This window comes from Mustela nivalis (genome assembly GCF_964662115.1).
Source record: "Mustela nivalis genome assembly, chromosome: 8".
NCBI lineage: Eukaryota > Metazoa > Chordata > Mammalia > Carnivora > Mustelidae > Mustela > Mustela nivalis.
The window spans coordinates 1,365,234-1,644,599 of record NC_139027.1 but is presented as its reverse complement, the minus strand read 5'-3'; the positions used below and the strand labels follow the sequence as shown (position 1 = coordinate 1,644,599).

Sequence of the window (279,366 nt, the reverse complement as noted above, 5' to 3'; positions counted from 1 at the left end):
GTCCTAGGACTGTGCCCAGTACAACCACCCTGGATCCAAGTCTCTCTCTCCCATGCACCAGACTGCCTGGTACATCCCACAGGCACCCTCTCTGTTCAAAATCTTCCAGCCTACGCAGGGAGCTGCTGGCTGTACGACGACATCGCTCAACTCTTGAAAATCACGCCTCAAACCGAATACTGTCAAAGTTTTATTTAATCATTTTTGCTCACAACTGAAACTCGGGGAACTCAAAGTTAACATCCTTGCCTGTGAGCTTCTTATAGACACCAGAAAAAGTTTCAACCTACAAGGAAAGAAAAAATTCATCACAAAACTTTTAAACATACACATCCCGCTTGAAGCCTGACGGTTTTGTGAGGCTGTACCCTGTGTGGTTTCTCCCCGCAGCAACCAGGGACTGGCGAGACAAGGAATATACAAGCCTGGGGACGGGCTCACCCCCCGCGCTAAGGGACCGGGTTCTAGTCACACCCCAGAGCCGGAGCGCGGTGCTCCTCTGGGCCACGCAGACAAGAGTCCGTGAGGGGCCCAGGGGTTGTCCACATTAGCAACACTTCACCAGGAATGACGTGAGGGGACAGTCCTCTCAGACTCTAGCACTACCAAGATCCCACCCCCGAAGGATGTAACAACTTACTAAAAGGAATTCCTTTACTTCTAATTTTCCTATTAATTTAAAAGGCAGAGAATTCCGATTTTCAAAACCACCCCCGCTATAAAACCCGTCGTACAATCTGCAGGGAAGCAGGCAGAGGTTCGGATGGGAGCGGGCGGGCTGGGTCACTCTCCCTGGACCTGGCGGCACATGGAGTCGGGTCCCGCTGCTTCCCCCGACCCCACACAGCCTCCGGCAACGCCGCCGCTTACCTTGTGCTCCACGTTGTTCTGCTGCGCTTTATCCAAATGGACCTTGATGAGCCGGCTGCCGTCCAGTTTCACACGGATTCTCTTGCCCACAATCTCGCTGGGGAACACCAAGTCCTCCAGGATCGCGTCATGCACAGCTGTCAGAGTGCGGCTGAAAGAACGCGGGACAAAAGTAAGACGCTGAGGGGGCCTGCCCTCCGGGGAGCCCCTCCGAAGCCCACACGTCAACAGCAAACCCCAGGTTTCTGAAACCAAACTGACACCAGTTTTCAAACAGGACGCGTACACTTAACGGATCACACGAGAGCCGCTGCCACACCAGACGGGGTAACACACCCCTACTGACTGGTTCCGGAAGCGCAGGATCTGTTAACCACAAAACCGTACCGACGCGCACACACCAAGTCCCAGGTGACCGTCTCCGGGGAACGGAGGCTCACGAGGGCTCCCCCTTTCAGGTGCTCTTTGGGTTTCTCTCCACTCACGATCTCTCAACTAAAATGCTGCAGAAGCTCATTTCCAAAACCACCCCCTCCGAGGCTGCCAAGTTCATGTAGAAAACCTACGATCACCCCACATTACTAGGAAAGACCCTTCGAGAGCTCGCCATGGCCTCCAGTACAGCTCCAAGGCTCCTCCTCGTTCTCTAGGCCAAGGGACGCACTGCTCCTCACCCGCTGTGATGGCGGCCCCACCTGGAACCCTGTCTTCACCCCATCACATAAACGGCCGCAGTGACCTCACTCCTCTCCCATCAAAACCCATCCGGCTGCATGGCAGCAGCAAGATTCGACCAATTCCAAGCGCTGGGGGATCTGCCGTGTCCAGCAAGACGCCAAGAATGAGAGCGTGAAGAGGTGGTTCTTTCCAGTGCTTCCGGACCTACCCCGCCGTGAGAACTCATCCAGAACGCCTCACGCTCAGCAGATGGGCGCTGCGCCCCACGCGTTTGCGGTTCAGATCCGGCAGCTCCCAGTTTCTGGGGGCTCTCAAACACCTGCCAAGGTCTTACTGCTCCACAAGCCCACGGGAAATCCACTTCCCAAAGCCTCCATCACCTTCCAGAAAGCAGATGACAGAGGGCCCGAATGACCTCTGCCACCGCGAGTTACTAGGAAGGCACACAAATACGCAATTTGTCAACGGTCTCCTTTAAAACAAACCCACAGGCCATCAAAGCCAGCCCGAGCATCTCCTCAGATTCCAACATCAGCTTCGACGAGGGGGAGGTCAAGGCCACGCAACTGGGCATCCCCAGCCGCAGAGCTGAGGGCCGCCGCGGAAAGGGGGCGGAAACCCTGCGGAGACGAGAAACCAAACCAGTCCATGCCAGGACCCGTCCACGCAGGAGACGTGGAGGCCTGGGGACGGAGAAGAGGTCGGCAGGCGGGAGAAGCGGCCGAACCGCAGCGCCTGCCGCCCAGAGCCTCCACACAAGGCCCCGATGTGCAGAGGCCACCAGGAAGCCAGGCAAGCCGTCCCCTGAGCGCCTGCGAACACACACGTGTGGGATGGGAGGGACGGGGGGCTGTGGACGGGCCGCTCCGCTGGAGCCACAGCAAGGGTTTGCGCTCACACTCGAAGCAGGAACTCGCCCCCGACAGACCAGACGCTCTTCATGGTCTCCTCACGAACTACCCAGGAAAAGGTCCCCCGATTCTCATGGACTCCAGCTGCCCACAAAGGTTCAAGTACCGCACCGGGCGACTCAAGCTCCTTCCAGGCTCCCCAGCACCCTCCCCACGGGGACATCTGCCCGCAGGGGCCCCATCACGAGCTCCCGGGGTTCGCAAGCCAGACTGGGCGTTAGAAATGCCAGCAGCGCCGGCAGGGGCCGGAACCGCGCCTCCGCAGGCCCTCCGTCCCTTTCCCTCCTTCTGGGAGACGTCGCAGCAGCTGCGGACGCGGACACGGCTGCCCACCCAGCAGCAGAGACGCCGGCCCACGTCCTCCCAGGCGGGCCCCAGGGCAGGTCCCGCCGGGATCCGAGACCCGCTGTGAAACGCCGCGAGGCCCAGCTCAGGGAGCCGACGACGCTGGGCACCCGAGTTCCTGCCGAGTCACCCGCCAGCCGGTGGAGCCTCCGGGACGCGGTGTCCAGCCGCAGGAGCCCCTCAGCCTGGAACACGCGCCTCATCGCTCAGCCTTAACTCAGGGCAGAAGCCAAGCACAGGCCTCGCAGCGCAGCTGCCGGCCCCGAGCGCTCAGGGCCTCGCGCCCAGCAACCGCCGCGGGTCCGCAGCCCCGGCCACACGGAGCGGCGCGTGGGGACACGCAGCGCCGGGTCTGGCCTGCCTGCTCCTGCCCCGGATTCCCGCCTGCGATTTCAACCCATTCGGAGCCACAGGGTCCGCACCTCGGTCAGCTCTCCCGCGCGAGCTGCTCTCCGGTACGACGGTGCCCCGCAGAGGCCCGCGCGGCCGGCAGTCCCGAACGCACGCTCCCGCACGCTCAGCCCGCAGCCCCACAGCCTGACCAGGGCCCCGCGGGACGCGATGAAACCCTCACCTCCTGGGGCGCTTCTGCTTGTTTTTGGTGCGGCTTTTCCGAGTGGGCTTCGGCAGGATCCTCCTCTGCACCGCGGAGAGGAAACCTTCAGGGCGCACGAACCCGGGCCTGCCCCCAGGGACCCCCCCGCCCCCCCACCGCAGTCGGCCCGCCCCCGCCCCCCGCCCCCGGGGCCCGCCCGCCGCGCCGCGCCACCTGCGCGATGAAGACCACGTGCTTCCCGCTGAACTTCTTCTCCAGCTCGCGCACCAGCCGCACCTGGATCTTCTGGAACGACTTCAGCTGCGGGACCGGGACGAAGATGATGATCGCCTTCCGGCCGCCGCCGACCTCGATCTCCTGCGGGGGCACAGCGCGTCAGCTCCGGGCCGGACGCACCGCGGCGGGACCCGCCCCGCGCAGCCCCGCGCCCGCAGCCCCGCGCCCCACCTTGGCGGCCGTGATGTTGAGCTCCCGCAGCTGCGCCTTCAGGTCGGAGTTCATCTCCAGCTCCAGCAGCGCCTGCGGGGACGCGGGGCTCAGCGCGCGCTCGGACGCGGGGACGCGCTCGGACGCCGGGGACGCGCTCGGCCGACGGGGACGCGGGGACGCGCGCGCCCGCCCCGCCGCCCCTCGCGGGCTCCTCCGCGACCGGCGGGCCCCCTCCCCGGCGTCCCGCGGCTGGCGGCCGGGGACGGGCCACGCCGCCGGGGACGGGCCACGCCGCCGCGGGCACGGGAGCCGCGGGCCGGGACGGGCCACGCCGGGCCGGCGCGCTCACCTGGGAGATGCCGGACTCGAACTCGTCCGGCTTCTCGCCGTTGGGCTTCACGATCTTCGCGCTCGAACTGAACATGGCTGCGTCTCCTGCAAGCACAGCGCGTCCCTCAGCCCGGCCCCGCGCCACCCCGCACCAGCCATCGGCGGACACGGCCCGGGTCATCGGCCGCATCCCCGCCGGGGGAGCAGGACCCAGCCATGGAAGCCGAGCTCCGCAACGCGTTCTCCTCAGTGCGACGGAAACTCCGACCGCGAGGAGGCCGCCGACCTACCTTGCTGAGCACGCCGGCCTAGGAAGAGGCCTGGGTCTCGCGAGAGCTCCTCAAATCCCGACGGCGAAACGGAAGAGGCGGGAACAGTGCGAGGAGAGAAACCGGAAGGACGAGAGAAGAGCGGTCGCAGCCTAGACAGTCCCAGGAAGACGCTCCGGGGGACCGGTGCGTTGGTCACGCTCCTCCGCCCGCCGCGTTTCCTGTCGGCGGTGCTCGGCGGGCGTGGCCCGGCAGGCGTCGGGCGGCCGGGCGGGGCCCCGCGAAAAACAACTCCGTCCCGAAGACGACGTTTAGAAAACACTCAGTTAAGGCGAGGACTCGTTTCCCCGCCGAAGCCATGGAAGGAACCAGAGACTCGGAGTCCGTTTGTGCCCGTGGAGAGCCCATGGGCTTCACGTCTGTCGGTCAGGGCGCCTCGGCGGCGAAGCGCTTTACGACGGGACGTGCTTTCAGGCCGTAAACCGTCGGCCGTCGTTCGGCGCGGGCGGGGGGGCGGGTCCCGGACGCGCGCAGGGGCCCGAGCCGAGGGCTCTGTGCGGGGGCCGGACGGGCGCCGGCGCGCGGGGAGCTGGGGGAGGGCGCGGAGCCCCGCTGCCGTCGGAGCTGACCGGAAGCGTGCCCCGCGCCGTGCCGCTCCCGCGCGGACGTGGACTGTGGCCCGAGAGGACCTGAACCGAGCTTCCCGGGCGCTGTGTGACGTCCGAGCTCTGCGGGGCGCGGGGAGGTCAGGTCGGCCCGCGCGGGGGCGCGAGGGGCTGGAGGCGCGGGGCCTGCGGCCGCGGCCAGGACGCGGTGCTCGAGACCGCCGTGGGGCGAGAAGGGTCAGGACCGCGGGGCGCAGAGCCGCCGCGGGGTCAGGACCGCGGGGCGCAGAGCCGCCGCGGGGTCCGCGCGGCCGGTTGCGGCCGCCGGGGCGGGTGCGGTCGCCGCGGGCCCTCGGACGTCAGCGGGCAGGTTTCCGGAGCCGCGGGCAGCTGCTGCCGGGAGAGGCCGTTCCTTCGGGTCGGGTGAAGCCCGAGTCCCGAGGCCCTGCCGACGCGCTCCGGGGCCGTGCGCTCGGGGCGACCGCCGGCACGTGGCCTGCGGGGACTTCCAAAGGAATTCCCGGGGCTGCGGGCGGCCAGGCCGGCTTTGTCCGCGGCAACGTGCGCAGGCGGCCAGGCCCCCGAGGAAAGCCCCGTCCGCGTTTCGAGGACTTGGCGGCGGCCGTCAGCGGCGGGAAGCTCGTTCCCCACCTCGAGGGGCCGGAGTCGCGCTCTGAGAAGTCGGCGGTGTGGGAAGAGGGAACCAGCCCGAGGTGTGGAAGAGACGGAGGGACCGCTTGCCGGGGAGAAGAGCCTCCCGGACGGACTCCTGGCGGCCGGTTCTCCGCCTGTGCCCGCGGGGCTTCATCGGCTCGCGGTCCAGTGTCCTCGCGCCGCAGGGTCAGCAGTCACTGTCCCTACGGGCCAGCCCGAGATGCCGGAAACCCTGCGCTAGGTGACGGGTCCTGTTGCATTCGTCCGCTTTCCTTTCAGGATTTGACTTACTTATCTGAAGAGCCTGAGCAGGGGGAGACGCAGAGGGAGACGCAGACTCCGCCCGGAGCGCACGGCCTGCTGCGGATCCATCCCAGGACGCAGGTTCATGACCTGAGTAGAAGGCCGGTGCGTAGCCCACGGAGCCGCCGGGTGCCCCGTGTTCATCCTGTGTCCTTGCAAAATGAAGAGGCGACTTCGGACTTGCTACAGAGAGAAAAGTAGAGCTGCTCCTCCGGTCTCACGGGCTCACCTGGGCGAGTCCTGAGCAGCGTCTGAACCTGGGGGTGTCCTTGCTACAGGCCTGGCCTTCATCCCTGCCGCACCGTAGCGAAGGAGGGAAAGCATCGGCCGTCACAGGTGTGACGTTAGCATTAGGTTTCTCTGTGGCTGTGCTTGATCAGGTTGGGGAAGATCCCCTCTGTCCCTGTTTTCCTGACAGTTTATCGCCAGGGATATGTCAGCTGTGTTTTACGCATCGATCAATAGGATCACCTGGGTTTTTCTTCCTAGCCTGTTAGTATTGTGGACATTAGCCCCTTTTAAATGAGCTTCTTCATCTCTGAACATCTTGCTTTCCTAGCACACGGTAACCCGGGCTAGTTTTATACCATTCTCAGACCTGGGATCAACCTTTTCTCCAAAAAGCCTTGGCTCCTTTTATTGGAAAAATGGTATTAGAGACCAGAATTTTGGCACAAGGGTACCTCATGAAGGTTCTCCTGAGGACGCCTTGGTCTTCATAACTAGTATGATGATCTTCAGTAAGTGTTCTTAAGTTCCTATGACTAGGGCACCTGGGTGGCTCAGTGGATTAAAGCCTCTGCCTTCAGCTCAGGTCCTGATCCCAGGGTCCTGGGATCGAGCCCCGCATCGGGCTCTCTGCTCAGCAAGGAGCCTGCTTCTTCCTCTCTCTCTCTCTGCCTCTCTGCCTACTTGTGATCTCTGTCTGCCAAATAAATAAAACAAAAATTGAAAAAGTTCCTGTGACTGATTATTAGTCTTCCTTGTGTATCTATAACCTTATCGTTCTTTCCACGAGGGGAATAAAAAAAAAAAACACATGTCACAGAACAGCAATTTTACATCTCTTACACAACCCTCTCTCCTCCCTCTGTCCCTCCCCCCCAACACTTGCATGTGTATGTTCTCGCTCCCTCAAATCTCAAGTCCTAAATGTTGGGGCACCTGGGGGGCTCAGTGGGTTAAACCTCTGCCTTCAGCTCAGGTCATGATCTCAGGGTCCTGGGATCGAGCCCAGTGGGGAGCCTGCTTCCCCCCCTTCTCTGCCTGCCTCTCTGCCTACTTGTGATCTCTCTTTGTCAAACAAATAAGGTCATGAAAGAAAGTCATAAATGTGGAACTGGAACTTCGATTTCTCAGAAGACTTTGGGTAAACGTAAGTATTTAATGCTAATCCAGTTGAAACTTCCTAAAGCCAATTAGGGATGTTAGGAAGTATGATCAGAGTATATAAAGTCAAATTTTTAAATACCTGGGAAATATGTTATATATTATACCTTTAAATCCTATCTAGCATTTCAAGTAGAAATTTTCCCATAGGTTTACATTATTTTCAGATTGTCTGAATCCTGCTAGAATTGTTTCATAAAAGACACCAATATGTGTAAATTATAACACAATGTAATTGCAATGAGTCTCGTGTTTTACATCACAATTACATAAATCTTCAGCTATTTAAAGAAAATGCTTACTTGAAATCAAACATGTCATGTCCTGAATTCCCCAACTATGCATTCATTTGTCACTAAAACACAAAATTAATATTTTTTAAAAATCAGTGTTTCTCCAATTTTAACATGCAGAGGAATCACCTGGTAATCATTGGAAGATACAGGTTCTGATTCAGAAGTTCTGGGCTGGGGCTCCATATTTTACAGTTGTAACTTGCCCCCAGATTATGCCCTTGAGATTGATCCGGGACCACAGTGAGTAACAAGGGGCCAGATGTCGAGAGGAATTGCAGTAGTAACGGGAAACCAAGAAAGATCCCTTTCAGCATGAAGGAAATGAATTAGGGAATCTACAGTTTCGTCCTAGAGGAACCAATAGACTCTGCCCGGGTGGTTCTGGTCCAGGACAGAATATTGCAGGTGTGGGGGTGCAGTTAAACACCAAAGATATGTTCCCCTTTTTGTATATTAGCTCTCCATTGCGTAAAGTCCCCATTTAAAGGGACCCCTGGGGGGGGGGAGGGTGTGTAATGTCAGCACCTGAGGCAGAAAGCTTAGAGGTCAGACAGAGGAGCACACCCAGACTGCAAAGCTGCTCCTTTCCACACGGCTGCTCCCCGTGTTACTGATAAAGTGACAAGAGTTACCGCAGAGTCCTTGTAAGTAAAACAAATTTATGGACCTGTCTGACCGATCAAGAATTAATGGATTGAGGGCGCCTGGGTGGCTCAGTGGGTTAAGCCGCTGCCTTCGGCTCAGGTCATGATCTCAGGGTCCTGGGATCGAGTCCCGCATCGGGCTCTCTGCTCAGCAGGGAGCCTGCTTCCTCCTCTCTCTCTCTCTGCCTGCCTCTCTGCCTACTTGTAATCTCTCCCTGTCAAATAAATAAATAAAATCTTTAAAAAAAAAAAAAAAAGAATTAATGGATTGAATTTAGCAAAAGATTTCATTTCTCCCCACCACTTACTGCCAGGGTTTTCAAAATCATTACCCGGTGGCAGGTAGGGAGCATGGGAAGGAAGTGAAGTCGGAAGCCTGCGACGAGTGTGAAAACCCACGCATAGAATGAAGCAAGGTCACTGGCTTCTGGAAGGTCTCAATCACTCTTCCCATGTAGCAGTGTCTGACCTATCATTGGGTGACCTATCAGGTGGATGAGAGGTAATCGTTCAAATACGAATATTTAAGATACAGAGAAGTTCACTTGATTTTTATCATAAACTGATAATCTGTTCATCTTCAACATATTTCATCAAAAGCAACATCACTCTCATGAGCCTTCATGAAACATACAGGATGAAAGAAGGAATGTGACATTGGGAACACGCTAGTGTATCAGACCAGATTAGAAGCTGCATGCAGTGTTCACAGCCCCCCCCCCACACACACACATGGCGTCATTATCTCCAGTTTTCAGATGAGAGAACAGACTTGAGGCAACTCATCGAATGTATCCAGGTAGTAAACTGTAGAGCTGGAATTTGCTGTCCCGGGTGTGTGAGCTGCACAGGTCAGGGCTGGGGGAGAACGGGAGGGGTCTGGGGGACAGGATTCACGCACTCCAGTGTGCTCAGCCTGTGCACTCCACAAGTCCCACAACCCTTCCGCGGGGCTAGAACACCAGTAACCACACCCCCATTACCAAGGGCCTGCGGAGGTTGAGGAAGGTGACTGACAGCCCTGCAGACCTGCTGGTCCTCCGCTACCACACATTGCTAGTATTGTTCTTGGTAACAGGTCATCTTTAGGGAGATACCAGGAGTCCTTGTCTCTGGAACAGACTGCAGTTGAAATGCCCTCTGCCCAGTAACCATGTTCCTGGGGCCCCATGGGGGCATTTCCTGCAACTGTTCAGACTGAGACTGGGAACCACCCACAACCAGTAGGAACCTGGGTGCCTGTGTTAGGGGCGAGCAGGGGGCAGGGGCGTCCCCCACATGTGTGATGCTGAGGGGCTTACGGTTCGCGTCCTTCTCCGAGCAACGGTATTTGCAGTTACCACCACGCCGTGGTCATCATTATCTTCCTAACTCACTCTTCTAAAATCAGTCATTAACATCTAAAAGAATAATTTGTTAAACCTTAGAAAGTTGTTGGTTTAGTTTTTGCTTTTTTAAAAAAGATTTTATCGGCAGCGAGAAAGAGAACACAAACGGGAAGTGGGAGAGGAAGAAGCAGGCATCCCGCCGAGCAGGGAGTCCGACGCGGGGCTCCATCCCAGGACCCTGGAATCGTGACCTGAGCCGAAGGCAGATGTTTAACGACTAAGCCACCCAGGCATCCCTAAAAAGAGTAAATTTCAATCTTCAAAGCATCGTTGAAATTCAGTAAAATATTTAATGTACAAACTAAAATCTGCTCTTCATTGTTATTTCTGTCATCTCTACACCCCACATGGGGCTGGAACTCACAACCCTGAGATCAAGAGTCACACACTCCTCCCACGGAGCCAGCCAGGTACCCCCAAAATCCGTCACGGCCATTTCACTAAGTTAGAACACAAGTGATCACAGGAAATGACACAGTGAAGTAAGGCAAGTTCCAGTACGACTTCTCTGTCTTCACAGTCACTGAGCTGCCCCTGCTGGCTTCAACAAATGATCCAAATGCAAGAGGACTCGGCACCTAGAGCTGCACCCAGCCGTGCCGCAAGACCAGAGCCCCTGAGCCGTGCCCTTGTCGGGGAGTGCATGCCTGCGGGAGCCGACTGGGTCACTGCGAGTTCTCGGGAGTACTGAGATGAGGAACTGACCCTGGTGGCAAACCACACCTCATCCAGATTCTGGATGAGCCTGACTTCTAGGGGGTGACTGTCTTAACCCCAGGACCTCAGGGCGTGAGCTGTAAGATCCTGAATGCAGCAGGTGATCCTTGTGCCCCATGGGTGGCTCAGAGGGGATGGAGTCTGGTGGGCTGCTGTCAGAGTGGCCAGGCCCATGGAGAGAACCCTGGCTCTGGGGCTCCACCTCTCTTCCTTGATGAAAGGCAGCAAAATGAGCTCGCTGGCTTCTGCTCTCACCTTACGGCCCCCGGATTCCTCACTGATGCTGGTCACAGCTTCAAGTTAACAGCGAGAAGATTGCGGACCAAGTTCCAGTACCAGAATTAAGTTGGTGACTTTGGGCAAGTCATCAAAAGCTCCTTGAGCCTGCCTTCTCTGTCAAATAAACCTAAGGTCTGCCAGGACTGGGGTGGGAAGCAGAGTGCCAGAAATGAAGCAGTGCGGCCAACTACGAGGGGAGGGGTGTCCTCAACCCCCGGGCGGGGGCGGGCTGCCAAAACACACACTGCTGAGCTCCCCCCTCACTTCCCCTACTCTGCCACAGAGCTGGTGGAGTTCCAACCCTGCTGCTGTGGGGCAGGACCCAGAATTCCCATTGCTTCCAAGCTCTAGGTGATGGTTTCATGGCTGGTCTGAGGGCCACACTGTGAGAGCCATGACAGGTTTACCAGGATGGGTGCTGGGCTGGGGCCTGAGTACTGGCCACAGCCCTGCCTGTCTCCACGGCTGTGGGCAAGGTACTTGATCACTCAAAACCTCAGCTTTCTCATCGGAATACAAGATGACGTTAGTACCGCCCTGTGAGGGTCGACGTATATGGCTGTGCGCATAGAGTAGTACTTGGTATAGTGCCTGGGACATTGAGCTGGCTGCCCGAGCATCTGCTCTGACGGTAAAAAGTGATTCCACAGCGTCTGCACACTGCAGGTAGCTAATGAACAAAAGTGTTTCTTCCAAAGCAACGGATGGCTTCATACACTTACGTATCCCAAACTGCACATTTTGGGAAATCCTAATGTGTTTTACAGAAGCATGTTATAGACTGGTAGAAATTTTTATTCAAAAATACAATTTGCATGCAAAGTATAAACAGGAATTACAAGCACAGAGTTTGAATATATTATTTTTCATGTGTTCCTATGTTGATCTATAATTATTTTCTAGGTCAGCAGTTCCAAGGATGTTGGCCTCAGGACTCTTGAACTTCTAAAAGTTATCGAAGACCTTGGAGAATTTTTTTTGTAGGTTATGACTAGTGATATTTACCACGTGGAACATAAAATGGAGAAAAATTTTAAATTATTCATTAAAACAGTAAATGCACCTCAAGTTAATATAAGTAATATGTTTTATTAAAAATAACCATATCCGGGGCGCCTGGGTGGCTCAATCCGTTAAGCGTCTGCCTTTGGCTCTGGTCATGATCGCAGGATCCTGGGATCGAGCCCCACATCGGGCTCTCTGCTCAGCAGGAAGCCTGCTTCTCCCTGCCTCTCTGCTACTTGTGATCTCTGTCTCTCTCTGTCAAATAAATAAATAAAATCTTAAAAAAAAACCAAACAAACCATATCCCCTGCCCCCAAAGTGAGAAAAGTAGCAGTGATTTACGTTTTGCAAATGCCGGTAATGTCTGATGTGGAGGACACGCCTGTCTACCTTTAGATTACGGCTTCCTGCACGCATGTGTAACTCACGGAGTATACGTTTTCATTTATACAAAGGATGTCCTATGTCCACGTGGGGACTTGCTTTATTCAGTTAGTATCATACTGCTAATAATTATCCATAATTGTGTCAGTGAAACCTAGTTCACTCATCTGGAATGCTGTCCAGTCTCACTGACTTCTGGGCCGGTGCTCAGTGCCGTCTTGAGAATGGGCCAGCGTTTGCCCAGGATGGGTAAATCACATCCACTTGGAGCCAGAGTTTAAGATCGGAAAGATTTTCAGATGAGCAATTGGTTAATGAAACAGCAGAAGAAACAGTTTTGGAATTATAGAAAGCCACATGGGCAATTTTCTTAACATATTCAGATATAACCTACAACTTTAGCAGGATGATGAGTGCTCTGTGATAAAGGACCCCAGCCAGCCAGTTTACATGGAGAAAAAAGTGCCAGGTGCATCTGACCCCAGGATCAAGCCAGCGGGAGGGGCAGCACATTGACAGGGGTTCAGCCTCCTCTTCCCCAGGGCAACACGATGGGCACAGCTGTGTGATGACCGGTACTTCTGTCAGCAGTTCAGAGCAGACTGGCTATGCCAGCTCAGAGTTTTAAAGTGAAGACTTCTGCTTTCCTCCCACTGCCCCGATCTTCTTCCCGTCAGCCTCCGAACCTGGAACCAGGTCTTCCAGTGCCATCTGCGTCCCTAACCGACCCTGTTGCCACCCAGACAGGATGAGCTTGTGATGTCTCTGAGGAAAGCAAGTCTAGAAATAAACTGTCCTAAGTGTAGCCTGAGCTGACCCAGCGGCCACCGGTGCTCCACGGCCTCGAGTGAAGACAGAAGGAACTGCAGTAAAAGGAGGGGCTGCTGTCACCCTGAGACCCTGAGAGCAGGGCCATCTCCGGGCTTCACCGCTACACGAGAAGATGTATCATGATCAACCATTAATGATTTTTAGGGACAATTTTTAAATTATCCTTTAAGGTTATTTATTTCTTTAGTAAGCTCTACAGCCAACACAGGGCTCGAACTCAGAACCCAGAGACCCGGAAGCCCACGCTCTTCCGAGTGAGCCAGCCAGGGGCCGCGGGACGGCTTCCTACGAGGCTGTGCAGAGGTGCGGCACAAACAGAAACGAGCAAGGGGCCGCAGCCCACTTAACCTCCAGGAGGACAGCGGAAGTTGTTGAATGGCCGCGCTTCGAGTTCACAGACACGCGTCTGCCCTTTGCTGCCCCTTCTTCCCGCGCTCCGCCGACGCCCGTGGGCGAACTCTCCGCGCTTCAAGGCCGTGTCCCGCGCGCTGCCCGCAGTCTCCCGGTCCGAGTCCGCCCTGCGCGGCCGGCTCCCTCGCCCGCGCGTCCCCGTCGCCCTGCGTCCCCGTCCCCGCGCGTCCCCGTCCCCGCGCGTCCCCGTCGCCCTGCGTTCCCGTCCCCCGCGCGTCCCCGTCCCCCGCGCGTCCCCGCCCCCGGCGCGTCCCCGTCCCCCTGCGTCCCCGTCCCCGCGCGTCCCCGCCGCCCTGCGTTCCCGTCCCCCGCGCGTCCCCGTCCCCCGCGCGTCCCCGCCCCCGGCGCGTCCCCGTCCCCCGCGCGTCCCCGTCGCCCTGCGTTCCCGTCCCCGCGCGTCCCCGTCGCCCTGCGTCCCCGCCCCCGGCGCGTCCCCGTCCCCCGCGCGTCCCCGCCCCCGGCGCGTCCCCGTCCCCCGCGCGTCCCCGTCGCCCTGCGTTCCCGCCCCCCGCGCGTCCCCGTCCCCCGCGCGTCCCCGCCCCCAGCGCGTCCCCGTCCCCCGCGCGTCCCCGTCGCCCTGCGTCCCCGTCCGTGCGGACGCCCGCGCTCAGCCCGCCCCACTCAGCCGTGCGTCCCCGGGCCTGGGCCGAGGCCGGCAGGTGTCCGGTGTCCGGTGAGGTTGGCCCGACTGAGCGCCCGGAGGCAAGCAGGGTCGTTGGAACACCGAGGCTTGTCCGCGGACAGGGCTCCTCCGAGAAGTGGTTTTGCTCACCGAGCGAAAAGTCAAGAAACAGGCAGAAGCTAACAAGTTGCTTTTGCCACTGAATTGTCCCGCTGGGTCCCAGGGCACTGGGTCTGGACGTCGCCGCGGCCACGCACCCGCGTGGGTGGGCGCTCCCCTTCCCTCCGGCCGCGGCTCTCTCTTCGGTCGCCGGTGCCAGCCCTCCGGCCACTACGGCAGTTAGGAGGAAAGCCACCTGCTCCTTCAGCTGGACAGCCCGGACTGCGCGGAGGGACCGGGACGGGCCGGCAAACCGCCGCGGGGCGCGGAGCGGCGGGCGCGGGAGCCTCCAGCCGTCCCACCCTCCCACTCCGCCCAGACCCCGCCCCTCCTGCGGCCCCCCGACCACGCCCCTCACCGCCCCGCCCACCCCACCTTAGTCCCCACCCACCCCTGTAGATCCCACCCCTTCCGGGACCGCCCTGACCCGGCTTTCTCCCTGACTTCCGGGAAACTGAGCCGAGAACGCGCCCGGCCCTAGTCTCTCCGCCCCCCGGCCCGGCCCCGCCCCGCCCCGCAGGGGGGTCGCGCGTCATCTCTCCGCGCCGTCGCCGGAAGTTGGGTCTGGTGGTGGAGGCGCGAGCGGCGAAGCGAAGCGGCGGGGCGATGGCCGGCTGCGGGCCATGACCCGGCTTCTGGGCGTGGCGCGCGGCGTTGCTTTGGCCGCGGTGCGCGGCAGCCCCGGCGGCCGCAGCGGCCTCAGCATGTTTTATGCCGTGAGGAGGGGCCGCAAGGCCGGGGTCTTCCAGACCTGGTGAGTGGGCCGCGCTCTCCGAGGCCGAGCCGGGGCGGCCGCGGGCGGCTCTCGGGACTGGCCCCGGGACTGGCCCCGGGCTGCGGCCTGCGGCCTGGGCTGGAGCGCCCGGGAGCCCCGCCGCCGCCGGCCTCCGCGGACGTGGGCCCGCCGGTCCCGGCCGCCGGCCCCGACGCGGTTTCGCTGTGGGCTGCGTGGGAAAGGCCACCGGGAGCCCGCGCGCCCGGCCCCGCTGACCCTGCCCGCGTGCGTCCGGGGACGTTCCCCGGTGGCCGCACGTCGTCCGCCTGCGGCCGCGCCTGGCCCGCCCCTCGGGGTCCTTGGAAAGGTCGCCTTTCCCGGGCCAAGCTCGGATCCCTGGCACGGCCCTTGGAGCCGGGTTGGCGCCGTGCGGGGGCCGCCGCTGTGTCGGGGCCGCCGCGCTCGGGGAGGGGCCCGGGGTCGCGCTCCTGCGTTGGGGCGGACGAGCGGAGGCGCGGCGGAGGCGTACGGAAAGGGTTAACGGGGCCCGTCTTCAGACCCGGCCCGGCGCAGCGCTTCTGGGGCGTTTGGAGACGGAGCCCCGGCCGCGCGGGCGTCGGTCGGCCGGCGCGGGGCGCCCAGGGCGCGGGCGGGGCCGGGACCGGACTGCAGGCCCCGCGGCGCCGGCAGCGCAGCGCGGGTCGCGCGGTCCGCGGCCCGGGAGGGGCGGGCGGGGCCGGGAGGGGCGGGCGGTAACGCGGCGCTCTGTTGCAGGGGCGAGTGCAGGGCGCAGGTGGACCGCTTCCCGGCCGCGCGCTTTAAGAAGTTTGCCACGGAGGAGGAGGCCTGGGCCTTCGTCGGGCGGCCCGCCGGCCCGGGCGGCGCGGAAGGTAGCGTGTGCGCTCGTGTCCGCGGCCTCGCGCAGCCAGGCGGCCCGGCGCGCCGGTCGTCTCCGCAGCCCGCGGGAACCGCGTCCCGGCGCGGCCGCAGAGCGCGGGGGCTTAGCGGCGTCGGCGGGAGCGGCGCTGGGGACGGCCGGGAGGCGGGGGCTGCTCCGCGCGGAGCTTCCTTCACTTCACCTTTAAGTGTGTCTTTTACAGTTTGTTCACGTGTTTGTCCGAGCGCGCGCAGGCGGGGGCGGCGGGGGAGCGGCGGGCCGGCCGAGCGGGGCCTCCATCCCTCGCGACCCGAGCCGCGGCCGCTGCTCAACCCCTCCGCCACCGGGCGCCCCGACTTCTGCCTTTCAGGAAGGACTTGTTCGGTCGCCGACCGAGTGGGCCGCGGGGCCCCGGGGGGCGTAGGTGTCCCGGCCCGCGCGGCGGGGGGCGGGGGTTCCTGAGACCGGCTTCTCCCGCCGGGTCTCCCGCGCCGCGCGCGCTGCACACAGAACAGTGCGTCCGTGCAGAGCACCGCGAGGGCGGAGCCAGGGCTGACGCTGGGGAGCCCCCAAGTTTAGACCGGAACTGTGCTTTGAACACCGCGAGCGTGAGCTGCGCGAGGAAGCTTGTATGTGGACTTCATCGGGTCCGTTTGTCATGAAATACACATTCATTATAAATTCCTTAGGGTTCTTTTTTTTTTTTTAAGATTTTGTTTGTTTGTCCCGGAGAGAGAAAGAGCCCAAGCGGGGACGGGGCAGGCAGGGGAGAAGCAGGCTCCCTGCCGAGCAAGGACTCTGGTGTGGGATCCGACCCCAGGACTCCGGATCCGACCCGAGCCAGAAGCAGACGCCCGCCCACCGAGCCGCCCACGTGTTCTTCCTCAGGGTTTTCCTGACATTTTCTTTTCTAAAGCATTTTATTCATTGAGAGCGCGAATACAGTCGTGAGCAGGGGGAGGAGCAGCGGAAGGAGGAGAGGCAGACGCCCAGCGCCCGGGATCGGACTCCAGGCAGGCGCCTCGGCCACCGGCCGCCCCGGCGCCCCTTACTGACCTTGCCTGTTCTCTGGTACTTTGTTGTGAGACGGCGGCATGTGAGACACGTGGGAGTCAGCTGTGCACAGGGTCCTGCCAGGTGACAGTAGGCTACCCGTAGCCGCTAAGTGTTCGAGGAGTCCCAGATCATACCGATTTTCGACTGGGCGGGCCTTCAGACCCCCATGTTCGGGGGTAAATTGTCTCATTAGCTTGACTCACAGATTTTTTTACTCGTGGATTGAGAAGAGAGACGAGTTTCAATCCGTGTTTTTCGGCCAGACACTCCACAGCCCCACTGAGATGCGCCGGCTCTGGGCAGCGGCTCCTTCGGGAGGCCGCCGCAGTGGTGGTCAAAGAGAGGAGTCGCGTTTAGGAATCCACCCTGCGTGACCCGGCGGGGCAGAAGCAGGGCGGAACCTCACTCGCTGTGCATCTGCTTCACCCTCTGTCTGCCCAGCAGCTTCGAAGGAAGTTGCGCTGTGGCTGCTACCATTTTCTGCCCCGGTGGGGAGAGAGGTCAGTTTGGGACAGAAAACAGATGTGCAAGTAAGGTTCTTGTCTCAGCTGGGTTCTTAACGCTTCCTTCTCGCTGCTCTTTTGCCTTAACCAATCAGTCTTTTATTCATACTTCGGATCTTGCACCAGAAGTGTGTTTCCGTTTATCAGGTGCTCTCAGTTCTTTATGAATCATCTTTCTGAAAGCTCAGAGATCTCCAAGTTAGTGACTTACATATATGATGAATTGGGGTTGGACATCTTTCACCTTCCCAACTGGGTCAAAGCAAAAGTGGTAGCCCCTTTCCCAGATTTTCTCTTAATGTGACGTATATTTTTATTTTGGGATTCTTGAGCTATTTGGCGGTTACCATGATTTTTGTAAATTGATTTGGGGTTAACTTACTCAGTCCAATTTTGTGAAGGGAAAATTATCTGACAAAATGGGCTCCTTTTCTTTCAAAGTCTTGTCTGTCCTTTAAAAACTTGGATTCCGATTTAACTTTCTATGTTATTACAAATAAAATCAATATTTGTATTGGCATTAAACTTCTACAAAATTACCCTTTGATTTGTACTTGTGTTTTGGGGTTTACTTACGTAGAGTCCCTAGAGGAATATTTTTCTTTCGAGAGTTTATTTATTTGAGATAGAGCGAGAGTGAGAGAAAGGGCAAAGCAGGGGGAGCTGCGGGGAGAGGGAGACGCGGACTCCCCACTGAGCAGGGAGCCGGGTGCCGGGCTAGGTCCCTGCACTCAGGTCTGTGACCTGAGCCGACTGAGCCACTCAGGCGCCCCCCCAGAGGAATATTTTAAAGGTAAATACCGCAGAGTGGAGACCCAAACGTTGCCCTCCATAGTGGCTCCGGTCAGATTTTGCCTAGATAACCTGTAGCAGTCTTCTGCCAGGTGTGGGTGGAGAAGCTACTGCAGGCAGGACGTTGTGGCTCGGACACGTGGTAAGGGTTCCGTCAACACTGGAGCCCCGTTTCTCCGTCCCTGCTTTAGGGATGAGCTTAAAATGAATTCTGTAGTGTGGGGCTTGGTGGTGGTTTTGCAGATAAGCTTGGCTGCTGCTTCTGTGCCTCTGTTCCCACTCCATAAAATGAGAATGTAGGAAAAGCTGCTCCCACACAACCTGAGGGAGAGTGTGAGAAGCCTCTGGGATTAAGCCTGCATCCCATGGCCGGGCTCCTGAAGGAAAGCTCTGTAGCCGCCGCCCTGAAGGGGCCCATCCCTTCTGCTGGGCTTCTGCTTCCTGTTGTCAGTGTGGCCCACTGTCTCCTAAGGTCCAGTTACCCATGCCCTCTCAGCTTTCCCGGAGGTTCTCAACTTGGCATTGATGGGGTTGACGTACCTAGAGTAAGCCCATCTACAAAATTCGAGTCCTTGTTTTCTTTCTGGGGACAGAGTCCCTCAGGTAGTCAAACGGCCCACCATCCCGGTGGGATTCAAACCTTTGCTCTCTCTACTATCTCTCAAAACCAGGTTTCTGCGTTAACAGAGATGTTGCTCCTGTGTTCCTATCGCCTTGTCGAGCTTAGGGAAACTTTAGAGTAATCTCATAGGACTTGAAAATCTGACACGGTATGGACTGTCCTAAGCGATTTCCTCTTTGTAGGGCCGCAGAGCATACTTAAGTCTGATTTAGTGATACTAAGTCACATACTGAATTTCTGGATTGTTAAGCATTTCGTGTTATGTTCGTTTTTTCCTGCTTTTTGAGTAGACTTGATCTTTCAGGGACAGAAGATAAGCATGAACAAGAATCACAAGTGAAAGCCAACAAGCGACTCCGTGAGCCCTCGGATGGAGATGAAAACGCAGAGCCCTGTGCAAAGCAGGCAAGACAGACCACGGGATCCGTGCCTTTGGTTGACAAAAGCACATTTTCTTACATGGGTATTTATCTTGGATTTTTGAGTTTTCCATATAATAATCATGACTCCAAGGTGCCCCTGAGCCTCTGTCTTGATGGAACAAAGCAAACACGGGACTGTAGTTTATTAGAGGCAAATATACTGAGAAAAAAAAAAATCAGACCAACATTTGTCAGAGGACTAGACCTTCTGGGGGACAGGTCCTTATCATGCGAAGACTCTACTTGTTTGCAAAGACGGCTCCGGGGAGTGAGTGTGGGGAGAGGGATGGTGACACTGTTCTGACCTTTAAATTGCCATATCCAAGATAGGAGGGCATGCTAATCAAAAGGTGTTGAGGGCCCCTTTTATAAGGGACTGATCCTGTTTTTCTAGATAGAGAATATAGATCACATTGTACATACTCTGAGTTAAAATGTGAATTCAAGCTTAGTGAATTTGTTAAATGAATCTCAGTTTTTTGTGCTTTGGTTCCAGTGCCACTCATGAAACTCCCTCTTTTAGGAGAATTTGTTGTCGTCTACACTGATGGCTGCTGCTCCAGTAACGGGCGGAGGAGGGCACGAGCAGGCATCGGTGTTTACTGGGGGCCCGGCCATCCTTTGTGAGTAAACAAAAAAGGCTTCAAGTCTAAGTGAATCACAGTCTAAAACTTGGCAAGGAGTGACACGAGATCTGCTGATTATTTGGCTAGCTTTGGCAGAGGTTGCAAAGGAGCAAGCTTTGGTTCATGTCGACACTGATAGCTTGTTCTTCAGAATGTAAATTACCTCAGCATGGCTTTCTTCACCCTGAATCTAGGGGAGTTTCTGTGTCTCGCTGATGACATCTTCTACCAAAATGACTTCCCTGCCCCGTAGGAGAGTCACATGCCTCCTGCGGGATGGTTCTGGCAAGGACGTCCAAGGTTGCCAGTCTTGGAACCTGTCATGTTCCCAAGACTCTTCTGAGGACGTGTGAGCTTAGAGGTGCCCTCTAGTTTTTCACAAGGCACAAGCTCAGGGGGATGCAAAGCATGATCATTCAGATACCCTGGGCAGCCCTAAGATTCAGTGTAAAAGACGAATTTGAGCCTGTGAAGTAGCCACATCAGCTCTGAGCTTTGTCTCCAGCATTTCCAAGTGCCCACAGCAGTGTTGGGCGTAATGGAGTATAAACTGTTAAGTAAGACTTTATATTTCTCTCGACTTGTGGTCTATAGAGTTCTTTCCCTTTGAGATCTCATTTTAGCTGCAAACCCTCTAAGAAGCAACCAGCTTGTGTGGCACTGAGTGTCTGTGGGCTTAGTGCTCACCCAGGACCCCACGCTAATGAATTACAGGGCCAGAAAGAAAACTTTGCTTCTGATTTCTGGCCCAGTATTCTTCACAAGACCATACCTTGGTGCTTTTCCATAAAATGCTAGTACTCTTGGTAGTTTGGTGTTTTTTTTTGTTTTTTTTTTTTCTTTTAAAGATTTTATTTATTTATTTGACAGAGGCAAATCACAAGTAGACGGAGAGGCAGGCAGAGACAGAGAGAGAGAGGGAAGCAGGCTCCCCACTGAGCAGAGAGCCCGATGCGGGACTCGATCCCAGGACCCTGAGATCATGACCTGAGCCGAAGGCAGCGGCTTAACCCACTGAGCTACCCAGGCGCCCCTCTTGGTTTGGTTTTTAAAGGCTGTATATTTGTATGATGCTTTCATATGTCAAACAAATGTATCAAGCCTGTCCTCCATTGAGAGGCTTAAGGAATCCCTTTGGGAATTAGGTTTTTAATTGATTTCATTTTCCTTTGTATTGTTTTGCAACCAGGAACATAGGCATTAGGCTTCCTGGACGGCAGACCAACCAAAGAGCAGAAATTCATGTAAGTTGTCGGACACATTTCCCACTGAGAGTAAGACCATCGTAGCAGCGATCCGCGTACAGTGTGTGCGCACAGGATACTCGAAGTCCAGAATAAACTTGGTTTGGGGTTACTAGTGACTCTGATGGATGGGAATTTTCCAGAAAAAATTTTTTTTTTTTTTTTAAAGATTTTATTTATTTACTTGAGAGAGAGACAGTGAGAGAGAGCATGAGCGAGGAGAAGGTCAGAGAGTGAAGCAGACTCCCCATGGAGCTGGGAGCCTGATGTGGGACTCGATCCCGGGACTCCGGGATCATGACCTGAGCCGAAGGCATTCGTCCAACCAACTGAGCCACCCAGGCGTCCCTCCAGAAAAATTTTAAAAGCTATTTCCCATAGATGCACAAACAGAACCATATGTGTGGCATTATTTCACGCAGAGCGCATAATCATTACACTTAGCACAGAAAAAGAAGGAATGTTTAAATAGCGAAGTGATTTTGAACTTCGGTAATGTTGAAAATTGGACAACTTCTGTAGCATGATGACTGACCTCTTTCTTTAAGGCAGCCTGCAAAGCCATCGAGCAGGCAAAGGCTCAAAACATCAAGAAGCTGGTTCTGTATACGGACAGTATGTTTACTATAAATGGTAAGCTTCTATATTTTACTTCTAGTGTTTCCTGGTAAACACGAAGGAAAACAGGTATTTCCTTCTCCTGTGGGACGTGTATCAGGGCAGGACCCAAATGGTGAATGAAGACAACCATTGGTTTGTCCGGTATAAAGAGAAAACCGGGGATTCTGGAGCCCAGATCTGCTGCTCTGGAGTTTGCCACATTAGACATGTCTTCGCCAGGCTCCTAGGATAGGGCAGCGGGTAGCTGTGTCTCTGCTTTTGTAGTCCTTCGAGTGTAAACACGCGTAAGTAAGTGAAGGTGGCGTGCTGACGGCTCCTTTGAGAAATAATCATGTTTAGGACGCGGGGAGGGGGTTGAAGAAGCAGAGCGGTGTCCTCTTAAGCTGGGAGCTGTGGGTCAGCACCAGTCCAGGCCGAGGGGTAAGCAGAGGAGTGTGCTGGGCGTGTGCCCCCGGAGTCCAGCCTGTGTGGGCCAGCGGCAGGTCCATGCCCCTGCGGAGACGAGTAGAGCAGGTGGAAGGGGGAAGTGTAGGGAGGAATAGACCAGGACAGGCGAGCTCAGCGGACTGCGTGCGTTTCTTGTAGGCATCACTGACTGGGTTCACGGCTGGAAGAAGAACGGGTGGAAGACGAGCACGGGGAAGGAGGTGATCAACAAGGAGGACTTCGTGGTGCTGGAGCAGCTCGCCCAGGGCATGGACATCCAGTGGGTGCGTGTTGTCCGAACCGGTCCTCTTACATGGCTGTGAGGACCAGACGCTCGGGTGAGAGAAGGTGGGGGTGGCAGCAGAGAGAGAACCCTAAGCAGGCCCTACGCTCCGCGTGGAGCCCGACGGGGGCTCGGTCTCGCAGCCCTGAGATCATGACCTGAGCCGAAATCAGGAGTTGGACATTTAACTGACTGAGCCACCCAGGTGTCTAGGACCAAATATTCGGAGTTAACTGGGGAGACTAGTACTGTCTGTAGGTGATTTAATGACTTAAAGTTTACATAACATTAATACTATAGCGTGTGTTAGAAATTGCAACATATTTGAGTCTTGATCATCCTGCAAGTGACGCTGCTTGTTATTGCTGTGATTGTGTGTAGAACACACCGCTCGGGCCGCGTGACTGAGGGGGGTTCAGTGTCCTCTCGTTGTCTCGGCGGTGCTTGGGAGGGCCTCGTCTGGGCGCATGTCGTGTTGCAGGACTTTTTTCCTTCGGTGCCTGCAGTTGTGGTCATGCTGCTTGAATGAAGACGTAGACCAGATGAAGAGTGCTGGGCAGCCAAGCGAAGTTCAGAGTGACGGACAGTACGACGCTCCCAAAGAGGGAGGGGACCAGCGTTTCTAAGTCCAGGGGGTTTCTGGGCTTGTCGGGAGGCTGTTTTAATCTGATTGACCCTCCCTGTGCCTGTCGCCCAATCAAGTTTTTGTCATCAGCGCGGGAAAGGGTGGAGGGCTCTTTCCAGAGCGGTGTAAAGTCCTTTTCACGCTTGTTTCCTCTTGGTTGGGTGGTCGGGAGGACGCTTGGCCCTACCTGCCTTTCTTCCCACTACCCTTCGTGAACGTCATCACTGTTAAAGTGGCTTGGTGAGAGTCAGCCTGTTGGTTTCTTTAGAATCAGCCATAATGTCAAAATAAAACTAATTTATAAGGTATTTTGTTCAAAATAAAGTGTGATAAGACTTTAGGGACATGACTTTTTTTCCAAAACGGAAATATTTTTCTTATTAATAGATAGTTTTTATTTTTATTTTTATTTCTTTTTAAAGATTTTTTTTTTATTTATATGACAGAGAGACAGCGAGAGAGGGAACATGAGCAGGGGGAGTGGAAGAGGGAGAAGCAGGCTTCCCGCCAAGCAGGGAGCCCAATGCTGGGCTCAATCCCAGGACCCCAGGATCATGACCCGAGCCAAAGGCAGAGGCTGAACTAACTGAGCCAGGCTCCCCAATAGATAGTTTTTATTAAGACTGTTTTTTCAGGGGCACCTGGGTGGCTCAGTGGGTTCAGCCTCTGCCTTTGGCTCGGGTCATGATCTCAGGGCCCTGGGATTGAGCCCCACATCGGCCCTCTGCTCATCAGGGAGCCTGCTTCCCACCCACCCCCCGCCCCTGCCCTGCCTGCTGCTCAGCCAACTTGTGATCTCTCTCTGTCAAATAAATTAAAAAAGAAAAAACTCCCTTTTCAGGGGGCACCTGGGTGGCTGCATCAATTAAGTGAATGCCTTTGGCTCATGTCATAATCCCAGTGGGCTCAAGCCCTGCATCAGGCTGCTTGCTCAGTGGGGAGCCTGCTTCTCCCTCTCCTCCCTGCTCACGCTCTCTCTTCCTATCTCCACTCTCTCAAATAAATAAATAAAATCTTTTAAAAAAACTATAAAAAATAAAATTGTTTTTAGGAAATATAATTTCCAGCAGATCTACAGTTAAACTCTCTACCCATACATCCTCCGTATGAATCTGTCCTATATAAAAGCACAAGGTATCAGGGGAGCCTGGGTGTCTCAGTCAGTTGAGTGTCTCTTGGTTTCTACTCCGGTCATGATCTCCGGGTTCTGGGATCAAGCCCTGTGTTGTGCTCCCTGCCGAGTGGGAAGTTGGCTTCTCCCTTTCCCTCTGGCCCTCCCCACTGCTCATGCTCTATTGCTCTGTCTCTGTCAAATAAATAAAATCTTAAAAAAAAACAAACAACCAAACTTGTTTCCAACAATACAGAGCAAGTTAAACTGCAACCATTGTCTTAACTCTGTGTTGCTCTTTGACTCCAGGACCACTGAGAACAGCTTGGTGACGTAAGGTTTAAATCTGCCCTTCCCCAGTGTAATGGAAACAGTGGTTAAAGCACAGAAGTACTGAGCCACTGGGTGGCTCAGTGGGTTAAGGGTCTGACTCGATCTCCGCTCAGGTCTGGATCTCACCGTCGTGGGATCAAGTCCCACGTTGGCCTCACGTTGGTTGTAGAGCCTACTTAGAAAAAAAAAAAAAAATCACATAATTGGATCTTGTCTTTCTGACAGCATGTGAAGAAAGTGAAGTATGTGTTTTAGATATATACCTGTCCTGGTCTATACATACATACGTTTTACTTGGAAAGCTTTCCAAGTTCCATCATTCAGGTTATAAAAATTAGTAAAAACAGTACGATCCAATTTGTCAGAATCAAAATGGGATTTTTGTAAGTGCCTGCACTGTGTCTGTGTGTAGGGCATACAGGTTGCCGTGCAGAACCGTGGAGGGGGGGCCTTGGGGGAGGAGCGTCCTCCCCCTGCCCCCACTGGGAAGAGTCAGGATGTACTTGTGTGTTGCTTGTGTAAAAACAACCAGTAAAGGTAAAAGGAAAAATAAAATTTATTTCACAGATGCATGTTCCTGGTCATTCGGGATTTGTAGGCAATGAAGAGGCGGACAGATTAGCACGAGAAGGAGCAAAGCGATCTGAGGACTGAGCAAGGTCGTCATTCTTGGACAACTTGAGTGAGTAGCTCTTTGCTTGTCTTTCCTTACTGGTGTGAAAAATAAAACTTGCACTAGATGGGCAGATACAACCCGCAAAAAGGTAATAAATCCGTCATTCCGGGATACCCTATGATAAAAGGTGGTTAAATTCTAACAAATTGACATCCTTCAGGATTTGAGCACGACTTGAAATTTCAGCATTATGCTTTACTGGATTTGATGCCATTCACAGTTTCATTGCCATCTGGACAGAAATTTTAGGACTTTGATGTAATCAGTGATTTGAAGACACAGACAAGGTCTGGGAGTGTTCTGAAAGTGTTCATTAACCTTCTCGTTGGCAGGACTGAGGCTCAGAGTGTGCCGGTGGACTCGCACGTACCTGTGGATTAGAGCAAGGCAGTGCTCCTTGGTGGCTGCAGCCCATGCCTGGGCCCAGGCCTCGGCCAAGCGAGTGCGGGCTGGGTCTGGTACAAGGCAAGCCTGCATGCGACCCCGGCAGCCTGACTGCCATCTGGGTGCGTCTTACAGAGCAAGATGCAGGAGTAAATCTTCTAAAATTTCTTGGCCTGTTTTTGTTACAAGCACTATGCAAGCAGGGGCCCCTCAGTGGCTCAGGCAATTAAGCATCTGGCTCTGGATCCCAGCTTAGGTCCTGATTGCAGGGTCGTGAGTTCAAGCCCCACATTGGGCTCCACACGGGATGTGGCACCTACTTAAAAAAAAAAAAGCACAATGTGAGTTAAAGTTTGGTCTGATCATTTAAAAAAAAATTTAAATTTATTAAATTCATTATTTTTTAAGACTTTATTTTTATTTGAGAGAGAGTGAGAGCACAAGGTGGGTGTGGGGAGGCTTGGGGAGAAGCAGACTCCCTGCTGAGCAGGGAGCCTGACCTGGGGCTCAAGCCCCGTGCCCTGGGATCATGACCCGAGCCAGAGGCAGACAATCGACAGAGCCACGCAGGCACCTCATTTTTTTTCTTACTACTTTATCATAAAAAGGCACAGAAAATGACACAAGTGTTTAGCGCCTCAAGTTGTCGTTTGTATAAGGTGAACACCCTGATGACCTCCCCTCAGGCCAAGAACTAAAACTTGGCCAGACACTAAAACTTCTCCAACCCCAGCCCCTCCCCTCCGAAGCGAATCCTGACTGGTATAGAAATGACTTCTTTGTGTTTCTTCGTGGTAACTGAACCTTGTCTACTTTTTTTAGACTCCGTATTTCTGAAGTCTCTTTATTGCATATATTGGTCTCCTTGTGAGGGTTACCTGTGGAGGAACCTGGGCCATTGGTCCTGTTGATTCCCACGGTCTAGGTTTTGCCACATACGTTGTCCTGGCACGGTCCAGCATTTTTCTGGCCTCTGTACTTCCCGTAAATTGGGAGCTGGACCCAGAGGCTTGACGAGAATCAGGCTCTACACCTCCAGCGAGTGGTAAACAGCCGCGTGTTTTCATCTGCAGGTACAGGCTCTTCGCATTTTCCTGGTGCCCAGTGCGTCGGTCTGTTCATGGTTCAGAGCCTCTAAAATGGTGATACGCTGTGATTTTGCTGACATTTATTGGCTGGGTTGGTTTTAGAAGATGCGGCCTCTCATCTGCTATTTGGTTACCCAGTGGTGCTCGTTTAGGAAAAGCAGGATAAGTGAAGGTGGCCACTTAAGGTTTTTTATTCATACTTTTTTTTTTAAGATTTTATTTATTCTTTTGACGGACAGAGATCACAAGTAGGCAGAGAGGTGGTCAGAGAGAGAGGAAGGAGGAGGAAGCAGGCTCCCTGCTGAGCAGAGAGCCCGATGCGGGGTTCGATCCCAGGACCCTGAGATCATGACCTGAGCCCAAGGCAGCGGCTTAACCCACTGAGCCACCCAGGTGCCCCTCTTTATTTGTTTTGATGTTCATGTGCGCACACACGTGCACTGACCGCACAGGTGTACACAGTAGGCTCACTCGCAGTCCGTGCGTGCACACCTGCATGCATGTGCAGACCCTACATGCGTGTGCCCTCAGCCCCACTGCAGTCCCGTGTGAAGGTGCTCCAGACCCATCTGGTACTTCTCCGGCTCCAGATCTGGGATTGCCTCTTTCTCTAACTCTAGCTTCTTTCTTTCTTTTTGTTTTGTTTTGTAAGTAATCTCTGTACCCAGTGTGGGGCTTGAAATCACGACTCCAAAATCAGGAGTTGCCTGCTATTCTGACTGAGTCACCCAGACTCCCTAGAATCCCCATTTCTTTTAATGGCAGAAATGGTATTTCAGATGCTCGGTGCTTGTCGCTGTAGGGTTGGTCGTTGCCTCTGGGGCTTTTCAGTGCACAGCGTTAGAAAACCTACACGTGTACACACATTTAAAGATAAAGCCCTTGAGCTCCTATGGATGTTTCCAATGGGAACTCGGGATTTCAGAGTAGTCAGCTCTTCCGTGTTGCGTCTGTGCTTCCTGCCACTGAGAATCCTGGGACAGAAGTTCCTTAATTGCACACTTGCTTCACTGCGCTGTAACAAGCGGTGCGGGGACACTCATGTTCGTGTCCCACTCTGATGGCTCTGATGGTACAGCACTGCATGCACATGGTCAGTCGTTGCAGTGAAATCTCCCCCCGCCCCGCCCCATCTCGTCTCACTGTGTGTAGTCCGTGGTTACACAGCCAGCCTTTGGTCAGTGTCCTCTCGGAGCCGTGCTCCCAGACCTCCCCACGTTGACCTTAATTACCTTAATTTGTTTGCTTTGTTTGAAATCCGTTTTGTAGGGTGTGAAATCCTCGGCTCACGTTTTCCTCCCTTGAGTATCTGGAATCTTTATTTTGATTTTTTTCCCAGCGTGAAAAGCCCAGTGAGTCTTCCTTGCAAGTCATGTCTCCTTTTGGCTTCAGTGTTCCGAGGTCTGTTTTCCACGGTTGTGTTACACGGTGTCCTGTGGTGCTCGCGCGGGGTCGGCGCTCGCGGGGGCGCGCGGGCTCTTCGTCTCTGCGCGTTCAATCCGCCGTTTCAGGGTTTCCTGGAACTGCGGCTCAGTGTTCAGGTTTCCGTGTTTTGGCCTTCTTTTGGGGAACCTCAGTTTCTCTGTGTTGAAGTCAGATTTGTCCGTCCTCTGTGTCTGCTTCTTCTTGAATCTCCTTCATCTCTTTTTAAGTTTCTTTTGTTTCCTAAAATTTGCTCTCCAGTTGAGTCCTGCTTCTAAAGCCATTATTTGTTGTGTTTGTTTGCTCTGATCCTCATTTCTGAAATTCATTTTCTTGCCCGTCTAGTTTCCGTGAATTCTCTGCCCTATTTCTGACGTTTGCTCCTGCCGGCGTGTCGTCCTCCCGTCTCGCGGCTGCTTTCCTCGGGTGTTGAAGCAGCTCACTTTGGGCTGGTTGCTGGGTGCCCTCACTCTCTGTAGCGGTGTTTGTGCTCCTCCTTTTCGTTTTTCTTAGACTCGCTCTGTGCGGGATTGGTATTTTCCCATCGTGCATTTTCCTGAACATTTAGTTCAGATAGCTTCTCTCACTTCACAGAGTTCTCTTTTCTGTTGAACTTGGAGTCATGCTAAAAATATGGCGGCTGGCCTCCGGCGCTCTCCCCGCTCCTGCCCTGCCGCACCTGCACCGAGTCCTTCTCTTTCCTCTGTCCACTGTCCCTTCCTGTCTGGCCCCTCACTGTGGCTCCCTGTGGGGTCAGCTGCAGTGGCTCTTGGGCTCCATGGCTGTGGCCCTCAGGCCTTCTTGCAGTGGCTCCTCACCACCCGGGTAGGGACAGCTGTCCCGCTCCAGCCGCTGGCCTCCAGCTGGCCTGGGACACTGCAGTGAGCACCTGTCGGTGCCGTGGAGGCCCAGTGGCCCCACTGTGCTCTGTGCCACAGGTGTGCAGGCTACAGTGGGCCGACCCTGTCCTTCATTTCCATGTGTCAGCTTTGTGGAGTCACCAAACCATTTTGCTTTCTAACAGCTTTATGGAGGTGCGCTCGACGGACAGCAGATGGCACGTGTGTAAAGCGGACCTGGGATTCCGCGGTGAAGCCCCCGCAGGAGCTGCCTGTCCCCTCCCAGGTTCTCTCACACCGCCTTGAAATCCTTCTGTCCTGGACCCCATCCTCGGGCGACCACCAGTCTGCCTCCAGTCTCTGTAGATAATTTGTATTTTCTAAGGTATTTATATAAACGGAGTCCTACAACATAAACTCCTTTCGTGTCCGGAGCTTCTTTCCGTCGTGTCCTCATTCTGGCATTGGCACAGCTGCGTCTGTCCGCAGCTCACTCCTTTCTGTCACTGCGGAGCATCTGCGGCTCGGGCGCACCATGGCTGTGGGCCCTCTCCTGTTCACGGGCGTTTGCTTGGCCTCCGGGTGCAGCTCTTGTAAATAAAGCTGCTGTGATCATGTATGTACTCGTCTTTTCCCGAACATGTGCTTTTACTTCTCTCAAGGGGGATGGGCGGGGTCACGTGGCAGGCGTGGATTCAATTTTAAGAAACGCCAGCCGACATCGTCTACCGTTTTACTGCCCGCTCAGCAGGACAGGAGGGTTCCAGTGAGCCCCCATCCCTGTCCCGTGCTGCTGGTTCCCTAGCTTTGTTCCAGACGACTGTGCTTCTGTTTCAGGTGAAGATTTGGGAAGATCCAAAAGTGCTCTTACAGTTGGTTAAGCGGCCAGCTCTTGACTTTGGCTCAGGTCATGACCTCAGGGTTGTGAAATTGCGTCCCACGTTGGGCTCTGCACTGAGCGTGGAGCCCGCTTGAGATCCTCCCCCCGCCACACCAAAGAATAAATAAATAAAAAGTAGCTGCATAACAGCTTTAGAAATGTGTCTTCTGTCAGCTTTGTCGGCAGCTGGAGGGGGCTGAGTGACCGCAGTGTACGACGAAGTCCTCCGTCGTGGAATGCAGAAGCTTCTGGGCCGCTCCGCTCTCAGAGTGGGAGCTTGACGCTTGCCAGAGGGAGGCTGTTCGCATGTTATTTGTAGCCTCTGCGCCAGCGCGATGAGGTGACTCCACTGCTGGGCTTTGAGAAAATCCAGAGGGTCTGTGCTGTCCCTCGGGACGGGCACGTGACCGCTGAGCTAAGTAGAACCAAACCAAAACCCCAGTGCTGGCGGTTGGGCAGCTTGCGGGGTCGTAAACAGGCTCCTCTCGTTTGCAGCGATGGCGTCCCGGGCCAGGCAAACCGGGGCCTACAGAGGAAGACCTCGGCCTCCGTGCTACATGTCTCCCTCATGCTCCTGTTCCGGCAGTTCTGGAACAAGGAGGCGAGGCTGCTCCATAACGCCCCGCGTCGTGTCCTGTGCTGATGGGACTTGCAGAAACTGGTGCGAGCATCTGGCTCTCCAGCCGGCCGCGGCTCCGGCGCCCAGACACCCCCTCCAGCAGGGGAGCAGGCGGGCAGGGGCTCCTGTCCGGGTTGTGTCCCCAGTGCCTGGAAGGCCTTCAGACACTTCGGAGAACCTGCGCCAGTTTGTGAGGACAGCTGCGGTTTGTGTGCCAAGGGGATGGAGGCCGAGTGAGAGGCACAGGACCGCTCGTCTGAACATGGCGGGATCTTCAGCTTTCATCAAAATAGGCCTCGAAATTAGGGTTCCTCCCTGGTGCTTCCTGAGAGCCACAGTGGAAGGAAGGATCTTGGACGAATACTAACAGGGTCAGTAAAGTGGGAGAGGACTGGCAGGTGCCGGCTCCGGCCGCGTTTCCTAGAGCTCTAGCTCTTAATCCCAAGGGTACCCAAGAATGTAGTATAAAGGGCCGTATCACCAGTGGTGTAAACAGCCTTTTTACCCAGGACTCAAAATCCATTAACCATAAAAGAAAATTAAGGACTACATAAAAATCAAAGTTATGAACGGCTTTATTATTATTTATTTTTTATTTTATTAGTAGGTATGCACAGGAGGAGGGGGCGGAGGTGGAGGAGGGAGAATCTTAAGCCGGCCCCACACTGAACGCAGAGCCCAACGGGGAGCTCAGTCTCCCGACCCGGGGGTCACGACCTGAGCCAAAGTCAAGAGTTGGATGCTTTCCCGACCGAGCCGCAGGCACCCCTTGAACTAAAAAAGCTTTAAAAAGACCTAAGCATGGACAAATTCTGAAAAAAAAATTGGAACTGCTGTGACAGGAGGCTCATTTCTCTGATACCTAAAGTAGAAAGTGAGAAAATGCCTAATAATAGAATGGCCGGTCATAAAGCACTCGCACCCTCGAGCAAGGAAAGACTGCAGACTGACCCTGCGCCGAGACCTCCCTGTAGCCTATCGGTACCTTGTAATACAGGATTGATTCGCAAAACCAGCCGTCCGGAGGCTGCTGGAAACCACGCACTTCCGCGCCGGCGAGGGCAGCACAGAATGAAGTTCGCTGCCTGCTCAGAGGAGCGCGGGTAGCCGTGACCCAGCCTTCGCTGCTGTTCGGAACTTGGCGCGCAGGTCCGCCTGCGGCGTCCAGGCGGAGACGGGATTCGCAGTCCCCGAGCAGGAAGGCGTGCGGGGGCCGCCGCCGTGGCCTCGGGCGGTGCGCAGAGGGCTTGGCGCCTTCGGTGCATCGGTGCCAGAGCCAGAGGGCACCCTGCGGGGGCCAGGGTGGGCGGGAGCAGGTGCAGGGAGGAGGCCTCTCCGCGTGGGAGCCCCTGCCTGTCCTCTTGATTTTGAGTCATGTCGGAATAAATGCCCCAATACAGGAGCGATTTTAGAGCTGTGTTTTCCTGGAAGACGTCGGGGACGGCGGGCCCACCTGCAGGACCGCCGCGGGCCGAAAGCCTGCAGCAGGGCGGCAGGGCTCGCTGTGGTTTGGACATCCGGCCTCGGCCTTCACATCCGCATCCTCGGGTCCCGCGGGCTCCTCAGGCCCCCGCGTCCTGGGTACTGGGGGACCCGGAACAGGCACAGTGCCTCTTGTGGGCACACAACGTGCTTGGACGTCACACTTGAAGACCCAGAGGCCAGCACCTGAGTCCGAGCTGTGACGGGCTGAATGACTGTGGCCCCGAGTTCCCGTGTTGACGCCCTACCCACGGCGCGGCTGTGTGTGGAGATGGGGCCTCTAGGAAGTGATTAAGTCAAATGAGCTCCCTCCCTCCCTGCTCTTGCCGCCGACAACAGGAGAGGCCACGTGAGGACAGAGTGAAGCCAGAAGCCCAGTCAGCCGACACCTCCATCTTGGTCTTCTGGCCTCTGGATTGAGAGAAATACGGGAGCCCCCGCCCCCCGCATGGGTGGCGCTGTGAATGGCTCCGAGCTGGGGCCCCAGTGAAGGATGCCTGGTGCAGCCCAGTCTCCTCGTTTTGGGGGAGGAAATGAAGTTGGGGTCTGGTCCTCTGCCCCTTGGGTGCTGGCTGTCCTCGCCGCTCGCCACGCGGGCAGCACGACCCCGCCACGGAGGCCGTGTGTGTGTGATTCTTCCGAGACTCCGCTCTGTGACTGTGTCAGTGAGACAACTTTGCTTTGTTAGGTGACAGGTTTTCCTGAATGGAATTGAGTGCATGGCATCCCCATTGTTTTGCTGAAGCGCAGAAGAACAAAAATGAAAATAAAGATGCAGAATGATAGAGAAATGAAATTATTACTCCCATATTTGGTCGTGATTTTCTTTTCAAACCAGAAAAAGGTCTATTTAGAGTTAGGAATCCTGACTTCCTTCTGTGTGACCAGCCCTGGTTCGTTGGCGGATCTTCTTAAAGTTATTCCGACAGTCAGAGAACGAAGAGGCAGAGAGCAGTGAAGTGAGTTCCCTCCAGCAAGTCCTTGTTTTCGGTTTTCAAAGATGGGGACTGAGGAGCAGCTACAGCCTTTCTGGTGTCTGGGCCTCTGCTGGTGGCCCCACTTTTCGCTTTAAATACCTGACCAGCCCACGAAACCCCTGTCTTGAGGCTGACCAAGGTGACTGTGGTCAGGCTGGGAGGACCAGACCTGGGGACCCGTCTGCTGTGAGCAGTGACAGCAGTGACAGTCCCATGCCGTCTTCATTCTGTTGTCAGAGGCTTTCAGGACAGTTTGAGCACCTCATTCTCACGTCCGAGCCCTGCTGTGGGCACACCATCTCCTGCAAGCAGGAGCTCCTGGCGGGTCTGCCGTCTCCCACCCACAGTGCAGCCGCCGGAACCTCAGACGATATCACTCCCAGGGCTGCCCAGGCCCACCCAGTCCCCTTGTGACCAGCAGCTCAGGGACGGATCCTGAGGGCACCGTGTGTGCTGGGCCAGCTGCTGAGAGGCCGCCTGTGCCCTTGGGACGCCGTCTGGGACGGGCCCTGTGTGCAGGTCTGCCCGATCCCTCCCCCAATCTCTGCACAGAGCCACTGGGGTTCAGGGTCCCTGCCCAGCCATGCGGAGGGCCCAAGGGTCCATCTCTTAAGACACACCCTTAAGGGGCTGTGGCACCTCCCTGTCAGGCAGGATCTAGCACCCTAGTGCAGGGGAAGGCTCTGCGGGCCAGGCCCTGAGTGGCTGCACTTTTGACAAAGGGTCTGGTGACCTTTCTTGGCTCTGGTGTGTTCTACAACTGTAAGTAATCTTATTCAATTCTTAGAATTCTCAGGGCGCCTGGGTGGCTCAGTTGGTGAAGTGTGCAACTCTTGATTTCAGCCCAAGTCATAATTTCAGGGTTGTGAGATCGAGCCCCATGTCAGTCTCTGTCCTGGGCACGGAGCCTGCTTAAGATTTTCTCTCTCTCTCTCCTCTACCCCTTCCCCTGGCTGGCATGCATGTGCGCTCACTCGCTCGCTCAAAAAAAAAAAAAAGAAAAGAAAAGAAAATTCTCAGGGGCTTTCTTAAATGTTTACACAGGCTAAAAATCTCCTCTCTAATCACCACCTCGTTATTCACGGCATGGTGGTTCTTTGTGGAGGAAGTTCACCAGATCTGAAGACTCGTCTGGGGGATGGCGGAACTTGGGGAGGCAGAAGACTGCAGGAGTTTCAGCTGGTCCGGAAATGGGTTTCTTACTCAGAAACCTCGCTCCCAAGCCGAGCAAGCCTGCCGTCCCGTGGGAGCCAGAGCCGCAGGCTTCCTCCAGGGCCTCCCGCTGCCGGCCCTTGTTACTTCCCGCAGCAGGAGAGGTCCCGTGGCTTCGTTTTTGGGTGTTTGTTAAAATGTGGTGGGGAACTCCTTGGTGATTATTGGGTGGCAAGAGAATGAAATGTAAAAGGAGAAATTGGAATTAAAGGATTTAAGATTATGTGGCTCCTCTGCCCATAATACCCAAAGAAGCACATCCTTTATGGTTTTACTTTTTTTTTTCTTTTTAAAGATTTTATTTATTTGAGAGAGAGACAGAGATAGAGAGAGCATGAGTGGGAGGAGAAGGAGAAGCAGACTCCCCACCAAGCAGAGGTCCTGATATGGGACCCTGAGATCACGGCCTAAGCCAAAGGCAGATGCTTAACACTGAGCCACCCAGGTACCCCCTTTACGGTTTTCTTTAAAAGGGCTCTGAGAAAGATTCTTGAATCATTCTGTTGTGGCTCCTTGGCCACCACAGTGTCGTGATTCCGCATAACCCTTGTCTTGCCCTGGGCTGTGTGGCTGACCCTCCCTCAGGAGGGCGTCTGTCTGTCTGTCACTACTGGTCATAGTGAATTTGCTTAGGCTTCACCTAGGACCTCTCCGTAAGCGACATCATGGAGGAGCTTGTGGTTGGGGGACGTGATGTCTCCCTCCCTACTAACCCCCTTGGTACTTGTCCCTTAAGTGCACACTGAGACCTGGAGATGAGGGTCTCCTTATGCTCTGCAGTGAGGGCAGGAGAACAGTTTGTCTAGAAAGACGTCATGGGAGGACCAGTTGTCCTGTCATCTACTGTAGGGGAAGGCTTCTTCCTTTGTTCTGCGATCCCCAGAGAGAGAGAGGCAACTCCAGGTTAAATGTACGGTGTGTGTGTGTCCATCCCAAGTTTCTTTCAGAAAACTTGACACAAGTATGCATTTTTCCAAAAGAATATCTGTAAGGATGTACCCTTGCTAGTATTAAGTCTCCCCAAACCTTCTTTTGAAATACTCCTTTTTTCTCTTTGCCAAGGCCTTTACCAGACTCCTTGCTCTGAGTTACATTTGAGATTTCTGGAGAGGTTGGGCATCGTCTTTTTATAAATCTGTTGGTCACTTGTGTATTTGGCTTCCCATGAATTTCTTTAAGCCTTTTTAAAAGTACTCCAGGGAAGGAAACAGGTGTACAGTATGGTGACTATAGTTGGTAATACTGGATTGTATCCTGGAAGCTTGCTAAGAGTAAATCTTAAGCATCATATGCACATACAAATAAAACGTTTCCTGTGAGACTGTGGCTGTGTTAATTAACTCAATCACAATAATCATTTTAACAATGTATACACAAATCATCAATTAGCCAAAAGTAGAAGTATGGTCACCTGATCCTTGACGAAAGAGCAAAGGCATTATAATGGGGTGAAGATAGTCTCTTCAACGAATGTTGCTAGAAAACTGCGCATCCACGTGCCGAAGAATGAATCTAGATCCAGACCTGATGCCATTCACAAAAATTAATTCAAAATGGATCATAGACCTAAATGTAAAATGCAAAACCCTAAAACTTCCTAGAAGAGAACACTGCAGAAAGCCTAGATGCCCTTGGGCATGGCGGTGCCTTCTTAGCTCCGATGCCAAAGACGTGATCCAGGAAGGGACTGAGGAGCTGGACTTTGTTAAAATAGAAAACGTCTGTGACAGACGTGGAGAGAATGAGACGACAACCCACAGGCTGGGGGGTGGGGGGGAGTATTTGCAAAAGATGCACCCGAGAAAGGACTATTACCCAAAATACACAAAGGACTGTTACAACTCCAGGATAAGGAAACAGCGACCGATGAGAAAGTAGACCAGTGACGTTCACAGACGCTTCACCAAAGATGGCGAGTGAGCTCCGGGAAAGACGCGGTCCGTCACACGCCGGTGGGGACACGCGGATTAAACCCGCAGGGAGACAGCCATGCACACCTGTGAGAGAGGCCACAACCCAGAACGCTCGCAACACCGGATGGCGGCCAGGACGCCGAGGGCGTGAACTCTCGCCGCTGCTGGGTGCAGCATGGTGCAGCCATGTCTTCCAAAGCCATGTCTTTGGAAGAGGGTTGGGCGGTTCCCTGCAAACCGAACATGCTCTCACCACACGGTCAGCAGCCACACTCGGTGGAGCTGAAAGCTGAAAGGAGCTGAAAACTCAGGTCCACGCAAAACCCTGCACACACAGGTTTGTAGCAGCTTTGATTGCAGTTGCCAAAGCCTGGTGGAAGCCAAGTGACCGCGTCAACCGTGCGGCATCCAGGTTTCCTGGAAAGCAGTGAGCCTTCGGGCCGGGAAGACACGGACTGTCTTAAGTGCACATTACCAAGTAGGAGATGCCCGTCTGAAAAGGCCACGTACTGGCGGATCACAGCCATGTGACATTCTGGAAAAGGCCAACCTACGGAGACAGTTAAAAGAAGAGTGGTTGCAGGAGGTTGGGGTGGGCCGGAGGGAGGGATGAATAGGCGAGGCACACGGGGTTTAGGGCCGTGGAAATAGTCTTCGTCATGCCCTAGAGATGATGCACCTCGTTACCGTTGGCCCAGATCCACGGCAAGCACGACAGCAAGAGTGAACCCAAGGTCAGCTCTGGACTCCGGGTCATGACGGTGCCTCAGTTCAGGAGCTGTCACTTGTCACACATCTGCACTCTGGTGGGGGAGTGTGGGGAGGGGGCTCGGGGAATCTCTGTACCTTCCTCCTAACCTGGCTGTGAACTTAAAACTGTCCTAAAGTCATGAAGTCGTTTGAAGCATCACATACATTTACATACACAGAGTTGTATCTGTCAGTTATGCCTCAGGAAAGCTGGGGGAAAGGCTGCAAACAGAATGTCTTAAATGAATAAACGGGAAAAAAGAAAACCAGTGTTTCTGTGACATCTTCAAAATTGCTGTTTCTTCCAAGTTAGTGTGCTTACATTTCAAGCTGTTGCTAAGACAGATCCTTGTTTGTACATGGAAGAGCCTCCGCCTTTCCGAACGTGGATTCTGTGATACCAACGTAGGGGCTCTTCCTGGTCTGAAACTGCTCCCATTCTTTTCTCGGGGTTTTACGATCCTGTCACCTGCCAAGGATAACCATTTCGTTTCTTCCTCCCTGTCCTTACGTTCCTTGTTACAGCCCCATGTCCAGCTGCCTCGTGCGGCACTTGCGGTACGTCCCGCATGCGGGTGACGAACGGTACGGGATGCATCGGAGCGAAAACGTTCTCAAGTCCGCGCGCGTCTCCCCCTTATAAAAGCTACAGTGCGTCTCGTGCTTGTCTGTGGCGTGGCCCCACTGTCCAAAAATGCACTGTGGGGTTTTTCTGTGCTTGCGTTACACAAAGAACAGTAGAGACGATCTAGATTGTTGGAAGCTCCGTGGCCCCAGGGCTCCTGTCCTCTCCCTCACCTCCAGCCTCTGCTTCCCCCACCCTCTCTGAGTCTGACTTCGGCCTCCCCTCGGCTTCTGGAACGCTCTTTCCACTCTTCCACACCCAGGGAACCTTGCTCCCCCATGCTGCAGGGGAACCCCCTTACCCAAGTAAGCCCGGTTAACCCGAGCCCCCTGGAGGTGCGCACGAGGCACCCCGGCGTGCTGCAGGGGGCTCACAGTTGCCCCCGGGTGGCTTAAGACTCCAAGGGAAACAGCCCAGATGCCCACCGTGGGTGGCTCACACTCGACATCAGACCACACGAGTCCCTTTGATGACTCACCCTCTTGAGAGGGGGTGCTTGGGTGACAGCCCTGGCAGGAGGCTAGCCCTCGCGGAGACTGGCTGGCGGCAGCACACCCACCCCGCACGGGGCCCCGCGGGCGCACCCCCCGGGAGTCTGCAGTGGCGGTTGCGTGAGGCTCGATAACTAGCGTGTCTCGATTTATGTGTACTCCCTCTCTCTCTCTCTCTCTCTCTCTCTTCTTTTTTTCTTTCAAGATTTTGTTTATTTGTGAGAGAGAGCACAAGCCGGGGGAGCAGCAGACTCCCCGCCGAGCAGGGAGCCCGACGTGGGGCTCTGAGGAACGACCTGCGCCAAAGGCAGGACCTCACCCGCCTGAGCCGCGCGGACGTCCCTGACTCACGGTACCGTCTTCTCAAGTGAGCGTGTTGCTGGGGCGGGACCGTCCTGGTGTTCGGGTGTTTGGACCCAAGTGCTTCGTCTGTGGGACTGTTGGGTGTTGACTCGCTCTGGGTTTCCATGGAAGCATTCTCGGACACATCAAGGATGTGAATGGAGAGCATCGCGGAAGCCCCGAGTTACTTTTCTGATTTTTAGCAACTGACACACTGTGTTTCATATAAACGGGTGCAGACTGAGCGTTAAGGACCGAGCGGATGTGGAGTTCCTGGGCTTCTGCCCTGCTGCTCCCTCAGCCGGCCACGCTCCCACAGGCGGCCACGGGAGCAGCTCCTGCTGGCCGGGGCGGGGGGGGGGGGTGCTCGCCGCCAGCAGGGGGGAGCCTGGAGCCCACAAAGACTGAAAACCAGGGCCAGGGCAGGACAGGAGGCAGGAGGAAGCCAGGCAGCGGCAGAATGCGGGGTCCTGGGTCTCCTCCCGACCACGGCAGGGAGCTGCTGCTGGTGTGGAACCCCGGAACCCCGACCCCCAGACCCTCCCGCTGCACTCATCGGATTGAGCTCACACTCGTTTGCTCCAGCTTCTGTGAGACTTGGGCACCTTCCTGCCAGCTGTGTCCCCAGTGTGGACTCTACCCACATCCCGCAGCATCTCCTCTCAGACATCTGCAAACCCAGCCCCACGGTGGCGGCCTCACCTCGAATCCGCGCAGCCCGTGGGCTCCCCCACCACGGCACGCCGCGGCTCCGTCCCCCCGGGAGCTCGGGCTGCGCCCAGAACGCCCCACTGCCCCGCGCCGTGCCTCCCGTCACTGCTGCATCTGACCTGGTGGGCCTCGATGCAAGACGGATCCAGAATCTGGTCATTCCCAGCACGCACGCGCGCGCGCGCACACACACCCCCTGTCATGACCCAGGCCCTCTGCCCTGTGTTTCCTGTTCACTCCGCTTGGCAGGTGTTGCCTCCAGACACTTGGAACCCTTCCCTCAACTCCGACCCACGTCCCAGCTTCCTGGGCTCCGGGCACTCCGGGCCGCTCCGCTTCCCCGTCCCCCCACCCCCTCTCTGACCGCGCCCCCACACAGCTGTCACTTGTTGCTCCTCTTGCCCCGCTCGCTCGGTGCTCCTGCCTACCACTCGCCACCCTCTGACGCGCCGGCTGCGGCCTTTCTGTCTGTCTCCCGAAGGAGGCTTTAAGTTCTGGGAATTTGGTCCCTGTTGGCTCCCTGTTGCCTAACCAGGGCCTGGAGCAAGTCCTGGCGCAGAGCAGGTGCCCGGTAAATATTTGCTGGACGAATCGGTAAAGCATCGATCTGAAGGGTCTGAGCGTGCAGGAAGGTAGGCTCAGGCTCTCGGCCGGTCGGGGCGCAGGGCAGAGGCAGCAGGTCGAGGATGGAGCCGGGTGGAAGGGAGGGGTGGGGGAGGGGCCTCGGCAGGTTCCAGGGTGAGACCAGCCCCCCCATCCCCCCACCGCTGACTCCTCCAGGGGTGACTTTGGACGCTTGGCCCCAGTGTGAGTCTAATGGCTCCAATGTGCCGGCGTCAGGAGCTCCTCACCGCCACGTGTTTGGTCTGTGAGAGTCTGTTATGTTGGTCAGAGTTTATTTTCCAGCAGAGTGAGGTTCGCTTTCCTTGGAGTCCAGATATCAGTACCAATGACTTCTGCATTCTCGTGGGTTTCGTTACTAAGAAGATTTAGTCCGACGCTTGTGGTAGATGCTTGGGGTTCTCGTGTTTCTGTCCCTGGCCCCAGCATGGTGGGGTTAAAGTCAAAAGCAAACAGAGACCTGCCTTGAACATTCCCCGAGCAGACGAAACCCATTGGGTCATGCAAACAAAGATTAATCTAGCTTGTTTTGCAAGACTAGCTTGACCTGAGTCATTTCTCTCTTATGCCCCCAGAAATCATAAGCGAAACGTATACTGTTTCCCAAAAGTTGATATGAGGTAACCGCTAATCAATTCTGTAAAATGCTAGTATCATAACCACTCGCTGTGAGTCGGGAAGTCGCTGTCTCCTCACCCCGTAAGCCCTGTCCTTGTTCTGGTGACGTGCTCCCAGTTTGGAAAGGGTCTTTTGGGCATATCCCCAGGAAACCTCTGCTAATTACTGTTCGGTGATTCACTGCACCTTTGACAGTGTTTGCCAAAGAAAGTTGGGTGGGACACTTTGGATTAGTGCCTGCACCCCGCCATGGGGAGAAGTTTTGTGACCCATAAACCATTTCTTCCATTCTGAGCCTCACCACTCCAGAAGAGAGATGGCATAGGAGGTTTCCTCGAAGTTTTTTAAATAGTGTTTTATTTATTTACTTATTTTAGAGAGAGGGTACGGAAGCAAGTGGTTGAGGGTGGGGCAGAGGGAGAGGGAGGCGCTCAAGCAGGCTCCAGGCCCTGTGCGGGACCTGACACCAGGCTCGATCTCATGACCCTGACATCCTGACCTGAGCTGAAAGCAAGAGCTGGACGTTTGACCCACTGAGCCACTGAGGCACTCCAGTTTCCTTATAGTTTTTGACCTCAAAACACCTTTTGCTAATCATTTCTCTCTGTGTATGTGACGTGCAACACACTTGGGGAAGAGTTCTTTTGGAGCAAGTGTTCAGGGGGACAGTACGATCCCGGATAGGGAGACAACTGGAGAATGAGCCAGGGCTGCGCACACTGAATGAACACGCGGTTTTATTTTCATCCTGGAAGCACAGGGAAGGGGGATGATTCATTGAAAGGCTGCAAATAAGCCTGCGCTTGAGAGCCTAGAGTCCTATGAATGCCTTCTGTCCTATTTCAAAGACGTATTAAGAAAAATTAGCGTGAACAAGGTTTTGCTGACCATGGCCTCCAAGCAGTGACGTCTGAGCACTGCTCTTCCGGTTAAGAAATCCAGTTCCAGGGGTGCCTGGGTGGCTCAATTGTGAAGTGTCTGCCTTTGGCTCAGCATGATCCCAGGGTCCGGGGATCGAGCCCCGCATCGAGCTCCCTGCCCTGCGGGAAGCCTGCTTCTCCCTCTCCCATTCCCCATGCCTGTGTTCCCTCTCTCGCTGTGTCTCTCTGTCAAATGAATAAATAAAATCTTTAAAAAAAAGAAAAGAAAAGAAATTCAGACCCATACTCCCTTTTTTCAGTTAAGAAAAGTTCATGCACAAGTGGCTTGTTTCTTAATTCAAAACACCATACTTTCTGTAAATATCATTGCAATTTTTCAAATATACGTACAGAAAGAATAGTTTCATTAGTGTCCGTTGTAGTCAAGTCTGATAGGGAACCTGCCTGGTTTTCTTGACTTGGAGGCTGTGGGACGGTCCCACAGTTTTCATTCCCGAGGTCTTCGTGTTGACCCTCCGTTTAGTTATAGACGGCCCTTGTGTTTCTCAGCAAACATATGTTTAGCTTTTTCTTTCAATGTGCCTGAGACAGTCCTTTCTGTGCGGGCGCTCCTGTGCTGCTTCCAGCGCCGGCATGCCTGCTCTTACTGATGACGCCCTTTCTCCCTTAACATTTGCTGTTTCCAGAAAGCCCTCCAGGCTTGCCATTTAGACATCAGCTGCGCGTGGGCTCACAGGGAGGGGTTTCAGCAGCCAGGACGGCCTGGAGGCCCAGGACCCGCGCCGAGAGCTGTGTGCCGAGCCCCGCACGCTCGCTGTGGGAGAAAGCCGGCTGCTGGCTTAGTGAGCACAGCCTCTTGTCCTCCCCCGCGTCGCGTGGGAACCTGGCTTTCTCCCTGTGCCAGGGCCGGGGCTCCACGGGGGCTGTGAGGCTCGGCCTGCCCCGGTGGCCACCCACATGGGTCCCAGGTGGACCTCGGGCTCCACAGAGATCCAAGGGGTGGACGTGTGGTTCTAACTGGGCCATCTGGAATCTTCCATGACACCGGATCTCCAGACAGCACATACAAGAGCTCCTTTCTCTTGAATTCCAAGCAAGCACGGTTTTAGAGCTGCTTACATTACATCCGTCAGTAATTAGTTACATTAATTACATCCGTCAGTAATTTAGCCAGCAGTCAGATGCACGGCTCCACCTGCACTCAAGGATCGGACGCACTGGGTGGTGGAAATCTCAAAATGCTTCCTGCCCGTCCACATGTTGTCCTTACTGAGGCAGTGCCTGAGCAGAGACTGAAAATGGTTAAAACCAGTGTTCCTCTCTACTTCTATTTATTTACCTTAGTCTGTGCTTTAGACAGAAGCACAATGACTGAATGTCACTGTTTCACTGGAATTGGGTTAAAGGACAGTAAAATGAACCTTACAAAGGCAGAAGATCACCTTTAATCAAGCAGAACACTTCCTGACGTTTCTAGGTAAGCCTTAGAAAACGATCACAAACTTTTTTTCTGGAAGGGAGGGTTCTGCTCACAACTCGCAGCCAGTATCAGCGTCCTCAGTAAGGGCCGCTTGTTCAGCGCTCCCGTGTCCAGTCCAAGCCTGCAGGCCTGGCTTCTGCCCCGGCGCTGAGCACGGTCAGACTCGGCCGAGGCGGCCTCACGTCGTTCGTTCTCTAGAGGCTGTCTGCCAAACACCCCGCTGGCTCAGCCCGGTGACCCGGTGACCTGGTGGCCAGCTGGGCTTGCCGCTCGCTCCTACAGGCCTCTTCACCACCATCACCCTCCGGTTTACAGCAGCAATGCTTTCCGTGTACTGCTCAGTCCGTCACAGAGATTATTAACAACTTGTACGCTCGAAGGTCAAGATTTAATAAAATTAAGTTTTATGGCTTCATCCAGGACATACTTTTCTTTATTTAACAGTGAAAGAGAGAACAGGCGCACAAGCAGAGGGAGGAACAGGCTCCCCACTGCGCAGGGAGCCCAATGTGGGGCTCGATCCCAGGACCCTGGGGTTGTGACCCGAGCTGAAGGCAGACCCCACCCAGTGCCTGGGTGGCTCAGTGGGTTAAAGCACCCAGGACATTCTTGAGGGAAATTGCCTCGTTTTTGTCACCACCTGTGTGTACAGAGCAGTGGCCCGTGGCAGCACTGAGCCACGGGGCCTCCCGCACTGGCAGCCCTCGGCGGCTTTGCCCCTCACCTGGGGCTCCGCACACAGGGGCCCCCGCATCCTAGCGCACAGCATCCTAGCGCTATTCCGAAGCTCCTTTCCACGCTCATGCCCTCGCGCTCTAAGAAGGAAGCTCCCATCTCCAGTGCTCTGGGATGCGGGCTGCGGGGTCCGGCTCGCTAAGCAAACAAAACAGATGCGCCAGCTCGGGGAGTCGAGAAGGCTAGGCGGAGCTGCCTCAAGCTGGGCCGGACTGGGGGGCCCCAGAGACTGGCTACAGCTCCCTCCGTCCCTCCTTCCTGGCCTCCGTTCTTTCCTCTGCGCCTGGCTCAGGGCTCGTCTACCGCAGCGAGCTTCCTGCAAGCACAGGAAACACGGCCAGCAGCTCTAAAACCGTGCTTGCTTGGAATTCAAGAGAAAGGAGCTCTTGTATGTGCTGTCTGGAGATCCGGTGTCATGGAAGATTCCAGATGGCCCAGTTAGAACCACACGTCCACCCCTTGGATCTCTGTGGAGCCCGAGGTCCACCTGGGACCCATGTGGGTGGCCACCGGGGCAGGCCGAGCCTCACAGCCCCCGTGGAGCCCCGGCCCTGGCGCAGGGAGAAAGCCAGGTTCCCACGCGACGCGGGGGAGGACAAGAGGCTGTGCTCACTAAGCCAGCTGCCGGCTTTCTCCGTAATTAAGGCCCCAAACCACTGGACTCTAAGCTAATCAAAGTGGAGGTTATCTTTGGTGAGCCTGAACTAATCAGGTGAGGTCTTCTTAGAAGAATAAATTCAAAGGAATAAAGCCTTTCCTGCTGGGTTGGAGAAATGAGCTTCTGTGTTATGGGCAGAGGACTAGGGGCATCTTCTGGACCGGGAGAGCCACTCCTGGTCCATAGCGGGGAAGAAAACAGGGATCTTGGACTGAACGCACGAGTTCTGCCAGCAATTGTGCTCCAGAAAGGACACAATCCCAATGACCCCTGAGTCCGTGTGGGAAACTGGGCAGAGTAAGAGCCGCGCGCCCACACTTCCGATATGCAGGGCTGTGATTTGTCGGCCACACGGCTAAGACTATCCACCAAATTCAAATGACATGGAAGAAGTCGCCGGAGAACTGGAACAGGAGACAGTTCTCCATGGGTCTCCGACATCTCTGCATATGCACAGATGAGGTCCCAGCGCTCCTCTCTGGGAGATCTGTCTCATGGGTGGCCTTGCGAGGTAGACGTAGTGTCTCCCTGGAGCAAGGACAGGTGTGCTTCCTGCCAGGGTAATCAAGGTTTTGGGTCCTAAGCTCAGGGTTCTTTGCCTACAGCGCAACTCGGGGACCATGCAGGTGTCTCTTCGCGTCCCTGGCAGGAACTGGTGTCCAGGGAACCTGTCAGAGGTGCTGACAGCGGCTCCTGCTGTGAAGCCCCACGCTGGGCCTCACGCCTGGCCAGGGAGACACGTGTCTTCGGCCGTCGCTGGCGAGTTAATGGTAGGCTCACTCCATAGCTCGTTAGTAGCGCGCAATCCCAAACCCATTCAGAGCTGTCCCCGCAGGCCATGGGCATAAAATACTTGGTGGCCGGATGCGATGTGAATAGTATTAATGGGATAGAACGGGGTCGGCAGGTTCCAGCCTGATGCCTGTTTTTTATGTTCTATGAACTAAGAATGGCTTTTACCCTTTAAAGTGGTTGTTACCAAAGGACTGATCTATTTCTCTCGACTTTGCCTCTTGGCCTGCAAAGCCAGAAAGAGCTACTCGCGGTGCCTTCGCAGAGGGTGTCTGCCGCCGGTACAGAAGCACATCCACATCCTTCATGTTGCCGTGTCTCGGGGCCCCTGGCCTTCTGCTCTGCCATTGCCCTGCCCTGTTGGCCAGGGGGGCCCTGGGCCGGGAGCACTGCATAGCGCCGGGATGGATGGCGGCCCGTGCCCAGGGCTGCAGCGAGGGAGACCATCTGTCTTTCAGAACCTCTAAGCAGATTCTTCCCAAGGTGCCTACTGAGGGTGATAAATTTTGGTCACAAAACATATTTTTTGACTGCTGCTGGCTATTCTTCTGGAAGTAGTTCAATTTCAAAGGACTTCCCTTCAGAGGAGGAATCCGTGGGCCAGCAACGGCCACACGAATGAAACGAGCGCCGTTGTGATTGGAGTCTGCCTGCCTGAACCAGTCCTGGCCACAAGGGCTGCGCTGGGTAGCAGTTCCAAGGGCATCCCAATGGTCTTGCTTTTCCAAAGTATGTGGGTTTTTGTTTTTTTTCCTTAAACAACGTAACACAGCTCCCTCTGTCCTCCCCAATAGTTAAAAAAAGCATCCGAGTAAGATGGAGCCCCCCCGAGATGGTGAAGCGTGCTTGTCTGTGCGCGGCCCCAGCAGGCGCTGGAGACCCTGCCCTGTTCCCATTCCAACCACCGCTCCCGACCGGAGGAGAGCAGCCTCGCTCCTTCCCGCACTGTGTGGTAGTGGTAGCGTTTGCAGGCTTTGGGGCTGGGTCCCCACCTCGCACCCCGGCCTTGCTCCTTCCTGGTCCCCGGACCGCCAGCAGTCCCTTGAGCTGTGTGTGCCCCCGTTGTCTCGTCTTTAAAGTGTGGGTGGTAAGTTGTGCCCACATTGCTTGGAAGGCTGGGCAGGCATGAAGCCTTTGCGAGATTCCCCAGCACAAGTGCCATTACTTCCTAGGGCACGAGGTCCGGTCTGGGTTAGGAGGGCAGTTGCAGTAACGTGAGAACTCATGCCGTGTTCTCTGCCCGTCCTTTCCACGTTCACTCAGCAAACTTGCTTTTACTGCCTCTGATGAGCGAGGCACCGGTCCTTGGAAGGCTAGTAAGACACACACTGACCTCCCAGAGGTGTAGGGCTGGGGTCAGGGAAGGCCTCTGCAGGGAAGGAACAGAAGCGCGCAGAGGACGGCGGCAGATTCAGACGCTGAGTGTGTGGAGGGCAGAGAGCAGGCAGGAGGCAGACGGGCTGGAGAGGTGGTCAGGAGCCACGGCAGTCGAGCAAGGAGGTTAAGCAGACAAGTAACAAGATCCCGTTTGTATTTTTATTTACTTTTTATTATTAAAAAAAAATTTAAGTCGGCTCCACACCCCCGTAGAGCCCAATGAAGGGCTTGAACTCATGACCCTGAGATCGAGACAAGCTGAGATGGAGTCGACCGCCCAACAGAGAGTCACCCTGGTGCCCCATTTGTACTTTTAAATCCATGCCGTGCAGAGAAGGGCTTGCAGTGGGGCAGAGGTGGGAGCAGGGTTCCCTGCGGGAGTCAGTGTTAGCAGTCCGGAGAAGAGGGCACTCGGGGCGGGGGTGAAGTGTGTGCATTTGTGCTGTTGCTGGATTTAGCTGGACGTTGAGGGTAAGGGAGAGGAAACAGAAAACCTCTAGACTTTGGGATTCGGGCACTGGGTGGGTGATGCAGCTGTTGGCAGGGTCAGGAAAGGCTGGGGAGACCTATCTGGACGTGTGGGGAGTCGAGTTCTGCTTCGGCTGAGTTAGGTTGGACACACGAATTCACCACATATGTGGCCATGCTGAGTTAGACACCAGGTTGGGTCTCAACGCGATCCAGGCTGGAGATGGCTGCGGAAGTCCCTGTGTATCCTGGACGACACGAGGTCACCTAGGGTGTGTGTGGGGAGAGGACAGGACACTCCACAACTCTGTGGTCACGCCAAGGAGAGGAACCAAGAGGGCATTGGGGGTGATGAGGGAGCAGAAGGCTGGCTGGGGACAAAGCAAAGCTGGCACCTTGCACCCCCTCTCCACCCACTCCCCTTGGTCATATGTGTGACATTCCTCACGCACCCCTGGCTGCCCTAGAAGGAAAACAAATAGTTAACTTGCCGAGATCACAATCCTGCAAGACAGGAGGTTCCCTCGGTTTACAAATGTCCTCATTAACAACAAGGAAGCTGTCTTCTCCACAGCCCAACTTCCAGAGACAAACAACGCAGTTCCTAAAGCCCTAACACCACCTTCCCCTCCATGAAACTGAAGGAGACTGAGATGAAAGGAAATATAAAGTTAAATTTCTTCTAAACCTAGAGCTCATTTCAAGGACGCTTGATAGGAGGAATGTGACATTCCTCCGGGAACGTCCCAACTGTCTTTATGCTAGTGCTTATTAGAGGGAAAAACAGCCTTGGCTTGACAATAACCAGGCCTCCGGTATCCTGACAGTCTTCTTTACCGTGACAGCCCTTCTGAACACCTGCTTTTGTCCTCACCGACCCAACTCCTGTGTGTATAGTCAGCCACTCCTCAGGATAGCGGGGCGGCAGCTCTCCTGCCCACAGCTCCTGTCCCCGTGCTTTAAGAAACCACCATTTTGCACCAGAGATGTTGCAGGAATTCTTTCTTGGTCATTGGCTCCAGACCTCACCCCACCGAACCTCACCTATGTTCTAGAACTTCATCATTTGGTGCCCAATGTGGGGCTGAGTCTTTACATCTGGACTCTGAGCTCTGGTGCAAAACTGGTGAGTACTTTCTCTCCTCTTCCCTTTACTCTCACTTCAGGGGCTTTTCAAGGAGTGCGGTCTTACTGGAACACTTGCATGTCGACTGTCAGGCTGTGGTCCTCTAGCCCGTGGCTACTCCACGGGGAGGAGAGCGTCTGCCTTTTGACTGGAAGTCAGTACCCTGGCCGGAATGGTAAGAAGACCCAGAAACTTGATGGCCTCTCTTTATTCCTGTTCTTATAGAAAGTTGTCTCTCTTGGGCACGGGACAGCCACCTAAGTCACCAGGGCGGCTGCCAATCTTAAGACTCCCGTGTGAGGTTTCCTCCTGATTGATCTAATGTGACCCCCTCCACATCCCTGGTCTAGCCACTTCTGGCCGCGAGACCTCCACTGGGAGCCCGCCGAAACCAGTATCCCATTGAATTAAGACACAACCTGGGGACCATTTCCTAGGGAAGTTGACTGTAAGGACCACATGTGTTGGAATGTCACGTAGACCATGATGGATTTCAGTCTTTACTGTGTCTTGTCAGTGTCTTCTACAGACTACTTAAAGCTACAAAATCGGGTAATTTCCCCTTGTAAAACCTTCCTAGTATTTCCCTGGGTTAAAATGGCAAAACAGGGACGCCTGGGTGGCTCAGTTGGTTAAGCAGCTGCCTTCGGCTCAGGTCATGATCCCAGCGTCCTGGGATCGAGTCCCACAGCAGGCTCCTTGCTCCGCAGGGAGCCTGCTTCTTCCTCTCCCTCTGATTCTGCCTTCCACTCTGTCTGCTTGTGCTCGCTCTCGCTCTCTGACAAATAAATAAATAAAATCTTTTTTAAAAAATGGCAAAACAGTATGCAGTCTTCAGGACAGAGGGTGGCATGGTATGGCACAGTATTTTGGTCCATTCACCAGGCACACATCGGCAGCCTACGATGCCATGGGGAAAAGGGCACCGGCATCCCTCCAGGGCCTTTTACGGCAGGAATGCCTTCCTGGGCGGGCAGGATCTTGAGGGACGCCTCTGGTCGCTTTTGACACACAGGAAGCTCTGACAGATCCTGCGTGGGACGCCACCCAGGAGTCAGGGGGGGGTTTGGTAATGGCCTTCTTTACTTTTCTGGGAGCATGGCCTCAGTAGGCTTCTTCAGACAGGTTTCTCTGTCTGAAAGATAGGAATTTCTGCTGTTCTTCTATTTCTTCTTGGTCATTGGCTCCAGACCTCACCCCACCAAACCTCATCTATGTTCTAGAACTTCATCAGAGGGAGGTGAGAAGGACGCGTTTCAGGAAGGGCAGACAAGAGCAGAAATAAGTGACTGGTGCGTCAACTCGGGGGTCCTGGGTTACCTTGTGAGAGCTGTCTGCAGGGAGGGGTGACCCTGAAGCTTTACTGGGGTGGGTGGGGTCCCCATCAGAGGTAAGACCATGCAGTCTTGTCTGAAGTGCAGGTGGAAGTGGGCAGTGATGTGGAAGGCGTCCCCGGGGGACAGCAGCAGCTGGTCACGGGAAGAGCGGAGAGGTGGGCTCCCCCCAGATGTGGAGGCAGCAGCAGACTGGACAGAAAATCTGCCTGGGCTTCATGGGCAGTGGTTCCCAGGGTTCGGAGTGGGCTGTTCACTCTGGGAATGTGCTGTCCCGGGTGTAGGTTCAATCCCGCAGCCTTCGAGTGACCTGGTTCCCTGTTGGAGGCTGTGCCCGATGGTGAGATGACTGGATCTTTCCCGGCTGACTGCTTTGAGAAAATGAACCTTTTCTTTTCTAATCCGCTCAACAGAGGATCGGTTCAAGGACTGGGAAGGGCAAGCTTGTTTTCTCCCCTAGAACCTATCCAGTCCTCTGGGGAAGGGAGCCGGGCAGTTTACAAATAGAGGGCGGGGCAGGCTGGGGGCAGGCGAGGACGCGGCCCCCGCCCCCCGCCATGACCCTAGGGTCCTCTGTGGGGACAGGACCTGACTTCAAGTCCCGCTGCTCCCCACGGGGCTGCGTGGGTTCTCTGGTGGCATTTCACTTCCCTTTCCTAACGCGTAAGTTGTCGCACCAGCTCGCTCCGCGCACGGTGACCCCAGTTCCCCGCCGCCCCGCCGCCGCCCCTCCCACCGCCGGCCCCGCCCCGCCCCGCCCCGGCCGGCCGCCCGGGGATAAGGGCCCTCCCCGCGCGGCGCGGCAGCGCTTCGTCCACCGCCTCGCGCAGCCGTTGGCCGGGGTCAGGGACGGGGGCCCGGAGGGCGCACAGGGGGTGCTCGCGGCGCCCCCGCTCCGCCATGGTGCAGGCCTGGTACATGGACGAGTCCGCCGACGACCCGAGGCGGCCCCACCGCGCCGAGCCCAGCCGCCCGGTTGGCCTGGAGCAGCTGCGCCGGCTCGGGGTGCTTTACTGGAAGGTAGGCGGGGGCGGGGGCGGGCCCCCACGAGGTGTCCCGAGCTCCCTGCACACCCCAGCGTGCAGCTAGTGGGCACCGCGGCCGGGACTGCGGCGGGGGGGTGGCAGGGAGAGGGACTGCTTATGCTCAGTAACGGGGGGCTCCGGTGGTGGGCGGCGCCCGGGGCATGCGGCACCTGCTCAGTTGCGGCGGCGCCGGGATCCGGGGCGCCGGGGGCATCCTGCACATGCTCAGTAGCGGCGCCGCGAAATCGCGATCGGTGCGCATGCTCAGTAGCGGCGCCGCGAAATCGCGATCGGTGCGCATGCTCAGTAGCGGCGCTGAGAATCGCGACCTGGGAGCGGTGCGCATGCGCAGCAGCAGGGCCGGATGGCCCGACCCCCCGGGCCCTCTGCGCTGGCCGAGCTTTAGGCGGTGGTGATGAGGGAGCAGGAGGCTGGCTGAGGATAATGGCTGGTCTAAATACAACATTGATCCAGCAGCAAGGGCAAGGCCTCCGGCAGGCCTGGAACATCCTGGCACCTTGTAGGCCCTCTTTAGCATATGAAAACTCCACTGAAACCTCCCTTCCCCTCACCTTCCCCCAACAGCAGGGTACATAACCTGCCATCCCTCACAACCCGGGGCAGCAGCTCTTCCTGCCCACGGGTCCTGTCCCCGTGCTTTAATAAACCACCATTTTGCACCAAAGATGTCTCAAGAATTCTTTCCTGGTCATCCGCTCCGGACCTCAGCCCACCAAACCTCACCTAGGTTCTAGAACTTCATCAGTGGGAGCGCCATGCGCGGGCTCAGCGTCGTGGCCCGCCCAGGCCGCCGTGCGCGCGCCCCGCGGACGGTCGAGGCCCGCCGCTGGGCAGTCCGGGTGGGCTCGGGGAGGGTCTGTGAGCCGCCAGGGCGCGCCGGGCGCAGCTAGTGGACCGCACGGGCGGGAGGCCGGGGACAGGCTGCCCCTCCCCCTCCCCCTCTGTCCCTGCCCCGCTCGTGCCCCGCGCGCTGTTTCAAGTAAATGAAACGTCGGCACCAGGCGCGCGGCCAGTCTCTCGCCGCAGGACCGGCGCGTTCAGGAAGCGCCCGTCGGTGTCCGCAGAGCGCACGGGCTGCAGGCGGGTCCCCGAGTCGGCGGCCCGGCGGCTCCGTCTAGAGTGCGGTGCGCGCGCGGCGCGGGGCGTGGTGCGGGGCGGGGTCGCCCCGCCGGGTCCCTCCGCCCCGCCTGCCTGTGCGCCCTTGTCCGCTCGGACGCGTGAGCGAATCAAGTTTCCTCTAAAGGCGATATTTGTTTATTTGACGGAGGTCACAAGTGGACAGGTGAGCAGGCTCGCCCCGAGCAGAGAGCCCGACGCGGGGCTCGGTCCCCGGACCCTGGGACCATGACCCCAGCTGAAGGCAGCGGCTTCACCCACGGAGCCCCCTGCCCGGCCCCCCCCACGAGAAAGCCGTGGCGGGCTGTGGGGCGCCGTGGGGCGCGCCGCGGTAAGCAGCCGGGCAGGCCGGGCGTCCACCTGCCCTGAGCCCGCGGGCCCGTCCGCAGTGGACGCTCCTGCCGGCCGCCAGGCTCCTGTTTGCGGCGCTGGGCAGGCGCGAGGCCGGCAGCCTCCTGGCCCCGAAGACGACGCTCCCCGGATCGCTCCGCTTTGGGGCCGCGTTGGTTTTTCCAGTTATTTCTCTGCCCACGCCAAGACGGAGCTCGCACCTGCGGGCACGGAGCACGCACCTGCGGGCAGGGACCATCTCTGAGGCGGTCCGATGGTCCGCAGTGCCCGTTGCGACGGGGACATACGTTCGGTTTTATCACAAAGTCAGTTTCTCCGCAACTAAGCAGAGCTCACTTACGGCGTTCTTTTCGGAGAAAGAGAGCTTGGTCAACTTGTGAATGTGTCCAGAGGATGAAAGACCACCTTTTAAAGGCATCTTCCAGTTTCTCCGCGGGGTCAGACCCAGTTCCTCCGGCCTTCTAGTTCTGCTCTGGATAAGTCAGGGCGCCCGGCTGGCCCAGTCGGCAGAGCCTCCAGCTCTCCATCTCAGGGTCATGAGTTCAAGCCCTGTGTGCGGCATGAAGGATACGTAAACATGTAAATAAGTAAATGGTGTTCACTCTCTGGGTTTTGTGTCCTGTGTATTCTTATATACTTCTTCATAATAGCTGTTCTCGATCATTGGGAACCGATGGAGAAATTTTGTGCGTCTGTTATTAGGGACAAAGCAGAGTGACAGATGGTTTTAGTGTGGGGCAGTCCTGCGCGTATCCCGAGGTGGGTTTCATGACTTTTGGGGAGGCATCTTTGTAGAAATTAACGGGTTGATGACTAGTAGTTTAAGATATTCTGGAGTTTGCCGTTCAGGAGTTGTGGTAAAATGTGCATTTTATCACAACATAATGCAAGGTGAACTCAATTCAGTGCCAGTAGTTTGAAGTAGGAGTGAGATTAACTCTGGCTGGGGTCCTGGCGAGTGCTTCATCACAGACGTGATAGAATGGGACCTTGAGGGGTGCCTGGGTGGCTCAGTCGCTAAGTGTCTGCCTTCAAGTCAGAATGGGACCTTGAGTAGATAGGGTAGTGATGAATGACGATGATGAAGGAGCTTTCTGGATGTGTGAAGCTGTCAGGAGCAAGGCTGTGGGGATGTGAAGATTCTTTTGGAGCAAATAATTTTGCTTGGTTTAGAATGAAGTTTTGTGTGTGTGTGTGTGTGTGTGTGTGGGTGTGTGTGCGTTTTTAAACAGGTGATAGGGACAGAAGAATAGAAATAGAAATGATGGAAGGGCTCTCATCCCGGGGTAATGAACTTGGGTTTTATTTGTAGGCTTCCAGAGCATCCAGCCCAGGGAAGCAGCTGACAAAGAGATGTCACAGAGAGATCAGAGACCTGCAGAGGATTCGTGCTGGAGGAGCAGGACTGGGGTAGAGGTGGGGTTGGTGACCTTGGACAGGCTTGGTCATGGGTGTTTCACCTGGGCTCCTGGAAGTGGGGCTAGAATGCGAACGTAGAATCCCCCAGGAAGAACTGCTGGGGAGAAGGGAGGCAGGAATTAAGTACAACTGCATTCTCCTTAGCTGTGACAGAGAATGGGGAAGCCCTCCAGAGAAAGGGGGAGAGGAGGAGAAGGAAGGTTAGTCTGCAGTTGACAGAGGACTGGATGATAAATTTAGAGTGGAATCATACTGGAAATCCAGTAACAGAACATTTCTTTGTTTGCATTAATGTGACCTCCTTTTTGTTGTTTTAACCCTAATAGTTGGATGCTGACAAATATGAGAATGATCCAGAATTAGAAAAGATCCGAAAAGAGAGAAACTACTGCTGGATGGACATAATAACCATATGCAAGGATAAACTGCCAAATTATGAAGAAAAGGTAAGGGAGCTCTAAATTCTTTGAAGAGGGGAATTGTTACATTCACTCCTATTAACACAAGCTTTTTTTTGTATTTTCTTTTTCCTTTTTTTAAAGATTTAATTATTTATTTGAGAGAGCATGCAGGTGGGGGGAGGAGGAGGAGAGGGCCAGGAAGAGAGAGTCCCGAGCGAGCCCCTACCAAGAAGGAAGCCAGACGTGGGGCTTGCTCTCACGAGCCTGAGATCACAGCCTGAGCAGCAGTCAGGATAGACGCTCCCCTGACTGAGCCATACTTTTTCTAATTCCTTAACGTGGTTGCTGAGGTCATGGACTTGCAGCCTTCTTTTTTAATATAGGTGTTCAGTGCTGTAGATTTCCTCCAAGTACTTCTTTAGAGCCATCACACAAATTTCAAATGATTTTCATTTTTATTCAGTTCAGAATACTTCCAGATTAATTTCCTTTTTGATTGCTTTGACCTCTGTGGGTTTTTAGATATGTGTTAGTTTCCAATTATATGGGGACTTTTCCAGAGACTTGACTTTTCTTGCCTTCTAATTTAATTCCACTGTAATCAGAGAATATATTTTGTGAGACTTGAGTCCTTGGAAATATACTGAGGCTACTTCATGGGCCAGAGCACAGTTTATCTTAGTGAAGCCACCGTGCAGGCTTGAGAAGAGTGTGTCTGCCGTTGCTGGGTGACTCACTCCACGGATGTCGACTGGTGGTGCTACTCAGCAGCTACTCCTTGCTGATTTTCTGCTAACTGAACTTGTCTGTTGATGGGTGGTGCTGAAATCTCCAACTAAAATAGTGGATTCATGTGTTCTTCTCCTCCTGTTACTTTTAGCCTCGTGTATGTTGATGTCTGTGGTTAGGTGTCAAGATGTTCATGTCCTCTTGGAGATTGGACCGTTTTGTCATTCCATGATACCCGTCCTTATCCCTGATGATTTTCCTTGTTCTGAAGTCTGCATTGTCTGAAATTAATGTAGCTCCCTGAGCTTGCTTTTGATTACTATTAACATGGTGTTTCTTTCTCTAAAAGTTTGCGTTTAACTCACTTGTGTCTTTGTTTTAAAGTGGGTTTCTTGGGATGCCTGGGTGGCTCAGTTGGTGAAGAATCTGCCTTCGGCTTAGGTCATGATCGCATCGGGTTTCCCGCTCACTGAGGAGCCTGCTTCTCCCTCTCCTCCTTCCTGCTGCTCCCCCTGCTTGTGTGTCAAATAAATAAAAAAATTTTTCTCTCCCTCTCTCTCTGTGTCAAGTAAATAAATAAAATTTTTAAATTCTGGCTGCAGCACTTAATAGCTATGTAACATTGAGCTTCAGTTTCCATAATGTGTGTCACACTTCTGTCTGGTTCTCAGCCTTGCTTTGTCTCTAGAGATGGATTTTTTTCTTAGCTTTTAGCATGCCCTGTCATTTTGGTTAAAGCCAGAGTGTAGCGTCTGTTAAGAGGAACCAAGGCAAGTCAGCCTTTAGCGTGAGGGTGTGTGTTATCTGGGCGGGAGTTCCATTTGCTGTTGATGGTGCCAGGGATTTGGTTTCTAGTTCCCTGGATTTTCTTCTCCCCTGGGGTCTTTGTTTCTTTAAGCGCTCTTCCTCCCGTAGATTCTGTGTCTCACACGGCTTCTTTTGAAGCCTCAAGTCACTGTTATCTTCTGGAGCCCTGTCATGTGGTCCGCTGTTGGGGAGAAGAAGTGATCTGTGATGTTACCTGTTACCATTCAGGCCAGTCTTTCGTGGGCTTAGTTCTTCTGTTGTGGCCTTTTCTTTCGCCCTTTAGGCTGGAGGGGACTGGACAGGGTCTTCCCACAAGTCAGATAAGGCTCCGGTGCAGCTGTTTCCCTGGGAGTACTGGCCTTTGGTGCAGGACATTCTGGGAGTATTTAAAAATGGCTATTTTCCCCTCTCATTGCCTGCAACGTGAAAGGATATTCTGGGATCTTCATCCTGAGAACCTGATGGGGTTTCTAGATACAAAAGCCAAAGAACTGTGGGGCTTCCCTTAATCCTGGGCTCCCGGCGGTTCCCACTTTGAAGCTGGGGCACACTCAGCCTGCCGCAGTTTGCCAGGACGACTGCTTGGCGTCACACCAGTTTATCTGCACGGGGCCCTGTGTCCACCTGTTTCAGAGCTTAGGGTGGCATTTTATCCTGTGATTTCAGTCCTCTGGTGGATCTAGGGAAAGTCTTCCAGACTGTTCTTCCATCAGCTTGGATGTCTTGTGTGTGTGTTTTAGAGGAAGGAAACCGGCAGGTGTCCCAGCAGATTGGACTGAGAACAAAAGCGGTGTGAGAACACGGGTGCGGCAGACACACGCATGTTGTGATTGTGCTGGGCGGAGCATGAGTGTTACGGTACTTCCAAGATGATGGCCCATTTCTCCCCGGGTCATGGATTCTCTCAGATTTACATGGTGTGTGTTGCCATGCATGTTAGATTACCCGTCTTCTTGGCAGTGATTTTGTCTTTCCTTTTTTTAATTTTAATTTTTTATTTTTTTAGTGCACGTGTGCACACACGCGAGAGAGAAAGAGAATGTGGAGGAAAAGAGGGAGAGGGAGAGAGAGAATCCTAAGCAGGCTCCACGGTCGGTGCAGAGCCCTGTGTGGGGCTCGATCTCACAACCTAGGATCATGACCAGAGCCGACATCAAGGGTCGGACGCCCAGCGGCCCGAGCCACCCAGGAGCCCCAGCACTGCTTGGTCTTACTGCGTTGCAAAGACCTGTGTGCTGTTAAGGGCAGTAACTGTGTTCTCCGTCGTCCTAGTCCCCAGAGTGGCTTCTCCCGCGGAAGAAAAGTCTTGCTGGTACAGGCTTCTCTGTCCTGTTTCTCTGAAACAAACCTTTACTGTCTCCTATGGCCTGTTTGTGTTCCATGACTAGAGTCAAGCCTTGCGTTTTTGGCCAGAACGCCACGCAGAAGGCGCTGTGTGTGCGCGGTGTGCGCTGCTGGGAGGCCTGTGGTGTCACAGGCCCCTTCCTGCTGACAGGAAACTTGATCAAGTTTTGTTCGTTAGGTCCTTCCTTGCGAACTTCCGTCTCCCCTCATAACTGACAGGAAATCTGTGGAGGATTATTTCGAGTCTATAAATGCCATGTTTCTTCTCAGACTTCCACTCGGTGTTTGCGTCCACCTGGGTAGACCCTGCCTGGATCGGTCCCACGGCAGGTGCCCAGCGTGGTGGCCGTCTGTCCCGCAGTGCTGACTTGGCCTGGGTCTGCAGGGAGAGGCCGCCCGCTCCCTTCTGTCACCCCAGTGCGGGCTCCCGATCCTTGAGTCCTGGCGGGCGTGGATCCAGGCCAGTGAGTCTGATGCTCGGACTGTCCCAGACTTAGCAAGGACGAGCCTCTCGGAGGGTTTCTGTCGCGTGGGCCGGTGGCCATCCTTTTCCCGATGGCCACTTGACTTGGGGAGCCGCAGGCGCATCAGCCCCGGTGCCCGTCACGGGTACTTGGAGACCCCGCCGGGGTCCTCGTTGCTGCCTGGGGTCACTGGCGCCCTCAGCCGATGGGGCGGGGAGTTCTGTGTGGGAGGGAGAGCTGGTTGGCGCGAGCGGACGCGGCTCCTTCAGTCGGCGCCACCGGACTTCCGGCCTCCCTCGGTCGGGGTCGGCCACGGCTGGTCCGCCGCGAGGACCCCGGCCGGCGCACCGACCACTCCTCGCCCTCGGCCGCAGCCGCTCGTGTCCGCCTGGCCGCGGCCGGGTCGGGTCCTCGCCGACGCAGCCGAGTCGGGGCGCGAGGCCGGGGGGCAGGTCCGCCCCCGCCCGAGGCCGACCCAGGTCGGCTCGGTTACCTGTTCCGCGCGCGTCTCACCTCCGTCGTGCTTCCGTGGAACGGCCCGTTCCGGCACCTCCGCGGGGCTGCAGGGCGGCGGCGGAGCCCGCAGCGTCCGGCCGGCGGTGCTTGCGGACGTCGGCGCCTGCGCCCCTGCCCCGGCGTCGGGCTTCTGTCCGGCTGTGACGGCCCAGCCGGGGGCGACCCGGTGCCTGTTCCTGTGCGTGCGGTCGAGGCCCGCGGTCGGGGTCCGTTCCGGGCGGGGTGGCCGCGCGGGGACCGCTGCTGGCTCGGCCGCTCCCGCTCCGCCACGACACCCGCGTCCCCGCAGCCCGCCGGCCTCCGGACAGGCGCCGGCGCGGCTCCTCTGCCAGCGGCGATGTCGCGACCGTCCGTGGCTTTTCCAGGGGCGCGTGAGCGTCGCGGGCGGGACGCCTCAGACACCCGGCCTGGGGCCCTGGGGCGGGGGCGGCGGGGCGGGGACGCCGCGCGGGGTCGGGGCGGGGCCGGGCGGTTACTGCGGGTTCGTCCGCCCGCTGCACCGGCTCCACAGCGGAGGGTTTGCACTCTCGGGGTTGGGAGGTGAGCGCTTCCCGACCAACACAAACGATTGGAACAAGGGGCGTCTTCCAGGAAATGGTGACCCGGTGGGGTCGTGGACGGCGTGTGACGCGGGCGACGACGGCGTGCGCGGGGCGCGTGCGCGGGGCGCGGGCGCGGGAGACGCGGCATGACCGCGCATGCGTCTGAGGCGCGGGACAGCCGCGTGCCCGTGCGTGTGAGGCGCAGGAGACCCGGTGTGCGGCAGGAGGGGCGCGGGGTCCCCGCGGGCGAGGGAGTCCTCACGGCCCCGAGCTGTGAGCTGTGCGGCAGGGGCCGGCCGCGTGCGCCCCGCTCCGTTGAGGGCCCCGAGGGCGTCGGGGACCCGCAGCCCCGGGGTGTTGCGGGTGGAGACCTGGGGCTGGGGTGGACACGCGGAGCGGCGGTGGCGTGTTCGCGCTCTGGCCGCTGCTGGCCCGGCGCCAGGTTCCTGCGCTGCGGGAGTCCGGCGACCTGGCCCTCGACCCCGCTCCTGCCGGCCGGCCGCCGCGCCTCCGTGCCGCCGCGCCTCCGTGCCGCCGCGCCTCCGTGCCGCCGCGAGCCGCGGCTGAGCCGCCCCCTCCGTCCTCCCAGATTAAGGTGTTCTACGAGGAGCACCTGCACCTGGATGACGAGATCCGCTACATCCTGGACGGCAGCGGCTACTTTGACGTGCGGGACAAGGAGGACAGGTGGATCCGCATCTTCATGGAGAAGGGGGACATGATAACGCTACCCGCCGGCATCTACCACCGCTTCTCGCTGGACGAGCGGGTAGGAGGGCCCTGGCCCGCGTGTGGGCGCGTGGACCCCAGTGCTCTGCCCCACGGGCCGGCTGGAGCTGCCGTCCCGCTGCCGCTGTCCCCACCGCGGGCTCCTGCCCACGTGGGCGGCCCCCCCGAGGCCGGCAGCCTTGTCCGGTCCCTTCCTGCTCTCCGGTACTGGGACCCGGAGCCTCCTACTTTTGTGACCAGCACACGTGGGAGGTCGTTGCGAGGGTCAATTTCCCAAAAGCTAAAATGGGAATACAAGATCCCCACGTTTTTACTTTTAAGATGTTATTTGACACAGAAAGAGTTCAGAAGTGGGGGAGGGAAAGGGAGAAGCCTACCGGCCACTGAGCAGGGAGCCCATGGTGGGGCTTGATCCAGGACCCCAGGATCATGACCTAAGCCACAGGCAGATGCTTAACCCATGGAGCCACCCTGGCACCCCCCATTTTTGCTTTTGAGGGGCGATGCCACGCTGGCCTCCCTGGTGTTCAGCAGCCCGAGGGCCCTGCCGAGCGTGAGGGCCGCAGTGGGCCCGGGGTGCGGGCGGGTGGGTCGTGCGCGTCTGGGCAGATGCCAGGTTGTGGAGAGTGGGGGTCAGCACCGAACCCCCCCCCCCCCCCCCCCCCCCCCCGTGGCAGAGGCCTTGCTGCCTGAGCCTGAGGCCTGCCAGCCGGCAGCTCATACCTACTGGCTCTGCGGGGAGAACGTGTGCGGCTAGGACCACCGCCGTGGCCAGCGACCTTGTGTTGGAGGCAGGGTTCACATCCCAACGTGTCTGTGTTTTCCAGAACTACGTGAAGGCCATGCGGCTGTTTGTGGGCGAACCTGTGTGGACGGCGTACAACCGGCCCGCTGACCACTTCGAGGCCCGGGGCCAGTACCTGGACTTTCTGGCTCAGACAGTGTAGTGGCACTCAGGGGTCAGGCCGCCTTCGCCCTGGTCCTGAGTCCCAACAGAGAGCCTGTTCTCTTCCTCTTACGCCGTAGACATGGACCCTGGTGAGCTTTCCTTGGCAGGACTATCCAATCAGTGTGTTTAATGAAGGGAGCTTCATTATAAAAGTGGTTTTTTACGTGGCAGCGACTCTGGGACAGTGGACAAGCCACGTTCATTTCCCCTAATTCAAGGTCAGCCTGAATGAGGGTCCCCTCCCCCAGTGGGTGAGCCGGGGCTGCGCCATCCTACCGGCTCTGGGACTGTAAGCAGATGTCCACCTGCGCGGTACCTGCCTCGTGAGAGCGTGTCACAGGAGAGGACAGGACCGGCCAGATAGACGACACCCATTTCCCAAAACCTGGTGGGCAGTGTTGTCGGGGCTGAGCTGTCCTGTGAGTGGAGGGACACTCGGAGCTGCTGAGGCCACTTTCTTGCTCAAAATTCAGTAGCTGCTCTAATCGTACACTCCTGGCTTATGGTCCCTAATCACCATGGTCGTGGTTGCTCGTGCGTGTATGTGACACTATTTTATCTGCATTAGCATTTATTCACGGAGATTTCTGGGTTGATTTGCCTATTAACTCTTCTACAAGCAAATTTTGACTTTAATAGGAAAACTACTACATTATCTTTTTCCTCAATAATTTTGAGATACAGCTTTGCCTAATTTGTTACAGTAATAGAAAAATCCCAAATCAACTTCATGTTTTGACGGGCAGATCGTTTTAAGGATTTTTTAAACTGAATTAAAAATCTTCGTATTAAAATACCTTTTCATTGTCTCCACGTGGGTCTTGGGCACGTGTGCCCACGGCCCAAGTTACGACGATCCTGCAGACTCCGTTTAAGGATTGGAGCGTGTGTGGGCACGGGAGGATGGTGGCGGGCCCCCTGGTTGTGTCCACCCCTGGCAGGGAAGTCGGGGAGGCTCTTCCTGACAACAGCACTCCCACGGGGTTGGGCGCTCGTCCAAGGGGAATGTTGCAGAGGATGGATCCTTCGTAAAGGCATCGCTGTTAGGGCTCAGAGACCTCAGGGTCCTCCCGGGGAGCACAGAGGTCGGCCTCCCCAGTAGAACAGCCCTGCTTGCCGCCTTTGTTCGTGCGGTTGTCGCTTGAGAGAGACGCCCGCTTGCTGCATGAGGAGATCTCCGTGGACGTTACTTTGCAAACACACCCTTTTTAAATTTTTATTTATTTTTTGAAGATTGATTTATTTGAGAGACCGCGTGGGGGCGGTGGGGAGAGGCTCTCTCCGGGCAGGTTCCCCACGAGCGTGAGCTGGATGGGGCTCTGTCTCGGGCATCGTGACCGGAGATGAAGGCAGGTGCTCAAGCGACTGAGCCGCCCGGGTGCCCCCGAAGCATTTGTCTTTTCTTAAGGGCGGATAAGCCGCAGGCGGCTTGAACTTCCTTAGCGGTGGCTGTGCCGAGGGGGGTGCGGACTGGATGGTCACGGAGGAGGAAGCTAACGGAAGTGCCAGGCAGCGAGGGCCCCGGGCGTGCCAGCGGGGAAGGGAGCCCCTGGGCCGTCCGCGGGTGGCCTTTGGAATGAGGGTAAGTGTATCCCGTTATTGCCATCAAACTTGGGTTGAGGTCACTCGTTTGCGGAGGAATCGTGTTGCACAGAATCGATCGTGGCTGCAGTAAGTGAAAGTCCTTGACGGCGGCGCTGCCCTCTGCCCGCGGGGTGCTGTTGGCCGCCCAGAGCTTCGGGGGAGCGGAAATCCGTGGAATCAGGCCTGTGGGTGAGCAGGACAGGAACAGGGCCGGGGGCCCCTGAGGAGCCGGGGTCCGAGGGCTGGGGGTGTTGCACCCCAGGCGGTGAGCAGGTGCTGGAAGGAGATGCGCCCCCTGGGGGCCGGCTGGATGTCTGCGCCCGAGGCTCAGCCCTCGCGCTTGGCTCCCCGCCTGGTCTCGTCCACGGAACGTGCGTCACGCCACGTGTGTGATGCGAGCTCCTCGCTGCAAGTGACACAAACCCAGCAGGAGGGAGCTTCCAGCAGGAGCGCGAGGCTGGTGGGACACACGGGACTGCATCTGGGTGAAGGGACGGGAGTGTCCCCCACTGCCTCTGGTCTTTGCCTCTGGTCCTTGCCTCCGGCCCACCAGTCGGTCTTCCCATCCTTGGCAGGTGGGACGTCTCCGCACAGCAGGAACGCGCTGTCCCGCTTCCTGCCCAGCTCTGGTCCCGGTGCTTCCCTGCGACGGTCCTGGGCGGCCGCAGCTGGGGTGGCAGCCGGGGTGAGGACGGGCCCACCGAGCAGTCGTGCTGCGAGGGGCTACATGGGGCGGGGGGTGCCCGGGCCAACAGCCCAGACAGTGCCCTCCGCGTCCCGCAGATCCTGTGCGTGTGAAGTCGGACCAGCGTGGCGTGTGCAGCCACAGCATAAGTTCTGGATTGACTGGGCACGGACGTCCTGCACTCCACGCCTGGGAAAAGAAACCACCCAGCATTTCCTGCTTTGCCAGAGGAGCGGGTCTGCCTGGGTTTTAAAACATCTCACACAGTCGGCACAATGGCTTTGGGTTCGTCTAGGGAGATAAGAGACCCATCGGCACAGTGTTGCCCTGGCCACTGGGCCCTGTGCCTGCTGAGCCCGTAGCCCCACGGCGGTCCTAAAGTTTCCAGAAAGAGCCACATCAGGATTACATGTGGGCTGGGGGGGGGCTCTGTTACCCGTGTCTGCCACCGGCTCAGGTCATGATCCAGGGTTCTGGGATCGAGCCCCACTTCGGGTTCCCTGGTCTGCGGGGAGCCTGCGTCTCCCCCTGATTCTGCCTGCTGCTCCCGGGCTCGTGCTCTCTTTCGCTCTCTGACAATAAAATCTTAAAAAAAAAAAAGGATTATACACGGACTTTGGAGGCCGCAGCTCTGGAGCAGAACCCACGGCCCCCAGTACCCTCTGCGTTCTGTGCCCCTCAGGAGCGGCCCCGACCCGCCCGCAAGCCTGGCCTGGGTGGCAGGCAGCGAGCCGCCCGGGCAAAACGCCGCGCCGGGGCTTGCCCGCCCCCTCGGTTTCCTGCAGGTCTGGGCGCTGGGTGACGGGGGTCTCCCAGGGGACTGCCTGCTCGTCCTCACGTGGCAGAGGGGGCGGTGGCTCTGGAACGGCCCTTCTCAGATGGGAATCCCATTGCAGGCCCTGCCCTCACGGCCTCTCCTAACCCGTCACCCCCAGCGGCCCTGCCTCCTTACGCCAACCCCGGGGTCTAGGCCTTCACCATGTGAGTTTGGGGCGTGTATGCGCAGCCCCCCGCACATGGGTGGTAGAAGCTGAAAAACTGGGGCACCCAGGTGGCCCTGTTGTTAAGTGTCTGCCTTCAGTTTGGGTCTGGATCCCGGGGTCCTGGGATCGAGCCCCACATCGGGCTCCCTGCTCGGCGGGAAGCCTGCTTCTCCCTCTCCCACTCCCCCTGCTTGTGTTCCCTCTCTCGCTGTCTCTGTCAAATGAATAAAATCTTTAAGAAGAAAAAAAGAGCTGAAAAGCTTCCCTTTGAGAATCTGGAATTTAAGCTCTTTCTGTTGGTGAGAACACCAGCCTCCGCCTCCGCCTCCAGGCTGCCCACCAGGCCTCCACATTCCTCCCTGAACAAGAGCGCCCCCAGCTGGCTGCTGGAGAACCGACTCCTGCTCGTGATTGGGAACCGGAACCGAGCAGTGTTGCTTACCGGGACGCGACAGGCTGACCAAGTTGCGGGGGAAATCTTCAGCTGAAAAATGCCCAAGTGGTTGTGTGTGTCTGTGTGTGCCCACCCCAGCCGTGTGTGTGTCCATGCACGCGCGTGTGTGCCTGCACCCAGCCCGGGACGAGGATGCTGGGAACTTGGCAGCTGTCTGTCCTTCCCGTCAGATTGGCTGGGCCTGAGGAGGGAAAGGCGGCCCGTGGGCAGCGGAGGAGGAGCTGGGTCGGGGCTGGGGGGACGCGGCGCCCCAGAGCGTCTGTGCTTGTCCGCTCAGCTGGAAGGGAGCTGGGGCCCGTGTCCCTGGGAGTACGAGCCCTTTTCGGAATTTGGGTCTCTTCTCAGTAGTCTGCCTGAGGGCGCGATTTTTCAAAGCCTTCTCTTGAAGGCAGTGGGGCCAGGGCCCTGGGAGCCATCCCGGCCGGGGTGATACCCCAGGCCAGAGGGTCTGGGGCTGGCTTGCCGCTGCAGCTGGGCCCTGGGGCCTGTGTGCACAGCGACCTCGCCGAGGGATGTCGGGCGTGTTCTGGAAGGACGGGAGCTTCTCCAAGACCCTCCTCAAGACCGTCGTCTTTCCTCGATCGTTGTCACTACAGTGGAGCCTCTTTCCCGTGTTAAACGTGCTGGTATTATTTTACACGAACTTCCTGAAGTCCCCGGGGCCCCCTGGTCGCCTGTCCTAAAACCCAAGTGCAAGGACACTGGTCCTCTGGGCTCAGGACCAGCCCCTTGTCCGCACTTGACCTTAGTTACTTCCTGAAGGGTCTCTCTCCAAATCCCGCCTCACGGGGGATGATGGGTTCAACCTCCGACTCTTGGGGGACGTCATTCAGTCTGACACTGGAGGCACAGCTCGTCAGCTGTGGGACGCAGCAGGAGCCCGGGCCCGGCAGCAGGACAGGCAGGCGTCCCTTGGCTGCAGGCCAGGTGGCTGAAATGCCGTGGAGCCGTGGTGTGGGAGTGGTGGGGGCAGACCTCCCGGAATTAGGGACCCTGGTTCCAGGAGGGGGGCAGCCTGGTTTGGGGATCGGGTGCCGTGGAGGGCTGGGGCCAAAGGGACACACAGTTTGTCTGCTTCGTGGGAACAAGAGCTTGGGGAGGATGAGGAACCGAAGGCTGATGAAGTAGCAACAAACCCCTGAAATCTCCTAAGAAACGGAGGCTCAAAACCCAGTCGGTTAACGAGGCCGCACGGTTCGTGGTGTGTAGACCCCACACCCTCGGTCCCTTTGTCAGACTGGGGAGAATGGGACATTCATGCAGAAACCCTCTTGGGGGCGTGTGCTACGTGCCTGGTGTTCGAGAACGCGGGTCCGGACTCCAGCCCCTTGGCCCGTTGCGGACCGTAGCCTGCTTCTGAAGGTCCTGCGAGCTCACGGTGGCTGGTGGTCTTCAGGAGGCTCCAAAGCAAGGACCAAATGACGCCGAGCTGCGCCGAGCCGGCTGCTGGCCACAAAGCCGCACGCGCCCACGATCCGGTCCTTCCAGCAAACGCGCCCGCTCCTCCGGCACGCTGGAGCCGAGCCGGGACCCTCGTGGGCTGGCCTCCGGCGGTGTGCAGCGTGCGGGGCCGTGTGGGGAGGGGGTGCTCCGGGGTCCCGCGGGGCTTGCTGGGGGCTGGGTGGGGGCTGCCGCGTGGAGACCTGGGAGGACAGCCCAGCAGGGGGCCCACCCGCGGGGCAGAGGCGTGGGCTCGTGTCCTTGCAGGGGCGCGGCTGCTGCCTCTGGGCGGGTGTCCGACACCTGCTGCTTAATGGCTCCCCAGCCTTGCTGACCGTCGTGACCCCTGTGACCTTCCCACTGGAAGAGTCCTCGTGTGCAGCACACAGGACACGCCGGAGTCGCTCAGACGCCAGGGTCACAGGAAACCAGGGTCCGGTTGCTTTTCCCTTAACAGCCCAGGAGGAGGAGGACGAAGCCCGCCGGCCCCGAGGGGCAGGTGCAGATTTTCCGTCCGGGATTGCGTTCGTTGGTCAGAAAGCTCGAGTCCGTGCAAACAGCTCTGCCGCTGCGGCGCGTCCCGGGCGCGATGGCCGCTCAGCTGTCCCTGTCCCTGGAATTCCCTCGAGCGTGGTTCCGCTTCAGGCCCGGCGGGCGACAGGAGCCTCGCACCGGCCCCGCGATGACCCCGAGGCCGAGCCGGTGCGGGGAGAGCGGAGCGCGCTGTGGAGCCGGGGCTGGCCGGAGCTGCAGACGCCCGAGGCTCTGCAGGAAGAGCCGCGGCCGAGCCGGCCCCTCGGGGGAGTGCAGGCCGGGGCCAGAGGCTCGGGGCTGCCGGAAGCCCCCACCGCCCTGGAGTCCAGCGCAGCCCACCTTGAGCCGCTTCTGCTCCGGCCTCCGTCCCCGGCTCAGTGTTTTCCAAGCGCGCGGGGCCGTGCTCTGCCGCGGGGATGCGCTGGCACGTGGTCTGGTCCTGTCGGGCCTGCGAACAGGACAGCAACCCTGCGGCCTGGGGCCGGTGGAGGCCGCGTGAGCCACCCTGGAAAGGGAGAGGGAGCGGTGCTCGGCAGGAGCCTTCCCTAGATCCCGGGGCGGCAGGCCAGCCTCTGCTGCTGGGGCCTGGAACCCTGGGAGGAGGAAAGGCGGGGGACCCGGAGCTGGTGGTGTGGAGCTGTGTGCAGCCCCCTCCTCTCCTGGGGACCGGCCCGCGCCACCACCCACGTGCCGCGGGGCGCCGACCCCCTATCCCTACCCTCCGTCCCCCACCAATGCTGCTGGGCGCGGAGCCCCCCGAGCCCCCCCTCTGCCACCCTGCTGGACGCTTGCACACGTGGGCCGCAGGGCAGCCAGCTGCCAGGACCACGGGGCTGTCTCCACTGTGCCTGACGGAGTAGCCTTGGAGGAGTGCGGTGGGCACTGGTCCGGGTCTATGTCCCCTCCAGTGTCCAGCAGAGCAGGGTCCAGGGTCCAGCAGAGCAGGGCGCACTCAGGGTTAGTGGGTCACTCTGCTTGGCTGTGGGATACAGTCTAGGGATGCGTTCACTTAAATCTTAACACAAAGGAAAAGTGTGTGAACTGGATGGATCACACGGGCTCTCCCGGGCGGCCAGCGGCTCCCTCTCCCGCCTTGAAGGGGCGAGGTGGCCACTTGGGTGCCCTGCAGAGGCCCGGGCCCCAGCCTGCGGGGACAAGTGCGGCTCCCAAGCCGCCCTGGCGCCCTCCTGCCTGGCGGTGCTGGTCACGCAAACGAGGTTGGGGAAGGGGGTGAATCCGGGGCACAGATACCAGTTTCCCGGGGAACCGTGGGTCCGTCCTGCAGGAGTCTGTGCCGTGCCCGCTGCCCCACGCACAAGTGACCTGGGGCTGGCGAGCTCGCGGTCCACAGACAGGCCCCACGGGACCCCTCGTGCTGTTGGCCCAGGCTGGAGGGACGGGCCCGCGCCCCTCCCCAGAGCCGCCGGATTTGGAGGAAACCCCTCAAGCTGAAAGGGTTCCAGTGACGTCACCAGGTTTTATTTTTCTTCTCAGAGAGAAAGCTTTGAAAACCTCAATATCTCAGTCTTTTTGGCTCTTTCTCTTAACGTATAATCTGTATTTGAAGAGCTGTGATGAGGCGGTTTGCCAGGTAAGTACTATATTTGTTTTTATTACAAAAATGGATAGAAACACCATTTGCTTTATGCAATAAATGTTTGTATCAGTCTTTTTTTTTTTTTAAGATTTTATTTGACAGAGTGCGCAAGTGGGAGGGAGGGGACAGGCGGAGGGACGAGCAGGCTCCCCGCTGAACGGGCAGCCCCATGCGGGGCTTGATCCAAGGACCCGGGATCTTGACCTGAGCTGAAGGCAGAGGCTTAGCCGGTTGAACCACCTAGAGGCCCCTATATCACAGTCTTAAAAATGGATATTTTAAAATGTGTAAGAAGAGCTAGATTGTTAAGTAATCTCTGTGCTCAACCTGGCGCTCGAACTCCTGACCTGGAGACGGAATCACATGCTCTGTGGACTGAGACATGCAGGTGCCCCAAGAGCTACTTCCTTTTTTTTTTTTTTTTTTTTTAGATTTTATTTATTTGACAGAGACACCCTGAGAGAGGAACACAAGCGGGGGAGAGAGAGAAGCAGGCTTCCCGCCGAGCACGGAGCCCGATGCAGGGCTCGATCCCAGGACCCCAGGATCATGATCTGAGCTGACGGCAGAAGCTTAACGACCGAGCCCCCCAGGCGCCCCAAGAGCTACATCTTTTTTTTATTTTTTTATTTTTTATTTTTTCTTTTTTTTATTAATTTATTTGACAGAGAGAAAGATCACAAGTAGGCGGAGAGGCAGGCAGAGAGAGAGGAGGAAGCAGGCTCCCGCCGAGCAAAGAGCCCGATGCGGGGCTCGATCCCAGGACACTGGGATCATGACCTGAGCCGTAGGCAGCGGCCCAATCCACTGAGCCACCCAGGCGCCCCAAGAGCTACTGTTCCCTCTCAACTCCCTCGGAGAGTCTGGACGGGCCCTCGCGCAGAGACTGGGCACCGGCCATGAGCTTTCCCCTGTGCGACCCACGAACGCTCTCGTCCCCTTCCGTGGCTCAGGACGGCACAAGCCCCAACCGTCTGGTTGTTCTTGGGGCTCACGTTCTTACGGGTCCCCGTCCCTACACAATCAAACTCTGCCGTTCACCTCCCTGATGCGTCAGTGAGATCACTGTGCTGAGGAACCCGGCGGGCGCAGCAGAAACGTCTTGTCCCCTGCAGCCGGCGCAGCCAGCAGTGTCTGTACGGGCCGGACCCGCCTCCCGCCGCGGCTGCTGCCCGGAGCTCCGGGGCCTCCGACCGGCGCGGCCCGCAGAAGGCGAGGGCTTGTATGGGCCGGAGCCGCGGTCTCCGCCTGTGGTTCTCGGGGAAGGGAGAACAGACCATCTGGCCCTTCGTATGCTCCGAGAGCAGCACTCGCTCCTCGGCTGTGACAGCTGGCGGACGGTTGTCACGAGCACGCCTGGTTTCTATTGGTCTTTTCCTCTCGGAGCTGGTCGGGTTCTGTGTCTTCTGTCCCACAGCGCAGCTGCCATGGGGCAGAACACAGGCCCCGGCCCGGGGAGCCCGCCCTGCAGACCGGCGGCTGGACCCGCGCCGCTGGGCATGGTGGGCCCGGGAGGCAGACACCTTGCCCAGGGACTTCTAGAAGCCGCAGCCCAGAAGCTGGCGCGGGAGACGCATTCAAGGGCTGCGGAGTGCTCGCCGCCGAGCTTGGGGACCCCACGTGGGCGTGAGCCGGTCACGCGACGGGTTCGATCAGCAGGGGGTCACGCACCAACCTGAAGGGCATTTCCACACAGCGAGGTGCGCCCCGAACTACCACAGCCCCCCACCCAGGGGCACGTTCCTCTAAGGCGTCAGTCTGGCTCCGAGAGGCCCAAGCTCGGCAGCGGCGGTTAACCCTGTGTTTGTCTCATGCACTTTCGCCTGCGGGCGGCTCGGCCCCACGGCCCGGCCTTGAGGCGCGCCAGCACGTTCGCCCTGGGCGGTGCGCCGGGTGGGGCACTGCCGCGGCTGACCTGACGCCACCGAGGCTCTGTCTGCCGCACGAGCTCCCGATTTGTCAAGGGCTGTCGCCCTCGGTCCCACTGTCGTCTCGCGGGTGCTGGGACGGCCCCGTTCCGGGAGCGCCTGCCCGGGGTCCGAGATCAGCGGGTCACCGGAGGCACCTCGGTTCTCTCGGGAAGCCGGACGTGCGGGTTACCCCGGTCTGCCCGCTCGCGCCCAGCAGGTCTCGGCTTGGCGGCTGACTCCGAGCGTGAGCTCCCGGGGCCGAGACGGCTGCCCCTTCCTCATTCTGCGGGCGCGGTCTGCGCTCCTCACCCCGTAAACCTTTCTACCTCTGACGGCAGCCTCCACCGCCGGAGCCTCTGAACTGGCTCTTCGCAGGAAAACGGCTTTAGGGGGCGCCCGGCACAGACTGCGGCCTCGCTGGTGTCTGCGGGAAGGACCGGGTGGAAACGGAGCGTAGCGGCCCGGCCAGGGACCCCCTTAACCCAGCGAAGGAGTCACGGCAGAACTAAAGTGGACGTCCAGTACAAACTCCCTCCTAAAATCCGAAGAATTACACACCCCGCGTCCCAGCACCGCGGCTTAACATCTGTTCTAGAACTGTGACCCCGGGAGCTACGGGAAGCTGCGGGAATGGCAGATTCTAAGCTTGTTCTGTGTCCTAAGAACTGGGCTTGGTCAGGTCGGCGGCTCCAAGATCCGGCCAGACCCAGGTGTGGGCGCACCCCGTCTGCGGCCACGTGGGAGGCGGACGCGTGGGCCCCCGCCCCCCGCCCCCCGCGGCCAGCGCTCGGGGCACGCCGGCCGCGGGGACGAAGGGGAGAGGCCGTCGGGACAGCCACGAGCACGAAGCAGCACGGTCAACATCAAGGGTCTCCACATCAGACAGAACGCGACGCCTACTTTAATTAGATGCAGAAACCTCCACAAGACTTAAAAATTCCAAAATCGTTGTTGAAAGAACGGCCGTAGCTGTAATTTCTCAGCAGCTTTTACAAGCGGTCCCCGAGGCGTCAGACGGGCCGGCGGAGCCCGGCTGCTCCCCTCTGGCCGCGCCGCCCGACCCGAGGCTGTGGGGATGCCCTTCCCAGTCCAAGGCCACAGAGAATGTCCTAGAGATGGAGGCCTCGTGTGGACGACCTCCCGAGATCAGTGATGACGAAGACGAGGGGGACCCCTGGTGTGGCCCGACCTGTGATCACAGCTGATGTCCGGAGTCTGACAGGATCCGTTTTTTAACTTAATTCATTGCAGGCCTTTCTCCCAAGCTAGAATAAAACTGTCCCCAGAGGGAAAGCGGCAGCCTGAGGTCCCTGAGCTTGGGGCGGGGGGCGCAGGGCCCGCCCGTTGACACGGGGGCTGCTCCCGCTCTCTGGATGCGGCAACAAGGTCCTGCAGAGCTCTTCCACGCCACGAGTGCGGCCCCAGAAGCAGCTCCTGTCCCGTCCGTCGTGACCAGCCCCGAAGCCGCCCCTGCTCCCGTGTCCGCGGCGGCCGCGGATCCGGTGAAGAGGACGACTCTGGGACGGCACCGTTGTGCTCCTCAGAACAGGGAAGGGCACCTTCGGCAGCGGGCGGCCACGGTGTGGGAGCAGCTGCTTAAGCCCCTGACGTCCAGCCAGAGACTCGAGCCTCTCCGTGCCTTTGCGGTGTAGACTTGCTACTCGTGGCTTCCCCAGGACTCAGAGCAGTGCTTGGAAATGCAGACTTGAGGGAGCGGTTTCTCAGCAGAGGGGGAGAGGGACGGGTTTGCCTCGCTGGCTCCCTTTAGAGAGGGACTGAAGGTTATCTGTGTCTATCAGCAGACACGTTTTTGTGCCACATGGAACCAAACTGTACCAACAGGAAGCCTAGGTCTCTAGAAACAGGCAAATTGGTATACGCTTTACAATCTAGAGAATACTAATGCGAGAGTTCACAACTGCTGTTGGCATTCTCAAAAATTCTAATGTGATCGAAGCTACTAGAAATAATAAGGAAAACATTCCTGTACGCAAGGAAAGTGTGATTTTGGTAAAAGGAGTTCTGAGGAACACAGATACGCTTTTGGTGAGGCTGAAGAAAGCTGCAGGTTTGTGGAAAAAGAATCTTTAAAAAAAAAAAGGTTTTCTTTGTCAGCACATGCACGCGCAAGCAGGGGGAGGGCCAGAGGCGGGGGGAGAAGCAGGCTCCCCCTGAGGTGGCTCCATCCCAGGACCCTGGATCATGACTTGAGCCCGATGCTTAACGGACTGAGTCCCCAGAAAAGGACATCTTTGAAGAGAAATTTTAATGTGCAGTCAAGCTGGCTAAGGTTAAAATTTAGTTTTAATATCAGAGCAAGTGGAACAAAATTGGTTTTTACTCTTAAAATGAAATTTTCTTGGACTTCAGTTTTGCTGTTAACAGACTGTGAAAGTTTCTTTACCTTTTAAATAATGTGCCAGGGAGCCAAGATTGTGCACCAGGTCTTCAGTTTCTGGCACTCTGAAGAAAACGACCTAATCAAGTACTCTTTTCGACAATGGTCTGTGACCCTCTTCAGTCAAGTGTCCAAACGTGCTGATATTCTGGCCAAAATTCCCAGAATTGAATTCTAAATAAGGCCTTCATGGACTCTGAACCAAGTTTTGAGAATTTCCAGAGGGTCCCTGGACCATCTCACAAGATTTGTTCCCACTTCTACTAAGAATGACGTTGGGTTAAGGAAGCTTATCTGGTGTGGAATTCTATGGAAAGCACGTCACATACATGATGATGAACTTTCTTAGGTTGTGCCGTAAGGGGGAGTATGGGTATGTCCTATGAATTACCTAGTATGTCCTGGAGACTGTTGGTTGTAATTCCAGTTGTCTTAAAATGTACGGAAATAAGCACCTTGCTCGGTCAATTCCATTATAACGAACTCGCCTGGGCTCGTGAACAGCGGGCAGTGAAGGTCCTGTCTGGTTACAGACCTGCTGCTTCGCTGTGATGCTGGCGCCACAGCATTCCCGCAATGGCACCTCACCTTCAGGGAGAGTCAAGGCATGGACTCGACAAGGATGGGCTTCTGAGAATCTCCCAAGCCGAAAAGTGAGCTGGGTAAGGCTTTCTGGAACTAACGGATCACGGATTCAAGCGGGACAAGTACCACACGGGGCTGCATGAATTCGGGAGAACAATCATTCTGGGACTTCTGCTTTGAAACACTGCCCGTTCTTTTGTTTTTCCAGATTTAAGGAAACCACCTTCTCGTAAGGTTTCAACGATTTAAGATACACCTTTGTGAACAAAGAGGAAACAGTGTCTCTTGCTACCCGATCCCTCCAGGATCTGCCAACTTAGGATTCTCATCTTAGTGGCCTTATGTGTGATGACTGTGCTCAGATTCCACTCCGGTGACAGGACATGATTGAGAAGGTTCGTTACATTACTAGGCCTGACTAGAACATTCTATCTGAAAGCGACGTCACGACTCTGAGATGATCCGCTTTTGGGAACTAAGGCTGACTTTATGGAGCCAGTGAGACCCCGGGGGGACATCATCTGGCCTCTCGCTTCCGGGATGCCTGGTGGCCTGGCCTGTCTGCGTGGAAGGGCACGTCCTGGCAGGCCCAGAAACCTCAGGATGTTTTGGGGACCTTGAGAAGAGAGGAATTCACCTAAATCTGTATGTACTGCAGGCAAAGTCTGACGGCAGGTCCTTGGTGTGGGTTCTTAGCCTGGAGAGGCTTCTGAGATTCATCTAGGACCTTTTATGGAAAGTTCCAGCAAAGCAGATTTAATAGAGCCTATACAGTAAGCCCTGTTTTCTGCACTTCTGTAAATAACCAGGCCGGGTCACTGAAACGACTTCACTGGGAACCAGATTTAGTCTTGCTCTGGGTTCTCTGATGGAAGTGGGGGGGGGGGCTACGCGGACTCTGTGCTTCCCTAACACGCCTCCGCGGATCGCAGAGTCTACGCGGACTCTGTGCTTCCCTAACATGCCTCCGCGGATCGCAGAGTCTATGCTGCTCCTGGGCTCTGAGGTTCTGTCTTCTACCTGTAAAATGGGCCAGGTCCCAACTTCTACTTTCCTCCTGCATTTGGCTGCAACTCTCCAAACTGAAGTTTCCACCTCCCCCTGCCCTGCTCACTTGGGGCTGTCGGAACTGGCCGTTTCCTGTAGCCATGGCAGCTGCGGCCGAGCTGCCCCCCCCAACCCGGGGAAGCCACCCCGGCTCCCGTGCGGACAGTCTCTGTGCCCACTGCTGTGTGGGCCACGCGGAAAGCTCACTAGTGACGGTCACACTGCAGGCCGGGGCCAACCGTCCGATGGCTTCCACACATCTGAAGCTGCTCTGAGCACCAGGGCTTGGAAAGTGGGCGGCGGCCTGTGCCACTGACTCGGCTGGTTTCCTGCTGTCCCCACAGAAGGGTCTCTTAGCAAACACCGGGTTACTCGCCCCCGGCCCGACTCAGCAGCCTCTTGCACAGCTGCCTCCCGAAATGAGGCCCAACTGCTTAGTGGAACGAAGCTCCTGTGAGGACTGGGAGACGGGGTCAGTGAGCGGCTCCGGCCCCGGCGGCAGAAAGTCGTGGAGACGGCGAAGGGAGGACTCTGGCAGGCGGAGGATGTGTCCCCCACCGTAGGCTACTTCGGCAAATGGATTATTTCAAGCTGAAGTCAGTCAGGATGCAGCGCAGGGGTAAGGAAAACACTGACCTCTCCCTGAACGACATAGAAGGGTTGGGGTGGGGGTCTCGCTCAGAGGGGGAGCTGTTCCCGGCTATAAACTCTGACCTGTCCAGGGGGGCAAAGTTCTGTGAATCCCCCGCTCTCCCCGGGCCCTGCCTTAGCTCAGGACGGCACCGAAGCCTCAGTGGCCCGGCTAGTCCTTGGGGCTCCTGTCCTTATCGGTCCCTTGTACGTGAGGAAACCTTCTCCCATTTATCTGTCACCTGGCTCATCAGACCAACCGGAGGACCTAGCGGGTAGAGCAGAAAACGCCTCCCGCTACTCTAAACACTGAAGCGACTGCCCCGACACGCACGATAAAAAACACCGAAACCGAGGAGTGCTTGGTTCAGAGAGGCCCCCGAGCGCACCCGCTTGTGCACTCTCCGGGTTCTCCCTCGGGGCGCGCTGTGTTCGGGCCCCTCTCTCCTCCCTGTGACGGACGAACCACAGAAGAAATACGGTGGAATCTTGCCCTGTCGCCGGGCCTGGCCACGGAGTGTGGCGTCAGCTGGAAAGGAACCGGGTGAATCAAAGTGACGCGCGTAGTTCTGGGATGTGACGGGGACGGAGAGCAGGGGCAGGGCGGTCGGCTTGGTGCTTCTCTGCCTTTATGCCCAGACGTACGGGATTTACAGAGGGAGGACGGTTTATGACAGCTTTCAGCTTTTCTCCGAGCATGTTCAGAATTACGAGATGAAGCAGCTCAGCTTCCGAGAATAAAAAAAAGGGACCCAGTGCCTCCTCGGAGCCACCGCGGCACCTGTCTGCCATCCCCAGAGCTTGTCACCCCCGGACTCCTATCCGCCGGCAGAGCCGCAGGCACGGAGCTCGCTGCAGTCGGACGAGCTGTCCGGCAGTCCGGCCTCCGCGCGGCTCCGCATGAAGACGGCTCCCCGCACCCACGAAAGGTTTTACTGACTCCGCCGGTGGTTTCCTGTAGGAGCTCCCACACATGCCGCTCACGGAGGCCCCGGGGCTCCAGAGGGCGAGGGCCCTAGGCCAGCTTGAGGCACTGCGTGTTGAAGCTGTCGCCCTCCTTGCCGGCGACCGCCTCGAGTAGCGCCTGCTTCTTCTGCATGCTGCGGGAGGACTCCAGCTCGTACATGGTGGTCAGGTTGAAGAGCACGCTCTCGTGCAGGTAGTGCTTGGGGTCCTGCTGGACCATGGCCTCCAGCTGCCGGAGGGAGTCCTTGAGTTTGCCCAGGTAGAGCAGGCACACGGCGGCATTGTTGTTGGCCTGGAGGGGAGGAGGCGCGCACAGGGTCGGACCCGGCCACTGGTGGTCTGTGCGGGGGCCCTGTCCTGGGCGAGTGGCGGGGGGAGCCGCCGAGGCTGGCCCTGCCGGGAACCCCCAACCCCGCTGGGACAGACGCCCATGGACGCCGCACGGGCTCCGGCTGTGAGCCCCTGGCTCTCGTGGGACCTTACCACGGCATTTGTTGGGTCGATCCTGAGGATTTCTGTGAAGAATCTGTGGGCTTCGGCAAAGTTATTCTGGCCAAGGTGCAGGAATGCTCTGGAACACAAAGGTCAGGGGAGCAGGCAGGCAGAGGGGTGGAGGGCACGGGCAGGAGCGTGCCCCATCTCCTCGGGGTAACTCTGAGCAGCCGGGGGCTGGGGGCTGGGGGGACACCGTGGTTGGATGAAGCACATCGCGCCCTGGCGGGCAGATCGCACTCTTGCTAGGTGACCTAGGACTTCAGTGCCTTCCTGCTGAACAAACGGACACTTTCTACGGTGGCATGAGCTCTGCACTGGGCACAGGCTCCATCTTAAGGACACCCCACCCCTACCCCGACACTGTGTGTGCGAACCCTGCGGACATGGTAAATGGGGCATTGAAGCAGCTGGGGGAGGCTAGAGAGGATAAACATTTATGCAAATTTATGTTGAAAACAGGGACAATATAAACATTTAAAAATCTGCTGAGACTGAAAGGTACCTAAGTTCAAGGAGACATCAGTGGGCGTGTTGGGTGGTGAGGGGCTTGGTGGTCAGGTCTAGGGCACCGCATGGCATGCCTTCCCCAAGGGGCTTTAGTCACGGTGTCTGAGCTCTTGGGAAATTTGAGAAAATAGTCTTCAGAGGTTTACCTGTTCATTAAGACCATTGTCTTGCCTTGCAGTCCATCCAGTTTCTGGGTGACTTTCTCCACGTCTTGAAAATACTTCTCGGCTGTTTTTATGTCTCCAATCTGCTCTGACAAAGTCAGTTCAAGAGACAGGATCAGGAGGCGCACATCCACGTGCACAGCCGCCCGACACATTAGGCTCAGAACGGGCGCTTGCACCGGGTGGGGGAGGGGGAAGGGTAATGTCGCTGGTCATTTCCCGTTGCCGCGACGGTCGGTAATGTCGCTGGTCATTTCCCGTTACCGCGCCGGTCGGTAATGTCGCCGGTCATTACCCGATACCGCGCCGGTCCGTAATGTCGCCCGTCATTTCCTGTTACCGCGCCTGCCGGTAATGTCGCCGATCACTACCCGTTACCGCGCCGGTCGGTAATGTCGCCGGTCACTACCCGTTACCGCACCGGTCGGTAATGTCGCCGGTCATTACCCGATACAGCGCCGGTCGGTAATGTCGCCGGTCATTACCCGATACCACGCCGGTCGGGTCACGGGGGAAGGCCGGCGCCCCAGCTTGGAGCAAGGTGAATTACGGCCTTACTTACCGCCAGAGACCGTCAACGCAAACAACCCTGAATATGAGCTCCGGGCGGCACAAACCCCACAACGGAAGGCCGAGAAGCCGGCACATCCCAGAGAGCAGGAAGGACGGGGATTCGGTTGGGAGTCAAACCTTGGGCAGCTGCAACTTCAAAAACCAGCCGGCGTGGCTCTGGGAGAGCCCGGAGGTACTGGGAAGCTGGGTCCCTGCCCTCACAGGGAGAGCAGGGCCAACAGCCCAGGAGATCTAGATCAGAAGCAGCAGTTTGAAAACTGCCCTGGGCCTGAGGAGGGGGAGTTCCTGAGGGATCTGCTGGCGGGCAGCATGCCCTCCCCTGCCCCCAGCACAGCCACACGGCCATCCAGATTCATTCCTAACCTGCCTGCACTGGGTGCAGCCCCTCCAGCTGGGCCCGCCAGCGTCCCCTCGCCCACAGGACCGGCACAAACCTACGCGTCCCTTGACTTCTCTGGGAGAATTCCCATCAAAATCCACCCACGCTGGTCCACGCTGGACACGGAGTAATGAAAATGGCAAAAAGCAGTAATGAAAATGGCACTAAGTACAAATCTATCAATAATTACTCTGAATGCAAATGGACTTAATGCTCTAGACAAAAACAATGGGTGACAGAGTGCATTACAACAAAATACCCTCCGTATGCTGCCGAGAGATTCATTTTGGACATAAAGATGCCTGATGAGTGAAAGTGAAAGGAAGCACATACATTTATCCCGCAAGCAGACGTGGAAAGAAGCAGGCTAGCAATGCTTCCGTAAGATAAAATAGACTTTAAGAGAGAGACAGAGAAAGGACACTGTATACTAATAAAGGGAACCATCCAAGAAGGTGTAACAGTGGTAAATATTCACGCATCCAGCATGGGAGCAACCAAATACACGCAAGTTCATGACAAACGTGAGGAGGCTCGCTGACAGTCACAACAGCGGAGACTCCAGCACCCGCTCGCGTCAGCGGACGCAGCATCTGAGTGGACCATTAACAAGCAGACGACGGCTTCGGATGACACACGGCACCAGAGGACTCGAACAGATATAGTCAGGACACCGCATCCTAAAGCAGCAGAATGCTTTCTTTTCGAGTGCGCACAAAACATTCTCCAGACCAGATCACACACCTGGCCACAAAACAAGTCTCAACAAGTTCGAGAGGACTGAAGCCACTCCATGTACCTTTTCTGATCACAATGTATCAGAGAGGACACAGAACAGGAGGACAACCTGTACGGACCGCAAACACACAGAAGCAGGCTAAGAAGCTGCTAACTGATAAACGAGTCAACCAAGAAATCGAATGAACCGGACATTGCATGGAAACAAGTGACAATGAGGGTACAAGGGTCCAAAACGTCCGAGACACAACAAAAGCGGTTCTAGGAGGAAAGTCTGTAGCTCCACAAGCCTACCTCGAGTAGCAGGAAAAGTCTCAAACAACCTAACCTTACACGTAAAAGAGGGAGAAGAAGAGTAAACAAGACCTAAAATGAGCAGAAGGAAAGAAATTATAAAGATTAGGGCAGAGATCAATGATGTAGAAACTAAAACAACAACAACAACAACAAAAGAAAAACAAAACAAAACGAAACAAAAACCCCAGGGGCGCTTGGGTGGCTCAGTTGAGCATCTGCCTTCGGCTCAGGTCATGATCTTGGAGTCCTGGAGTCGAGCGGGTCAAGCTCCCCGCTCAGTGGCATCTGCTTCTCCCTCTCCCACAGCCGCTCCCTCCTGCTCACGCTGTCTCTCAAGTCAGTAAAGAAATAAAGTTAAAATAAACCCTTCCCCCCCAGTAAAACAGATCAATGAACCCAGGAGCTCGTTCTTTGACAAGATCAACAAAATTGATGAACCTCTAGCCAGACTCATAAAAAAAAGGCCCAAATAAACAAAATCACAAGTCAGAGAAGAGAAATGGCACACAGCAGAGAAACACAAACAGTTGTAAGAAAACATCACAAAAAATTATAGGCCAACAAATCGGACAACTGAGAAAAAAAATGGGTAAATTCCTAGAAACATAAACCATTCAAACTGAAGCAGGAAGACACAGAAAATCTGAACAGATCAATTTCCAGCTATGAAATTTAATCAGTAATAAACAATCTCCCAACAAACAAAAGTCCAGGACCAGATGGCTTCACGGGGAACTCCAGGAAACTACACAGAAGAGCGAATACCTGTGCGTCCCAAACCGTCCCAGAGAACAGAGGAGGAAGGAGAGCTCCTGAACTCACTCTGTGGGGCAAGCGTGACGAGGACACCAAAACCAGACAAAGACACAACCGAAAAAGAGAACCGCAGGCCAATATCCCTGATGAACAAAGATGTAAAATTCCTCAATGAGATATTTGCAAACGCAATCCAACAGAACATTAAAAAAACCATTTGCCACAATCAAATGGGATTTATCCCTGGGATGCAAGGGTGGTTCACTATTTGCAAATCAATCAATGTGATACTCACATCAATAAGAGAAAGGATGAAAGCCATGTGATCATTTCGGTAGATGCAGGAAGAGCGTCTGACAAAGTACCATCCATGCATGATAAAAACCCTTTGCAGTGTAGGGTTCGAGGGAACATCCCTCAACGTAATGAAGGACAAACCACAGGTGACATCATCCTCAGTGGGGAAAGACCGAGAGCCCTTCCTCTAAGGTCCGGAACAAGACAGGGACGTCCACTCACCACTTTCATTCAACACAGTACTGGAAGCCCCAGCCTCAGCGATCAGGAGAGAAAAAGAAACAACAGGCATCCGAATTGGTAAGGAGGAAGCCAGACTTTCACTATCTGCAGATGACATGATACCACACATAGAAAACCCTAAAGACTCTACCAAAAAGCTACTAGAACTGACAAATTCCATAAAGTCACAGGATATAAAAATCAGTGCCTAGAAATCTATTGTCCCAGGGACTCCAAGACTGTCACAGCTGGCCTCCCGTGTCAGGCTGTCCTTGGACCCAGTGCGGGTCTCATCTGCTTCCCACGAACAAACAGTATGGGCTGGGGGTGGGGCAGGAGTAGGAGATGCGAGTGTGTGCGCGCGCGTGTGTGCATGGACTGGGGGTGTAGGAGGGGTGCGTACAGATGTACGTGTGCATGTGTGCACAGTGTGGAGGAGTGTGTGTGTGTGTGTGTGTGTGTGTGTATGACAGGGTGTAGGAGGAGTGTGTGCAAATGTATGCGTGTGCGTGTGGTATGGAGGACGGTGTGTGGACCCCTTTGGTAAGGAGAACCTGAGCCCGGGGCTGAGAGAGCCCTCGGTCGAGTCCTTCCTGGCACACTCATGTCTCCGCCGCGGGGGAGCCCCGTCTGCCTCCGTGTGAAAGGGCTGGGAACGTTCAAAGGGAGCGGCTCCGCACGGCGTGTGCTCCCGTGAGCGGTGCCCCAGAGACCCCTGGCCGTTCTCCGACTACCCGGAACCGTCCCCGGCCCCCACTCCTCCCGCAGCCCCGGCTCGGGGACGTGATGGTGGAAGCGCTACAGGCAGAGGGGGTGCCGCGGGCAGAGGCCATGTGGCCTCAGCCTGCAAAGGTGGTGCGGGCGGCTGGGGGGCGGCGGGCGTGGGGGGGCGCGCATCACCCCAGCGCCGGAAGGTCAGGAAGACGCGTCCCGGCGCTGGCGCTGCTCTTGCCTCGTCCTCGGCCCTGCTGGGGCTGCTGCACGCTGGACTCTGCTCTTTCTAGCCAAACAGCAGCCAGTGACTCTAGGACCAGCCGCGTTCAGGGAAGGCTCTGTGTGGTTTTACCACCACTCTTCTGGGTGCGACAGGGGACTTCTGAGTCCCGTTTCGGGCTTCACCAATCGCAGTCGAGGGAGATGCCCGTCAGGCAGTTTGGCTTCCTGATGCCGCTACAGCCCACGGGACTTGACACAGTCCAACCAGAACTACTGTGAAGACCGAAACCCCTAACATCCCAGGTGAAATATTTACGGAGCTACTTCTTTTTGCTTTAAAATTCTATCTGTTTCCGAGAGAGAGCGCTGGCCGGGCAGAGGGAGGAGCAGGGGGCCTGATGTGGGGCTCGATCCCAGGACCCCGGGATCCTGACTGGAGCCGAAGGCAGACGCCCACCCGCCCGAGCCCCCCTCCTGGATGCGTCTGTGCTGTTTCCTGTCAGTCCCGGGCCGCCCAGATGGCCCCAGAGGGGACGGGCTGCCTGAGCTCGCGGCCAGCGTGGTCGTACCTGGAGGAAGATCCGGCCGATGCCACTGAGCAGCTGCGGCTCCTGCTCCGGGCAGTGCTGGATAGCGGCGTGGTACGCGTCCACGGCCAGCACGTAATCCTGCGGGCAGAACGCCAGGGACACTGTGGGTTAGAAAGGTCACGCTCGGGTTTGGGACGCTAGTGGCTCAGTGGCCGCACATGCACACGAGGAGAGCTGGCCCGGGAGTGCGGGAGCCGCTGGGGGGCGGGAGCCGCAGGGCCGGGGCCGGGCCCTCGAGGGGCCTGATGGTTCCTCAATGCTGCCACCTCAGCGGCAACAGAAATTCGCCGCACAGTCTCTCTTTCCTGACAAAACCACCAATGAATGGGTGACTTTCATCCTATTTCACTCTGCGAAGTCCCTAGAGCGAATTTATGAACAGCATCTCTTAATGTTTCCTACGCTAGAAATGGAGGGAAAGTCCTCACACACACACGGCACCCTGCACCAAACACCACAGCCGGGGGCCGGCTTCAAGTCCTCTGTGGGGCGCCCCCCGCCGCGCTGGGAGGTGGTGACCCCCGGTAGATGCTGAGTCAGGAAAAGCCTGTTTATCCACAAGAAAGAGGTGGAACCCGTCATCTCTCTCGGGCGACAAGGTCTCCTCGTGGCCCTTGGCTCGTCTCGGGCTCCCCCAAACCCCGGCTCTTCGGAACAGCAGCGATCATGGACATTTACATAGAGCAGGCCCAGCACGGCTGCTGTGTTCTTTGGAGTCCCAGCACGTGGCCACGAGCCATGCGGCAGCAGATGCGCGGTCACCCCCACAAGTGCTTTATTCCTCCGCATTGGCAGGCAGAGCCAAGCTACCCATGTGCTCACTGGAGTGGTCTACAAACAGACAGGTGACCAGTAAAATCCCAGTTTCGGAGAAGAATGAAAAAACTCTCTCCATTCTGGAACCTTCCAGTGACGCTCATTAAGACAAGTCTTATTCAAATGATTCACAAGGACCCTGAGAGCACCCGCCTGTCCTTCCCCCTGGCGTTCTGCTGTCACGGCCGCCCACAGCGGGGCTGTGCAGTTTGAGGGTTGTGTATCGTGCACAAGTGCATGACTGTGCCAGTGAGTGAGATGTGTGGCTTATGTACAACCGTGAGTGCAAGCACAAGTGTAAGAGAGCAAGCACATACATGGGCGTATGTACAAGCACGACCAAGTGTGTGCGTGCAAGCCTGAGGATGAGAAACCAAGTGGATACGTGAATGTGTGCATGAGCATGAGTGAAATGTGTGCACAGCTGTGAGTGTAAGTGTGGGAGTGGGTGTGCAAGTGTGTGCTGAGGCCCCGCTTGGCGGCTGGTGTAGGGCCCCAGCGGAGTGCACGGGATGCCCCCGCGGGCTCCAGGGGCAGTCGCGTCCTGTAATTCAACAGCAGCCCCTTGCTGCCACTTCAGCGAGAACCGAAGGCAGGTCTGACGTTCCTGGTAGCGCCAGAGTGTCACTGACACATGGCGGCCTGTGGACGCGGTGGCCCGCCCACTTCCACGGAAGTGCAAGTCCACGGAAGCCAGCATCACCGCCTCACAGCTCTGCCTTGGCGCTTCCGGCCAGGAACCAGTGCTTCCGGAGACGACTGGTCCGAGAGGACGGTGAGCGAACCAAGCACCGATCCCTGATGGGGTTGTTGTGCTGCGGACCTGTGAAAACACCACCCTCTGGGCACAGTGAACCAGGGTAGGTGCACAGGCGTGAGATGCGCGTGGGGAGGCTGGGGAGGTTGGCCCGTCAGACCCCAGGTGGCGGCGGCGGCGCTAAGGGTGCCAGCAGCCCATGGGGGACACGGGCCAGGAGTGGCTGTGGCCTCCGGACGGGCTTGGCCATGTTTTACGGAGCCCATTACCAAATACAGCGCAGCGGGAGCTCGTCACAGAGCTTCCCTAAGGGAGTATCATTGCCTGAGACGGTTTATTTCCTGGAAGAGGAGGGAACACAGCCTCTTAAATGGAAAATGGCTCAAGTGAGCTCTTCCGGGAGCGTCCAGCCCGCGGCGGACAGCGCACCCAGGCGGGAAAGGCCACAAGGGACCTGCTGACAGGACGGGGCTACTTCATCAGCTCAGCGCTCAGCCTCTTGCTTCGGCAGCTGCTGCTTTGGAGGCCGGAGAGGGTTTGCGTGGACATCCGAAGGGGGCTGAAGCCAGCTGACGTGGCCGCGTGGCCCCTCGGCTGGAGCCTACGTGGGGCCAGTAGGGGGTCTCGGCGGCCCCCCCGAGGCAGCAGGCGCTGTGCTTGGCCAGTGTGGCTCCTGCCGCGTGGCACCCAAGGCCCACCACGGGTCCAAGGAGAGGGAGAGTGATTTATAGCGCGGGACTGGGCCAGTCTCCCCGGCCATGACACTCCGGTCCCAGAGCCCGACGGCACGTCCCACGGGTATTCGGGGCTGTAATGTATGAGCTGATTTCCCATCATCAAATAGCATTTGTTTCACTGTAAAGAAACATTACTGACCATAACTGAGTGGCTGATGACATAACATGCTGTCGGCCAAGCATGAGCCACACGAGTCGCCCTGAGCCACACACGTGCTCCCCACGTGGCCAGAGAAGGGGCACACGTGCTGGCTCAGGCCTCCACGGCATGGCGTTCCCTCTTTTTAACTCATCAGATGTGTGGGAAATTCCAATTCAATGGCATTCCTCATGAACTATTTCTGAAATCAGAGCAGGCTGTCTCGGGTCCCGGCAAAGCAGGCAGCAAAGTCACACGGGGCCCGCTCGCGCCTCACCGTTGCCGGGCGGGCAGCACAGGCACTTTATCATGTCATCGTCTACTACTGTGTCTTCGCGATGCGAATACAAGTCTGCCGGTGGAACACCTAACGTCCCTCCTGGGCAGTGTCAGCCCCCGACGAAGGGAACGTCAGCCCGTGACTGTGCGGGCGGCTCTTCCTCTGCACAAGCTGCTAGGGCTCCCGTGCGGCTGCTGCGGCCCCAGGGAGGGAGGCTGGGGCATGGGGTTCCAGAGCCGGGGAGAATGGCCCGTGTGCCGGGGCAGAGGGGACAGGGCCAGGCTCTAGGGAGGGACCTGCTCATTGCCAAGGCTGCAGGTGGGAGAGAAGATGCTCCCTCCTGCCCACACACACGCCTGGGGCAAGACCATGACGGATGTCACCACAAGGGCCGCCACCTTGTCCGAACTCCCCCCCCCCCACAAGCAGGGAGGAGGCTCTGCGCTCCTGCACTGAGGGGCGTGGCGTCAAGGTCAGAGCCAGAGCCCAGGGCTCCTGGACACGAAGGGCGTGGCAGAGTCGCTGTGTGCCCTTGTGTCCCACCCCTACAGGGCCACCGGGATGGGAGTCCCGACCTGCCCAGTGCAGGCTGCTCGGGGGCGTGCCCAGACCACCCGTCCTCTCCCTGACTGAGCAGGCGCAAGGCTGTGCTGGGAACGCAGGCCCGCAGCCAAGCCCTCCATGCCGCACCCAGGGCACGACCTCACACGCAGGGCCGCGAGGGACAGATGTGTAACTCGGCTGTCACAGCAGGGCCAACCATGGGACTCCCCCGCGAGGAGCCGCCTGCTCTGCTTTGCTGAAAATCAAGCTCAGGAATGACCTTGGGCTGACCTGTGGGGGACTCAGGCTCTCGGTCTCACCATAGCTCATGAGGGGTCTGGGACTGAGCGACTCCCGCGGCAGCCTTCCCTGTCCCCCTACGCGGGGTCCCAGCTGAGCCAGGTCCCCAGAGGAGAAGGAGTGAGGACGCCGCTCTCAGCTGCCAGGGGCCCACCGGAGACCAGGCTGGAGGAAACGAAGGAGCAGCTCCTGACGTCAGCCTCCTGGACGTGTGGGCCGCCTCCTTGGGGTGGGGGGGACGTCCCTGAGACACAGGGGTCGTGGGCAAGCCCGGCTCCAGAGGCCATGGGCGTCCACAGGCCCGCCTGGTCAGGAAAAGGGAAATCACCGCTCTTCCCCGGGACCTTTCTGGGACGGAATTCAGAGAAAACCACAGAGGCCGGGGGGTGGGGGGGGAGGGTGAATGATGATTTTCGTTAAATCATCGAGACCCACGTTTGAACAATCCGACTTGACACTGTCAACTCAGCGTCCGCTGAGATCTCCTTCACTGGGAGCCAATGTCAGAGTCAGAGTGCCACTGAGCGCTCTGCTCCGGCAGCGCCTCCCGCTCCCCACGGGGCCCTTCCTCACAGGGTCCCGGCGCCCCGCACGGCTTCTGAGACACCCTCTCCCAGACCCGACGCACCTTCATCAGCAGCAAGCAGTTGGCCATGGAGCACATCACCCGGCCCAGGCGGGACCCCCACAGCTGGATGGAGGCTGCAAGAGAGGCAAGGGGTGAGTGCGCACAGGTTGGAGGCACGTCCCATGCTGAGCCCGGGGCGTCGGGCCAGTGCCCTTGGCTCAGGAAGGAGAACAGGTGCAGAAATGCCACAGCAAGGAGAACGGGAGGGGACTGGGTCAGCCGCAGGGCAGACAGGAGACCACACAGCCCAACCCGAGCCATGTTCACGGACAGTGAACACACACGGGCCTGCCGACGGCTGCAGGCACTGCCCAGACGCTGGACACCTCTCCGGGTGACCTCCAGGGGGCGCCGCCTGGCGGCAAGAGCCCGGGCTGTGGGGCTGGCAGAGGACGGCCCACCAGCATCTGCACCCCGAGCTCTGCCTTCTCCAGGCCCCACTGCAGACCCTTTCCGAGGAAAACTCTACTCTCGTCCGGCCGTCAGACTCTGAGCATCGGTGTGGGAAGGGCACAGACGTACCGCTCAAAGGTCAGGAGCACTCTCGCAGGGGAGGGAGGAGGGCGGCGAGGACGCAGAACCCAAGCCGGCTCCTCACGGGGGTCTGCCCAGTGGTGGCCTGTGGTCACACACAGGGCCCAGGAGGAAGGTGGGAAGGGGAACAGGAGGGCACAGCCGGCTCAGGAGGAAGGGGGGACGGGGGGGACACGGGAAGCACGGTGGGAGCGGGCTGGGCAGCACTGGGAGCAGGGAGGTGTGGGGAGGCAGGTGGCGGGGGCACACTGGCCGGCCGGTTCAGCCGAGGGCGGGGGGCATACTTGCGCGACTCTACTTTGGCCTGCCTTACTCTGAATCTGATCGTCCCGCTGCTGCCGGGACCGGTGGCCCACTGCGGGGTGACAACCTTCTAGAAGTTATGCTTACTCTCGTACTGCTTAAGAACACATAAAGCTAACTGCCAGAATTAAGCACGTAACTCCCTTCATTCTGAACAGTATCTTTTGTTAATGAACATAAAACACGGCTGTCTCAGTGCACCGTGGCTTATCTCCAGGCTTCTTTCAAGCGCCAATTCTCCTCCTATTCACCCTGCAGTCTGTTTATGATGACCCTTTGTTATCCTGGAAGTGCTTTCTGGGATCTAGCACCTCCCTGCTGACCCCCCTGCAACAGGCCCTCCGCGGGGAGAAGTGGCCACGTGCAGACAGTGCCCGAGAGCGGGACGTCGGAGGGTAGCGACCTCCCTCCTCGCTCACTCACCTGCAGCTACCCTGCTGGGAAGGGCGTGTACGTCACCGTGTACGCGCACACACGCGCCGCCCTACACGCCTGGCCGCCTGCGATCTCTCAGAGGACGCTGTGTTTAAAGCCGAAATGTAGCCCGGGGCGGCCGGGCTCCAAGGCAAACGCGGGCCCACGCTGTTCCTCCTCCTCCCGTGCTCCCGGGCACAGCCAGGGTCAGCACAGCCCCGGGGGCACCAGCTCGGCCCTCCACCCCGACCGATCCCCTCCCCAGGCCATCTCGCCTGCTCCTGGCCCCCCGGTCCTCCCGGAGCTGCTTCCGAGGAAGCCCACGGCATGCCGGAATAAGGCACGCCGGCCAGCGGTCAGCACAGCCCGCTCCGAGTCGGGCCCCCGGAGGTGCGACAGAGTGGCACCGATGCTGGGGGGGACAGGGAGGACGGGCCCTGAGGAAGGAGGGGTAGGGGAAGGGCTTCTTGGGAGGCACCATTTGAGTTGGGTTTTGAAGCACAATTAGTTCATCCTTACTGTTCTCAAGACACGGCATGATCTCAACATGCAGCTGGCTCCCAGCAGGGCAGTGCTCAGTGACAAGACTGAGTTTGTCGGCCTGGCCTCGGCTGTGTGCAAATCTCTTCCTCTCCTCGGCAGGCCCAAAGGGCCTCACACTGCCCCTGCCAAGGCTGTGGCTCTGGCAGGCAGACCCTCCCAGGAGCGCCCCTTCCAGGAAGGCCTGAGCTCCCCTCCTTCCCAGTACTTACCCAGCATGGAAGCCACACTGGTTTCTGGATTACTGGGTATAGGCAGGTCCTCTGTACTCAATGAGGCTGCCTGTGGGCAGCCCTCACGCCTGTGTCTGCTCTTCATGTACCAACAGTGCCAGGCCCGGTGCCTGGCTTCCCAACTCGGGAACGCGCAATGAACTCATGCAAGGACCAGTGCATTACTGAGTAATGCATGAAAAAGGACGAGACACAAGAAAACCTTCGGGGCTGACTCTTCTGACAACTCTCGATAATTATTTAATGAGAAGTCTGGCTACTGACCTTGTCTGTTCTCCGGTGTGATGCTGCTCATGGTCCCGTCTTCAGCTAAGCCTTGCTCCAAATTTGTAAGGATCTGCAGTAATTCCAAGTAAGAACAACAAAATCATAAAAATGAATTTGCTTCTAGACTTTGTCATAATATATTCTAGGAGGAGCAGACTTCCCTGTATGAAAACCAATTTGTCAAGGGCTGTTTCACACAGACACATTTTAAATACCTCCATTCGCCCCCCAGGGAGGCCTAGCGGAGGGGAAGCCTCTCTGGCGGGTGCTGGAGACTGGGTTTATGGCGCTCATAAAGCTCTCGGAGACATCAGACACCGGGCAGATGTTTTCTCTTTGCAAGAAAGGCGTCAAGCGTGTTACACATGAGGATGATTATTAACTTCTGTGAAAATACCCGGCTCGTTCCTCGAGGGCCCCGCGGCGGGTGTGGCCTTTTTAAACGTATCAAATACTCTCAGAGCAACTGTCACTTTCCACGGTGTCCACGGTTTGGGTCCTAACTTTGGGTTTCTTCTTTTGTGTTTAGGCTTTTCTTGGAAAGAAAGAATGGCTGTTGCCCCTGGACTCTGGGTAGAGAGCGTGTTTTCGGAGTGCAGGACGAGGGAGACAGAGCATGGAGAGCAAAGGCTTCTCGGGGGAGAGGAAGAAAGTGCCGACTGAAGAGACGCCGGGTCAGAGCGGTCCTTCCTGCCTCAGGGCACGGGCTTTCGGGAAAAATCCTTTCGTGCATGGGATCCCTTGCCAGTTAACGTCTCCCTCAGTGAGCCACAGGCTCTGGGCGTTCTCACGCCCGGGCCCCGTGGACACGGCAGGGAGGGTGAGCAGGGCCTGTCGGCACCTGCAGGAGCCCCTCGCTCACCCTGGACACGCTGGGCTCAAAGCTGGAACCACAGAGGGTAGCTGGTGGGGTCTAAACAGGGCGAGATGACACATTTCAGCCAATCTGACCAGGAAAGGAAGTCCTTGCGTCTCGGCTGGAACGGAGGCCGGACGGACGAAGGCGCAGGAACGGCTGAAGAAACAGGCGGCGCAGCGTCCTCCGGTCACGGGGTGGGACGCGGGGGAGGAGCGGCTGTCTACCCAGAGGCATGCCGCAGACACCGTGACAGCAAGGTCACGGGGTGGCCTCGCGCCATGGCCTCTCCGCAGGTGGCCGAGGACCCACCCCCAGGACCACCGTATCTGCAGCCTGAGCTGAGTCACAGGGCACCAGGAGTCCGGGGGCTGGAGCAGTGACTGCGGAGGGAGGTGTGGGCAGAGCTGGCAGGCGAAGGGTGGGCAGCTGCAGGGCAGCAACAGAAATGTCCCAGGGAAGGAAGTGGGAGCCCCGCCCCCTGATGCCAACATGCAGACGTCACACGGGCCTCACGTGCTCACCTCCAGAACGTCAGTCCTGCGAAGAGGAGGGACACAAACACCGCCAGCCCAAAGCCCCAGCTGTCTAGTCTACAGCCGTGGTAAGGTCCCACTTCCTGTCCTTGACGAAATGATGGAGGCCCATGGCCAGGTGAGACACTGACAAGTACTCCTGGGTCTCTCCCCACAGCGAGCAAGGCAGGATGCACCCGCCCGGTCCACAGCAGCACGCCATTCACACTCTTCCAGAAATCCTCTAAGTTCACGGACCCTGGAGCACACACGTGACCTTGGCATCTGGTATTCTAAACTTCAGGTTCTGATTTGTATGCCTTTGGTATGACCCCAAACCCTGGACTTTTAATGAGCTTGGGATAACATTCTGCGTACCGATGGTCTGGGGACCAGTTTGAGGGAAAGCTCTGGGGAAGGAGCCTCGTACCTCTCCCTTTGGTGGACTGTCAGGGGCTGCAGGGGACAGTGGGGAGTTTTGGGTAACGGGTTTCATGCACGAAGCATCCAGTGTACAGACAGCTGGTGGCTGGTCCTAATTCAAGGACCTACTTGAGTCAAGACCAAAATGAGAGCAAGTCTTCCGTACAGGGGCTTGCTTGGATTTCTCTAGAAAGTCTCGAAACCTATCCTCACCACAGTCTCCTAGGGGAACTTCTGGAAGAGGCTTTCCAAAGTGAAAAGAGGTTTCTTGGAGCTGCTTCAAGCCACTCAAGAAATACTAAACACTTCATGGACCAGGCACCACGCCAAGTCGCTGGTCTACACCCCGATCTAAACTGCACACAGCCCTGAGCAGCTGGCGGCCCCCACATCTACAGATGAGGAGCTCGGGGCTCTCACGCATCAACTCCGCCAGGAAAGCTTCCGCGCCTGCCTGACTCTAGCCCCTCCCAACACTGCTGGGGACAGACACTGTCCTCCGGGGGTTCACACCCTGAAAGAACGTTCTCTGCTTTCCACGCAGGTCACAGAAGGAGAGACTACACAACGCCAAGATACCCAAGTGTGGAACGCAGAATTCCAGACCTCCTCATTCCACCGAGGCCCGCTCCCTGCTGGGCTAGCCGCCCCAGTCCGGCTGTACCGGTCCCTAACTTCCGTGCCTCCTGGTTCACTTCTGGGGCATCAGATTTCATGCTAGGTCGCAGCTGCCGAGGGCGCGGCCCACATTCCCAAGCCCACATCCTAAGACTTGCAAGGATGCAACCTGACGCGTCTAAGGGTGTAAATTTCCACCACGAGTTAAGACAAGTCTTGCAAAACCCCAATGACAGGGACACCTGGGGGCTCCCGTGAGCTACACTCTGAACATGCACGGGGCCAGGAGCCTGAGCCTCTCCCAGCCTGATCCCCAGCAACGAGGACGCTCCTGTCACCTCCTGCGAGTGCTCTCCGGGGACGCACAGTGGGAGCCTGCGGATCTACGGCAAAGGGCAGAGACGCGCCTGGAGCCAGGAAGCAGGAGCGGTCTCCAATCTCTCAAATACGTCTCCCCACCCGCCCATCACTCCCACCTTCTCTGATTGAGCCGCAATCAATTTGCTCTCTGCTGGAGCAGCAGCAAAGGGGGCCGCGGAACCGTCCGGTCAGGTGAGGCCTGGCAGTGGCCAGACGTCGCTGGCACGCTGATGGCCAGCCTCCTCGAGCGCTCCCGAGAGGTGGGCCAGTGGGGCTGACAATGGCCGTTCTCGGGTCCACTCTTAGAAGATATTAACCCTTCCCAGAAACAGCTCTCTTCTCTGCCTTACTAGCACCCATCAGTAGAGTTAACCCGCATCGACACTGCCGAGTGCGCTCTTTCTAGAGTTTTCCAGAGCATGCAGATACCTGTCTCCCCCCCCAACTCCTTCCGCTGGGGGGTCTCTAAACCAGCACTTCTCTGACACAGTGCCCGCTGCCAGGCTCACCTGGGGTGTGGGAGGGACAAAGCTGAGCTCAAAATCACAGCCTTGGGTCCGTATCAGCGACAGCCCACACCTCAAGCTACTCTGGCATCATTATTTACGGGCCGGATCTACTCAGGCCAGCAGGGCCAGACACGTGTTCTTTTGGCTGTTTCCCAACCGGCCTGGGAAGGTGTCTTGGGGCTGACGGCAGAGTAGCCTGCAGGGCAGCCAGAGGCCGGCCCACAGGAAGGAGGCACCGGCTGCTCCGACCGCGGTCCCCACTTTTCACGCCCTGGGAGCACGGCAGACTCGTTTAAATCGAGTCTGGTGCAGTCACTGGTGTAGTCACACTTAGCCAAACACTTCCGACCTCACGGCAGAGACGAGTGACGTGCTGCTGAAGCCGGGCTGCGGCAGGACCCACGGCCACGACCTAATCGTGGGCTCCCCAGTAGGATATGCGGAATCCATGACCAGCCTCTGGGGAGTCTTCCATGTTGGGGAAAGCCTGGCCTCCTCTGTCCCACGGCTGGTCGCCACAGACAGCCACACGCTGCCCTGCTTACCGGGAGCCAGACCCACCCCTGGGCACAGGGTAAAGGTGGCACAGAGTGGAATCAAGGGGAGACCCCCAACTGGGCTGTCTCCCAAGGTGGGTGGTGGAGCCCCGACCTGCACAGAGAACGCCGGCCCCCTGGGCTGCAGCCACAGGTGGTGGCGGTTCCTCATCCGCCCCAGCGGCTCCCTGCGGCTGCTGCAGAAGGAGGTGGTCTCTTCCCGTTCGGGGCTCCACGAAGGGGCCTGCGCTCCGGGCAACGACCGGACGGCACGGCTCAGAGCGACTGTCGGCACAGACAGCAGCGTGCTCCAGCAGCCTGAGGCGCCCCAGCTGCCTCCTTCCCGAGGGGTGGCAGCCCTGCACCACCTGGGTGTCCACGTTCACCCTGCCCCAAGCATCTCACTTGAGAGCCCCGGCCCGCAACAATGACCCTGAAGACCAGCAACAGACACCACTCGAACACCGGAAACACAAGACAGAGAGCTCTTCAGGGAATGTGAACCGAGTAACTCCGCTTTCTGCGCAGAAACGAGGACTCGGGTTTGCACACCGTCCTTGAGGAAAGCATCTCAGACCAGTGTCAAGGCTCCTGATCGGTCTGAGGCTGCCACACGCAGTCCCGGCACTGACCTCCCGCCTGTCCCCATCTGTGCTGAAGACCCGAGCGGGTGGCCCGGCTCCACGCCCACCGCCGGACACTGCCAGGCCAAGCCGTGTGCGCCAGGGCTGTGCTGAGCCCGTGCCCCAGACCTCAGCGCCACCGGCCCAGGGCAGGCAGGAGGCTGGGACAGGGCTGCAGGCAGGGGAAGGAAAACCGAGGGAGGGGCCGGTGGAGACTGTCACCCGAGGAGACCCTACATCGTGGTTGGCCTCCTCCCCGGCGAAGAGCGAACAGCCCTCCGTTCCCTAGACCCACGGGGACCAACCTCTGGCAGAGCTCAGGCAGCGGGAGTGGCCCCACCCCAAGGCGGCAGGAACACGGCGCACGTGCGGGGAGCAGGCGGCTGCAGTTTGACTCCACGGACGAGCAGGGACCCGGTTTCTGGAACCAGGCGACCTGTTTCAGCCCAGGCTCCTCTGCCAGTTCACCTTCCCAGCCTGGTGACTCGGTCCCGTGAGGCTCCGTCTCCACAGCTGCACAACGGGGACGCCATGACCTCAAGAGGCACTGGGAGCAGTAACGGAGGTGACGAGGGTGTGACACAAGGCCCAGCAGCTGTTCCGGTGTGACCACAGCTCGCCTGTTGATGGCGACCCCATGACCAGCGTGGTCACCACGGGTGTTTGACCTCTGGCACAGCCGGGGGCGGGGGGTGCTGAGAGACCCAGGAAGGAGCACAGAGCCTGCCGGGAACCTGCTGGCCAACAGCCTCTGCTCTAGATCTTTCCTTGCGTTTCCCACTGGCTGTGATGGACTCAGAAAACCAGCCTGCTAGTGTTGGATGGGACCTCCGAGTCCGGGGGCCTAATCTCTGACCTCTCGTCTGCGACGGGAAGGCCTAGGACCGCGGGCCGCGCCACGGGCAGACCTGCGCACAAGTGACCCAGCCGCGGAACTAACCTGAACCCACCAAGGCCACGCTGTCCCAAGAGTGCTGTGCTGGCTTCTCCTATTTTCAGATTTTGTCCGTCTTGAGTAAATGAACTCTGGCTTGAACACAGACCTCCTGCCAGGTAATTCTGCATGACCAGGATGTACTGACGAGAGGCCTGAACAGAACACGGTGGGGTAAGACAAGCACTTGCCCAGGACGCTTGCAGAGGACACAGGTGTTCGGTCTCCACCCCGCTCCCCCTGCCATGCACAGCAGGAGCCCAGACAGAGCTGCCAGGTGAACGAGCCCAGTCAGAACCGTCCTGACGCACAGCGGGGTCAGACACAAACCTCTCTTAAACCCCACGTGAGTGCCATCATACGTCACACACGCAACAGTGTTGTATGCGGCTGATGAATCACTGAACTCTCCTACCTCTCTGCAAATGGTAATACAATACACGTTACATAAACAAACTTAAAAAAAAAAAGTATAGTCTTCCAAAAAAAAGAGAAAGGGAAAAGACAAACCTCTTTGGGCTCCAGAGTGCCTGGGGGGCATATCCAGTCGGAACCAGCCTCCCTGTGTATGGGGCCAGCGGGCGAAGGGAAGGGGCACCTGTAGGGGAGCCACGGGGCCGCCCAGCAGGAGAGAGGAAGCTCACCCAGGGGGATTATCTGGCGATGGAGAGACTCAAAATCCGGCATCTCCTCCTAATCACACTAGAGGGAATGATCGGATCTTCTGTTGATGTCGCTTGGTGCCTTCTACATAATTGTTACTTCCCAACCAAGAACAATTCAGAAAGCACTTCTGAATCTCATCAGCCTTTGGAGCCAGTATTATGAATGGCAACTGTCGTTATACAATATAATTTGCTTTGATTCCGGAACATTTTAAACCATTATCTTGTTAAAGACTGTGCCAGTGTCCCTGTGAGGCACAAGGCAGGGGCCCGCAGCATCTGCAGGACTCGTGGATGGTCCGCCACACTCAAGGGCACGTGATGCTTACACAGGAGAGTACGTCCCAGCTTCTGATCGACCGGTAACACTAAAGAAGAATCACATGCCAGCAGAATGGACAAGCTAGGTGAAATGGATAAATTCCTAGAAACATACACTCCTCCAAGACTGCATCGGCAAGAAACAGCAGATCCGAACAGACCAATTACCAGTAATGAAACTGAATCGGTAATCAAGCAACTCCCAACACACGCAAGTCTAGGATCAGACGGCTTCACAGGTGTATCCCAACAAACGTTTTAAAAAGAGTTAGCACATATCTTTCTCCAACGATTCCATAAAACTGAAGAGGAAGGAACACTTCTAAGCTCATTCTACGAGGCCAGAATTACCCTGATACCCAAATCAGACAAAGACACCAGGGAAGGAGAAAAACAAAAAAGAAAGTCTCAGGCCAACATCTCTGATGAACACAGATACCAAAGTCCCCAACAAAGTACGAGCAAACGGAATTCAACTATACAGTGAGAGGGTCACACGCTGTGAGCAAGTGGGACGCAGTCCGGGGGTGCAATACCCCGAGTCCGTCAACGCGACACGCCACGCGCACGAAGGAGGACCCGCGATGTCCCCACAGATGCAGAAGCAGCATGTGACACCACATCCGTTTACGATAAAGACTCTCAACGAAGTGGGTATAGAAGGAGTGACCTCAACAGGAGGACGGCCACGTGCGACAAGTCCAGAGCTAACGTGCTCGGTGGTCACGTACTGAGAGCGTTCCCTCTGAGACGAGGAGGAGGTCAAGGGTGCCCGCTCTAGCCATTTTCACTCAACCTATTATTGGAAGTCCCTGCTGCAGCAATCAGACAAGAAATGACAGGCCTCCAAATCGGAAAGAACTAAAGCTGTCACTATTCACAGATGACACGATCCCGCACACAGGAAACCCTAAAGCATCACCTGGAAACTATTAGACCCAATAAATGAAGTCATTAAACTTACAGGATACAAAATCAGTATGTGGAAATGTGCTGCATTTGTATGCAAGAATAACAAATTATCAGAAAGAGAAATTTAAAAAATAACCCCATTCACAAATACAGAAAAGAGAATAAAATACCCACGAATAATTTTAGCTGCGAAGGTGAAAGCCCTGCACTCAGGGAGGTGGGAGACAGCGACGAGAGGAACCGGCGATGGTGCGAGTATCGGAGAGACTCTATGCTGAGGCCCAGAAGAGTCCTGTCGAAATCCCCAACGGATCGACGCAATTCCTACCGAAACACCGATGGCACTTCTCACAGAGCTAGAATAAGCGACTTATAATTCATACGGAAACAGAGAAGACCCCCAGCCAAAGCAGTCTTGAGAAAGAGAACAAAGCTGGAGGAATCACAGTCCCTGGTTTCTTACACGAGAAGTTTAATAGCCCCAACGGTCTGGTCCCGGCACAAGAAGAGACACACAGAGCAATGCGGTCGGACAGAGCTGAGGACGCAAGCCGTCCTTCTACGGTTACTTTATCTGCGACAAAGGCCACAAGCATATGCAACGGGGAAGAGACAGTCTTTCAGATCACGGTCAGGAAAACCAGACAGCCACATGCAGAAGAATGAAACCAGACTACCTTCTTAGACCAGACAGAGAAATGAATTCAAAATGGATAGAGACTTCCATGTAAAACCTGAAACCATAAAACTTCTAGAATAAAACATAGGCAGGAAGCTCTCTGACACTAGTACTAGTGATATTTTTGGGGATCTGTCTCCTTAGGCAAGAACAAAAAAAAACCCCAAAATAAACAAATGGGACTATATCAAACTAAAATGCTTTTGCAAAGCGAAGGAAATCAGCAACAACCTGAATAGGTAACCTACTGAACAGGAGAAGGTATTTGCAAATGACATCTCTGATATCCAAAATATATAAAGAGCTCAGAAAAGTCAACGTAAAAAAACTCAACCAGGTAGAGGGCCCGAAGAGACCAGTTTTCTAAAGAAGACGTGGGGACGGCCAACGGGCACATGGAAAGAGGCGCCGCGTCCCTCACCGTCGTGGAAATGCACGCCAACACCACAACGCAGTGTTACCTCACACCTCTCAGAACGGCCGGTACCAAAGGCGAGAAAAAACAAGGGTCGGGAGGGCGTGAAGAAAGCGGCACCGTGTGCGTCGCCGGAGGAGCGCAAGCGGGTACAGCCGCTCTGGAAAACAACATGGAGGTTCTTCAAAAAATTAAAAACAGAGTTAGTGTACGATCCAGCAAGCTTGCTTTTGGGCACTTATCTGAGGAAAATGAAACCGTGAATTCAAAAAGACGTGTGCCCCTCTATGTTCACTACAAGACCGTGTACGCTAACAGTCCACGCGTGGCAGCCACCTGCATGTCGGTCAGCCGACGAGCAGGTAAAAACGGTGCGGCGCGGACCCCCGACAGAGTACTACTCAGCCGTCGGGGAGTGAAAGCTTGCCGTCTGCGGCATGGGTGGCTCTACGGACGGGCATCCGAGTGAAATAAGTCAAAGAAACACTATGCCTTCACCCACATGTGAAATCTAAAAAACAAAACGAACAAAACAGAAGCAGACTCAGACGCAGAGAACAAACGGACAGTTGCCAGAGGGAGGGGAAGCCTAGAACAGGTGACGCGGACCAAGAGGGGTAAACCCTCAGGTGGACAGTCACTAAGGCACAGGAAGCTAACGGACAGCACAGACAACAGCCAGCATCACCGTCACAGCGCTCCATGGCGAGGATTCCCTAATGTCCACAGCCGCCGAGTCCCTGCGCGGTACCCCCGAGACAGACGCAATACTGTGTGTTCACCGTCCCTCCACAACAGCAACAACTAAGGAACAAGGATCTCGGGCCCCAAGTGTTGCCAAAAAACACTCACTGTCCCCTAAAGCGATTTCAGCGAGAACAAAGCGTACGGGTCAGGGTGCACTGGGGCCCCCTTTCTGGGGCAGCGGCGACGGCAGTCATCGGGAGGGGCTGGGCAGGAAGGGACGCGGTGCGCACTCTCCGTCGGGGGGGGGGGGACAAAGCAGGTGACCACGGAGCCATCGCTACCTTGCTGCAGACGGCCTTCACTCTGTGGAGCCTGTCCAGGGCCTCCTGCGGATTCCCCAGGTACTGCTGAAGCTCCGCGTGCAGGATCCGCATGGAGAAGGGGACCATGGAGCCTGGAATCAGAATCAGAGTGGAGTCAGTCTGCTGTCCTTCCGCACGCTTCCATACCTCACGCACTTCAAGGAGGGAACAGCCAATGTCCCCGCAGACGGGCCGACACAATCCCTGCATTTCTTGGTAAAATATCTAACGATGCCAGTGATAAAATACCTGCCGGTTTTCTCAGTAAAGCCGTGTAGACGTACGTTCTAGACAACGGCCAGAGGAGAAAGGCGGAGGTCCCTACCGTTGCCAAAGCTATGCTTTAACTAGGGACTGCCTCCTCCTCCAGTAAAAGAAGCCACAAAACACTCAAGGATTTCTGAAATGCATTTTTGGTTTGACAAGCTCGAGCGGGAGGCTGCTGACTTAGGCTGGCGTCCCTAGAAGGAGACCCCGAAAGGATGCTCTGCGAGCACGTGAGGATGAGGCAAGGAAAGCGAGTGAAGGGGAGTCTCGGGCCCAAGTCGAGGATGGAGCTTAGCCTGACTCGGTGACGTGTGAGTGCGTGTACACGTGTGTGCGTGCCCGCGTGTGTGTGTGGCTCTGGGCAAAGGCTCTGTCACAGGTGCCCGACAGCAGGCAAGGGAGCTGCACATGAAAACTCCGCCCCCAGGCCCGGCCCCCGGGGACCGTCGGCGAGCGAGCTGCGGGGGGACAGGGCAGCTCTCCGAAGAAGGGCTGCCCCCGAAGTGACCTGAGACGGTGTCTGGTTGTGGCTACGTCTCCCAGGATGCCATGTCTCTTCTCCCAGGACTGGAATCTGACATACGGTCTGTACACGAAGTACATAAAACCATTAAATAACCAACAGCCTGCGCTGCTCACACAGGAGATAATGGACGTGCAGGGGGCAACATGGGGCGACCCTGCAGGTCAGAGGAGGCTCTTCCAGCAGACTAGAGGGAAATGTCTGCGTGCGAAGTACAGTCTGGAGACGGTCAGCAAACAAGCTACAGGACACCTGCCGGCGACTCAGCCTCGCCGTCCTCTGCACGCCCGCCGGACCGCTAATCGCCAGGGCGAGTGCACCGCGAGCCACACCACGAGCTGCCCCTTCCCGGACATGCCGGGATGCTCGGTGGCGTTTAACGAAGACGGAAGGAAGACCTACAGGGAAGTCAGCAACAAGGAACTCCGCAAACTGCAGCTTCTGCGGCGATTGTAAGTCCGGACAAAAGAAAGATGACAGTTACTGAATTAAAAAAATTTTTTTTTAAAACACTAGAGCACTACATAATTCCTATGTCTGAAGAGGATGAATGACTGAATTTCCATTCTGAAATGAGCTGTCTCCGGTTCCTGGAAAGAAGCATCTTGACCGTGAGCATCACTCACTACAGGACTGCGCTACCCTGGCGGGCCACGCATTCATGGTGTCATTTCCAACCCTTCATATGAAGTCAAGAGCAGGTGATAATCATTCCCACGTGGGTCAGAATTCACCTGCAGACAGAGAATACCTCTAGAACTCTGTAAGTTCTGTAGGATAAGCACAGACACAACCTTCGACTGCACGTTCCCAAACCGGTTTGTAAATGAGCTGAACACAAGATGAGATGGCAGAAGCACGAGCTGTGCACACCACGAGTGCCCTCGCACCCGAGGACGTGTCTGCGGTTAAAAGGACATGCAAAGTCATTTGGAGCTAAATGAGAGTTAAAGTACAACTTATCAAAATTTGTGAGATGCTGCAAAAGCAGTGCTAGGAGGGCATTTTACAGCATTAGATGAATATATTTGAAAAGAAAGAAAATCTCAAAATCCGCATGTTCCACCTTAGAATACTAGAAAGAGGCATGCAATATAGAAGAAAAAGAAAATAAAAATTAGAGCACATTTCAATGGCATTGAAAACACGAAATCAACAGAGAAAACCAATAAAACTCAAAGTTGTTTTTTTGATAAAATTACTAAAACTGATAAGCCTCTAGCCAGGCTAACAAAGAAATGAAAGAGAGGACATGAATTACTAATATCAGAAATATAAGAGAGGTCATCACTACTGATTACATGGACATTAAAAAGATAATAAAGGAATACCATGAGGAACTCCATGACCACAAATTTTGTAACCTAGATGAAACGGACTAATTCCCTCAAAGATACAATTTAATAACAATCACACAAAAAGGAAGAGATAATCTGAATAGGCCAATTATCTACTTAAAAATTAAACCAAGAAATAATAACCTTTCAAAACAGAAAGCACCAGGCCCAGATGGTTTCACTGGTGAACTTCACCAACCATTTAGGGAAGAAATGATACCAATTCTCTCCACTCTGTTCCAGGAAATAGATGCAGAGGGGACACTGCCTCATCTATTCTACGAGGCTAGCAGAACGTTAATACCCAAACTAGACAATGACATCACAGGAAATGAAAACTACAGACCAGTACGGCTCAGGAATGCAGATACAGATATCATCAACAATCAGCAGATCAAATCCAATTAAACAGAATCCAACAAAAAATTAGCAAATTAAACCCAAAGGTACATAAAAAGAATTATATACCATGACCAAGTGGGATTTATTCCAGTAGAAAGCCCGGTCCAACACTCAAAAATCATCGTACCCCACCACATCAAAGAGGCTAAACAAGAAAAGGCACATGGTGTACCAACAGATGCGAAAACCACATCTGACCAAATGCGTCGTGATAAAAACTCTCAGCAAAGGAACGGAGAACTTCCTCCACTTGCTAAGGGACATCTACAGAAACCTATAGCTGACAACAGCCTTAGCGATGAGAAACTAAATGTTTTCCCCCTAAAATCCTGAACACGGGAAGGATGTCCTCTTTTTACCACTCCTATTGCACATGATACTAGAAGTCCCGATTAATACAGTAAGACCAAAAAAAAAAAAAAGGGAAAAAGGTGTATAGGTTAGAAAGAAGAAATAAAACTGTTTTTGCAGATTATAACATCATCTACAGGGAAAATCCCAAAGAACTGATAAAAAACAAAAACGAAAACGAAAACAACCTTCCTCAAGAAATAAGCAAGTAAAGGAACAGATACAAGGTTGATCTGTAAGTCAACTGGTCTTACACCAGCAATGAATAACTGAAATTTGAAATAAAAAGCACAAGAGCATTGGGGTGCCTGGGTGGCTCAGCCTCTCAAGGTCATGGTCTCGGGGTCCTGGGATCCAGCCACGCGTCAGGCTCCCTACCCAGCGGGGAGCCTGCTTTTCCCTCGTCCTCTGCTTCTCCTCCCTGCTGGCGCATTCTCTCTCAAATAAATAAATAAAATCTTTAAAAAAAAAAAAAAAAGAGAAATACTTCAAAACAAAAACAAAACAAAACAAAATCCCCAAACAGTACTATTTATGTTAACCCCAACATAAATAAAATAGGAAGATATAAATCTGGCAATACATGCACAAAGTGTTTATGAGGCAAATCAGAAGGCTCTGGCGAGAGAAGGCCGAGAAGAAGTGAATGACGGGAAAGTGCTCCCAGAACAGACAGGAAGACTCCGCAGTGCCGAGGTGTCCATCTCACAGTTTCATCTGCAGAACCAAAGCAATCACAGCCAAAGCCCCCTGCCTACTTGTGACCTCTCTCTATCAAATACAAAAATAAATAAAATCTTAAAAAAAAAAGAAATACTAAATGTGGTAGCCAGTTATAATTGAAGGAGTGATATTAGTTCTCTATTCAAGATACATTTAATGGTTAAAGAGACCTTTGTGAGCTGACCTAAGTGCCTAACTAGGTATAGATTGAATTTTATGGAAAATACTTTCTAAGTACTGCTACTTTGTACATGAACTTGTGGAGTGCCACTGGTGAAGCAAGCAGTCTGCTCATAGTTAAACCAAAGAAAAGTGGTCTGCAGTTTGATGAATGTTATAAAAATGTTTTTGTATAAAAAAATTTTCTTTATGGTATATGAGAAGCTGCAAAGTTCACGGCTTCAAATGAAATATTTACTTTTAGCTGAAGGAGACGAAAAGTAAATTAAAATTATTTTAATTAGTTGCATAAAGATACGCAGGCAGGTAGAGGAAGATATCAATAGATTTCGGAAAGCAATCAGACACCCGAGGGAACTCAAAGCTAAGGGAACCCCTATGGAATATGGGGAAATGCACGGAACCCCACTTCTCAGCATGGTCCTTCCCCCAACTGCTGACTGGGGCTCTGTGGGGACCTACCTTGTGAGACCCTGTCTCCGCCTAGGTTCCGGGGGCCCTGAGCGCGCAGGAACACTGAAAAAGCCCTGCTCCAACCCACGACCTCCCTGACGTGAGTTTAAAGCGTCCCAGCCCCAGGGCCACCCAGCTGCCATCTGCACCTGCCTGGACGTGTCTGCACACGCCCAGCCCCGACTGGCCGTCAGCAGCACAATATCCATCACACACCGCATGGTGCAAGTCTCCCTCCTTAGCTACATGATGTTTCCCCGCTAATGGCTGCTCTTTCTAGGACAAATACAAGGTGTTCAGAGGTGGACCGGGGCGAGGAGATGGGAGAGTGCAGAACCGTGAGTGCATGTGAGCCCTGCTGGGCACGTCCGCGCGTCGGCCCCTGTGTGCAGAGCCGGCCCGGGGAAGAGGCGACCCACACTCCTGCCCCCGATGTAGGGTTTCTCGGCTCCCTTCGGTCCTGCATCTGTACAGCAGCTCTCACAGCGGCTTTCTCGTGGCGGGGGGTCAGACAAGATTCACCCACGTCTTCCTTGAATGTGGGGACATACATAAAATCACAAAACTAATACTAGTGAAGCAAAAATTCTTTTATGTTAAGAAAAAACATAGCATGTTATTTTAGAACTACTAACACGTGCTCCCTTGCCCTGATGTAACAGTGAGAGGGAACAACTCGGCGGAGTCCCGGATCCCCTGCCCCCATGAGGCCTCTGTCCCCCGCTTCTCCCGTGCAGACAGGATGTGCCTGGGGTTCTGGGGCAGAGAGGGCACTGCTGTCCACTCGGGCTGGCAGTACTGCGCCCTCTGGGCGCAGCCTGCGGACCTCTCTGTCCCTGCTCGTGTGCACCTGCCGGTCCCGTGCCCTCGCAGCACGGGCACCACACTGTCGGCAGAGAGCCCCGGGCGGGGTGGCCGCAGGTCGCACTCAACGTGGCTCCCGGTGACACGAATCTGGGTGTTTGGACTTTTAAGGAAAAGCACATCAAAGCACCTTTACCTAGTTGCCTTGGTCCGGCCAGACCCCACCTCCGGTGTCTGACGCTGGGACTCCGTGAAACCCTCAAGGCTGAGGGGTGCTGAGTGCTGGAATGTGCACGCTTTTCCCACGAGCCCGAGGCCTCTCTCCTGCAGGGACAGCGTGCCTTGAAATACAGGGCTAGTCAGTATCTATGAGGACAAATCATTCCCAGTGGATCTGTTTTTCTAGAAGATTCCCAAGTATAGTCACGCCCTAACTCCAGGCTGCTGGAAGCATTCTCATTAATCATTTAGGAAACATTAAATGAAAATACTCCTATAAAATTCATTTCCGAGGGTCCTTTGCCATGCAGCGAGCCCACACTGCTAAGCACAGAGGCAGAGAGGACTCAGAAATGAAGCAGGCCTCATGCTGGGCAGAGAACAGACTCAGACAAGTGGAGACACTTAGCTTCTCTGTGCAGGGGATGCCCCTTCCTTCAGTAGCACAACTCTGCCGTGTGCTGGGCAGATGGGCGTCCTCGGGACAGGGCAGGGCTTCTGGGACGGGGCCACCCTGCCGTGAGGCCCAGCTGTGCAGACGCCCAGCAGAGCACCTACAGGGGACGCACGGGCCCTCTGGCCTGCACTAACAGCACACAATCGGAGGACTCTGCCCGGGTATTACGGCGCTGCACGTGTTTCCCCGGACATCTCCCTCGGCTCTGCTGGTCTTGCCTTGTTCTCGATTCTCCGACAGCTGAGGAGGAGCCGCACCGCTGGCGTCTCTTCTTTCACTGCCCAGTTATTGGGACACGGGGCGCTGGATGGCTCTGGCTGACAAAGAACGTGGTGTCCCCGCCTTCACTGTAAGAACAGTCCTCAACAAAACTGCCCGCACCTTCAATGCTGCATTGTGTTAAAAGATTATTTATTTACTTGAAAGAGAGCCAGCTCGGAGGCACATCAGCAGGGGGAGGGGCATAAGGAGACGCACCCCCCTCACCGAGCAGGGACCCTGACAGGGGACTTGATCTCAGGACCTTGAGATCATGACCCAAGCCGAAGGCAGACGCTTCGCTGACTGAGCTACTCAGGTGCCCCTGGCTCTGCATTTTAAATTACAAAGTCCCACAAGCAAACGGAGCATCTCCTGAAGTTTCCCGGTGATTTATTAGGTAAACGGGAAATCCAGGGCCGTTCTGGTGCACAAGCCACCGACACGCCGCCTCCACGGGAGGCTGGGAGGGCTGTGTGTCACCCGGTCTGTCACTGCAGCCGTACTTGAGTGAGACAGGCTCAGGGGTGATCTTTTTTTTAAACATTCTTTTTTAAAAATTTTATTTATTTATTTGACAGACAGAGATCACAAGTAGGCAGAGAGGCAGGTAGAGAGTGAGAGAGAGGAGGAAGCAGGCTCCCCGCTGAGCAGAGAGCCCGATGTGGGGCTCGATCCCAAGACCCTGAGATCATGACCTGAGCTGAAAGCAGAAGCTCTACCCACTGAGCCACCCAGGCGCCCCGGGTCAGGGGTGTTCTAACAATAGCAATGGAACCCCAAATGGAACAGTTCCATGTCTATAAGGATTTCTTCTAGGAAAAGACTGGAAATGCCAAAGTTTATTAAAATGAAGAGCCTGTGAAAAGAAGTAAAATTAATAACCAGCTTGCTCAGAGTGAGGAAAATAGGATCAAATGATAAATGCCCAAGAGCTCTGGCAAAAACTGGAAATGTGACCTGAGCAAAAGAGGTGAACTCCAAGAGGTGAACTAATTTTGTCACAGAAAACAAAACGAGACGTTTGAAGCACGCTGAGCAATCAGTTCTGAGCCATCACGTATGGTGACGCGCTGGAGAAGAGCTTTCAGATGTGGACTGGGAACCAGAAATGTGAACCACGTGACTCCGGAGAGAAGCAGAGAAGGACGAGAGACCAGTGACGATCCACCTTCACTTCCGGAGGAGGGCGGAGGTGAGGAAGGGTAAGAGGGCAGCGCCCAAGCCAAGTGTCTGCCTCAGCAGTTTCGGTCTGACTTGGCACCTGTCAGGACTCAGTCCCGAAATACGATTTCATAGGACACCATCGTACGCAGCTCTAAGAATTCCCACTCAGCACACAGACCTAGACTCTGTATGAGAGGAGCTGCTGCGTTTATTTATTTTAAAGATGTTATTTACTTACTTGACAGACAGAGATCACAAGCAGGCAGAGAGGCAGGCAGGGGTAGGGGAAGCAGGCTCCCGGCTGAGCAGAGAGCCCGATGCGGGGCTGGATCCCAGGACCCTGGGATCATGACCCGAGTGAAGGCAGAGGCTTTAACCCACTGAGCCACCCAGACACCCTGCCTCTGCGTTTCTTAAGCACCACACTAAGCAGCATCAAAATACACTTTATTTCCCACCTTTGGCTTCAAAGTTTTCCTCCAGACGCAGAGAAAGTTGAGTGAACTCTTTAATGTCGAGAAGCACTTTGAAAACCCAAAGCGCCGTGTAAGCTTTGCCCGCCCACTTTCATCACGGCTCTTTCTTTTGAACAAGAGAGAGAATTCCACACAGCGGATTAAAAAGGTGGTGCTGGGACGCTGGGCAATTTCACTGTCCGACAAGTCGCGGATCTAAACGATGGAGACCCCACCCGCGTCGGGGATGCACACTTCAGTGTTTGTGCAGATGCACACACAACACGAGTGATACACAGCACGAGCCCCAACGTAACCATCAACAGCTGTCAACCACGTGCTGACCCTGGTTCATCCACTGTCACAGACACGCCACACCAGAACAAGACGTTAGTGAAGAGACATAATGAATGATCTCGCTGCATCATCCATAGGTACAACCCCCGCCTACAAGTCTCATGAAGACAAGCCCTTCAGAGGGCAGAGCAGTGTGCTCCAGGATTAACAATTACAGACTAAATATAATTTAATTAAAAGCAAATTAAAGAGAGAAGGTGATTACAAGCATACAAAGAACGACTCTCCAAAGGGAAACCGTGTGCAGGGTCTGGACAGGTGTGCTAAACCCTATCACTCCCAGTCATTCCTCAGTGGTCAACATTAAAGACAAAAAACAAAAACATTCTTAATCTTGGCAAGAGGCTGGGGCCCACAACCCCCTTGCCATTTCCTCTTGTGACCCCTGCTGCAAAAGATGGGGTGGCAGTGGGCTTCCAGAGGAGGCTGACTGCTCCCGGCGTGTGGAGGGAGTCGTGGGGCGGCTGTCTACAGGGTCAAGGAGGCTGGGCCCATGTGGGAATGCTCACGAAGCCGAATGCGCACCCCGTCTGTTCCCATTACAGAAAGCTGAGGCGGCAGGGAGCCGGGGGTCAGGGTACATTCGGGGAACACGCGAGGAACGGTCTGTGACAGCGCCTGACACACAGCCCGGGGAGCTCTGCGTTGCCTCGGCCCTCCGAGGCTCCGGGCCCTGGGCGCGTGAGCTGCTACACACTCTCTCTTCCACTAACCCTCCTCGTAAAGCTACTTCCACGCCCCCAGGGTGGTCACAGCAACCATACACAGGCGCTCAGAGAGGAGAATGTTCCAGAAAGCTGTGTGGTGGGCGCTTCGCTTGTTCCAGCCTGCCTGGTCCGGTTCCCCACTACTTCGGACACAGCAGCACGTGGAAGCAAGGTGAGGACACTCCGAAACGTGACAGGCTGCGGACGTTTGTACGTCGAAATTACAGTATCTTCTAGCGCTGGAAACAGTACTCCCGGAGCAGGAGAGGATGTTCGCAAGAGTCACAAAAGGCCAAAGATTAAATACTCGCAATATGTGAGGAACTGCGACAGGCCGGCAGCAGAAGACAACCGACGGGAACACAGACCCGCCCTGGGAGTGAGCCCTGCAGAGGAAGCCCCAGCGGCTGCTTCCACGTACAAAAGGCATTTCACGCAGGAGCATGAAGCTGAAGAGTGAGGTCAGACCTTCAGAGCCACCAGACGGAAGCCTGGCCAGTAATGACGGATTCACAGGTGCGGGAACAAGACCTCTTAAGGCTGTGGCGTTGGGAGTGTGAATCACTACAGCTGCTTCGGGAAGCAATCTGGCTACTTCTCGTAACACTGAAAATACAGGGCGCTTGGGGGGCCCAGGCGGTTAAGCGGCTGTCTCCGGCTCAGGTCATGGCCCCGGGGTCCTGGGATCGAGCCCCACGTCGGGCTCCCTGCTCGGCGGAGAGCCTGCTTCTCCCTGTCCTCCTGCCACGCCCCTATTTGTGCGCACACTCTAAGCGATAAATGAAATCTTAAAAAAAAATTTGAAAATACACACGCCATGCAGCCAGGTAGTGGCACTTTTAACGTGTGCCTTAGAGACGCGCAAGAATGTGTGCACAGGGATGCGACCAAGGACGGTTTTTCAGGACTGTCACGCATGTCACCTCCCGGAAGTGGAACCTCCTACGAGTCCCTCTGTAGGATGTGTACGGAAACGGACAACGTTCTGTGGGAGAAAGCAAGTGAAGAAAGGTGTGCGTACTGTGTGCGTTTACAACGTCTACAGACACTTTCACGCGTCTGTGTGCACACGTGTGCGTGCCGTGTGCGTTTACAACGTCTCCAGACACTTTCACGCGTCTGTGTGCACACGTGTGCTTGCCGTGTGCGTTTACGTCTCCAGACACTTTCACACGTCTGTGTGCACACGTGTGCTTACAGTGTGCGTTTACAAAATCTATAGACACTTTCATGCGTCTGTGTGCACATGTGTGCGTGCCGTGGCATGACAACAAGACTCATGAGCACACGTGACACACGCACGGGAGTGACTCCTCTGGGAGGGGAACGGGACTGAGGCGCGTGAAAGGCCACGTCGGTAACGCATCCCCGAGCTTATTACACAAATAGCTGAGGTAAATGTGGAAAAAATGTTAATATTTATTAATTATTTGAGTGTTTAATAAAATTCCTTTTTGTATTTAAAAGTTGTTCAATTAATTGAACAAAGAAACTTGCCAATTAAGTACTTAATTGAGTATTTTTACTCAATTTACTAATTAAATATTTAATTTCTCAATTAAGAAGTACTTAATTGCCAAATACTCAGTTTTGGCCGAATGAAGACGAGAAAGGCCTCAAGCCGGCGGCACCCCAGACTGGGTTTCCCAGGCACAGAAGTGGTAAGAATGGGGCAAACAGGAAGCGAGTGACACGGAAAGACCCAACGCGGCCAACCGTGCAAACCAACCCGTGCACCGGCGTCTCCAGGTCAGAGAGGGCCCTGCAGGCCGGAGTTAGAGCTCACGGGAAGGGGACTTCTGCCTCAAAATCCGAGCGCTACGGAAAGAACGAACCTTACAATACACTATCTTTCTTTCTCTCTGCCCCTGGACGCAGAGGCCATGTGTCCCGTGGAGCTCCATTTTCCTTCGCTTGACAGCTTCTACCCTCACCGCCAGCGCTGACAGCTTCTACCCTCACCGCCAGCGCTGACAGCTTCTACCCTCACCGCCAGCGCGGATCTTTGGAGTTTCCTGCACCTGGTGACAAGGACAGGGAGAGCTTGGTGGCCTAGTGTGCTCCTGAAGTGTCAACCCTGCTCAGGCCCCACTGCTTCGCTGCTCATCACCGGGTCTGGGCTCAAGCAACACTCTCCCCGGCTGTCGAAAGTGCGAGCGAGGGCCCGACGCAGCAGCTCCCCCTCTGACCTCTGGGGCCCTGAGCAACAGGGGCCAGCGGTGGCCTCTGACGGGAGGAAGCAGTAAGGACAGGGGCCTGGGGACAGGGTGGAGCCTGGGGTGGCTCAATGCTCTCCGCTGTTCTTTCAAGCAGGAGGGAGCGTTCAAACCCAGTAAGGGACAGTGTGGAGCTTCTGGAAACACACGCTCCACCCTTGAGACAGGCAGAAATTAGCTACGAAACAGCTAGACAAGTATCAGACCACAATACTCTTCCTTTCTGGGATGAAAATTTAAAGAACAAAACAAAGCACTTCATAATTTTTACTCAGGACAATTTTGCTATGAATATTGTGAATGTGTAAAAATCATGCCTGATATTTAAATAAAATATATTAAAGCTCGTTCATAAAACTTATTTATTTGTTTATAGTGGTACCGCCTCCTCTTTAAAGCATATCTTAATGACTTGTTTTGCTTATATACGGCAAGTTAAAATGAAATGAATGAATCAAAACCCTGCATTTAAGCTTGTTACATCACAAAATGAGAAAAAAATTAGGAAACCGTCAGCATATTGCTGCGGACGAATGTTCACACACTTTAGCGATAACGTACGGAGGATTTATGTCTATTTCATAATTTAAATTAGCTGCTAAGTGACGCACGGCTACCATCTTCTCTTTATCCACATCCCAGTGCAATTTAATTTCGGGCAAAATCAGAAGCGCGTCTTCCTGGGGAATGTATGCCCTCCAAACTGAGGCGTGGGATGACAGGGAGCGCCGCACCTGACCCTGAAGCCTCACGCCTCAGTTTACAGGAAGCTCGGCACCAGCGGCACCAAGGCGTGCTCCTGAAAGCCGGGTGGAGAAGGGCAGGGCTCCGGACTGCAGGACGGAGCAAGCATTACCATGGGGCGCGCCAGCGACTGCGGTGCTCGCAGAGGAAAGGCTCGGGAGCAGCCCCGGCCAGCACAGGACTCACCCGACGTCTGGGCTCTTACTGGATCTTAAACCCCCGCGGGGAACGCAGAAGTAGCTGGTGGGCACGCAGTTGTACTGAACCTACTGTTCTCACAGACCTCAACAGGGGCGGAAACCGGAGCACTTGGGAAGCTGTGTGCTTTAGGGAGTCTAGGAGTTGAATCTCCCAAGAGATGGGCCTGTGTAGTCAAAGCTGAGTCTTGCCAGCTGCAGACGAGACACGCATCAACGCCACTGCCAGTCCCCACATCTGCATGGGGGCAGCCTCCTGCCCCCAGCACGATCACGCCGTGGGGCGGGCCTGGAGGCCGCACTCTGCCTGCATTCAGGCGGGGTGGGAAGAAACATTTTTTATGCTGAAGGAAAACATAGCTGTTCCTTGTAACTATGAGAATATCTTGTCCTTTTTTTTTTTTTTTTAATTGTATTTATTTGCCAGAGAGAGAGAGCGTGGGAGAGCGAGCGAGCCAGAGTACAAGCAGGGGGAATGGAGGTAGAGGGAGAAGCAAGCTCCCCTCTGAGCAGAGATCCTGATGTGGGACTCGATCACAGGACCCTGAGATCATGACCTGAACCAAAGGTAGACACTCAATGTGGCATCCCCTATCGTGTCCTGTCTTGATTACCAAAGTCACCAGGCATCATTTATCAAGCAGAAATATACCCAAACACCCCCTTGGCCACTGCCCTTAACTCCTCCCTGGGCACCTTTCCTTCAGAGCCGTAAGAAGTGCCTAGAGACTGATCTCCTCCTGGGATGGAAGTTTGCTCGTCGCCTTCCAGACACGGGAGGGGGCTCAAATGGCCGGAAATCATTCACCTGCGAGCTAGAGAAGTATCCCGCGAGTAACTAGGAGAAGGCCGCAGCCTCCGAACACCGTGGTCTCAAGCTCCATTGCACAGGATATGGGGCTCCCCACAGCCGGGCCCCCACAGACAGAGCCCACCAGCCCTCGGCCTCCTGGGGCTGCAGCATAGGAGGAGACGTGCTCAGAGACCCAGCCGGGCCCACAGCAGTCACAGTTCCTGCAGGGGCGGAGGCGCGGATGGGCGGTGGGCCTGGGCAGCCCCTGACCCACTTCTTCCACCTGGGGCGACACCAGAAGGCTGGGCTGTCCTCAGGAACACTGCTCCCAGTGGCTCCCAGCTTCCGTCGGGTCCCCGCCCCCACCTGACAGGCCACAGGCTGGGAAGACGTTTTACAAGTTTGGGAGGGGCCTGCTGTCTCCTCCCCTCTGTGCCCACGTGCTGCACTGCTTCATGTCCACCCTGTCAAGCTCGTCAAGCCAACCGCTCTGATTTCTACCCAGCTTTAGCTACAAAAACCCAGCTTTCCCATTCACTTCTCTTCTACAAGGGGTAGCTTCCCTTCGTCAGAAGGAAGACATAGGACTAACAACACTAGTGAGGCTAAAAGGCAGGAGAGCACCATGCTAGAAACCCCCTTCAAGCCTGGGCAGACTCGGTCACCCACCTGGCTCCTGTACTCCCCTCACGGAGGGTAAACCCGATAAAGGAGAAAGCTTGCTCCTTCCCTGTGTCCCCCACTACAGAACCGGGATCCAAGTTTTAAGAGAAAACAGCACAAGAGGAAGCAGAGAAACGTGTTGTACTTCTGTCTCATGCGTTCACCTACTACTCGTGTTAACCGGGTGAGACGCTGATATAAGATCCCGACAACGCTAGGGCCATCACGATCTTCGCTCTTCATCAGGCCTCTGTACTCTCTGCGCTGTACTCTATTTTCTCTCTGGCTCAGATTCTGTCTCCTGACAACCAGAACTTTCCTTTGTCCCTCCACAGTTACACCCCACAGATGCTGGCCAGCAGATCTCACAGAGGACGGCGGCCATCTACAGCGTGTTTCCGACGAACTAAGAACAGAACACGACAAAAGCCGACACTGTCATCACCACACCTTGTGTGTAAGACCTTGCCCAACTGCCACAAACGCCCTAGGAAGCATCGGCCCTGCTGTCCTGGTAAGGACGCCAGATACAGAGACGCCGATCACTTGCCCAGGGTCCCATGCGACTAAGCAGAGAGCAGGACTTACTAGGAAGCTAGACAGAGGAGCCCTGCCTTCAGCCACCATGGCACAAGTCCTCCCAAAGCTGGCTTCCGCTTGACAGCAACATGGGATGGGTTTCGACAGATCTACAAGGTTCTCCATCAAGAACCACTTGTTCTACCTCAAAGCTGCTCGTGCCCTGAAAGGCTCTCTGTCCTCTGTGCTCTCCCTTACCCAGTCTGAGTTTCTTGCTCTCTGACAACCACCCTGTGCTGCCGCCCAGAGTCTTCCAAATGATGGCTAGAACCTGCTAGGGGGCTGCAACCAGCTTTTTGAGCACATTATCCACTTTAAAATCAGGCTAGAGGGCGCCTGGGTGGCTCAGTGGGTTAAGCCGCTGCCTTCGGCTCAGGTCATGATCTCAGAGTCCTGGGATCGAGTCCCGCATTGGGCTCTCTGCTCGGCAGAGAGCCTGCTTCCCTCTCTCTCTCTGCCTGCCTCTCCATCTACTTGTGATTTCTCTCTGTCAAATAAAAAAAAAAATAAATAAATAAAAATAAATAAATAAATAAAAATAAAATAAAATAAAATCAGGCTAGAGACCAGCAGACAATGGCATGAAGTACTGTTGCAAGTACGGTTTGTTTTGTTTGTGTGTCTGCAGTAGTCAAGATGTAGATTACTGCGTACATGGCGGCACAGTCAGAAAGTCCGAACAAAAACCACCGCTCAGGTCTAACACCGAGCCTTGCCGCTGTCCCTCAGCAGGTGCCCGAGTAGGGCTATTGGACAGGGAAGGGCTGCGTGGTGGGATGTCCAAGAAGCATGTCTAGAAAACTGAGTGAGGTTGTACCGTAAGTCAGGGCTCACTGCTAGGCTACTCACTTGGTTTTTCCAGACTGGATACGTTGGGGCAACGGAGGATGCTTACACTGTGTGAAGCGAAGCAAAGCAAAGCAAAGCAAAGCAAAGCAAAACACATGCAAAGGCATAAGTATGAGCAGCACCGCCTTACCCCTTCGCCCTGGGTATACGTGAGGGTAGTACTCGTAATAGAGATCAGGCTGGTCTAGATTTCCAAAGGCCTCAAACTCCATCTCGGCATTCTGGAAAAGGCCCAGCTTCACCAGCAGTGCCAGCCTCACAAACCACAGCTAAAACACAGAATACAAGTGAAACAACGGGTTACCTATGAACGTCGGGTTCAGAAATTCCTACTCTGTACTAATCTGGCTGCAGAGCTTGATTCCCAGTATAACAAAGCCTGCGCTCCGCTTCTTAGCACATGTGCCTAGTTACACGTTTATAAAAATTACTCTTGAGCTTAAGAAAAATGATGTACATGATTTTGTCTGATTTGGCCTCATCTGCGGACTGTTGCTGAGAATGGAATCCAGAGGGCGCGGGTGTGAGGGCAGGGAGGGCTGGAAGAGGAGCCGGGCAGGAGGGCGGGCAGGGCTGGGCGCGGACAGGGCAGCCTTGGACAGGCGCTGCAGGGCAGGGAGTCGCCACAGCAGGAGGCAGAGGGGAGGCGCGGAGAGGACAGAGCGATGCGGGTGAGCAGTCAGCTCTGAGGGCTCAGAGGGGCTCCGGTCCGGGGGCAGCGTGGGGATCAGGAACGGAAGACTAAACTTACGTTGATATTAAATTTGAGCTAAGAAAAATCTGTTTTTTGTTTTCATGTTGTTCTTCGTGCCACGAAAGGTTCCATCCCCTCCGTGTCCCCACTTTATGACCAACCCAAGGGGCCGTACCTGCAAGGAGTCCGCCGTGTGGCTGGTGGGCAGGCCGCTCTTGCCGTAGCCTTGGCCGTGGGCGGTGAGAAGGCGCCCGCACAGGTCAACCGCTGCCCTCCAGTTTTTGCAGCTCTGTAAGACACAGCAGGAAGCGTCACCAAAAGCACAGCCACCCTCACACGTGGTGCCTGTGGCACCAGACACAGCGCCAGCCACCCCTGGCGGTGACGGTGAGGCCACACCGTGGTTAGCACCGAGGACGCCACTTGCCAACACTGTGTGGGTCGTCAGGCAGGAAGGGCGCCGAGCCTGAGGTGCAGCGTGAGACAAGCAAATCCTAAGAACATTCAAGCTTAACAACTGACAGAACACAGGGCGGAGAATTGTTTTTTAAAATTTTATTTTATCTGAATTCAATTAATTGACATGTCATGTACCGTTAGTTTCAGAGGTAGAGGTCAGTGACTCGCCAGTTGCGTAGAACCCCGCGCTCAGTCCAGCGGCTCCTGTGGGAAAGCTCCCCCACCCCATGACTGCTTTCCTCTGCAGCCACATAACTTTATTTCGCAATTTTCATAAAATAAAATCAATAATTTAACTTTATGGTATGTGCCAGATGTGTTTCTTTGTGTCTGTAGGAGCTGCGTGGGACAATAAGATAAGTGGTTATGCAAGCTTGACGTCATCCCGTTTTACCAACATGACAACGACCAGGACGCTGGCTGATCAAGCGGGGCTTGCTCTGTTTATCCTCAGTCCTGATGCGACAGACAGGAAGGCCACCGGGCAAACGCACAGCAAGATGTCCTCAGGGAGAACGCCGCAGTCTTCCAAGAAGCGAGAAGTGGATGCTGGCTGCCCATCTCCTTAGCACACCGGGCACTAACGCCTCTGTACGCCGCAGACGCCGCCGTTCACGTGTGTGGCCAACACCTGGCAGGCCCCAGCAGGCCCTGGGGCCACGTGCACCCTTGCATGCATTCGTCTCAGGATCTAGCAAGGAAGGCAGATATGACACTGTTTTTTTTCAAAGACGAGAGAGAGAACTTTGGGAGAGCTCACAGTGCCTGCCGCACAAGCCACGGGAACGTTACCTGGGGGCCGGACTTAACGTCAGGGACGGAAAGCTGCTGGAGCGCCGACGTGACGGAGGACAGCGGAGCCAAGGGGTGGTCCCTCCCGGCCGAGGGGAAGCCGCCTGAGTGACGACGGCACGGGCGAGGGACAGCGCTTAGTCAGGTGGCCGGCACACGGCAGTGACAGCGCAGGCGTGAGGACAAGCATGGGGATGTCAGCAAGGCCACGAGAGACCCAGACTCCTCCTGAGGGGCTGGGGGGCCGCGGAAGGGCTTTGGGCCGGGAACGACACGGTCCTGTGTAACACACACTGGAGCGCGCCGCCCACCTCTCAGGTGCTAACCCTGGCGCGCACCCGGCGAGCATGGGGCCTGCCACGGAGGGGCCTGTTTTGAGTGGGGCCGACTCCCGGCCTCTCCGGCCAGCGGCCAGCGGGCCCCACGAGGGGAACCCCCTGAGGCACAGGCCAAGGTCGGTGCTCGGACTTCTGCAGAATCATCGTAGGTGCGGCTGTGTGTGTTCTAACCGCACATGTGGAAAAGTGAGAGGGAACGTTATTCTGCCACATTTGAACCACTTCTATGTCTGTATCTAAGCAGATCCTGTATCCGCGGGCAATTAATTACTGCTCGTTTCCCAACTGCCCATGCCACACACGCTGGCCTTTCCTGCTGGGGGCAGTAGGTCTGAACAGCGTGCTCGGGGCTGTCTTCCTAGGAGATGACTCCAGCTGAGCATGCACAAGAGACGCAGCGAGGGGGGCGGGGGGGAGCTCCGGTGGGCAAAGGCCCGGCGTCGTGGGCCGCGGGGAAGCAGTGAGGACGAGGGGCAGGCAAGGCCAGGCCGGCCTCTGCAGGATTCCAAGGGCAACATGTCCTACCCACATTCCGGGATCCTCAGCCCCCGTCCCTGTGAGGAGGAAGCATGAATCTGATTTGATGTTAAATGCAGCAGTAACAGAAGATGGGCTTGTGCTCGTACATGTTTTTCACATTTTTAATTTAGACGAAATCTTACAGAAGTTTCCGTCTGCTACACAGGGAAGAATTAAAGGAAAACACCTGTCCTCTCCAGGCCAAGCCTGGAAAACGTGGTGGCAGGTCACCCGTATCCGTGGGGGTGGTGGTGGTGGGGGTGCAGACATGGTGGGGGGGTGCAGACCTGGCAGAGGGACCAGGCCAGGTGACAGTCCGACGTGGGCAGCATGGGGAGCGAGGCCGCAGGATGGACCTGCGAGTGCGACATGCAGCCAGAAGGCGGTGGCGGCAGGGCCAGTCTCGGAGGCAGGGAAAGCTGGAAAGGATCAGAGCTCGGACTCTGAAATTTGATTCCAACAATGTGGAATGTGAGGGGCCTCTGCGACGTTCAAGCGGAAAAGAAAAGGCAGCAGCTGCCGTGTGCGGGTCGGACGTCCGGCAGAGAGGCGCGCCTGGGGCAGCGCGAAGGGGTCCGCGAAGAGGGCACGGGCGGGCAGGGCGTCAGGCCCTGAGGACCCTGTGCGACACAGCGTAGCTGGGGAGCGGGAGGCCGGAGCAGGGAGGCCACAGTGCTCGGGGCTGCTGAGGAGGCCGACACAGGGACACCAGGACTGCCCGGGAGCTGAGAGCGGGTCGGACGGGGGGACGGGACGGGGAGTCGGACGGGATGAAACTCGTGGAAAACGAAAGCAGCGCTGAGCCCGGGGACCCTGTGAAGTGCGAGTCCCAAGCTAACAGGTGCGGGACTGGACAGGAGCTTCCTCTGTGCCTCCTTGTAACCAGACGCTCCCGTGTGGGACAGCAAGAGAAGGCCGCGCGCTGCTGGACAAAGTCTGCACGTGAGGCAGAAAGCATAATCAAGAGCACGAGGTCCCAGGAGTCAGGGGAGGACTCTGGCACTGGGAGGGGGGCGACTGTCCAATGGCCTCCAGGTCTGCTCTAAGCTGGGGCGGGGGACCACTCCATCCCCAGCCAGGAGTGGGGGCCGCAGTGGGGGTTTGAAAGAAGCAGAGACAACCTGAAAAGGTGCATGGAACCAGCGAAATCTAGAAGGCTGGGTACATCTGTGACGCTGAAGGTCCCTGGGAAATGGGCAGTCCTATTGAGAGTCACGTGAGTGCGGAGCTTGAATGTGGGACTTCTCAGCAGGCTCGGTGGCCCGGCCAGGCCATCCGCGCGGACCCAGCATCACCAGGTGAAGGTAAGGGGTGGGAGAGAAGACAAGCAGGCCGACCCCCTCTACTACCCATGTGACCTCGGTGACTTACGATCCGGTGGCTCAACCGGGCCTTGTCCCGCCCTTGTGACGTCAGCTAGCCGCCCTGGAGGTGGAAAGGGGGGCACAGCTTGTGGGGAAGCTGGAACCCCTCTCATGCCTGCCCTACTTGCTCATCCCACCGTCCAGCTACCGGCGGCACACGGCCACCCTACGGCCGGGCTCAGACTTGAGCTTCGCGACCCCTCTCTTGCCCCCAGTGAGCCCTCCTGCTGATTCCTCCGCACACACATTCCAGTGGGGCTACAGCCCCCAAGGGGATGGAATTGGTTCTTGGATAATAATTACTGGCCCTACCTAACCACACTGTATTCCTTAGTGTTCTCCTTCATTTGGGGCTGAGGGGGGAGGTGAGCAATTAGGAAACAAAGTGGAAAGCTGCTGCTCAGGGGACTGACAGCGAGGAAAGGGTTAAGACTATGCTGTGAAGTACCGTCCTCTCATCCATTCTGCTTCTGCGTGCGAATCAAGGACAGCCTGCCGTTCTGTGTTAACATTAACTGTGTCTTGTCTCCTTCTAGGTGAGCTCCGGGGCCCGTGGCCTTGTCGAGTCTGTGCTTTTTAACTTCTAAAAGTACTTCCTCAGCATTATACCTACATGTACATGTGCTCAAAAAATGGTGAAATAGTAAGTTCACAGAACTACAAAAAAGTTGTTGGAAAACTGTACACTAATAAAGAAAGAGAAATAAAGGATGACTTCTTAGTGACTGATCTTTATTAGTGGGGGAAAAAAAGGCAACAAATGCCATTGCGAGCCTAAGAAATGATAAAGAGTGGCTTCAGAGAAGATACACGTCCGGGCTGACCCGCGGACACTAGAGCAAGCGCGCCGGCAGCTGCTGGTACATGTTCACGGGCGGAACCTTCCTGAACCCGGCGCGCACTCACAGCCTCCCAGCCGCCAGGCTCTGACCTAACTGCTCCCCCACGTTCCTCCTGAAGAAGTAATCACATATGGAGAAGAGATTTCACAACAAAGTGGCCCATCCTAAAGTTACTTACAACTGTATCAGATTATGTAGTAAATAACATTTGTTTAATTCGGACACTTTAATATCAGGCAATGCTTAAGATATGTTAAAAAGACACAAAATCATAAACAGCTTTGAGGTGAAGTTCAGTCTAGTACACGTACACATATGTACATACAAGTTTCTGCAGTCACATGTAGACATGCCACACACACACAGAGACACTACATGTTAACAGACGGTGGCCATGCGAACCATTTTTCTGGATTAAGATGCTGTTCGTAACAGGAGGGCAGAGGGCTTGAAGGAGAGGACAGGCTGCACAGGGGGCGACGAGCACTAGCCGACGAGCACGTCGTGTCGTGGCCACCTGGATATGGATGGTACGTCCATCCACCTCCGCCCTACACAGAAGGGACGCACGCACGCACTGATGACCGGCGACAGTGCTTTACGCAGGAACCAAATTAATGCTTGTTGAGATAAGACTCTTAAAAAACCCAGTGTGCAGGTATACATGGTGGCTATGGCTGCTACAGCACGCGGAGAGGTTCTGTCTTGGGGGGCAGGACTGAGCTGCAGAAGGAGCTGCCTGACACAGCGCCACCCTGGCGAGCTCCGACGCGATCTGACAGCCCTCAAAGGCACGCGGAATCTGTGTGTGTGCAAAAACTATATAGATGAGGAAATCTGATCGTGGATATTTATATGTTCTGAAACAAACATTTACAACACAGTAAAGACTCCTATCTTATTTCATGCCTATTATGTACAGATACCCACCACCAATAAAACATTTAAATATGTAATAAAATTATTTGCAGGTACTCTGTGAATATGAACTGCTCCATAAATGATTAAAAATAATAAATGTATCATATAAAAAGCCTCTGCTCTTGCTATGATTTCACACACTGTGATGTCTTCTACATCCCCAACTGGATCACAACTATTAAAAGTGAAGCCCAAACCCATCATCTTAATGATTCATTTTCCAGTAAATGGAAAAAAGCGGCTTCTTTCCTAACTGGGAAGAGAAAGCAGAAGGTCTGTGCTCCTGTTACGGCTTCTCCCCACCATTTCCCGCAGGTGGGTGAGTGCAGGAGGCGCAGGAGGACAGGTGTGGCTCCTAAGCGCTCCGCACTGGGCTAGCCCCCGTCTGACCAACACTGCTGGTCTACAGCAACATCTCAGCAAACTTACACTAACCTGACGGCCAGTTTTCCCAGAGTCAGAATGACCTCATTCCTCAAGACAATGAGCAGCAGGGGCAGGGCTGTGGGTGCCTCCCTGCCCTCCTTGGCTGCCTGTTTGGGAACAAGGAGCCTGGGAGAGAGGCAAGAGCCAGAGGGACACAGACCTCCTCCTGCCGCACAGGCTCACGGCGGTCAGACCTCCTCCTGCCGCACAGGCTCACTGCGGTCAGGGCCGGCGCGGACTGAGCATGGCTCCTTTAAACACTGAGCTGGATGTGGATTACCTTCTGGTTTAGGAGCCACACATGCCAGTAGATTTTCCTCATACCACAATTTAAAAAGAAAAAAAGAAAGGAAAGAACACCGAGAAGTTGTCAGACAAATTTAGCATTTAGCATTTACATTTACCCAAGTCATTTTTTCTCCTGATAAGAGAATACAAAGTATTTCTTCATGTATGATTCAACTTTACTTTGATATTTCAAAAAGATTTCCAGGGGCCCTGGACGGCTCGGCTGATTGTGTCTGCCTTCCGCTCGGGTCACGATCTCACAGGGTCCTGGGATCAAGCCCTGTGTCGGGCTCCCCGTTCAGCTGGGTATCCGCTCCTCCCTCTCTCTCTGCCCCTCCCCACCCCCTCTTGGCTCCCCACCCAAACAAATAACCTTAAAAAAACAAAACCAAAAATGTTTCGAGACAAGAATATTTTTGTTCACACCAAGTGGGATCAGCAAAGTCCGTAACTATCTTATCCACCAGGAGCCCGGCAGTAATGGGGGGCCCTAGCGAGGGGCTACCTGCACAGGTGCAGATGGGCCAGGACGACCGTGGAGGGATGGAGCCGCACCTAGGGCCAAGGACCAGAGGGACGCCCAGGCAGGAAGGAGGTGACGGCCTGCAGGAGAGCCGAGGCCACAGGAGGCTGCGCCAGCTAGAGGGGGCTCTCCGGGCTCACTCCGCCCGGCAGAGCAGGGGAGCAGGGGAGAGACAGAAGGCAGGCAGCAAATATGCCCGGTCAGAACAGATGTGCCACCAAACATGTCCAGGTGTTCAGGGCTGCCCTGGACGCAGAGCTGTGGCTCAGGGATGATCGGCTGGTTTTCAAGCGCTGACACATGCGGGCGGGCGACGGCAGCCTTTTTGCACGTTGCCCTGTTGGCTGAGCGCTGTTAGGGAAATCTACTGAGACCGATGAACGCGGCTCTCCCGCACGTGTTTCAACTGCTCCAAAGGATTTAACTGACTGTGCAGCACAGCTTTCTTTTCCCCACTCAGTGCTAAGGTTTTCCAATGAAATTGGGGCAAATACCGACACGGGAACAAACATTCCCGAGCACGTCCTTCCACGCACGGGTACGAGCGTTTTCCTGCAGTACAGGATGGAGGGAGAAAGGACGGGGGCGGGTGGTCCGGGGCAGGCGGGCCAGCTCGTTCTCCCCGCCACGGACTCTCTCCTGCCACGGACTCTCCCCGGCCACGGACTCTCTCCTGCCACGGACTCTCCCCGCCACGGACTCTCTCCTGCCACGGACTCTCCCCGCCACGGACTCTCCCCGCCACGGACTCTCTCCTGCCACGGACTCTCCCCTGCCACGGACTCTCCCTGCCACGGACTCTCTCCTGCCACGGGTTCTCTCCCGCCACGGACGCCTGCGGCTGCTGTGCTCAGGCGGCTGAAACGTACCACATTTCGGGGACACCCAGCAAGGAGAAGCGCTGCTCCCATGTCTGCAGGCTATCTGGTTTCTGTGAGTGGCCTCTCCGTATCATCTGCCTTTTTTTCTACTGGGCTGTTTTTGTTTCTTATGCATGGTTGGAAGGTATTAATGCGTATTAATGTTCACTTTAAGAAAAAAGATTTTATTATTCATTCAGAGAAAGAGACAGAGTAAAAGTGAGCACAAGCGGGGGGTGGACGCACCGAAGGGGCAGCAGACTTTCCACTGGGCAGGGAGCTGGACCCTGGGCTCGAACCCAGGACCCTGAGGTCATGACCTGAGCTGAAGGCAGATGCTCAACTGACTAGGCCACCCAGGCGCCCCTGTAGTCTCTTTTTAATGCTGTTTACGGTGTTTTGGTTATATATAAGTTTCAAGTTTTAAAGTAAATTTATTCATTTCTCCCTGAAAGATTTAAAGAATGCTTTTCTACCCTGAGTCATTAAAAATTTACTCTATTTTGTGGAATTCAAAACTCGTTTCAATTTATTTGGAGTTTACTTTTGTGTGTGCTAAGAGACAGATCTTTTTAACTTTTCCCACTTGGATATCCCAGTAATTCGGTACCATCACGGCTTAGCTTCTCCTTTCCCTAGCAACCTGCTCTCTCCATACGAGCGTGTTTTGGGCTCCGTCCTGTCACTCGCACCCTGCGCCCTTGGCATTTCCCTGACCCAGTCTGGCCCCCGCCCAGCTATCATGGAAGAGACGTGGTTCCCACTGCAGTCACTCTTCTCCAGGGTCTGTCCTTGCACGAGCTTCATGCAGAAGGCCTGGGGACATCTCCCTGTTCACGCACGCCAAGCATGCGCACACGTGTGGGTGTATGTGCCCACAGTTTACCTCTCCAGACTCCAAAGGGCATGGCCTTCAGCTTTCTGATGTCTTTTCTGCTCTTCGGACTTGCCCGAGTGATGACAAGGACCTAGCAGGGCCGGGGCCCCTCTGTTAACAGAAACAAGTCAGGGGAGATCAGGGCTGGCCTGTGCCCAATGTGCCAGGTCTGAGGAACAGGACGAGACTCTTTAAAGACAGGCCAGAACGATCCAATGTGCCGCGTTCTAATGGTTGGTACTCCCTCCCTTCAAACCAGCAGGACCTCACCTCAGCAGCCTTGTGAACCACAGCTTTGGATTACACGCTGCCTATTTGAAATTTTAATTATGTATTTTCTCAGAGTGATTTTTGCTATTTTTACCTCATTCTTGTCCACTTTCTAGCCCCCTTCCTGGTGCTCCTCCTCCATTTCGACAGATGTCAGAAGTAATTGGTGAAAAAATTATTTTTATAATTACAGTTTAAAGCATACCCTCCCAAACTTGAAGCTCTGTAGAGAAAAATCTTATGAAAATCTCACAATTACTGGAAATGACATGTAGAACTCTGAAAATAAAGTTAGTGTGGTATGAGAAAAAAAATCTCAACTTAAATAAATGTTAATTTTTTTTTTAATACTAGGAAATAAGATAGAACTATCAAAAACTGAATACAGGCACTTGATGACTTCCAAAAGATGAGAAAAATAGTCCAATAAAAGTCACTCAAGTAACTAATGGTATGTACATAACCTTCCCCATCTACGACTCACAAGGAATCATTAACTCTATCTATGACACCATTAACGTGATTAAAATGTCCTTCTCCACATGCTGTGACATTCACTTCCCTGTAAATTACAACCTTAGAATGCGCCGACATTACTTAGGGAAATACATTTCAAAACTCTTTCCTAATCTTAAAGAGGCTAGGAATTATTTTAGGACATAATTAAAATACCACGGCAAGGTAATTTTTTTATAAATACATTTTCCACCTTAAATAGATCTCCTTGTTAGGACTCTAATAAAATGTCTCCTGGTGTTATGTATTTTCAAGGTATGAAAAACCCCCAAGCCACTGTATGTATTTATTAGCAGCACAAATAGTCAAGGAAGGTAAAAAGACTGCCCGTAGAACAAATTAGTTACAAGGACTGTGTGTGGCTGTGTGTGTGCTTTTCAAACGGATCATTACAGGGGTGCCTGGGTGGCTCAGCTGGGAGAAAGGGACCCTTGATCCTGGAGTCCCGAGTTCGAGTCCCGCATGTGGGGTCGAGTTTACTTAAAAAGATAAAGAACAACTGGTCACTACAATGTGGCTGTCCAGGGCCGCCGGCCCTTGTGATGACAGTCACAGCAGCTGCTGCAAGTTCAAACCAAGGCAATGACAAGAACTGTCCCGGAAACGCAGGACTGTGGGTGCGACAAGTGCCCCACGACCTCGGAAATGCTGGCCTGTAAAGACCTATCGCTTCATTAACAAATGATAAAGCATATGGATGTTTAAAAACTAGGTGTTTCCCACCCCTTTAAAAGCCAGACTATCGCCAGGGCACCCTGGCTGGCTCCGTCGGCAGAGCACACAACTCTTGCTCTCTGGGTGTGAGTTCGAGCCCTCCACTGGGTATGCAGCTAACTTAAAAAAGAAAAATCTTAAATAAGCGAAAAGCCAGCCTATCTCTGCATCTTCTCTTCCCAAAGCTTCTGAGTCATTGCAATAACTCCAAAATCACTTCAGTAAAAACAAACAAACAAAAAAACAAAACAAAAAAAACCCAATGAAGCACTTCATTTATGTTTACTAAAAATAAAACTTTAATCATTTTTTAAAAAAAGATCTTGTTTATTTTACAGAGCATGGAGCAGAGGGCGTGGGATATGCAGACTCCACAGCAAGCGCAGAGCCCGACGTGGGGCTTGATCCCACAACCCTGATATCACAACCAGGGCCAAAATCAAGAGCTGATTACTCAGCTGACTGAGGCACCTGGGTGTCCCTAAGCTTTATCTGCTTTGTATATAAAATATCTGCTGGCCAAATGATCCATATTCACCTTTTTGAGGACAGACACTCCCTCAAATATGATGAAAGGTAAAGAGGAAAAAGGTAGCTGTGGGGGGTGTACAGGTTCCCGGGGTTCAAGACCGCCAGAAACACCCACCCGGTCATGTTAACGTGCCTGTAGTTCAGACAGCTCTCTATTAGTATCTGGGGCTGCATCTCTGCCTATGATTCACACTTACTCCTGTCATGAACAAGGATTTTTGTGTGCATTTCTGGTGAAATAATAAACCCTTTATGCCAAGTGGCGAAAACAAAGTATTTAAAAAAAAAAAACATAAAAATGAAAATTAGTTATTGTTAGTTATCATATCTGATGAAGTATATATTTAATCGAAGTATATTCTGCTTCAAGTAGTTTAATCATTTAAAATAAAGGCTTTTTAACTAATTGGCCTTAAAATTAAAAGTATGTTAATATGACACTTTTTGCTGCACAGGACTAATTCAACAAAATTTTACGGACACACAAGGCTTTAGATAACACATTCGAAGTGATCAACTCCAGGGAAAATATGACAGAGAAAGGCCGGCCTTCTAGAAACAACAGTACTGAAATCAAATCCATCATTACTTACGATCAGCTGTTTCAACCCCACGAAAGTCTGCTCCACGGACTCCGCGTGTAAGACCTGTCTCTTCGCCGCGGCTCTCTCGCCCAGGAAGCGAAGCATCAGGTCTTTAACTGCGTCCCCCTGGAAGGAATGGAAGGAAAATATGTCAAGACAATAAAATGTTAATTAAACTCAGCTAACCAGAACCCATAACTAAATGAGATTTCTTTTTTCTCCATTGGTGTATGGAGGTTAAAGCGTGGTTATAGTACAGTAAAACTTCAATCACCCAGATGCTCAAGCATCACCACCTTTAATAAAATGGGTATTTTAGAACTGCGCTTTCTTTTAGAAGAGGGGGAAATCACCAGCCCCAAGACCAGGCTTACACAAGGGACGCGCCAGGCAGGGGATTCAGGCCCCAGGGCTGGGTGGGGGCTGGAATGGGCTCGCCTCCTGAATCCAGCATTTGCCTGGGTCTCTGGGAAAGCCTCTGGGAGCTGGCTGCGGATTTCCTTCGGGGGCTGCTTTCACCCCCAAGCCGAGAGAGAAGAGAAGACTGCCCTCCCCTGCGGGTCCTCTGCCACCAGCTCGGCCAGGCCCGCTGCGCACGGGAGTCCTGCTGTGGGCCGGGAAGTGTCCTCACGGACCTCTGCGGGGGGACTCCGGCTGCACGGCTTGACTCCTTAGGCTCGCCCCCACCGCGGACAGGGTGCGAGGGCCGAGACGTGGAATCCACAGCGCACGAGGAGGGTGGCTGGGTCGGACGGGGATGCGTGGGACCACGGCGCACAGCCGATGGGACACTAGATGGTGCGGCCGCCGTTTCCTTGGAAAGTCAGAAACCGGACCGCCATAGGACCCTGCGGTGCTGCTCCGGGCTGCTTATCTGAAGGACATACAAACACTAACTTGAAAAGAGGTCTGCACCGCCCTGTTCCCAGACGGGATGTGGAAACAGCCGCAGGTCTGTGGACCGACGCGCAGATAAAGAGGCAGCATGCGCGCAGCCAACAGTGTTCAGCCACAGGAAGGAACGGAATCCTGCCCCTGCTTCAGCGCGCAGGGACCCTGCCGGCATTCTGCTACATGGAAGAAGTCAGAGAAAGCCAAATCCTGCATGACCTCACTTCTACGTGGAATCTTAAAAACACAAAAACAAAAAAACCAAACAAATTCACAGGGAACAGAGAACACAGTGGTGGCTGCCAGAGGCAGGGGTGGGGAGCAGAGACAGGCCAGACGGGAAAGGTGGTCAAAAGCGCCAACTTTCAGGTACAGAAAGTCCTGGGGACGAACGGCCACTACAGTTGGCAACACTGCGGTGTAGACCGGGAAGCTGCTAAGAGAGTCTCTCTTACAAGTTTTTATCAGGAGAAAAACAATTCCAGAATATTGAAGGTGAGAGATGTTAACTAGACCGATTGTGGAGACCATTTTGAAATATCTGCAAATATTGAGTGTTATACACCTGAAATGAATACAATGTGTATCAATTACACCAAGATTAAAAAAAAAAAAAAGTGGAACCAAACAGAGGGGAAAACGGAAAGGTAGGGGCGGATGCAGTGGACGGGGCGCTTTGGCCCGGCCAGGGGAGGACGGATTCTCAGTCGCTGGAATGGCCAGGGAGCAATGCAACCTGGGGAGGCGGGTGTTGGGGGCCAAGAACCCTCTCCATCTCGGCGAGCACAACCCCTGCTTCCAGCCGCAGACCGCTGAGGGCCAGCAGTGCACGGCCACCGGGGGCACACTGATGCAGGCCGGAGAGGACAGCAGTGTGGAGGTGTCCCCCACAGACTCCACAACCGTCTCTGCCCCTTCCTGTTGTTGTCCTACCCTTGGCATAGGCATGCAAGGTGAATCTCCCGCGGTCGCCCAGAATGCTGACAGGTAAAACGCACCAGACTGTGGACAATGCGTGCAGGAGGACAGAAGAGGTGCTGCAGGGGTCTGCGGCTGCCCATCCACAGGTCAAGGGGGGAGCGGGGGCCTTGGCAGGGGCAGTGCAGGTCACCAGTCTGGTCTGGCCCAGGGCGCTGAGCCCGGTGCTCCAAGAGGCCAAGCCGCACCTCTCACTTATATGGCAGCGAAAATCCAGAAGCAGCACTTTGATGATTTTTTGCTTTCAGAGCATGAGATGAAATGCTTCAAACGCTAGAAGGGGCTAACTGGTCCAGGAGGGACAATTAAAGGGCAGAATAAAAAGAGCTGAGCCATATGGCTCCACAAAGCTTCCAGGAACGCAACTCCTATCAGACAAAGGGCTTTATCCGAGTGGGAGGAGCTGCGACCCGGGAAAGGGAAGAATCCCATCTTGCTGCGGCAGAGGGAGGATCAATTTAACTTCCTCCATCCTTGCAACATTCTCTGTTAATTAGACCACACTGAAAAAAATTTTTGCCTTTAAAATTCTCCGCTGGTTAACATTTTTGTTAGCACAGAAGTTCCTGAGACAGGAGCACATGCAGGACTAACAAACGTCTTACCTATGAGGGCCCAGGGATGGGACATGTCTTCCCGCAAACCTACTGCTGCTGTGTCACTGAGCCGGAGGGGACTATGGCCCAGGAGTCAAGACACCTGACTGCACATCCTCCTATGGTTGCTGGAGAGGGAAGCAAATTTCTCCCACTCTGGAATTTTCTTAGAGCTATGCTGCTGCTCCCGGGGGGGGGGGGCTCCACCTGGAAGCCTTGGCAACTCTTCAGTGAGGGCCTAGTGCATCCATGGCCAGAGCAGGAAACGTGGAGAGACAGCTGGGAATGAGCCAGGACTCAGGCAGGCAACGGGGAAGATGTCTGTCCCCCTCCAACCACCCCCTCCCGCCCCCAATCAGATGTGTTTACGCAAGAGCAAGGGGCTGGTCTCAGCTCACAGACGGCTGCGGGCCACCGCCCCTCCTGCAGTCTGGGGACTGTTCACCAGTCCCTTCTTGATTTTAAGGGACAAAGACAACATGGAAACCAGAGCAGCTGATTCACAGCATGCGGGCTTTACTGTCCCGGAAACAGGAAGCCACAGTGGTCGTGGGGCAGTGGTCTGAAGAGACAGTGGGCCACGCACCTGACCCTGCGCACACGGAGCTCTCTGCCCCGACCCCAGTGGGGAAGCTCCCGGAGCACGTGATCTCCTTGCTCCGTGCACTCTCCCAGCGTAAGCCAAATCTCCTGAACAAACAACATCAAAGAAACAAAAACGAGGCAAAACCCCAAACTGGTGAAATGTAAAATGGTGCAGCCATCCGGAAGACATTGCTCAAAATGTGAACCCCAGGGGTGCCTGGGTGGCTCAGTTGGTTGAGTCTCTGACTCTTGGTTTCAGCTCAGGGCATGATCTCAGCGTCCGGGAGCCAGCCCTGCGTCAGTCTCCACACTCATCGGGGCGTCTGCCTGAGAGTCTGTCTCTCTGACTCTCGCGTGTGCACTCACGTGCTCTCTCTCTCTCTCAAATAAATCTTGAAAAAAACAAACCCGAGAGGTGCCATGCTGTGCCGTGCCATGGAACCCAGCAGTTCCACTCCAAGGGACGCACCCAAGAGAGATGGAAACGTGACCCCACAAAACCTGTTCATGATGTTCACAAGCAGCGTTATTCACAACCGCCCAAAGTGGGAACAAACCCAATGCCCGTTGAAGGAAGAATGGGTAAAACGTGGAACACGCAAAGCTGGAACGTCACCTGACAATAAAAAGTGATGATGCAGGAGTGACGCAGGCTACAAAATGGGGCGCTCCTGAAAACATCATTGTCTGTAACAGACGCCAGTCACGTGAGACCACACGCTGTATGACTGCACTTGCGTGAAACGTCCAGAACGGGAGAATCCAGAGACAGAGAGATCAGTGCTTGGCTGGAGCTGGGGGAGGCGCGCGGGAGATGCGAGGTCAATCTGAAGGGCCTCTTTTGGAGGAGATAAAAACTGACTGTGGTGATGGCTGCACAATTCTGTCAAAATGCCAAAAACCAGTGAACTGTATGTTGAATGTGTGGCCTGTATGGCACATGAAGTGTTTTCCATAAAGCTGTAAAAACAAAACCAAAGGGGCACCTGGGCGGCTCTGTGGGTTAAAGCCTCTGCCTTCGGCTCCACAGTCATGGTCTCAGGGTCCTGGGATCGAGCCCCGCATCGGGCTCTCTGCTCCACGGGGAGCCTGCTTCCTCCTCTCTCTCTGCCTGCCTCTCTGCCTGTTTGTGATTTCTCTGTCAAAAAAACAAAATCTTAAAAAAAAACCCTAAAAACAAAAAATAAACAAACTCTGAATCTTTTTTTTCTTGTGAGGCCCCCAAACACATGGGAATTTGAGAATGCTTCAACAAGGAGAGCCGTGGGGGGCTGCCACAGAATGGCCTGAACTGGCCCGCACGTCCTCCTGAGCTCTCACGCTTCAGCTCAGTTCAGCAGATTCAGCTCAGGAGCCGCCTGTGTGGGTGGTGAGCAAAAGCAGCACTGGCAGGGGACTGTCCTAGTGTGAGGAAGGGAGGAAGCCATTGTTTTCTGACCCGGTGGAGGGCTGGGATCCCAAGACTGGGACAGATGACTTGAACTCTTGAATTCAAAGGCACATCAGTGTGAAGACGAGTCCCAGGTAGGGTGTGGTGAACTTGCTGAGGACCAAGCTGGGAACCCGAGAGGCCGGGGTGGCTGGGGAGCTGGAAAGGAGGGAACGCTGCGCAGAAGCCTGACTCTACTGCTGGACACCATGTGGTCCACGCGCAGGGGGATGCTCCAGAAGGTGAAACAACAGGGGGGCTGAGCACTTTTCAGTGCTCACACACGTCGAGAGACGTCAAGTTTACGCCAACTATTGTGGAACACTCTCTATGAACACGGAGGCTCTCAAGAGATGTGAGAAAGGCCACCCATGAGTAAAAGCTCCTCTAACCTCACCCTAAGAAGCTTAAAAACAAAGCTGAAAAAGATCATGTCAATCTGCATTTATCATACATGCCGACCAGAACGCCGACCAAAACCAGGAAACCCATGATGTCCAACCTCTAATCAAAAATGACAAGACACGACAAAGCCAGCACACGTGGGCCACAACCAAGAGAAGAGATAAGTACAAACAGACCCAGAGATTACGGAGACGGCAGACCGTCTGGAGGGGAACCTTCAGGCTGCTACTACAAATGTTCGTGAGGGTCTGAGGTAGAACTTCAACACACTGGATAAAGAAAAGGATACGCAAAAAAAGCAAATGGAAATTTCAGAGATAAAAAATATGAAAAATTCATCAAAAAGCACCAGCTGCAAACTAAAAGGTAAAGAAGGAAAGACATACGGACTTCGGGACGCGACTGCAAGAATCTCTAAGGGAAGCAAAAAGAAAGACAACTCCAAAGCAAACACAGATCCTCCATGACCTCTGGCAAATCTGAGTGACGTGTGGAACTGGAGTCCCAGGAGCAGAGACAAGGGAGGGAGGAACTGAGAACTCTTGGAGGAAGTAAGGACCAGAATACTCCCAAGTGGGAAAACACATCCCAATGGAATCCACAAATCCAAGCAACAGAAACAGAAAAGAAAACCACGTGACAGCACATCAGGGTCAAAGAACTGAAAACCAGTGATAAAATCTTAAAAGTAACCAGAGGAAAACACAGACATTAGGAACAGAAGAGTGCAGATATAAAAGGGTGCCTGGGTGGCTCAGTCCTTAAGTGCTTGCCTGTGGCCGAGGTCAGGAGCCCACGGTCCTGGGATCGAGCCCCGTGTTCAGGTTCCGTGCTCAGCCGGGAGTCTGCCTCTCCCTCTCTGCGTCCCCCTCTTACCTGCTTGTGCTCTCTCCCTTTCAAATAAATAAGATCTTAAAATTATCACAAACTTCACATCCAGAATATGATGGAAGAGCATCATTAAAATGCTGAATGGGGGAAAAGAACACCTGCCAACTGTAAACATACTGCATGTCCAGAAAAAAATAACCTTTAAAAATGGAGATGACGGAAGTGGTTTCTACAGACTAATTAAAACTGAGAACACCGGGCTGGTGGAGCTGCAGAACAGGTGGTTCCTGTGCTTCTGGAGACTCCTGACAAGGGGTTTCCACACGGACCGTGTGGGCCTCTCTGACGGGATTCCAGTGAATTCCGAGGGGCAGGAAGGGTGAGGGGGAAGGTGCGAATGGGGGAACAGAGTGAGAAAGGGGTGGTGGAAGGAGCTAGTCTCCAAGTGTGTGCCAGGCTTCTCGCTCTGCCGGCATGGGCTAGAGAATCCTGACGCCCACGAGAAGGGCCTGGTCCCACCACCTCCCACACCCCGTCACCCTCAGCACCGAAGTTCTGTGGCTTCCGTTTATTCCCTTTTCCCGTTTCTGTCTCTCTATGAACAAGCACCATCCAGTGATTCTCCACGTCCCTTCCTTACTGGTTCCAAAAAGTTACGAACTACCATTTCCCCACAAACTTTCTGTTGACTCTTTGGAGGACAGAGGCCACGGGCAACCATAATGAGCTGAAAATGCCTGTGTCCTCCCTCTAATGTCACTGAAGAGGAAGGAGGTGTCACACGCTCCTCTCCCAGCTCCTAACTTAGCTAAGACCACCGCAGATGTCACTACACAGAGAAACAAATTAAAATCTTTTCAAGGTTTATCCCCCAGGAAGGTAATTTTTAATGAGGTGAGCAACCTGGAGAAAACCTGTGTTTTAGAACGCTGACTGAGAGTGAACATCTCTGTGGTAGTAACAGTGACGGGGGGGGGGGGTAATTAATAAGTAAACCCAATCAATGGTTTCAAAAGCTGGTGTGCTGGAAAGTGAATACAGAACCCAATCTTCAGTCTTCTGCCAAATAAACACAGCACGTCGGCTCAAGGGTAAACACACGGTTCCCTTTCCGCCCGGGGACTGGGAACATGCAGATGAAGAGACGGCGAGCGCACGTCCGGCACACCTGCCACGTGGGAGAGTCGGAGGTGCTCTGGGAACTGTAGGCGGTACTGGAGGCACTACCGGAGGACCTGAAGGAGGTTCTGAAAGGCAGGCAGGCCGCGCCTGGTCGGCTCCCGCACTCTGCCCGGGCAGCGGGAGCTCCCGAACCCTTGCTGACCCGCGCGGTGTCCTGACTTTCTCTCGGGCAGCTGCGTGCGACGGGGGAGGTAGGTCCCGGGAGCTTCAGAGCTAGGGAGGACCCGGGACAGGGCCTGTGTACCCGAGCCAGGGGAAACCAGCCCAAACTTCGGCGCTTATGTTTCCTGACTCAAGCACTGACACGTGGGGCAGCTCGGTACTTCGGGTCCGACACTAACCAGCCCGCAGGCTCTCTGGCATTCTAGGCCCAACCATGCAATGTCGTGTGCTCACCCCAGACTTCATGGCACCCAGAGTGCAACCCCTCCACACACCTCCAAACGTGCCCTAGAACCCCTGGGCAAAGTCATTTCCAGGGCAACGGTCCAATTTTCCTCTGAACTATAACGGGGGCCACAAACCGCAAACAACAGATCGGGACGGAAGTGCTAAAAGGCCAGTCCCACGGAGGCTGCGGGAACAGAGGCACCGAGCACAGGCTCCCCACGGCGGGGACGGAAGGAACAGGAAGCAGAATACTGAAGCGCCCCCTCCCCACCTGGCAGGGAGAGTGGATGCAGACAGGGCCAGGGAAGGGTGGGGAGGGGGTGTGTGAATGCGCCAATCAAATCCTGCACATCCAAGCGTCCCTTGAACTCAGAGTCCATAACCAGAATTCGTTACAAAGATCCCACAAAAGGGAGTTTATGTTCTGTATAAATCGGAGATGGAAGCATCCAGGGTGCCTGGTGCACGGGGTGTGCACAGTAAGCGTTTGGTACCTGAACGCACAGTCAAGACTGCCACGCGAAGTGTCCAGAACCTATGGGCTTGCACCACTAGGTCCCTAGCAAAGAGCTACCAGCTCCATGTTCCCAGTATGGCCCTTTCATGGGGCACAGCAGTCCACCAACACCACAACATCACGCACCCCACATTCCGGGCTTTCCAACCAGTCATGCGTGTGCAGGACATGGCACCTGCTTCCCCAAGCGGGCGGAGATGCACGTGCACAAGGTCTGCCCCCAGGCCGGAGCGGTGCCCCCCATGCACTGGGCTGGGCCACAACCCTGCCATCACCTGCAGCGGGCCTCCCTCCCACACGCTTGCATTAACAAGCACACGACACGTACTTGTGAACGTTCTTCCTGTACCACGCATGCCACATGCCATCTGGTACCCAGGTTTTCAAATTTAACAACAAAATATAAACCTCGTTAAAAATTCTGCCGTATGGGGCGCCTGGGCGGCTCAGTGGGTTAAAGCCTCTGCCTTCGGCTCAGGTCATGATCCCAGGGTCCTGGGATCGAGCCCTGCATTGGGCTCTCTGCTCTGCAGGGAGCCTGCTTTCTCCTCTCTCTCTGCCTGCCTCTCTGCCTACTTGTGATCTCCGTCTGTCAAATAAATAAATAAAATCTTTAAAAAAAATTCCGCTGTATCATTATTTTTAAGCATTTTTTTATTTTTTAAAAAAGATTTATTTATTCGAAGGAGAGCACGAGAAAGTGTGTACAAGCAGGGGTGGGGAGGGGCAGAGGCAGAGGGAGAAGCAGGACTGCCTGCTGAACAGGGAGCCCAGGAGCCTGAAGCGGGGATCAATCCCAGGACCCTGAGGTCACAACCTCAGGGAAGGCAGATGCTTCACTGACTGAGCCCCCCGGAGCCCCGCCTCCGTTAATATTCCATCGGACCGACGAGTCAGATGTATTCAAGCAGCCTCCTGGTAACGACTTTTGGGTCCCTTCAGATGCTTGGCCATAATAAACCACACTCTGACAGGCATCCCAAAAGCTGGGTATCTGCATACCGGTGACATTATTCTCTTATAAAAAAATTCCTCAGACTGGCTTTCTGGACCAAATAATATGCACATTTGGATGCTGATTTAAAAACTTTATTTTAAAAAGTTTGTACCAACTTATGGTCCCATTAGGGCTGCCTGAGACAGGCCATTTTCTCACACTTTAGCAAACATGGAGTAATCATAAATCAAATGCCTAATGAGATAACAGAAAATGGAGATAATCTTATTGTCTTTAATTGGTAGATTGAAGTTCTATGTCACTATTATATAAAATGTTGAAATCATTTATGTGATTTGTTACTTTGTTGGGCCATCCACTTTTTTTAATGAGTCTATAAAACTGTGTATCAAGCATGTAAAATGCGAAACTCCCCAGATTTAAAATGAAAGGAATGGGGGACTTATGGTTTGCTGAAGCTTACATGTCACAAATAACCCGACCACACGAAGTTCCCCGTTACATCAAAGAATTATGAGGTAACTCTCTACCTTGCTGGCGTGTACTTCTAAGACTTTGACCACTGCCTTAAATATATGACATCAGGGAAATCAACAGAGTTCCAAATTAACTAGTGACGTAACACAGACTCTCCAAATGAGGATTTTAGGAATCCCTGAGAAATGAGGACTTTTCAGTCCCACGCGCGCGTGGGCACACCCACACCCCCCATAGCAGGGGTTAGGAGAGGGAGAGAAAGCAAAAAGACGAGAGGAACTGAAGTGGCCGCCGAGTCCCGCCACCAACACCCCCTCTAAGGATGTCTCCCACCTACCTGGATGTTGTCAAACTTGAGGCCCGGCATGGTGAGGCTCTCCTTGTCCACAAACACTGTGCTGTACTGCTGGGTGGCTACTGAAATCAGGATGTTCCTGGTCGCCTCCCCGGGGAGCCAGGCGTCACTTCTGCGGTCCGTCTCGCTCATGCTCAGTGCTGTGGCAAAGGGGTCCTCGCTCCCCGCAAACACAGCCTGGATCTGGGAAAACGGTTTTGGAGACTGAGAGATTTCTAGAGAAGCTGTGGAAACCCCTGCTTCTGACTTTTCCATCCCTGGGGAGTGAGAAGGCTCGGCGGCACCTGCGGACCTCTCTCCCCCTGCAGTGGAGAGCGAAGACAGATTTTCTGGAGCCGAAGAGCCTGCGTTGGGGTTACTGACGGAGATGAAAGTGGACGTCGTGAACGAGTCGAAGAAGTCTGAGGCCAAGGAGTTAGTGCTGGCGGGATCACCAAAAAATTTACTCAGGCTGGGGCTTGGCTGCACCGCCTGGGGAGGGGTCTTGGCCACCGTCTCGCTGGCACCGCTGAAGCTCGGAGACTTCACCATCTGGGACTCGAAGCCGTCCCGCAGCAGCAGCGGCGGCGGCTGGGAGTGGGCGGGGAGCGGCTGGCTGAAGATGGTGCACACGGGGATGGGCTCCTCGTGGGGAGGGGACTGCCTCAAGGGTGCAGCGCCCCCCAGCCCCTCCGGGCCAGTGCTCCTGTCCCCTGGGCCAGGGTCCTCTGCTCCCTCCTCCCCCAAGGCCGGCACACCTGTGACTTGACTGTGCTCTGGGTCGGGGGTCGTGCCAGAGATGTCTTCGGATGCACCCTCTCCGTCACTTTCACTGTCCTTGCTCAGGGTGTCCACGGCTCCTTCGTCCTCGAGACTCTCCAGTCTGGGACCTGCGCTGCCTTCTGCAGGGTCCCCAACATCCCGCAAACAGCTGAGGTCACCTGCGTCATCTTCGCTATTATTAGGAGAGTCAGAAATAAGGACGCTTTCCATCATGTGCTCGTTAAGCTTATCTACAAAGTTATTAGAATCTTCCGACGTAGTCTCATTCTCTTCAGACCCGAACTCGTCCCCGCCGAGGTCGATGGTTTCCTCGTGATAAAGCAGGTGCCCCTGCTCTCCCTGCGGAGCGCTGCTCCCGGCTTGTCCCTCGGCCGGACGCGAGTCCCCAGTCCCGCTCTGCTCAGCGCTGTGAGCGTTCTCCATGGCGCCCTGAAGCAAAGACAGACAGGAACCAGCCTCGTCAGCTTTCCGCTCAGTTATCGAGCTGGTCTCACCTTCTTGTTCAAACTCTTTTCTAAACTTAAAAACAAATGGTGGATACGTGTCATTATACCTTTGCCCAAACTCCCGGGACACGTAACACCAAGCGTGAGCCCTAAAGCAGACTGTGGACTTTGTGTGATTGTGCTGTGTCAGCACAAGGTCCCTGACCGTAACAGACATGCTGCTTGGTGGGGGAGGTGACGGGAACACGGGAAATCTCCGACCTTCTGCTCAAAATTTCACAGCGAGCCTACTACAGCTGCTCCAAAAAACAGTCCATGAATACATGTTTATCAGGTATATATTCAAATGGTTCCCAACTCAAGACTCCATTTCTCCAACCATCTACTGATCGACTGATCGTGGTAAAAGGTATGTAACATAACCACCTTAATCATTTACCACCTTATCCATTTCTGAGTTCACAACAAAGTGGTATTTATACATTCCTGTCACTGTGCAACCATCACACCCATCTCCAGAACTCTTATTTTATTTTTTAAGATTTCATCTATTTGACAGCGATCACAAGGAGGCAGAGGCAGGCAGAGAGAGAGGAGGAAGCAGGCTCCCCGTGGGACAGAGAGCCTGATGCGGGGCTCCATCCCAAGACCCTGGAATCATGACCAGAGCCGAAGGCAGAGGCTTAACCCATTGGGACACCCAGGTGCCTCTCACTGTAAACTTCTTGAAGCCAAAGATCATTTATATCATTTATATATTTTTTACGATTTTTATTTTCCTGAGAAGAGAGAGACGGGGCAGAGGTGGGGGGGAGGGGCTGAGGGAGAGGGACAAGCAGACCCCCTGCTGGGCAGGGAGCCTGACATCCAGCTCGATCCCAAGAGCCCGATCCTGACCTCAGTCGAAGGCAGAGGCTTACCCGAGCCACCCAGGCGCCCCACCTTACGGTATTTTTAAAGGACTAACTTTTCAGCGATTATTTGAAATGAAGTGTCATTAGGGACAGCCCAGGAACAACAGGGAGAATCGCAGTAGCTCAGGTTCCCTTTCCGGACGGGACGCTGGACTCGCAAGTCCCTCCCCAGGCCGCGGAAACGTAAACCCTCTTTCCGCGAACACCGATGCCGCGGAGCGCGAGTCCGACTCCCGCACGGTCCCGCAGCCCCGGCGGAGGGCGGACCGCACAGTCCCGCAGCCCCGGCGGAGGGCGGACCGCACAGTCCCGCCGCCCCCGTGAAGGACCCGCCCGGTCGGGCATTCCCCGCGCACCGTCTTCCCACGCGCAGGGCCGCTCACCGCGCCGAGCAAACCCGACGGCCTGGCACAGGCGTCTGTCCCTGCCGGACGCCGGGCCACCTGACTCCGGTTTCTGCCGTGCCCCCGGCAGGCCGCGGGTCAGCCCCGAAGAACTGCTAAGCCGCAGCCTCACGGCTCGGCGACGCTGCAGAGTGACCGCGCCGCAGTCCGCACACCGCGCTCCCGGGCGTAAACCGGACCCGGGCGCGGGACCCCCGCACGCGGCCCCGAGCGGCCGAACCGCCCTGCGGGCCGCCCCCGCCCCCCCGCAGCGGGCCGGGCTCACGGTCTGTCCGGCCGCTCCGCGTCCAGCTCGCGCCAGCGTCCGGGAAGACCCGAGGCGGCGGGAACGGGAGGCCGCGTCCCGCCGGGGGAACCGGCCGCGCCCGGGCGTCCCGGGAAGCAAGCGCTCTCCGTGCCCGCGGCGCACGCACTCGGCCGCTCCGGCCCGCCCGCCCGCGGCTCCGGGGGGACCGACGCGCAGCGACAGCGGCGCCGCCGCACGTCCCCCCGCACCGCGTTCGGTCGGCAGGTCCGCGCGTCCACGGAGAGCCGACGGCGGACTCCGGCGCCTCCCCGGCCACGCGCTCCCCGAGGGCCGCAGCCGGGGCCTGCAGGACACCCCCAGGACGAGGCGTCACCGAGCTGCGCCCCGCGGAGGAGCCCCCAGGGCGGGCACGGGGAGAGGAGACCCTCCGGCCCCGCAGCAGCGGCGGCGAGCGGACGGGCCGCCGACGGGGGCTTTCCCGAGCGGTCGGGACGACCCGACCCCCTCCCCACATTCCCGGCCCTGAGTCTCACCTGCCACCTGCCCCGGGGACTGCGGAGGCGCTCAGCTGCCGCGGCGACCGGACGCTGGGCAGAAGGCGGACGCAGACCGGAAGTAGGGACTGGACCGTGTCCGTCCTGCGGCCTCTGCGCCTGCGCGCGCTCTCCGAGCCGCTTCCGCGGCCTGCGCATGAGCATGCGCAGTGCAGGGACGGCCGCCCAGCAGATTTCCGTTTCCTGCTGCGGTGGGCAGGACCTTGCACCGGGCCTTGCGGGGGGCGGGGAATGGGCGGGGCCAGTTGCGTCATCCCTGGGGGTGGGGAGGGAAATTAGTTTGACGCTCAGACTACTGGGAAGTAGTGGAAGGGCGGGTGGGAGAGAGAAGGCTGGGCCTTTTCATTTTATTCTTTTTATTCCTGGCCAGCGCACCCAGGAAATACTTATTTGTAGAATTTTTTCTTTATGCTTATCCGTATTTTCTACTTTTCCTGCTGTGTATCCGGACGACCTGTGTAACAGCATGAATGATAAAGATGGCAGTGATGGTATCAGTCATACGTGGGCACATTTAATCCGGCCGTGCGAGAGAGCTTTCTCTTAGCTCCACAGCGGAGTCTCGGGCGATCAGACACAGCGATCTGGGCCGCTGCAATCACGGAGGGCTCCTTATTTGTTTGAGGGATATCTGTTGAGTATTAACTGTACCTGGCAGAGCACTAGGCACTAGGATACAGCGGAGAAAAGCCATTTCTATTTTCTTTTCATACGTGATTACATTTTTTATTTTTGACAATATAGTACCTATTCAATACATACAATGTAATGTCTTGACACGTGTGCATTGTGAAATGAGAACCAAACCGATCAAGTTAACACATCCATCACCCCAATGTTACTTTTTTTGTGGATGTGTGATGAAAACACTTGAGATGTACTCTCAAAAGTCTCAAGTATAGAGTATCTTATTATTAACTGTAATCATCGTTCTGTACATCAGGTCTCCAGAACTTATTTGCCTTATAATTGGAAAGTTGTATCCTTTGATCACTCGCTGCTTTCCCCTTACCACTAAGCCTCTGGTAAACACCACTCTACTCCTACAATGAGTTCAAAGGCTGCTTTTTTTCCCCCTCCATATTTCAAATGTAGGTGTGTACTCATGCAGTATTTGTCTTTCTGTGTTTGGCTTATTTCATTTACCAGAATGTCCTCCAGATTCATCCATGTTTAGCAAATGATAGTGATGAAGTTCTAGAACCTAGGTGAGGTTCAGAGCTGACGGCTAAGAAAGAATTCTTAAGACATCTTTGGTGCAAAAAAGGTGGTTTATTAGAGCATGGGGACAGGACCCGTGGGCAGACGGAGATGCTTCACTGGGCATGTGAGGAGTGGCTGGTTATATACACAGGAGTTGGGTAGGTGAGGACAAAGGGGTGTTCAGAAGGGCTATTGGGGTAAAGAAGACTGTCAGGATATTGAAGGCCTGGTTACTATCAAACCAAGGCCACTTTCCCTCTAATGAGGCACTAACATAAAGGCAATTGGGAGTCTCCTGGTGGAATGTTACATTCCTGCTATCAAGCGTCCTTGTTAGTGAGATTTGGGTTTGGAAGAAATTTATTTACTTTTCCTTCTACCACAGCCTCCTTCAGTTTTTATGGAGGGGAGGGCAACATTAGGGCTTGAGGAAATGAGTTATGTGCCTTTGGAAATTGGGGTATTGATAGGGTAACTTCTTTGTTGTACACCTCAAGGACATTTGTAAGCCAAGGAAGACTCCTGCCTTGTAGGATTGTGATCTCTGCAAGTTAACTATTTGTTTTCCTTCTAGGGCAGTCAGGGGTGCCTGAGGAATGTGACACATATTACTGAGGGGAGCGGGTGGAGAGGGGGTGCAAGGTGCCAGCTTTGCTTTGTTTTCAGCCAGCCTTCTGCTCCCTCATCAATAGGATTTCATTTTTAAGGCTAAATAACATTCCACTGTGCGTGTGTGCGTTGCGGGGGCCGCCCGTGTGTGCCACATTTCATCCATTCATCTGTCTATGGACAATTATTGTTTCTTTGTCTTGGTTGCTGCGACTAAGGATGCAGTGAACATCAGAGCACAGATGTCTCTTTGACGTGGTGATTTTATCTCCTTTGACTCCCGGAACTTGGAATGATGGAACGTATGGTAGTTCCATTTCTAACTCTTTGAGGAACCTCCATCCTGTTTTCCACAGTGGCTGTATCAGTTTACATGCCTACTGACAGCATGTAGAAGGTTCCCTTTTCTCTGCTTCCTGCCAACACTTGCCATCTTTTCACTTTTTGGTACTAGTGGTCCTTACAGATGTGAGGTGACAGCTCAGTGTGGTTTTGGTTTGTATTTCCCTGTTGATCAGAGATGTTGGGCACCCTTTCATACACCTGTTCCAAACCTTGCCATTTGCCGTGAAGATGGAAGTTAAATAGTGGGAGAGGTGTGTGGTCCCGGAAAGCAGAGGAACCCAGCTTAGTGAAGGGGGTTCTCCTACGGCATTTTGGGATTCCGTGCAGTTTCCCTTCTGTCTGTTGAGGACATGGTCAAGGCAGGCGTAGTCAAGGAATGCTGTCTAAGCAGTGTCCTCCAGGACCATCTCTGGACATCCCCAGGGAACCCAGGGTCTTCTCAGCAGGTTCCTATTCAGAGTCAAATGCCGGTCAGATGTTGCCAGCGGTGCAGGTCACTCCCTGGCGCAGGACTGGCACTGCTTATCCCCCCCGGGAGGGGGTGCTGCCTGCGGCCTGAGTGAGCGCGGCCACCGACAGGGATCCTAGGCAGTGCCCTGGTGAGTCCACAGACCAGGCACACGTCCCAGCTGCCCACTTACTACCTCGGTGCCGTCCACTGTCCGTTTTGCAGCCGCTCATCTCTAAGATGGAAGAATGCTACCTTAGGCGCAGGGTTAGAGCCAAGAACTTCAAGGCAGGGCCTGTGAAGCGTCTGTCCCTGCGCCCTGCTGGGCACGAATGCTAACAACCCCCGGCAGGGCCAGGTGAGCGATTCCGTCCGGGAGAACCGAGCAGGGAGGGCTCCGAGCGGGGGACGTCTGCGGGACGCCCGCCCACCACCCCAGCCAGTCCGTGGCCTACCGACCGACCCCTCCTCCGCCCCCGGAGATCAGGCTCCGGCCCAGGCTCCTCCCCGCCGGTCCGCCTCCTGCGGCCAGAGGGTTTGAGAACCCGTTTGGAGTCAAGTGAGCATGCGCAAGAGCCTCGAGCCGTTTCCATTGGCAGCCGGAGAGGAGCGTGTTGATGACGCACCAGGAAAATACAGGAAGTAAGGCCTACGGGAGCCGAGGTGGGCCCAGAAGGCCTGCAGTTGGGGCCTCCGGGGAGGGAGGGAATGAATGGGCGCTGAGCCCGAGGCGCGCGGGTTCGGAGCACAGGCCTGACGCGGTGAGCGGCCCAGCATGGAGGACGACGCTCCGGTCATCTATGGGCTGGAGTTCCAGGTGCGTCCAGGGGAGCCCCCGGGCCGCGCTGTTTGCGGAGCGCGGCTGGCGCGGCCCGGCCCCCTTGTGCGGCTGAGGGCCGGGGGGCTGCGGGGAGCGCCTTCAACGGGCTCGGTTGTCCGGGAAGGCCCAGGGTCCTGCGGGCCGCAGCGAGGGCGCAGCGCCGGGGCCCACGGCCGCCGCGGGCGGTTCCCTGCGGCGCGCAGCTCTGGTTGGGGGGGGCGGGGCCGAGGGCGGCGGGGGCGCTGCGCCCGGGACCCCCTGACCCCGAGCTCTGCGCGGCCGCTCCGCGTCACGCGGGGTCCCCCGGGAGCGGCGAGGCGGTGCGCGGGCGGCTGAGCGGGACAGCAGGGACGTGTGCGGGGAGCGTGCACAAGGGAGCGGCCGGGGTCGGCGGAGCCGGGGGGCAGCGAGGTCGCCCCGCGCCGGCCCGACGGAGCCCTGCGTCGGCGTCACCTCGGCCGATGGCTTGGGGAACCGTCAGGCACTCAGGGACAGATCCGGAGACAAAAGCCAGTTCACTGCCCTACGAGGTACTCGGTAACGTGATCGTGTGCCCCGATTGTGCGTTAACCGTGTGAATCACGGGGCCTGGGTGGTTCGGTCCGGGAAGCGTCCGCCTTCCGCTCGGCCCCGCCGCGGGGTCCTGCGGTGCAGCCCCTGCCTGGGGCTCCCTGCTCGGCGGGATCCGTTCCTCCCTCCGCCCCTTTGCACCGCTCATGCTCGCTCTCTCCTCAAATGAGTAAATAAGCGTCTTAAAAAAAAAAAAAAAGACAAAACTAAGAAATATAAATGCTCGTTGGTGTCGAGAAGCGTACAGTGAGAGCAGCAGTGGTGTTCGTTTCTAAAAGCCTGGGCACCACCATAGCCGCTCACGTTTAAATCCGGGCTCCAGGGGCGTCTGGAGGGCTCACTTGGTGGAGTGTCCCACTCTTGATTTCCACTCAGGTCATGACCTCGGGGTCCTGGGATCCAGCCCTGCCTGGGGCTCCCACTCAGCGGGGAATCTGCTGGAGACTCTCTCTCTCTCAATCTCCCTTTCCCTCTTCCCTTGCCCTGCTCGCTTGTGAGCTCTGTCTCATAAATCAATAAATACAATCTTTAAATCCCGTCTCCAACACTTACCTTGTAACCCTGGGTTCCTTTCCTTGCCAGTAAAATGGGAAAATGAGCTTGGATCCCCTGTGGCTGTTAGGAAGATTAAATGAGTTAATACGTTTAATTCAAGCACTTAGAACATTGCGTGGCATATAATACACACTCAGGAAATGTTCTAATTATTATCATAAGAAAAAATTCTTACAGATAAATCCATACAAGGCAGTATCAAAGTGTCCTATGAGGAAGGAGCTGTGTTTAGCTTTTGGCCGCAGGCTCAGTCACCCAAGACTGCCTTAACTAGCAGCTTCTTCTTCTTCTTCTTTTTTTTTAAGATTTTATTTATTTGACAGACAGAGATCACAAGTAGGCAGAGAGGCAGACAGAGAGAGAGGAGGAAGCAGGCTCCCCGCTGAGCAGAGAGCCCGATGCGGGGCTCGATCCCAGGACCCTGGGATCATGACCTGAGCCGAAGACGGAGGCTTTACCCCACTGAGCCGCCCAGGCGCCCCTTAACTAGCAGCTTCTGAGAGCAATCCTGTGTGCTGCTGAAGACTGCCTGGACTTCACGTCTCTCGCAGTCCTACTTAGAGATGCTCTTCTGTGGGCCACGCCCACCTAGCCAGCAAGTGATAAACTTGGGATTCTAACCTAGAGAGGCTTTAAACCTAAGCCAACTTCAAAGCCGCTTAACTACAAAGTTGCACTGCTTTCCCCTGGAAAAGGTGCACGTGTGGCCACATGTGGAGGGAGCCTGTGGGGAGATTGAGGGTCCCTGACCTCGTACTTCCTAAAGTGTGCATCTGATTCCAGTGTCCCTAATCACTTCTTTAGCTCCTTAAGAAATGGCCTGAATAACAGAGGATTTGATCTTCAGTGTTGGATCTTTGAGATAACAAATGTTATTGCCTGGGATTAGTATCAAGGAGTGGATCCTTGCCTTGGGCATCAAATGTTTTATCTGAATTTCTCCTTTATCTTAAAAGAAGTAGCAGATTTTTATTCTTCTTTACTTTGGACAGTATGTGGGCCATGAAATTCTCGAATCTGCAGAATCCATACTAGAGTAAACATAAAAAGAACTGGAAGTCACAGTGGAGGTTTTTGGTTGTCGGTGACATTCAAATCACTGTGGAGAGCACTTTACTTCAAAAGGTAGGGCTCAGGAGGTTCCTGGGTGGCTCAGTCAGGGAAGCGCCTGCTTTTGGCTCAGGTCATTGTCTCAGAGTCCAGGGATCCAGACCCACACGGGCTCCCTGTGCAGCAGGGAGCTGCTTCTCCCCCTTCTTCTGCCTGCTGCTCCCCCTGCTTGTGTGTGTGCCCATGCTTTCTCTGTCTTAAATAAAATCTTTAAAAACAATAAAAGATGATGAGGATCTGATTGTTGACCAATGATTGAGGTAATGGGGCTCAAGGATAAAATAAGTTCCTTCTATGTCAATAAAGTCAGAAGAGCACCATACAGGGGTCATTAAAATAAAAATGCAGGGCATGTTTGTGTATGGAACATTATGATGTGTGATTGACATCTTTTACTCGTAGAAAGCAACTTTTGATGTGTGTTTATGATTTTATTTTATTTTTTATTTTATTTATTTATTTGAGAGACAGTGAGAGAGAGAGAATGAGAGAGGAGAAGGTCAGAGAGAGAAGCAGGCTCCTCATGGAGGTGGGAGCCTGATACGGGACTCAATCCTGGTACTCCGGGATCATGACCTGAGCCGAAGGCAGTTACTTAGCCAAGCGAGCCACCGAAGTGCCCCTAGTTCTTTTCATTTTTGTGCATTGAAAATTAAAAAGAAAATCCAAGTAATTCTTACTGTCTTTTAAGGAGTCAGAATGCTGGAAATCTGATTAAGATCTGCAGGATCTTACCTGCATCTTATCTGATTGCCTGTCATTAACGTTTTCCATCTTACCCGATTTCCTGACAACTGCATTCAACTTAGAATTGTTTCTTCTCTTTACCATTCATTCATAAAGATTTTATTTTTTTTAAAATATATTTGTCACAGAGAGGGAGAGCACAAGCAGGGGGAGCAGCAGCCAGGGGGAGAAGCAGGCTTCCCACTGAGCAGGGAGCCCAATGTGGGACTCAGTCCCAGGACGCGGGGATCATGACCTGAGCTGAAGGTGGATACTTAAATGACTGAGCCACCTAGGCACCCGGAATTTTAAGTTTGATGCCTTATTTTTGTATATGCATGCCCCGACTTTCCTAGTTAATGGTGCGCTTGCTGGCCATGTGCTGGTACCCTTGCATGTTCTCTGCTGGGTGTCCCACTTCCCTGTCTTGCGTCCTTTTGTCCTGTGTTTCTCTTACTAGTCTAGACGATCCTGGCCCGACATGCTGTCCCTGTCGTACTTGCTTTGCGAGATAATGACCAGAGTCTATTTACAATAACAAGACAAGGAATATACCATCGTGTCCACGCCAGAGTTTACGGCTTTTTCCTGAAAGGGAGGAGAGTCATTTTACAGGATGTCCAGTAACCGTGGTCAGATGGTCACCGGACTGACTGCTCCCAGACTAGGCACAGAGACCACACAGTTTAACAGTGACACATTTTAGCACAAAGCCATCTTACAGTTACATTTTATGGATTTGTGTATTTGATTATTGTGTGCGTTATGCTAATTATGATCGTGATTTTTGTTATGGGTGTTTCTCCAGCATGGTCTGAATTTGAAATAGTGCGAATGAGATTTCTGATATCTTGCACACACTCTCAGTGTCCTGAGCAGGAGAAATCAGCCTTCCCAGGCTGAGTTTGATCTGTAATTCTTAGTTAACAGAACCGTAGTTCTTTATGACTATTCAAAAGTCTCTACAAACAAGATTATTTCTCTCCTGCACACTTATTTCTTTGAAACTTTGTGCATTAAGAAGACCTTCTTGGGGTGCGTGGGTGGCTCGGTTGTGTGTCTGGCTCTTGGTTTCAGCTCAGGTCATGATCTCAGGGTCATGGGATAGGGCCCCGCGTCGGACTTTGCGCTAAACTGAGTCTGCTTGAGATTCCCTCTTTCTGCCCCTTTCTCTGTCTCAAATAAATAAATAAATCTTTTAAAAAAGGAAAAGACGACCTTCTGTGGTTGCAAGGGCCACCAGTCCTCCAGCAGACTTGCCGAGTGACCATCGCATCCCACTGAAGTGGCTTGACCGTGTCTGCCTTGCCCATTCCTGAGCCTCGGGTGCTCTCCCAACACTGGCTTTTGGATCTGTGGTCACCAGCTCTTCTGATTGCTTCCTTTCTTTTGAGGTTAGGTTTGGTCATTCGTGCTTTCCTAGGAAATGCATTCATTTATTCTGTCGACCAGTACTTCTGGTCTGTGGTGTACCAGACATTACTGTGTGCCCTGGGACGTGGCGGGAGGGAAGCAAACAGCCCAGCAGCCCTCCCTCCTGGAGGCCCCAGTGCAGAGCGGAAGCCAGGCGAGCAGCCTTCGGTGTTCTTCCAAGACTCCTCAGTCGCTGGCCTACTTTATTTGATGTCATTCTGTTTTCGTAACGTGAGCATCGAGACCGTGAATCTCCTTCTGAGCACTGACTTCTCAATTTTACTGTTTTCTGGGTATTGTACGGTTCTGCACTTGATGTCCTTTGTCACCTGAAACTTTCTGGGGTCTTTCTCAGCCCCGCCCGCATCATCTGCTGTGAGTGGGGGTCCGTCCGAGTGTCCTTCCTGTGGTGGCTCTATGCTTCCCTCGGTGAGCTCCGTGAGCCCAGACCTCAGCTGAGGTCGTCGTGCCTTGTCTTCTCCAAGCTGTGCCTTGGTTTCCCCCGTGTACTTTTCTCTTCCGTTTTTCCTCTGTCACTGTTGGAGAAGGACTGCTCTGTTGGGTCGTACAGGCCTGGCTGCGTGTACAGCATGTACACACAGTGTGTACATGTGTAGTGTGTACAGAGAGCTTTGGCTCTCCTGTGGCAGCATGTGGTCGGCGTGTGTGTGTCTTCTGAGGGCTTTTCCGGCCGCTCTGCCTCGCTGTCCTTCCTGGTGGTGCCCTTGCAGGGCTCCTGGGCTCCTCTGATCCTGGTCTCTTGTGGGCGAGCCTTTCTGTCCAGCTGCTGTGGGCTTTGTGCGCGGGTTCGGACCTGGCCCCGGCTGGCGGGAACTGCCGCGGCCTGGGTCTGGTTTGTGAGGGAGTCGGCGGCTCTCATTCGTCCCCCGGCAGAGATGACGGCCCAGTCCGGCTGCCCACGGTGCAGCACCCCCTCCACTCTGGGTGACCAGAGTGCTTCCAGACGGGATGCCTGGCCTGCCCGGCCTGCTCTGACTCTTGCCACCAGCCGTGCCCCTGTGCGGCCGTCCCATGCCCACGGGGCTGCCATCTCTGCGGGGCAGGAGGGGGATGCTGCCGAGGCCCTCCTCAGCCTCCCCCGGCTCTGACCTCTGCCTTCGAGTCTTTCCTTCACGGTGTGTGTTTGGATTATAGATGTTTCTGGCTTCATTGAAGACGGTCTCTGTCTCCGCTTTCACTTTCCCTCTTGCTTTTGTGTCGTGCTCGTGTTTTTCGATCTGTGGTCACTAGCTGTTCTATTCCCTAGAGTTTGGAAGAGCAAAATTTAGACTTCAGCCTACTGCTCAGAAACGTGAGGTCCCGATTTGACTTGATGAGGTCGGAAGGTGGAGGGCGAGCTGGAGTGAAAATCCTCACGTCAGGCAGGTTGGTTACGTGGTTGTGGAAATGCCGTTCAAGCAGCGTAGCAGGGAGGGGTGGTGGCGCGGCTGGAGAGGAGCTGGGGAGGGCGCGATGCAGGGTTAGGGGATCCTATGTGGTCCGCCTGGTAGGCAGGGGTGGGAGGGGTCGGGCTGGTAGCCAGAAGGGCAGGCAGGCCTGGGGAGGGGCCTCAGGCCAGTGCAGTGAGGCCTAGGGAGTGAGCCTCCCGGCTGGCCAAGGACCTGATTACTGATTAGTGGGCGTGGCCACTGGCCTGGTTACAGTGATGATGCCTGTGGGAGGGGGATTTGCTTGGAGGGAAGTGCGGCCCAGGGAGAGTCAGGATGGAGCCCGGACACAAAGCCACAGTGTGAGCAAGGGGAACCCCTGGTCATGGACGGGGTCCTCAGGGGCCAGAGGACAGAGGGGTCCCTCGTCAGGGGTGCCTGAGGCTGTGGGGCCGGGGCTGCAGGGAAAGCAGCGCTGCGGGGTGGCTGCAGGGAGGCCAGGTCAGCAGAAGGGGAGGAACTGCTCAGGGTCGGGGAAGGCTCCCCTGTCTACGCCGCCATTAAGCATGGCAGTGAATGGAAGAATGGAGGTCGGCAGCAGCTTGAGAAGCAAAGGAGTCAAGGTAAGACATTTTCAAAGGACGAGGGTGTGTGTGTGACTTGATTTTCCCAGTTAGGGGAAGAAATCAGAGTAGAAAAGAGGGACAGAGGAGAGGGCTGCCCAGTGTTGCTGCACACGGGCAGCGGGGCTCCCCTTCCCTGGGCAGGAGGGCGGGTGGCGACCTCTGCAGGAGGCCAGCTGATGCCTTCTGTGTCGCTGCTCCAGTGTGAGGCCAGTTTTCCGCTGTACGACGGGGCTGGGTTGCACTAGGGGCTCCAGAGGGGCAGGCAGGGCAGAGCAGAGTGGGCGAGGGACAGGTGGCAGCCCCTTGGTGGGGCTGAAAGGTCAGCCTTGGCACGCACACGAGTGAGGGTGTCAGTGAATGTACCAGTGATCATGTGTGGTGTGGCCCCTTCGTCCCCAGGAGCAGTGCTGTTGCCCCAGTTTTCCGTGAGCAGCTCAAGAGTTTTGGTGCTTCTCTGCCACACTCTGGACCTCTGCGGTCTGGGGGTGCGAGATGGGGCGGAGAAGTAGGTGTTTACTTAGTATAGAGTGAAGAAGTGGGGCTCTGCCTCCTTTTCGCTCTTTCTTTCTGTTTGCGAAGTGGAAGTGATCTGCCGCGCGCTGAGGAGGTGCTGCTGTTTGAGGAAGGTCGCAGGGTGGTCGCCAGCTTCCTGCTTGGTCTTCCTAGCGGGGGGAGGGGGGCAGCGAGGGGGGGCAGCTCGCTGTAAAGACGCCGTTTCTGGGGCGCCTGGGTGGCTCAGTAGGTTAAAGCCTCTGCCTACGGCTCAGGTCATGATCCCGGGGTCCTGGGATCAAGCCCCGCGTCGGGCTCTCTGCTCAACGGCGAGCCTGCTTCTCCCTCTCTCTCTGCCTGCCTCTCTGCCTACTTGTGCTCTCTCTCTCTGTGTCAAATAAATAAAATTAAAAAAAAAAAAAAAAGAGGCTGTTTCTGCGGGGAGACCGCTTCCGATAGAAGGTCCAGCTGCCCGGTCTCTACCGCGGAAAGCGCCGGCTCTGTTCCACCTGCTCACCTTGGCTGCGCCTTGTGCTTGCCTGGGGCGCGGCTCGCGGGGGCGAAGTTCTGATGGGCAGCGGGGCTGGATGGTCAGCAGAGGGAGCATTTACTTGCTCGGACTAATAAGCCCGTGAGGACAATTTTGAGTTGCCCAAGGGACAGCTCAGTGCGCAGCAAGTCCGGGGAGGCAGCGAGTCCGGGGAGGCCTGGGGTTGCTGCCCTGTCGTGGAGGGGACCTTCCCCACCGAGAGCCTGGCTCCCCGGCATCTGCACTTGCCGCGTCCTGGGTCGGCTCACTGAATGGCGAGGTGCGGGGAAGACAGCGGTGTCAGGCACATGCCATGGCCTTTATTGAGAACAGGGTATAGAATGATAACAACGTGACTGCCTTCAGTCCCGTGTACAGGTATCTTACCTATGCCAGGTCCCCACATCACCACAGCAGAAAGAGAACCGGCTGGGAGTCCGGGTGCTTCTTCTTCTAGGGGCTTTGTGACCATGGCCAAGTCACCGAACCTCTCTGGTCCTCAGCGTCTTTATCTTCTAAGGAGCAATAATATTGTCCATCCTGACTTTGGGTTTCCTTCATTGTGTTATGAAGATGAACCAAGGTAAAATACATGCAGATGCTTTATGGCCTATTATACCTAAAATTTGATCTTGTAATAACGAGGTCATTGGAGCACCTCAGAACTATTACCATGACTAGATTTAAGAAGGTCATTTGATCATTCCCTTCATCGTAAGACCAGCATTATGGACACATATCTGTCACCCAAATGGCCAGAGTTATTATTATTTTAACCTAATAAACTACTAAAACGATCTTAGATTCAATGTTTTTGAGATTTCACTGTAATTTTTAAAGATTCAGGTTTTTTTTTTTTTTTTTTTTGGTAAGAGTAATTCTCTTCCGTTTTTTATTTTTATTTACTCATTTTGGAGAGCGTACATGCATGTAAGCAGGGAAGGGGAGAGGGAATCTCAAGCAGATTCCGAGCCAAGCATGGAGCCCATCGTGGGGCTTGATCTTACGATCCCAAGACCTCGACCTGAGCTGAAACCAAGAGGTGGACGCTTAACTGACCGCGCCACCCTGGTGCCCCTCCTCTTCAGTGCTTTAAAAAAGAAGGGGCTTGCTGTGTGTGACAGCATGCAGAGTCTCAAACTCATGGTGCTTTTCTAAACTGTGGCAGCTTTTGTCTCTGAAACACACGAGCTCTTTGACTTCATTTCCTTGCATGCTTACCCAGGGCTGCGGCTCCGGGCTCTGGCTCCGGGCTCTGTAAATCGCTTCGGGATGAAGCAGGTTGGATGCTGGCTCATGATGGCCTCAGCAGCCCCTGCAGGTCTGAGCTGGCCTTTCATTCCATCTCATGGCAGCTAACAGCGTATTTCTCCCTGCTTTCCGGTGATGGCACTTAGTGCTGTCTTCTGCTGGGAGTCAAGCTCATGGGTGTGTTTTGATCAATGTTGATTTGCTGCTGCGTGGTCTGGGCCAGGGGCTCTGAGATATAGTCATTTCCCACCTGCGGTGTTTAGGTCTTGTCCACTGTCTCCTGCGAATCTGTTTCCTGAGGGCAGGGCCAGTGGCCTGTCCTCCGTGGCACCTTCCATGCGTGGCCGCGGTGCAGGGGTCACATAGTCCGCTCGCACTTGCTGACTCGAAGCATGAATGAGTCTTTTCGTGGAAAATAATCATTTCTCTCAGATGAGTCCTCTTCTGGGCCCTGTTTTAGGGGCTTTCAGGCTTCTTCTGTCTGGGGTGATGGCATGTACCTCCATTTGAGTCTTTGTGTTCTTGTTTGAAGGGGGAGCCTGCCCCGCATCCCCTCCATTGACCTGGGCTCTGCCTTCCAAGCAGCTGGGCTTTGTCTGTGCAATGCTGTGGGAGCTTCCTCACCAGTGCTTTTACTCTAAGCGAGCGGCGCTCGAATTAGCAGGATTCAGGGCATCTGTGGATTTGCTGGTATCACGTGCAGAGTTCTACTTGGTGTATTTTTGGCAGAAGGTGTATAGACTCACAAAGAATTCATCAGTTTTGCCAAGAGGTCTGCGGCTGCAGTCCAGTTCTGTTGAGCAGGTTGTAGGCTGGTTGGCGAGACTGGATTTCTTCGTCCTGACGTCTCATAATGTGGGTACTGCTCTGGACATGTATGTTCTTGCTGTTAACTGACGTGTTCTCGTAGTTAACGTTTTTATGCCAGCAACCCTTTGTGAGGAGGGGTAGGGACATAGGGCTGTGGTTGAATTTTCTGAGAGCATGACATGAAATTGTTGTCCCCAAACCTTTTGGCAGTGGACACTGAAAAGGTCTTGTTCACCCCTGCTGTGGAAACCAAGTCAAAAATGAGACAGACTGACTGGTCAGGATGGCTGCTATACTGTTAATCTACTCCTGTTTTATTTATTTATTTTTAAGATTTATTTATTTACTTATCTGAAAGAGAGAACACGTGCACATGAGTGGGGAGGGGTTCAGAGGGAGAAGCAGACTTCCTCTGAGCAGGGAGCCCGATGCAGGGTTCAAGTCTAGGGCCGTGCGATCATGACCTGAGTAGAAGGTAGACACTTAACTAATTGAGTCCGCCAGGGGTCCTGCTCACCCTATTTTAGGAAGAATGAGTAAGAAATTGAGAAACACATGTAGGAATAAGATGTGGTGGAGGAGGACGTGGGACGTCTTGGCTGTTTCTAGCTGCATGTGGGAAGAGAGCATGTGGACAGTGGCCTGCGTGGTGAACTGTGTGTGGTGGTATCAGTTTCTTGTCATTGCTAGAACAAGTCAGCACCAATTTGATGGTTTTACTTATTTATTTATTTATAAAGATTTTATTTACTTAATTTGACAGACAGAGATCACAAGTAGACAGAGGGGCAGGCAGAGAGAGAGGAAGGGAAGCAGGCTCCCTGCTGAGCAGAGAGCCTGATTTGGGGCTTGATCCCAGGACTTGGGATCATGACCTGAGCTGAAGGCAGAGGCTTTAACCCACTGAGCCACTCAGGTGCCCCTATTTAATGGTTTTAAAGAACAGCACCTTGTACCTTACAATTCTGTAGTTCTGAAGCCTCATGTGGGCCTCATGGGGCTTAAATCAGGGCGTTGGTAGGGCCGCATTCTTCCCAGGAGGCTCGGGGGCAATCTGTTCCCTTGCCTTTTCTAGCTTCTTCTTCTTTTTTTTTTTTTTTAATTTTATTTATTTATCAGAGAGAGAGAGGGGGAGAGAGCGAGCACAGGCAGACAGAATGGCAGGCAGAGGCAGAGGGAGAAGCAGGCTCCCGGCTGAGCTAGGAGCCCAATGTGGGACTCGATCCCAAGATGCCGGGATCATGACCTGAGCCGAAGGCAGCTGCTTAACCAACTGAGCCACCCAGGCGTCCCCTTTTCTAGCTTCTTGAGGGGCCTGTTGTACTCCTTGGTCCACGGACTCCTTCCATCTTCAACGCCCGCAGCCGCTGCCCCCACCTCCCAGCCACCTGCGCCTCCCACGGGCTTCCTGCGTCCCTCTCATGCTGCCACCTTTCCTCCCACGGGCATCAGAGCACGAGCTGTGGGGATGGAGGGATTGGTCCTGGCACACTTCCTGGTCGTACTGAAAGAGATGTGGGTTTGGTTGTGTTTGTCCCACGAGCATTGACCAGTTATGAACAGTCTTTTCTTTTGAGGCTTCAGACTCTTCACCTGAAATTTTTTATTTGGTCTTTTAATTAATGACAATATTAAGCACAGGTGTCATAATTCCTGCTGTGGTGCACCGCCCCGATTCCTCTTTCGGGAAATGCAGCGGGTTCTGGGATTATGGGTGGCTGGGAGCTCTCAGTGGGTGCTGTTAGAGTTTGCCCTCAGCTGAGCAGAGCCACGGTGCCCTAAGTCACACCCCCTCCGGGAGAGCCTGCTGCCAACGACTGATTGGTGGGGTTGGGGGCAGGGTCGCAGATGGGCCTGGCCATGATGGCTCTGGCCTCCCTGTCCTCTGGCTAGTCCTGCGTCCTCTGGCCGCTCCTGCTCCCCCCGTGGTGTCCTTCCTAAGAGTGTTCCCGGCAAACCTGTGCACAAAGCCTGATGTTCTACAGCTGGTTGCCCAGAGCCTGACCATCCGAATGCTCAGCAGGCCTTTCTGTTGTTTGCAGTTTGGCTTTTAATCATTCCGTTTTGGGTGGGTGTCGGACTAGTTATTTTTGATTGAGCGTTTGACATTGTGAGAAAAACTGTAGAACCTTTGGAGGTCTTTGTCTTCCTCCGGAGGATGGGTGGGTCTCGCTGGCACAGGAGCACCCGTCTGCTCAGTTACTTAGAATCCAGTCGCGGACCACGATGACCTGGAGCAGCAGTCTGTGCTGGTTGACACCTTCACTCCTGGCTTCTGCCCTCCGGGACCCCAACCCTGACTGTTAGCTCTCCGCTGGCCCCTTCTCCGGGGTGGGCCCTGCACTCCGTGTTTGTCCCCTCAGTCCAGGGGCCCGTCAGAAGCGTTCCTTGGTGTCAGCTGCGAGCCACCCTTCTGGACTGGCAGCTGAGAGCGGGCTGGAGGTCAGGCTTGCCCCTCGATGCTTTGCTCCTTCCCAAGATCGTGGCGTTTGTTCTTCGCTGTGGGAACTCCTTAAAGGAGGCCTTGGAACAAATTCATAGTATTTTGTTTCATTTTAACGGTTGCCCTCTGCCAGAGCTTGGTTTAAACCACCTCTTCTGCCATTGCTGGGGGCAGTTTTCTGCTGCACTGTTGAAGGATGATTTGTTCCACCAGTCTGTTGCCGTTGAAAATTGTGGTTTCATTAAAAATGCCATTTACATCTTTATTGCTTATTTTCTGTGCCCGTTTATAATTGTTTCTATGTCTGCATTTGAGTGGAATTGTTAGTCACAATGTATACGAAAGTTGAAGGCCTTGCATCCACATTTCTGAGTTGCCTAGTGGGCACTTTGAACTACTGCCACCCCAGCAGCCGCAGAGAAGGTAACTGCCTTCTAAACTCTGTCAAGTCGAACTGCTTAAATGTGTGTGCGCTTTCCTTCCCTCCCGCAGGCACGTGCCCTCACACCTCAGACTGCAGAAACAGATGCCATTCGGTTTTTGGTCGGGACGCAGTCTCTCAAATATGATAATCAGGTAACTATGTTTGACAAATGTATACATGTTAATTACTAAGCCTGTTCTTACTTTTATAATAATTTTGCTCTTGATTTTTTTCAAGCAACACTTGGGAAAATTAATGCCACACAAACAAAATAAAACTTTCATTGGGATTTAAATATCCGAGCTTACATAATAATCGAGCTCAGCGATGTAAGCGTGCTCCGTGCAGCATGGCTGTTGTGGTTTCCGTCTGAGGTCATGTAGGGTTTGCCGCATAAGTGACTGAGGAGCTCTCCAGGCACATGGTCGGCGCTACTGCCTGTCCTTAGGCCGCCGGGGGACACACAGTGTTCTTGCCAGCTGAGTGTAGATGAGGCCATCATCTGTCAAGGGCCACGCTTTCACTGCCGCACACAACAGGAGGGGCTGTTCTCACTGCTGTAGTGAGAACGGTTGGCGGCTGACAGATCAGCCTTCAGCTCATGGCTCGACGCAGACGTTTGACCTTGACCGAATGGATTAATCTTGCTGGAGTTCATTTTCCTCATCACCAAGCTGGAGATAAGGCCATGTGGTCTCTGTACCTCGCGGGTGCTGAGGATGTTGTGAAGAAGTGAACTGCTTGGATCCTGGGGAAATGGACAAAAGCCGTGTGTCTTGGAGCAGGGCCTCTGCCCAGTTACCACTGTCCCGCAGGGGGAGTGACTCTAAGATGGCCTTGAAAGTGTTTGGTGCCGGGTATGGTGTAGTGAAATCGCCACGCTTGTGTTTTTAAATTCACATAGTCATTTTGGCGTCTTGTCTCGTGACCTATATGTGGAGATTTATAAATAAATGTTTATGTTCTTTAACCTTTATTTCCTATACCCAAAGCATAGGTGTTAGGTCCTCCAATAATGGGTCCGTGATCAAAGGAGTAAGACTGATACAAAGCGCAGGTCAAGCAAAGCTTTATTTTGCACCAAGCATCGAGAATCAAACCGACCCATCCACCACCAGTCTCCAGAATTAGCTCTGTCAAGGTCTCTTTAGGAGTCCGGTTCATTCTCTCTACTTGCCTGGAACTCTGGGGCCGGTAGGCACAAGGTAGTTTCCAATTAGTGCCCACGGCCTTGGCCAATGCCTATGGCACCAAACTCACAAATGCAGGGCCGTTGTCTGACCCGATCGTGAGAGGCAGCTCAAACCTAGGAATTATTTCTTCTTGGCTACCACTTTTTTACCGCTTTTTGGCTACCACTCCTGCCGTCCCACATTTGGCGGAAAAAGCCTCTACCCAGCCTGAAAGGGTATCTACAAAAACTAACATGTACTTGTGCCCATGTTTTCTGGGTCTCATCTCTGTAAAATCTATTTCCCAATAAATTCCTGGTTCCTTACCTCTTTCTCTTTTCCCTCTTCTCATTCTAGTTCCTCCTGAATTAACTGCCTGGCATTGAGCACATCTGTCAACTATATCCTGAACCATACGCCCTAATTTAGAAACCTGGAACTGCTTGCCTATAAGCTCCTTGAGTTTGCGTGTCCCCAAATGAGTACTCTGATGTATCTGGTCTACTAACTTCTTACCTAGACTTCAAGGAAGAATTAACTTTCCTGTTTTAGTCTTAGCCCAGTCCCCTTCATAGTCCAATTTAGCCCATTTTTGTAAATACTTTAAATCTTCCTCTGAATAGTCCAGCTTTTCTGGTAGGGCTGGAGCCAGGAGTGTCACCAGCTCTTGCACTGTTTCTCTGGCTGCTTGCTTTTGTGGCTTGATCTGCTAATTGGTTTCCTTTTGAAATCAGATCAGTCCCCTTTCGGTGTCCCGGGCAATGCATAATGGCCACCTCTTTTGGGTCCCAAACAGCCTGGAGGAGAGCCAGTGTTTCTCCTCTGTTTTTAATTCCTTTTCCTTCTGCTGTTAATAGGCCCCTTTTTGTAAAAAGCCCCATGTATATGGAGAGTAGCAAAGGCGTACTGCTGTCCTTATAGATGGTGGTGATTTTACCCTTGGCCATCTATAGTGCCTTGGTAAGTGCAATCAGCTCCGCTTTTTGCACCGAGGCTCTGTGTGGCGGGGCTGCTGTCCAGAGTTTCTGCTCAGGGGAAACCACCGCAGCCCCCGCATACCTCTTTCCATCGACCATGTAGCTGCTCCCATCTGTGAACAGAGTCATCTCTGCATCCAGGAGGGGAATGTCTCTGAAGTCCAGCCTTATTCCTGTGACTTGGGTTAGAACCTCCCTGCAGTCGTGTGGGTGGTCAGCCAGCTCTTCTGGCAGCAGTGTGGTTGGATTTAGCACCGCCAGGGGCCGGATGGTCACTCTTGGTTTATTGAGGAGGAGGGCCTGATACCCCATCACTTGGGCATTCGTCATCCATCGCTCTGGTGGAGTCTGGAGAAGGCCCTTGATAGCGTGAGTGGTGGCAAGATGAGATTTTGACCCAAAGTCAATTTACTTGCATCTTGACCAGGAGGGCCATGGCAGCAATTATGTGGAGGCAAGGGAGGAACCCAGCCACCATTGGATCTGATTTCTTGCTAAGATAGGGTACTGGCCTTTGCCAAGGCCCCAGAGTCTGAGTTAAAACTCCTTTGCCCACCACTGCTTTTTCATCCACATACAAGTGGAAGGGCTTGGTAACAGCTGGGGTGGCCAATGCTGGGGCACGCAGTAAGGCTGTTTGTAACTCCCGAGATGCTCCTTCTGCCTCAGCTGTCCACTCTATCATAGTGAGCCCTGTTTTGCCAGTTCGTAGAGAGGTCGGGCAACCTCCGCAAATTGCGGTATCCACAGCCTACAGTAGCCCGCCGTCCCAAGAAACTCCCTCACTTGTCGGGATGTGGTGGAGTGGGGGTATTAGGTGATCACCTGTTCCCTGGACTCAGACAGTGAATGCATGCCCTCGTGGAGATCAAAGCCTAGATAAGTGGCATGGCTCTGACAGAGCTGTGCTTTCTTCACTGACACCCCATACCCTTTTTCCTGCAGAGTCTGTAAGAGCGCTCTCGTCCCCCGCAAACATGACTCATAGTCCTCAGTGGCTGCTAGCAAGTCATCAACGTACTGTAACAGAGTGACTCCTGGGTTGTACTCACGCAAATCCTCATGTAGGGCCTCGTCAAAGATAGTGGGCGAATTCTTGAATCCTTGGGGAAGTCTTGTCCAGGTGAGCTGGCCTTGGAATCCTTCTTGTGGGTCGGGCCACTCAAAAGCAAAGAGGGGCTGAGACTCCCTTTGCTAAAGACATGCAGAAAGAATGCATCCTTGAGATCTAAGACGGTATACACAGTTCTTCTGGGGCCCAGGAGGGAGAGGAGGGTATAGGGGTTAGGCACTGTCGGGTGGATGTCTTCAACTTGTTTATTAACTTCCCGCAAGTCTGGACGGGTTGGTACTCCCCAGTCTCGGCCTTTTTAATGGGCAGCAAAGGTGTGTTCCATGGAGACTTGCAAGGCACTAGGGTCCCGTCTCCGCGGAGGCGGTTCATGTGTCTTCTGATCCTTCCTTTGCTTCCCAGGGGAGGGGTGCTGCCGGACGCGAGCAGCCGTGGCCCTTGCTTTTCATTGTATCACCCCTGGAGGCTGTCCCTTGGCCAAGCCAGGGGGCTTCCCTTCTGTCCAGACTTCAGGAAACTCGACCTGTAGGGTTTGGAGAAGGCTCCCTTCTCTTGTCTGCTCTGCTTCTGAGACTGGCTGGTAAAGAAGGTATCCACCGACTGCTGCCACAAGCAGCTGCACAGTGGGTTGTCTCAAGGTTACAGTCATATCTCCTTCCGAGAACTGAATGCCAGCTCGTAGTTTGGGGAGGAGATCTCTTCCCATCAGGTAATACGGGGCGTTAGGGAGGACCAAGAATCGACGCTTGACTACTCCTGAGGCCAAATTTAAAGTCCTTTCTGTTGTCTGTTCATGTCTTTCTGTGCCATTCACCCCTTGTACCCAGACTTTCTCTCCAGATAGTTTTCCCATAGGTTTAAGTAATGAGGAAAATTGGGCTCCCGTGTCCACCAAAAAATCACTTGATTTCCCCTCCGCTTCAGTTTTTACCCGAGGTCCGGGGAGGGCTCCGAACCACGGCCCTTCGGTCTCTGGGGGCCGGCATTGCCGTCTGCGTCCGGGGCGCTCCCTGGCCCAGCGTCCGTTTCCTCACAGTGAGCGCACTGGTCTGAATCCACGTCTTCCCGCCTGTCTTCTCTGTGCTCAGACTTTCCCTCGCACGGACCACCTCTACCTGCCCTTTCCCTTCCGTTGAGCTCTTTCCCCGTCTCCTCCCCGCCTCATGCAATGCCAAAACCGTAACCAGTTTTTTTGTCTGTTTTTCATCCTCTTGTGCATTCTTGTTGTTAAACAGCTTTTCTGCTATTCCCACCAACTCAGTCAGATTCTTCCCTTCAAATCCTTCAATTTTCTGAAGTTATTTCCTCTTTATATTTCCTCTTAAATTTCCTCTTTATATCTGGGGCTGACTGACTGGCAGAAGCAAGATTCACTGCCCTCTGATTTTTGGGTGCCTCAGGGTCGATCGGGCTCTACATTTTATAGCTCCCATAAGCCTTTCTAGGAAAGCTCCCGGAGACTCATTGTTACCTTCAGTCACCGCACTCATTTTAGATCTTTTGATGGGTCTCCTTACAGCTGCATGGAGGCCTCCCAGTAGAGCCTGGCGGTAGAAGCGTAGGCTCTCCTTACCTTCATTGGAGTTTGACTCCCAGTTGGGGGGTTCCCTCGGGCAGGAGTCCTCCCTTCGCCAGGGATCGAGGTCCCTGCCAGGTCTCTCGCTTATCACCTTATGGGTTTCTCGGTGATGCGATCCCTGTCTTCCGCATTAAAGAGAGCCATAAGGAGCTGTTGAATATCCACCCAGGTGGGCTGATGGGTAAGAAAGACAGTCTCCAGGAGACTAATTAAGTCCTGAGGGTGGACCAAGAAGGATTTGTGTTGGGCCCTCCAGTTACAGATGTCAGAAGAGGAGAAAGGGATAGAGGTTAGGTGGGGGCGCCCTCTCCCGTCCGATAGAGCAACCTCATGGAGAGGCAGCATCGGCGCTGATCGAACTGGTGAGGTAGAGGGAGGCAGAGGGGGATAGAGGACAGGGAAGGGTCAGGGCGGTCTTTCTGCTTGGTGGTCCCATGGGTGGACCCCAACCGCGTGTGAGGGGGACTGGTAAGGGCATCTCAGGACCGAGAGTCAGGTTTATCAGGTTTAGGGGACAGATGGGGGGCATTCCACATCCTCCACATCCGATGGGGTAGGACAGTCCTCTTCCTTGGTTCCCCCTCATCTCTCTGTTCTGGTTTTGGTGATCTACCCTGCCTTAGAGGGAGAGAGATGGTTTCATTAGTAGGGGGAAGGTGAGACTTGAGCCATGACGGTGGCTCTTCTATCAGATGTCGCCAGGCCATGATGTATGGTATTTGGTCTCGATGGAGATCGAAGACCTTACTCTGGGTAGAGTAGATCTGAGCCAAGGCAAACATTCCTTCCAGCGGCCACCCTGTGGAGAAAATGGGCCACTCTAATTGGCAGTGTTTTTAGTTTAACTGGGTAAACCTTGTTACCCGACTGGGTGGCTTTACCTTGAAAATCCTTGATATTGCTAGAGAACAAGACTTAGGGGTGTCACAGTTCCCTTACTCCCCGCTTGCCCCATTTCTCCAAACACAATAAACAACACAACAGACAACAAAAAGATAAGACAAAGACAACCACAGGCCCAGTGATCCTCATCCAGAGCCTGCTGCTGGTGGGGACTTTCTCCGTCCCCTGCAAACACAATAAACAACAGACAACAGAAGGACAAGACAAAGACAACCACAGGCCCAGGGGTCCTTACCCAGAACCTGCCACTGATGGGGACTTTCTTGATCTCCTGACTGCCCAGGGGGACTGGAATCCTGTGACCGCACAGGGGACTCGAACCCCCTGATGATCTACCAGTGGTGGGATGGGGCGTCCCTGCCTCCGCTCCAGCTCTGGGGGGCATGGCTGCATCTAGCTTCTCCCTGGTGGGCTATACCCTGGAGCTCTGCAACCAGACAGACAGACAGGATCCTGAAATCTTACCTCTGGAGGCTTTTCTCAGAAATTCTGATGCTGGCTCAGTTCTCATCGTTTGATCCCAGACGAGCCCCCAGTGATAGGTCCCCCAATAATGGGTCCGTGATCAAAGGAGCAAGACTGATACAAAGCGAAGGTCAGGCAAAGCTTTATTTTGCACCAAGCATCGAGAATCAAACCGACCGGTCGGGGCCATCTCTTACAAAGAGGCGACCCCCTCCCAGCCTCACAGACTAACTTTTATAGAGCAAAGGCCATGTGGTTGAGCCTGGGCACACACAGGTGGCCAATGAGATTGCAACACACAGAGACAACTGTACAATCATGCTAGGTCACACACGGGTGGCCAACGGAATTTCAATTTACCCTAGTAGATATTTGCACTAGCCTATCACCTTGGTCAGAATTGGCACCCAAAAGGCGGGGCCCACTCTCCTTGGTAGCTAGGGAGACAGTATGTGCACCCCACTGATTGGATGTCTCCACCTGGCCTGACCCACCCTTGTATCTGGGCTTTGCTACCTGGGACTGGTTTCCGGACTTGTTTTTAAGTCAGTTCCTCTGGGAGGGGCAGGGTCAGTCTCAGTTTGCTGCATAAACAACACAATGGCTCCCTCTGGCTAAGTAGGCCCTTACAGTAGGAAAACCTTTATATACAAGGAATATTTTTATAATGTTACAAATAATTGTGAAACACTTAGCAGCCATGAAAATGTGCAGGAATCAGGTTGACGGGAGCTGCTTTCTATGGTGGCAGATTCACAGGATGGGACCCCGTTGAACCTGGTTCCTCGTGGTGGAGTCGTCATCATAGATTGCACTCATTAAGTTATAAACTCATTAATGGCATAATTTCAGAATTGTTCGGTGATTCAGTGAAATGTTAGGATTTTATCTATTGTGTGATCTCAGTAGTGTCAAAAAAGACCATTTCTTAGTGGCTACAAATGTTGACTCGTTAGGTGTCTCCATGGGGCCCATAGAATATTACGTCAGTTATACCTCAGAACAGTGGTGAATCAAGTTCAAATGTGAGTCTTACACACGGTGAAGAACTCGGAGGAAACAGGTCAAACAGCCTCAAAGTTTGAGCCACAGTAACCTATGGGTGAGGTGAGCATTTGTGAGGTAGATCATTTTCCCGATTTTCACTTTTCTGAATGTGTGTGTCACGTTCCTTCTGGCAGAATGTCAGGAAGAATGACTTTCTTAGGAAGATGGTTTCCAGTGGGCTCTCGTGGGGAGGAGGGACCTGGTGAGGGTGGGCTATGGTGCTGGCCCGCGGCCCGGGGGTCTCATTCCTGGGGGGTGGCTGGGGAGCCGCCAGAGCAGGGAGGGCCGGACCCTGAGCTTGTGCCCCTACACGCCCAACCCGTGTGTTCCCCTCACACAGGCCAAGCTCACACGTCCCTGCAACGTGCGTTTTACTCCTGTGCGATAGGCCTGACTCCCTGCTCACGTGGCCCGTGTCCTCCCACGCGGGGTGTATGTCTCCCGAGGCTGCCTCCCAGCCAGCGGCCCCAAGAGGACACCCCCGGGGCGGTGAGGGCACAGCATTTGCCCTTCTGCTGTCCTCCAGGAGCAGTACGCTTGTTCCTCTGTTTCCCTCTGATGTTATTACTATTAGTTTTAAAGATTTATTTATTTGAGAGAGAGAGAGCCTGCATCTGGGGCGAGGGGCCAAGGGAGAGAGAGAATCTCCAGCAGATTCCAAATATGGAGCCCGTTGTGGGGCTTGATCCCCCGACCCCGAGATCATGACCTGAGCCCAAACCAAAAGTCAGATGCTTCAGCCACCTCCCCACCCAGGTGCCCCGCCCACCGCTGTTCTCATCAGAACAGGGTTCTGGAGCGCATTTGTAAGGGGAGAAAACTGGCTCCCCCTGACCCCCCAGCCCTCCTTCCTGGAGGCCCTCCCTGCTTGTTTGCTGACAGTGAGGGTGACCCGGGCTCCGGGGGTCGGTGAGGATGGGGATCCCCGGCTTTGTGCCTCCACATGGAGCAACAGGACTTCGTAGGGTGCTAGCAACGGTCCCTGTGGCGCCCGCTCGGCTGTGCCCTCCCCAGCACCACCTCCTGGTGCTGGGACAGGCTGGGAAGCGGGGGGTCCTGTGCCCCAGAGGCTGCCCACTGACTGCGGGTCAGAGAGACACACATCTGCCGGACGGGGAAGCGGGGCGCTGCTCAGGGCCGGGTGGGGGCCCTTCCCACGCCTGCGACCTCGGTGGGTGGGGGTCATTGACCTCATTTCCAAGCAGGCAGGGGATTGGTCCTGAGCAGTTCTGGGGTTTTCCGCAGGCGGGCGAGCTGGAATATGGCAGGAGCGCAGCTGCTCTCCTTCCCCTCCCCCTCCTGCTTCCACCTGCAGCACGGGGGGGGGGGGGGGGGTTCGTGGCCTGAAGGCGTCCTGCAGGCGTCCCCGCAGACACCCACACCCACGGCGCTAGTGCTGGGAGCTGCCCCCAGATCAGGCAGCGCCGCCCAGATCGGGGGCCCTGGCCCTGCGGCCCTGCTCCCCCGCCTCCCACGGCTGGCCCCGCTGGCTGGTGAGGGTTAACAGCCCCCGGCTTCGCCTCGGGCCAGTAGCTCCTGCGCAGTCATTAATTCCCTAGAAAGTGCCAGTCCCCGAACCAGTCCTAATTAATTCAGCTGGGCTATTTTCTGGAAATTTTTGAAGCTGTCACAGTCGCTGGCCTGTTTTCTCCGTCAGAGGAACTGCTCTAGTTTCTGCCCTTAGTTTGCACGCGGCTCGGCGCCAGGAGCCGGATGGCTGTGTGGGTCCTTCATTTGCTGGTCCTTACGGGGCGGGCGGGACGGTGGGCTGCTTTCCGCGGAGGCCGTGTGCTCGCTGGCTGTCCGGTGGGGGCTTTAGGCAGAGACTCCAAACAAGGGGTTTGCTTCTGCATGGGCTTTTCCCCAAGATCCCTTTTGCCTGTCGCTAACTTCCCGCTTCTGCCGCCGCTGGGGGAAGAGCCAGCGTGACGGAGGACGCAGACTCATCCTCTCCCCGCACGCTCAGGGAGGAGGTGGGTGACACACAGTGGCTTCTTCCCCTGGATTGATCTTTTCCTTTTTAACTTTTGTTTTTAATTTGTAAACTCCATTTTCCTGTGTTTGTGTTTTGATTACGGTCAGCTTCGTTCCTCAGCCGCATCTGTCTGCTTTTTTTTTTTTTTTAAAGATTTTATTTATTTATTTGACAGACAGAGATCACAAGTAGGCAGAGAGGCCGGCAGAGAAAGAGAGAAAGGGAAGCAGGCTCCCTGTGGAGCAGAGAGCCCGACGCGGGGCTCGATCCCAGGACCCTGAGATCATGACCCGAGCCAAAGGGAGCGGCTTAACCCACTGAGCCACCCAGGCGCCCCAGAATTTCTTTTTAAAACAGAGTTCTACTCTATAGCTTTTCAGTTGTTGGGTTTCTGTCTAGAAATGGGATGATAGAGACTGCTTGGGGTTTTCCAGTGACCTGTTAGCTCCTAGCTTTTTCTCCAGCCCTGGGCCAGCTGCAGCGAAGGACCTCCGTCCTGCGCACTTGCTGGCTCTGCATGTTGGTCTCCCTCCGGTGCAGAGGTTGGAACCCAGCCCCCGGTGATGGTAGGAGCGAGTAGGGCCCCTGGAAGTTGCTTAGGTCATGGCAGTGGAGCCGTCGTGAATGGGGTGCACCCGTAGTGTCTTTACTCCTCTGCCACGTGAGGACACGGGGAGAGGGTGGTCATCGGACCCCGGAGGATGGCTTCCCCCAGACCCAAGATGCTGTGGCATCCCGAGCTCGGCCTTCCCGCCTCCAGGGGTGTGAGCACTGCATGCCCCTGTGTGTAGGCACCGCCTGTGCTGTTCGTTACAGTAGCCCACGCGCACGAGGACGCTGCTTGTCCAAGAAGTGCCCCCACTGGGCGCAAGGACGGTGTGGAATGTGGGTCTTTTTCTTTTCTTTCTTTTTTGTGGCTCCCAAGTGTAGTTTGGCTTCATGGACAAAGGCTGTCCATACACTGGAGCTTATTTGCCTTGGGAAGGAGTATTAATAGGGACAGGTAAGTGATAGCCGATGGGCGCAGTGAGCACCGGGAAACACATAGCGTGTTTGACAGGAACCGATCGGTTTAAGTCTTAGCTGAAGGATCACTGTGTTTCAAGTCTAATGAAGAAATCCTAGGAATCCATTTTCCTAAGTATACTTACGCTGAAGCGAGAGCCCAGAGAGTGAGTGACCAGCACAGGGTCCACCGGCCGGGAAGCGGCAAAATCAAAACTGGGCGCAGGTCCCCTGGTCCCAGATCACGGTAGACCCCGTGTATCCCCCCGAAGCAGAGTGGACTGATGCTGAAATGGAGCTTTGTGGTCCTGTCTCGAGCCAGGAGGAGCACGCTGGAGGTGTGAGGCCCGCCGGAGGACGCCCTCTCCAGGTCTAGTGCCTGCTGCACCATATTCTTCGGAAGGAACTGCCGGGAGGGCCTGTTCGTGTCTCGTGGTGGACAGTGTGGTGTGAGGTCTGCGGTGGTGGACGGGCCAGACCTTTCATCCCGCTGGCTCAGGGGCCCCAGCAGGGAGACGTGCCCGTGGCCCAGCCACCGGAACCTTAACGTTCCCTAGGAAGGGAGCTTTTCATTTTTGATTTCTAATTTTATCCATATTTAAAATTTTTTTTTCTAATTTGTAAGAGTTTGTTTACCTTCAGTTCAGTGGGAGAGATGAGATGGAGAGACAGTGCAGTGACCTGGAGTCAGGCTCAGATCTGGCCCCCGGCCACGGCGGAGTCTGGGTCTGTGGCAAGGGACACCTTTCTCGAAGCCCCCGTTCCCCAGGAAGATGAGGAGCGTGAACATCTTTACTGGCTTCCTAATGAACTGTATGACTCTTACTCCTAACTTTCCATAGTCATCTGTGCCCCTAGCCCAGCACTAGTCAATCCAACTTTAAAAGACTATTTAAAGGTAATAGTAATTCACAATATACAAGTTTGATCTTCATTATAAGCTGTGAAAGCATCTTAGGGACTCAGCTGTGGTGTGGAGAGTTTAGGGTGACGGCGGCGTGTCCGCCCGACTCTTAACCAATATTAGTTGCTCCTTCCTTTGCACCCCTGTAATCGTGTGCACACACTGTGGTGTTTTCCTTGCATTGTTCTCAGAACTGCTCTGTAACTGCAGAGATGTCTTGCACAGAGTATTTCCTGGCCCGCCCAGTGTAAGCCGGGGAGCCGGTGGTGCCCTGAGAACAGGCAGCTGGAGAGGTGGCCTCCCTCTCTGGCGGCAGCGGCTGATTTTTGCTCTCCTGCTGCCGTGCGGAGGGCAGGGGCCTCGGTGTGCCCTGGATGGCTTGGGGGTTCAGAGCACATGCTCTGGACTCCTGCTTCTAACCGCAGGAGACACCGTATGTCAGCTCTCCAAGCCTGTGTTCCTCCCCTGTAGATTGTGGCTGATGATTATTCATGGCTCTTTTCAGGATTAATGGAGATAATGTGTGTCAGATAGCATCACGCCTGGCCCGTCTTACATGCTAGCCAGTATTACTCTGATCTCTGTTTATGGGGATGTCTTACCGTTCTTCCTGAACATGCCTAGATTAAAACATTTTGCGAAGATGCATCCTGTGGGCTGTCTGGAAACTGTGAATGAGGATGTGTGGGAGAATCTGAGGACCGTCAGGCGTGACGGGCCGGAGCAGTACCCGAGCGCGTCAGGTCAGGAGAGATGGACTTGGTGGGAGGGGGAGGTCTTCGACACGTCCCTCCTTCCTGCTGTGTCCCTGTGCCCAGAAGTGCAGAAAGGAGCCTAGAGGAACTTTGGATCAGGCTCCAAGGCCTAGACAGCATGTGGACGGCATGTGGACAGCATGTGGACGGCATGTGGACAGCATGGGCTTTGTGTCCTCACACGGAGAAGAGGGCATCCTGGCGAGGTGGTGAGAAGGAAGGCTTCCCCAGGTGAGAGTGACCTGGGGGGCGTCGGGCAGGAGAGGCCGGCAGCCACAGGCCCCGGACCAGGGGAGAGGTCCGCGGGCGGGGTGCTGTGAATCGGTGCTGCGACGTTGGGCTTTCTTCACGGTGGGCCGACCGAGCCAGCAAACAGGAATTCTGCCGACGGGGCTCTGGGGTGTCCGCCTGTGGGCCTCCTGGCATTTGGGTGCCTTGCAGAGGGATAGGTGAGGGAACAGGAAAATAGTACATAGAAGTACCTTCATTCATTTTCTTCGGTCTTCATGGATTTCCAGATAAGCAGGAAATGTGTCAAATAATAAAGAAGAAAGAAAAAAATTTCCTCTTTACTGTAACAACACAAAAATTATTCCCAATTTTGTATATTGCCCTGTAGTCTATGTTCACACATGACTTTTATATAATTGCAAGCCACTTTATATTCTGCTCGTGAAATTTATGCTTTCATAAAACTTCTGTTTATAATTGTTCTTTATTATGATTTTTTTTTAAAGATTTTATTTATGTATTTGACAGACAGAGATCACAAGTAGGCAGAGAGGCAGGCAGAGAGAGAGGAGGAAGCAGGCTCCCCACTGAGCAGAGAGCCCGATGCAGGGCTCGATCCTATGACCCTGGAATCATGACCCAAGCTGAAGGCAAAGGCTTAACCCACTGAGCCACCCAGGTGCTCCCTTTATCATGATTTTTAAAAAATATTTCATTTATTTGAGAGAGAGAGCGTGTGTGTGGGTATGTGCAGGGTAGGCTGCAGAGGGAAGAGGAGGAGCAGATTCCCTGCGGCACGCGGAGTCAACTGTGGGGCCGGATTCCCGGACCTGAGCTCCAGACCAAGACCAAGCTCCAGACCTGAGCTGAAACCAAGAGTCAGGCCCTTAACCCATTGAGCCACCTGGGCGCCCCATGCTTTGCATGATTTTTAGAACTATTTAATACTCCATCATTTTTGTGTTGTTCATTTTTTTTCTGGGACAGGTTTTAGGAAATCCAGTTATTTCAGTTTCAACATTTATATAGTTTCTATTTATGTATTGTAATAAATCTTTTGAAAGAACGATTCAGATGTTCAGCATTTACTGATTTTACTGTAGCCTTCCCTGTGTGGATTGTCACTATTTCATCAGCATCACAGAATTCTTATTTATTCTTTTTTTTCAAAGATTTTACCTATTTATTTGACCGACAGAGATCACAAGTAGGCAGAGAGGCAGGCGGGGGGGGGGGGAGCAGGCTCCCTGCTGAGCAGAGAGCCCGATGCGGGGCTCGATCCCAGGACCCTGATACCATGACCCAAGCCGAAGGCAGAGGCTTTAAACCACTGAGCCACCTAGGTGCCCCCAGATTTCTTATTTTTAAATGTTTAAGTCATTAGATACAATAAAGAATGACTTTTTTTAATTTTTTCTTTTTAGTTTTGTTCTTATGCTCAGTCTGGTGGACTTGCATGTGAGGCAGGGTGTACACACATCCTGTGTGTCTGAAGTGAACAGCCAGTGTATCTTACACACTTGTGCACACCCCCAGCCCCATGCCATGGCCATGGTACTGCCCCCACTGTCACCTATAGCTCCTCAGCCCGTGTTACGGGCTGGGCTGTGTCCCGTTGTTGGCGATCACCGGCGAAGCTGCTGTGAGCCGTGCCGTGCCCGTCTTTTGCCTTGGTGTCACTTGGGTACAGGCCCAGCAGTGGGCTCCTGGGTCTTAGGACACGTGTGTGTTTGACTTCAGTCCACCAGATACTTCTCTCAGGAATCACTTCATTACTTAGTAATTGTTAATAGCTTTTTAATGTGTAACATGTCCCCAGAGGGAGAAGGTGTTTACGGGTTAAATTCCCTCATGTGTGGGGAGGAAACAGTTCTAAGATAACGTGATTTGTACCTTTGAACCCAGTGTGGAAACTGCACTGGGCTACGGGGCAGGAAGAGCTTGCTGAAAGTAATTTTTATTATTTATTTATTTATAAAAGATTTTATTTGTTTATTGGAGAGAGAGGGAGGGATCGGGAGAGAGAGCGCGTGCACGGGGTGGAGGCGGGGAGGGGGAGAAGCAGGCTCCCTGCAGAGGGGGCCCCACGCAGAGCCTGACTTCAGGCTCGATCCCAGAGCCCTGTTATCACGACCTGAGCCGCAGGCAGACGCTTCATCCCCCGGGCCAGCCAGGTGCTCTGAAAGCAGTTTTTTAAAAGTAAAAGTAGCAGCAACGATTCTTCATCTCTTCCCCCAGAGGAGGGGGGAAGGCCCGAGTGTGCGCCGTGGTGAGCCGGGCACGCCTGCACTCGGTTTCTGGTGATCCTTCATCTTCAGTGCGCACGTGGGAATCGGAGGCGCGGGGCCACACGGGCTCGCAGCGTCAGCGTGGGGTTTGCGTTCTGGGTCCAGAGCTACCCTTTGTCGGGGCCGGAGGTTATTTTGCCATCCAAACCGGGCGGAGGAGGAAGTCGTGAAGACTAGAACCAGGCTCTTTGAACCGAGGGTGGAGTGTGAGGCTTTTGGATGCCATGGAAACATTTTTTAAAACAGCATTTAATGTTCCGATCGCAAAGTGGTGCATATTAATCACACACGAAATGTGGAAACTACAGACAAGCCCCCAAAGAAGTGAAGGAAGAACCTGCGGCGGTCCCGCTGTCCGGGGGTGACCGACCGTGACCGACCGTGTACCTCCTGGCTGTCCCCTGGATCATGTACGCAGACACCGCCCGCAGCCCTCACACGGCTCTGCTCATTCTTCTCCCCTTAAATATAAGTTACGGACCCTCTTCCCTGGCACTAAACGGTCCTTTATAGCATATGGAATGGCTTGTAGTATTACGTTATAGTCAAATACCACAATTTATTTGAGCAGTTCCCCATTGCCAGACATTCAGCTGACTTCTGATTTCTCATCGCGATAATCAATGCCGCCGTGAACATTTCCGGACATAGATCTTCATGAAGATCCATGAATAATTTCTTAGTATAAATTCATTTTTAAAACAAATGTTTTATTTTCCTCATTGACTTAGATACTGATAAAAGTATGAATGTGACAATCATTTTATTCCTGTAAAAATTGTCCAGAATATCACTCAGGGAGCATACATAACCTTCCGTGGCTGAAATATGATACTCTCATGTTTACATATGGTGCGACTGTGAGCACTGGCAGCCGTCAGACTCCTTCATGGAAAGATGTTTAAGATGTGTGCATGTGTGACGCTTTCTCGCCTTTTCCCAGCTCCATCACTGCTGGTGCCTGAACTGAGTTAGGCCTTGTTTGGCGTGAGCACCATGTGGGTGCCCTGATTCTGGCTGGGTGGCGGCTACATGTGCCCCACGGCCACGGGCAGCTCTGAGGCTCTAGGCTCATTTGCACAACCCTTGACACCCCCAGCCCTAATGACAGCCCTGGCCTGACCAAGCCACCTGGGGACGGAGCTTTCGCTGCCTTGTTTCTTTAGCACCGGGTGTGTGGGGGGCTGGGCTACGTGGGTTGCACACTTAAAAATACTCCATGGGGAGTGATCCAAAAGGGCACGTGCACCCGAATGTTTATAGCAACAATGTCCACAATAGCCAAACTATGGAAAGAACCTAGATGTCCATCAACAGATGAATGGATCAAGAAGATGTGGTATATATACACAATGGAATACTATGCAGCCATCAAAAGAAATGAAATCTTGCCATTTGCGACAACGTGGATGGAACTAGAGGGTATCATGCTTAGCGAAATAAGTCAAGCGGAGAAAGACAACTATCATATGATCTCCCTGATATGAGGAAGTGGTGATGCAACATGGGAGCTTAAGTGGGTAGGAGAAGAATCAATGAAACAAGATGGGATTGGGAGGGAGACAAACCATAAGTGACTCTTAATCTCACAAAACAAACTGAGGGTTACTGGGGGGAGGGGGTTTGGGAGAGGGGGGTAGGGTTATGGACATTGGGGAGGGTATGTGCTATGGTGAGTGCTGTGAAGTGTGTAAACCTGGCGATTCACAGACCTGTACCTCTGGGGATAAAAATATGTTTATAAAAAATTAAAAAATAATAAAAAAAAAGAATGGCAAGTAGTATTAGTGGATATGTTTTCAGTTTCTTGGAAAACTGAAAATAAAATAGTATCTTGGATCAGATTAAAATGGCAGGCTAAAGGACTATTTTAGGTGGGCTAAGTTAGGTGCCAAATAAATGCCTCTGCCTTATGTTTATGAATATTAACTTCTGTGATTATGAGAAAGTGTTGGACACATTGAATTGCATTTGACAATTAAGCATTTTTGTACTTAAAAAAAACAAAAAACAAACAAACAAAAAACTCCATGGGGATTTCAGACCTGTCTTTTGGGAAGAACCCAGGGAGGTGAGCTCATAGAAGTCTATGCTCTTGGTGTGGTAACAGTAAGTTAAGTAAAAATGTTAAAGATGCTTTTGATTATTCTTTGTGATCACTGTATTTAATTAAGGTATGTGGGAAGTCAAGTCCTGATGTGCTGTTACTGTGCTTGTAGATACACATCGTAGACTTCGATGACGAGAATAACATTATAAGTAAAAACGTCCTCCTCCATCAAGTGGGTGAGATCTGGCACATTAGCACCAGTCCTGCCGACAAGGGTGTGCTGGCCACGTGCTACAACAAACGTGAGTACGTGCAGGTGTTGCCACGCACCCGCAGGACGGGTCTTCCGTTGCTGATGGATCAGTGCGTGACCTAGAGGGGTTGAGGGTGGACAGAGGCGCTGCACCCACGGAGAAGCTGTGATAGCGCAGCGACGCCAGCCGTGGTCAGTCGCCTGCGGTCTGAGACCGGGGGCTGGCGTCGCGGCTGCTCCAGTCACAGGGACCCCTTGGGGCAGGGGACTGATGTGCTGAAGGGTCTCTGATGAGAGACACAGGGGTCCTGCGTTAGTTCACTGTGCCCTTTGGGAGGGCAGCCGGTTGTGTGCATGCACGTGTGTGTGTGCTAGCATGTGTGCACGCGTGTGTGCGTGGGGGGATCCTTGGCCCTAGTAAGCGTCTTCCCTATGTGCTCTTTGGCTCTTTAGTCTTTGGGGCCTTTGACGTTTGTGCCAACCTAGATGTCTGGCACCCAGCCGGCCACGTATCTTCTTCCATTCTCCTGTCTCTGCGCGTGTCCGTAGCTGGTGTTCCTGTTCTGGCTTTGCCGAGAACCCCACAGTCCCATCTCTCTGTCAGCGGAGTATGGTCTGTCTTGTGCTCTGTAGTCTCTACGGTGTTTCCGCCAGTGTCAGCAGGCCCGGCTGGCTAATGGGCATTCGGCGGCCTCTGCACACGGGCCCCACATTACATGTCCTCCCCTTCCTGACCCGGCCTCAGGATGCTGGCGTGTGCGGCTGTCTGCTGCTGCTGCTGCTGCCTGGGGCCCGGGCGCGCCGTGTCTAGGAACCTGCACTGGGACTCTCTGCTCCCTGGGGGTTCTTCACAGGGGTCTTTCTATTTAAGTTCACATAGACCTTTGTGGGTTTGGTTTTTTTATTTTAGATTTTATTTACTTATTAGAGAGAAATAGTGCAAATGAGCAGGGGGGAGGGGCAGGGGAGAAGCAGACACCTCCCTGAGCAGGGAGCCCGGCGTGGGACTCGATGCCAGGACCCCAAGATCATGACCTGAGCCGGCGCAGACGCTTAACCCACTGAGCCACCCAGGCGCCCCTACCTTTGTGGTTTTTTTTTTTTTTTTTAAAGATTTTTATTCATTTATTTGACAGAGAGAGATCACAAGTAGGCAGAGAGGCAGGCAGAGAGAGAGAGGAGGAAGCAGGCTCCCTGCTGAGCAGAGAGCCCGATGTGGGACTCGATCCCAGGACCCTGAGATCATGACCTGAGCCGAAGGCAGCGGCTTAACCCACTGAGCCACCCAGGCGCCCCTACCTTTGTGTTTTTAACACTTATTGTCTTTGGGGCAATAAAGTTGTTTTCTGAAGGTTCTTTTGCCCCTGAGCCCCCTATGTTCTTTATCTATTTGTGGCTTCGACTGGTGCTCTTCCACTGCTGAGAACAACCTCCCCAGAGGCTCTCTTGGGCTTTCCCTTCTCCCCCGTCGCAGTGTGTCGGGGGCTTCTCTGGCAGAGGCTGCTGTATCTTTCTTCCTTGTGCCTTGCCTCAGATCGAGGTCCCTACGTCCAGCCAACTGTGATGGGGCGGCGCCGTCACCCGGAATCTTCCCTGGCCATTTGGGATGTGACAGACTTGACACTGAGACCCCAGCCCCCACGCCCCGGCTCTCTTGCTCTTTGTGGTTTTGTGGCTCCTCCCTTTGGAAGCCTGACGCTGTTCTGTGTAAGGCTGTCCCTGCACCCGCCTGTGGGACACGGTCTCCCCACCACTGTGCTGTTGCTGCGACTTCTGCCTCCGCCCTGGGGCATGGGACCTTGAAAGTAGAGGCAGTCCCCTTCTGGAAAAGTGACTTTTAAACTTTTTTTGACCAATTTCCCTTTTGAGTAACTTAACATCAGCTGACCTTCATTTTAGCTCCCACGTACCTTTAGCGTTGCCGCAGAACACAGCAGACTCGCGGGAGGGACATCGCAGCGCCTTCACCGCACCCTGTCCGCTAGAAGCAGGCCTGGGGTCTTGCCCGCACACTCACAGGAGCGGATCGCAAAAAGGTGTCACATAGCGGTGGCCATCACGGGCCCCTGGTGCGGGGCTGTGGAGGGGCAAAGAGGGAGGGGAAAACAGACTCTGCTGAGCACAGAGCCCGATGCGGGGCTCCGTCCCAGAACCCCGACGTCATGACCTAAGCCAAAACCGAGAGTCCCGTGCTCAGCCACCCAAGAATCCAACTCAAGTCATCTTTGAAACTGCATGTGAGAAGGCCTCCCTCCGTAGCTTCTGTTCTGCTTGGGAGGGCTGGTGAGTGGCCGTGCTCAGTGACCCCCAGGACCAAAGCAGTGACCACGTGCGGGCAGTAGCTTCTCAGGAACTGGCAGCAGGTCAGGGTGACCTAAACGGACAAACTCCCCTTCTGACCAGACTGCGAGCAGGTGCGCTCGCTCCCTTACGTCTCTGTCCTGTGCGTGCGCTCGCTCCCTTAGGTCTCCGCATGCACATGCGCTCACTCCCTAACCTCCATGTGCACATGCGCTCGCTCCCTTACGTCTCTGTCCTGTGCGTGCGCTCGCTCCCTTAGGTCTCCGCATGCACATGCGCTCACTCCCTAACCTCCATGTGCACATGCGCTCGCTCCCTTACGTCTCTGTTGTGCACGTGCGCTCGCTCTCTTACCTGTCACGCGCATGTGCTCACTCCCTTACTTCTGGCACACACGCGCACTTGCTCCCTTATGTCTGTCGTGTACCTGCGCTAGCTCCCTTAGGTCTCTGCGCGCACGTGAGCCGGCGCCCTTCCCTCTCTGGCGTGCAAGGCGCAGGTGACAGACGCAGGCGGTCCCAGACTGTGGATGGGTCTGTGGCAGTTTGGGAGATGGGTCACCGTCACCCAGCATGATTATGAGAACCTCCCAGTCTGGGCGGTGGGGACAGAGTTGTATGGACAGTGAACTCTTCTGGGAACTTCTGCATGGATGAAGGTTAGAAAAACCAAACTCGAGCTTTTTTTTCGGATAATTTTACAAGGCAAATGCATCTTCCCAGAAGCCAAGTGAGGGCCCGTGGGAGGACGGAAGCTGTTTCAGCTGTGCCTCAGGGCCTGGCTGGGAGTCTGCACAGTGGCTGAGCACATGGCCGGCTGGGTGTGGTCCACCATAGGTCCCCTTGGGAGACAGGCCTGTGTGTCCCGCACACAAGGAAAGCCTTTGTCCTTGCTCTGTCCTGCCCCAGGAGGCTGTGCCACTGCCCCCAAGCGGCGTGGAGGTCACACAGGGACGTCGGGGCACGTGTGCCTCACAGCACTTCCTGCCTGCACCGCTGCAGGTGTTCACACTGGCCCCCCGACCCCGGCGCTGGGCTCCCGTTCACCAGGTGCTTCCGGTAGGGCCTCGGCCCTCGTGTGCAGCCTGACTCCTGAGTTCTGGCTCCTTTGCTCGCGCAGGTTCCTTGAGAAGAAAGTAGATGCTTCAGATAAACTCAGTAGATAGGCTGTTTTCAAACGTCGTGACTTTGCCGCTTTGATTTCCTTTTCTTCTCAGTGTGTGTCTGTGTGCCTGCATGTGTGTCATATCGGTCAGGCATGTCTGTGTCTGTGTGTGTCTGCCGTATGCCTGCGCGTGTCATATGTCATGCGTGTCTGTCGTGTGTCTGCCGTGTCTGTGTCATATTTGTCAAGCTTGGTGTGTCTGCCATGTGCTCGAGTATGCCTACGTGTGTCCTATCTGTCATGTGTGCCCATGTGTCTGCGTGTGCCTGTGTATCAGACCTGCCATGTGTGCCTGCGTGTGTGTCATTTCTGTTGCACATCTGTCGTGTGGGTCTTTGTGTCTTTGCCATGTGTCTTCTTGCGTCTCTATGTCCGGTGTGTCATGTCTGTCACGTGTGACTTACGTCTGTTATGTGTATGCTGTCTGTCATGTGTACCTGTGCGTGTGTCTGCTTGCACAGGTCTGTGCTGCGTGCGTGTGTGTGTGTGTGTCTGTGTGTTTGTGTGTGTGGTCCCGGACTGCTCCCTCTTGGCCCCTTCTGGGCAGCAGGGGGCACCAGCGTCCTCCTCACTCTGGCTCTTCCCACCACCTTCCGCGGCTGCGTCCCAGTCGGCTGTGTCCTAGGCTGATGCTGTTTTAAAAGCTTTCTTGCATTTCTCAGAGATTTTTCTAAATGCTTTCAAGGGCATGAAGAGCTTGTTTGCAAAGCACATGGCAGAATTGGGCTCATCAGTGACATCTCACTAAGGTGTCCCTGATGGATGGGTTTTCCTACCCTGGCAAGTACTGAGCTCAGTTCCCTGACCTCCGACCCCCGGCTGCCAGAGACCCTCAGGGCTCTCGAGGCCCTTGGGTGTAGCAGGGAACATGGCCAGTCTGTGGGAGAGGTTGACCTTTGGTTGTGTTTCCAGCTCTGTCTGTGTGGGATCCAGTTCAGGGCAGTATTCAAATGTGTCACCAGGCAATGTCGCTCCGACCGCTGCTAGTAAAAAATAACAGGCCGCTGCGTCTGGTAGAGGATTCTGGCTCGGTGACCCCCGATGGGCCCTTCTTCGGGGCTCCCCGCAGGTGGTGGTTCTAGCAGCTGGTTCTGTTTCATGAAGGCCCACGTGCAGTGAGCCTCGCTGACTGTCATGTTCAGAGACCCGTGCGCCGAGGCTCGAAGGAGAGCGCTGGGGGACGGCGCTGGGCAAGGTGCTTGCGGTGAAGCAGAGAGGGAAGGCCCGGGCGCCCTGCGGCCGTCGGCTCTGCGGTGGGCTTCCCGAGAAGCTGGGGCCTTTCGGGTCCTTTCCCACCCCCGAGGCTGGTGTGCTTCCTGCGTCATCTCTGGTGCCCGCCACACCCCCAAGAGGGTGCTTGGAGACTTGACCCCGTGCCCCACCCTGCTGGCCTGGGCGTGTTTCTTAGCCTAGCACCTTCTGTTTCAGGCTTCCTGACAGGCCTGCGTGCAGTCCTTGCTGGGAAGGGCTGTGTGGTTCCGGGAGGTCATCTGTGGTCTTCAGAGGCCGTTTTTTTTTCTTTTTTTAAACATAGAAAGGAACGTAAGCATTTAGCTTACCTGCTGGTTTCTGAATTCCCAGAAAGAGCCAGAGGTTATGTGGGATTGATTGTCCCTGTGTGTTAGTGTTTACCACTTGTAATGAAGAGATTAGGTGTGGCAACAGCTTGGACTCATGTTTAAACCGGTGAAAGTCACTGTGGCTGGACCCTCCCCCTGTCCGCAGCAGCCGCGTGGGTGACCGCGGGAGGGATGTGGGTCCCTTCTGGGCTGTCGCTTCTCTGGGCCTCTGGGTTGACTGTTCCAGCTGTTCCGAGCTGGAGTTTGGTGCCCAGTGGGGCTGCTTCGATTCAGCCAGTTCGTGCCGAGGTCCCAAGTCAGTGCAGCGTGAGGCTCCAGCTGGAGACGTCCGTTGGCGCTCCGCACCTCACCAGTGCCCGGACGGGGTGATGGCGGCTGGGGTTTCTGGCTGCTTCAGACCCAGCGCTGCGCTTCGAGGACAGAAAGACGAGAGCCTGGGGCGCAGACAGGAGACTGCGTCCTGCGGGGCAGACGCAGAGGCCGTGCGGACGGAGGCGGGTTTGCTCGCGCCGCTTCGGCGCCGAGTCCAGAGCCTTCCCACGCGCGCCGGGCCTGAGGCTGAGGCGGTGCAGAGTGGTGTGGGGTGGGTGGGTGGGTGCGCGGGTCGGGGTGTGGGGAATCCCAGCCCAGCCTCGCCCAGCATGGACAGCGCTGCGCCCCGTGTCCGGGCTCCTGCTCGTCCGCACACAGGCGCTCCGGTAACTGCGCGTGCGAAGACTTAGGTTTCAGGGCGAGCTGCTGTCCTTTGGGTTCGTATGAGGACCCTCCGTGACAGGACCCGGGTGACTCATGGTCCTGATATTTGCCCAGAGATTTTTGCTCCTTCTGGCGGCGGAGGTCCGGCTGCACCTGCAGTAGAGCGCGTGTGCTGTGTGTGTGTGTGTGCGCGGGTGTGCAGCTTTGTGTGTGCTGTGTGTGTGCAGCGGCTCTGCTCGGTGTGCGCTCTGCCTGCGCAGTGTGCCGCGTGAGGTGTTGTGCGCGGACGTATGTTGAGGGCGTGTGGTTTGTGTATGTGTTGAATGTGTGTTGGGGTGTGAGGAGTGTGTGCTGTGCGTGTGGGGTGTGTTTGAGTGTGAGACTGACGGCGAGCGGGAGATGTGCTGAGACTGGGGTCAGGCGTGCCTCCTTTGCGGGTGGGGTGTGCGCGTGGCCCCGGGAGTACTTAGGCCTTCGTCACCATCGCTGCGCGTGCAGGAGGGACATGAGGACGAGCGTGAACACGACCCTTATCAGTTAGTGCTTAGGTACCAGGTCACCGGCTAAGTGCATTTTCATGGATTATCCAGTTTTTAAGTTTGTTTACAATATTTTTTGCAGTTTTTTTGAGATAGCATTGACCTGTAACGTTGTATTAAAGCACACAAGAGAAGGATTCAGCATTTGGGAGTATGTGTTGGGAAAGGATCACCATCGGAAGCCTGATTAACACCTGTCACAACACCACTGGGTTACACACGCACTTTGTGGTTTTCATTCTTGTGATGAGAACATCGAGATCTACTCCCAGCAGCTCGCACGAATGCACCAGAGCACTGCTGGCTGGAGTCTCCGTGCTGTGTGTTCTGTGCCCGGGGCCGGCTTACGTTGTAACGGAAGCTTGGACCTTGGACCATGTCCGCCCAGTTCCGTGCCCAGTTCTGTGCCCGACCCCCTTGCCTGCCTGCCGCTGGCAGCTGCCAATCTGTTGTGTGTCTGTGAGCTCTTTTTTTTTTTTTAAGATTCCACGTATGAATGAGATCATACAGGATTTGTTTTTCTTCGTTTCTGACTCATTTCCCTCACTACGGTGCCCTGCAGGTCTGTCCATGTTGTGACAGACGGCAAGATCGCCTGCTCCTATGGTGGGATCCTATTTCACTGTGCACCGTGTGTGTCTGTATCTATGTATTTTTCTTTGGATATAATTTCTTTATCCATTCATTCTCCGGTGGCCGCTTAGGTTGTTTCCGTGTCTTGGCTGGTGGAGGTGAGGCTGCCGTGAACGTGGCGGTGCTGTGGCTCTCTAGCCTCGTCTTCTGTCATTGTTCGCATATTCCCAGTGAGGAATTTGGGAAAGGGATTTGCCAGGCTAGTAGCACTAGTTAGTAGTGGGGTCAGGATTCGCATCTGTGCGCCTCAGTTCCAAGCACCTGGCCTGCAGGTTAATAGGCTTTAAGGTAGTTGTTTCTGGGGGAAGGATTTTGTAAACATACCCATTGTAAAAATGTTTGTCACGAAGGATAGAGCTACCATGGTCACCGCTTTGGGGTGGTGTTTGTGATGTTGGAGTTTAGAGGCCAGCGAGATCAAAGATCTTAAGGACAGGCCCCTTTGTCTCTTTAGAGACATGATTATATTTCACGGACTCAGATATTCTGCAGCTGGGTTAGTCCCAGTGCCCTCCCTTCCTTGGTGTGGTTCCTGGAGGCACAGGGTCCCATGACCGTGTCTGTCCACGCGCTGTGCCAGACTGCCCAGCCTTCCGCGTGGAGGCGCAGGAGCCACGGACGTCCTCGGGGGGTCTGTCTGTGAGGCCGGGCGTGGGTGCACGCTTGGGGATTGACGTGTGCCATGTTACCAGAATCTGCTTTGGCTTCTGAGTTTTCAACAAGCAGATCAGGAGAATTCTCGTCGTCAGGGGTCCTCTGAGCATGGCCGAGTCCCTCAGACTGCTGGTTTCGGACAGCAAGGGCTTGAGTGGGGTGAGCTCAGGTGACAAAGGACGCATGCATTGTTCTTACACAGTCGTCTGACAGAAGTTAGGATTCCAGAATACAGGAATACAGGGCATGTTTTTAATTAGCTGCTGCGGCTGCTTCTTCTTTGTGTGTGTGTGTGATTTTATGCCGTATTGTGTCTGCACTCCGACTCACCTCTTTGGGTCCCATCCGTATCGTATCTCTGTCCTCACTGACTTTCTGTAGCACCTCCGAAGTTAGTATCATCTGGAAATTTAATTAATGTGCTGTTTACTGCTCCTTCCAGATCGCTAATGAAGATGTTAAATAAGGCTTCATCCCCAGAGCACCCCACCGGACACCTCCTCCCAGCTTAATGTCCCGTCATTTGTCAGCGCGCCTCCTTTAATGTCCTTCCTCCGGGTTTCCAGCCACGAGGGGGGCTTAGACAAAGCTCAGTCTGAATTCATTTTTCCAGTAACACCGTAAAAACCAAATTCCTCCCGCCACCCCAGATATGCTATTTGCTTTGTTCTTCCCCAGCCTAGCGACGTGCGCCAGCCCCCGCCTCCCCCTCTCCCTGGGGCGGCCGCCAGGTTCAGGCCGCGCAGACGGCGCAGCCAGCAGCAGTCGTGGCCTGGTGAGGCCAGGACCCAGGCACAGGTTGCTTCTTGTCTGGGCTGCTGTGTACCTTGCACAAAAGAGTCTCTGTGGGTCATCGTGACAAGTGCCACCGACTGGGAGCCTCAGACGACAGAGACAGATTCTCTCCCAGCTCTGGAGGCTGGCAGTCTGGGGGGGCGGTGAGTGGGCTTGGCTTCTCTGAGGGCTGTCCCGATGCCTAGCAGCCGGCTACCTCCTCCCGCTGTCCTCATGTGCTTGTCCCTCTGTGTCTTCCTCTCCCCTTCCTGCGAGGACATCAGCCACTGGAGTAGAACCCGCCCGGACGGCTGCACTTCAAGTCTGTGCGTCCAAATACAGCAGCTTCCGAGGTTCTGGGGGTTAGGGCTTTGCCATGTGAATTTTGTGGGATACAACTTAGCCCGTAACAGCAATGGATTTTTGGATTGATTGATGCATTTACTTAGGCAAGAGGTTTGGGGAGGGGGTTTCCATCTTGATTAGATCTCAGACCAAACGTCAGGTGACCGAGGTGTCCTCACTTAACACGTTCCTGGAGGCTCATGGTACAGATCACCTGTGAGGTGGCTCACACTTTGCTTTTGTGTTTTTGACTAAAGGTGAGATCTTGGAGGCCTGCCTTCTACTTCACTGAGGCATTTTGAGTCACTGTTGGGACTGGGGGTGTGATTGGGTACACATGGTCAGGAGGGTGCTGTAGGGGAGACTCGGCCTGGGGAGGGTTTGGCAGGGGGCAGGCCCAGTATGGGGGGTCGGGGGGGCAGAGGGTGTGGCCATAGGCATGGTGGGGAGGAGGGAGGGACGAGCTGCTCTGTCCTGCATAGCCTGTCTTGTTGGAGGTCCTGGGGCAGGTGCAGGGTGGCGGCGGCGGGGGTGGGGGCAGGTGGCTAGTGCAGCGCACGCCCCACAAGCCGCCTCTGAAGAGCTGCGTGGGGTGGTGGCCACACGTGTGCCCTGGCCTCTGGAGAGCAGGACTCCCCAGGCAGGGGCGCCACAGGCCCAGGCTGGTGATAGTCTCCTTTCTCCGAGCAGCCTCTCCCCGGGCAGGTCGGAGCGAGGCATCCGTGCCCAGGGCCGGGGGGGTTTGAGATCAGACCTGTACTCTCCGAAGATCACTGAGGAGCGGGAGCGATGCCCAGGGCCCAGGGAGAGCCCTGCTGCTGCTCCTCCTTTGCCCGTCCGTGTCATCATGTCATTCAGCGGTCCTCTGACTCACCAGACAACATTATGTGAAAATGGTCTAACAAAAATCGCAAGTACTTTCGAGAAGAGAAAGCTTCTCAGTATGCTGGGTAAAACTTCAGGAAGATGGAAAGACCAGAAGACGGTCTTTAAAAATAAAAATTACAAGTGCAAACCCCTGATGGAGAATAAAGGCAAAAAGATGTGGCACAGGGTTGGTGCCTCACGGGTGTTAGAAGTCTTCCAGGGAAGTGGTGACCCGCTGAGCTCCTCCCGTGACCCCACAGAGGGGCTGGGGAGCGGCAGCCGGTTCCCTGGCAGCAGGAGTCCGCGCTGCGCCCCGCCTCTGGGGAGAGCGCCCCACGTCAGGGCTGGGTGCGCTGTTCAGCGGAGGAAGGTGAGGTGTCAGGAAGGCTGTAGCGGGTCCTTGGGAAATTAGAACAAGGAGGAGCTGACAGCAGCAGGGCCACGTGAAATACGGCTGGCATGTGCGCCCTGTGCTCACAGGTGGCCCTGCCCGGCCCTGCTCTGCAGTGAGGACGAGCGGCGCCCTCTCTGGCCAGGGGAGCCTTCCGGGGGCCCTGGCGGCTCAGTCTGGGGACAGCTGGAGCTGTCGCTGGGACCTCATGGGAGTGGGAGGGGCCGACCCTGTGGCCGCCACCGAGGATGACTCCTGGGTGAGGGCGAAGGTCAGATGCACGCATGTGCCCAGCGGTGCCCGACCTCACCCGCCCCTTCCTCCTGCCCCACTTCCACCGGAGCCCGCTTCCCTCCTTCCCTGCTTCCCAGGACCAGCCGGGCCCTCCTTGCTCATCTCAACGGTTATGGCTCCACCCCTACAACTAGATTCCCTCCAGTGCAGATCTGGGTCCGCGGTGGTGCTTCTTGGCAACCCGCAGGGCTTCCCCGTGTAGGGGCCGGACTCCCGTGCTGGCCCCGACAGTGATCGGCTCTGTGGCTTTGAGCACGAACAGACCCTCCCCAAGGCTCAGCCTGCCTCCGTGAAACAGGGAACACGGGGCTGGGATGATGTGACTCCTGTGGGAAGTGCCGGCCCTACACGCTGTGTTTTCTGTACGGTGTCCCCAGGCTGTCTTTCTGTGCCCGGCTCCCGCGTGGCGTCCCCATCCTAGGGCTTCATCCACACTCAGGTTCCCACCCGCCTCTGTGGTTCTTGTGCTGCTTTTCCTGCTCATCTGTCTGCCTTAAACCTTCTTCCTGCAAATGCTGGGTCCACTGAGCAGACAGGAGACGTGTGTCTCTCTTACAGATTTGTGTTGAGGCTGAGATGGGAGTGTTGAGCAGATGTAGGGCTGACAGAAAACACAGGACACTCTAGCAAACTTGAATTTCGGAGACATAAGGAATAATTTTTAGTGTACTTATGTCCCATGCAAGCTATTTTCACTTTTCAGGATCCCAACCCTTGTTGGAGGGCACGCCCCAGACGGAAGGCTTAGGTGCCATCCACTGGGAGTGATGTTGGGCAGTCAAGAGGGTGTGGCTATCAGCAAGACAGAGGGGGGAAGGCGAAGCAGCACTGACCATCGAGAACTTTCTCAAGTCTGGGACACCAGAGATTTAGCTGAAATCACCAGGGGAGGTTCTCCCTACCAGCACTGCTATTTGCGGAGCACAGGGCATAGTGGGTATCCTAGGCCCTTCTGCTGTCCCAGTGGGCTGGCGGCCATCTGGGGAGCTGCGGCTCTAGGCTGGACTGCTGCTTCTCACGGGCACCATTTCCCCTACCCGTCTTATCCCCTGTTGCTCTGACTTGGAATTGGGAGTTCGGAGTGCCTGTCCGCTGTGCTCCTGGGACAGCCCCACAGGAGGCGTCAGACCTCGCCGGTGTGTGCGCACGACCATAGACGCTGCTGGCCGCGTGGGCACGGGCCCTCAAGGCTGGAGCTGATTTGGCCCAGCTGTAGCCATGCAGGGGCTGCCCAGGCTTTCACACGGGAAGGGCTCTTGAGAGGCCCAGTGTCTAGATTTTATCTTAATTTTGCTTTTATAAAAACAGATTTTTATAAATGTGATCATGTACCTGCTTAAGAATTCTAATAGTAAAGAAGGCTGTGCAGCAAAGCTGAAATCTCCCGTTCACCCCTAGCCACCAAGGCCCCAGTTTCCCTGCCAGAAACAGTTTTGCAGCAGCCATGGTTACCCCCAGAGATCTGGTAAACCAGAGTTAAAGGTTGGGTTTAATCCAAAAGGAAGCAGTGTCATCTTGTGTGGCAGTGCTGGGGGAAAGATAGAGCCACGTGTAAGAATAAGGAAGTTGTTTGGAAACCTGAAAATGAAGATGCAGGTTTCTGAGTCACCCTTTGTTCCAGAATGATCCATCCCTCACTCCACCTGGACGTTGGTAGAACGCACATCGTTGGGTCAGAGTGAGTCGTCAGAAGCAAGACTCACAAGGCTCTGCACCTTTGTGACACCTCCTCAGCTCTGGTGAGACCAGGGCCATGGCCGCTGAGGAACGAGGTCATGAGAATTGAGGTGAGCCGGACACCCCGCCGTCCCCTCGGGCCTCTTCCACCATCTGTCCAGGTCACCATTAGGAGCCGCTCCTGGGAGTCATTAGGTGAGGTCCTTGCAAGGCGTTCCTCTGGAAGGCTCAGCAGGAGACGGTCACTTGTCCAGCCCCCCGGAGCTCCTCCCTTGGTGCCCTGGCCAGGTCAGCACAGTTCCTCGGGCGGGGGACTGCCGAGAGGAGGCGGAGACGGGACATCCCCTCAGCCTGCCCAGGCCCTCCTTGTTTTCCTGTTCCTTCTGCCGGCGGCTTTCGAGGGCCTCCTGTCGAGGGCATGACTCTGGCCATTGAGGACCTGCAGGTGAACGACGTATGGGTCTGGCCTTCAGGGGAACCGCAGTCAGTACCCCAGAGGGAACACCCCCGTGATCAGCAGAGCAGGAAGAGAGTGATGGCCCAGGGCCCGACAGGAGTTAGAGGGGGAGGGGTGCCTTTCCCCAGAGCACAGCATTCCGTCGTGCCATCGGAAGGGCCTGTGGGCACCTCGCGGGGGCTGAGCAGTGCGTGGGGTGCATTTCGGAGTCAAGCTTATGGAAACGATGTTCTGTGTAATGGGGGCCAGCTTCCTCAACCCCACCGCAGGCCTCATCTGGAGAACACATGCTTGGCATTCACCTCTCCAGCGTGTGAAGGTCACCGAAGGTGACTGCAGAGGGGCCGGGAGCAGTGTCTGCCGCGCCACAGGTCTCAGGAACGGTGGAACCGGATTCCCTGACTGGTGCTGGCTGCCCCTGGACGGGAGGCGGCCTTGAGGTGCGGCTGTGCTTGATCTGATGCTGACGTTTGCCTGGTGTCTAGGCTGGCCTGTGATGGCCCTGGCACCCAGTGATCCTATGGGACTCTCACCCTTTCCCGGGGCTTGCCCTGTATGCTGTGGACAAAGCTGGAATGTTTGTGCACTAGAAGGACAGAGAAGCACCGAATGGCAGAAGGCAGCTTTCAGAAGGATCTTAGAAAACTGCACTTGGAATAGCGTAGAGTATTTATTTATTTGTTGATGTTTTATTTATTTATTTTTAAATTTAATTTTATTTTTTCAGTGTTCTAAGATTCATTGTTTATGCACCACACCCAGTGCTCCATGCAGTCCATGCCCTCCTTAATACCCACCACCAGGCTCACCCAACCCCCCCCTCCCCTCTAAAACCCTCTGTTTGTTTCTCAGAGTCCGCAGTCCCTCATGGGCCGCCTCCCCCTCCGACTTCCCCCAGCGCACTTCCGCTCTCCTCTGAATATCCTCTGTGTTATTCCTTATGCTCCACAAGACCTGCAACTCTATGGTCAACTAATCTTTGACAAAGTAGGAAAAAATATCCAGTGGAAAATAGACAGCATCTTCAATAAATGGTGCTGGGAAAATTGGACAGCTATGTGTAGAAGAATGAAACTTGACCATTCTCTTACACCATACACAAAAATAAACTTGAAATGGATAAAAGACCTCAATGTGAGACAGGAGTCCATCAGAATCCTAGAGGAGAACATAGGCAGTAACCTCTTCGATATCAGCCACAGCAACTTCTTTCAAGATATGTCTCCAAAGGCAAAGGAAACAAAAGCGAAAATGAACTTTTCGGACTTCATCAAGATCAAAAGCTTCTGCACAGCAAAGGAAACAGTCAAGAAAACAAAGAGGCAACCCACGGAATGGGAGAAGATATTTGCAAATGACAGTACAGACAAAGGCTGATATCCAGGATCTATAATGAACGCCTCAAACTCAACACACACAAAACAGATAATCATGTCAAAAAATGGGCAGAAGACATGAACAGACATTTCTCTAAACAAGACATACAAATGGCTAACAGACACATGAAAAAGTGTTCATCATCATTAGCCATTAGGGAGATTCAAATCAAAATCACATTGAAATACCACCTTACACCGGTTAGAATGGCCAAAATCAACAAGACAGTAATGGGCACAGTCGCAAAACTGTGGAAAGAGCCAAGATGCCCTTCAACGGATGAATGGATAAGGAAGATGTGGTCCATATATACAATGGAGTATGATGCCTCCATCAGAAAGGACGAACACCCAGCTTTTGTATCAACATGGACGGGATTGGAGGAGATGAAGCAGAGAGCAATTTTAAGAAGACCATTGTGAAGTCCTGTCATTGGGTCCAAAAAATGATGCACACACTTTTTGAAATAGGCATGCTTTACTTTTCCTTAGCAAAGACTTGGCCAGAACAGGGATTTTTTCTCCAGTAAGCCCATCTTACACTGTGGCCACACAGACATCAGTGCAAACTTAGCAACTTCGCTGCTGGGGTGGTGGGGTGAGAGGTCAGGGCACACCTGGGATGCCATTGTCTCCGCGCAGAGAGAGAGGTGGCCTCAGTTCATTTCGTGGAGGGCCAGGGGCTGACTTGAGAGAGTTCGTATTCAGCTGCCGGAAGGAGGGACGAGTGCTGTTTGTGGGCTAGCCAGTGCGAGCAGCAGGGCGAGGAGCTACAGCCATCTGCCGTCTGTCGGCCAGAGACACAGGGACGCCCTGATTCAGTCTGTCCTTGCAGGTGTGCAGCAGACAACGATGGCTCAGGCTCCTGTGACTGTCAGTTGACGGGGCCTTGGGTCCTTCAGTCCACATCCAGTCCTGCGTTTCTGTAGATCCCCTCGTGTGCCTGCCGATGTTCTTGTGAAGTGGAGATGGTTAAACAGGTTGTGGGAGGCTTGCCTCCCTGCTCCCCGCAAGTCTCTGTATCTGTGGAATTAAACGCGTGGAGAAAGAGACGCAGGCTCTTCTTAGAGAATGTCAGTTTGCTTCTGGGTCTGAACTACTTGACTGCCTGCTGTGTTCTGAGTGTGGACAGGACCAAGTCCTCGCCCTTGTGGATTTGCTTGTCCTTAGCCACCCCACCCCCCAGCCACAAAAGAAAAAAAAAAACATTGTATATCATTAATTTTTTAAAATATGAAAATAAATGCTTTCCATTTCCCCCAAATTGTTGAAGGTATGGAGTTTGCCACATTTAGTAACTCATGCCTTTGGGTACTGACCTACATCAGGATTGTCAAGTCGCTTTCATGTGAAGTTGATGAATTCAAGAATTGGGGTCTCCGCATGAATTTTCCATTAGATTCTGAAGGAAGGATCTGTGAAGAATCTTGCTTCAGTATCTTATTTATAGCAGACGCCTTGGCTGTTTACGGGAGCTGGTCTTGGATGGAATGACATCAGGATAAGATCTATATAGATTTCTAAACCCGTATAAGCTCTTTGTAAAAATCTATACACGTTACCAAACCCAGATAATGCATCTAAAGAATTAGCACACTGTGTATAGGGAAGAACTGCTAAAAGATAAGAAATTCATAATTAGTGGCTTTTTTTTTTTTTTTAAGTAGGTTCCATGCCCAGCATGGACCTCAGTGCAGGGCTTGAACTCATGACCCTGAGATGGAGACCTGAGCTGAGATCAAGAGTGGGATGCCTAACTGACTGAATTACCAGGTACCCCAATAATTAGTGTTTTTGAAAATTCTATATGTATTTTTTGAAAATCAGGTTAATTTGCGAGTATAAAACATAAGGCCAAGGAGAATAAAATCCTGTTTTGTTCCTGGTCTCAGCTATTGCAGCATGTAAGGTCTGGACTTTTCTAGTGCTGGAGATGCTTCTGTGTGTGCACAGATGGCGGCCCGGCTAGATCCGCATGCTGCTTTGCAACTTTCAGAACACTTGTCAGGCTATTTCAATGTGATATTTCTGGTAATCTGAGTGTAGACATCTTTATGTGCCCCATTTTACAGATAAGGAGATAGAGGTTCAGAGGAATTCATTGGCTCAGGATCTCATAGATAACATACTGGAATCAAATTTCCAGGAGAAATCGACCATTTTTCCTCTAGCGATTATTTTTCCTAATGTATGGAATACTTAGGACTGATTTGTTTACTTAAAAAAAATATGATACTTTGAGGGGAAGAATCCTATAAAATTTGGTAGTGTACCAAAGTTTAGTAGATCTGAGAGATGTCATACCCAAGTACAACCATGTCCTAAAGATCTTACAGGTTGTAGTTACTGTAATACACACCTATGGGCAACTTCAGATTAACTTTCTGTTTTTAAATTATCAGGACTTTAATTTTATTTTTTATTATTAGTATTTAAAAAATATTTTATTTATTTGTTTGACAGAGAAAGAGAGTGCGCGCAGAAGCAGGGGAGCGGCTGGCAGAGGGCGAGGGAGAAGCAGGCTCCCTGCCAAGCAGAGGCAGGGCTCGATCTCAGGGCTCTGGGATCATGACCTGAGCCAAAGGCAGATGCTTCACTGACTGAGTCACCTAGTTGCCCCGATACTTCTTTTCTAACAAAAGCATTGAAAGGGAAGATTTTTACAATATCTTAAATATCCTATTCTTTGGAAACCATTTATGTTGTTTAGGTTCTAGGAAAGAAGACACAGCAACACCTATTTGCTGAGGTCGGGCTTCGGTGACCCCTGAAACACGTTTCCTGACCATAGTGCTGTAGTGACCACGTACTCCTCATATCTAAGTCGCTCGTCATCTCTGCTCTCCGACAGAATGTGGTGATGTCCTGCTTGACACCTGCCCGCAGTGGCTACGGAGTGGTAGCTGGCTCCTTCTGTCCGCGGGGGAGCTCTGCTGAAGACGGAATGTTCCAGTTTAACGTGTCACCCTGACCTCTGTGCAAGGTGCTATCATGAGGACCTAAGCCACACATATTAAGTCCAGTTCAAGGGGCCAGACTTCTCCAAAGATGTGTGTGCAGTGAAGCTTTTACCCACGCGGCTGTGTCTTTCTGGCCTCCGGTTTGTGCACCCATCTCTACCGTGACTCCCCTCTTGTCAATGAGTAGGACCGGCGTTCCCCGAAGAGCAGGGAGGGGCGAGCCTGTGAGTTCGATCCTCACCCCAGCGGCAGGTGTCTGTCCTTTGGGGCCCTGTCCCTGGTCCTGGGCAGGCAGCGGCCATGTGTGAGCCCCTTTCTGCCTCTTTCAGGCCCAGTACTCCGGACCATGCTTTGGAGGTTGAGTCGTTTTGTAAACAGTATATACTCGGGTCGTATGTGTGCGATTTTTGTTCTGTTCACTCTGCCCATCTTTGTCTGTTAATTGACCTACTTAGATCACTTACACTTAAATGACTGGGGTGTCAGGTATGACGGCCGGCATCTTGTTATCTGTCTGTTCTCATTGATCATTGCTCTGTTTCTCTTTTCTGGCCTTCTCTGGGTTGCGTGAACATTTCGTAAAATTTCACTTTGATTTACGTACAGTGTTTTTGAATATACTGCTTTGCAAGTTTTCTTAGTGTTTGCGCTAGATATGATAATCGATGTATATAACTTATCAAGCCTGCTTTGAAAGATGTAGAGGACATTTTAGTAATTACGTGCCTTTGCTCTTTCCAGTTTTAGAATACCGTTACCTGCGGTGTTTTCTCTATATCCCTTGATCCTCACTGGTCACGTGTTTCATATACATAAGCATGTGCCTGTGTGTGCCTGTGTGTATGGATGTTTTTGTATGTGTGCGTGTGTGTGTGTGTGTGTGTGTGTTTTCTCTCGCTTAAACAATGGGTATTAATTTCCCACAGTTCTGGAGCTTAGAAGCTGCAGGCCAGGGTGGCCCAGGGTTGGTGTCCTTGGAAGCCTCTCTCCCTGACCTGTGGACAGCCATCTTCCCCTGTGTCCTCATGGTGGGCTATGGTCTTATTATTTTTTTTAAAAGATTTTATTTATTTATCTGACAGATCACAAGTAGGCAGAGAGGCAGAGAGAGAGAGGAGGAAGCAGGCCCACCCCCACCCCCCCACCGAGCAGAGAGCCCGACGCGGGGCTCGATCCCAGGACCCTGAGGTCATGACCGGAGCCGAAGGCAGAGGCTTAACCCACGGAGCCCCCCAGGCGCCCCGGGCTATGGTTTTCCATGGTTTCAGAGTCATGAGGAGAACGACAGTCTGTGGCACTGATGTTTACCCGTCGTGTTCTCATCTCTCTTCCGAGGCGGAAGCTTCTCTTACACCAGGTCTGATCCCCTCAAACTCCCTTGTTTTTCCTTCGGGGAAAGTCTTCATTTTCCCTCCTTCCTGCAGGGTATTTCCACTGAACACAGAATTCACCGCTGACAGTTTATTTCTTCTGGCGTTTGGACAGCCTCGTGCCACTGCGTGTGGCCGCCATGGCCCCCGTGGGAGCTCTGCCGCCACTGGGGCTGGCGGCCCTGCAGGGGCGCGTCGTCTCGGACGTGCCCGCTCTTTCCTTGTCTTCTGTTTCCACATGTCTCTGTTGTGTCTTAGGATGGCTCTCTTTGGGGTTACCCTGTTTGGGACTTTCTCAGCTTCTTGAATCTGGATGCTGTGTGTTTCACCAAGTTTGGGAAGTTTCCAGCTAGTGTTTCCTCAGGTATTTTCCAGCCCTGCCCTCCCCGACGTGCCCTGAGACGTCCCGGGAGTGAATGTTGCTCATCTGCTGTTGTCCTGCAGGTTTCTGAGAGTCTGTGTGTGTTTTACTCTGTTTTCTCCCTGGTATTTGAGTTGGGTGTGTGCTATTGTTCTGTCTCCAAATTCATGGATTCCTTTCTGTGTCACATTCATTCGCTATTGAACCCATCCACTGAGTTTTCATATTTTTCAGTTATATGATTTCCATTTGGTTATTTGAGGTTTTCTTTTTTGTTGTTGTTTCATATTGGTTTTGGGTATTGGTTGCCCTTCGTGGCATTTTTATAATGGGCGCTTTAAAACCTGTCAGATAGGGGGCACCTGGGAGGCTCAGTGGTTGAAGCCTCTGCCTTCGGCTCAGGTCATGATCCCAGGGTCCTGGGATCGAGCCCCGCGTCGGGCTCTCTGCTCAGCGGGGAGCCTGCTTCCCTTCCTCTCTGCCTGCCTCTCTGCCTACTTGTGCTCTCTGTCTGTCAAATAAATAAATAAAATCTTAAAACAAAACACACCTGTCAGATAATGCCAACGACGACTCGTCTTGGTGCTGGCGCCTCCTGATGGCCTTTTCTCACTCAGATGCTGACTTTCCCGGCACCTGGGGACTTCTGGGTCTTGTTCTCGGGGCGCTCATACTGCCCAGGTGTATGGAGCAGCTCTCGTCTTACTCCCCGTGCTGTGGCTCTGCTCATGGTTTCCGGGGCCCTCGCCGTGTGCTCTGGTGTGCTTCGTTCTTGGTGCCTCTGGGGGAGGGAATGGGGTCTGCAGGGCGTGGGTGTGGCGGACCCTTAGAGGACTGTCTGGATCCTGAAGTACGGGAGAGGCATGGCTTACAACTCTCGGGCTGCATTCAGCCTGGCCGTGGAAAAGACAGGGTTGGTGTTGTCAGTGATGACAGAAGGCAGAGGACAGGTAGTCACGTTCACTGTCCCTCTGGTGTCTTGTCCTTCCCCTTGTCCATTTCACTTCTGGATGCCGCTAGGCCCGGGAATGGGGCCCAGTTACTAAGTGGATGGGGAGCAGGATGGGCATGGACAGTTGAATCACAGACAGAGTCAGTTAGCTTGGCTGGTGGGGCAGGCGATCCTGAGGAGCTCTGGGGTCTGTCCTGATCATGTCCGGCCGCACAGCGAGCTCTTTTCTGCGAGCCTTACTGTGCCTGCCGTGTCAGGCCCTGGGGTTCCTTCACCCAGGTGGGTTATGTCTTTACCTTTGTGTGTGGGACCCGGATACGTTCCCTTATGTCAGGGTTACAAGAATTACACAACAGGGAAAGGATGGCATTTCAGAACTCTTCATTTTTAGACAGTTTCGTGTTTTTGTAAATCACACTTTTTTTAAACCATTTTTTAAAATTTGAGTATAGTTGACACAGTGTTGCCATAGTTTCAGGTGCTCATGATGATTTGTCAGCTCTGTGTTACCTGGGATCATCACACCCGTAGCCCTGCCTGTCCCCACACGACACTGTTGCAGCAGAATTGGCTGTACTCCGTGTGTGTCCCTGTGACGTCTTTCTCCCTGTGCCTTCACTCCATAGCTAGAGGTCACCCATTTTGTCCACTCCCCTCCGCCTCCCCTCTGGCAACTGTCAGGTTGTTCTGTCTTTATGGGTCTGTTTGCGCTTTTTTGTTTGTTTATTCATTTGTTTTGTTTTTAGATTCCACATATGAGTGGAATCATATGGCATTTTTCTTTCTTTCTTTGACTTATTTTGCTCAGCATACCCTCTAGTTCCATTCACATCATTGCAAATGGCAAGAGTTTGTTTCTTTTGATGGCTGCATAGTATTCCATTGTGTATATACACCGCATCTTCTTGATCCATTCATCTGTGGATGGGCATCTAGGCTCTTTCCATAGTTTGGCTATTGTGGACATCGCTGCTATAAACATTCGGGTGCACGTATGCCTTCAGATCACTATGTTTGTGTCTTTAAAGTAAATACCCAGTAGTGCAATTGCTGGGTCATAGGTAGCTCTGTTTTCAACTTTTTGAGGAACCTCCATGCAGAGTGGCTGCACCAGCTTGCATTCCCACCAACAGTGTAGGAGGGTTCCCCTTTCTCCGCATCCTCGCCAGCATCTGTCATTTCCTGACTTGTTAATTTTAGCCATTCTGACTGGTGTGAGGTGGTACCTCATTGTGGTTTTGATTTGTATTTCCCTGATGCCGAGTGATGTGGAGCACTTTTTCATGTGTCTGTTGGCCATCTGGATGTCTTCTTTGTTCATGTCCTCTGCCCATTTCTTGACTGAATTATTTGTTCTTTGGGTGTTAAGTTTGATAAGTTCTTTATAGATTTTAGATGCCAGCGCTTTATCTGATATGTCATTTGCGAATATCTTCTTCCATTCTGTCAGTTGTCTTTTGGTTTTGATAACTGTTTCCTTTGCTCTGCAAAAGCTTTTGTAGCTCTTTGTTTCTGATGGCTGAGTACTATTCCACTGTGTCTACACCACTGTGTGTCTACACCACACCTTCTTCATCTGTTCATCAGTCGACGGACTCTTGGGCTGCTTGTGTGTCTTGGCTATTGTAGGTAACGCTGCTCCAAACATTTGGGGCTGCATGTATCTTTTCATGTTATTGTTTCCATTTTCTTTGGGTAAATACCTCCTGGTAGAATGAATGGGTCCTCTGGTGTTTCTGTGTTTAATTTTCTGAGGAACGTCGGTGCTGTTTTCCACAGTGGCGGCACCAGCTTGCATTCCCACCAACAGGGCACGAGGGTTCCTTTTTCTCTATATCCTCACCGACACCTGTTGTTTCTAGTCTTTTTGATTCTAGCCATTCTGACAGGTGTGAGGTGATACTTCATTGTGGTTTTGATCTGCATCTCCCTGATAATGAGTGCTGTGGAGCAACTTGTCATGTGTCTGTTGGCCATCTGGATGTCTTCTTCGGAAAAATGTCTGTTCAGGTCCTCTGCCTATTTTTAATTGGATTATTTGTTTTTTGGTGTTGGGTTGCAGAAGTTCTTTCTGTATTGGGGGTACTAACCCTTGACTGGATATATTGTCTCCAGCTTCCTTCTCCCAGTCAGCCCGTTGCCTTTTTGTTTCGTTGGTGGTTTTCTTTCCTCTGTAAAAGCTTTTATTTTGGTGTAATCCCAGTAGTTTCTTTTTGCTTTGTTATGAGTCACAGATTTGATTGATAGGGATTTTTGATAATTAATCGCCACTTAATCCTATATAATTACATAAGATTTAAAAAATCTTCCATTTAAAAATAAACAAAAGCTATTTATTTGGGTCTTATACTTGTTCTTATTTGTTACAGCCGGTTTCTGTTTTGGCTAGAGAGGTACTGTTCTGAAATACGGTAGGAGCTGTTGCCAGGCCCGGTGGCGCACTCAGCCAGCAGAGGGCGGAGCTTCTCTGGGTTCTGAAGACACGGTTCACCTTGTTCTCATTGTGCCTGCGGGGAAGCCCTCAGAAGTCACATCCTGGACGTCTGACTTCTTTGTGGCTGCTCATCATCTTTTGAATAGGCTTCCTATATTTGGGGGAAATTCCTAGGTTATTACCGCCTTTCCCATTATGGAATAAGATGTCAAATGCGCAGTTGCCCTGTGACAGGGACCCCGCCGCATACGACTGAGGTGCTGCTGGACCCAGCTGGCCACACAGGACCAGCAGGGGCTCCCACCATTTGCTGGTACGAGTAGCTGCTGATGGCTTTGGGGTGTCGGGCCTCATGGTGACAGCATTGCAGGTGACTTCCAGGTTGTTGCAAGCTCCCGGCACACCAGGAGCACACCAGTGGCCTCAGGGACCGGTGGCAGCTGTGGGGCTGGCCTTCTGGGTGCTGGGTGGGGCCCACAGAGGTTTCCTGTCAGGCCAGTGCCCTGGTGGGATTTCCAGTGCCCCTCCCCTGTGCGCCACCCTTGCCTGGTTCGTCAGCAGGACTGATATCGCCCTCCTGTCCCTGAGGCCTCAAATGATCTCTTCTCGTGCAGAGGCAGCTCTGTGGGTTGTACCTGGCATCTGATGGGTACGCTCTAGACGGGGCTGTCGGAGACTCCGAACTGGGGGCCTTTTCTTTTCTTTTCTTTTCTTTTTAAAAATATTTATTTATTTATTTAGAGAGAAAGTGAGACAGAGCATGAGCGAGGAGGTCAGAGAGAGAAGCAGACTCCCCGTGTTGCTGAGAGCCCGATGCGGGACTCGATCCCGGGACTCCAGGATCATGACCTGAGCCGAAGGCAGTCGTCCAACCAACTGAGGCACCCAGGCGTCCCTGGGGGCCTTTTCATAATGTGGCTGTGGTAGTGGTGCAGTGACACGGACTGAGTGCTCACGTGGCGGGCAGGGCCAGTTACAGCCCTGCTTCTGCCGGCGGTGCAGCGGGGTTCTGCCAGCTCCCAACCTTGGTCCTTGTCGGCCGTCACCCGGGTGCTCCCTTTCTTTGGCCCTCGGTGCCGGGCAGGCCTGCTCTGCTCCGGCTCTTCTCCCTGCTCCTCCCGCGGCACCGAGTGCTCCCCGCCACTCCTCCCACACTACTGAGTGCTTGTCCACCGTGTGCCAGACTCCTGCCTGTGTCCAGAGGTCAACCCTGACCTTCCTGAAGTTCACAGTTGGGTGGGAAGGACGGACACTGAACTGATCTCCGCCCAACGTGACTTTGTCTGGAGGCAGGTGTTCTGAGGGGCAGGAAGTCAGGTTTAATGAGCCCTCAAGGTGCCGGGGAGCCCACTGAGTTCTGACAGTGACCACTTGGACACGGCAGGAATGTCCCGCTTACAGAGGAGTCTCATTGTTGTCACCACCCTTCCTAGAGCATCCTTCCGTCATCACTCGGCAGCTCATCCGGGGTCAGCCTGCTGCAGTGAGTCAGCGCGGCGAGAATTCCCACGGGGAGAGTCTGGACCGCTCCGGCAGAGTATCTCCGCAGAGCGGGCTGGGCGGTGCGCTCGGTTTCCCACGCGCGTACGAGTTATGTCTACACTGTGCCGCGGTCTGTTCAGTGTGCAGTAGCATCACGGCTAAAAAGTGCACCCCGAGTTTAGAAACCGTTTACTGCCAGCAGCTGACCACCATGTGAGCTCTCGGTGAGTTGTCATGGGTCAGAGGTCACCTAACAGAATCACGAAAGAGTGTGGAAGACGCCAAGAGTCGCCCAGATGTGACTCCGACACGAAGCTAGCAGATGTGGTGGGAACACTGGTGCCTAGAGACGTGCTGGCCGTGCGGTGGCCGCGGGGTGGCCGCGGCTTCCGGTGTCTGCGGAACACTGTCTGCAATGAGGCGGAGCACACTCGAGCGAGGTGTGCCTGCAGGTTCTTTAGAAAGAGATCTTTCTAGAAATAACCAAGGAAACAATACCCCAATTTTAATGTTAACTGTTTCCTCTGCCTTAGAAAAAAACGAGCTTTCCCTTTGCTTCTGGCGACACCTCAGACCAGCCAGAGCTTTCCGCCAGGACTTTGGTGTCGGGCTGTCGCCAGACGCGTGTGTCCTCCCGAGGCCTGGTCAGACTCGGAGCTGGTTGAGGTCAGCGACGCTCGCTTTACTGTGTCCAGGAAGTTTTCCGGGGGCTGAAGTGAGACACCCCCCGCTCCAGTCGCTGGGGGTGCATTCTAGAAGTGGATTTATTTGAGGTCCTTGCTGCCCGGGAGAGTTTGCTGAAGCCTGTGTCGACTCAGGAGGCCTGTTACCAAGTCCTCTAGGGTTCTGCTTTGGCGCGGGTGGCCGTGTCTCCTCCCTCCGAGCCTCGGAGCTGGTCCTGTCAAATCCCCGGGGGTGTGCTGCTCCCTCCCAGCTCGTCCCCCGGGGTGAGAGCGCGGGAGTCGGAGGCGAGCTTCGGCTCCTGTTTCCTCCTTTGTGTTCCCGACGGAAGCACCTGCACAGGCAACGCCCGAGATATTTTCAGCGGTGAATCGGAGTATCCGGAGACTTCAAAGGCGGTTAACCCTACCTTGCCGCTTGTGAGTCTGTTTCTATCCAGGCGCCTCATTCTGTCGCTCTGAGCTCGCGGTGGGTGTCTTTGAATTGAAAGTAAGAGTTTGACTCATCATTGCAATGTTATGAGACCCAGAACACTTGCCCCAAAGTTGCTTTATTTTGCAGCTAACGCAGTTGAGGCATGCTGACCGAAGGGTTAGCGCCAGCCGCGGCGATCCCCGCGTTGTGACTGAGGCTTCGGTGCCCGGCCTGGCTCTGCTGGGAGGAGCCTCTGGCTCAGCACCTTGCCCGGGGAGAGCCCGACACTCGCCATCCAAGCGTCCCCTTGTCAGGTGTCCTCAGGGCAGCATGCCCGCCTCGGTGCGTGTCGAGGAAGAAGGCGGGTCTCCGTCATCTGACCTCGCCGGGAGCTCGCTAAACCCCCGGGGGCACTTCGGAAGCGAGGATAGTTATGTCATCTTGAACACAGAGAGTACGTCCTGCACCTGCCGGCGAGTGCTGGCCTCTGCTTGTCCTGGGACCCTGCCAGGCTCAGGTGATTTCAGAACCCTGTTTGGGGATGTGTCTGGGAGTCAGATTCTTGCTAAGAAAATCTCTTTCCTGACTTGATACAGTGGTTTCCGGCTCCTGACGACTGTGCCCTGTGTGGGTACCTGTCTCCTTCATCAGGCTGGACTCCAAGAGGTTTGTTTGTTTGTTTGTTTTTAAAAGATTTTATTTATTTTTTTGACAGAGAGAGAAGCAGGCAGAGAGAGGAAGGGAAGCAGGCTCCCTGTGGAGCAGAGAGCCCAAGGTGGGGCTCCATTCTAAGACCCTGACCCTGATCATGACCTGAGCCAAAGGGAGAAGCTTCACCCACTGAACCCCCAGGTGCCCCTGGACTCCAAGAAGTTTGAGTGTTGAGAACTCAGGTGCGCCCTGAAGAGCGTGCGCTTACAGTGAAGGCCGTACCAGCGTGCGCCCGGGCTCGTGTCCGCGGGAGCTGCTCTTGCCCTCGGCGGTGTATGGGCTTCTTTCACTCTGGGACTTTGTAGACCGTCGCGCGCATGTCCTTGCAGAAGATGTGCTCCGGACGCACTCTTGACGGTCAGAGGGTGATGTGGTCGGGACTTTCTGCCCTCGTCCTGGCCAATGGATGATACGTGGCTACTTGTGTTTGTGTCTCGTTGAGTCATCTGTCATGGGAACTGGTGCTGCAAGCAGGGCCACCGTAGGATTTAGGCTGATGCACGGAGAGCGTGTCCCCTCTTCTGTGGGAGGTGACTAAAGCGCACCCGCCGCAGAGACTGAGGGGCCTGTCTTAGACCATCGCTGACGTCTGGGCGGTGTTTTCAGGAGCCGATGCAGAAACACGGTACGCGTGCGTGAGGGGTGCAGGGTGGGAGCCAGGAAGAGAGGCGGCTCTGGCAGGATGGCCTTCAGGCAGGTGGTCCCTCATGGCACCCCCTGTCCGTGTGCAGAGAGAGAATGTGTGCCGTGCGGGGATGGTGGTCCCTTGAGCAGGCCGGATAGAATTCAGGAGTTTCGACATCTGTAAAGCACCTCAGCGCCAGGCAGGACGTTTGTTTTGCAGAGTGAAGGAGGGGTGAGGAGTCTTGTGTGAGGTTTCCCGGTCGTCGGGGGAACTGTAGGAAATTTAACGGTCTGGGCCTAAAAGAATGGCGGTTTGAGGTTCCAGCCATTCCCGTAGGGACCCGGCCCCGCTCGTGGGCACAGACACCTGTGCCCCTTTCTGGTGCTGTTGAGTTCAGGGGTGGCCGGGGGAAGGTGCTGGGGGGGGGCATGGCCTCTGATCTTGCCCCCTGTGCTGGAGGGTGGTGGGGCTCCCCACCAGCAGTGCTGGGGCCGAGGCGGATGCCCAGGTTCTCTGGGTCCCCGTTCAGGAAGCTGGTGCCGAGCAGAGTTGGATGCTCGTCCCCGTGAGGGGCACCGCTGGCCAGGCATCTTAGCGATATGAGGGTATCGTGGATGCTGTCAGGGAGGAGCCGTGCCACACACGTGGCCGCAGCCCTTGCGGGCGGGTGGGAGTGTGGGGGTGGGGAGGGCAGCGTTTTCATTTCGAACCCGCGAGCACACACACCAGCAGGGGTTTCAGCGTGCAGTGCGGTGCACTGTGCAGGATGTGCCCGCTAAGAAGGCTGACACGGCCGTCGGGCCCGCTCTGAGCAGAGGAGCTGCACGTGCCGGAGGAAACACTTGGTCTGATCTCGTCCACCTGTGGCTTGCGGTTCCCAGATCGGTCGGAGGAGCGCGGTCCATCCAGAGCCCGCTCGGGGCCATGCACCATGGCGGGAGGTGGCAGGTTCATGGGACTTGTGGAGGGAGGGTTCAGGGGCCTTTCAAACCCAGCAAGACCGTATGACCGTGACCTGGGGAAGATGCCAGCGAGGTGGCCGCGTGGCCGCCTGGGCTTTCCCGGGCACCCAGACTCCTGGCTCGGCAGTGCCACACGCTCAGCCCGCCGGCCCCGTCCCATTCTTCTAGAATAGCAGGAACCCATCCTGGAGACATCTGTGTGTCTGGAGCTCACCACTGCTGGGAGCGCCGGGGTGGGGTCGCTTCTGGGACAGGCTGTTCCCAGGCAGGTTGGCTTTTCTCCCCCTCACTTCAGGGGGCAGGCCTGGGGGCCTGGAGAGCAGGGAGCGAGGGGCACTGGTTTCGATGACGTGCTCTGTGGGGACAGGCCTGGCTCTCAGTGAAGCTGCCCCAGAGCCGTGTGCCGCTCCACATGTGACACGTTCATGGTGCCTCTGGACGCCCGTGGTGGGGGCGGTCAGGGGCCGTCCGTGTCACCGTGGGAGGACAAAATGTGCTTGTCGGGGAGAGAGCATGCTGGCAGGTGGCCCACGCGGTCACCACGCGGTGTCAAGCAGCTGGGACATCGGAGTGGGGTCCCGACGGAGCAGTGCCTGGAGCCCGCAGAGTTACGTGGAGGATGCAGCCAGGTGCTTGTCGTGGCCCTCGGCCATCCGTCAGGGACGATCATCCTTCCAGAACCTGTTTGGAAACACCCTGGAGACTGGTTTCAAGGGTAGTAGCAGGGTGACTCTGGGAGCCCTGAGTCCCTTCAGACTCATGTTACCTCCTGTGGCGCGGCCGCAGGCCTGACCAATCTATGCAGGGGAAGCAGCGGCTGTGATCTGATGCCACAAGAGCAGACTCCAGGCCGCGCCCCCAGCCGTCTGTAAACCCGTGGCGCCTCGTCCAGAACAGTGATTCCCAAACCTTTTGTCAGCTTAAAGCCATGGATCCCTTGTCTTCGCATCGCAAGGAACCGCGCCCTATAAAATGGCTAAGCCCAGAGCTGCTGCCAGTCTCTGCCGACGGCATCTGTTACGGGATGAGGGAACGGGCAACTAACAGAGTGAGACACTAGAAAGTTACCCTGAGTCACGGCCGTCTGAAAAGGCCGAGGAGTCCGTGTCGCCCACTACTCTGCCCAACCCTTCGGAAGGGCCTGGCACAGAGCGAGCGCTGAGGAAGTGTTTGTTGAGCTTGGTGAGAGAGCGAGCATGTGCAGGGTATGCTCTGGGCCTACTTACAAAGAAGCCCAAACCAATCCGTAGCCCAGGACCACAGCCGACTGCGCTGCTAAGGGCTAGCGGGGGCTCGCCGACCCACTAAGTTTTATGGCCACACTGCCATGCTCACATAGTGTCGTGGCTATTTCCCGGTGAAATGGCAGATTTGAGTCATTGTGGCAGGGATCACATGGCCCACAAAGCCAAAAATAGTTACCGTCTGCCCTTCATGGGAGAAGCTTGCTGTCCGGCTGGGATGCGGGGGAAAGTCTGGTGCTTCCTCACGTGCACTACACTGGACTGGGACATTGAGCAGTAGCTCAGCACTCAGGCCCCCACACAACAGGGGCTGCCCGAGGAGGGACTCCAGTGGCTGGCTAGTCTGGGCTCCTTCTTTACTGTTTATCAGACGCTTCCTGCTTACCAGGCCGCGTGCTGCACTTCCGTCTGCGTGAGCGTGTGGTACAGATGGGGCTCCCCGCACGTGCGGAGGGGGAACAGGTCGGTGCCCTTCCGTGGCTGGGGGTGCTCAGTGCGCCTGGCTGTTGGGCCGGCGGCTCCGCGCACTCCCTTCCCTGTCCGCATCCTCCCGTCCTGTCACTGTGCCGCCTTTACTCGCTCACCCCGCTGCGTGCACACGTCCAGTGCGGGGTGTTTCTTTGCACGGATTCTCCTCTTCCTCCATGGTCACAGTGCATGAGGAGCTCCCCGCCTGTGCCACACTGGCCCAGGCACTGGAGCCATGAGGAACGAGCAGGAGTCCGCCTTGTGCCTCCTGTCCAGGATCATGGGCAAATAGAGGTGTTGCACTGCCGCACGGGGACACCATGAGAGAGAGCTGTTCCCACCGCCACCGCCTGTCCACCAGCTGGTGCTGTGCCGCACGGGGACACCATGAGAGAGAGCTGTTCCCACCGCCGCCGCCTGTCCACCAGCTGGTGCTGGGGGAGGCCGAAGCCTTCATCACAGGTAGGAGACAAAGTTGGCTCCCAGACTGGAAGCCCCCTAGGATGGGACTATGAGGGGCTCAGACACAGACAGCTGCGATGAGAGAAAGGTCAGGGCACTGGGGCCCGTGCAAAAGAAGAATGGCCAAATGGGCAGGGGGAGGGTGTGAGTGTGCAGGGGAGGAGGGCAGGGGGAGGGTGTGAGTGTGCAGGGGGAGGAGGGCAGGATCAAATCAAGGTCTTGGACAAACCTATGTCAAGGTCACCTGAGCTGGTTGAAAGCAATCACATGGTTACAGTAACCTCTTGTGGCTGGTTCTAGACCCATGGAAAAAAATCATTATTATACAGTAATATTTAGTTTTACTTTTAAAAGTAATTTGTTTACTGTTTAATATATATGATTATTAATTTTTTAAAAAAGATTTTATTTATTTATTTGACAGAGAGAGATCACAAGTAGGCAGAGAGGCAGGCAGAGAGAGAGGAGGAAGCAGGCTCCCGGCTGAGCAGAGAGCCCGATGCGGGGCTCGATCCCAGGTCCCTGAGATCATGACCTGAACTGAAGGCAGAGGCTTTAACCCACTGAGCCACCCAGGCGCCCAAATTATTTAATATTTTAAATAAATAACTGAAAATTGGGGGCACCTGGGTGGCTCAGTGGGATAAGTGTCTGCCTTCAGCTCAGGTCATGATCTCAGGGTCCTGGGTTTGAGCCCCTCATGAGGCTCCCTGCTCAGCAGGGCATCTGCTTCTCCCTCTCCCTCTGTCCCTCCCCTGCCCATGCTCATAGTCTCTCTCCTCTCAGATAAATATATATAGTCTTAAAAGAAAATAAAAAATTTTAATTATTGAAGAGAGAGAGAAGGGTATGGGCAGGGTATGGGCAGGATCAGAGGGCGGCAGAGAAGCAGACTCCTTGCTGAGTGGCATGCCCGACGCGGGCCGGTGTGCAGAACCCTGAGATCATGACCTGAGCCGAAATCAAGAGTCGGATGCTCCAATGACTAAGCGCCCCCGCACCCGTGTTTATTAAATGCTCGAAGCGGAGCAGTGAAAACGTCAGGCGCACTCTGGAGCTCATCAGAGAGTCATTGTGGCTGATACTCGTTCCAGTGGTGGAGTCTGTGACGTCACACAGCTGCTGTCTCGCTGGATCCCGTTCGGGGGTGGTGCATCTTGCCGAGCGGTCTGTGTGGTTCTGGCAGTGTCACACTGCACTGGAGCTGGTCTCGGGACGTCAGAGTGATGGCGTCTGGGCAGAATCCAGGTGGCCGGTCCTGAGGTTGAGGAGGGCTTGATCACTGCCGTAAATGACGACTGCCTTCTCACGCCGTGGCTGGGGTTGCCTGCAGCGCACTAGTGTCTGTCCCTGGCAGGACGGCGCCGTGAGTGCCGGGCATGGGAAGCGCCCAGTGTGGAACGGAGTTGAGGTGCACACGGTCCCTGGCCCACCGGGCTTTCCAGCAGGCTGCTGGTCTGCTTCCTTTCTCCGAGCTCACACGCGTCTCCAGCTCTAACCCCGCGGCAGGCGTCGGCAGCCCCTGGAACGTGCAGCCTTGCTGTGAGCCAAGAAGCCAGGGCCCCTGCAGCAGGCCTGGCACAGGTTCTCCCAGGGGACCTGCCGACCCAGGCCACTATGCCCTTCACCGCACCCTTTGTCGGCTCTGCTAAATGGTCTTGGGGCGGAGGCTCGTGGTGAGGCTCCTCTGGTTCCCAGAGCGCCCTGAGCGAGGGTCCTTGCGCGGATCCCACTGGCAGCCTATGGATCGTGACTGAGCGTCTCCAAGATGGTCTGCGAGGGAATGAGGGGACAGAAGGAGCCCCGGGGATGTCGGAACACACGCGCAGTCCAGAGCCGTTTTTATTAGCCTGCAGGCCTGTGTGTGAACTCAAGGCTTTTATACGCTTGCTGTAGAATGACTTGTTTAATGTGAGCAAGTGATTCCCACTTTTTTCGAACTAATGGCAGTTATTTTTTTAGACCTAGCTCCGAAGGCTTATATATAGTCTTAGTGTTTTTAACAAAACATTGTCCTACCCATCTCTGCCTCATATTTTATTATTTTGATAAGAGTCGACTCACAGTCCTAACCCGTTCGGGCTGTGTAACAAATGCCGGGGACCAGGTGCCCTTCATACGGTAGACATGTGTCTCGCACAGTTCTGGAGGCTGGGGTCCGAGTCAGGCCCACGGAGTGTCTGGCAGGGGCCGCATCCTGGTTCACAAGTGGCTGTGCTTAGATGGTGAAGGGGCCGGGAGCACCTCAATGGCTTTCTACTGGGGCTCCAATCCCATTGTTAGAGCACGACCCACTCCTCCCGAAGCCCCACCACCTCGCACTGCCCCCTCGGGCTTGGGGTCTCCCACATGAGTCGGGGCACTGTTCCCTGGGGTTTGGGGTCTCCCACGTGAGTTGGGGGCACTGTCCCCTGGGGGTTAGGTTCCCACGTAGGTCAGGGGCACTGTCCTCTGGGTGTTAGGGTCCCATTTGAGTCCGGGCACCGTCCCTTGGGGGTTGGGGTCCCACGTGAGTCAGGGCACTATTCCCTGGGGTTTGGGGTCTCTTACGTGAGTCACGGGCACTGACCCTCAGGCACACTGGGACCACGACGCACAGTGGAGAGCGAGGGGCTCTTGTAGTCTCCCGCTCTCCGGTGCTGTCCTCTTGCACTGGCTGGGGTCGCCCGGGTCAGAGCTGTGTTGGGGGTCCTTGTCTGTCCGTGCGAGGAGCCCGGGTGGCGTGGGAGGAAGTGCGAGGTGGAGACCTGGAATCAGATGCACCTGGCCGTGTGTCCCAGCTCTCCATGCGCCTGTGTGACCTCGAGGCACTTCCTTAGATTCTCTGAGGCCTAGGATCACCATTTGTAAAAGGGGGTCATAGTACCTGCCTGGGAAGATGGTTGGGGGATCAGAGGTTCCTTCGTGAGAAGCACGTCGCAGGCCAGCCGCGAACCGGAGCCGTGGCGGTCACATCACCATTGTGGCAGACCCAGGCCTGGAGGACATGTGAGGCACTTGACCGTCACTGGGCGAATGGTTTACAGAGCCCGTCCCAGGATGGCCAAGCAGTGGTGTGCAGTAAGTGACAGGTCTTCATGGTGGTGGCACGCTAGGGTTACCTGAGCTCCTTGTGGAGGTCCCTGTCCCTGGCCTCATCTTGAGTTCGGTGTTTTCCAGTGAGGCCCTGGCATTAGGAGTTTTAGACCCTATCGGAGCGACTTCAGCAGGGGTCAGGATTGACCCTGTTAACTTAAAGTCCCTCTTCAGAGAGCAAGACACGTGGGCCCTAGGCCACTGCGTCGTCTGGTGGTGGGGACCTGGGTGCCCTGCGATGGCCCCGAGACCAGGGTACAGACAGGCTTTGGAGTCCGGCAGTTTCCACCCGAGCCGTGCCTGGAACCCCCCGGCTGTGGGACATTGTGGGCCTCTGCGTGACAGCAGCCGTATGCTCTCCGGAAGGCCCGGAGCATGGCTGACGCTCAGGAGCGTCGAGTTTGCTGTTGACTGGTGATGCCACGTGACACGGAAGCCTCGTCTGCGGCTCAGCGCTCCTGTGCGTGGAGTGAGGGAAGGTTCGGAGAGTGCCGGGTACGGCCTCTTCCGTTCATTGCCGCACCGGGTCCACCCGCACGCGCTTTAAATACGTTAACCTACTAGACATGCGTGCGAGCTGATTACTTTTTTAACTATTGTCTTAGCAGGTATTTAGATGAAACTAGTTTTAAAAATGCGACATAGCTTATTTTTTATAATATAATTTCGATCTACATCATACTGCATTTAGCAAGCAGCCATCTTTCCTAGATCCTTTTTGAAAGCAGATAGGTTATAAATTATAAATATTCAATGCGTAGCAGAATCTGATACAGAGAAGGCATTCAGGTATGTAATGAACTGTGTACTATTCACGTAAGATGGCATCCCATTTTGCATCGATGTGAATCCTAATTACAAAAAAATTGAATTCTTGACCTCCAAGTGACTGTGTAATAGTGGGTGTGACTGATTCTTCTCTGAGCGGTCTCCCCACTTCTCGTCATCCCCCACTGCTGTGGGCGCGGGCGCTCCGGTGGGGGCTGGCGCACAGGTGGGGGTGCTTGCATCCAGGTGGGGGCTGGCGTGCAGGTTGGCGGGGGCTCATGTCCCGATGAGAGCCGGCCCTTGGGCAGGGCTCACCTTCCGGCACGGCTGGAGGTGTGTTCTGCAGTGTGGAGACCTGGTTTCGGGTCCGCCAGGTGCCTTCATCCCTGTCAGAACTGTGGAATCTCTCTGGAACTTAGGCAGGAGCTGAGGTTTGAACCTGTTCCACTTCCTGATGAGCCCCCAGAGGGTTGGCTCCTGAGCGTAGAGAAGTTCACTGGCTCTCTCTGGCCTGCGTGTAGCACTGGAGATAGATCGCTTTCCTCTGTCCTTCCTGCTCTGTTCAGGCAGATACAGAAGCTCGTCTGTACCTGCTGACCTGCATCACTCGATGGCCATTAGTCTGGCCAATCAGAGGAGGGCCCCAAGTGACTGAGGACCCCCATTCACTGTGCCTCTCCTGTCCAGATCTCCTCGTTCCCACCGGAGGGACTTCGGCTCTGCGGCCCACACATGCCTGCCCGGGCCTTTTGAGAACTTTCTGTACTCTTCTTTCCATCACTTTCACCCTCAGGAGCTCAGGGACACCTTAAATTCAGCACAAAGACAGAACTGGGGTTGATAACCTTTAGGGAACTTTCCTAAATAAGTGTAAGCTACAGTTGATTGCTGTGGCCGAGTCTTTGCAGAAAAGGTGTTCTCTTGACTGTGGTTCCTGGGAATTCGATTCCCCAAATTATAACCCTCTGTACCCAACATCCCTTCACATTTTAGGGGCAAAATAACACGTTTAAAAAGGGATCATGATTTTGTATCCTTTTGCATTCAAAAAAGTGTCTTGCATCTCTTACAGTCTTTTGTGTTCTTACACAACCTGCTGTGATTCCTCATTCGGCATCTGTCACTGAGTGTTCACAGCTCGCCAGGTACCGTGGTGGGTCCGGGGGTACCACAGTGAACCAGACGGGTGCCCTCACGGGGCTGTGCTCGAAGGTGAACAGTGCATGAGTGTAAATCTGCTTCTGGTGGAAAACATGTTGTAAGGACAAACCGAAGCAGGCTACGGGCAGAGCAAGGGCGGGCGCGGATTGGCTCGGGCCGACTGGTTGGATGGAGTGAAACTGGAGTGCCTGGAGGGAGAACAGGAAGGTGAGTGAGAGCGCGTGTGTGCACGTGCCACACGTGTGAGTGTGGGCGTGTGTGCACTGTGAGTCTGCACATGCTGTGAGGGTATGTACGTGCTGTGTTTGTGTGCGTGTGCTGTGAGTGTGTGTGCACACTGCGTGAGTCTGCACATGCTGTGCGTGTGTGTGCTGTGTTTGTGTGCGTGTGCTGTGTGAGAGTGTGTGCACACTGCGTGAGTCTGCACATGCCGTGAGGGCATGAGCACGTGTTGTGTGTGTGTGTGTGCACACTGCATGAGTCTGCATATGCTCTGTGTGTGCTGTGTTTGTGAGCATGTGCTGTGTGAGTGCGTGTACACACTGCATGAGTCTGTGCATGCCGTGAGGGCATGAGCACATGTTGTGTGTGTGTGTGCACACTGCGTGAGTCTGCATATGCTGTATGTGTGCTGTGTTTGTGAGCATGTGCTGTGTGAGTGCGTGTACACACTGCGTGAGTCTGCGCCTGCTGTGAGGGCATGAGCACGTGTTGTGTGTGTGTGCACACAGTGGGAGTTTGTACGTGCTGTGAGGGTGTGTGCACGCACCACATGTGAGTGTGCACACAGTGGGAGTCTGCACATATGGTGAGGGTGTACGTGCTGTGTGTACGTGTGAACACCTGCCACATGTGAGTGTGTGCGTGTGCCATGTGGGTGTGCACACACCTGGCCTGTATGTATGAGTGTGTGTGTCCTCATGTGTGTGAGGGTGTGTGTGCCATGTGAGAGTTGTGCATGTGCTGGGCCTGAGTGTGATTGAGAAAGTATATGTGCAAGAGCTGAGTGTGTACATGTGCTGGATGTGAGTGTGTGACTTGTACATGTAACAAGCGTGTAAATGTACCAAGTATGTGTGAGAGTGTGCACGAGTTGCTTGTGTATGAGGCTGCGTGTGTGTGTGCTGTGTGTGGGGGTGTGTATCTGCTGCGTGTGCGTATGCACCGAGTGTGAGAAGGTGTGTGCCTCTATCGTGTGTGTGTCTGAGCGAGGTGTGTGTGTGCGCTGTTGGGGGGGGTGTGTGCCACGATCCCGGGGACTTGCCTCCCAGGAGGAGGAGCTGGCGCGGGCGCTGGCCTGGGCTGCGTGAGGCGAGTTCGAGTTCGGGTGGCACAGAGCAAGGAGGCCGGTCTGCCCACAGCCCGTGAGCACCAAGGAGCCAGGCTGGCGCGTGGGGCAGGAGGTTGGCCTGTGGGTGCCGGTCAGGGAGGTAGCGAGTGCGGTGGTGGGTGCGGGAGCGGGATTCCCGTGTGCGTCCAGTGGACAGCTCGTGGAGCTTGCTTCTCCCTGGGTGTCGCCACGGGGGGCCGGTGGGAGCACACGGAACAAGGGCTCGTCGTGCTGCGGGCTGGGGCCGGCCTCCAGATGAAGCCAGCGAGGCCTGCGCGGGGCCGGGGAGAGAGCAGGGGCGGGGAGGAGGCGGGGAGAGGAGAGGCAGGCGGGGGGCAGAGTCGAGTGGTGCAGGGCCGCGGAGGACTGAGTGGTGGACAGAGTGGTGGGGCGCCCACACGGAAGACAGGCCCCGTGTCAGTGTCCACTCCGACTAGGAGCGTCACGGGCATGGTGCTGTCTCCAGAGATGGGATGTGGAGGGGGCACACGCGTGTGAACTGCACATTCTGCCTCTAGGCCGGCAGGATGACTGGAGCCTGGCCGGGGACAGGACGCAGCATGGGGGCGGCAGAGCTGAGGGGCTCGCCCGGGACAGGACAGAGAAGGGGGCCCGGGTGGGCCTGGGGGGAGCCAGTGCGGGGAGCCGGAGGGGTGCCCCAGGCAGGGGAGGGGAGAGCCTGGGTCCCTTGGGACTGGTCACCCTGCTGTCGCTCAACCCCACTGTCAGTGCCTGCTGTTGTCTGGGAGGCAGCTTGGGCTCTCGGGTCCTGTCGCGTACCCCCGTGTGCACAGAGAGAGCTCTGTAAGGCTGGTGTTGCTTGTTGCAGAGCTGTCATTTGGGAGAAAACCCAGGTAGAAGAACATGGTGACAGAGGGGTCGCAGAGGAAGGGGGGGCCCACAGGTGAGGAAGAACGTGGGAGATCTGCCAGGGAGTGTGGATGTCCTTTGCCCCCTTGGGCTAGAGCCGGCGGGGCCGTGGATAGAGCAGTTGCGTTGCCGAGGAGGACAGCAGTGGGTTAGATTAGACCCCCGCAAGCCGGGCGCTGCACAGGAGCACCCCTGTGTAATCAGAGGAGGTGATGGGAAGTGCCCACCCCTGGCCGGCGGGAGGGTGGCGTCCCATCTCCGGGTGTGGTCTAGGACGTGTTCCCCTGGTGCTGCCTTCTGGGTACACCAGCTGGGAGCCCTCCCTCCCCGGCCCCTCCCGGAGTCTCCTGAGAAAGCCCCTCCCTGCAAACTGTCAGGAAAACCCGTTCTGGTTCCGGGTTCTGCATACAATGCGTCTGTTTGCAGAGGTCGGGCGCAGAGGTGAGCATGTGCCCTCATGATGCTGCTGTCTGGTCCTGCTCTCGGGGCGGCCGCTCAGCTCGCAGACCGTTGCAAGGTCGGTTTTGTCCCCTGGGATCTGCACGTTTGCACTCGAGTCAAGTGGCGGCCATCCCTGGCTGACAGGTCCGCCCGCAGACACCTGAGGGCCCGCAGAGGGAGGGGGAGCAGGCCCTGTTGCTTAGCAACAGATTCCCTCCTGCATCTGTTCTTCCCAGGACCGCGTGGTGGCCTGGCTTTGTGCTGGCGAGTGCTTTCTGTTTCCTGCCGGTGGTGTTCCTCCATTACAGGGGCCACTGTCTGCTTGGTACTAACGGGCAGAGAGCAAAGAGCTTTCTGCAGGCCAGGCAGACCGAATGACCTTAGACCCTTCCTCCACTGCGACATGTGGCACCTGACAGTCATCGGCTTGTCTTTCCTGTGGTTACTTTCCAAGGAGTTAGGTAATTTAAATGAAATCTCCGAAACTAGTAAATGGATCCCAAAATATGCTTAAAATCCAGTGTTTGGATCACTTTTTGTTTCTCGATGAGACCGTGATCTGTGTTTTAGAGGACCTCTGTCCCCAGTCAGCAGAAGCAGAGCAATCACATCCGCTCTCCAGCAGACAGAAATAAAAGCCGTGTCTCAGGGTCACGTGCGGCCCGGCCCTCCCCCACCCGGGGCACCGGCTCCTCCGCGTCCGCGTTCCTCTGCCCGGATTCTCACCCCACTCAAACACATCACACCAGCCTGGGGCTTCGAGAGGATTCTCATACTCTCACCACAAAGCCGCGGCTTGGAACGGCAGCCGAGCCGTGTGCTAGGAGTTCACGCACACCTGTCCGTGACCACGCACACAGCACGTCCAGGTCACCTCGCAGGAACGGCTCTCGGTGGAGAGAAAAAGAAGGGGCTCGGGGGTGATGTGAGCACGCAGGGAGTGCGGCAGAGCCTCCGGGGAGGTGCGGGTTAAGACAGAGCTGGGGGGCAGGGTCGTGACTGGAGGGCAGGGACATGGGACCCTTCCCTGCTTGGGTCTATGTGGGGGCCCCCTCAGCATCGTCTGCCCCTTAGGGAGGTGGAGGGTCTGATAGAAGGTGGGCACTCAGAGAGTGGGTGGGTGGATCCCATGATGGATGGGCGGCCAGAGCACGTGTCCCTCGGCATCCGTCTGTCCCTCCACCCAGTAGAGGCCGTTGGCACCCGCTGTATGCCAGACAGATGCCTTGATGCCAGAGACCAGGACATGTGTGACCTAGAACCCTGCCCACAGGGAGCTCACATTCACTGGGAGCGGGTCAGTGCGTCTTCACTCAGTGGCCTCTACACCCTGACCCTGCTCTTGAGGAGGCCTGCAGAGGCCGTGGAGCCCTGAATCACAGGGTCTGGACCTGCCCCTCACTGCTGGGGGGCCTGCGGGCAGGCGGCTACTCTCTGAGCTTCGAGTCCTCCGTCTTCACGGGGGTCAGGGACCTAGCTGCGGGGCTGCCGGGCCGACAGACACAAAAATAGCTGGCGTTCCGCTGGTGTGTGGCCAGTGGGCTTTGGTGCCTGTGCTCTGCAAGGGGCCCTGTGAGGCACAAGGAGGTCTAGGGCACCCCGGCCCCAAGGCCATGCTGCCTTTTCTCTGGGCTTACGGATCGGCTTCCCAGGTCACTGAGGCGAAGACTGAACACATCTTGGAAGACGCGTGCGTGCTGGGAGCTTGACCACCCACTATATCTCCAGATCTGAGCCCCTGAGTGTCCCTCACCCCGGGTCTCCCCGTGTCTCTGGGACACAGCAGGCGGGACGGCCTCCTGGATGGCGCACCTCCTTCTGTGGACCTCCTGGGCTTTCTGAAATGTGGCCTCTACCAACTGGAGGCCAGCGGTGACCAGATCATAGTGAAGCACTTCTGGTATCGATGGTGCGTGTGGACGTCCGAATGGTGGCCATTGTAAGATGCCCTTTGCCTTGTAAGTGGGTTGCCTTGGCTGAGTGGAAGCAATCCTTTATGCGGCGCGTGGCTTCTCTGGTCAGGAATGAGACAGGCACGGCAGGATTGGTTCCTCTCTGCTCCCTGATGCCTGGGCCTGGCCGGCGGGTCTGGTAGGATGGAGCTCTTGTCCCCAGAAGGCTTGTGGCTCCCGTGCGTCATGGTTGAAACAGGCTGTCGGTGAGGAAGGCTTGAGCGGCAGCAGCTAGAACATGCATGTGTGGCCTCTCGCCACGGCTGTTGGCTTTCTCACGCCACGCCACTAGGTCCCCAAGCGAGAGAAGCAAGAGTGCCGGCCTTGGAGCCCTGGCGGTGGCTCCTGCGTAATAGCAGAAGCTGGGCCTCCCTCCCCTGCTGCAGGCCTGTCCCACGTGGTTGGCAGTGGCCTTTGTCCTTCGGAACTCGGGACACTGCCTTGCAGCTCATGTGGAGCAGTTCTGAGTGGCGAGGTTGAAGCACTGGGTCTCTGAGTTCGGGCACGAGGGGACCCCGAGTCCTGACTGAGGCCGAGGCTGAGGGCGGGGTCTGCTAGCGCGGTCAGCGGGTGGAGGGCACGCCGCTTCCCTGCCTGCCGCCGGGGCCATCCGGTGTCTTGCCCCTGTCCGTCCGAACTCCACACTCCAAGGCTTGCCCCAGGGCGTGGTTGGAGCCTGCTCCCACACCCCCTTCTTCTGGCCTTCTCGGCTGGAGTTTGGTACCACGTGAGCGGGCGGACGGAGGCCGGCAGCCTGGGGCCACGGACAGGCCAACCTAGGAGGACTGCTGGCTGGCGAACCGGGTGGGAGCTGGCAGTTGTCTTTCCTGGGGTTGCTTCCATGGGGGCATGGAGTCCCTGTGCGCTTGACCATTCCTCTCTGATGGACGTTTAAATTGGATACTTGGCTCTTATCAACAAAGCTGTCTTGGAAATCTACACATACACGTCTTTTGTTCTTGTCTGAGTTCTTCTTCCAGAGAAGCTTCCCCAGGAAGGCCCACTGGGTCTGTAGGTAATCCTCGGACGGCCTCTCCGGACCCTTGGTGTCCCTGCGGCTCAGCTGCAGGGGCTCCTGCCCTCCCTGTCCCCCTCTGTCTCCCTCCCCTGCAGCCCGCTGTGCTCAGGCTGCACGTACCTGCAGGCTGACTGGGTCCTGCTTCTGTCTCCACAGCCTGCGCCTCGGCCGAGGGAAGCCCGCACTGAGGGTGTCGCCTGCAGGGAGACGGAGCTCAGGAAGGCTCCCATCAGAGGTGACGGGCATCACTGTCATAGCACCCTAGCCTGTGAGTCCTGTGCCTCCCCAGCCACGGAGGCTGCTCGAAGGCAGGAAAACCAGATCCCCGTGAGCCATTCTAAAAATGGCCACTCGCCCAGGAGGGGAAGACAAAGAAACCAGAAAGCCACGGGCTCAGGGCAGGTCGCAGAAAGGGAGCAGGCCGAGGCGTGGCTCCGTGGAGCTCAGGCTTCCCCAAGACGGAGGATAGGAGGGAGACAGCGTGCGACGGCAGACCAGCAGACAGGGCGAGAAAGGGGGTGCCCGCAGATGCCCCTGTGCGCGATGGCTCAGCCAGCAGATGCCCCCGCGCGCGATGGTTCAGCGTCCACCCCCCAGACGGTGGCAGCTGGGCAGGAGCCAGGAGCAGGCACGCACCCGCTCCGTGCGGCCCTCTAGGGCTTCACCTCCTGGGGCTCACCCAGGGAGGAGAGGTCATTCCCATGCCATCGATGGGAAAGCACTTCCTTGGGGTCACGGAGCAACTAAGTCAGCCGTCGCTTCAAACGCAGGTCTCCCTGCTCCAGAGTCTGCTTTCCCCGTCACACAATCCCTTGGTTCCAGAACCGTGCCGTGGCTGTGTATCGGCTGGCCGGTGGCGATCAGGTGTGCGGCAGGCAGTGTTCCTTCTGGATGCACCGCACCACACTGTGGGCTGTGGGCCGGGCGCCCCGTCCTGAGCCCGCAGCAGGCCATCGTGTGAGGACTGCCCACTTTGGACACCCTGAGCCCCGCTGGTGTTTGTAGACACCTGAGCACGTGGAGATTGTCAAAGCAGAAGTGTGGATGTATGGAAAATGTCATTGAGCCCCCCAAGGAATTCGGGAATTTTGCATCTCATGGGGAGACCCAGAATTTCACAAACAGTTGCCCTGTGCATTTTAGAAAGGTTGGTGCTCACGTAGATGTTTAAAATGCATCTTTTCCCTCTGTGCAGCCAGAATTCACCCCCGCTCTCTTCCTGCATTTTAAGCCACTTTAAGTGAAATGAAGAGAGAAAAGAGGAGTTTCCAGTAGGTGAAGGGGTGGAACGTTGCGCGGGCTGCAGGGCTGCGCCCTCGTGTTCAGCCGACCGGCATTGTTTAATTAGGGCACATCCTTGAGCTGCTTCTCTCTGCAGCTCCCCGTTCTGTTCGGGTGGGTGCGGTGGGGACGTTCATTAGGGAGGCAGGGAGATAAGCCTATTTGTCAGTGGGAAGAGTCAGGCTTCTGGAACTGGCTCCTCGTCCTCGCCACACCGAGAGCATTAATGGGCACCAGCTGGGCTTCCCCGTGCACAGCGGCGGCCGTGGCGGCTGCCGAGAGCCTCCGTGCCCACTCGAGCACACACTTCAGTGGCCGTTCCCCGGGCAACGGCGTCTCGCAGCCAGCTGGCTCTGCCCCCAAGCCCATCAAAGCACACACCCGCCAGGAGCCGGCGCTGTGCCCGCCACCGTCTGTAGGCTCTGATGTCAGAGCATTTGCAGCCGGGTTTCAAGGTTAAACACGAGGGAATGAACCAGGGGACTAAGCAGTCAGGGTCTGCAGCTGGGGTGTGGGTAGGTGTGTGCAGGGGAGCGAGAGGGAGGGAACGCTCCGCCGTCTGCCGCGCGCCAGGGGTTTCGTGTTTGCTCCCGACAAAAGGCGCAGAGAATGGGTTCCCTTGCTTAGCCCAGGGTGACAGGATGTGTGGCCAGGAGCAGCCCTTACCGCGTCCTGGGCTGGGCTGTGCGCGCTGCTGCAGGGCAGGCCTGGGGCTGCGGGAGGGCTCTGCGGGGAGGGGTCTCCTGGCGTGGGCGCGGGGCCTCGAGTGCTTACAAGAGGCCCGCGCGGGCTCACCTGTCCGTGGTATTTATGGGGTGTGCCCTTGAGTTTCCATGAGCTGACTTAGTTGACTTGGGTGGGATTTCCTGCTCTAAAAGATGCTGGACCCACTGTCCTCACTGGTCACCCCTCGCCGTACTGAACACAGAATCCCCGTTTTCAGGCACTCCGCCTGATGAAGCGTCTGGTGTTCGAAGTCGGCCTTGCCGTCTGACGCCGGCTCAATTTAATTAGCGCAGGGTCCTCTCTGTTCGGTTCGGGCCCTGCGCGTTTCATGCGGGCTTTGGTTTTAGTACTTCATTTCTGTAAAGAGCATTCGTTGTTTCTATTTTTTTCTCTTTTTCTGACCCATCTGTAGGAATTTGAAGTAATCACAATTACTTTTGAAAAGATACGGGAAATGAAGATAATTTGTTTTGAAATTGGGTTTTAATTTGGGCAGTCGGACAGGTGCGTACAGGAGTCCTTTCACACTGAGCGTCATGACTTAACGAAATCAGGTTCTGTTCTGGAATCGGCCGCCTAACGAGAATGTCCTTGAGGTGCATGAGGTCGCGCTCCCCGGGGTTGGGTGCTCGCGACGGGATCACGCGACCGTTTGGGGCTGAGGACTTGATTTCTGAACCCTCCTCATTGTTTTCTTCTTGTCACTCAGACTGCTTCCTTCCATTTGCGTTTCCTTGTCATTTAGCTTAGTTTTATTTTTCCTTTTCATAAAGAGGATAATTCCCTGGGGACCAGTCGCCAGTCTGTTTCGTGCTTCATAATGATTTCTTTCCTCAGAGTTGCTCCCTGCCCGCTCCTTTCCCCTCAAGGCCGGCCACTGGGGCTGGTGATGTCCGCATACACCCCCTGGCCTCCTGGCTGATAGGACATCAGGAGCTGGGCAGGCCCACTGGCAACTGGAGGGCATGTGGGGGGCAGTGGACAAATGTACGTCCTCTAGGCTTCACGTTGGGTAGATTTTCGTACTAATGAGTGTAAGCCAAGCACTGATGCAGATACACATGCAGAGGAGAGGAGCCCCGCCCTCGGGGCCAGCACGGGATTGGTGCATGGGCTGGGGGGGGGGGTGTTTGTGTGCACGGACACTGCCCTGACCCATCCCCTCTGCTGGGCTCCCTGTGCAGGAAGCTGCCCCACAGCTGTGCGTAGCCCCTGGAGCAGGAGAAAAGTGACAGAATATGCATGAACCAGGAAGAGGGGCCAAGGAAAGGGGGCAGCGGCCACTGTGTGGGTGCCTTCTAGGCCTGACTTGGGGGCACACAGTGGGACTGCAGTGACCTGGAAGCCATAAGGGCCCCTTGCAGCCAGCAAGGAGTCTGCGATCTTAGCACCCTGGCCCTGCACACACAGCTGAGCTGGGTGGGCCTTGGGGGCTAGAGGAAGCAGGTCCGTCAACCTGCTGAGCCTGTGTTGCATTCAGGCAGCCGTGCCAGGCAGCCTCCCCAGACAGCTTGCTTTCTGAGAGGCAAGTCAGATGGGGCATTTGCCCTGACCTGGAAAGGCAAGCAGACTTCCCCAGCTAACATCCACTGACCTTTCCTACCCACCAGGCAGGCGCAGCCCCACCATCCTGGAGCTCAGAGTCCAGGGGGGAGCAGAGCCAGGTGAATACGGACAGACAGGTGTGGAGGTGGCGTCTGTCTACTGGGGGCCGGGCGACTTCTCGTCCCAGTCACACAGCAGGTGACTCTGAGTGGTACAGACTGGGCAGTGTGGGGAGGGGAGGCCGGTGCAGGGAGGCCATCCACTCTGTGTGCGGCAGGGACGGACACATTTGCTTCCACAGACGCGGTGATAAAGGCACAAGGCGCACCTGGGGTGGGAGATGGGCCCCGTGCAGATGCCGTGGTCGTGCAGTGTTTGTAGGGGAGTCTGCCACACGGGGCAGACATGGTGCAAAGAGAGAGCACTGGAGTTACGGCCAAAGTCTCCTTCTTACCTTCCCCCTGCGCCCCGAAGTTAAAAAGCCAGAAAGAAAAGAGAGAAGCACAGCACTTGACTTTCTTGTTTCAGGGTAATTCCTAGAACAGGGTGAGCCTGGACAGACTGTGCATTGTCCCCACTCTGCCCCCTCCTCACGGCCAGCTCCTTGCAGATGGTCGGCTCTCTGACATCTGCTGAGCTGGGTCCTTGCCACTGCTTTGATCCCGGGTCACGGAACGCAGTGACAGGAGACCGCTCTGAAATCCTGCAGGGCGTGTGTGCAGGGCGATGCCGTCGTGGTGGCGTCGGCTGTGTGTGCCTGCCGTCCGCGGGTCACGCAGCTGCTGCGTCCTCCCTGCTCTCCCTGGACCATGCGACACCCCATATTTTATGGGTGTGTCGTGAATGTGCTCCATCTTCCACCTCCTTGGTCCTCCTGGAGCTGCAGAGCAGACCCTGGTGCCCACCTACACCCATGCTGAGCTGAGGCTGGGGCTCGGCGCCGCCTCCCTGTGCCCCCCCCCGTGTGCAAACTCTGCCCGCTGTCCCCAGCGATTACCGAACACGCTAAGTGTTTCTATGGAGAAGCCGTGTGGACTGGTATTTTTAGGAGCGAGCTTTCGATGTTTTAGCTTGGAGCGCATAGTAGAAACCTAAACACATCAGTCAGCAAATCACTGCATTATTGAGAGAAGGTATAAAGGTGTTTTGGGGGTATTAACGACTTTCCGACACAAGTGGGTGCCAGAGTAGTTGATGGCGATCTCAGAATCGCGGAAGGTAGCGCGCGCCATTTACTCGACCTGATGCGGATGAATCACCGTCTTCCCTGTTTTTATGGGGATGTGGCTGGTCCCTGTCCAGAGACCAAACACTGGGACACCAATCAAGTGTCCCTGTTGCCTTTTTGTGGTCCCGAGAAGTGAGTGACTGCACGTGGATTGAACGCACTGTTAGTGATGAGGTCTGCCGGAGGTCCCAGGGTGCCCATGTGGCTGGCGAGGAGGCCGTCAGGGGGAGTGAGGCTGGGCAGCGTGCCGTGGATGCTGGCACAGGCGTGGATCCCCAGCTTCCGATGCTTAATCCCTAGAAAGAGCGGGTTCTCTGTAGTTGGGTTCTCGAGATGAGCAGACCTCGCTGGTAGTCAGATGACAACCCAGGTCTGGTCAGAGCCCATTGCCTCTTAGAGAAGCAGCCCTGGCCCAGCCGTGGGCTTGGCAGTCATGATGGAGAGGGTGGGCTAGGCCTGGCCACATCCTGCTGGAGTGCCGGTGCTGTGTGTCCCGCTAGGCAGGGCCGTGGACAGAGGGGACAGCGCTGTGGGTGTCCCTTCTGGGAGCCGGCTCGGGAGTGGAGGCGCGTTCCTGACCACAGCTGCGGAGAAGCGGTCCCCTGGAGGACATCGGCAGCAGGAACTCCAGTGCCCGGGCACAACGGGGCCATGGACGTGCGTCTGCAGGGCCTGGGGACACGGCGGCGGGGCTGGGGACGTCCTGCTACACATGCACATGGTCCGGGGATGCTCAGGAAGTGTGAGTGAGGACAACGCCAAGAGCTCCCGGGGGGGCAGGGGGCTGGGCAGCGCTCTGGGGAGACTGGACCTGCCTAAGCTGACGTGTCTCCACCCCTGGCGGGTGGGCCTATCCTACAAGGAGCATTAGACACTTCCTTTTAGACCCAGAACGAGGGAGAGGAGGTGCCCCTGCCTGTGTCCGAACCGACCTTTTAAATGTGCTTTCCTTCAGCTGCCCGGCATCCTCGCCCTAGTCCCTGAGGTTACGGACATGCCGGTGGGCTGGGAACGTGGGTCACTTCTCTGAGCTTGTCTGGCCCCTGGAAGGCGGGTGTGGTCGTGGGTTGGGGCCTGCCTGGTGGCAGAGCCGACCCAGGTGACCCTGCATGTATCACTGTGGACCTTACCCGTCCCCTGGGCTTTGGTCACTTGAGTGAAAAGAAGGGAGACCAGGGGCACCTGACTGGCTCAGTCGGTTAAATGTCCGCCTCCTTCCAGCTCAGGTCATGATCTCAGGGTCATGGGGTTGAGCCCTGCGTCGGGCTCTGCACTGAGCGTGGAGTCGCTGGAGATACCGTCTCTCCCTCTGCCTCTGCTCCTCCCCTGTTCACGCTCGCTTGCTCTCTCTCGCAAATAAATAAATGAAATTATTCAGACAGAAACAGAGGAGAGATCATAAAGACGCCTGGGTGAGGGAGAGGTCCCGGCGTTGTCGGGCTGGGAGGCGGAGGCAGCGGCCCGTGCTCGGGAAGGACCTTGGAGACAGGCACATAGTGAGCGTGCTGTGTCCGCCACGGGTGCTCACTGCCCCTCGCTGCGTCCCGTTGGGACGCCGGGTCCAGGCAGTGTCACTGAGCGGAGTCTCCTGCTTCTGCCTCACCATTCTCACATAAATGATTCCCATATAATGTCGCCTGCGATATCCAGTTTTAGTTTCAGTACATCGAAGAAAGCTCTCAGACACCGTTAAGCTGTCTGACTCCAGAGTCCTTCTAGATTGTGTGGACTGACCACTCCCTCCCCGACCTCTCCCATAGCCTCTGCTTCCCCCTGCACCTCCGGGGCTGCGTGGCAGCGCTGGGCGCGCCCTCACGTCTCCGTCTGTACGTCGTGGCCGCCCTCCGGCCACTTCTTCATACCTCCATTCCGAGGGCCTGATTCTTTTTTTTTTTTTTTAAAGATTTTATTTATTTGACAGAGAGGAATCACAAGTAGGCAGAGAGGCAGGCAGAGAGAGAGAGAGGGAAGCAGGCTCCCTGCCAAGCAGAGAGCCCGACGCGGGACTCGATCCCAGGACCCTGAGATCATGACCTGAGCCGAAGGCAGCGGCTTAACCCACTGAGCCACCCAGGCGCCCCCGAGGGCCTGATTCTTCCAGTTGTTCCCAATCTGCTGTAAAATTGCCAATGGAGATGTTTACTTCAACAGTCGTGTTTTATTTCTAGGCATTCTATTTGGTTCTGTTAAAAAACTTCCTGGTGAATTTTGGTGGTCTTTTTCGCTTGATCATTTTTTCTCAGTATTTTAGAGATTCTAGTGTCTGAAGTCGTCGGCGTTCGCGCTCGGGGGTTCCCTTTTCCGGCCACTCACGCTCAGACACATGGCTGTCAGTGTGAGTTTCATCTCGTGCCATCGCAAGCGCCTTACTGGGCCGCTCGGAACCTACAGGGATCCTGAGGGACCGGCCCGGGGCGCGTTCTTCCAGGGCGTTAGCGTCACCCGGAGCGTGCCGGGGCTGCCAACGACTGGGGCTTCTTGTTTAATTCTTGCCGAGGATTTCCCTGCCCGGGATACCGGTGGTGCTAAATTCAAATGCAGATTTCTGTGAGAACCAGAGCGGGATAGATTCTCAAGTAGACTGCTGTGTGCTCAGGGCCATGGCTGAGATGACCATGAGCTCTGGACTCTGCCGGCTCATTCTCCTAATGAGAAAGTAGCCTTCGGGAGTCCAGACTTTTGCAAAGATCCCAGCCCCAATATGCTCCCTTTGGAGGGCCGCGTGCGTGTCTCCTGCACACTGTGTGGCCTGTGGACTCCCAGGGGAGGCAGACACGGAACGGGCAGCCGTAGCTTACGTCACTGGCTTCAACAACAGCTTTAGTGTTTGCTCCTGATCATAGCGATTCACTTTCCTGAAAGTATAACTGTGCATTTAAAAATATAGATGAGTGTCTTATAGAAGCATCATTCTCTTCAAGAGGCTCCGTCGGCTGTACTGTTAGAGTCAGAAGCCGCAGAATCTAGAAAGTGGATAAACGAAAGAAAATGCTGAAAACCTATTGAAAGAGAAAAAGAATCTTTTTAAGAAGAAATGTATGTATTTATTTGAGAGCGAGCGCGCGCACAAGCAGGGGGAGCAGTGGAGGGGAGAATCTCCAGCAGGCTTGGTGCTGAGTCCGGAGCTGGACAAGGGCTCAGCCTCACGACCCTGAGGTCACGACTTGAGCTGAAAGCAGGAGTTAGATGCTTAACCAACAGGCCCCCCCAGGAGCCCATGAGAGAAATAATCTTAAACCCTCACTTCCTTCCTGGGCTTCGCATGGGGACCTCGCGCTGCCTTGTGGCCGTCACGAGCTCTGTCCTGGGCATCACTGTCGCAGCACAACGCGGACTGTGTCGTCTCCGTTCCTGGTCAGCGGGTAACAGCACCGCCTCGCAGAGACTGGGTGAGGTTGTCCGTTGGATCAAGAAGCCACGCCAGGTGTTTCCGAAGGAGCATTTCATACAGCAGTCGGGGCGCTCAGGCCAGAAGGGGCTGCCGGTGGGACACGGTCTTCTCCTCCCGGAAGCGTCTCGCTCCCCGCACGTGGTGATGTTCTGGGAACCGGCACCTGGGGCACGGCGGGGATGGCCGATGTCTGGGTGGTGGACTTCCTGCGAGCCTCCGTTGTGGCCGAGACGCCACCGAGAGCCTTTGTGTGGGGCGGGGAGACTCACGCTCCGCCGCTTCTCAGCCGCCCACCTGTGCGGCTTTGCTTCCTGGCTTTGCTTTTCTCTTCTTGACAAGCCTGATTGCGAGGCCATGGCGGAGGCCTCTGTGCAGACGCTCACGCGCCGTGTCTGCCCACCCGCCCGCCCGGGCAGTGGGTACCGTCGGGCATGTGCTCTCCTTTCAGACACGGCTGCGTAGGGCACCCCTGGGGGGACACCATGTCTGGGCGGAGCCGTCTGTAAGCCCAGGGCAGGTGCTGCTCCTCTGGGATCGGGGGACTGTCCCCAGAGCAGAGGCAGTGCCGCCGCCGGATTGGGAACCCGCTGGTTTCAGGACCCGCCTGGGCCCGGTTTTGTTTGGAGTGCGCGGAATTCCCTCCTGGCGGCGCGGTGGATCAATGACACGCGTTCTGTGACGGGCCTGACTTGGCGCTCAGTGTCTGCCTCCAGCGATCAGGGTCCACTCCTGCCCTCCAGGGTCCGGGGGTCCAGGAGCTGGCCTGGAGCTGTTCCCTGGAAGCCGGTGATGGCATGTGTAAGCGGCACTGCTCGGCCGCGGGCTTCCGGGTCTGGCCGGGGACTCCGCCGGGGGGCTTGCCGGAGGCTCTTCTCTGTGGTCATGTTTGTCCTGGACACTGCGAGCACCAGTGGGGCCCCGTGCCTGGGCCGACAGCAGAACGTCTCCTAGTTTAAACTCCACTGAGGGTTGAGTCTGACGGGTTGCTGGGCTGGGAACCCATGCTCAGCAGGTCACCTACTGCCTCCCAGATTCAAAAAGGCCACCAAAGTTGGGCTTCCTAGTGGTGAAGTCACCCCAACATGGTCCAGATGGCTGGACCCTCAGGAGTGCCACTTGGGGTTCCACAGCCTTCCCCACCCCATGCCCCTGCCTTGCGCTCTCCCTGTGATGCAGCATTTGGATGAGGTCCCCAGGTGCTGTCTGGGTCAGCAGGTGGACCCCAGCTAGCACGGCGGAGAGGGATTTTTGGTATAAGGAATTACTAATAAGGGCAGAAGACTCTTGGACCCTAGGACTCAGTCGGAGACCTGAGGAGGGAAAGTGGAGGGGTGCAGACTGTACTGGAGAAGGCGTGGCTCAGGCTATGGGATATTAGGGGAGGGGACACACACCGCTGGATATTGGGGGGCCACATGCCTCTGGATGTCGGGGCGCATGTTGCTGGATGTCAGGAGGAGGGGTGCAGGGGAAGGCGTGGCTCAGCCTGCAGCTGTGGCCGTGGAAGTGGGGTGCTGAATTTGACTGGCCGCCCTTGGCATCAGGTGGTCCCAGCAGTCCTAGCAGGGTGTGGTGTGCCCAGGAGTGTGGGGAGTGAGACTATGGGTGGGGGGCAGAGGGGCCGTGCAGGGGCCTGGGAACTAGAGCGCCAGCCTGGACGTGAGGTCTCACACCGAGCTGTGTGGGCGGGGAGCCTCAGCACCCGTTCCGTGTCTGCGCGCCTTGGGAAGGTTGTTGCCAGGCCAGGGCGGCAGGTCATGGGGAGACAAGGACCTGGGCCCATTCAGGGGCTGAGCTTCCTGGACACCCTCAGAGTGTGCCGCTCATGGGACCCCATTGCAGCAGAGCCCCGTGGTTTATCACAGAGCAGGGCCCAAAGGGCATCTGCGAGCGGGCACCCAGCCAGGAAGGGCTGGGGTGCCAGGACTGCAGGCTTTGTGGCTATGTGGTCCCGCTCACAGACGGCCCTGTCCTTCCTTATCTCCTTTGAGGCACACATCTTCCTCAGCTCCTGGCCCTACAGACTCAGGCAGGGGCAGGATTTGGAGCAAGGTGTGCCCCCTCTGGGCAAGGTTCTGGTGGGGAGCCGTGAGCCCGGTGTAGGCTTGCCAGGGCCGGGACTGTTGTCCCTGCTGCTGGTGGAGCCGGCTGCTGGCGACCCCTCCAGATGGTTCCAGGAGAAAGCCCCCCCGGCCCCCGCCCGGATCTGAGTCTCAGAAACTGGGGCTGCAGGGTTGTGCGTCAGACGGCAGCAGCTGGTGTCCCCGAGGAAGTTTGTCACAAGCCACTGTCGTTCTCCAAGAACTCCGCCTGCTGCACAGGCCCAGCGGGGACTCCGTGGCTCTGACAGAAGTCAGCGGGCCGCATCTTCCAAGACTTCAGTGGTGACCCGAGCTCTCCATTCCCACTGACGTCGCAGTGCTGCCTTTGGTGACTGTTTGGAGAGGGAGGGGGACGTCCGTCTTGCTTCCTGTCATTCCCGGCTCTGCTGTAGGTGGGGTCCTGCCCGTGCCTGCCTGCCCCTTCCCTGGGTGTGCTCAGTAGTCTGGTGACGGCTGCAGGTCGGGCCACCGGCCGTCTGTGAGTTGGACTGGGGCCACGAGTCCTCAGGTCTGGCTGTCGGCCAGTGGTACCCACTGGGCTCATCATGGGCTCTGGCAAGTCTGGGGCCTTCCATCCCTTTTCCGTGGGGCCGCCGTCCTAGACCTGGGGAAGGCTTGGAGGACAACCTTGTCTGTATGCAGCAGTGTTAGAGGGTCCCTCCTCAAGGAGGCCGGGGTCCCCCTGAGAGCAGGGGCTGTGGTCTGCGGACTGGACCTGTCCAGGGGCGGGGCTCTTCCTGGTGGCTCCAGGCAGGTTTCTGCCCAGGGCCAGGTTGCGCCGGTTACACAGATCGGGGGGACAGATCGGGGATACTGGGTGCCTGGCTGGGTCTCTTCTCCCTTTACCCACTGCCAGAGAGCCATCTGGGTTAACATGCCCTGAGCGGCCTTGGTTCTTGCACCCACCTGTCTCTGAGGTCCTGGCTGGTGCCCCTCCCCCACCCCTCCTCGTCCTTGTGGTCAGGGAGCTCGTTGCTGCCCCTGCACCAGGTTCAGCTTCTCGGGGTGCAGGAGCCCCACCCCCGTGCGGTGAGGGGACAGGCCAGATCCTGCTCCCCGCTGTCGCTCTGCCCTTCTGCGCACCAGGGTCTGTGATCTCTACACGGCGTGCCCTAAAGCGTGTGCAAGCCACGGTAAAAGGCAATTTCAGGCACAGCCCCAAGCTCTCCTGCCCCAGGGGAATGCTTAGTGGGGCTGGGTAGCTCTTCGTTCATCCTTCTGTGCCTGTGCAGGGCGCAGAGAAGGTCGGATTCTAAAAATAGCCCCGGCTTCCGGATTCTGAGTGCACCTGCCCGGCGCCTGGTGGAAGCCCCTCCCCTCCGGCTGGGGATCAGATTATGTCCCCGGCCTGGGCACCGTTAGCCCTTTAGCTGAGCTGGCTGGAGCGGCTATTCAGGCTTACAAAGGCCCTAATCTCCTTTGAATTCCTCTAAGCCTGGACCGGGTAATCCCTTACAGCAAGCGCGCAGTCTGCTGGCGCTGTTGGCAGCCCCAGGCAGGCTCTTCCATTCATTGGCCCCGATTATCTCTTTATCTCATTAAGTGCCTCCAGCTCGCGTGTTCCACGTGAGGAACAGTCAGTGGCGTCCGACTGGCCTTCAGGACACAACTTGGTATTTTTTCCTCCGAAGCCGTGGACTGTAGACGAGGCAGGCCACGGCGTTTCCTGTCTGACTCTGCCACCCGAGGGCAGCCATTGACTTCATGGACCTCAGTCTCCCGGGTCACAGAATGGGGGGGTGCGGTTCGTTGCGTGTGGCGTGGGCCTTCCCTTCTTATGTGGCTGCGTTCTCTGTGGTTTGCGCCGTGGGCTTCTTGCTTTCTTGTGGATGGTGGGCCTGCCCTCGTGGGGCTTGCGGTCGTTCCGATAGCGACCTGGGCACTATAGGGCCTCCCTGCAGGACACGCGTAGACAGGAGGGAGAAAAGCAGAAGGCCTTGCTGGTTTTTACAGCATTTCCTCCTAAAAATCGGGGTTTCCTTCTTAAAAGCACCTTAGTTTCTTTGACAGCTGCTGGATTTGCGTTGAATGCTCTGTCGAGATGCGTGCAGACATCGAAATCCTCTGAGTTTCAGAACCAGTTTGCATGTCTCGATGGGCAGACTCCGGCATTTCTTACTTAGTTCTGTTTACCTTCAATTTCAGCTGCTTCTGAGGATTCAGAGAGTTTCTGATGATGCCTACCATGTTCTTGGACCCAAAGCGCACTGCTTATTCAGATTTTGTACATTTGCGCATTTCTAGGGTGGGTGGTGTTGGCGGGTGCCTGGAGAGCACACGGTGTCACTTTCTGGTCTTTCTCGGGGTGATCTCTAGGGGCTCCGTCTCCTTAAGGAATTCTGGACTCACCCGCGGCCCATCATATTTTCAGAGTAAATTCTATAACAAAATTTTATAATCTTTTAGAAAATCCAGATAAATTTTCCATATGCTAGAAATTTCCTCAAACTTCTTTCCTTTTATTTATCGATTTTCAGAAAAATGTATGGTTCTCTACATTTTGCAAGCATAGCTAGTGCGGTTTTCTTTCTGTCTGACATGGACTTGGGCGCTGCCTCGAGTCGTCGTTCTGTCACTGTTGGTTTGTGCAGGTGCAGCCTGCCTCAGGGGCCCCCCACGGCCTCCCCACCCTGTGGCGTGTCCCCAGTTGGGTTGGCCAGCTCCCTTGTTGTCCCGCCCTGGAGAGCCTTCACTCACGCTGCACTCAGGCCCCGTGCACGGTGCCCGCGGAAGAAGGTCCAAATGTGCTGTACCCATAGTGTCCCTGTGCTGTGTGGACGCCATAGTGGGCCACGGTGGTTCTGGAGGCTGCGCTCCTTCTGGCCAGCGTGGCAGCCGTGCTGTAGGAGTGTGCATCTGGGGCTTCTAGAATGGAAACGGTGTGCCGTCTTCTCGCACTGTCTGCCTGGTGGTTTTGTGGCTGTGCCCGTGTCTTGCCTGAGTGAGGCTCCTGACTCGTGTCCAGGCTGCCGGCCTCTTTCCTGGTCAGCGCGTCTTTGACACTGACGCCGGATCGTCTGCTCTTAAGTGTGGAGCTGGGCCTGGTTTTCTTGGCCTTGATGGAGCATGTCCTCTCCCTGCCAGGCCCTGTGCCCTCACTCAGACCCGACAGTCCCCACGCTGCTGTCCAGAGCAGACCCTCTCCAGCCCTCTGCTCGTCTCCATGCCCTTCGTGGTCCGTCCTGCAGGGCGTCAGACCTCACTTCTTACGGCTTTCATTCATTGTACTGCGTCCCAAATTGAACTCTTGGCCTTTCTCGACCCTCCAAAGCCACTGGGCTCTTAACCCCACCTGCGGACTGCCTATGTCCACTTCCACGTGCCCCAAGTCCCCCTGGGGCTGCGGCCAACTCACCTGCTCCCTATGGGAGGCGTGCTCCTCCCTGCAGCACCTGACCCGACCTCTCTCAAGGCACCTGCCCACCTTGTGCTCGTGTTACTTCAGCCTTCCAGTACGATTGGCGTCCTTGTGGGCAGTGTCTGATGCTCACCCAACTCTGTCTTCTCATCTCCAAAGGGGGGCAAGTACAGGCACAGAGAATTATAGCCAGAGGCCAGATGGTTTTAGAAGTCACTTATTGCCACCTAGCAAACACCCACAAAATCTCAGTGGCATGTTGGCCGTTGTCACTTGTGGCTTGAAGGTATTCCTGCTCTGTCCCTGAGAAGAGCTCCTCCCAACCCCCAGGGGAATTAGGACCTTTGATCCTGTGCGGCCCAAGTTAGGAGCACAGGAAGCATAAGGGACTTTTTGGATCCTAGGGGAAGAGCAGGTGGGCTCAGCCCTGCTCTCGCTCCTGGTTCCCAGGGCTGTGGGTTCTCGTATTAGGGACATGCCACCATGCAGAAAAACCCAGGTCCCAGGCCCGCAGCTTCTTGTGTTAGGACACAGTGTCATGTAGAAGTACCCATTCCCCGGGCCCGTGTGTTCTTGTGTTGGGGACGCAGAACCACATAGCAGGAGTCTGTGGAGTTGTCCCGTGCCTTGTGGTCCTGCTTAACTGTGTCCCGGCGGGTATGATAGCGCTCTGTAATGAGTGACGCTTGGTCCCTTGGTGCCCCCTGGTCCACCTGGGAGGGCCCAGAAGCATGGCTAGAGCAGTGTTTTAAAAAGCATGTCATTCTCTGGAACCCTGACATTCTTCCCAGGAAGCCCCTGCTGTCCCCTTTCTGTCACTGACAACTGCCACCCCAGCATGTCCTCCAGATTGTGTGAGCCCTCTAGCCCTTACTCCCGTGCGGCCGGCAGCTGGCCGTGTTGCCAAGCACCTGGACTGGCCTGGGGTGTCCCCAGATGCAGAGCGTGTCGGCTCCAGGGTAAGGAGGCCCTCAGGCAGTGTGCCGCTTCCTTTTGGATGTCGGGTGCAGCGGACCTCAAACCTCGCCTGGTTGTCAGGTCCTGCAGCTCTGCGGGCTATCTCCCACCCGCTGGCCGGGGTCTGCTGCACGCAGTGTGAGGCCATCACTGTCAGGGCTCGGGCTCAATTTTGCAGGGTGTCCAGATGTCTTCGGAGCAGGCTGTGACAGCAAGTAGGGGTGCTCACGGTTCTGCAGCAAAACCACGTGAAGTGTTTCTCTCCCAGAAGCGTGGATAGCTTCAGTCGCTTGTCTTCATGGGGTGGGAAGGCCACCATGGGGTGGGAAGGGGTTTGGAGGCCAGTGTCCGCGCAGCACGTACCCAAGGCTGGTGAGCTCCTCAGTTCGGCGCCGCAGCTGGGAGCAGGTGCTCCTTTGAGCAGGGAGTGGCCCACAGACCCTCCGCGGGACCCACTGACTTGGTGCCGAGGCCAGCTGGCCATTTCAACAAGGCCCTTCCGTGCCCTCGATCCTTGACGTAGATGCGTCTCCACGGCCTGTGATGGGGTGGGGCATCAGCGTCCGCCCTGTTTTACACCCTCGCGGACTGTGGACGTGAGCCCTGGCCGGGTCTGCAGACCCAGGAGACCTGTTGTGACCAGGCTGTGTCCGGGACTTTGTTTATTTCCCCGCCCCCTAGGTCCCCACCCTAACAGGGGACAGGACACTTTAGGTCTCAGAACTTGTGTTCAGTAGGCCTCGAACTTGGGTACTACCCTTTGCCCGCTGTGTGGCCACCACCAAGGGGCAGCAGGCCTTGGGTGCACCCTGGGCTAATCATCAGGAAGGCACTTGCCCTGGCACTACGGGTTCCTCATTCCTGAGGATCTGGCCACATTTTCTGTCAGTGGGTTTTAGGTCTGAGGTCTGGTCTGGTCTGGGTGAGGCGTCATGACGTTTAAGGCAGTGACTTCCCTCAGCCTCCTGCTCCTCCATTGCTGTGTCCTCGGAAGGGGTGTGTATGTGTGTATGCACGCATTAGGCAGGCTGTGCTCTGGTGAGAGACCATCTGTTTTGCTCCTAGGAATGCTGTCTCTTGTTATCTGTCACCACAACTCGGCCAGTTGGCCTCCCTGGGCTGGCGTGCTGCCTTGTTGGTCATTATGATAATTGCTACCCCTGACTTCTGGCAGTCACATACCATCTCCAGGCCACTATTGCTGTGGGGCCAGGTTTCGCTGCCGAAATCAGGAGTGGCCACAATGCTCGTTATCAACAAGTCACACTTTGTGACAGTCTCAGCACTAAGAGTGGAATCATTGGGTTACCTGGTAACTGAATTGTCCACTGCCAAGTGTTGTCCGTAGTGTGCTGTGTTACACTGTGTCCAGTGATCTGTGACAGACCCGTTGTTCTACGTCTTTGCCAATACTTGGTATTGTTGATCTTTTGAGAATTAAATTTTAGCCATTCCGGTAGGTGTGTAGTGTATCTCATTTTGGTTTTATTTTGCCTTCTACAGTTACAATTGATGTTGAACATCCTTTCTGGTGCTTGCTGACCATTCATGTTTTCTTCTGTGAAGTGTCAGATTCAGTCTTCTGCCATTTTTTAAAAAATTGGGTTATTTGTGTTATTAAATTGTAAGAGTTATTTGTATATTCTGGATACAAGCCCTCTCTCAGGTATATGTATTATGAATATTTTCTTCCAGTTTTGCTTTGTTTTTTCTTTAAAAATTATTTAATGAATTTATTTATTTGAGAGAGAGAAAGAGAGAATGAGGTGGGGAGAGCAGCAGAGGGAGAGGGAGAAGCAGAGTCCCTACTGAGCAGGGAGCCCAACCTGGGACTCCATCCCAGGACCCTGGGATCATGACCTGAGCTGAAGGCAGATGCTTAACTAACTGAGCCACCGAGGTAGCCGTTGTTTCATTTGTTCCCCATCATTCTTTCAAGTATTTAATTTTGTGAAGTTCAGTGTCTTTTGGTAGATAGAAGCTCTTAATTTTAATCTGGTCTTTGTTACCAGTCTTTTCTGTTATGATTAGTATTTTTTTCTGCCCGGTTTAAGAAATCTTTGCTTATCCTAAGGTTGTGAGGATATTCTACTGTGGATTAGTTTGTCTCTTACATTTTGGTCTTTAGTCTGTTTGGGGTTGGTCTTTGTGTATGTTATGAGATATGAATATACAACTAACGTAGCATCTTTTCCTGAACAGACCTGCACTCCAGCACAGCAGCATTTTTGTTATAAGTCAGCTGGCTGTCCTTGGAAGGTCTGTTTCTAGGTTGCATGTTCTTTCTCTGGTCCCCTCACCCATGTGCCGACACCAGAGTAGTCGCAGACTGGTGAGCCAGCCGATTCCGATCTTCTCCATGATGGCTCCGTCGACTGTGCGGGCAGTTCACATCTCTGTAAATGTAGAACCTCAGGAGCGGGTTGTTGGCTTCTATCCAAAAGCTTTTGGAACTTGAAGATTCCTGGATGCTTTACAGCAGTGAAGGTGTCTATGGACATGGTATACCCTCCATGTGCAGGCCTTGACTTCCTCTTAGCCATGGTTTTCGTTCTGCCACATGCACATCTTGCACCTCTGTAGTTTCAGATTTATAGGATATTTGGTTTTATCATGTGACTTAATATTTTTTTAAAAATTTCTGAATTTTTGTTGCTAATCTATAGATATCCAGTTAATTTTTATATATCACCTTGGTGTTCAGCAATTTTGCTAAATTCCCTGTTTTGTTTCTAACAGTAGAGTGCAGATTGTCTTAAGTTTTCTACCTACATTGTTATTAACAAGTAGTGGTGTTTTGATCTCTTCTTCTCCTGGTCTTAAACCTTTGCTTTTGCTCGCCATATGAAGTAGTCAGGGCGTCTAGTATGGTGTTAGCTAGCAGCCACGGTACAAAGCATTCTTATCTAATTATTCTTCTCGAGGGAAAAGCATTTAATGTCTCACCCCCAACTGCTCTGTGTGCTGGGTGAGCAAGCAGTTCTAGGGACAGGCTGCCCTTGCTGACACCTGAGCAGAGTTGCCCAGAGGAGGACTTTGGTCTGTGGGGACTCTGCTGCAGACAGGCTGTGCGCACCTCCCGCATGGAAGCCGTGCCCAGTTCTCACACCGGTGGCTCCGTTCCTGTGCAGCTTACACAGTTCTTTTCCCCGGCATTGAGGGCGACTCGTATCATCTGTGCCATACGGGGTGGATGTTGCAGACTTCATTTCTTTCTGCCCCAGCGCTGCCAGCCCTCTCTGAAGTTGGAAATCCTCATATTTTAAGAGTGATGCTACGGCCTCACAGGCTCTGCAGAAACACTGGGTGCCTGGAAGTTTCCGCAGGAAAATCCGTCTCTCTTGTAGAAAAGCCAGGGCACGCCTCATTTCCCTGGGTAAAATGGGAAGGCTGACATGGTGTGTATATATATGACTCAGCAAGGCTGACATGGTGTGTATACATACGGCTCAGCAAGCGGCATGTGAGATGAGCGCCGAGATTGGGGTCTGAGAGCCCTGGCAGAAAGCCTGCCCACCCCCCGTCCTCTGACTGTGGGTGACGGTGGTCATTAGCCGACCCGTGAAGCCAGGTGTCTGCCTGGCTGGTGTTTGGGTGGAAGGACCACAGAGCTGAGACATGGGACACTCCCCGTGTGGGGGCGGCCCTGCCGTGTTCTCATTTCACGTGGGAAACACGCGCAGTGTCCTCCTCTGTTCTGCGTCCCCTCACGGTGCTCACCCGACGTCGGCTCTGACGTAGAGCAGGGACGTCTTCCTCGTTCCGTCGTCACGTACTAAAGGCCTTCAGAAGGGAAGGTGTGCAGCACATGTGCAGTTTGGACCTAAATGGAAAGTACATTGGACAGGATTTGTATTCAGGAATTTATGATTACACGTTTATCACATAATGTTACATCTTTTTTTTTTTGTTCTCTCTTTTTTGTCTTACTGAAATGTCGTGTACAGGGGCAGAGAGACCTGGCTCCTGGCATGTTCCCTAAAGCCAGGTATCCCTGGTCTTTCTTACCTAAGCTTAGTTTCCTCATCCACATGGTGACATTTCAAAGTGTTCTGCAAATTCAGATCCCTGGGGCACCTTGAAAACCAAGCGTCAGGACTCCAGGAGGTGGGCAGTGAGCAGCCACCATTGGCTGGGGGAGACCCTGTGTCCATGGGTGCCTTCGGGTGCTGGGCTGTGCTCCGCCTGGAGAACCAGGCCGCGGCAGGACAACACTGTGTGCGCGTCCATGTGGGGCTCCCACGCGCTCTCGCCTTAGCACCCTGGGCTCCGGTGGCACCCCTGTGGGTGTTGGGTTCCCGCAGCTGGGGCTGTCCTGCAGCTGTGCCCACCGTGGCCCCAAGCTGCACTCGGTGTTTGTGTCCGCCGCACACCCACCCCCACCTTTTGCTCCCTGTGTTGAAAATCCATGGAGGAAGGACCGAAGGCAATCGATTTTGAAGAAAATTAAATTTTCTTCTCAACAGAATGATGGTTTTGCAACGAGGCAGCAGGGGTGAGGTGGCTGCGGGCGGGGAGCAGTGGCTGTTCCACTGGCGAGCAGGGTCTGAGCCCCTCGCTCCACTGGCTCTCTGTGGCCTGTGGGTGTGCGGACCTGCCCTGTGTCTGCGGCGGGGTGGGTGTGCGGCGCCGCGGGGACTGTGGTTGTGCACCGCGGCAGTGCACCGCGCTCTGCTGACATGACCCTCTGTTGCTTCAGCTTCAGACAGCAAAGTCCTGACGTGTGCGGCCGTGTGGAGGATGCCGACGGAGCTGGAGCCCGGCGGCCACGAGTCCCCCGACGATTCCGCGAGCCCTGCGCACACGCTGGAGCTGCTCTGTCACCTCGACAACACGGCTCACGGCAGCATGGCCTGGTAGGGCTCTGCGCGTTTCACTTGCCCACGGCAAGCCTGGAGCTTGGGCCGCGTGCACACACACCCGGTCCTGGGGCCACGGCTCCTGCTCGGGGCCCTGCTTTCTTGTGAAGACATGCTGTGGATGGTCGGCGCTCTCTCTCTCTCTCTCTCTCCCTTCCTTCCTTCCTTCTCGGTCCCAGCTGTCCTCCAGATTCGGTGCGTAACGGGAAGCCTGTTGCCGACGCCGTGAAGGCGCGTGTGTGCGGGTGCCCCTTCTATATAAATCCCTGCTGCCGGGCACCTGCCAGGATGAGGGTGGGGTCGGGCGCTGGGAGCACTTAAGTGTTCTGTTGCTTTATAGCTTCGTGGATGCACTTCTGCTCAGCAGCCCTCAGTGTAATTAGTGGATGTGTACTTTGGGCTGAAGGCTCATAATTTCTTCTTCTGTAGCGTGAGTGAGGGCGCGGTGCCCCCGAGCCCTCCTCATCTTTATGCTGCGTCTGTCTCCTCCGCATGCCACGAGCAGCGCTGGGGTGGAGGTGCCGCCAGCGCCCAGCAGGCCCCCGGCCTGTCGCTGCCCGCGTGCTGTGGCCAAGGCGCAGCGGTGCTTACCTGGCTTGGCTCCATGCCTGGGGGGCCTCCTCAGCCCTGGAGCCGCTGCAGATTCCAAAGGCCAAGCTTTCTAGAAGGGACTGTGGGTGCATAGCATCGGTACAGGTGTTTACAACAGTACTTCCTATTTTACTCAGTGTAGTAACACTTCTGCGTGCACACTCAGGTGTGCATGTGTGAGAAAGAAGAGCTCTGTGTGTCAGCTTCTGTTTGGACCAAATCTATAATTAAGTAAGTTTAATCCAACACCTATTTATTAAGCACCTGCTGCACACACCTCCCAGGCTCTGGGGACACCAAGGTCATGGGTCGGGGACCCGGCCTGCAGGAGCCGTGCGCCATCCCCCAGGGGAGACCCGCAGCGTGAACGTCGACGCAGCACAGGGCAGGCTGTGGCGTGCCCTGCGATCGGCAGGAGCTCTGGGCTGTGGGTCCCCCGAGGAAAGAGTCATTAATTTTTACTAGTGAAATTGAAGAGGGGTCTGCTCAGGAGCCACCCTGCAGAGCTGGGACCGATGCGGTGTCCGTCAGCAGCAGTGGGCTTTGGGCGGCAGAGGGAGCAGTGCTGGGGTCGGTGCCGTCTGTGGACGTCCTCTGTGCCCTCGGTGGTGGGCGATGTGCCGGATCACGGTTCCTTCCCCTCCCAGAGGCATCATCTGCAGGAAAAGGAGACGCACGGGAGCCCTGCCCCCTCACGAGGGGCTGCGAGAGTGCAGAGCAAGTCTGGAACATGTGCAGACACACACGCGTGTGCGCTTGAGTGCAGCGTGTATGTGAGTGGTGCGGGAGCAGGGAAGACACCGAGCAGGCAGCAGCGCCCGTGGGGAGGTCAGTGTGTGCAGATGGCCTCAGTGCCGCTGGTGAGTAAACCGAGGCGTGGAGCTCAGGGGAGCAGGGGTGCTGGTCGGCTGCCCCAACTCGCACCTGTGTTCAGATAGCCCGTGCCGTGTCCATCAGAGGAGGGGTGCCCCGTCTCTGGGTTCTTGTCAGGAAATGAATGTCAGTGAGATGTTCAGTCCCGCTTGCACTCCTCTGATCCCGGGCCCATCCTCACACCCCAGTGACCACACACTCGGTGGTCACACCCGTGGTCGCACCCCCGTGACTATAGTCCCATCCTCACACCCGGTGACACACTTTTGGTGATCACATGCCAGTGGTCAACCCCTGGTGATCACACCGCCTGTGGTTGCACCCCTGCGATGACACCCCGTGATCACACTGCCGTGACTGCACCCCTGCAACGACACCGCCGTATCACACCGCGGCTCACACCCCCTACGACTGCGCCCCTGTGAAAGGGGAACTTGTTAGGAAGGACCCGTTGATACGTAAGCGCATCCGGGGAAACGGTCTTCCTGACTTTCACACTGGAAGGGTGCCCTCTTCTGAACTCGCTGCTACTGTTCGAAGCGTTTCTTGCATCCTTGTGTTACCCCTTACGTCACTGTACGTGTTTGCTGGTGTAAGGGTGAGAGGGAGCTGTGATCCACCGTAGCTGCAGGAACAACTCAGACAGACCCTGTGTGCTGTCACCCGTCTCCCCCAGTGGTGACACGGTATAACCCTCCGCACTGTCACCGCTGGGGATGGGGTGTTGACAGGACCCGCCGCCGGTGCATAGTGAGTTCTCTACCGTGTCACCCTGTGTGTCTGTTGCTGCAGCCAGCACCGTACTCAACACACAGAACCGGGAGCCCTCCTGCTGCCTGTTTACGGTCGCAGCCCAGTCCTCCCGTTGCTGTCCCGGATCCCCGACAAGCCTGGGTCTGTGCTCCTTCCTGCAGATTTGTCCTTTTGAAAAGCTTCTGTGAATGGAATTGTGCACTCTGGAGGCTTTGACTGTGGCTTCGTGCACGCACTATGATTCCTGGGGTTCCTACCTGTTGTCCCCTGTGTCCGGCAGTTGCTCATCCCTTTATTCTGAGTAGTAGTCCGTGGGACCACGGTTTGTGTGACCATTTGCCTAGTGAAGGACAGCTGGGCTTCCCCCGGGCTTTGGACATCCTGATCAGGCTGCTCGGACAGGAATGGACAGGGGCTCCCATGAACACGGCTTTCATCTCTCCCGGCTGAGTGACCGTGTGTGCAGTTCATGGGGCGCCTGTAGGTGTGTTTTGGACAAACTGCCGGAGCCTCCTTTGGAGTGACTGTGTTTGATGTCCCCGCCAGCAACATATGAGGACCCAGTCTCTGCGCCCTCATTGGCCTTTGGGACTGTCATGTGTGGTTCTTTTCAAGTGTCTTCAGCGATGTCTTATTACCAGGTAGGGAATTTGACTTTTGGAAATTGAACTGTGGTGAACACATGAAGGAGAAGGTGCTGTTTGTGGTCAAACTTGAGGCGACTGGGTAGTTGAGTCTGCTTTCCTTTCCTATTTAGACTCGGGACTGAAGCAGCGCCAAGAGAGGGCTCCCAGACACATGCCGGGCATTGGCCCCGCTGCTGCTAAGGGCGCATCCCAGAGCAGCACGCAACCCAGTCTGCGGGCTTGACCCTGTGCCCCAGAGGGCACCGTGCGGGCTCGTGTCCTCAGGGCCACTCGCCTTCTGTTTGCCCTGGAGCAGCTGGGCCCCAGCACAGGTGGGCCCACACCCCCGTCCCAGTCCTCCAACACGCAGCAGGGAGCAGTGCCCGCAGCCCACCCACCACTGAAGATTCTTGAAGGTCTCCTGACTGTGTTTGGTTTCAGCTCCCACCCATGGAGGCAGACAGAGTGCTGGCTGGGGGGCCGCACTCCCCGTCTCTTGTGCTCACCTGCCCTGGGGCTGCATCGGGTTACTGATGGGGAAGTCCCCCTTTTCTCAATGGTACGTGAAGATTCCCGAAAAGGAGGAAACACTTGATAGTTGTAATTGTAAGCTACTGTGGCTCCGTACAGGTCTCTGTGGAGTGTGGCCCCTCCCTACTCATTAGGGTACATTATACAGACGAGCCAACCGTCTATTCTCTTCCTTTCTCGGATCCACAGTGTCGGGGGGCAAGTCCCAAGCTGTGCCTAGAGGGGTTGCCCCGTAGCTTCTGGTGTGGATTAACAAGCCACCGGCTTTGTGGTGCGGTGTTCCCTCTTCAGAGAGGACCTTTCTAAAATAGTCGCTGTTCCACGCCCACCCACATATTCTTGTCCCCGCGCCCAGCTCTTCTCCTGTGACGTCGTGACCATGCTGGGCACCCTCAGCACCAAGGACAGCGCCAGCCGCAGGCCTCTGCCTCGTGAGGGGGCCGTGACCAGGAGCCCTCCTGAGGTTTGTAGACACTGCCTCCTCCCCACGGGGCCCTCTACGGCAGGGACTATGGCGGAGCCGGTAACCGCCCTCTGGAAGGCAGGGGCACGCATCCAGCCTTTTCTACGCAGTGGAGTCATTGGGATTCAGAGCCAGGCAGGCCAACCCCGGGACACCACATGTTGCCCAGAATCGCCTCCCTGCTGAGTGAATGAGCGAAAGGAGCCACTTGGGGTCGTCACACTGCGATTTGGAAGTCGTTTCTGTTGCTGGGAGTGTAAATACATCTTCACCAGAATAAGTTCTGAGAACGTCCACATGTCTTCCAGCTAGTCCTTCGTGGACAAGTGTCGGTAAGTTGTGCTTTCCAGGGAATTCCTCATTTTGCAAGGAATAAAGCCCCCTTCATTTCTCGCGCACTTTCTCCCTTCCCCTGTGGTTTGTTCCTGCCGCCAGTGTGCGGTGAGTGTGGGAGAACTTGACGCTGTCCCCGTGGGCACGTGCCTCCTTCCTTCCGGTGAGCATTCCAGCTCCACGCTCGCCGGGGCCGCCGTGTCCCACACTGAGTGGCACACACCTGTTCCTCAGTGGGCCAGTCAATAGCTCATAGCCTTCTTCCTCTCTGCCTGTTGCTGGGAGGGAGTGGCACCGCATCCCACCTCGCCTGGAACTCCGGAGTGCCCCCGCGCTGAGGTCAGTGCAGCCCACAGCCAAGGGAAGGCCCTTGGGGATGCTTTGACCAAATTGTGAAGTCTTCCGCATCTTCCCTGTATCTCGCCCCATTATACTTCAGGCTGTGTGTGTCAGCTGCCTTGTGTTTTTCTGGCGTGGGATGAGACCTACATAACTCAGTAAAATGAATAAAATCCCACCTTACTGTGGTAAGAAACGAGGTGAAAGAGTGAGTCTCCTGCCATGTGTGCTGTTGGCCCTTCTTCCCTTCCTGGGGTGGGTAATTGGGGGGGGCTCTTCACAGCTGCCCCTGGGTATGTGCATGTGTGTGTGCGCGTGCATGTTTGTGCGTATGTGTGTGCGCGTTTATGTGTGTGTGTGCGTGTATGTGTGTTTGCGCGCGCGCGCGTGTGTGCGTGTGTGTGGTCATTCTTCCCTGAGTCAGCGACTAGACCCGTAGTGCAGGGCCTTCGTCCGCCAACGTAGCATGGACGTCGGTAGTGGAGTGACGGCAGCCCTAGCACGTCCTCCTGGGCCTCCTGTCCTGTATTCACTGGCGTCCTCGGGAGCCCTGGCAGTGGGGAGGAGCAGGGAGTTCCCGCGTGTGGGCCCACTGGGCCCCTGTGAGCGGTCGTCTGCCCTGCAGCGTCACTGCTGTTGGCTCGGGGGCTGGTGAGCCACGCGGGTCCTCCCGGGCTTTTCCACCTGCTCTCGGTCATGGTGAGCCCCTCACGCCCCCGCTGCTGAGTTAAGCATCCTAGCTACCATCGACACTGCCTGCCTGTGAGTGGAAGCCCCATAAAGCAGTAGAAGCTCTGGTGTGGTCCTGGCTCTGGTGTGCTCCGGCTCCCGGGGGTACTTCCGGAGTAGTCATGCCGTCACCTGCTTTCACGGACCACGAAAATCTCCTTTAAAGGAGAAGGCACTAAACTTAGTAACCAGCCACTTTCCAGGGCTGGGAGGGAAAGGAATGACATTCCCGCACCCCTCGAGTTCTGACAGGCGGACGGGAGGGAGCGTCCCTGCACTGCCGAGTGCGCTTGATAGCCACAGGGTGACCGGCTGACCTCCACTCCCCGAGCCGGCTCTCTGCCAAGTGCAGGTGGAGGTAAGCATCCCGCGGAAAGGCCAGGCAGGCTGAGCCCGGTGGGCGTGCGCACTCCCATCAGGAGGAGGAGGGGGGTGTGAGCCGTGCTGTTGAGACAGGAGGGGAGCAGAGGAAGAGCCGTGTGTGAAGCCACTGATTCTGAGGGAGTTTGGCCAGAAAAGAAAGGAGTCGGTCCATCTCTCTTTTCCCGTTTATTTTTTAGTCCAATCTGATGGAACAGTGAACAAAATAAATTCAAGAGTATCCTTGACACCTTACAGAAGCTGTCTTTGAGGATAAGGAAGAAATTTGAAATTCAGAGATCGTTGGCACGGTTTTACGGCCAACCGTGCTGGAGAATTCTCAGTGATTGTGACGATTTATGATTGTAGATTTATCAGATCTCGTAAGGTTTGTGTCCCGGCTTTTTGGCCTTACCAGCCTGGGTGTACTGAGGTGTAAGTTCTTCCCTGATTCCTGGCTCACTACTAACGTCCTTCTGAGGCCCACACCCCTCCTTCTGTGCAGGGAAAGGACCGTCTTACGGTGCTCCAGGACAGCGTGAAGAGCCTTCCTCTCTCAGCTTTGTTCACGTCTCCACCGTACACCGAGCACGGTTGTCCCGTGTCCCGGACTCTCGTACCCTCCGATGCTGTTATGATTCCGTGTTAGGGAAGTGGTGAAAAACTAGCGGAGCACGACGTGCAGGTGTGTCCCGCACTAGAAGCCACACGCGGAGTCTGAAGTGTGGTCGCGGAGTGTAACCACACCCACCCGGAGAGAAACGCGCATCCCTCCTACGGTTTCAGCCCATGTTCCCTTGCAAATGCGGCTCAGAGAGTGTTTCAGGCGACCTGCTTACCGACCAGCCGGTGTCTCCCAGAACGTGTGAGCTCTCCCCGTGGGCAGTGGTGTGTGCAAGGGACACGTTTGGAGGAAGGTAGCATTTAGTTCTGTTGGTGATTGTTTAAACGTGAGGTTTAAATAATTTAAAAAGTTCAAGCCTGAAGGTGCGCTAACCCCATGCGTGGGACTTTTAAACATTTTCTCCTGTTTGGAAGATGAAAGAAATGCGGACCCAAGAGAAGAGGAAATGCCCAAACCGCTACTTGGGATTTGGGCAGACAGTTTTATTCCAAAATGTACTTTTATTTATTTATTCAAAGACTTTATTTGGGATAGAGCAAGAGAGAGAAAGAGGGCACAAGGCGGGGAGAGGCAGAAGGAGAAGCCGACTCGCGCTGAGCAGGGAGCCCAGTGGACTCAGAACTCAGTAGAAGGCAGAGGCTTAATGACCCCCAAGATGCGTTTTCATTTAAAGATTAACTTTGAACTTCCTGGGAAGGCCTAGGGGTTTGGGCTTGCTGGTGGGGGAGCACCAGGTGGGGGCAGCGTCCTCATGCTGGCCTGCTTGTGCTCCTCCTACGTCCTTGGAGGAGGTGGTGGTGGGAGCACCAGCCACCGCTGGCCAGTTTTGGGGTGGCCTTGGAGGTACAGACCTGTGAACTCTGGGGTGACTTAGGTGGGCCCTCAGGGCCGGCGAGAATCCATCAGGCAGAGCATGCTGAGAGCCCTGGCTGTACCCCGCGGCTCCCCCTGGGGCAGAAGGAGGGGACCGTGGTGATCTGGTCAGAGCCATGCCCAGGGAGGGCCAGGCAGTGTGTACATCACCCACATGCACCCCAGGGAGGAGCCCGCGGACCGTGAGCATTTCCTGTCGGGGGAGGCTTCTCAGCAGCACGGGGCTCGGCGAGCAGGGCTCGGGTCTTCTCTCTCCAACTCCGGAAACGGCCCCTCCCCGCTCTGGGCCGTTCTCATCAGACTGCTCCTTTCTGTGGAGCCGCACACGTGCAGCTCGGAGCACCGATGCGGCTGCCGCCGGCTGGCGTCAGCCTCCGCAAGAGACGGGAGCGTCAGAGAGAATGTGCCCTCCGTCGTGCCCGGCCTGTTCTTGCCCTGTGCTCTGGGTCTCCTGAACTACCAGTCTGTCCCGGTGAGGGACGTCCGCATGTGCACAGCCTTTTCATAACCAGAGGCACGAGCTCGCCTGCCGGGTGCCAGGCCGTGCACGGACACGACTCTACCCCCAGAAGTCCCCACGCGCATCGCCGTCGAGAACCCGCACGGTGCGGAGCTGGGCAGTGAGCTTCTCGACGTGGTGGTGGACTCCTAAACTCTCCTTTCACTGGGAAGAGCGGTCGTGTGTTCTGTTGTGCCTTTTCCAACAAGAAGGAATCAGCCGGGTTGCCAAATCTCCGTTCGGAAAGAGACGTTTAAGTCTAAGCTGGGGAACTCACGCATTGTATTGCTTTAGAGTTGTTCAAAATTTTAATTGTGACCAATGACTTAATAGACGTGTTTCCTTCTTAAGGTTTTTGCTCTTTCGGTAAAGTATGAACGTGATGGGTTGTCGAATGCAGGGGGAGCTCGGAGTCCTCGCACAGCTGCTTCTTGTGGGTTGAAGCCTGTCCTCCAGCCGCGTGCGGCTGCTGCCTCGTGCAGATCGCGCCCTGGGGGCCGGCCTTCCGTGGCTCCCCCGCTTCCCACCCCCAGCAGCTCAGAGAATAGGGAAGGCAGGGAAATGCTGTGGATTTAAATTATTAAATTTATATCGAGGTTGTTTTAAGAATTTCTGGTGTCCTTTGAGCTGTCCTCACCCCAGGTACCGGCATCCAGAGTGTGAATCATTCATTTGGAGCCACTAATCTGGAGGAGAGAGGCATGTATTTCGTTTGATCAGCGTGAAACCTGCCGAATTAGAACCATCATTCCTGCCATTATGGCCCTTGTTAACTGCCTCACAGAAGTTTAGATTTTTTTATTTGGGTTTATTTACAGAAACAGCCCTTTGCTTGTGCCTTCCCCTCTGCGATTATGAAGGGGTATTGCCCACTCCTAGCAGGTACATGCTACTTTGTTCTCGACTTCTTAATGGGATTTCATGTCCCCTCAAATTCACTGGCAGAGTGTGATCAAGCAGAAAAATGGATGATTTTATGAACGGAGAAATAAACTTAGTTTGGAGGAGCAAGTATGGCAGAAATTCGAGGTTATTTTCTTGTGTTTATGGCCCCAGTTTCATGGTGATGGTCTGTGATAAAATGGGATCTGTCTTTCTGTCCCACTCCGCGTGCTTGGGTTATCCCAGGCTGTGTGTCGTTAGGCGCAAACATTGATGATCTGGGGGGTTGCTCCCCATAAATCAACAACAGGTATATTTTGACGTGTGACTCAGGATAGATGACGAAATACGAGGGACAGGAGTGGGACCCAGCGGCAAGACCGTGTGCGGTGGGAGCAGCGGCGTGCTGCCACTCTGTGGAAGTGCCTCACGGGTCCTACTCCCTGGGAAGGGCCTGAGAGCTCTGGCTGCTTGCTTGGGAGTTCCGCTGCCCCGTGGGTGGACGCAGCAGGACAAGAGGGCAGTGCAGGAGGGCAGTGGGCGGAGGAAGCTCGGAGGCGCACCAGCAGCCCCAAGTGGCCCCCAGTGAGTCAGGGCATCTGGTCACCCACTTCATGACCCAGAGAGTGAACTTAGGTTTCCTGCTTTTACTTGCAGGTCTGCTAGTCCTGTTTCCAGTCTGATGGCTGTTTTTCTCATGGTTTTTCCTAGTGAGCCTGCCCCCACGCACCTGTGAGGGTGGGATCAGAAGGGCCACCGGCCTCTGCTGCTGCTTTCAGGCCAGTGTCCCGCTCTGCAGTGGGAAGTGAGGCCATGTGGTGGCGCAGGGAAGTGAGAGGGTGTCCCTGGCTGGGAAGTGGTGCTGGTGGCCAGCGGGACACTGCTCTTTCCTCTCAAAGCCCCTGCACACTCTTGGCCGGCGCCCACACCCTCAGACCCGTGCAGGCCTTGTCTAGTGCGCTAACAAGCTGCCGGTAACGTAGTTGACGGTGTCTGAGGCACCTGTTCTTCCCTTCCCTGTTCTGCGGGGGGAACCTCTGTGCCATCAGACGAATGTGCTGGGATTGACTGTCGCAGCCCCGAGAAGGCGGATTCGTGCCCTTTCTTTTTCAGGTCATGTCATTCAGAGATTACAGATTTAAATTCTCTCAGAAATAAATGGCAGACGTCAAAGGCTCACCTCAGTGCACGTCCTGTAGACATGCAGAGTCAACGCTCCACGAGGCATGTCCTCTGTGAAGGACAGAATTCTTCAATGTGGCTGTATCATCCTCCTGACACCGAGGCGGCTGAGCAGGAAGGCTCTGCTCACAGCTGTGGCTTGTGTTATACTCCAGGGAAAGGGAAAGAGCTCAGCTCCTGCTCCCCCAGGGTGTGCGTGTGTGTGTGTGTGTACATTTGTGGGTGTACGTGTGTATGTATGGTGTGTGTGTGTGTGAGAGAGAGAGAGATCCGGAACTTGCAGAACAAGCTTTGCCATAGGTCGGCGTCTCTCTCACTCCCCATCGATTCCTGGCCCGTGTACTTTGGATTCCTGTCCTGCCTCTGGGTCGTCTGCGGTCGGCGACGTGCTCCTTGGGGGCAGGGCCAGGCGCCCAGCGCACAGGCTGCCTTGGGGCAGGAGGGCAGGCTGCGGCAGCCAGACCCCACGTCGGCTCTTTCCCTGGGCGTCGTGGGAGCCTGCGCGGTCTGCCCAAGGAAACTCAGCAGGGACCGGGGTGCGGAGAGGGAGCGTGGGATGAGGATGTGGGGAAGCCTTCCCCTTCCTGTCGTCACCATAAAAATGCCACAGGGCCAGAAGCCGCGTGCACAGGGTCTGCTCACGGAGCTCTTGAGTCCAGTTTCTGGTGCGTGTGACAGTAACGGGGAGCTCCAGACTGCTCACCGACTCGGAGGGGAAGGGCCCGGTGCTGATGTTTGGACAGGTCACCAGAGGAAAAGCCAGGTGCCACAGAAAGTCACGCCGGCGACTCGGCCCAGGCCACTGGGTGTGAATGGACAGGACAGGACAGCGAGACACGCTTGAGCTCTGCTGCCTTTCAGAGTGGGCAAGGATTTCAGTTTCTAACCTCTTCTGAAGACTTTTTTCTTAGAATAAATCTTGATGGAATTTTTTTGGTGCATTTAAAGGTGCTAATTTTAATATTCCCGCCAAATTTCAAATTAGGGTTTTAGAGTTTTTTTCAAGGGAGGCTGTTGGCATTGGGGGTGGGAAGGCTGTTTGCGGGTTCTGGGTCACGGGACGCCCGTTCCTCATCCCCCGTCCTACTGCCCTCCCAGTCTTCGGGAAAAGACTTTCCCCAGAAGCCTCTGGAGAATAGCACCGTGCACCGTCAAAGCAGCACAGACCTAGCTGCGTCCGAGTGCGTCGAGGCTCATTGAGCGCCTGCTTCGTACGGGCTGTCCCGAGGACTGGTGTGCCGGTCTTCCCGGACCTGTGGCGTCGGCACACCACTGTCACCCCAGCGGACGGGTCAGGAGATCAGAGCTCAAAGAGAGGAAGAATCGCAGGTGTCCACACAACAGAATTCTGCGTGGCCTTTGCCCAGAGTTACATTTATTTGGCATGGAAAGTTACCCCGGACGTGGAAGTCAAGCAGCACATTACAGAGTAACGTCGTCAGTGGTTTGCGTTCCTGTGAGAGACAGCCGAGGTCCGTGTGTAGAGCGAAGACGGGATGTCCCACATGCTCTGTTGATAGGCCTTCTCTCCGCGGGCAGCGATACATGAGCCTGGGACTTCTGCGGAGTTTAGGCTTTTTTAACAGGCATATCTGACTTTGAATTAGAGTGTAAAATAGTGCAGCTCAAGTCAGGATTTCAGGAAGGCAGGGGCTGTGGCTTCATGTGTTTCCCTCAGGGGAGAGAGCTTTCCGCACCCACAGAGGGCTGTTTAACAGTGACCGTGTGAGTTGTGAGTGCACCTGCCGCTCAAGCCCGGGTCAAAGGGAGCATGAAGCATGTGCTGACAGGACACGTGCAGTAGCTGGGGTTGCACACTCAATTGTCCTAAAAGCAAACCCCAGTAAAGAAGATCAGTGATGTAGGGCCATTTCATACGGGGCAGCAGCTCTGTCCCCAGAGACACGGGAACATGCCACAGTGCCAGATGGGCACGGAATGGGTCATCTCAGCCAGGCTAAGTGTTTGGGGCACTCCCGGAAAGGTAAAAAGAGGACTGTGCGCTGCAGAGGAAGTTCTACCCAGGTACTTGAAATTGCTAGAAAAGACCAGCGTCAGTGATGAAGCAGCATTCTCCAAATTTCAAAATCAGGAAGTGGTCATTTTATATGACGACTGTCCCCAATGCATATGTATGTGTGCACCATAATGAAAGTTTCACGAAATGCCCGTTAACCTGAAAACGTGCTCGGGCGCACACTCTGTTTCACCCTGTTGCAAGCCTCTTGCCTTTGCAGGATGGCAGCCCTGATGGGGGGACCCAGTTTGCCGGAGTTCACGAGGGGGTCCTGGAATCCCTACAGCCACCCCTGAGCAGGCAGGTGGGGGTTCCGATGGGCCCAGAGGCTCCCTGTGCGGGATCCTGCAAGGACGGGGGGGCGTCTAAGGTGGGGGTTTCATGGCTGAGCACATCTGTTGCACTGACTTCCGGGGGCGGGTGTTGCGTTGGGGGGGTGCCACGCTTTCCCAGCTGGGGGGCTGTGTGTGGTGGGAGGCATTCTGGAGCCATCTTTTTGGGCAGAGTGGCCGTGGTGGGAGCCACAGATGGATCTCGTGTTGCGTTGACTGACTGTGACTGTCCTGTACGTCGCAGACTGTCTTGATGGGCCACGTGACTGTGCCTGCAGGGCCCGGATCCTTCCACCACTGTGGTTAGAAACAGGGGTTGCTTGGACAGATAGGAGCTCAGAACCCAAGTCTGACAGTATTCTGTGTACACGTGGCACGTAACTGGCGCTCGAAACATCGCTGCTACAGCTTTGCTGAGGCCAGTCTCCTAGGTGTGGTGGTACTTGAGCTAAAACTGTCTGGATGCCCTTTCTCTCTTTCTTAGATTTATTTATTTGAGAGAGTGAGTGAGACGGAGCACACAAGCAGGGGAGAGGACAGAGCAGGAGCCCGACATGGGGCTCGATCCCAGGACTCCAGGTTCATGACCTGAGCCGGAGGCAGTCACTGAACCGACTGGGTCGCCCAGGCACCCCAGGATGGTATTTCTGTAAGAACGAGACCTTGTCCCGTTTTCATAGTTTGATGCTGGGCAGCCAGATACAGGCCCAGAGATGGGTTAAACATGGGCTCTTGGGCCGTGTTCTCAGGTGATTTTGCAGAGTTTGTGGGGAAAGTAGGAGCCAGAGAGACGGCGTTTCCCAGCAGCAGCTCTAAGATTTTCATGAAACCAAGGGCAGATTGGGTCTGATTTGTATAAAAGCAAGAAGTCAGACATTACGAATAAAATTTAATACGCTTTATTGCTTTTTTATGTGGAACCTGGGAAGGGTACTTGTAAAAAACTTACTCCCAAAATTTTGTCCGTGGGAGTGTTGTAGCCCCGGGGATAGAGAAGTGCAGTAGAGAAGCGAACACTGTTTGGTACGTTTGAAATGTAGGGTGGTGTGGCGCCTGGGCAGAGATGCCCAGGGGTTCGCACGGGGCTGCGGGGGCACACTGGGCATCCCATTTGCGGTTTGGTCAGCTAGGAGCAAAGCCCCATAGTCCACCGCCTGGAGGGGGCATAGGGGGGTGGGGCTGGGAGGCAGACCGCGGGGGCTGATTGTGCCTAGAGCTCCACACAGTCGTGAACAAGGAGCACCTCTTCTTGACGAGGTCCGTGTGCGACTGAGCAGCGAACCCTCTCAAAGGGGCTCCAGCACGGACCGGTCCTCGCTGCGTGTGCTTGGTAACTGGAACCCTTTCCGGTGTTACTTTGCACACATTGTAAGGGGCACTGGGCCCCGGCTGGGAGGAAGCCTTACTAATGCTTCGTCCCTCTTCCTGCCAGCACTTCTTTATGAAGTGTCTCTGCTGCGAGGGTCAGAGTCTGGGCTCGGTGCTCCGCCCGTGAGCCTGGGCTTGTCTGTCGTCTCGCGGGGAAGCCGACGTGAGTGACGGGGGCTGCTGCTCCAGGACAGAGGGCAGTCCGAGCGGCCTTTCCGGAGGAAGTGGTGTTTCAGCCGAGCCCCTCCTGCCTCCTGTGGCCGGCCTCTCTTCGTCCTAATCTGCAAAAGTTTGTTTTCTTGAAGTGACTTGCTCTTTCCGGCCTCGGTCCTGGTTCCAGCAGGGGAGCAAGCAGCCTCCCGCAGCCTCGGGTCTCTGCTCAGACCCTTGCGAGTTCACCCCTGCTGGGAGATGGGGGCTTGGCGAAGCCACGATGGGGTAGGGACTTGCCCTAATGCCTCTGAAGATACAGAACCACCTGCAGCTGTGTTTCTAGAAGCTCAGCTGGCCTTTCCTGGGCAGTGGGTCTCACAGGGCTCTGGCAGGAATAAGGCTCTCCCCCGTGTGGCCCCAACCCAGGCCCAGGATCTCCGTCCGCGAGAGGACATAGGGCCCACCCACCGGCTCAGCTGGGGCACCTGCTGCGAACCTCGTTTTCCCGTGGCCCGTGTATGCGGCTGCTGTCCTTGGTTATACTCACTGTGGTTTTCTTAAACGCGCCCCCCCCCGTAAGAACCGGAGAGCAGGCTGTCTCCTATCACAAGCCATTATTCCCTCCTATACCTTTTAAGCCTTTTTAAACATGTTTTTATTTTTTAAAGTATTTTATTTATTTATTTGACACACAGAGAGAGATCAGAAGCAGGCAGAGAGGCAGGCAGAGAGAGAGGGGGAAGCAGGCTCACCCGATGCGGGGCTCGATCCCAGGACCCTGAGATCATGACCTGAGCTGGAGGCAGAGGCTTAACCCTCTGAGCCACTCAGGCGCCCCTTAAACATGTTTTTAAACTATCACATATTTTTCCTTTTTATATAGAATAAGTTACTTCTGTGGCTGCTTGAAATTCATTCGGTTGTTTGCTCTGGTGACATTACGGACACACGTAAGCCGGTTCCCGGAGCGAGGTACCTCTTGGCCCGCGCAATGGCGGATGGAAACCGGGGGTGTGGACACTGGGAGAGGGACGCGGAGCCGTGGTTTCCCACAGGACACGCTCCTTCCTCTCCACGCCTTTCCTTCCACCCCTGGGAGAGCCAGACCCAGCTCTCTTTAGGCCGGGGGGAAGAGGGGTAAGTGCCGCTGCCGTGTTCGGAGGAGGACCTGCTCTGAGCCCGCTGTGTCCTCGCGACATCTATTGGGTCTGGGGTCCGGAGCGAGCCCGAGACTTCGCTTCCACACGACGTTCCCCACAGTTCTGGGATCGATCCTCAGGCAAACGTATGTGAGCCTTCATCGCCTGCTCTCCGTCGGTCCTCCTCCCCTCCCCTCCCTCCCTCCCCCTCCCTCCCCCTCCCTCCCCCTCCCTCCCCACTCCCTCTGCTGCGGGTGTTAGTTTTTACAGCTCGCCCTGCTTCAAACCCCCCGCTCTAGGGCCCACGGGTTCGTTCTGTGGCCTTGGGCCCCCGACGGACGACGTCAGAACAGTGGGCAGAGGGAACGGGAAGGGGGTCTGAGCAAGGGCTCGGGAGACAGTACAGTCTAAAACATAAAATAAGCCCGTGAGGTTCAGTGGAGGGTTTGGATTGCCGGGACGCCTGTATAGCTCTTCCTCGTTTGGGGCTGTTGGCGGTGTTCCCGGGCCTCAGGCACCGGCGGTTCACTGAATGTACTTGGAAAGGGCCTCGTCTGCGTACGCGGCGTCTCCGCTCTTACCGGCCTCCCTCACTGTCCCTCGGAACCCGCGAGCAAGCGCCCATCACGGGCCACGTGGCTCAGACACTGCTGCTCCCTGTGGGGAGGGGAACCTGCTCTCCAGAAGCCTTGGGCCCGGCCGGGGAAACCACAGTCAAACCATAAGGTCGTCAGTCTTTGGCATCAGATTGGCTCATTGTAACCCTGTGGGTTGCGAGTTACTGGGAATCTCTGGCTTTCCGTTCGGCAGTCTACATACGTGTGTCACCCCCTTTCAGACTGCGGTCTGGCTAGCGCAGGACGGGGCAGTCACTGTCCCTGGGGTCTCCCTATGGCCGTGCGGCTCTCTTCATCCTGACCTCTGGTGCGTGTGTGCGTGTGTGCCGGGGCGTTCAGGTTACGAATGAGAGCTGCTCTGGGACCCCTGGCACGGTGTCCTAAACGTTCTGCTCCCAGTGTATGGCTCTGTGGACGGCATTTTGGGGCCCACGAATTTGTATGTTGGAATGCCGATGTCCGGGGTGTTGATGTGAGAAGGCGGGGCCTCTGGGAGCTAATGAGGGCCTGGCGGTGGGGCCCTCCCCATGGGATCAGTGCTCTTGGAAGAGGCGCGTGGGCTCCCTTTCCACCGTGCTAAGCACTCGGGGAGAAGGTGGCCTTCCGCGAGCCGGGAGAAGACCCCTCAGCAGAACGCTGCCACTCTGGAGCCCTGATCTCGGATGGCCAGCCTCCCGCGGTGTGTGGAACGTGTGGGGTAGATGTGTGCTGTCTGGGCAGCCCGGTCTGGGGGGATGTGTCGTAGCCACTGAGCTAAGCCGGGAAGGGTCGAGCGCAGGTCCGTGTGTCGTTCTGCGCCCGGACAGGCCTGTGAGCTGCACTTCTCCTTTCCTGCCTGCGTTTCTCCTTGGCTTTCACCGTCCGTTGCGTGAACCCTGCAAAGTCACCCATGGAAACGGGCTACCAGGGGAAGCGTGACCGTCTTGCTGTAAAGAGGTGTTTTCAAATGAGGATTCGCCGTTATCGTAACAAAACAGGAGCAGCGGATTTCAGCGCCGGATTTCTTGGTATCTCTCCCAGTTATCGGGTCTGTTTTATGCACCGGGTGACGTGCATTTTTCAGAAGATGCGCTAAGCTCGTGCGGTAGGAGCGGGACACCTGTGGTGAGTGCCGTGAACTCTGTGTTTCTTAAACTAAACAGAAGAAAGAAACTGTGGTTTTGGGTGGTACTTGTGTTGGGTTACAAGCATCCCCAGCTGCACCCACAGCGTGGGCGGGCGGGGCGAGGGAGGGGCGCCCTGGGTCAGGGTTGGGCTCGGCAGCAGCGGCTGCAGCGGGGTCTTCCCTCGGGCTGCAGCCCCTCCTGGGTTATGGGACGTGAGTGAGACGCCCCTCACAGCTGGGACGTCCTCAGCCGACGCAGAAACCCACCCCGTGACGAGCTCCGGGGCTGTCCCGCACAGGAGACGAGATCTGTGTGCCCTGCTAATCTTTCGGACGGGAACTGTATCAGGTGGGGTGGCTTTGGCTGCAGCTACAAGGAAGCCGGGGCTCCCACTGGCTGACCCCTGAGGAAGGGACATGACGTCCCAGGCAGGGCAGACACGGAACCCTCCCATCGCCGCGACTCCTTGGGCTACAGAAGATGTGGGCATTCTGCCCCAAATGGCAGTGTCCGTGCAGGGCCTCCTTGAGACCTGGGCCCGCAGTGGGCTGCCTCCCATCCTTGGCCCTGTTGGTTAGCTCTCCGTTCCTCAGTCCCCGGGAAGATGCGTCAGCTCGGGGGGACACCACAAGGCACCTTGGGCTGGGGCCTGAAACAGCAGACCTTGCTTGCCATGGTTCTGGGGGCTAGAATTCCGAGTCGGGGGGTCCCCATGGTTGCGATCTGGTGAGAGCCCTCTTCCTGGCTTACAGACAGCTGCCCTCCCGCTGTGTGCTCAAGTGGCAGGCGGGAGAGAAGGAGACCCCCGCAGACAGGCAGCGAGGGACAGGCCCGCCCTCCCCACCTCCTGTGACCCTGAGCACCCCCAAGCCCGTCCTCCTAACCTCCTAACCGCCCGACCTCAGCTGAGTCGGGAGGACATAGACGTTCAGCAGGAGGGGACACAGTGCCGCGCACACATGTGCCATCTGGAGTCCTGCCATGGTGGGTGTCGGCCGTGACCGTGCACTCGGGAAGGCCTCGCTGCCCGGGAGGGACGCGCGCAGTGGCTCTCGGCCACAAAGACATCTGGGGCTTGCAACGTCCCTACTCACGAGAGTCCTCCTCTTCCTTGCAGTGTCACGTGGGAGCCCACGGGGGACGGGAAGAAGGTCATCTCGCTTGCGGACAACCACATCCTGCTGTGGGACCTGCAGGAAAGCTCCAGCCAGGCCGTGGTGAGTGACAAGCTTACAGTTTTGACATTGATTATGAAACACTTGATGAGTGGACAGAGTTACCCGTCGGAGAACTGCACGACGGGCTCTGCGGGGGAGGCTGCCTCCGGGCCCTGCAGAGAGCACACAGACCTGAAGGTTGACAAAAGCCCACCCTCGGACATGATTTGTCCAGAAGAGTCCGTGGGATATTCGGACATATACTCTCTTGTTCCAAGTGTACCGTCTTCTCAGTGACCAGGTTTTCGAAGTCTGGTTACAGTCCCTTTTGGTTGGAGTGCTCATAAAATACAATTTCATGGTGCTATGAGCTTCTTCCCATGTGAGTTGTAAAAATGACAGTGCTCCGCGGCCCCGCTGCCCCACAGCCTCTGACCCTGGTGGCCTGTGATCCCCCTGTGACCGCCCTGGGGCCTTGACCCCCTTGTGGCCCATGACCCCCCCAGCCCCCTGTGGTCCATCAGCGGATCCTCCCTCACTGGCACGCGTGCGCCTTCCCGCGGCCGCCGTCGCCACACGGGGCGGGTATGGCCGTGGGTCCGCCAGGGGGCACCTCCCTGCCGGAGCCGCAGGACCCACACCTCGCCCTCAGGGCTCCGTTTCCGAGGACGGGAGTGCCTGGGTCCTCACGGCTCCCCACAGGCCGCGCGTGTCACACCATTTAGGAGTCAGCGCTGGCTTTCTTGGGAACCGGTTTTGCTTTCTGGTTGTCGTCGCCTCCAGTACCTTGTCCTCCGGAGTAGACGTGTTGCTGATCGGTATAGTTCATGTTTGATTCCTTAGAATTTCCACTTTAAATTATGACTTTTATATTGCGTTTGTGATCTCGTCGCGTTGGTTTACATCCAAGTAACGCCTTCAGAGAGAAAAATCTAGAGCCTTGACAGAGCTTGTGGTGGCACTGGTACTGAGGGCGCCCCACGGCCACGCGTAGCAGGAGGGCCGGGGCAGCGTGTGAGGGATGGATTTCTGTAGCGGTGGCTCCTTGCGTGTGGCTTTGTTCCCGTGATGCGGCGCTAGCTCTTCTCCCTCGCAGTTTGTCTCGGTACTAAATCCTCTTGGGCAGGCGGTGGAGATGGTGTGAAGAATGATGGTCGCCATCGGTACATGGCTTCAAAGGCAGACCCTTCAGAATGTTAGTGTCTTAAAACTCCACGTGGTCAGAAGGGAATTTCCTAGCCTTCCACGTAAACTTAAGAGTTGGTCTGTCCTTGTAGCGTGTAAGTAATATTTAAAGGAAAGAATCAGTATTTTTATTGAGGAAAGGATGTATTTGTATATCATAGAGTAGAATGTAATTGTCACCCAGATTTTAGAGCGGAGCAGGAAACTGGAGGGTCCCACAGTGCCTGGGGCCGCAGCTCCGGGGGGAGGCAGTGCGGGATCCTCCTGGGAACCAGCCTCAGGGTCCGAGTCTCCGTTGGCCGCAAGCACCCTCCCATCCCCCACCGACTCCCCTCTCGAGGGTGGCCCTGTGTAGCCAGAGACCCGAGGCGGGCAGGGCACAGTGCTGTCCTGATGGAGTGCAGGTCACCGAGATGCTGGGGGGAGCCGTGGGCTGGGGAGCCTTGCCGGGCGGGAGGGGCCAGGGAAGAGGTGAGCCCTGGGTGTGCGCGGAGCCCACAGCCGGTCCTGGAAGCCGACAGGGGCTTCTCTCCAGACCCTCGGCCGCCTCGGAATGATTTTATGGTAGGGTGATTAATCTGTAACTTATTTTCTGCAGAGACCAATTTAGTTTTCTCTCCTTCGTTTTTATCTGCCCTCAGCACTTCTGTCAATACCACTTGGCGGCCCTCGGCCGTGGTATTTAATACCGAAACCTTCCTATCGATTCCGGCCGTCTTCACACCCAGCTCCTCCGTTTTTTTTATCGTTGGAGGATATTGCCTTCTGTGGTGAATCTAATCTTATGCTCGCTGCATCATTACCTTTTGCAATTAAATTGGAGGTTCTCTGCCATTTATAATCATTAGCAGAGCCCAGGGGAGGTCTGCAGGGGGAGGGTGCACGGGGTCCCGGCCCCGATGAAGGCCGAGGGGATGCCTCCCTGTTTCGGAGTGTGCTCATCCGTCTCCGGGGCCTCGCGGCTCTCAGCCGCTGTGGAAATAAATAGCTTTCCAGGTGCGGCAAGCGGCAGAGCGCAGAGAAGACGGTGCCTTGGGAGTCGGCTGTCCTCTTCCTCTGACCGTGCGTCAACACGGGGGTTTCTCAAGGGTGAACCCAGGGTGTCCCCTGCTCAGGGACACAGGGCCTGAAGGCACTGACGTTCCAGAACGCCTCTCAGAAGGAGAATGGGTTTCAAGGACACAGCGCTCTTGCAGAAATGCTGTCATGTGAGGTCTAAAGCCTACGGCAGAAGCGACTGCGCATCAGTGTGGGGGCGGCAGGCGGTGGCAGGAAAATTATTCAGAGCAGGTCGGGCCACTTCCGCTGTGCCTGGAAATATCAAACATGCGTTTGTTTGTGGGGCGGAGAGTGCTGGGCAGGAGCAGGAGGTGCCCTCGGGATGAGCGGGCCGGGCCCCCAGGTGCCCCTTCCTCCCGGGAGCCTGTGTGTTGCCTGCCACACCGTGACCACGCTTCACGCCCGGCCCGCTGTTCGCCACGGGCGGCCCCGAGGGGAACAGAAGCTCTTTTCCTGGCTGGGGTCGGGTGCCCGTTCCAGCACCGGCGTGAATGTTGCAGGGGCCCTCCCAAGTCTGCCCTGGGGTGACGGGGCCCACATGGGGCCGCGTGTCCAGGCCCCCGGGGCAGCGCGGCAGGTCCACCAGGTGGGTGTGGGAGGATGGGACTCCACCCCACGCGAGGGACCTTCCCACGCCGTGGCCCCTGCTCTCTGTCCCGTCTTCTCCGCGGGGCCTCTTGCAGAGGAAGGGCCTTTTTTTGAACAGACTTCATTCTTTAGAGTGGTTTTATGTGGTTCACGACAAAAGTGAGGGAAAGGCACAGAAGCTTCTCCCAGGCTCACATGCACACAGCCTCCCCGCAGTCAGCATCCCCAGCAGAGGCGACGTTTGCTGCCCTCGATGGGCCCCCGGCCGGGGACTGTCCTCCTTTCTCTGGTCTGACGGCCCAGGTCTCCACTGACCTAGCAGCTCTTTCCCCGTCTGACGGCAGAGGAAGCCGCCGGGCACGCGTGGAGCCTGTCCCACGGGCACGGTCTCCCTCAGCGCGCGGCGGCCAGTGGCAAGGGCATGGCAGGAGGGTCCGCGAGGTCCCCAGGCACCCACCGTGTGCCTTCTCAGTTGCAAGAGGGCTCACACGGTGCGTTGACAAATGTTGGTCCCGCATGATTTTGAAGCGGTCCACGTAAGAAAGACACTGATTTTAAAGGAGGCCACGTAAAGACACAGACCTCGGGGTCACAGAGGTCAGCTCCCTCACTGGACACTCGAGAAGACGGAGCCTTAGGAGCCGGGGAGGTCCTGGAGAAGGTGCGGTTTGAGGGACAGATTTGCGGCTGCTCTCCTGACCCCGCCCCGCCCCACGGTGGGCTTGTCGCGGCCCCGGCATGCGTGCGCTGCATGTCCAGAGCCGGAGCCTTGGTTCTCGCCGGTCTTCAGTGGCCGCATTCACGTCGAGGGTGGGTGTGAGTGTTAGAACAGTGAACACTTGTTTGCAGCAAACCCAGTAAATAGGGTGCTGACCGGGCTTCATCAGACTGGTCCACAGAAAACGGGTTAACACTCTGGGAGCTGGTTTTCTGCTGAGCCTCGGAAAAAGGCATTCAAAGTAGCTGAGCACCGTCCGCATCCTGGACCTTCCGTTGACTACGCTGCCGACAGCAGCCGCTGCGGTGTGCTTTGGGATGGTCGTTTAAAAAACCGTAATTGTCAAGAAAACATGGAGTAGTTTCCTAAGTTGTGTATCTTCATGTAGCGTAATAGCTACAAACAGCTTTGATTTTATAAATACCAGGGACAACTAGGGTTCTTTGGTCTTCCGTTAGGTCTTGGAATCATCAAATACAGATCAGGCTGGGTGTTGGTGTCGGGCAAGCATTTGCTTCTCAAGCTCTCAAAAGATTTTTTTCTAGTAAGAGCAGATGATAGAGTGAATAGTACGTTTGGCAAACCAAGCGTGCTGAAGGGAATGCCGCGGTGAGTGGGACCCGTGCCCCTCAGTGGGGCTGGACTCTGAATTCAGAGACACAGCCTCGGCCTTCCTGTGGTTCACCTCCCAGTGTGAGGGTCCGCAGGGTAGAGGTATGGAAATCCAGTTTGTGGCGTTGCGGTGATGGGCTGGGACGGGCGTGGGCCGGCCACCCGGCCGGGGCAGCGGTGGGCACGAGGCTCAGGAGGGGGATGAGGGCTGCGGCTCTGTGCCAGGAGCCCGGCAGCCTTCTGAGCCACATCAGGTCCCGTTTCAGCCACTCACTCCCCTGTGACCTGGGCAGGTGGCGTGGCCTAAGACTCAGTGTCATCGCTGGAGAGCCGGGACTGGTTTCCACATGGATCCAGTCGGGCGATATCACAGTGGGTGTCACATGGTGGTAGCCTGCCCCACAGGGCCTGGGGCGTGGCCAGCCACCCACACGTGCCCGCCGGACAGCTGGCCGGCTGGGTGGGCGGAGGGAGCCCGGCAGGAGCGGAAGGATGGCCCGGAGGAGGACGGGAGGGATGGGGCGCGCAGAGCGGCGCGAGGGCACAGTTGAGAACTGGGTCAGGAGTGAGGGTCAGGTCGGCGGGATCGCGGTGCCAGGGCCGGAGGTCGAGAGGAGAGAAGCCGAGGCACAGAAGAGCAGTGTGCGCCCCTCCTGCTTCAGTCGTGCCCCAGCCTGCAGGTGAGGGCCGCGCTCAGGCGGGAGACGCGTCGTCATAGCAGCGCTTCCGGCCTTTCCAGCCTCCGTCGTTGTTCCTCAGAGGCGCCCCCGCGCATCAGCTGGAACAGAGCGCCCTCTCCGCCGGGCCACCGGAGTCCAGTCGGCGTGATGCGACCATTTTCCATATTCTCATCCACCTCGGAGAGGAAAGTTAAATCCGCACGCATGACCTTTCCTGTTTCGAGCGGGGAGCCAAGGTCAAGCCGGCAGCTGTGGGGACGGGACACACCCTTTCCCCTTCAAAGAGACCTGAGGTTTCGGTGCAGCAAAGGGGAAAAGCCCTTTTAGTTCTGTTCTTTCTGCAAATAGAGTCCTGGTTGAAATACGCTAAAAATAAATGTAAAACGACCTCAGATCGCCTCTCCAGTGCTGTCTCTAACGCCCTGTGTGCATTTCCTGAACATCGGAGGGCGCTGGCTTCCGGGAGGCGGGGGACAGAGTCCCTGGTGGGGCTTGGGAGCCGCCGGGCCCGCCAAGCAGTGGAGCCCATGCAGCCACACCCAGGGGCGGGGACGCCCACCCCGGGACCTGGGGAAGCCTGGGATGCGGGCGGGGGGATGGCAGGACCCACCTCGGCCTCCCTGCAGCCCCTCTCCACTCGCCTTGGCAGCGGGGGGTCCTGCCCCTGCTGTCCCTGTTCCCTGCCGCCTTGCCCTTCCTCCCCTTCCCTGGCACATCCCGAGGGCAGTGACGGGCTGGGCTCTCCTGCTGAGTCTGCTCCCACCGGCTCCGTCGTGTCCCGTGACTCACCCTGCACCCCGGAAGACAGGAGCGGCCCCTGCCTTCGGCCCACCCCCGAAGATAGACCGGAGCTCTGCCTGTCGGCCGCGCTCTTCAGGGGTCATTTAATGTTTGCGGCCCTGCGGGGTGGGCTCTTGAATACCTCCATTTCCGTGGCCCGGGTTGGTGAGGGTGCCGGGGAGTGACAGGAGCAAAGCCGGGTTCAAAGGGACTGGGTCACTTCTCCGGTCACTTGGGACCAGGTGGGGCTCCAGCTCAGGGGGTTCACGTTCAAGGCTGGGGCTGGAATTTCCCGGCTGAGAGAGGTAGAGGACACTCCCACGACATTCCCAGGGGTGGGCAGGGGCTCGTGGCAGAGCCCGACCAGGAGCAAAGGGGCTCTGGCAGTGGTCACGGCTCGCATGGGAGCCCGGGCATGTCGGTGGGACTTGGCCGTGTGGGATGCTCCTACCCCTCATGCTCTGAGAGCCAGGGCCTGCCATGGCTACGCCTGCTGCCTTCCCGCCAAGGAGGTGCAGAGCAGCTCCTCCACGATCTTCGGAGGTGGGCAGCATGTGTCTTTGGTCCCCAGCACACTCACCACCCCGGGCCACGGTGGCCAGCAGTGCCGCTTCTGTCTTCGGGAGCCTCTGGCCACGTGCACTGCTCTCGACAGCACAAGATGCAGCGTTTCCTTCGTCAGAGTCGTGTTCCTTTGTCTGTGGCCTGGCGGCGGTTACAGCTCTGAAGAGCAGCTCATGGGGTCGCTTTAGTCATTCCTTCTGGGGTGGGAGGCCCTGAATAGTTGGGCTCAACATCAAAAACCAGGTGACTGTGTGCCGTGCACTCTCTGGGGTTGTGGCTGAGCTGTCTCCGGTCACTGGGAAGCCAGAACACGTGGCTGCTTAGCCGTAGCGCATAGGCTGTGCCGGCTGCCCTGAGCAGGCCTCCAGACGTCGATGGCGAGCTTTCAGAGTGTCGCTAAAATGGACCCGGGGCACGGAGTTTCTATTGCCCAGTTAGATCACGCGCTAGAGTGAGCCCAGGAGTCGAAGCAGGAGGCTGGTCCTGCCCCTGCCCCACCGGCTGTGTGACCCAGGGTGAGGCGCCCACCCACTCGGGGTCTCAGGTTTCCCAGCTGCGAAGGCAGGGGGCTCGACCGACCCGTCCTGCAGCTGCTGGGATTCACTCTCCGTCTCCCCTCTCCTCTGGTCGGCACCTGTGTCTCTTCTCTAGCTCTAACAGGTGTCTGCAAAGGTGGCTGCTTCCTATGGCCCCCATGTGTCGGGGCAATGTCCGTGAGGATGTCAGGGACCTAGAAGCCGGGCGGCCCTCAGGTCCCTCATGTGGCTCTGGTGCAGGTGTTGGCAGCTGGGTCTCGTTTGAGGACTCGACCGCGGACGGGGGTGGCCCCAAGCTCTGAATGAGGTTATGGCAGGATGTGGTTGGCCCGAGGGCCTGGGCTCCTCACTTCCTGCACGTGGGCCTCTGAGCGTGGCAGCCAGCTTCACCGAAGCCAGGGAGACAGGGAGAATGTGAGCTAATGTCATCGTGGGACATCCCTCAGCACGGAGGACTCTGCTGTTTGACGGCTGACACCAGCGAGGGGCCACGCAGGCCCTGAGGAGCTGGGTGCTGCCTGCCTCCCGTGGGCTGTCCTACCTCCCGCCCTCGTGCCGACGGGCTGCCCTTCCCCGGGCTCTGCTGCCTCCGCCTGCCTCGGCCTGCATCGCCTCGCCGTCCTGTTGGTCTGACACCGAGCACCACCCCTAGCCCAGCGGGGTTGTTTTCCGGCTCTGCTTTGTTCAGGCAAGAATCCCTCCATGCTGTCTTCTGCTGAGTCAAGTTCTCTGCCGCCCCAGAGGCTGTCCTGGGTCCCGAAACTTCATGATCCCTTTGTCTGGCTGCGCCAGCCCACCTGGTCTGTTTTCTCTGCAGTGTCTGGACCCCCTTATAACTCACACCATGGCCCGCTGTGAGTTGGCTGTTGTTGATGTGCAGTTATGAAATCTCTGTGCCTTGCCGTTCTCTGTGAAATGGGTGTGTTAGGGTGTACGTCCTGTGCCCGCAGTGATTCCGCCGGGATGGGACAGCAGTAGCTGATGACCCACTGGCGTCACCAGTGGAGTTGAATGCTGCCCCTTGCGCTGGGTGAGATGTGGGCCAGGCCACCAATCATCCCCCTAAACCCGTCCCTCTGCTATGCTCAGTGTGGTGGGGCCCCTCGATGCACTTGCTGACGGGTGCACGGCTGCTTGCTGGTTGGTCATTGGGTTCATTCGTCCCTAACTTGCTTCCGCCAGCCGGCGTCTGGGGGACTGTTCTTGTGGCGTGGGCTCTGGAGACACCTTGTCTTCGGGGAGTCCCGGTGGGTCAGCAGTGATGCGAGTGCTGACAGCCGGGGGACGAGGCTCACGGGTCTTCCCTGTTGGGGGCCACGCCATGACCCTTCTCCATGGTGGCCTCACAGAAAAGTCGCTCCATCGAAGGTACGTGACGTGTCTTCTGAAGGTGCAGCCTCATGTTTTTACGTTTCTGAAGAGTTTGATGATGAATCAGTATGTTTAATAGAAGATTAATTGGAGCACTGAGTGCTGATTAGTTAGAAAATATACTCAGCCCTTTCACAGTCCCTGTGAAAGGATCTTACTCAATTCCATCTTCAGAAAACTGAAATCGCACCTGTAGGTATTTTGACTTAATTTTTTTTCCATAATGGGAAACTATGAAACGATTTCTTAGCTGATACCGTGCACGTGGAGGTTAAACGAGTGAGAATAGCCAAGCCAAGCATGAGCTCACTGTGTGTCTCTAACATACATTTTGGAGCCATTTTTAGCATCCGAGGTCGTGTTGCTTCTCTGGAAAGCAAGCCCGTCGCTCCTCCGGGACAGTTTCTCTCCGCCTCCTGCCTGATGGCTCCTGCTCACCTTCCTCACGTGGCCCAGGGGCTGGGTCCCTGTCCTGAGTTTCCTGTCGGCAGTTGTCTTTCTTCTGTGGCTTGGCGGTGGCGGCTCTGGTGTGGTGGGTCCCCTGTGGGCCCTGTGTGAGACGGCCCGCCACGGACCCTCATGCCTCGCGCTCCCCAGGGGCCCCGGTGCCAGGTCATTGGGAGAGTTGGAGGGGAAGAGCGGGTCGAGCTGCGTCCTTCGTCTGTTGCTCCGGGCGTGGTTACTGGGCAGTTTGTCCCTTCGCGTCACCCCCCTGCCGCTGGCTGCTGTTGACTGGCCCTCGTGGCACCTGACAGGCTGAGCCGGGCCAGCCCTCCCTGGGAGTTTTGTGATGAGTCTTGGGGTTTGCTTGGGGTGTCCGTGTGGGGTGTCATGGCCTGGTGCCGTGAGGACGCTGGTCTGGGGGGCGCCAGAGAAGCCCCGAGTGGGTGTGGCAGGTACAGGAGGGAGATGTGGGGGGCCTGGTGGTTCCTGACATCGCCCTGAGAGCCGGGGGGTCCTGGCTCCCCGGCAGCTCCCTTTCCTCTTCCCCCAGACATTGCCCCATGACCGCTCCCCGTCCTCAGCTCTTACCACCACCACAGGACTGGCCTCAGGCCCTGTGCTCCAGGTCTGCCCCATGCTGCCGCCCTTGGTGGCTCTCTGTGGTCTCCAGGACCTCTGGGCGCCCATGTCGGCCTGGTACTCATGGGCACCAGTGGCTCTGGCGCTTGATGCAGCTGTCCCCGGCCTGGCCAGGCTCTGTGTTCTCTGCTTGGGTTGTGTGTCTGACCTCTGCCTCTGACCCCAGCTGCTGTCCCTTCATTTCTGACTTTCTGCACGCTCAGCACAGCCCCGGCCTCCTCAGGGACGGCTGCTCCCTGCATGATACACCACGTCAAGAAGGCAGGAAAAAGGTGTGTTTTTGGAGAAGGGTTTTCTGGGACAAGATGAGCCAGGAAAGCTTGCCGAGGAGGGGGTGGGGCAGGGGAGTGTGTCCTGGGTGGGCGGCCATTGCCGCAGGGCTTGCTGGAGTGAGGGGTCCCTTGGAGAAGTCCCATCTCGACACATGTGTCCTCCATCACATTTCTTACATGGGCCGGTCTCCCCAGAGAGGAGGCGGCGCGCTCCCCTGCGGCTCTAATTGAATCCCCTCGCTCTGCCCGCAGACTGTGGGGCTGCCCCAGGCCTGTCCACGTCGAGTCTGGGGGCTCGCCCTGACCCTGTGCCGCAGGGGCCCTGATGAGCACTGAGATGGGCTGCAGGGCCAGGACAGTCACAGGGACGCTCCCTGTCCCCCGGGACTCGGTCAAACCTCCCTCAGTTCCCGCCCAGGGCTCCTCCAAAGAATGAGGCTGGTGTTCAAGGTAACAGGAATGGGGTGCTGCGCCCAGGGGACGGGTGTCCAAGAGCTCCGGGGACGCCTCTCCCTGCCGAAGTCACTGTGTGGGCAGAGGGTCAACCCCCAGATTGGAAGAATGGTGTGGCCAGTGGAAAACCTCTTCCATCAAGGGCCACGTGGGCCTGTGGGCAGGGACACGCGTGGTGGGAAGCTCTTATTCCCGCTCATGACCAGGAGCCCCTTGTCTCTCAGGACACGGCCGTGCTGGCCCAGAGACAGCCCCAGCGGGTCTCACAAGGCCTTGGTCAAACCTTTGGAGAAAGAGCCTGGAGGCCTGCGAATGGGAGACGCGTGTCCTGAGACCGGCGTCCGTCTGGGCACCACGGGTGGGAGGCGTGTGCCCTGAGACTGGCGTCTGCCCGGCACGCGTGTCTGGGACAGCCGCACCACCCGGTCTGAGTGCGGCTTTGGTGAGGCTGGTGTGCGAGGTGCCCGGTGGTGCCGCCTTCCGGTTGGAGCCCATGATCCGGGCACAGCCTAGCAAGTCCTGGTCCATACAGGGCCTATTCATACGTTTTCTGTTTTTTGCTGTGCTCAGTTTGATGGTTTTTTTCCCCAAATAAGGTGCAAATAAAGGCAAAGAAGCGAAGACAGAGCTTCTTGATTATTTTCAGAAATTATTTCCAAAAATTATTTTCAATAATAGCCTGTGAATATAGGATGTCCTCTTAAATTTTCAGAAAAAAAGTTTACATTCCTGTTTTTTCTCCTTCCCTTTTCTGAAACACTACCAATTCCCAGCTGGCCAGCTCGGCGTCCCTGGAAGGGAAGGGACAGCTGAAGTTCACCTCCGGACGGTGGAGCCCTCACCACACTGGCACCCAGGTGGCCACCGCGAACGACACGACCATCCGAGGGTGGGACACGCGGAGCATGAGGTCAGTGATGGCGTGACCCCGCCGACGCCCCCTCTCCGTCCGCGAGGGGCGGTTCCAGGTCACACGTGCCTGGGGACACCCGGCTTGTCGGTCTTCGTCTGGTTTTGTGCAGGAAGGCACACGTCTTGTTTTGTGTCTCTGCCCCAGCTTGAGCTTGAGCCAGCAGCCCCGTGGGGCCCAGTGTTCCTCCCCTGCCCATTTACTGTCTCGTGTGGCTGTCCCTGGAGTGAATGGTGGCTGTTGTCGTGAGAATCAGGATTGGGATTTGAAACATCTCAGCAAGGAGAGGGGGACCGCCGGCTTGTCGGTCCCTGTGATTGGAGAGCACAGGTGGGCAGGCGCGGCCCCAGGTGAGGCCTGTGACTGTCGCTGTGCCTTTAAGGGCGGCACCTCTCGGGGAAGCGCGGTTTGTCATGTAAAGTCATTATGCGCTGCAGCCAGCGGTTCTAATGGAACAAATAAGAGCGATTTTTCTGTTCCAGGTGTGGTTTGATAGGCAAAGGAGTGATGGTGTGCACATCTGTTGCCGTGGCAACGGGAGCCGAGCAGCCGCTGTTAAGATACAGTTTACCCCTGAGCACGTAGTAATTTATCACCAGGCTGCGGAGACGCCTGTCTCCGAGTCACGGGTGCTGCCCTCGGGGGGGTGGGCACAGCTTTAAATTTAGGTCCATGGCCTCTCCGAAAACTCAGAGGCCAATAAATAATCAGTTGCCACTTCCTCAGGGTGCGTGGATCTGCTCGAGGGGGTTCACTGCGGAAGCGGAGAGCCAAGGGCGTCGGCCCAAGGAACGTGCTTCGGGAGAGCCGTTTCTGCGGGTCCCCGGGCCATCAGTCCCTGTGCACACCTTGTTCTTTAAAGGACACGAGGAGGTTCTATACCCAATGCAGGACGTTACACGCCCCCCACAACGAGAGCAGACATGCTCTGGGCGGCCGGAGCTCCGTCCCCCTGGCCCTGCCCCCAGGCAGGGTTCTCACTGATTATTGCTTCTCCTTTTGTGAGTGGCTTTGGTTTTATTTAGCCAAGATGCTTTGGATGTTTCTTCTGGAACACATTGTGCTTTGGTGTTGACATCACTGACCCCCAGGCCACGCAAAGACCCTGGGCCGGTGCTCTGTGTGTGTGGGACTGTCCGCTTAGCACCCACCAACCTGCCAGGATTTTGTGTTGTACAGATGCCAGTTTCCCTTGGAAGGTCTTCTGGGTTTTGGGTATCTTCTTTTAGGAAAAGATCTGAGGATATTGGAAAAGTGTGGGATGTAAAAATCATTTCAAGATAAAAAAGTGGTTTAGGGTCAGGAATTGTGGCGTGGGAGAAGATGGAAGGGAGTGAGTTTACCCGCGTCGAGGGTGGAGGGGTGCGCACTTGGCATGGCTGTGGGATGTGCAAGGTGATCACAGGAAGCCAGGCTGCCTGCTGGAGGCCTGGGAAGTGGGAGGGCTTGCTGGGGAAACTAAGTCACCCCTGGGGGAGAAAATGCACAGAGCAACATGGTCAGCAGTGCCTCGCCCCCTCGCAGCCGGGTCCGGGACTTTGGTTCCAACCCTCGTCCAGCCTCTCTGGTGACCTGCGTGTCCCCCCCACTCCCCGACCCCGTTTGGGTTTCTGACATCAGAAGGGCGTCAGACTGATGGAATGTTCTCATTCCACACCCGTGGAGGAGCGGCTTGGAGCATGGAGGTCAGGTGTGTACAGGACTGGACACATACATGCCTGTGCCTCATGTGCACGTGTGTGTGCATGTGTGTGTCCATGCGTCTGTGCCGTGTGCATATGGGCGTGCATACACTGTAAACAGCCATGTGACCGTCGTACCTGGGTCTCCTGGGGCACGGGCCATGGTGGAGGTGCTCCGTGAAGTGCTGAGTGGACAGACGGCCCAGCCCTGACCCACACCTTCCCTTCATTGCTTTTTATTGCTTTTCCAGTGTTTTCGTCCTTCTGTCCGTCTGTGTCTCCCAACACACCCGCACTGTCCCGCCAGCCTGCTGCCGGCCGTTTGCTTTCCTTGTCCATGTCCTCCTGGGACCCGGTCAGCACTCCTGCGGCTGTCACCGTCCTGCTAACTTGATGTCTTCTCCAGGGGCCAGGTCACACTGGGACAGCCAGGAGCCGGCGTCACCCCACAGCTTCTGGGAGTCACAGATGTGCTCTCGGAGAGGCCTCGGCTGGGTACCCCTGGAAGAGGCACTGAGGGGGAGGTCACCAGGCCTCCTGGAACCCAAGCCGGCCCCGTCGCTTGGGGGAACCCCAGCCTGCTTGGTCATGGTGGGCCGAGCGGTCCCCCGAGGCTGGCAGTAGATGGGGAGCAGGAGGCTGGGCCATTCTGCACCATGGGGTCCCCATGACGCACTTCCTGTCCCGTGTGCCTCCCTTGCTGTCTCACAGCCAGATATACTGCATTGAGAACGCCCACGGGCAGCTGGTGCGCGACCTGGACTTCAACCCCAACAAGCAGTACTACCTCGCCAGCTGCGGGGACGACTGCAAGGTGAAGTTCTGGGACATCCGGAACGCCGCTGAGCCCGTGAAGACCCTGGAGCAGCACTCCCACTGGTAGGGCCCCGGAGCAGCACTCCCACTGGTAGGGCCCCTGGAGCAGCACTCCCACTGGTAGGGCCTCCTGCACGCTGCGGGCGTGGGGTGGCTTGCAGCCTATTTTGCGAACACCTGTCCTGTTTGGAAAGGCACAGACCGGCTTAGTTTGTGCTGCTGTGAATCATTCAGCGCACCCGGTTTGATTTTTCCTAAAGAAATACCGATTCCAGACCCGAATGTTTGTGATTTATAAACATAGGAAAGAAGAAAAACATCGCCTCTATGTTCTCCTGCAGTTGTGCCAGTACGTGTGTGCAAACAGTGTGCACAGAGGTTCGTGCAGCATCGTTGGCCACGCTGCGGAGTGGGAAACCGCTCTCATGCCCATCGGCAGGGCGCGGGCTCGCTCGGTCTGTGGGGATGGTGCTGTGGGTGGGGAGGACACGAGCTCAGTGTGGGGGGCAGATGCTGCCCAGGAGCAGTTGTCACTTCTGACACGTCACATGCTGTTTACCGCATGCTGGGTACTTGCGCTAACGCAGGTGAGAGTCCAGTCCGGGCCGGTGTGCCTGGTGTAAGCTAGCTTTCATCCCAGTGAGGCACGCGTGTGTTTGTGTAAGTGCATGCTTCTGTGTGTGATTGTCTGTGTGTAAGTGAGCTCATGAGGGTGTGTGCGGTCTTGTGTGCGTGTTATTTGTGTAAGTGTGCGCTTGTGTGTGTGATTGCCCATGTGCACGTGAGCTCGTGAGGGTGTGTGGGGCTTGTGTGTGTGTATATGGAAGAAACATCTAGAAGAGTAAGAACAAAACTGCTGTCAGGAGATTTTGCTCAGGCCAGGGTGGGCACATCCCAGGAAAGTGCCCTGGTCTGTGTCCCTAAATTCTTTGAATTACTTACCAGAATCCATGTTTCTGCACTCAGGACATTAATTTTTTTTTTCCTTTTTTGAGAAATTTAAGTTCAGTTAATTAACATATGACATATTACTGGTTTCAGAGGTAGAGGTTGTGGTCAGGACATTCAGAAACCTGGCATGCTGCACAGAGTGCAGTTTCGCCAGGTTCTGTAAGTTGCTGTGGTGGGCACAGTCCGAGGAGAGACGCCATCCTCCGCGACCCCGCGCGCTGGCTGCGGCTCTCCGCTCGGCTCACTGAGCTCGCTGTGGGGCTGGGCCCCCGGGCCCCGTGGCTGCCGCTCGTGGATGTTGCCCTGGGGTTTGGCCCCGTTGCCAGGTCATCTGTACTCTGTCCTTTGCTCCTGGGGCAGTTGTGGCCGTTAGGATTTGGGAAGGCGGGCGGCAGAGGAGGGCGGCCGCGAGCCCTCCTCGCTCTGAGGTTCGCGCTTCCATCCGGTCTCGCCTCTCTTTGCCGGGACCGAAGAGAAGGTTGTAGACAAACATGCAGGAAGTCCGGCCCTCTGCTGGGAGCGTCCCGCGTCCGCCCGTGCGGTCTGGGGTCCGCTGCCCGCGGTCCCGGCGCTGCCCCGTCCAGGAGGGGCCCAGTGGAGCCGAACTGCCTGCTTGCCTCCAGGGTGTGGAACGTCCGCTACAACCACTCACACGACCAGCTTGTCCTCACGGGCAGCAGCGACAGCAGGGTCATCCTGTCCAACATGGTGTCCATCTCATCCGAGCCCTTCGGCCACCTGGTGGACGACGACGACCTGAGTGACCAGGAGGAGCGCCGCCCAGAGGGGAAGTAAGGGCGCTTGCTCTCCGTGCTGCGCGGCTCGCTTCTCCCAGGCCCCTCGCGGCGGAGGCGGCTCCCGTCGGCCGTCTGTGCGTGTGGTCAGGGCGGCCTCCTCCACCGCCGGCTTGGGACTCCCAGTTCTGGGGGATGTTGGTCCCGGCCACAGGGGCGTGGGGGTCGGGGTGGGTTAGCTCATGCCATCTTGTGTGGGTTCTGAAACACAGACCTGGTCGATGTCTGTCCATTTCCTTCTCGAGCACTGTCCAGGGGATCTTAAAGACCATCACTTGTCTTCCAGCGCGGGCTCAGGCAGCAATGAGAGCCCGTGAGCCCCTGTGAGCCACAGGCAGTCCCCAGTGTCCTCGTCTCCGGCTGGGATGGGAGCTGTGTGTCCGGTCGGCGGCCCTCACTGTGGCGGGGTGCGGACTCCAGGCCAGCGCCCTCAGCCCCAAATGCGGGGGATTCCCCGGCACTCCTCACCCCGAGGCTCCGGAGGGAACGTGGGAAGCCTGTTAGCTGTCGTGCCTCTTGGTGGCGAGCTCTCCATCCCTAATTGCATCTGTTTAGGGGCTAACTCTGCAAACCAGGGCTCACACCCCCGGGAAGAGTGGGGCTCCTGGGGACCCGGGACTCCTGTGGGTCCCACTTCTGTTGGCGCAGAGCAGGGGCACCCCGGTCCAGGGCTCGTATCAGAGCCTCGGGCTATGAGCAGAGTGCGACTGCGGCTTCTGTGCGTGGAGGAAGAAGCCGAGAGCCCATGTCTTTGGTCAGTGGTGTGGACTCTAAAACAGGACAGCCCTTGTATTTCGAGTAGATTCTTTCTCGTGAGGGGAGCTGCACGCAGAGGCTCACGGCTCCTGCATCCAGGGCAGGAAGGTCTGGGATAAGCCCCAGTTGCGTTTATCAGCCGAGCTCTACTGTGCCACAGGGCTTGTCCTTCTGCTCGAGGTTCTTTGCTGTCCTGTGGTCCGAATTCTCCCTTCATCTACCGGAGCTTGGCCCAGCTTCGTGTCTGAGAAGAGATCTTGGTATTGGGGCCTTTTCACAGCTGTTTTCTGTCCAAGCACGCAGACACATAGTTAGAAACACGGTCGCCATGGTGTTGGGGCCATGATTGCCTGACCTTCACCAGCTTCTCTGTGCGCAGCCTTGCGGGGGAACAGCAGGCACCTGTGTGGCTCCCAGGGGGGGAAGGCTGGTGGAGGCAGCGACGTCAGCGTGGGTGTCCCCACAGTCCTGCTCCTTTGGTCCGTCCACGTGACTTACTAAACTCAGGAGAATAGAGTCCCCAAGAGAATTCAGGCGGAGTTTGTAACCAAGCCGCGGTGGGCACGGCAGGTCCGTCTGGGGGACGGGGTAGAGGACACAGCACTAGAGGCCGGGGAGAGACCCAGAGGGCGGCTGCGTCGCTGGGGAAAGGCCAGGAGTGCGGAGTAGAGACGGGAAGAAGAGGACAGGGGAGCCGTGGCCTTGGGGCGTGTTCTGGGTGTGGCCACTTAGAATGGACGACGTGACGTCCTGTCTGAGTCGGCAGGGACGTGTGTGTGCTCCGGGCTCACGCGGTGTCACTCGGCACCGTCGGGTCAGGGTCCCTGCAGAAGGAGAGCGGTCGCCCCGATTTACAGGGAGGTGCTGTGGGAGCCCTGGCGGATCGCGCCCGAAGCTGAGACCAGGACCAGGGACCCCTTCCTGCCCAGCCGGGGGAGACTGCGTGCCCTGGGTCAGCTCCGTATCCCTGAGCAGGGCGGGGCTGCGCTGGCTGTCCCCACGGTCCTTTCGGCTTCTCTTCACCCTTTACTCAGCCCTCGTGGGTGTTTGCGGTCACTGTCCCCCGGAACCGCGGGGCCCCGGCAGACTCGCAGGCCCCTGCTCTTCTGTAGCCGGAGAGAACACGGTGTCGGCAGGTGGCTTCCCGGTTCCTCACGGCTGCATGAGGGTGTCTGTGGCCCAGCGCCAGCTGCCATCCGTCTTCCTGTCCCACGGATGAGGGGAGCCAGGCCCCGGGCCTGGGCAGGACGCCCTGCCGCCTGGCTCACACGTGTCTCTGGTGCCTTGTAGGAGCCAGGAGCCTCCACAGGACAGCGTCATCGCGACCTACGAGGAGCACGAGGACAGCGTGTACGCCGTGGACTGGTCCTCTGCTGACCCCTGGCTCTTTGCCTCCCTGAGTTACGACGGGAGGCTCGTCATCAACAGGGTGCCCCGGGCGCTGAAGTATCATATACTGCTCTAGCGCTGCCCCGACCCTCCGCTGGCAGTCCGCGAGGGCGCAGCGGTCCTTGGGGACAGTTTCCCAGGTCGCTCTGCGTCTGGGAGAACCAGCGTTGCTGGTCTCTCCCGCGAGCTTTAATAAGGAACGAGGGAGCTTCTGCCGACAGCGGCCGATCCCACCCGACGTCTCCCCTCGCTGATGGGACCCGTCCTCACTGGGCGAGAGCCGTCCTGCCACAGTCACTGTTTCCTCTCTCCAGGCTCTTTCAGGGTGTTGGGAGTTTCACTAAAAAAAAAAAAAATCTGTTTCCATAGTTTTAATTCCTCTTTCTTTTGAGATTAAGAATAAAATAAAATAAACAAGGCCATGCTACACGGGCTCCTGACTCATTGTTTCAAGAACTCTGCCCCATACCGCCTTGTCTCTGTTCCTGCTCAGAAAGGAGGCCCGTGCATAGAGGGGCTGCTGCACTCCTGCCTCCTGGGCCAGACCTGTCTGTGGACCATGGCGTCTGGGCCACTGGCCTGGGGGGCTCTGACCGTGACCATGAACAGGTGTCATGTCAGCCTCGGGCACGTGGTCCTGCCTGCTGGTCCATACTGGGTCCTGCTCGCATCATGCCTGTGGTACTGGAGGTGCGACTCCTCGTCCCCGAAGTGGCACACCTGCCCTTGGTCCACAAGATCACTCTTCCTTGTGAGATCCTGTCGTGGTGCTGACACCGGCTCCTTGGTAGTCCCAAACCCAGAGCACGTGGACTTCTGCCCGGTCCTCCTCTATGGGCCCAGGGGGAGGGAGGACAGGTGGGGCCTGGGGGAGGGGGAAGATGTTTATTGAGAACTTCCGCATGCCTCCCGTGGGCCAGGCACTGTGCTAGGTGCCACGGGTATGGCAGAGTAAGGCATAGGTCAGGGCCCACCTGGCAGTGTAGACTGCGCTGGGAAACCCCTGTCAGCCAGCTGGTTGTGTATCTGTTCTGCTGGAGGCAGACACGTGGACAGATGCCGGGGCAGTACAGAGCAGGGCTGAGGAAGTGCTGCGGAAGCAGGAGCAGGACGGGGGTTGGGGGCATCTGATTCTGAGTGAAGGGCCTCTCACAGTAGCTGACTGTGTGGGAGAGCTGTGGCAAAGGGAGAGTGTATGCAGAGCCCCGGGGTGCAGGGGCCTGGCCTGACCAGGAGCATAAGGAGACTGCTAAGACAATGGCAGGAGATGGCAGGAGGCCCAGGACCTGAGGTCAGAAACCCCAGAGCGGAGGCACGGACTGGTGGCCTGGGACCACGGTGGAAGCTTTGCGTCTGCTTTTGTTACTGTTTGTTGCTTTGGTGACAGAGTTTAACACATGCAGAGATTCCCAGTCTGCGTATGGAACAGTTCCTTACCCCCAAACCCCTGCTGCTCCTTGGTAGCCGCCCCTCCCACGGCCCAGCCCCTGCAGGGCCGATCCCCTGCTGTCGCTCAGTGTCTCAGAGGTGTCCTGTGCGAATGACTGAGGTGGCACTCTCAGCACAGCACCTGTCGATGCTTCCAGGGGCCTCGCATGTTGTTTCCAGTTCCAGGTGGTCATGACTGGGGCTGCTGGGACTCTCGGCATGTGGGTGTTTGTGTAAACATCAGTTTTCATTTTCCCTGGCAGGCCTTTGCATACTATACCTGCAGGCCAGATCCCTGCCACCACCTGCTTTTGTCAATAAAGTTTTATTGGCACATGGCCCCCTGTTCCTCTGTGTGTGGTCCCGGGGGCCTTGCGCTGCCGCAGAGCTCAGCAGCTGCAGCAGGGACTGTGCGGGCCCCCAGTGTTGAGCATGGCTACCCTCTGACCTTTCACAAAGAAAGCGTGTGGACACCTGCCTTTGCGTCCACTTGGTGGTGTGCTGCTGGGCTGGGCAGTGCGGGCGCTCCCCCTGAGCTGCTTCTTCTCTCCACCCCCCGCCCCCCGCCCCTCCACCCTCGGCCTCCAGGTGCGTGGCCGCTGCAGGGCTCATTCGCGCTCCCGCCACAGCGGATGCTGAGGAGCGATTGTGTGCGTACTTACTGTCCGTCCACGGGTCCTCTTTGCTGAAGCTCTTTTCTTTTCTTTCTTTTTCAGAGAGGGAGAGAGAGTGTGCATGAGCAGAAGGAGGAAGAGAGAATTTTTTTTTTAAGATTTTGTTTGTTCATATTAGAGGGGGAGGGAGAAAGAAAGCGGAGCAGCAGGACTGGCGGGCTCCAGCCCAGCACGGCCCGACACGGGACTGGCGGGTTCCAGCCCAGCACGGCCCGACACGGGACTGGCAGGCTCCAGCCCAGCACGGCCCGACACGGGACTGGCTCTTACAACCCCGAGGTCACGATCTGGGCCAATATCGAGAGTTGGATGTGCCCCTAGCCCACTTTTTTTTTTTTTTTTTTAAGTGAAATTGACCATTAATTATTGTGTATTTAAGGACTAGCGACTGTGCGCTCTCCCGTGCTCCGAGTGCGAGCCCTGTGTCGGGCACACGGTGGGCAGACGCCTCCCCCCGGCTTTCATGTCTCCGCTTCCTTCGCGCGTCTCCCGAGAGCCCGGGCTTCAGGCTTTGTTGAGGTCCAGCTCACCCTTCATTTTCTTCTGAAGGCTTCCTAGTTTTAGATTTTATGTTTGGATCTGATTCTTTTCAATAAGGTGTGAGGTTCTGCTCACGAGACTTTGTCGCACGGCGCCCTCCGAGTCTTCCGGCCCCGTGTTAGGAACCTTCCCGCACTGACTTGCTTCGCTTCTGTGTCTGACGTCTGCCAGCCCCGTGCGTGCGGGGCGATTTCTGGACTATCGGGTGGCACCAGTCTCAGTGTCTGTCATGGGGGCGTCCAGAGCTGCTGATGGATGCTCTCACCTGACTCCTTCCCGGGGCTGCCCGGCCACTGCGCTCCCCGCATCAGCACCCGGCCACAGACGGGCTCTGCTGCCCCTGCGCGGCGGCACTGCTCTGGGCCCGTGGGGGGAGGCCACGGCTGCAGCGAGTGCTCCTGCGGGGGACCCCCCCTCTGGGCTGTCAGAGGTGAAGGGCCCCTTCCCGAGTGTTGGCTGCTGTGAGCCCCTGTGGCTGCCGCTGTCCTTGCTGCCCACACAAAATCGCTGGGGGTGGGGGGAGCTGGGGTGCGAGGACACAAGCCTTTGTTTCCCTGAAGGCAGGAAAGTCTCCGCTCCATGGAAGTTCTTCAGCCAGAACCGGAAGGCCCACATACGTCCAGCAGGGGTGCTGGGGGAGGAGTGAAGAAGAAGGCTCGTGGCCACATCGGTTGTCTGTGCTGGCCTCTCCCTGCCCCCCGTAGGGAGCCAGCCCCTGAGAGGCCTGGCGGAGCCACCTCGGCCGTCCCAGGTGCCGTGGCTCCTGGGACTTGTGATTTCGAGGCCACCTGGGCGGCTTGCTGCAGGTGCAGCGCAGGGACGCAGGAGGCACCAGTCGAGGTGCCATTGAGGGGTCGGCAGGCGGCCGAGAGGCCGGAGGTGCTTGGTTTCAGGCTGGGTCAGGTGGGGCCGTGGGATGTGTAGACAGATTAGAAGTAGGTATGCGGCAAGGGAAGGCCCCGGCGAAGGCCAGGTTTGGTCAGAGCGACTAGGGCGGTTGCAGGGTGGGGGGTGAGGGAGCCGAGCAGCTGGGTGTGGGCTGCGTGGTTGACACGCCCGTGAGCCCAGCAGCCACCTCAAGCAGCGTATGGATGTTTGAGCTGAGCTCCAGGGAGGGGTCTAGGCTGGGTGTGTGGGGAGAGGCGTCTACTGCCATCGCCAAGGTGGTGCGGGCCACCCCGGCCTGCCCACCGTGGAGTCGGTGCTGGGAAGATCGGGGCCAAGCCCTGGCAGGAAGCCGAGGAGGCAGGGGCCTGCCAGGGAGAGAGGAGGGGCGCAGGGGGAGGCACGAGTGACCCGCCGCATGGGGTGTTCTGGAAGCCAAGGGGAGCAAGCGTTCAGGAGAGGACCCGTCGGCCATCCGGTGTCACCTGGGGCCCTCGGGGGCAGAGCGCATCGGCCCGGCAGCGTGGAGGTTGCCGGCCCGAGCCGCCGCGTTGGGAAGGGGCTCCTAGTCCCCTGGGCTCCGCCGTACATCGTCTCTGTGGAGAAGAGCGGTCAGTGCCCCAAAGCTGATGGTCTGCCTCGAGATGAAGTACTCGCTGGGACTGAAATGCCGCTGTGGACACAGCCCCCATCTTTGTGAAACTCGTGAAAAAATGTTTGCTCTTAATCGCTCTCAAGCACCGGAAGCCGCAGAGAGGCCCGTTGCAGAGGGAGCGGCTTCTCAGGCCCGATCCAGGGCCCCGCGTGCAGACGGGAAGCAGAGCCTGTGAGTCAAGACAGACGTCACTCCCTCCGGTCCTGGGCCGACACGGGCCTCCTTTGGCTTCTGCGCGGTCCTCTTTAACGGCAGAGGGCCTTCGAGGCACACCAGAATGGGGGGGGCAGCTCGTCCCTGACCCCCGTGCAGCACGACTGTCCTGCGCTCTGCGGTCCCTGGAGAAGGCAATGAGGACGGTGATGGGTTCGGGTCCAGAGCCTGGGGGCTTCCCAGGGACACAGCCGACGGGCTGATCGGAGGTGCTGGCCTGTGTGCGGTCACACCACCGGCTGTTCATCCGTCAGTCCACCACTGAGCATCGGTGTCTGTGCCCTGAGCCCCCCCGCCTACCCACCCACGTCTTGCGTCCCCGTGGCAAGGGGCGCGCTGCGTGAACGCTGCCGGGCCCCCAGGCTGCACAGACCGCTGGCCAGGCCGCATGGCCTCGTCTTCCGGCACGCTTTTCCTCCTCCGCCTGGCACAACTCTCTGCTCATTCTCGGAAAACCGGCTCCAGGGTCCCCTCCTTCAGACACTTCCCCGACCCACCACCAAGTCGGGCCCACAAGGCTCCTGGCATCTTCTCAGGGGGGAGCCAGCGGCCCTGCTGCTGCCGGTGTCGGGCTCCCCTGCTCGTGCGTGGCTGTGGGGCAGCTCTCGCTTCCCCCGCTCACCGACGTGCAGGCCGAGCCGGCAGTTCTTGGCTGGGCGCCCAGCCCTGGGGAGCCCCTGAGCCCTTCCAGCAGTACCGACCCTTGTGCTGCCCGCCGTGCAGGGAAACTGGCTTGGTGCGGGGCTCCCCACACCCCTTCTCAGGTGCCTCTGCCCGACCTGTGTTCAAAGAGTCGTGGCACCGTGGCTGGGGGTGTGGCTTCCTCGAGACGACCCAGCCAGCACACACCGAGTTGCTGCTGCGTGCCCCGGTGCGGGAGGCGGAGATGAAGGACCCGCCGGGGCCTGGGGCCCCTCCCTCCAGCAGCAAGCACACGCAAGGGCGGGGCCAGGCCGCCGCAGCTCCCGCATGGTATGGGACTCCGGCGCGGCGCGGGGAGCACGGACGCTCCTGTCAGGAGAGGGTCGTGGGGCCTCGGCCCTGGGGAGGTCAGCAAGCAAACGAAGAAAGGACAACGGTTGTAGCCAAAGAAGCTGGTGCTGGTGGTCCTGAGGGAGCCGCTCTGCAGCAGAGGTGGGGGTGGGGAGGGCAGGGGGCAGGGCCCCCCTCCTGGCAGGCTGGGGGTGGGCTGGTGGTGGGGTAGCGGCTCCCGTGGACCCTGACGCTTGCTGCCCTGGTCACGTTTCTTTTTGAACGCTCCCCGGCAGGAGGAGCAGCAGTCCCCTTGGCGGATTAGAAGCTGTTTCATCCGTGTCCCCATCGTGGTCCTTGCTGTCCACTCTGCAGGCCGCGGCACGCACATCCCACAGGGGAGGGCGAGGGTCCCCCTCCCAGGCCTTGTGGCAGTTACTGTCCCCGCCGAGCTTGCATCCCTGGCGTGACCCAGACTGGCCCCCACAATTGTTTGGGGCGCCTGTCACATGGCCCTGATAGGATGAGCTCAGTCCTAGGGTTCTCCCTCGGCACAGGTCTGAGTTCTAGCCCAGCGCGTGGGGTGCCCGTGTGTTTGCCTGGGGGCTGTGAGCCCCCAGGATCGGGGTCCTGGTCCTCCTTCCTCCGGGCCGCCGGGCCTGGGCTCAGCCATAGGCGGGGCCTCCACGGCCGTGCGGGGTCTGCACACCGCAGTCACACGTGTGCTGCAGCCACGTGGATGTGTCTGTGCTCACGCAGGTGCTCGCTCCCCAGACGGGACAGACAGAATCGCACTCGACAGCACACGACGGGGCTGCGTGGAGCTCGGGCTGGGTGTGGCAGGGGCTCAGGGCAGGAGCATCCCCAGCCGGGTGGGCGAGAGGCGGGAAGAGTCTCTGGTCCCCCGCCACGTCCCGAGTCCTGCGATGAGAACCACTCGAGGAAGAGCACATGGTGCCTTTGAGCCGGCGGCTGCCGAGGGAGGCGCTGGGCGCTTTCAGGAGCTAACCCGGACGGGGTGGGGCTCACAGATGCAGGGCGCAGGAGGCCCGGCCAGGCCACTCTGCCCCGAGAAGGGCGCGTCGCAAGGTGTGTCCCCTGGGTCAGCAGGAGGGAGGGCAGAGGGACAGCTGAGCCCGGGCCGTGGCCGCGCGCACACAAGCTGCAGATGCCACTTAGAACTTTCCGGGCTCCTGCGCTTCCAGGAGAAAATCCACAGAGTCCCGGCAAGTCGGCTTCTGTGCTCCGTGTAGACCCTTTATCGGGCGTCGCAGACGCGTTCACGGACCTCTTCACTCTGCTGTCAGTGACAGAGATGGGCCCCGAGTTGGGGTGATGATCCCGTCTCCTGAAGACCTCCCCCACCAGCATCACCGCCCATGGGGAACCGTCCAGGCAGAAGGTGGAGCCGGGCTGAGCCAGTGGCTAGGGTGCGCGCGGGGTGGGTGCGGCGGGAGGGGGCAGGCGTGGGTGTGTGCGGGGCCCGCGGGCTCCCCGGCTGCCGTCCTTGGGCCTTGCAGACGTGCGTGGCTGCATGTGGTGCACAAGCTCTTCCCTGAGGAGCAGTGAGGTGGCGGGCGAGGGCGGGGCGAGGGCGCCTGGAACGGACGATGCCGGAGCCAGATTGGGTGCGAGCAGCAAGGGGCAGGACCCTGGGATCACGACCTGAGCCGAAGGCAGAGGCTTAACCCACTGAGCCACCCAGGCGCCCCAGGAAGAGGGCGGGTTTTCATCTGTGGCTGCCTGTTGCCTGTGGTGGGGATCGTGGTCCAGTGTCAGGCGCCGTCATCTCAGCACGGTCTCCGGGCCGGGGGTGGGGGCTGTAGACAGCGGGCGCCCTGAACTGTGACGGGTCCTCTGGGTGCGGGGCAGGCCAGACACCTTCCCAGCGTCTCTGCCTGTGGCTGCCGGAGCACAGCAGCTCACCATGGGTAGCGTAAACAGTAGGTGTCTATTTCACAAGGTTCTGGGGGCCTGGAGTCTGAGATCTGGTGCCAGCGTGACTGAGGTCTGGTGATGACCAGGTTCCTGGCTTGCTGCGTCCTCACGGCAGAGGGGGAAGCACTGGGTGGGGCCTCTGTCACAGGCCACCTGTCCCCTGACCTGGGGCCACGCTCACGACTGCATCACTTCCTAAGCCGTCACATGGAGGGCTAGGGCTTCAACACGGGAATTCAGGTGGGGGACACAGTTCCACCCTGGAAGCAGGAGAGGACAGAGAAGGGACGCCTGAGAATCAGCAGCCCCCAGCAGGATTTCCTGACAGCTGCGGGGCCCCGGTGATCTGGTGCGGTGGCTGGAGGGCTGCTGGGGGCTCGTGCGACCGCACTGAAGGGCCCCTCCTGGTTCCCTCCTTCTTCCTGGGAGGGAGCGGCTCGCGTCCACCTGCGGGCGGGCCGGGCGTGCGTCTGCAGGCCTCCCGAGGGGCAGTGCCTGAGGACCCCAGCAGCAGCCCGGGGGCCGCGGGGGCCTGGAGACAGGAGGGAGAGGCAGGGCTGTGGGGTGAGGTGAGCGCCTGTGCTCGCGTGGGGTCAGCAGTCTGTGGGCTGATGCTGGGGCTCCCTGTGCCCTGCATCCCGGGGGCACCGTGCATTACCCCCTCCACCCCCGCCGAGCGTCCTGCCCCCCAGCGTGCATCCCAGTCTTTCTGTGCATCCGGGCACCCCCGCCCCGCACATCCCGGCCCCCACCCCCGGACCGCGCATCCGGCCCTCCGGTGCGTTCTGGCAGGGCTGCCAGCCCTGCAGTGATTGAGGACCAAGTGGGGCCAATAATTCCTGGTTCTTTCTGTACAGGCCTGGCAGCTCCTCGCAGAGACTGATGAGGGACATACCCGTGTTGAGAATCCGAAACTTCCCACTCCTGGTCGGTGGTGTTCCTCAAGGTCAGGGCGGACGTCGACTCCCCTGGCTGTTAGAGCAGCGTGTTCTGGGCCCTCCGGGTTCGGACCCCCAGACACCACACCACACACGTCGTTTCATAAGCATCAGCCGTGGGTGTGGAGTCCACTGAGGACAGGGATGGGGGAGTCTCTGGGGTGGCTTTGTGCTTCGCTCAGAGAGCAGGACACTTTTGGGGCCTGTAGCGATCGGCTGTTGTGAAAAGCACTCAAGGCAGTTCACGCGGACAGCAGAAGAGCGCGGGGCGCCCGCGGTGGCGGAGGCTTGCCGCTGAGCCACGGCCGCTCTGCCCCAGGGAGGCGCGTCCCGAAGAGGCGGGTGGAGGAGCCTCGGCGGGGCCCCCGGGGAAGGGACGTGGGCCCGTGCTGTCTGGAAGAAACAGGTTTGAATTGAGACTGGACTGCTGTGAGCTGTGGCGTCTCGGAGAAGTCCCCTGGGCCCGTGGAGCTCCGGCTGCCCCCCGGCGCTCACGGCTATGGTCCTTCACGGGGGGTTGTGATAGTGCCAAGGCAATGGCTGTCCGAGCGCTGGGGACAAACCACCTTCTGGGGCAACGTGCCCACCAGCCGCGTCCGCTCGTGGCTGCTCTGGGATGGGGCTTTGTTGGGGGGGTGTGGCCTCGTCCAAGGCTGGGCTTGATGCAGTGGGCTCCAGGGAACCCACAGGCCGCACCTGGGTGCCGGGCTGCCTCGTGGCGTGGTGGCCTCTTTCCTCGTCTGTCGGGGCTCTGGGGGGGGGGCGTAGTCCCACCCCTGAGCTGCGGTGACCCTGAGGCCCTAGTCTGTGGGCTGAGATCGTAACAGGCCCGCGCAGAGTCAGGTGTGCTGTGGGCTTGGGCCTACCAGGCTCTGTGCCGACACCCATCGTGGGCTGTGATGGTGCCCCTGGAGCCCAAGCCCCGCATCCCCCTGCGTGCTTGGGGTGCCTCAGTGCAGGCGTCTGCCGCCAACTGCCCCGTCGCAGCCGCGCGGTCTCTGTTACAGTCGTCCTCCTGAGCCGCAGCACGCGTGTGGGCAGGGTTTTTCCATACAAAGAACGCAGTGTGGGGATGGGCCTGTACAAACCCAGATCCTGCCTCGTTCCCACTCCGGGGGCTGGCCCGCTGTTTGGGGCCAAACAGGCGTTTGGGAACTGGTGTCTAAACCCACCTGGAACCTGGAACTCGGAACCCAGAACCCGGAACCTGGAACAGGGTTCGTGTCGGGCCAGCCCAGGGCAGCCTTGCTCCCGCAGGGGCTGCACGGAACTTCCTGGCGAGTCTCCGGTGGGGGGGGGGGCAGCTTGGACTCAGCCTCATTGTGGGGGCCTGAAAACAGGGCCGTGGCCTCTATGCACCTTGCTTTGGAAGCAGACGTGGCACCAGGAGAGGTGCCCCTGCTGTTCTGGGGCAGTGCGGTGGGCTGCACCTACACGGGGGAGCGTGAGGGGGAGCCTGACCACCCGCCCGCGGTGGCTCCTTCCCTCCTCCCTGTGGCCCGCACACCTCAGCAGGGAGGGGGCCTTTCAGATCCCAGAGCCCGTGGGCGTGTGACCCTCTGCCATGCGGGGCTTGGTGAGCCCTGAGCTGGGGCAGTGCCTTCAAGAGCCTGACGTCCTGGGGGCAGAACCCAAGGCCAGTCCATTTTCTTTCTTTCTTTTTTTTTTCTTTTGCAAGTTTGTGTGTGTGTGGTTTTAAAAAATTAATAGATATTTAATTAAAATTTTTTAACTTTTAAAACCGTTTTGGGTTCCTAGACAAATCGAGCAGAAGGTCCAGTTTCCGTGCGGCCCTGGCCGCCGGCGTTTCCCGTCAGCAGCGCCCCTGTTGTTGAGGTTAGGGTCTCCACAATTGGTGAGATGATACGGGCGCCTTCTTCTCAGCGGCGGTGCACGCCGACGTCAGGGCTGAGCGGAGGCAGATGCACGGAGTGCGCGGGCCTCACGCAGAGTCACGGGAGCAGCGCCGTGAGCTGCTCCGTCTGCAGGAGCCACGGCCCATGACGTTCGTGTGCCTGCCTCACAGCTGCCTGGTGCAGAGGGAGCCGGCGAGGTGCAGGGGTGAGTCCTGGTCCCACAGCCGAGGACCCCAGGTTCGGGGACTCTGCAGCCGAAGCCCTCCAGCCCCACCTCCTGGGCAGCTGGAGGGCTGGGTGGGAGCCCAGCACGCCGGCCGGGGCTCACCTGGGGGCTCACCTGCCTTCCGAGGGCGTTGACACACCTGTGCTGGCCGACATCCCCTCGGAAGGTCAGTGCCACGGTGGGAGATTGGGGCACTCTGGAGACGGCTGGGTCCCCAGGCTTAGCGGCATCTGTGGCACGCAGTGGGAGCGTGGGCAAATCCTCCCTGCCGGAGGGAGCCTGGTGCCGCCCCCCAGCCCCGCTGTGGCCTCAGGGCTGGTTCTCGGGGACCAGGGACGCAAACTGCTTCCCAGGGCCACGGTCTGTGGCAGAGGGGAGGCTTCCTGAGCGCCAGCCAGTGTTGTCCCAACACAGTGACCCCCGGGCCCCTGTGCCCGCCGTCCAGCACAGGGCATCCCGGCCTAGGGGTGGGGCTTGGCTGCAGGCGCACCTGGCCCTTAGGGGCCTGTTGGCTGGGCAGCTTTCTCCCACGGCGGTTTTGTCGTTCAGTAGCAATAAGGAACCGGTGTCTATCATCACCCCTCAGCAGCAGAAGCAGCCCGGGGTAAGGAGCTCGCGGAGCCGCCCCTGCTCTGCAGCTGGTTTCCTTTGAGCTGTCGAAGTGGACGGCCCGCTCCACTCCTTGATGCAGCTGTGACGGTTCTAGGAGATTTAGACGTGATTTTTTTACAGCGTAAAAAAGAAAAATAGAAGTGAATATATGATAATGATGAATCCTTCAACTTTTGTGTCTAAAATTGCTTCTCGGCATGAGTTATTACCTAATAATTCACGCCCCGTTGTGTCTTCCTGCCTAATGAGCATGTGGGCGACGGTGGTGTCAGAACTGCCTTTCTCCTGTTACCTGGTGGGGCTCACGCTGCCTTCGCCGGGAGAGCACGGCCGTGGGCGGGGGCGCCGTCTCGGGCGGGTGGGCTGGGTCGGCCACACGTGCTCAGCTCCCGAGGTCACCAGAGGACAGAGTTCTGGGTTCAAGTGTGGCCTCCGGCATGTCTGCCCCAGATCTCAGCCTGCAATGAGCGTTTGTCAGACACGGTCCAAGCTGACATATCTAGTGGCAGCGGTCCTTGCATTGGCCTCATTGGTGTCCAGAATGTGTCTCCTGGCGTCCCGGCTGTGTGCACAGGCGTCTTGGGACAGGCCTGCGAGGTGTGGCTGCTCAGATCAGATCACGGCTTGAGCAAGCGCTTCCGGCTGGCCCTGCCCGGGAAGTGGTCCCTCTCTCCGGCGGCCCCGTGGCCCTCATTCCGGGCAGTCCTTCCGTCTTTTACTAGGATGTGTCCCGTCCTCTAGCACCGTGTGAGCTCCTTGAGGACAGAGGCCACTGCCCAGCACGCTCCTGGGCTCAGGGACTCGTCTGTCACCATGGGAAGGGGTGTGTCGCAAGCAGGAGGGACATGTCACAATGCCACGTGGGCTGTGTTACTGTCAGACTCTCTGTTCTAAGGCAGTAACACACGAGGCGGCTCCTGAGCCGTGTGAGGCATGGCGTGGGGCCGGTACTGCCGGGTCTCCGCTCGCGGATATGTGGACAGGGCAGCCTGCCAGCCGGCTGACATGGGGGCTCAGTAGTTCTCCGTGTACCAGGAGAAGAGGCGGCTCAGGGGACACGGGCTCACAAGCAGTCCGAGCAGCGGTGCCTTGGGTGGTCACCCAGGGTGGCGAGGGTCTCTCTCTGGTGGCTCCTGCCTCCTGGCGCTCTGTCTCTTCGCTGCTTCCTGGCTGGGCGGCACAGATCAAGCTCCTTGTCCCCTTGGCCTGCATGTGCACCTCGGGAAGCTCCACTGACTCCTACTGAGGCTTCCGAGCCTGTCCTGGGGGCTCTTGGCCAGGTGCCCCGAGGCCTGCCCCAGAGAGCCCAGAGCCAGCAGCCCCTCCGCCCCTGCCCCGGGGCCCTGACCAGGTCTGGGTGCCTCCACGCATTTCCCACACCGAGGCACAGGCATCCCGGAGGCCGGTTCCAGAGCCTGGCGGCCTCCCCATCCCCCTGAGGCGCCGCGGACAGCCATTGGGTCTGTTTGTGCGCATGAGTGTCGGGAGCGACCGCAGGTGGCCATGGGGAAGGATCCATGGTGTTTAATTCTTAATGAGATGAAGACGACCACAGAGCAGCCGCGGGCACGCGCCGGTGCTCAGGCCAGCCCCCCGCGTGGGTCCCTCGCTTGCTGCCCGACAGAACCCCGGCTGGCGGGGGCCTGCTCTCCCCTGGCTCACCCAAGTAGGCCCAGACTCCAGAATGACCTTGGATGACCTTACAGTGCAGCATGCACCTGCTTCCCCAGCCCGGGAGCAGCTCACACGTGCCTGGCCAGTGCCTCAGTCGTGGTGACCGTTGTCCGTCATCCCTCCCCCGATGAGCATCATTTGGGGCCTGGAGTCGGTGTGGTTCTGCAGCTGGAGGTGGGCCACGGTTGGGCCCCTCGACTAGAACGTGGAGAGTTCGGGCAATGTCCCCATGCCAGGTGGTAGCTTCCTGGGGACACATATGTGTCCCTCCGGAAGGTGCGGGCTATGCTGCCCGACACCCGGAAGGCTCAGCGGCGGCCGCACTCCGTAAGCTGTTTGCTCCCTCTCTGTTTCTGAAGGACTCGCGTGGTCGCCGCACTCCGTAAGCTGTTTGCTCCCTCTCTGTTTCTGAAGGACTCGCGTGGTCGCCGCACTCCGTAAGCTGTTTGCTCCCTCTCTGTTTCTGAAGGACTCGCGTGGTCGCCGCTCTCCAGGCCGACCCGTGTCAGACCGCTCCGGGCGCTTGTGAACGCAGAATGCGGACCAGACCCACCGGCCAGGCAGATGGAGGGCCCGCCAGGGCATACCTCAGTCTCCTGGGCACTGGTCTCCGTGGAGGTGGGCCGGGCTCAGCATCTCTCTGGCCGCGCCCTGCTGTCCCCGGGAAGCCAGGATTTTAGCCCCTCCGACCTGTCCAGGGTGCGGGATGATGGAGTGGCCCTGGCTGGGGCAGGGTGAGGGTCAGTACTGGGCGGCGTTATGAGCTCAGCTGTCCACTCTCTGTGGATACATGAGAAACCCATGTGGACGATGTGGTGCCTTAGGTCATACGGGGCTCAGATGCTGTGGAGGGACAAGCTCAAGCTAGGGAGATGGTGGGGCATCCTGGTCACCCCCAGCCCCCAACCCAGCCCTCCTGGCCGGCTTGCGGGAGACACAGAGCAGAAGGATGGAGCTCTGTGACATGGCTTAGACCTGGTTCTGCCACCTGCTAGGCCCCAGGACCAAGACAGAGTCACTAAGCTTGTCTGCCTCAGCCTTGTCTCCTGGGAAGTGGGTGTAAATAAATTTACGCAGCTTGTTGGCCACCGAGGCCAGTCAGCAACAGAAGGTGTACTTCTCTGTGGACTGAGGCCCACGGGGGAAGCTCCAGGTGATCTCTGGCCTGTGGGGTCACCTCCATGTTTCCTGAGGAGGCTGCCTCGACGCACTGTACCCGGTTTCCTACGGGGCTGATGCGGTGGGGTGACGATGTGGAAGGTCTGATATGGAATACACGGAACTTGGGGTCAGGATGTTGAAGGAGCTGCTGGCCAAGGAGAAGCCCCGGCGAGGTTGTGAACTGGGGAAGCGGGCTCGGCCCCTGCCCTGGGGAGCGGCCCGCACCCAGGAGCCACTGCCATTGCGCGCAGAAACCCCTTTTCCAGAAAGGGTCCGGGTGGTCTCGTGCCCCAGTGAGCACGCGGTCTCCACGTTCTCTCCAGAGCAGGGGAGCCTCCCAGGTCGCGGCAGGGAAGACTCACAGCCCTGGGGGGCCCGGGCAGCATGGGCAGGAGGCCGGGCTGCTCCAGTCTGCAGACACAGCGGAGAGGCGGCCCGCCTCCACACGCTGGGCCGGCGAGCCTGCGGGACAGGGGAGCATCTGCCTCCCCCGATGCCCGCGGAGGAGCTCCAAGCTGAGTCTGGGACTCTTTGCTCCAAGTGGGAAGGGCGTCTTGTTCAACATCCTGGAGGACAGAATGTGTCTGTCCTGATGGTTTTCATCCGTGAGGGCTCATGAAAGGGACCTCTTGCTTTCTGAGAAGAGCTGAGACACGGCACAGTGACTCCAAACGAGCAGGAGACCTGCAGATCGAAGCCAGGGGAGGACGGGGATGGGACCCCAGGCATCAAGGCACGCACCATCCCACTTAACGCTCAGGCGTCCCAGGGGCACGGACTACGTGTCTGGCTTCACAGTTAAGCAGGTGGGTCCAGACCTTGAGAGGCCGGTGGGTTTGCCAGGGGCCCCCAGTTGGTGAGGTCAAGGCAAAGACAGGAGTCGAGTGTGGCGGCCTGGCCACACGCCCTTCCCCTGGGCATGCAGCCCCGGGTCAGAGCTGGCTGGCAGGGATACACGAGCCAGCGTGGTGGACAGAAGTGGCCCGGCGTCCCGGTTTTACCGGTGCGCCCTCTCTGTGTCTTGCCGCCCTGAGCCTTCAGCATTGCACACCACCCCCAGCCCGTCTCCCCTGGAAAGGGCCGCTGGGAACCAGGATGCACAGGCTGGACCGGGCGGTGACGGCGTGGCACAGGGCACACAGCTGACCAGCAGCAGGGTCAGGCCTGTGTTGGGAGAAAGGGCTGTGGATGTCTCTGTGTGTGTCCACGTGGCCCACGTCGTTCAGGACTGAGCAGGTGTCTGACTTCAGTCTGGACTTGGACTTCATCCCCATTTTAATATAGAGAATGGTTATCTCGTCTCTTGGCTGATATTCAGAGGGTTGAGACCAAAGTATGGAAGGAAGGACGGCCGTCTGACTTACGTTCCCTTGTTTTGTTGACGCTCTTGATTGAAACGCGGCCGGGGAAAGCTGCGTGTTTGTAACGGATGCAGCGGGGTGCGGTAGGGGATGAGTGCGCGCCCCTGAGACCGGCACCTCCCATCAGGGCCATAAACGCATTTCTCACCCCCCCACACTGCTGCTCACCCCCCACCGTCTGAGTGGGCTCGGAGCTGCCCAGTGGGTCTCTAGAACGCTCTCCCCCCGCAGACCTGCCGTCTGTCACCCCGGACCGGCGCTTCCTCGTCCCTGTCCCCGAGTCCTCCGCGGCCTCTTCTCTCCGTACCGCGGCTGGACTGTTCGAGATTCCGCCGCTGAGCGAGCTGCTTATGTACTTGTCTTTCAGGGTCTGGCGTATTTTGGCGGGCGCCATGTCCTCCAGGGCCCTCCGTGCTGTCACAATGGTGGGATTATCTTCTCTTTTAGGGCTGAATAATGTCCCCCCACAAGTGTGTAGCACAGTTTCTCCATCCATCCATCCGTCCGTCCGTCCATCCGTCCGTCCATCCGTCCGTCCATCCGTCCATCCGTCCGTCCATCCATCCGTCCATCCGTCCGTCCATCCATCCATCCAACCATCCATCCACCCATCCATCCGTCCGTCCATCCATCCATCCGTCCATCCATCCAACCATCCATCCGTCCATCCGTCCATCCGTCCGTCCGTCCATCCATCCATCCATCTGTCCATCCGTCCGTCCGTCCATCCATCCATCCATCTGTCCATCCGTCCGTCCATCCGTCCGTCCATCCGTCCGTCCATCCATCCATCCATCCGTCCATCCATCCGTCCGTCCATCCGTCCGTCCATCCATCCGTCCAACCATCCATCCACCCATCCATCCGTCCGTCCATCCATCCATCCATCCGTCCATCCATCCGTCCGTCCATCCGTCCGTCCATCCATCCATCCATCCATCTGTCCGTCCGTCCGTCCATCCATCCGGTTGTGAATATGGCCGCTCTGCACCTGGGAGGGCAGAAACCTCTCCAAGACCCCGGGCTCCCTTCCTTGGATGGATACCCAGAGGGGGGATTGCGGACCAGAGGCTGTTTCTGACTGAGACGCCACCATATCCTTCCCCACAGCAGTTGCATTCCCACGAGGATTTTCCTCCTGCACCTTCTTGCCAACACCTGTTGTCTTTTCGGTCTTTCTGATAATGTCCACCCTGAGTTGTGAAGTGACATCTCACTGTGGCTTTCAGTGGCATTTCCCTGACGATGAGCGACGGGGAGGACCTTCTCGCATGCCTGCTGGACCTGTCTGTGTCCTCCTTTGGGAAATCTGTCCTCAGGTACTTTTACATCAGGTTATCTGACTGATCTTTACGTCAGGTCATCTGTTCTTTGTTTCGTCCGGCTTGTCTGTCTGTCTGCTGCTGAGTTGTGTGAGTTGCTTATAGATCCTTAATGTCGTCCCTTCTCAGGGACATGGTTTGTCCACATGCAGTCCCACTCTGGGCTGCCTTTTCGCTTTACTGATGCTTCCTCTCGTGCTGTGGAAGCTTTATGTAAAGTGTGAGGTAGCGCCATTTGCTTATTTTTGCTTTTGTTGCTTGTGCATTTGGAGTCATATTAAAAAATCATTGCCGGGGCGCCTGGTTGGCTCAGTGGGTGGAAGCCTCTGCCTTTGACTCAGGTCAAGATCTCAGGGACCTGGGATCGAGCCCCGCATCAGGCTCTCTGCTTGGCGGGGAGCCTGCTTCCCTTCCTCTCTGCCTGCCGCTCTGCGACCTTATGATCTTTGCCTCTCAAATAAATAAAAATCTTAAAAAAAAAATCATTGCCAAAATCAGCATCAAGGATCTTCTTCCCTATGTTTTCATGTAGGTTTTTACAATTTCAGGTCTTTAATGTGCTTCAAATTAATTTCTGTGAGCAGTGCAAGGTAAGAGTCTAATTTCGTATTTTTGCATGTAAATACCCAGTTTTCCCAACACCGACAATTGAAGAGACAACTTTACTGATCGTGTGTCTTTGGAGACTTGGCCAAAGATTAGCTGACCATATGCATTTGGGTTTATTTCTGTCCCAGTGTTTTATGAGTCCTTTTTTTTTTTTTAAGATTTATTTATTTAGGGGCCTGGGTGGCTCAGTGGGTTAAGCCCTTGCCTTCCGCTCAGGTCATGATCTCAGGGTCCTGGGATCAAGCCCCACATCAGGCTCTCTGCTCAGTGGGGAGCCTGCTTCCCCTCTCTCTGCCTACCTCTCTGCCTACTTGTCATCTCTCTCTCTCTGTCAAATAAATAAATAGAATCTTAAAAAAAAAGAAAAAAGATCTATTTATTTATTTGAGAGAGAGCAAGTGACCCCATGCACGTGTGTCCACGCAAGCAGGAAAGTGTGAGTGAGGGGCGGGGCAGGGGCGGGGGGATCTCAAGCAGGCTTCCTGAGGAGCAGGAGTGACTTTCTTTGTGAGCCTCAGCGTCACACCGTTTTGGTCACTGTGACTTTGTGGCGTGGTTCTGAGCTGGGACCTGTGCTGTCTCCGGCTCTGCTCTGGCTCGGCAGGGCTTTGGCCATTCTCGGACTTGCAAGCCCCACTGAATCTTGGGATTGTCTTTTTTATTTTCGAGAAAAGCGCCACTGCACTGCTTTCTAGAGGGAGTCCCTCGACCCTGTAGGTCGTTTGGGTAGCATAGACCTTTCTAGAATGCGAAGGCTTCCAATTCACAAACCTTTCCACATGTTGGCGTTGTCTTTGATTTCATCAGTGTCATAGTTTCCTGTGTCTTGAGCTTTTACCTCCTTGGTTAAATGTATTCCTAAGTTTATTATTCTTTTTGATACTGTTGTAAATGGGATTGTTTTCCTAATTTCTTTTTTGGAGAGTTTGTTTTCATTGTAGAGAGAGAAATGCAGCTGATTTTTGCCCGCTGATCTGATTTTACGACGTCACTGGATTGATCAGTTCGAGCAGGTGTTTGCCCGAGTCTTCAGGGTTTTCTACGTATAATATTGTATCATCTGCAAACAGAGACCATTTCAACCTCTTCTTTTCCAGTCTGGATGCCTTTTATTTCTTTTTCT

The 279,366-nt window shown here is 56.1% G+C and overlaps 5 protein-coding genes across 18 annotated transcripts; 3 read left to right on the top strand and 2 right to left on the bottom strand.

Moving 5' to 3' along the window:
- Nucleotides 1-177: 177 nt before the first annotated feature.
- RPS7 (ribosomal protein S7) lies at nt 178-4,574 on the bottom strand. Of its 2 annotated transcripts, XM_082746342.1 has the most exons (7): nt 4,410-4,574; nt 4,139-4,224; nt 3,808-3,879; nt 3,574-3,717; nt 3,379-3,443; nt 871-1,021; nt 178-286 (listed from the first exon to the last, which is right to left on the bottom strand). In XM_082746342.1, the coding sequence occupies exons 2-7, from the start codon at nt 4,211-4,213 to the stop codon at nt 209-211; spliced, it is 585 nt and encodes a 194-aa protein (XP_082602468.1). In that variant the 5' UTR covers nt 4,214-4,224; nt 4,410-4,574; the 3' UTR covers nt 178-208. The 2 variants fall into 2 exon arrangements, with proteins under 2 accessions (XP_082602468.1, XP_082602467.1); XM_082746341.1 differs by lacking the exon at nt 4,410-4,574 and having other exon boundaries at nt 4,139-4,397.
- A 9,947-nt stretch (nt 4,575-14,521) lies between these two features.
- Nucleotides 14,522-32,520, top strand: RNASEH1 (ribonuclease H1). Of its 7 annotated transcripts, XR_014315786.1 has the most exons (12): nt 14,522-14,829; nt 15,565-15,680; nt 18,945-19,103; nt 19,586-19,685; nt 20,878-20,932; nt 21,481-21,565; nt 22,139-22,263; nt 24,899-25,013; nt 28,926-29,125; nt 29,795-29,960; nt 30,116-30,610; nt 30,844-32,520. XR_014315786.1 is itself a non-coding variant. In XM_082746340.1 (9 exons), the coding sequence occupies exons 1-8, from the start codon at nt 14,699-14,701 to the stop codon at nt 24,983-24,985; spliced, it is 858 nt and encodes a 285-aa protein (XP_082602466.1). In that variant the 5' UTR covers nt 14,522-14,698; the 3' UTR covers nt 24,986-25,013; nt 28,926-29,359. The 7 variants fall into 7 exon arrangements, 1 of the variants encoding a protein (XP_082602466.1); XR_014315785.1 differs by lacking the exon at nt 30,116-30,610; XR_014315787.1 differs by having other exon boundaries at nt 29,795-30,610; nt 30,847-32,520.
- A 17,068-nt stretch (nt 32,521-49,588) lies between these two features.
- On the top strand, nt 49,589-60,039 carry ADI1 (acireductone dioxygenase 1). The gene is made up of 4 exons (XM_082746343.1): nt 49,589-49,852; nt 53,091-53,210; nt 58,157-58,336; nt 59,124-60,039. The coding sequence occupies exons 1-4, from the start codon at nt 49,733-49,735 to the stop codon at nt 59,241-59,243; spliced, it is 540 nt and encodes a 179-aa protein (XP_082602469.1). The 5' UTR covers nt 49,589-49,732; the 3' UTR covers nt 59,244-60,039.
- A 9,271-nt stretch (nt 60,040-69,310) lies between these two features.
- Nucleotides 69,311-135,206, bottom strand: TRAPPC12 (trafficking protein particle complex subunit 12). 3 transcript variants are annotated; one of them, XM_082746337.1, is made up of 12 exons: nt 135,038-135,206; nt 131,714-133,012; nt 122,147-122,263; nt 111,489-111,602; nt 110,750-110,888; nt 95,898-96,010; nt 86,501-86,573; nt 84,213-84,286; nt 79,992-80,090; nt 75,207-75,307; nt 74,542-74,629; nt 69,311-74,350 (listed from the first exon to the last, which is right to left on the bottom strand). In XM_082746337.1, the coding sequence occupies exons 1-12, from the start codon at nt 135,200-135,202 to the stop codon at nt 74,108-74,110; spliced, it is 2,625 nt and encodes an 874-aa protein (XP_082602463.1). In that variant the 5' UTR covers nt 135,203-135,206; the 3' UTR covers nt 69,311-74,107. The 3 variants fall into 3 exon arrangements, with proteins under 3 accessions (XP_082602463.1, XP_082602464.1, XP_082602465.1); XM_082746338.1 differs by having other exon boundaries at nt 131,714-132,922; nt 135,038-135,200; XM_082746339.1 differs by having other exon boundaries at nt 131,714-133,007; nt 135,038-135,153.
- Nucleotides 135,207-138,287: 3,081 nt separating this feature from the next.
- EIPR1 (EARP complex and GARP complex interacting protein 1) lies at nt 138,288-261,606 on the top strand. 5 transcript variants are annotated; one of them, XM_082745483.1, is made up of 10 exons: nt 138,319-138,480; nt 150,889-150,972; nt 153,915-154,092; nt 167,413-167,545; nt 226,273-226,429; nt 243,941-244,040; nt 254,655-254,791; nt 257,185-257,352; nt 258,864-259,031; nt 261,081-261,606. In XM_082745483.1, exons 5-10 carry the CDS (start codon nt 226,314-226,316, stop codon nt 261,253-261,255), a joined length of 864 nt encoding a protein of 287 aa, XP_082601609.1. In that variant the 5' UTR covers nt 138,319-138,480; nt 150,889-150,972; nt 153,915-154,092; nt 167,413-167,545; nt 226,273-226,313; the 3' UTR covers nt 261,256-261,606. The 5 variants fall into 5 exon arrangements, with proteins under 5 accessions (XP_082601605.1, XP_082601608.1, XP_082601606.1 ...); XM_082745479.1 differs by lacking the exon at nt 153,915-154,092 and having other exon boundaries at nt 138,288-138,480; XM_082745482.1 differs by lacking the exons at nt 153,915-154,092; nt 258,864-259,031 and having other exon boundaries at nt 138,288-138,480.
- Nucleotides 261,607-279,366: the final 17,760 nt, after the last annotated feature.

Bases quoted from the DNA above. Each gene is read 5' to 3' on its own strand.
- RPS7 (XM_082746341.1), bottom strand. From the start codon at position 4,309: ATGCGGCCGATGACCCGGGCCGTGTCCGCCGATGGCTGGTGCGGGGTG. The intron at 1,022-3,378 runs GTGAGGGTTTCA...GCGTTCTTTCAG, and splicing joins AAGCAGAAGCGCCCCAGGAG to CCGCACTCTGACAGCTGTGC. The intron at 287-870 runs GTAAGCGGCGGC...CTTTCCTTGTAG, and splicing joins AGAACAACGTGGAGCACAAG to GTTGAAACTTTTTCTGGTGT.
- RNASEH1 (XM_082746340.1), top strand. From the start codon at position 14,699: ATGACCCGGCTTCTGGGCGTGGCGCGCGGCGTTGCTTTGGCCGCGGTG. The intron at 15,681-18,944 runs GTAGCGTGTGCG...TTGATCTTTCAG, and splicing joins CGGCCCGGGCGGCGCGGAAG to GGACAGAAGATAAGCATGAA. The intron at 21,566-22,138 runs GTAAGCTTCTAT...CGTTTCTTGTAG, and splicing joins CAGTATGTTTACTATAAATG to GCATCACTGACTGGGTTCAC.
- ADI1 (XM_082746343.1), top strand. From the start codon at position 49,733: ATGGTGCAGGCCTGGTACATGGACGAGTCCGCCGACGACCCGAGGCGG. The intron at 49,853-53,090 runs GTAGGCGGGGGC...TAACCCTAATAG, and splicing joins TCGGGGTGCTTTACTGGAAG to TTGGATGCTGACAAATATGA. The intron at 58,337-59,123 runs GTAGGAGGGCCC...TGTGTTTTCCAG, and splicing joins GCTTCTCGCTGGACGAGCGG to AACTACGTGAAGGCCATGCG.
- TRAPPC12 (XM_082746337.1), bottom strand. From the start codon at position 135,202: ATGCTCATGCGCAGGCCGCGGAAGCGGCTCGGAGAGCGCGCGCAGGCG. The intron at 122,264-131,713 runs GTAGGTGGGAGA...CATTCCTTCCAG, and splicing joins TCAAGTTTGACAACATCCAG to GGGGACGCAGTTAAAGACCT. The intron at 84,287-86,500 runs GTCAGTAGCCAG...CCTCTCTTGCAG, and splicing joins CACACCGGAGAACAGACAAG to CCTCCATCCAGCTGTGGGGG.
- EIPR1 (XM_082745479.1), top strand. From the start codon at position 138,439: ATGGAGGACGACGCTCCGGTCATCTATGGGCTGGAGTTCCAG. The intron at 226,430-243,940 runs GTAGGGCTCTGC...TCTTCCTTGCAG, and splicing joins GCTCACGGCAGCATGGCCTG to TGTCACGTGGGAGCCCACGG. The intron at 244,041-254,654 runs GTGAGTGACAAG...ACCAATTCCCAG, and splicing joins AAAGCTCCAGCCAGGCCGTG to CTGGCCAGCTCGGCGTCCCT.